Here is a 288,358-nt window from a genome sequence, read left to right on the forward strand (position 1 = left end):
TTACTGTAACCTGAGAAAACATTCTTAAAGAGTTTTACGTGGTTATATCATAACGAATAGTGTACCAGTCGTAACGAATAGTGTAGTATTTGAGTAGATGTTCGTAACTATAACTTCATCTTTCGCACCTACATGCTAATTAGCTATTTCAGGTAATATATTTCTAAAGTTCCGATATAGCCCTAATCAAGTAATTGGAAAATTGTATTGTTCGAAAACACGTAAAAAGAAATGATCGTTAAATAGGTATTTTCATGCTTCTAATGAAATTAGGTACGAACATTATTCCTATATATAAATATTGTTCTATTACATGAATTGTCTCTGAATCTGTCACCTTTAGCGTTTTCAGTAAAAATATAGTGGTATAATTTTTAAACATGGTAAATCGGAGTTGCTTTGGAGACATACCTCTGTTGGAGTTCCTCTTTCAGTACTTCTTGTTTTTCTCGTGTAGAAATTGACATCACATTTAATGAAAACTACTGTTTTACAGGCGCTTATAATATACAGTAATATACGAAAATATAATGGAGCATATTTGTTAACTGATTCATAAAATATCTTTAAAGTTTCAGCTAAAGGGAAACAGAAGGAATTCGAAGAAAAAGTTAATAATAATAATAATAATAATAATAATAATAATAATAATAATAATAATAATAATAATAATAATAATAATAATCACAAATTATCTACCAAAATTGAGAGTTAACGTCGAGAAAATTCAAATTTCCTAACCGATTTTTCTCACTTGAATTCCGCTTGGCACTCTACCAAAGAAATGAGGAAAGATTTCAGATCAACTGTTTAGCACGCGTATTACCAATTTTAGCACGCATAAATTAAATACGGACGAACAATTTGAGTAATCAGTTTGTTCTAGAGCCAACTTCCTTTTGATGTTTTTATAAACTGTTATTGTCTTTTTATCAGCACTGATTTCACATTTCGTTATGGATTTAATAATAGTAAAAAGTTTCCTCATTAGCAACAATAGTAGAAAAACAAGCTTGATGAATGGACAAAATGGTCTACTTCAACTTAAATGATAAGGGGCTGCACTACTATATTTAAAAATAAAATTAAATACCGATCTAGATCAGGAATTTTATTCAGTTCTTTTTCAAACAATTTGATACACTATATGGAGTTTTTTTCTCATTCCCCTCAATTGGGAAGGAACATTATTTATTCATTTTTTTCACAGTATTTTATAGGAAGATTTTTCTTCTATCACAGAACAAATATTATTTACAATTACACTGACAAAATTTGAATTTTTAGGTTCTTTTAATTTGTTTAAAATTTATTACACTCCTAGGAACAAAATGATAGGTCATCACAATTTTTATATAAAGACTCGAATTTGTATGCATGAATTAAAAAAAAAAAAGAATAAAACGAAGTAATAATACTGAAGTTGTTGCGTATATATAGTTTACTAAAAGATTATGAGGTGAATCATGAGAAGTATATTATTACGAGTATGCTAACATCATGAGGAAGAGAGAGGGAAAAAAAGGAGTAGTACATAGCTATATAAAGAAATAAATAAAAGAAAAACAGTTGGCTCATTGGCTCGATTTGTGGGCCTGAGCAGCTCTACGCCATCTATTAGCGATTGGTGGAACTGCGTCCAGTCTAGCGAAAAACGCGTGGTCAGTGAGCCGCGTTGCCCTATCGCTAACCGGTGTATCGGGAGCTTTCTAGACCTCAGTCTTTCGTTCACATGACTTCCCAGTTTGCCTCACGACGCTGGGTGGAAGCACCGGCCGGGAATCGTACCCGGGACCACGTGGACATGAATCCAACGCTCTGACCACGGTGTCCCCCATAAAGAGAGAAATACTGAGGATAATAATATGGAAAGATTAAATAATCTCAAAATTGACTGAAAGTAGTAATAAATATATTTATTAATTTCCTTTCCTTTATCTCAAAAGGAAATTATATGATGGTACTAAGAATTAATGAATATATATTCACTCAAGATATACATATTACAGTAATTTCATTCATTGAAAATTCAAATATGAAACATAAAATACTATGTTTTTCAAACAAATATGTTTGTTGTATTGCATACAAATTTGAGTCTTATCTTATATATATTTACATCTAAACATTCATTCAGTTGAACAAACTTTCACTCTGAGATTCTATCAAGTTTGCATATCTATGTACTTCCTTCGTTTTCTTATATATATAAAAGAATTTTCAATTTAATTTATTTCCTATAATAGCCTATAAATTTTGTTTATTTTTCTTTGAAAAATATGATAGCTGTAAAATAACTTGGTGATTAGATTTGAAGGTAGATAAAACTAAAAGAAGTAATCGAAGTTAAAAATTACTTTAAAACAATTTAGATAAAGAAGATATACGTTAAATCAGATATTGATTTACCTCATTAGAGTCAAGACAACAAAAATAATGTATGGTTTTTTAGAGATACGAAAAGCAATAAGTATTTGATTGGAAACTGCTTTAGAGATCAATATGAATATGCAATTGATAAAATATCTGTTACATTCGTTATTTTAAAGTAATTATACTTGTAATAATAATCCAATTAGGAGATACACATAAATGTTCATTACATTAATGCATACTAGAACTACAGTATATTACATGTTTTAGTGGTGGTAATAGTAGTAAAGTTGGTGAAAACGGTCGATGGGGTTTTAATAAACAAACAGAACGTTCAAACCAAAAGAAAAAAACTTATTAAAATGAACACTAAAAATTGTTTAACTGATTTCATGTCCCATGACCAACGCTGAGAAGGCCATCTTGAGTCATTTTAGTAAGGCTGGTAGACCTTAGCAGTTATTGTATTTGAAGTCCTACGCTATGTTACAAGATCACGCTTTGAAGAAGCTAAAATTTGAAAAATATGGTCGAGTGACTCATAGAGATCATAAAGAAGAATCAGAAAGCAAAAACCAACTTGCAAAATATACATCTACATATATTCAATCCACTAAAATAATTTTCGTCCGTGGTTATAAACTATCTCGCTCATAGTGTGTCAGGATAATGCTCGAAAAGACTTAACGTGGTAGAAAAATATTTAAATGTTACAAGTAATTTGTAGCAATGCGAGAGAATATTATAATGCAATAAAATAATTCATTTCATTTCATATAAAACTCGCAAAAATGCGAACTCTAGTTCGCATATATTATGTTTTCTAACCAAAGTGATACTTCCTTAGAGAATATTTTAAGGTGTCCCATACTTAAGAATAAACATCTCAGTGTATGTTACTGAAACTATATCTAAGTTGAACACATAAATAATGAGTGTATTCATCGAACTGAAGTATTAATCTGTTGTTGAGTTATAAGTATATAAATGTTGCATCTTCATGGCGAGTATATCCAGTGCTGGTTCTACACAATTTGTATTACAACGAGGATGAGAGTATATAATTGTATGATATTAAATGTTTATGTAGTTTGTTTTCACTTTTTCTGTGTTATTAAGAAGTTACGAAGGAAATATATTATTGTTTTTTTTTTTCAAAAAGAGTTGTAATTGAATTGTATACATTAATCAATCCAATGAACATAATTTAATTATCACTTATTAACAGAAGTTATCACCATGCGTTTTCAAAAGTTAATGCATTTTATTTTGTCTTTTTCTATGCTATTAAGAAATTACGTAAGAAATGTGTTAATAGTTTTCTTTAAAAGAGCTTTCGTAATGAAGAAAAATGAACCAATATAATGAACATGATCTAATTATCATTCAATACAACAAAAAACTTTGTAATATTTTTATATATGTCAGTTAATTTTGACAGCAATAAAATTGTTGTAATATTTCTTTCTCTTTCCAAAAATATGGATATATACTTTAAACTTACAATTAGTGTATTTAATTTCCATTTGAGTAGGAACAGAGATTTCGTATCTGTCTAGTTCATTTTACAAGTGCAATGATTGGACTTCTAATTTTAAACTTCGAATTTAGAAGCTCAGCAGTGTAAATTGGAAGACTGATTGTTCTTTATACTCTGGAGTCTGTCAACTTAAGATCCAGCCAAATTTCTAAATCCGCTGAACTTATTAAACACAAGAAATCAAGTTGTTCAATGTCGAATTCGAAATCACTTCGAATGATACATTACTTCAAATACTTACTTTGTTGAAATACAGAATTATTTATTTCATATGCATTGCGTATCAGTAGATACAGAACAACGATGAAAATAAAGCCTGGTAGCTGAAATAACGAGGACTCTAAACCCAATTTCTCTTTCCAAGCTTTACTCTATCAAGCGCCAAAACACAGCAAATTAGTGATGTTGATAGTTCCTCAATTGGTAAAGCAGTTTCTCAGAAGCTAAAGATTTAGTTTTTCAGTCGTCACCATATCTTGATGTATTATTCCATCGTTCAAATACAGTAATTACGTAACTTTTCTCCTACCTTGCAGTGACATCCCTAAAATATCTGTAGATTCATGTTCTAACATTAAATAAATTTCACCCGTAATTTTTATAAATATTAAACTCTGCATGCAATCCGTATAGAGCTTTTGTAGGTACATGCTAACGCCCAATTAACTAACACTTAATCCCAACGTCACTATTTCTCTCTCTCTTAATCCTTACTTCACTACTTGTTCAATCAAGTAGGTTTTCACTTGTTCTGACAATGTTGTGCAAACTTGAGCCTTCACCGGGAAAAGAACCCAGGATCATGTGAACCAGAGGAGAGCATGTTTGAAGTAAGCCCATGCAGAACGAGTATTATTGTGTAATCTGGAGCTAATTTGAAATGTATTATGAAAAGTTTTCGATATATTGGCATGATACGTAACGCATAGTAAATTTGATTAATGAAAATTTTAATATAACTTTATATAATCAAACATAGTCTTCAGTAGAATTTTATCTTTGTTTGCTAGTTTTAGTCTGTTATTAAGTTTCTTTTATGTAGTAGTTTGATCATGTGATATTTCTGTAATCGTAAAATAGGTACATACATACATACAGACAGACATACATACAAATACACATACTTATTATTACAGACCTATCAAAATTTCCAAAATGTATTGTTTTTCGTCACAGCAGGATAATTTTGAATGAAAGAAAAACAACTTATAAATAAATAATGGAAAACATACAATCGGCGTACTCCAACAATTGTAGAGGGAACAGAGCAAGTAGCTTCATGTAGTACTTGATAGAAGCCAAAACTTTATAAATTTGAATGCTTCATTTCTATTCAACATTTCTATTGAATTCTAATGGCATGACCACATTTCATACACATTTTTTGAGAGTTCTTATCTTCAAATGTGTCAGGAGATGTTTCACCATCTTCTTCTATAGCGTTGTCATCATCAAACTTGACAGTCATTTTGAAGGATCCATCTGGAGTTGGTGGATCATCGACCGACCTAGATCGAGTTCTATTGGGGGTTCCATTTTCTGTTTGAACAGCTACAAATATAATATAACAATTTATATTAGCGCTTATTGCAGGGTTGTATTAAATTAATGATGCAAAGAGTCCCATATTGTATAGATGTTCCCCTACTTAACACTAAAAAAAATTATATGTACTTTCAATGGAATGCCAGAAATCTCGCTTTTTTTGTGATGTGCTCATATTAATGTACCATTTATTTGTCAAAAGAAAATTATTACTAAAGAATCACTGAAATATAAAATATTATAAAAATAAGAGCTAAGAAAATATGGGTTTATAATTGTGGTTTTACGAGCATGAAGTGATGACACACATTAAACTGTACTACGAACATGCAAAGCCATTATTATTCATTAAAGGGTATTGTTTACCAAGTGAAAATATAGCAACTATAGATAAACAATCAGTCCTAGAACAGTATTATGTTATTCAGTCTGAAATGAGGTTAGTAATTATATTTATTCTAACTAGCAGGCTTAACATTGGACTGAGGAAGAAAGTGGTCAAGTGCAATATATGGAGCACGGCATTGTATGGTTTGGAGACTTGGATATTATGAAGGTAACAGATGAAAGAGCTTCAAAATATGGTGTTGGAGGAAGAGAAAAAAGATAAAATGAACGGAGAGAATAACAAGCGAAGATATTTTAAAACAAGTAGGAGAGAAGAGGACACTCTTAACGCGTATCCTTCGTACAAAAGTCAACTCAGTTGAATACATCTTGTGAAGAAATTGACTTCTTGATACCGCCATAGAGGGTAAAATAGAAGGAAAGGAAGGAGCAGGAAGAAGAAGAACACAACTTACCGATGATTTCAAAAATAGAAGTAAATATTGGGAGTTAAAGAAGGAAGGTAAAGATCGAGAAACGTGGAAGGAATATTTCCAAAACAGAACATAACCTAAGGGTAGGAGGAATCCCCTGTTAGTCCTAGAATGTACTAACAGGTAGGATACTTACTCGTATTTTGATAACATTGTTCTACTGTGAGATCAACTTAAAAATGCAGATCAAATATTCCTAGTTAAGACTTGTTTAAGAGACTTAAAGTCCTACCTTTTTAATGTATACATTTATTACATTTAACTCGAGATCAAAAAGAAAATGATATAATAATGTAAAATTAACAGTCATGACACAAGAGTTAAGAATGACTTTCATTTATATGCACATAAAATAAGTATAACGTCTGTACAACTTACTAAGTAATAATAAAACTGTAAAGTAGAAGACCTCTGTCAGTAAATGAATGGAAAAGATATATTTCAATTCAATTTGTAAATGATAACAGAAAGAATATTGATATTATTATTCAATGTAATCTGCGTACACTCATTTGAGTACATCTTAACATTTGATTTTTGTATGTTAACATTCCCAACATAACCTAAAGACGATAAAAAGTTGAATAAAAACAGCAAACATCCACTACTACTTCTACTACTACTACTACTGTGCTCCTGCTACTGCTAAAATTAAATATGTGTAATATTTTGAAAAACAGAGGGGCTCACAGTGTGTATATGTTAGAGTGGAATGGTTTTATTATATTTTTCATATTATTCCTTTAAAAGTCCTTATTATTCCTTTAGTCATTATTTTGTTTTTAATACCTAAATTATTAAGTAAAAGTGTTCATAAGTATCATACACTGACCTGCTTCAAGAAGCCTCTGCTCTGATTCCCCTTCAACAGATGCTTCACGCATGAGCGGAAGATTTGACACTGAATGTGGCCGTGCGCTTGATACAATAGTTTGTACTAAGTCCATTCGGGAATCCAAAGAATACTGTTTACCGGACATTAACATGCCACGAATCCTGCGTCTCATGGCTGAAAGAAGAAAATCTATTAGTAGAAAAGATTATTACATTGTAAGCGTAGCATCTACGGCAGAAAAAAAAAAACTAGAAAATATATTGTTTTACAATATATATGTATATATACACAACACTTGTATGATTTACGTTTTAGTTAAAAACATATTCTAATAGCAATCTTGCTTTTAGTACCTTACAGGGGCATCGACTCCTAAGAGTGCTCCGGTCTGAAGCACCAGCCCAAATTTTTGTAGGGGTGCATAGCATCCATACAAAAAACGAGAAGTAAATAAAAATAGAGAGAAAAATTTTAATATTTCATTGCATTTCTTAAATGGTAGTAGGGTTCGATATTTTTATAAAGCAAAAAATGAGTATAAATTTTGGCCAGACTTTACGATGGATGAAAACACGTAAAATTCCGGAATTGTGGCACTGGGCATTTCTTTTTTAAGTAACAAATTTAATGTGTGTTCTACGTGCTATTTTCAGCTAAAATGTTTCTCACTTCTTAAGTCACAAGTAGTCGGCGTTCAGAATGGCGTTACGAGAATTTACATCGGAGGTTAGAACCTTTGAACCGTAGAACCTGCCTGATTACTCCCCCTTACTCTCATTCAAGAATACATGCTTTCCACTGTGAAAAAAGGAAGAAAAAGGAAAATACGAAAAAAAAAATCCATTTTCATTCAAAAATATCTTAAACTGCAGTTTTAGGAGATCCTTCCTGGGAAGGGCCTACCACTAAGCCTGAATGGTATTCCAAATTGTGGGATCCTCGTTCATGAACTGATCTTCAAAATCTAACGCTCTTAGTAAGTACTCGCTTGTCAGATAGAAATCCTTTCCAAAATACTTTTGTTTATTTGGTAAGTGTGCTTTAAAGTTTCTTATAAGAAACTGTACATACTTTGAAGGCATCTAAGTTTATTTGTTGATTATTTGCAAACTTTAAGAAAGGAAAGTCACAGTGGCTCAATGGTCAGAGCTCTCCACTGGTGTGTGAAGTACCTGTTTTATTCTGCGCTATATTAGATTGTGCTGGACATTTTTTCCATAAGTTTTCTCTGGTTCTCTCGTTACCTTTCACTATCTTTACTTGTCATATTGTATCCTTCACCTGTTTTGTCACTTGCTTGATTTAGTCCAGAGGAATAACAGTGAGACATTATAATAAATATTTAATTTTTACAGACATTAGGCTTAATTATATACTTTGCATGATCAAAAGCAGACATTATCTCTCTTTACCTTGTTTTAAAAACAAGATTGATAAAAATGATATATATGTAAATTCCTTTACCTGGACTGTCTTTTGCTTCCAGATTCAATTGAGAAAATTTCCGAGCAAATTCAAACAAAACGTCGTTGTTCTCAAATATGGCAGCAAAGCTTCCATTGACGATCTTCGGCGACATGGGAGAGTTTGCAAGCAACAAACTTGAACCAAAATTTTCATTTCTTTCACGAGTTTCTGAAAATAGGATAAAGCAATATTATGATATTTGTATTTCTCTTGAAAACATTATCATCTTTCATTAATAACATATACAAACAATAAAGATCTGTACTCCTTTGACATTTTTAATTCCGTTTACTCAGCTTTTTCCTTGAGAATTTTCCTTCCTAGGAACAAAATATTGAGATTGTAAACATGGTGCAATCTTTTTCGTTCTTACAAATGGATTTTTCACTCATTTAATATCAGTATTTATTCACAATTGTTAATTATCAAATGTAGCGGAGATATTTCATCTAAGCTGAAGGAAGGGGGAAAGGTACAAACGAAAACTGAGACCTCCTGAGAGACGACACATCAGTAAAAATTAAATTTTGATCTCTTTAAACTAGAGAAAGAAAACTTACTCAATATATTCATTCCTATATACAATAATTAATACATTAGGTAAGGTTTACTCTCTTTGTTTGAAGTGATAAAAAATAATTTTTTTGCATATTTGACTTTTCTTAAGGTCTTCATTCGGCACAAAATAACATTATGTGCAGAGTTGGCATATAGAAAATAATACATAAAACAAATACGTATCAAAAAGACAGACTATTTTCCCAGTATGTGAATTTATTTGGTCTGCATCTTGCATAACCTTGGTGTTGAAAATAGACGTAAAACTTCAAATGAAGTCAAATTGAATTTTGGAGAATTTCGATTATTAATAGGTAGTTTTAGATCAGAGAAAAGAAGATAGAACCAAAATAGCTAATTGGATAGAAGCTAATTTTGAGCTTTAAAAACCTTAAGAAACGAACAAGGATGGTTTAATGTACGAGTAATTTGTGAGTAATATACTCCTTTGAGAGACAATACTCAACGTTAAGTGCATGAACAATAAATCCCCATACAGAGGTAGTCATTTAACTTATTATTATTATTATTGTTATTTTAACTGATCTTACGCTTGAAATACCAACCTGCTAATGGCACTTTAGCTTTCGTTGGAACACCAATACCAAGTTCTTGCAGTAACTGTCCAGCTGTGCTCTGAATAATTGCCCAGTCACGGATAATGTCAGCTCCAGTTGTATGAGTCGACGTAACAGTGAAACGAATAACGTAACGTCCTTTGAGTGAAGCAGGAACACAATGAAGCTTCCCAGACGAATTCAGTTTCTTAAGCAGCTTCTCTGTCAGCTCATTCTCTCCGCGCAAACGAAAGACAACCATTCCTAGATGCCTCTGGGCAGGAATTTCAAACCTTGTATCAGCTAACACCAGTGCTTCAAATTTTTGAGCTAATCTTACTCCCTAAAAAAAAGAATAAATATCATATGGTGATCATGTTGGTTATTGAAGCAATACTGGGTAATTATGTGTTATTACAAATAACTATAAATGAAAAGTTATATAGAAATTGTTTTCCTTTATATACAGGGTGACTCAAAAATATTTTTTCAGTTTCACAACATTGTGCTTTTAGTAAAGAAAATGAAATGAAATGAAATCTTTGAGTTTTACGGCCCACGGTTATGCCGGTTAGGCTAAAGGAGATGGTGATGATGAGTAATGAATGAAATGGTGGAATGAAGAAAGTGGGAGGAAACGGGAGAACCCCGAGAAATCCCACGCATACGGTGTTTGTTCTTCACAAAGTTCACTTGGCGGGGGCTGGGATCGAACCCGGGACCCCAAACACCAGAGGTGAACGCTCTACCACTGAGACACTGCTTTTAGTAAAGAATTGCAATGAAGTAGCAAATTGTATGCACATGAAAAGAGCAACTGTCAACGTGTTATCTCGTGCGTCACGTTGCTGATAATTAGCATACGTAACCCTTTACAAGGAAAACAAGATATACGATGGACAAGGTGTTTTTGTAATAGAGTTCTATAAGACATATTCGATGGCAGTGGTATGAAGACGGTGTTGTGAAAGGTTTAGTAAGATACGCCACGGCTGTCACGAGCTCTGCCGGAGCTATACGACGAATTGCTGATGTTGATACCAAATATCCAAACATCATTTGTGTATGGCAGGAGCTCGACTATCATATCGATGTTTGCAGCGTAATAGAATATACCCGCGTTGAGTAAGTGTGATCATGAAATGAAACTTTGAGATATTTTATTTCCATTGAAGTATAGTACGTTCTGCATTGCAATTTTTACAAAAGAATGCATTAGGTCACCCTGACTGAGTGTGTCTCCTTCACTTAATGCTCTAACAGTATTTGCCTTGTTATGTTATGAAATATAGAATTCAATATGGAATCATATCGTTAGTTCTTAGAATCTCTTAAGGTTTGTGGGGAAATCCCAGTGTTGTACTTCATTTATAACTCCTCATGCAATTGTCATATACATACTACTTATGACCTACTTTGAATAGCAGGTAAGTAGAATTTCAAAGATGTGTTCGTAGGTATGAAATGGAAGTAAAAGAGAAGTATTTGTAAAATGTGTCCAGTTTGTTTGGCTGTTATTTGGTAAATAGATGCCAAAGCAGATAAAACTAAGTTACGAATTCGCTATTACATACGCCAACTATTACACGCAGATCCGTTTAGTGTGAGGAAATTAAAATGATTTGTTATTACTTACATGAAATATACAAATTTCTACTATTTTAGTCCAATTTGGAAGATAATTTTTAAATATTAATAACTCCTATATACGGTAGTTGTTGGACTCAACAATAATACTTTTTAAATCACAACTGAGTGGGCTTTTAACACGTTAACTGCCGGTCAAAATTAGCTGGTTGGGCCCCAGGCGCCATTGATGCAGTATTATGTAACTCTCACTGAAATATTCACTGCTTGCTATAATCCTCCTCCCATATAGTAAGCAAAAAATTTTTTCACAGGCCATTAGTTCCGGTATACTGTCGTGCGCCGTGTTGGTCCCGAAGCACGAATAAGTAGCTTTAGTTGTGGGCCAACGGCTGGGAATAGAGTCATAAACTCAATATTACAATGTTGGTCCCATCGGACCAACGCGGCGCAGTAGGAAAGTTCACTGTTGGGCCTATCGGCCCAACACGGCAGCCAACGTGTTAAATGGTACATAATCTGAGTCGTAGAGGAGGATGCATTTTCCACGAGATGGACTGTCGCAGAGTGTAAATATAGCTTAATTGTTAGAATAAAAACATGTAGGGTCTACCAATTACACTTTTTTAAAGGTTCATTTCCAATATGGAATGTAATTCTAAATTTATACCAATATACTTGTTTTTTCCTAATTTTATTCATATTTTTAATTGATAATACTATTTTGTTGTAATAACAGTAACAGTATTGCAATCATGTGGATATCATTAAAGTTGCCACACATTCATCTTCAATTACTATCAGACTGGTATCACATTACATAAATGCGTAGCATGTATTAAATATATCTCTTAAGCATTGGGATACCATGTGTCTCACTAATACATCGTAGGTACTACGATAGCATATGTACAACTAAATTTCCAAAAGTTAGAGAAAATGAATAATATGGGATTTTTTTCTTTCAAGAATTCAATCTTGATGCACAAGGAGTGACAATTTTGTTCCTAGAACAGCCGCTTAGTGTTGATTTGTTTAGAACTTTATAAACAATTTTGTTTGTATACATTGAAGTTAATACCTAAATAAACTATCAAGACAGTAGTCATTTGCTTCTTCAATTTTGTCGTATCATTTGACTCCCTTATGATTTCCATCTGTAGCCAAAATTAAAGATTGTACCAGAAGGACGAAAATTTCTTGACACCACTGATATCCAGCATGATGCAATGAAGGAACTCAAAGAACATTCCGTAAACAAAATCAGTGGCGGCGATTGGAGGTTAAAAGTGGGGGGGCAAGACACGAATATTTGTATATCAATGTTAGTTTTAGTGGTTGTTTCTAACACTTTGTGTGACGAAAGGTTGTATAACAAATAGGATACTATCTTTTTCAGTTAAAATACCGTATATCGTATTTTATATTTTATTAAGTGAATTAACAAGAGCAACGCAAGTAGATATTTGTCCTTTGTATCCTTAAACAACGAAGGTGTAAGAAGAGATTTGATTCCTTGCTCATAAACATCTTAAAATTCTATCTGGAAAATTTTGTGATCAGATTATTTAATAGGTCTAACAATTTGCAAAACAAATAAATAGAAAAAATAATATTAATCATAGTAATGCATAATGAGACCGGTTTTGCAAAATTATATTTAAACCTGGGATTAATGAACAACTTACATCTTTAATTCCACACATGCTATTAAATGTATGTTATTTCTCTTAGAAAGACAGTAAATGCTACAAGCATACGCTACGACATTTAAAGAAATATTTTTGCAGCTTCCCGAAACATGTTAATTGCGATTAGGTGCAGTTTTGATTTTCTTGAAACACATCAAAACTTAACAAAACTTAGAAACACTCCACACTCCAATTTTACAAAATAATCCTAAAACTTTTAGAATTATGTCGAATTCACTAAATTTAATTGTATATACACTCGTACACCCCTAAACATGCCACTTCACTCGTATATTATACTGCAAAACAATGGAAAAGGTAGAAGTTGTTTCTTATTACTCTTTTCTTAATCATTTGGCGTGGGATACCTGCGTTCGATTCCCGGTGGGAGCTCGTGGTTTGGAGGTCCCGTTTCATATAGCTTCGCTGCTGAAAGGGACCTTAAATTCAGAATCAACTCTCTTTGTAATGAATATTCCATATTCCATACTATTAGAAAGAAGAAGAGACATTTTAGGGACTATCAATTTTTGTGTAATTGAAGAATAACTTGTGAAAAACTTTTTTTTTTTCGAAATGTTCTCTCAATTAGTTTCGAAGAGCGTGATTAACATATCGAACCTTTGTAAAAAGAAATGAAAGTACGCTGGAATTGTTGCGCTCCAATAAGTTAATTTTGGACCGTTTTCTGTGACAATTGAAACGCAATTCCTGTAGCTTTCTTAACTCCACGGGAAGACAACCAATACGAACTTACGCAACTGCAAATATTATATGGAACTATTTTTTTCTATGAACCAGTAATACATGCAAAAATTTTACATTTCCAAATGAAACTATATTCATTAGTGGGTCACTTCAAAAAAGTGGGGGGCAACTGCCCCCCTTTGCCCCCCCTAATCGCCGCCCATGAACAAAATTATGAGTCTGCTCATAGAAAAAAAAAGATAGTCGAAATCATTAATAGATACACAACAAAACTAATTCGAAAAGATAGTAGCAAAAATATATAGGCTACTTTGGAACTGCCTTTAATAGACACACTTTAGGAATTAAATGGTCACTCCTTATTCATGACAAGGACTTCGAATATTGTTACACATTAAACAGTGTGATATAGTGTATCGTATGATATCATCTGATCAAAAAAGAGTGACAACTCCTTCATTTAAAGTTGGTAATATCAAGTGTTTTAGACAGCTTGCCTAAGAGGTTTCCGAACAAAAGTTGGAAATCCTTATCAAAATTCAGAGTAAAGATGTCAAATTCCTTGCGAAACCTGTTTAAAAATGTTGATTAAGGATCAAGAAAATACTTTATTTCATGTACTTTCTGTTTGATATATTATATCAAACAGTATACCTTTAATACAATAGTAATAGAATTGTTTTCTCAAAAGTTTACGTTTATCAAGTCTCAATGTCTGATAGCAATATTTAAGAACAGAAACGATTCTGAAGCCTATGTGTATCGTTAAGACCTTATTATGGGCAAGTACTTTTAACTTTTGTTTTTCTGTTCATAGTTTCTCCTGTATTCCATATATCAATAACTTCTTTATACTCTTTTTACCTTATTCTAGTTTACTTTACTTAACTGGTCTCCCTTATCTTAGAATGTCGAATACTTTGAACAAACTATTACCTCTCTAATGTGTTTTTGTAATCCTTTGATTCCAAAATTTCTAATGACAAACCAAAGTTTTAGAGCACGAAATCTTTTGCTTAACGGGATCTGCCAATGCTGCAATAAAAAAGAGAAAGAAATTACTATGGAATATATCGAAGAAGAGGAACAGGATAGTTTCTTTTAAAATAATATGATCGTATAATACACGAAATATTTTTAGGATTAAAAATTATTTTTCTGGGAATTATGGACCCTTATGGCCTTTTAAGCCCGTTACGTATGACACTACTTGGAGAAGTGTGGAAGGAATAAAGAAATGAGGAAGCAAGGACCCAGATAGCAAAAATGACTTACAACAAACTTGCAGAAGATTCGCAATTCAAGTCTGGCAAACTTGCAGCAGACTTGTGATGCAAGTCTGCAAGTCTGATACAACTTTTAATGCAAACTTCCTAGTTGACGCTCTTCAAACTTGCAGCACGCCTGCAGTGCAAGTGCATGGTAAGTTTTCAAAGCAAGTTTCTGCAAGGGGTTTACTTGCACAGCAAGCCTACTGCAAGTTTCCACTTGCACAACAAGTCGGCAGCAAGTTAGTGCTGGTTTGACGCAAGTCTCTTCAAGCATATCACTTGCACTGTAAGTGCACAACAAGTTGGCAGTAAGTTTGTGCAGATTGAAAGCAAGTCTCTGCAAGGATACCACTTGTACTGCAAGTCCCCGGCAAGTCTATAGCAAGTTTGTAGTAAGTCTTCTGCAAGTATATGCTTCCATTGCACGTCTACAGCAGGTCTTCAACAAGTGAGTGTAGTAAGTCTTCTGCAGGTATATACTTGCATTGCAAGTCTGCTGCAAGTGTCCTGATTGTACACTTCATAGTAACAACTGAAAATAGACAGTAGGAATTACAATTCATGTCAGATAATTGAGATGTGTGTTTTGTTTTTACGCATATAACGACATATTCTGCTATAGAAATTGATTAATTTTGTATGCTTTTTACAAACCGAACATTTACTACATACGAACAATCACACAGTATATTTTTCCCAACAACTTTGTCAAATAATACACGTTTAAAATATAAATTATCTTTACATACTGGATACTTAACGTAATTATTTTAATTATCCACTTGTTTTAATGCTTCACACACTTCGCACCTACTACAAATGGCGGCCTGGCGGCGAGATTTCTAAGATTAGACTTTTGTGCCACCTGTTGGTAGAAACTAGAACTGACGCACTTGCTACAAAGTTGAAGCAAGCCTCCGAGGCAAGTAAAATCTAGCAAGTGAAAATCAAATTACGACATTTGCCGGTAACTCTTTCAAAAAGCCTGCAGTAGGTGTACAATGCACGGAAAGTCTAGCAAGTTGAAATCAAATATAGTGAAAGACTTGCTGCAAACCAACATGCTATTAGGGCAAGTGACCTGGAATCTTCACGTTAGGTACCATCCCGACATTTACCTAGTGTGGATGAGGAGAACCCAGGAAAAATCTTACTGGATGGCTAGCTTGAAAAAGTTTTTACACATTTTCGACTGAGTGTCCCCACTAAGAATCGAACACGGGACCACTTGCACCAAAGGCGAGAGCGTTAAAGGCTATGCTACACGAGGCCACTACACGAAAGTTTTGTGCTGAAGTGGAATTGGTTGTCAATATGAATGGTAATTACTTCTCATTTTTTCCCCTTAATGCACTGTATTATTACTCTCTGTTCTAAGTTCGAAGATAAGGGATGGCTATTAAGAACATCAAATACAGGACAAGAGTGTGTCTTAAAATGTAATTCCAGATTTAGAAAAAAATGAAATGAAATCTTTAAGTTTAACGTCCCACGGTTATGCCGGTTAGGCTAAAGGAGACTGTGATAATGAGAAATGAGTGAAATGGTGGAATGAAGAAAGTGGGAGAAAACTTGAGAACCCCGAGAAAACCCACGAGCAAGGTGTTTGTTCACCACAAAGTCCACACGGCGCGAGTTGGGATCGAACCACAGACCCCAAGCACCGGAGGTGAACGCTCTACCACTGAGCCCCCCCCCGCCTCCAGATTTAGATCTTACATCAGTCTTTATTGCTGGTTTTCTTGAATTTTTAAAGATTTTTCACTATGAATTGTTCTATCGTAGGTTTCAAGACTGAACGATATATTGATTTGTCATTCTGAGTATGATAAAGAAAGGAATTTAGATTCTTTCTATCTGCATATACTTTTCTATCACAGTGTCAAGGTTAGTGTCTGACTATGACACTATTAGACTTGTGCCTTCTGTCTGTTCATCGTCATCCAATAAATCTTCCAATGCCTTTTCAACGAAGATGGCAAAACATGATATGTAGAATTGTACAGGCAACCAAATTAGAACTTTATGAGTTATATTGTACATTTTGAGGAAGGGTTAGAAATTCAGGAAAATGTGGGAAGTATGATAACCTGCAGAGTCATTACCTTTATTAGCAGACGTTACCCATATTGCTGTGCTTAGTGAAATAACTTTCCATTCAGTCACAAGGGGTTGTTAGATCATTAAAATACTTATTTGAAAAATGTAGCTAACATGTACTAAAAAATGTTATCGTTATACAGGAATGAAGTAAATATCTTTCACCTATTGTAATTATAACTGTAACTTTGAGTAATATTTATCTGTCTGTTTTTTAAATAAAATAAAATAAAATAAAATTTAAATTAAATAAAATAATAAAATGCAAATTTCACATGGTGGCAATATAATTTTTGAAATAATATTTACTTATTATAGTGTTAGTACCTGAAAACTTCTTCTTAATGTATTATTACATCATTACAACGATGTCAATACTGTGCTTACCATATAATCAATAGCCAGACCTAGAAAAATAAAACATTATATTATAACATTATTTTATATTCTATTTGAACTTTCAAATTCAGCAATGAATAGATCATCAATAATAGGCATACTGATAAGTACCCGAAACCTAAAAAATTCAATTTTATCAAAACTAATGTCTTAAATTTTCAGGTATTTTATTTTTAGATAATAAGATATAAATAAACTGCACTAATTATTAACTTAGTTTCTGGCAAAACTAATAGTGAACAATTAAAACTCTACAATAAACATATAGATTCCATATTTAATATTACATTGTAAAAAAGACATATATATACCTGAATTTTCGTGTTGAAGATAGAGTGGTTCTACGTTAAATGTCCTGTGTAAAGCTCCACTGTTTTTAACCCTGAAATAAACAACGTTATTAAGTGTTGTAACCATAACTATACAGCACATTTACAAAAATAAATTTCAAGTCCCCCTAGAAATATAGTAAAAATGTAGAGAAACAAAATGAGTTACAATTACAGTAGTTATGACATATTGCAGCAGACAAAAATGCACTGTATATCATTATAGATTTTATTATCTGATGGGTTATTAAATTATTTAGGAGACTAATTATTAATATTCTTATATTAATATGGAGAACAGAAACTCAACTTTCAATGACCATGTATTTTTATCTGCTACTTTACCATAAAAACATAAAATCTTAAGTTTATTTTTTTCTTCAAGATAACATCATTAAATTAATATTAACATTATGAGTGATTTATTGGTTCATCAATGGAAATTGTCATGAATTAGAAAATTTATGAATTTGATGCTGAAATAACTCTGAATGTAGGAATTTCTCTTTTATGGCTGGTATAAGCATTTTTCCCGGTAGAAAGGTAAACATGTACCCTGCCTTCAAAATACTGTATTTGATATTTCTGCTATTATTGATGTCTATTTGGTACCTATTGAATCTTACTCATATCGGTTCTACAATGTAACGACTTTTTAAACCAGAAAATTTGATAAGAACAAGATTAAGGCACTGGTTAGATATACTGTAAATAAATGTATAGACTACTGTACAGAATGAGATAGTAATTAAAATCCCAGTTTCATTCTTTTACCGCCACTAATTACTTCCTAAAGAAGATTAAAAATTATTTGTTAGGTAATGAAAACTACAAGGAGAAGATTGTATTCCTACAATTAATCCTACTATTGTATTCCTACTTAATCCTACAATTAAAACATTATACATTCTTAATGGGTGGTGTTCTAAGGAGTGTCATATATGTTAAGTCTATTGTGATTCTGTGCATTGTTAACTGCATTTATATTTTAGTTTTTCATAATAAAACATCCTCTCCTTGTTCATGTTTGAGTATCCTGATTTCATAGTTGGTATGCATGGCAATACTAAGATAAAGGAAAGCAGCTTTCGCGAGATATAGATCGATTTTTGTATATCGGTGATATTGATAAATTTTTGAGACAGTGAGCATTCTTAAAAACTGCATCGACCTCAGTACAAAATTAAAATACGAAATTATGTGATATTTTGCAGCATAGTCGCCTGCATTGCAGACCCTAACGTTACGCTGCTGATGTTATTCAGACGGAAGTAGACAGGCATAATTAGAATAATTATGCGTATATATTACCTGCACCGAATTTACGGTACAGCAAATTGAGTTTTAAGTCTTTAAAAAGTAAATGCATGAGAAAATATTTTGAATTACTACTATATTAATATTTCAACCTTTGTGAGACTGGAATTCTTTGACTGTTCAAGGTTTAGAGGCTAGTGAATAATAATTTTAAGGGTCTGTTTTAAGGTTACGGAACTTTAGAAAAAAAAAGAAAAACTGAAAATTATTATTCGAATCTCTTCAGCAAGACTATTATAAGATCTAAATATCTCCTATTAATTGTGAAACTTAATTTCTTTCATGTTCATTTAAAGAAATCCTTGATTAATCGATATGAATTGAAATTTTGTTTTTCATATACATAATAAGAAGATTTATAAATTATACAAAGTATATCCAAGTATAGAAACAAAAGTAGAACAATACAAACTAAGGGAAATTATTTAAAGGTTGATCCAAGGTTAAAGAGATTATAATATTCAAAATAAGATCAGTGGCGAAGCTTGAGGGGGAGACAGTGTCTACCCTTTAGAATTTTATATATATTAAGCCATTAAACCTAAATTACTAACTTAAAATTTTGTAATTTAAAGATTCTGAACTTAAAATTTCCAATAATTTATTCTGAGCATTTTAAAAAAATGAAAAGACAGAAAGCAAAGCGTCTCGCGAAACCTTGAACATTATTCCTTTACTGCATCCATTTAACTTGCATCAACCTATAGAAGCGTAGGAGAAACAACCACGTGAGAAGTTCAAGTCCAAAGACTCGTGCTGTATAGTAGTACCTGCGAAAAGACGTTTGCTGTTCTATCTACGTATACAGGGCTCCTATCTTGTTTATTTGAAGCTGGATTTGTAAGTGACAGAAACAGACCGCTATTTCTTCTTATTTGTTTTTATTTTAAACCATCTTTCGAGCTCCCTCTATAAAATGTTAAATTGTTATAATGTACCCTTGAAGAACATTAGTATATATATATTTTGTCCGTATGTGTTTTCAACATCAGAATAAAAAAAAGAAGCCCCCCTAACGAAATGTTGAGATGTATTGGCAATTCTATCACTTTTATGTTTTTTGCGAGAGTGACAAGTACTTTTACATGTCCCGGTAACCCCCCTTCCTTTGGTTCAAATAAAAAAAAGTTTCGTCTTGGTCTGGGGCCTAGATCAAAGTACCTGTTACTAAATTTTGGTAACTCGGTCCACTTGTCTGGTCCCCTGGCGCGCATAGACACAAAGACAGACAGACACACAAACAAACTCTTTATTTTATTTATATTAGATTCTTCGCTCAATAATTGTGCAGATAAAATATTTAAAAAATATAAAAATCTGGTCATTGTAGAACTAATAAATTATAGAAAATTTAGTATGTATCAACAAAGTCTTCCATACGACAAACTGATGACTCCACCTTTCCTAATACTTTTTGCTCCGATCAGCTTAAGAATGAACTTATCAACTTATTTTCCGATAGTGACAAACACATTTCTCTTCCCGAATACTTGAAATGTATCTTAGTAATGAACTTCAAAGCATATATCAGGAAACAACAAAGCTGTTAACCGTTATTGAGCACTCCATCAACTCCAGTTTTTTTTTCTAAACATTCAATAAATGCCCTGAAAAGAGTGTAACTTACTTAACGAACAGCATGACAAACTTTCTGAATTACGAACACTTACAATAAAGAACTTGGTGTACAAGCTTTGTAGGATACTTGAATTCAAAGAGAGAGAAAGAGATTGTTCATATTTTCGCCGAAATGAAGAACAGGATATGGAGCTCATTTACAAGACTGTAAGGTATTAGGTATTAAGTTAGGTGTTGTAACTTGTTTGTTTTTTACTTCTATCATTTTTTTTGTTTTTGTTTACTTTACAGCTCATTTCTAAGGTATTTAGTAGAAATGACTATCCCTAAAGAAGATATCGGGAAGTAATGGCCCCCATTTCTAGCAAATGTGGTACCATTCAGAAATCTATACTTTGGAAAAAAATACTATACACCGAATTTCACTAATTATAAAATTTTATACTTAAAGGAACAGAGTAAACATATATCCTACAAATTATATATATATGTCTACCCCGTTTTTTACAGCACGCTTCGCCATTGAATAAGATATAGATCATGACAAAAATTAAGGAGGGAGTATTGAATAACTTGATAAATATATGAGAGTTACATCTAGAATCAATATTAAATCATTAGAGGAAAATATTACTAGTTTTGACGAACTAAAATTTGTGACCAAATTATTGTATAAACCTGAAATCATACAGAATTCTAACTACATAATCAGAAAATATAGTAGGATGCAGGAAACTGGAAAATTGTGTGTGGAATATATTGATATATAGAAGATATATAAAACCGTAAAATAAATGTTAGAAATATAGAATTTTAAGATGATTCAACACACAAATTTCAATAACGGTAACTTAGTGTATTTATATTTCATAATAATAGAGACTAATGTTTTAAATACAACTTCGGAATTACTTGTCTTTCGGTAGAGATAGTTGAAGTCTAGAAATAACGGGTATATTGATAATTTAAGGCATATTATATAACATTACAAATTATGTTACTACACTTCTTTTCTTCACTTTTACTCAATTTGTGAACTTGTATTAAATTGAAAAGTGAACTATTCTAAGTTCTGTCTGAAACATTGTTCAGTCAGTTTGTTAATATTAGACGTAAATGACTTCTCCTTATTGAGAATTTATACAATAATAATAATAATTATTATAAAATCATAATAACTGGAATTTATGTAAATAACTTACCTAAAATCATAAAACTCATTATAATTATTTATACGTAGTGAAACATCTTGAAAAGACCACTAGTAAATATTATGTAGTTTTAAAAAAATCACTTTATGGAACATTTTTCAAATTGAAATGTTCATGTTTAGAGTATTGTATATTCATAAATCAATTGTAACCTCAAATATAGTCATTTAGCTGCAAATATATTTAAATATCTTTTAGCAGTTTCTCCGTTATCGGTGAAATATTAGTAAGCATTTTAATTACCATTACTCTTTATACCACTCACACTATATAATAGCTTACCACATAGCTGTACAATCGAAATGCACCATCATCCATTTTGAAGGATTGAAAGCAATCGAATCTACATATTCAATTCCTGCCAACCATTTTCTGAATTCTGGGCAAATGAAAGCTGTTCCCGCATACGCAGCATCCACATGAAGCCACAATAATTCCTTCTGACCTTCAGACGAACATTTAAAAGTATTAAAACAAAAGAACAAAAATGACAAATTTATCCGAGAGAGAGAGAAAACATATATTGTACAACAAATAGTTGGTGTTAATTCTATTTAAATGCGACTTGAAAGAAGTCTTTAATGAAAGAGGATTTAAATTTTTAAATGACATATGGGAAAATAGTTACTGTTATTGCAGTTATTTCTGAGATTACCATTATTTTCGTATATTTTTGTTGAAGCATGACATGTTTCCAGAAACAACAAAATAGAAAACAGGATACTTTATTTGGTTACTTCATTCAAAACAGGATAACATTCCTATTCTTTCTTTCTATTCTTTTCAAAAGAAACAAAATTTTGTATTATACTGTACTTTCCAAATTGGCAAATAGATATTATTGATCAAATATGTATGTCTCATACATATAATCTTAAATCGAAGAAATGACGTAATCAATACAAAATCTTTGAAGAAACAGAGTTAATTGTCAACTTATCTAAATCATATATAATTAATCGAGTCATCCTTGCACGAAAATGTATTTTTTCATTTTGGTCTAGAGCAGAGGTCCCCAGCCTTATTTACCTGATGTTTCCCTTTGTAAACCCTTCATACTTCACGCCTCCTCCTTTCCGCTTTTGGTCATACATACTTTATATGTGACCCATTCTGTGATTTCAGACACAGCACTGAATTTTCAAAGCTTCAATAATAATAATAATAATAATAATAATAATAATAATAATAATAATAATAATAATAATAATAATAATAATAATAATAATAATAATAATAATAATAATATAAGTTGCTCTTACTTGATAAGGTAAGTTTTTAAAGTTCGTGTTGTAAAGTAAAACAGCATTTTGTACTCATTTTTGATAATTTTGTAAAGAATTTTAATTTGCATAATTAGTTAATTTTCATTAACGTAAAAACTTTGAATAGAAATCGGAAAGACAAAATATCAAACATGTAGCTTCCTAAATCAAAGTTATGAGTGGTCATTAAAAATAATGCTTCCAACAAACAAATACTCACATATAGGTCCCAGTTCTTCCAGATTATCAAAAGCACAGGCTCCAGTTGTACCTAAAGTTGCACATAGCTGTAAATTTAAAACAAAAGTATTACAAATGGAGAACATTCTGAAATATTAATATACAACAAATTCAAGTCTTCTATACTATATTGAAATTTGGTGTATTCAATTTGATCTTTTCTCTCTAAATTTATAAGTTTACATTAGCTGTCATTGAAATATATTGTACTATTTGTCATTGAAATATATTGTACTATATAAGATAGATAAAATAATGGACGCATTCTCTATTAGTACCATATTTTGTTAATAAAGTGTCAGAATTTAAGTGGTAAGTGCAAATTACTATTATTAGAAACTGGATGCTTAGGTATTAAAAATGGATAATAGGCACTTATAATACAAGAAATAGACACCAAAATCTAATTAGAAATAATGGACACATGTATAATACAAGAAATAGACACCGAAATCTAATTAGAAATAATGGACACATGTATTCAGTTACATATAAAAACTGAAATTAAATTTTGAATGTTGTTCAAATAATCAAGAAATATTTTATACTTGTTTGTAGAGAACGTCATTTAAAGAAAAAAGATTGACTTTTTTCGTGTACAGTTAATTTTAAAAAGTTGTTTACACTTGTCGTTTCATACTACAGGCTGACTAGGCTGAAGCCTAGGGCGGCGTGCAGCCTAGGAAGTCATATTTGGCTTCCTCTCCCCTTCCTTATATATTACAGAATAATTTAATTTATTGTATTAAAATTTTTCCATGTGGAAGTTTCTGAATTACATGTTACTATATGTTTTTATCTTTTCGAGTAATCCTGCCGCATAAACATGTATTGAACAATTTGTGTAACAGCGACTGAGTGCTGGATCCGTTCTCAATGGCAATTTGGTCGTTGGAACTTACAACGAAGTCTAAAACCTCGATCAAATATAAAAAAGAAAATTTCCTTAATGTGTTACGACAGAAGCAACGATTGGACCTTTAAATACGATAAGTAGAAGGTTATTTGAAATTCATTTGAAATTCGGGGGAGAGAGGGGCGAAAGTATAGGGGCACAAGAGATGTTAATCCGATCAGGTTCAAAGTTTTTCATATATTGATGAAGTCCTGATTTTAGAGAGAATACAAACAATAGGCTGTATCAATAATAGTGTAGCATTTTAGCAGTAATACAGGCAATAAAAGGTGCCAAAATTTTTTACTGAAATTAAAGCAATGATACTTCAAGTGTACTTCAACATTTCATTTTTATCATATCTCTAATATTAAGAAGTAGGCAATTTACCTAAGATTCTGTCTAATTATAACCATTTCTGTCGTTAAACAAGCATTTATACTTTTTATACTCCTTTTCAATTAACACCAACAAGCGTTAATAGTTTTTTTTGAAAAATGCATGGAAAAGGCATTGAGAAAAATGTGAGAGAATAATAGTTTTGGAGACAATTAAAAATGAGGAAAAGAAACCGCTCAAAATATTGTTTGAGTAAAAATTGTACTCTAAGAAATGTGGTAGAAGATAAAAATTAATGAGAACCAGATCGTGAATGATGGATGATATTAAGTACAATACCTGAGTAAAGACGAAGAGGTAGGTATTACATGACTTCTTTTTAAATTTGAAATAAAAGTAGTGCTGGCCGCGTGACGAGACGTAACGAAAAATAAGGTTATCTTATCTCGTCTCGTCTCGTCTCACTTCTGGGAAAAATCTTTCTTGTCCCGTCTAAATTCTTAGAAAGCTTTTCTCTTCTCGTTCTATAAATTTATGTACAAAATTTATGCTCAGATTCTTTTCTTCATTTTACCTAGAAGTGATCTACGAAGATCCACGAAGGGTGCATTGTAACAACATTCAACCCAAGGATGTTATAAAATAGAGAATCTGCCCATACAACAAAATCGTGAAGCCATACGTCACAGCTTCGCCACACCTATTCTGCCCACTCCGCGCCACTAAGATCGCAATGTTTCGAGCCAACGATCATGGCGGAAGCCAGAGCAGCCAATCAGACGTGTCGGTTTAGACGATGCTCGGTTCTCTTTTGGCTTCATTGAGTTCATATGATGAATATACGTATAGGCAGATCCTCTATTTTATAACATCCTTGATTCAACCCGTATGTACAGTGTGTCCGTAAAGTTGCGCAACCCAAAATTTGATTGCGTATATCTTTTGATCTAAGAATGATAAAGACGTGAGACCTGAAACAAATGTAAGCATGTTCTATGTAGATATTTTTGAGTGTAACTTGTAACGTTTTTGTGTAGTAACGAAAGAAATTACCGTAAGTGTAAAATAAAAAAAATGTTCAAAATGAAGAAAACCAATATTCAGCTGCAGAAAACTGATTTTCTGCGGGTGAATTCCTGTGTATATGTACAGTATGCATCAACATTTATCCATTATTGCAAAAGTATGAGAAGGTTGATGCAATGTTGCCATATAAAAAGGCTATTTAATGCAAGTCCGTAAAATGGGTATTTTTTGACAGAAACGCGGCCTCTGGCAACACTGTTGTCTTAAAATTACTGCAACAGGTGTGTTTTAGGTTAATTAATGACAAGCAATGAGAATTTGCACATAGACCCTAATTGATAACATGACTTTACGGACACACTATATTATTGTAGTGTATCGTGTAATGTCTTCTGTGTCTTCAAACGTAGATAAATGTTTTTCATTGTGTTCATATAATCACTTTATCCATTCATAGTTTATATGCTATGAATTATGTAACATTAGAACAGTGTTTGAGACCTAAGACTTGTTTGAACCAGTGTTGCCTCGACTCCTCTCGAAAATGAGACAAGAATTGTTTCTCGTCTCGTCTCAATTTTGAAAATATGTCCTTGTCTATCCTAATACGAGACAAAAGATTTATCGTTTTGTGAACAACATTAGAAATAAGTAATATGAGTGATAGCAGATTATGTATAAAGAAGATCAGTTACTCTGTGCATCGTTCAGTTAATAAAAAAAAACTGGTAAGCACATAGCTATATAAATTCTTAATACATGGAGGAGTACATGAAGTAATACTATGAAAATTAAATGACTGTTTATAAAATGATAATCGAGCTGAATGTGTATCTTTAGAGTTTTATGTCTGAAATAGTACCTAGGTAGCAAATTTATGGATTCAAAGTGTTTCGGTAGGACTCGAAGAATGCTTAGTGGTTCAATTTCCATAAGATGACTTCGTCATTATTTTGGCAGAGAATTGAATTCAATGATTCTCTCTTTGCATGTTCCCTTAATATGACTTGGCCTATTGATTACTAAAGTCACAATTATTAGTCTATTACTTCACATAAAGGGAAAGACGAGTAGTATAGATCACATTACATTTCAATTGAAAATTAGAAGTACAAAACTTCCATTGGCATTCTTACTTCAGTTTTCTAAAGATAGTTACACCTATTGTCCCGGTAGTGAAATTTAGATATATTGTATTTTACATAATATGAATGTCATGGAACCAATACTGCATCACTAAAATTTTCTGCTGTGAACTTTTATGAACTAGGACTTCTTTTCTGCTTATAAAATCCTTATTGACATCAATATTGTTACACCATCTTTTTCTCATACACAGAGTTGGAAGTAGGAAAATGGAGACCAGTAGCTACAATAAAACCTTTTACATTTTAGTCATTTCCATACCACTAACTACATATTATGATCAGTTGTCCTTTCAGAAAAAAATGTTCCGGGGGCGGGGCACACGTAGTATTCCGAGGGGCACTGTTGGAAATATTTTATTTATTATTATATTATAGACGTATTATTTTTGTCTCGTCCGGGGGGCACTCTCAGAGCTCCGGGGGGCAGTGCCCCTCCAAAAACAATCTGAAAGAAACTCTGATTATGATGTAGAGAAAACTAACCAACAAGGAGATTTGGAAATGATGGCGGTTTAGATACCAAGAAACAAAATTATATGGTTAGTATTAATGGAAAAAGGTACAAGGAACATACAGGGTTATCCAGCGTTCACCAAGAACATCAATGTAAAGCATATTGATTGGCAACTGGTAATCGAATATTCTGGCAAATAGTAATGGAACGAATGAATAAATAAGAATTGGACGAGCATCTGTTACGCCATATCACCAACTTGAGAGCAGTCTCGAAATCCTGAGCTTGAATTTCAATAGATTTATTAAGGTAAGCATGTAACATACTTGTATAAGTAAAAGAACATTGTTCAATCTTCAATGTAATTTAAGAATCAGTCAATATGTTGATTTACTAACAACAAAAATTTGGAACTTTAATTAGCGAAGGAGAAATAATCTTATCTTTTGCAAATTATTCCTGTTCGATTCCAGACAATGTGATGGTTTTCATGATAGTTTGTTTTTCACATAGCTCAGATCGCTAATGGAGAATTACTCTAGTATAAACAATTGTATATACAGTGAAACCTCTCTAAAGCGGACAACCGTGGGGACTCAAAAATTGTCCGCTATAAAGAGGTGTCCGCCTTAGAGAGGTGTCAATATTTCCTTACGTAAATTAGTAAGCAATGTAATATCCAATTAGAAAAAAATAATTGCATGAATCATGTATTTACAAATATTACCAAAATGATACTGAACTTGCATTATCCTCTGCCATTCAATATACCTACTCTATGTTCTAGACACAACATGGAGATAAGATGTTTTCTGCACTTTACACTTATCACTACTTACTACGTTTACAGTATGTTCCTTTAATTTGTGGGTTAATTGCAGTCCAGTAGTGTCTTTTTTTTTTTTAAGACATGCGTACCCGAGGACAGAAGATACTAAATTTGTCTTCTGCTTGGTCAGAGATTCCAGGGGGACAGTAGAATAACGTGTCATCACAGACTGCAGGCAACTGTCAATCACTTTTTGTGTCTAAAACAGGTTGAGTGGGAGTGAAATGCAAGCAAAGGACATGAGGGTGTTGTTAAACAGATAATGCTTCGTCTGGGTTGCTGAGTAGACAGTTGAGGAGGCAAATTGTTGTCACAATGCTTCCTTGGTGACACATGTATGAAGTACTAAAAATGTATTTTTACTGTATTTTGCAGCTTGTTTCTAGAGAAAGTGTCCGTAATACAGAAATAAATAATACCTATAAAAGACAGAAAATACTGTCCGGGTCCGTACTAGAGAGTGTCCGTTTTAGAGAAGTTTGCCAATATGATTTTTTCTATTACAGTGTTTGGGGATTACAAAATATGTCCGTTACGGGAGGTGTCCGCTTTATAGAGGTGTCCGTTAGTAGAGGTTTCACTGTATTTTTAAGTAGAAAGAAGGATGATCCCTACGCTCCACCTCTAATCTATTTTGAAACGAACCAGAGAATCTATTACCTATATTACAAATGATTTCGTATAAGTAGTCAGTATGTAAATAAATTATTATACTCTAAATGATGAGTAACAAATCGGAATGTGTTTAGAAGAGATCCGTTATTAAATACCTGCAATAGTCCAACCATTTACACACACACACACACACACACACACACACACATATATGTATATATATATATATATATATATATATATATATATATATATATATATATATATATATATATATATATATATAGACACACTTCAACATCACAGAACATCAGTGGCACCTGCCTTGTTTCTACTGAGTCTAATTGGTATAAATTTTTACATCACAATTTGGTAGGGATGCGCACGAGACGAGTCGAGACAGGAATTTCCTGACAAAATTCGAGTCGAGACACGGCTCTTCCAATAGAGAAATATACATTTTTCGAGTCGAGACACTACTTTTACAGCACATTTTCGAGACGAGACAGCCACAAATCTTGTCTCGTGCCCATCCCTACAATTTGGAGTCTAAAGATCACACCTATGTCGTTTATTTCCTTGTAAATATTTTACTTCACGTTTGTATAATCCTCCACGTGTATAATTCATTATATCATGCTTCCAGCAACGACAATGGAGAGATAATAACACTGTAGTCCTAAGCAAGAGTACATTATTTCCAACCTCTGATCATTTGGAATTTCCTGAGTATGTTTGCTTCGACAATATTTCATACTTTACTACGTTAGAAATCAGTATTTATGACATTTAATACGAATGAAAGGTAAGTTTAATAAAAATAAACTTGCACAGTAAGTTTAAATTGAAAAAAAAGATAGTGTGCTTTTATTTAACATGCTAGTAAAATTAACAGTTACCCTGTCACTATATGGTAAAAATCAACAGCATTCCCGTTCGCCTTGCATAGTGTTTGCTTATATTGATAATAACTTTATTTTTTTAAGATCTAAATGTTGATATCTTCTTTAATTTTTGAAAAATAAAACTGTATTTGATCACGAAATAATTAAAATTAATAATAATTCTAATAATTAGTAATAATAATAAAAATAAATGAATATAGTATTAATTTATTTAGAATTAAAACATAAGGAAACACAAATATTTTTAACCCTTCCAGTTCGGTGCACACTAGCACCTCTCTAATTAGTATGTACCTATTCATACTTTTAACTGCAGGGGCACTGTGGCTCAGTGGCAGAGCATTCATCTCTGGTGCATGGAGTTCCTGATTCGATCGCACCTCGCGCCAAGTGGGCTTTGTGGTGGACCGTGTCCGTGGGTTTCCCCGGGGTTCTTTCGTTTCCTCCCACTTTATTCATTCCACCATTTTCATACATTTCTCATCATCACCGTTCCTTTAACTTACACGGCATAACCGGGAGACGTAAAACTTACAGATTTCATTTCATTTCATTTTAACTTCAGTTAGCAGCACAGATCAGAGCTAAGAGAAAAACCCACTATCATGAAATCCATCACATGATCTGGGTTTGAACTCAGAAGTCTTTTACAAAAGATATAATACCGTTTCTCCTTTGGCAATTGGTGTTCAAGGTATTTGTTGTTAGTAAATCAATATATTGACGGATTCTTTCACTTATATTGAAGATTGGATCCTTATGGAATTAAAAATTGATTAAAGAATGAAACAAATAATATACGCGTATACAAAAGATTGTGTGTATAGTGGTTTTGAATATAGGAAACTCACTTGGAAGATATTTTACGTTAAAAACAAATTTTATTTGTTTCGACCAAGAAGAATCGTTTCTGAGAATTAAGCATACTCCAGAGAAGTTGTAAAAGACAGTCATAACTTATTTCCCATTTACATCCACCACCTGATCTCCACAGCTGACGACAGAACTCTAACGCCAACATAAACTAAATTTCTTCTCTGTGACTTTACAGAAACACACTCCTGAGACTTTGCAGCAATGCTACTACTGTTGCTAGGAGGAGAAAATATAAAGAAAAACATTTTTAAAAAATGCTACAAAAGTGATGAAAATATATTGTTACACTATTGAACAAAGTTAATGTAACTTATTTTTCTCACATCAAGAACTCCGATATATATAAATGATTAAAGAATTTACTTTTAGTGCGCCTATTGTCCTGAATTTGGTTTCCTAACTAAGTTTCAGTCTCCATGAGCCTAAACAGTAGGAACTTGAAGCTTTGGAATAACTAAATGAAGTGTTCACTTCTAAACGGAGGCACAGATGCTGAATATAGGAGAATCGGAAAACATAATTGGTTCTTAACATTCTCAGTAGCGATTAAAACCTCTTTAATTTCAAATAGCCGCGTATCATAATTAAGATTAAAGAAAATACACTCTATACTTCTTTGCATATATGGAAGTATATATATATATATATATATATATATATATATATATATATATATATATATATATATATATATATATATATATATATATATATATATATATATATATATATATATATATATATACTGTATATGGTCAAAAATGACCGATATTAGTGTCTAATCCATAGTTTCCGAGATCGCTGAGATGATCAATGATACTTCCGATGTCGTTTAAATCCAAATTCAGCCCCGCAACTTGGGTAAAGGGCTGTGGGAGATATTTAAAATGATCGAAAATGACCGATATTGGTGTTGAAATTATAGTTTATGGGGTCGTTGAGATGAACAGTGACACTTCCGATGACACTTTAGATGAACAGTAACACTTCGTTTAAATCCAAATTCACATCTTAATAGTAATATTTAATTTTTATTAATAGTTTTTTTCTTATTTCAATCCAGCAAAACGGGTAATTGACGTTAGTATATTACTATATTATTGTTATTGGGGTTACATAATACGACTGTACTGTTAGTGTGTTCGTTCGTTATTCCACACGATAAATCTTGAGTAAAAGCAAACTTGTGAATGTTGTTTTATGCAATAGACAGGTACAGTGGTTGTCTCGATCGAGTTTGTTAATTGGGTCAATCTCTTAACATGTTAATGGGTAATTTTGACAATCCATATCCCGTTTAAAATTTATAACATTCTCCAGCTTCTATTCAACTTATACAGTGGTAAAGAAATGCTAGATGCCTGTAATAAAATTATTTGAAATCGCGTGATTCTCTTTATTATCTTTAGCCAAGATTATTTACTTTTAAATTACATGTTTTTCCTAATTCACTGTTAAGTACCGATTTAATATATTCTCCTGCTCAAATTTAAGAATCATTGAAGTAGTGTAAGTTACAGTCAGAACAGTATGGAAGTACAACGAGAGTTGGGTATATCATCACTAACAGAACACACAAACACACCCACCCACACACACACACACACACACACACACACACACACACACATATATATATATATATATATATACAGTGAAACCTCTACTAACGGACACCTCCCTTAACGGACATATTTTGTATTCCCCAAACACTGGAATAGGAAAAAGCATATTGACAAACCTCTCTAAAGCGGACACTCTCTAGTGCGGACACGGACAGTCTTTTCTGTCTTTTATAGGTATCATTTACCTCCGTATTACGGACACTTTCTCTAGAAATAAGTTGAAAAGTGTAGTAAAAATACACTTTTAGTAATTCATACATGTATCACCAAGGAAGCATTGTGACAACATTTTGCCCCCTCAACTGTCTGCTCAGCAACCCAGACGAATCGTCTCTGTTTAACAACACTCTTATGTCCTTTGCTTGCATCCCACTCCCACCCAAGCTGTTTTAGACACAAAAGTGATTGACAGTTGCCCGCCGTTAGGGATGACACATTATGTTACTGTCCCGTTGGAGTCTCTAACCAACCAAATGACAAGTTTAGTACTTTTTGCCCTCAGGTATGTATATTGTCTCAAAAAGAACACTTCAGTACTCCAATTACCCCACAAATTAAAGCGCCATACTGAAAAAGAAGGAAATACTGATAAGTGCAAAGTGCAGAGAACTATAATATGTTATTTCCATGTTGTGCCTCGAACATAGAGTATTGGATGACAGAGAATAATGCATGTAATATTCGTAAATACGTCATTCATGCAAAAATATTTTTTTTCTAATTGTATATTATCTTGCTCACTAATTTACATAAAAAGTACTGAAACCTCTTGAAGGCGGACACCTCTCTATAGCGGACAATTTTTGATTCCCTGCGGCTGTCCGCTTTAGAGAGGTTTCACTGTATATATATATATATATATATATATATATATATATATATATATATATATATATATATATATATATATATATATATATATATATATATATATATATATATATATGTGTGTGTGTGTGTGTGTGTGTGTATGTAGGGTAGGATGTTTCAAAAGTCCCCTGACATAGAATAACTCTGTTATCAGAGTTACAACAAAACGTAAAAGAGGAAACCGTCTCCAAATATGATATTTTCAATCTAAAGTGAAGGAATTTTTTAAATCAGACGAGCCGTTTGGCTGTATACTCTTTATGTGTCCAATGTTAAATGAAAATGCAACGTTGCCATTTACCTGGACCCACAACATAAGTGAAGGAAGTTACTGTCTTTCACGCTAACGTGTCGATGGCCAGCTACATGTCAAACAGTAACTTCATTCACTTATGTTGTAGGTCCAGGTAAATGGCAACGTTGCATTTTCAATTAACATTGGGCGCATAAAGAGTGTACAGCTCAAACTGCTCGTCCGATTCAAAAAAATTCCTTCACTTTAGATTAAAAACATCCTATTTGGAGACGGTCTCTCCCCTTACATTTTGTTGTAACTCTGATAATAACAGAGTTATCCTATGTCAGGGAACTTTTGAGACTATATATATACATACATACATATATCGGCCCACTTATATATATATATATATATATATATATATATATATATATATATATATATATATATATATATATATATATATATATATATATATATATATATATAAAATCAGAAGGATCTCCTCGCTGATCTAATGGCTACCGAACGGGCTTTTGGTACATGGGGTTCAAGTTTCGGTTCCCGTAAGATAACCTTGAAATTTGAACTCATTGTGTTATTATAGGTTGCGGATTTAATAGATCGACATTTCGTATAGCCTCAGTGCTGGAAAGTTTAACAAACAAACAAGCAATGAAAACTAAAAGCAGCCAGTTGGAGCCCATAGAAGAGGAAGGATTTGCCTAAGAGGTATCACGAAGGTTGCATCCATGGTATACTGTTCCCTTGAAAGTCTACTTACGTGACCAAAGCCATGTCGTACTGCGATTGGGTATACTGTGTACAAGTTTATTCAATATTATCGGCCCACTTTTAACATTGCCAGTCCTACAAGCGAGTGGCTTCCCCAATATGTCGATCAAAGATATACCATGCATGCTAAAAGGAAGTCAGGACAGTCGGCTGGCTGTCAACACTATTCACCTGATACCTTCCGTATCAAAAAACTCATCTATCAAGGCTGCTAGATATGAACATGCGTTGTTATCCATAAAACTAAGTTAGAACCTACTGCACCCCGGAAAACCTATCTGCTGCTGTAGAATAAGGTCGCAAGTTTTGGATTGTAGGAATTCTCCATTCGAATATGTGTAAGGATGTATGGCTTCCTAAAATATTCTATACATGAGACTTTTTCTCATCATCACAATATCTACAACATATAACAGTTTTAGTCATTTTTACCGAAATCCAGAACATCCTTATCTTCGGCTGTTTTCAAAAAAGTGGCCCTATAGTGGCCAAACGGTCAGTGATTTATGGTTGAGCCTGTTGAAACTTTTTCTCAGGATCAGAACATCTACAACATATCACAGTCTTAGTCATTTTCATCGAAATCTAGAATATCACTATCTTTGGTTGCTTTCAAAAAAGTGGCCCTGTAGTGGCCAATCATTCAGTGATTGGTGGTTATCTCCATTAAGACTTTTCCTCATCATGACAATATCTACAACATATCACGGGTTTAGTCATTTTTACCGAAATCCAGAATATTGTTATCTTCGCCTGTTTCCAAAAAAGTGGCCCAGTAGTGGCCAAACGGTCAGTGGTTTGTGGCTGTGCTCATTGAGACTTTTTCTCAAGAACACCATATCTACAACATAACATGGTTTTAAGCAATTCCACCGAAATCCAATTTTCATGAGGATTGTGCGGGGTCCTTTGTCATTTCGAAGGGTTCCATAGCCCCTGGAACCCTTTTCTCGCAAAAACCACAAAACCCATATTTCCTACTTTGAAGTCATCTTTGCATCGGCAGAGTTTCGTTTCTTTAAATTGGCCCTTTTAATCAAGGAGGCCCTTTTTAGAAAATGGGGCCTTTGCTCCCTTAACCTATTTTCCGAAAGAAACAAAAAAATACGTGTCGATTTATTTTTGGTCTACTATATATGTGCCAAGTTTGAAGAAAAGCGGACAACGAGAAACCCTTGTGAAGCTATCTCCTTTACACTTTCACTTTTTGGACTTAACGGGTTTTTGCCCCAAAGTCTTCAATTGTGATAGACTGCGCCATGAACATCCATTAAGAAGAGCATTATAAGACTCGAGGAAACTTAACTATAACGTATTATATAAATATACTGGATAAAGAATTTTACTCAGTTTTCTTATTGCAGAGGGTAATCAAATTCTGGCATACTCCTCTGAATGTTGAAAAATGAGCATTCTTGGGATAAGCACTTTTTGAATAGAAGGCGAAGCAAAGTATTTCATTCTAGAAGCACATAAACCTGAAATCTGTTGATAGTAAAGCCCTTTCTGTTGGTCTGGTAGCTAGTGTGTGCGCCTTTGGTACACGTGGTACCGAATTTCATTATCGGGGAGGGGGAGGGGTATTGAAATTTGAACGCATTACGATGGTTTGGATTCCACCTTAAACCTAGGTTCATATCAGTGTCGTGCCGTGGAAAATCAGTGTCCGGGGCGAGAGTATATGACTGCGCCCCCGTACACATAATGAGGTTGACAGACCAGCCGCGAAGCGCCACCATGGTTGGCGCGGAGTGTAAGAATATTTTCAAAAATAAACCCTGCTATTCCTTGATTTTGGGCACTTTTTTATTACTTTTTCCTTCCATTTTATATCTGTTCTTTTTTCTTCAAATTTTCCCTTACTTCGGCGACCGTCGCCCTGCTCGCCCCCCACGGCACGGCACTGGTCCATATCTGATACAGTTTCGGATCTATTACCGCTATATATATATATATATATATATATATATATATATATATATATATATATATATATATAAGAGAGAAAGAGATACTAAACTTCAACAAACAATAACAAATGTTTCATTGTAAGTCAAAAAACACGACTATTTACTAGACAAGTCTACTGATATCCAGCATTCTGCGGTTGAAGGTATTTTTTTAAAAAACTGGACATTCTAAGCTCCAGAGAATATCAGACCAATGCAGTAAGCACAGACTAATTCTTCATGTCTTTGTTTCACTCAACACAAAGAGAAAGAAAATTGGCGGTGGGAAACAGAAAAAGAAAAAAAGAAGTTGTGCAAAAGAAGATGAGAAAGATTTGTTGGAATTCTTTTTTAAGTGGAAAGAAAGGGAAAGAGGGAGAAAGCTTTGGCTGTTAGAGAGGAAAATCGTAACCAAGAAGTCTGTGTCTTGTGTTCTCTAAGCATTTGATTCTTAATTGGTTCCCAGGAGATTGTTGCGATCCGCTTGCTCAATTTATCTTTGGCTTCCAGTTGTCTTCTGTTCCACCCACTTTTCATTTCACAGTTTCCAATCTGCACCTTCAACTGTTGCTTCCCTTCTCTATAGTTAACATTTCTCTTTAGTTTTCACTTTGTAAACCTTAATCAGAGAATTTACAATTGCAGATAGAAAGTTACAATAGTAGTTTGAAAAAATAGGGCCGAAAGCAAGAGAGGCCAGAATTTGCCATATCGCCTCACCACAACATAATATGCACACACTTTCTGGTTAATCTTTAACCCTTTATAGGTGGGCGTGGCATATAAACATCTACAGTTGTTTGTTTCGTTGAGGATAGATATGGTACATAAACACAAGATCTGGACGGAAAGGATGCGTACAATTCATATGCCTTAATTGCATTTAATTTGTCAAATAAGTCATTGAATGTCCTTTTAGGGGGTCTTTTTTTCTTTTTCGCGTCTCTAGAGAAAGACTGATAGTCGTTCCTAAGCGGTTGATTATAATAATGACAATTACAAGTCATCTATTGAAATTATAGCAATTGTTTTCTTTCAAGATTATGCTGAAAGTTTCTTCACTGAAAGATATTTAATATTGTCTATTGATATATTTTGCTTTTCTAATGATTATTTACATCATTGTCACAGATAAAATCAAATCCGAGGGTGGATTGGAAAGCTCGTGGCCTAACTAAAAAGAACGCAATTATTTTGTTTGTACACATTAACTGCGTAGCCATATCCATTGGTAGTCACTGGGTAAAAATTCATTTCTCTGTTGTTTCAGATGAGGAGTTTATAAAGTGCTAAGTCGGCGGAAATGACAGAAATTTGTGACATGAAGAAAATCATCAGGACAATGTACGCGTTCATATGTCCCTTGCATCCATGGCAGAAATTCATTCATGTGGGTTCAACTGTTGCCGTATCCACCCTATTCGCCTCATCTGGCCTCCTCGGACTTTCACTTGTTTAGAAAACTTAAAAAGTTTTTCGGGGATCAGCGATTTTCTTCGGATGCAGAGGCGAAAAGTGCTGTACCGGGATATTTTGCAGGGGTCGAGGAATCATTAAAAGTAAATGGTATATAAGTGTTATCGGAGAGGTGGCTTACATGAATTTCGGGGATTACGTAGAAAAATAAAACAATTTATACAAATATTTTCTAATTTTGTAGGTCAGATCACGAACTTTCCAATCCACCCTCGTATGTATACCCTTTAGATTAAAGGAGACATATGATTAATGAAAGTGAATGACTGTAAAATAATTGGTGGAATGAGAATGCAGAGGAAACGGGACCGTTCCGAGAGACCCACGGACACGATTTTCTAGCATAAATTCCTAGAGCCTAGAATCAAACCGGAGATCCCTAGGATTTGAAGTGAACGTCTCCCATAATCGTGACAAGACTTTCATTAAAGGAAAATGATTGGTAATATTTATCTGTTTAAGTTATTATCTTATAATGAAAAGCACATTGTTTTATTACATATATATTCCTTTGCAGAATATTTCGTTTCACTCGCTGCATGCACTATTTACTGAAAACTATTGTATTGTACAGTACAAATATTCTTGTGCTAACATATTTGCACCATAAATACAGAGCAGAAGAGATCAATTTCTGAAAATGGATAACAAATTTTGAACGTAAAGTTCATTTAGAGAGTGTATTTGATAACAAAAGAGGATTAGAAGATAATATTGAAAACAGAATAGCAAAAGCACAGCTTAAGTAAGAGAACCTGTACGAGAAATAAAAGGAAGAAGCCTAATTGATAAAGAAACGTGGTAGTGGAATAAAGAAGTTCATGCAGCTGTGAAGGAGAAGAAATACAAAGAAGAAGAAGAAACTCTGACAATCAACTACATCTGATGGATTACAAGGAAGCGAGTTGTACAGCAACTTAAAAATAAAAGAGAGAGAAAAAATATATACAAGGTTTCGAAGATAAGAGAGAGAGGCAAAAGAAAGATATTTCGCATGTGCGCTGCATCAAGGATGAGAATAACTAGATTCTGACAAATGGAGAGAAGATAAAGAAGAAAAGGAAATAGTATGTTCAGAAACTTCTAAATGAAGAAAACCAGTGGGAATCTTGCGAAAGCCTACCCACGAATCAGGAACTGGTTCGGTCTGTAACTATGGTGCAAGTAGAAAATGCCATGAAAAAGATGAAAAATGGTAAAGCTCCAGAATCGGGTGATATCCCTATCGAAGCATGGAAAAGTTCAGATAAGGAAGGAGTGCAGTGATTTATTCGATTTGATATTAGAAATAGGAAATATGCCAAAAGAATGGAGAAGCAGCTATGTTGTGCCTGTTTTTTTAATTTTATTTTATTTTTCTTAAGAAAGAGGTATACAAAAATGTTGCAACTACAAGAGAATAAAACTTGCAATAAGCCATGCAATGAAGTTCTGAGAGAGAGTGATAGAAGCCAGATTCAGGGAAGAAAACGAAATAACAGAGAACCAATTTGGTTTCAGCCCAGTTCGGTCGATAACGGATACAATATTCGCACCTAGGATGCTAATGAGAAAGTACACACAATACCAAACGGACCTTCATATGATTATTTTATCGACCTAGAGAAAGCGTATGATAGAATGTAACGAGAAATTATTGGTAGGCACGGAAGAAGTGTGTTCCGAAAATATTCATCTGTATAATTCAAGATATGCCTAATAGATGTAGGACAGGGGTGAAAAACATGTGTGGAGCAACAAAACAGTTCAGAGTTAGAGTGAGACCTTATCAGGGATCCAGTCTTAGCCCATACCGTTTAGCAGTTGTGATGGATGAGCTTACAAAAAATATCCAAGAGTTAGCACCTTGGAATATGCTATTTCCGATGATATCGTCCTGGTAAGTGAGACCATGGCAACACTGCAAGAGAAATTAGATACCTGATCAGGAGCATTGGAGAATAAAGGGCATAGAATCAAAATGTTAGTAAAACGAAGACAGAATATTTATATTGTTCCTCTAAGAAGAATGAAATCAATAATACAAGAATACGACTAAATGAAAAAGAAGTGATAATGAGGTAATTCAAGTACTTGGTATTAATACTACAAGAAAATGCAGGAATAGAACCAGATGTAAAGAGCAGAATTAACAGTGATTAGATAAAATGAAGAGAAGCGGAAGGAGTATTGTATGACCGTAGGGAATCTATATGCCTTATAGAAAAAGTATATAAAACAGTAACGAGACCTGCCATATACGTGAAGCGGAATGTTGGACGACGAAGAAGGGAGAGGACTATAATTTCGCAGCAAAACTTGCTGGGAAGTTCGACTTGAAAGCTGAGCACTTGACGTTTGGGGCATGAAATCTTCGAAATAAGTATTTAAAAAGTTAAAAAAGTAAAAAATAAAAAAGAGGGGAGTAATATAACTTTTACTTCAAGAAAAAGTATTAATTTTATTAAATAAAGAATTGATTTCGCCGAGAATGCGAAATTATTTCGAGATTCTTGTTATAAATGTCGATCAATGGAACTGAATCTATAAAGTTTTTGCGATGAAAAACAAAAGTAACTCTATTTAAACATAGAGCAAAATTAGGAAGGGAATCACGTGATAGTTTAAAGCCACATGAAAATCTGTGTTAAGAAGAGAAGCTGTATTACGACTTTATTAAGATCACCAAGAGAGGAGCAAATCATAAACGTCATGGTACTAGTTATAGATAGAAAGTTAATGTAGAAAGAGACAACAATAGTCTACAACTTTGCAGCCTTGTAACACATGTTCAGAAGTGTTTGTCAACCTAGGTGCAAAGAACACAGCGGATGCCTCAGCTGAATACTCACGACGGCAATAAGGAAACATGTGCTATTTCAAATAGCAATTTGTTTCTTATTTTACTCCAAGTATCATCATCATAGGTATTCTGCCATTATTGACAGGTTCCTTGCTGCAACTGAGAAGCTTCCATGCTCTACGGTCTTCAGCTAATCTTTTCGTCTTCATGTATGATTCTTCTGTTTTGATATCATACATTAATTGGCTCATCCTTCGCCCTTTCCCTCTCTTTCCTGCCACCCTGCCCTCTAGCACGTCCGTCATGACACAGTTCCTTCTTAGCCAATGTCCCAATCAGTTTCTCTTTTTCTTCTCAATACTACCTAAAATTATTCTTTTCTTTTCTCCTCCACCATTTCTAACACTTTCTCATTCGTCTTCTGTTCGACCTAGCTAGTTCTCTCCATTCTTCTACACACCTATATTACGAAACCTTGCAATCGTTTTTCATCATTTATGAGTAATGCCCATGTTTATGCCCCGTACAGCACAATACTCCACACAAAACATTTTATGTGTCTTTTCCTCAACTCTTTATTCAAGGTCCCACAAAATAGACTTTTCTTCCTCTTAAAAGCTTTTCTCGCCGTATCATCTGTAAACCGTATACATCTAATCATTCTACTTTCTTCGAAATGCCGTCTTCAATATACACGCTCTTTTTCACTCTCTCTTCTAGATAAATATTATATAATGTGTCCGAGAGACAGCATCCCTATCGAACCACTCTTCCAATTGCACTCTCCTCTGCCATTCCCTCCCCTCTTCTAACACTTACTTGTTGGTTCATATATATGTTTCTTACGAGTTTTCGATCTTCCCATTCCAACTCAACCTTCTTTAGAATTCCCAACAATAATGCCCTATTCACGCGGTCAAAAGGCTTTTCTAGATATCTCTCGTAAATCCGAACTGGTCCTCCTCAACTTTTTCATTTATAGACTAATAGTGCTAAAATCCTCACATCTCTGTGAGTTCAATTTTCTTAGCCATCGATATCAGATCGTCTTCAGGAAGGCTTTTGGCCACTCTCTTGTTTCATGTATTTCATTTCGAAGTCGGAACAATTCTTTCTTACCCTTGTCTCTCATATACTTAATGAATTCGATTGGTATATTATCTATCCCGGTTACCTTTCCATTCTTAATCTCGGATATAGCTTTTTCAAACTTATCTCAAATACTAAACCCTTTATCATCCTAGTGTACTTCAATTTCTACTTCAATATCTAGGCCACACTGTCTATCCCTGATCTTATATAAGTCCTCAAATATCTTTTCCATCATCCTAAGACTTCACTTCTCTCGCTGATATATCTTTTCATTCTTATTTTGTACTGCTATCGTAATAACGCCTTGTTTCCTCCGAAGTTTCACAAACTTTACCTCCTTGTCATTTTCTCAAATTTCACTACTTTTTCTAATTCTTCTATGTCTCCATATTTACTCTTGTAAAACTCTTCCTTTTCTTTGTCTGTTTCTTTTCGTAACTCATCGTTTAACTTCATGTACATCTTTCTGCCCTCTTCTGAATCAATCTGTTTCTACGTCTTCCTTTTTCTCATTTTTTGCAACATCTGTTCTGTAACCAATGCTTTCTTAATCATTTTGTGTTTGCGGTAATCTCTTACTTCTTCTGCAGCCTGCTGAATGCAAAGTTTAATTTGCTCTCACCGTTTGTTACTACCTGCATCTATCCTCTCCTTGTTTGCATGCTTTTCGTCGAATTTTTCAACGTAAAGATTTCTTACTTCTTTTTTTTTTAACTTTTCAGTATTCAACATCTTGTTGTCTACTTTTCTTCTGTCTAGAGTTTACAGTTGAATATTCACTTTGGCCAGCACAAGGTTATAGTAAGGGAAAATGTTGGCCCTGGAAAGAGTCCTCGCGGTTTTCAAGGTATTCTGATACCTGTCCTGAATCATTATATAGTCTACCTAATATCTTCGGCAGTCTATTGAGGATCTTTATGTATATCTTCTTCTCTTCTGCTGATTTAACCAACTGTTCACAATAACTAATGAATTCTGTCTACATAATTTGACCAGTTCCTCTCCCCTTTAATTTCTTTCGCCTAAACCATATTTACCTACGACACTACTTTCCTGTTTTTCTCCCACAACTGCATTGAACTCTCCCATTACAATTAAGCATGCACTCCTCTTTTTCCTGTCTATAATTTATACTATTTTCTCACAATTTTCTTCTACTTCTTCAGTTGTATGCGAAGTCATCGGTTTGTGTATCTGTATCACCATTAGATCTTTCTCTTTTCCCTTAGATCTTAACATCATAACTCTATCATCAAAAAATTCTACTTTTTATTACTTTCTCTTTCAAGGGCTTACCAAGAATTATCCCCACTTCATTGAGATCACCTTTTTCATTACCTGAGTACAACATTCTATACTTTTCGCTGTTCAACATCCCACTGTTGTAAGTAAAGAAGAGAATATTTAATAAAATTGTACTTACGAAAAACGGGATAAGTCCTTTCTCCCTGTCTTTCTGAATGGCTTCAATTAATTTGTCTCCTCGAAGGCTGAGATCGTCATCGCTCTCAATGTAGCGCATCTTCACCAGCCCGATTAGACCAGCCTTCTCCACGGACGAATGAGCCTTCAAATTAAAATAAAATAAGACAATTTCATTTTCGACTGGTATTAAAAATTCTTACCAACAAGTAACACTGCGAAAATGATTTGCTTTACGAAACTACAGTAAGTTATCTATTGGTTTCAAATTTACGGTATGGAATCTACGGTTTAACGTGGAATCTGATTCATATGGACACCCACTGAAATTAGAAGTCTTATTTCTAGCACTAAGGGCAAGAACATCTACATTTAGTCACAGAGCAATTTTCAGGACAAGTTTCTACTTTCTGAGTATTATAATGCTGAAAGGGGGAATCGTAATATTGAGTATATCTACTTTTATTTGTCAACAAACTATGATCGGTCCAACAATACATATACATGTGAACAGTCAAGAGTGCTCTGAATAGGTTTCCAAGATGCGAAAAAGATCACGTATATGTAACAGAATGTTTACCTGGTATCCAACATACACAAGTAACTTGGAGTTACTTCAATAGTACCAAGTTTCGAGATAAGCCAAAGGTAATACATGTCTCATAGAGAAATGCAGGATCCACAAAAATGAGCTCAAGAGCACCTTTTATTATAGTTATGTTTTGGAAAATCAATATGAACATAGAAGGCGAAAAACTTTTCCAGTATCCAAAAAGTAGAGCTTATCTAAAAATACAGGAAGCGATGATAATGTTTACTATTGCTTCTTACGTCTGTTGTAGTGAGTATATGAATAGATCGATACCATTAATTAAGTCTTTTCCATTATATTCTACATTGTCTATATGCAATATATATATATATATATATATATATATATATATATATATATATATATATATATATATATATATATATATATATATTATATGTATTAATATTGCAGTCGTTCTATAAGGCTGTAATTACCTACAAGAAGTCTACAGGATTTTATTGATATTTTGTTTTTAATACTTTACCTGATCAGAACAGTAGGCGACTAGTCGGCTATTTATTTCTGCATCTTCGAGCTCAGGGTCTTGTTGTTTATAACGGCGGATGGCTTCAGTCCGACCAGCAAGAAGACAAACAAATGTTGCTTCACTTGCTGTTGTCTGCAGGAAATTATCAAAAAGTGTGTTTAGGAAATTAAAAGAATTACATTCAAATATAATGGTTTTTAATTTTTTCCCAATATAGTAACGGATTTACATGATACATAGTTGAAAACTATCATACTACTGTAATTGTTTACTTTTTGTCTACTTTTGCCCAAGTAGAAAGAGAGGCAAAGTATGAAGAAGAATATGAAAACCAATGCCCAAAATATGAAAAAGTAGATAACATACTTGCCAAAAGATTAACTTCATATGTTTATACGTAAATCACCTTACATTTGTGATATTTATTCAATAATCTTTCTGAAACACATGAGGCATATATTTACACTACTATCTACAGTGTGACTCAAAAGTTCCCTACAATCCCTCATAAAATAAATGCGAGTGGAGATAGTGGAGAATTGATAATTGTAGGGACACGTTAGGGCAAATGGGAATCTTTATGGTGAGTGTCAGGTGAACAACTGCTATATTGCTGTCCACCATTTTGAATCTCACTCAAAAAGCTTAAGTGGGAAGGGAGTCATGTGATATATAAAACTGCTAGAATTTTAGGAGAAACTCTAGGGTGTAATTAGATTTAATATAGCTGTAATAACTTTGAAACTCAAATTTACCTCTTATTTCCAGGTGCTGCAACACGCCATTAGCCAAAGCCAACCGCATTAAAGATGGGCACGAGTCGAACTAAAACTTGACTCGACTCGAAACTCGAAGGGAATTCGAGCCGAGTTTCGAGTCGAGTTCCGAGTCGAGTCACTGTTTTGAGGCAGAGCTTCGAGTCGAGTCGAATTTGAAAAATGGCTCCCTTGTTTAGTTCGTTTTAACTTGTTTTGAAAATCATTGCCTGATCAGACTGGAAAGCGAAAGCTATGAGAAACGTAAGCAGTAATACGGAATATTTTTAGTGTTGCTCACGAGGTGATACACTGCTCGCATCTCGCCTCGTCTCGATTAACAAGACAATGGATTTTTATAACTAGACAGCCTCAAATGTCGTGAGCACTAACATAAGTATATACTGTAGTTCTCACCACCAAAGCTGAGACCTGCACGGTGGAAGTTTCGTGGGCCATTGTCTCGAGCCGGCTCGGTGGGGGTGAGCCATCAGCTCGGTTTGTTTCGGCTCGTGTCGGTTTGGGTGGGTGAGCTGTTGGCTCGGCTCGATAGGAAATGAGCTGTGAGCCGTCTGCTCGAGCCGTTGAGAACCCTAAACCCGGACCAAGCTGGCCTGCGCCCTCTAACTTTTAACAATTTTTGGTTCGAGCCCGAATACTTGCTACTCCAGAACTCAAACCCAGAACCTCGTGAACGATGCCCTTGCCTCCTAAACTTCACGACTACCGAGGTCAGTAGTCAACTAGTTTTTAGTATTCAGATACAAATAATCTATTTTTCATGTTTATACACGGTGTTGTGGTAATAATAATAATAATAATAATAATAATAATAATAATAATAATAATAATAATAATAATAATAATAATAATGTTATAGTTGAAGTAGTATCATTGATAATAATTATATTGTCTATGTAGAATACTTGATACTATGCACAACATTTGGCTCGATTTGGCTCGACTTGACTCGAAAGCCGAGTCAAATTCGAATCGAATTTCGAGTCGAGTTGGAGAAAATTTTTCGAACCGAGTTCTTGAGTCGAACTCAACGATGTCTGTTTCGAGTCGTGTCGAGTTTCAATGAAAACTCGCTCGAACTCGCTCGTGCCCATTCCTAAACCGCATCGAGATCGTCAAAGATGTAGGGTGGTAAAAGTATTCGTAATATAGTTCATGATTTCAATGAAAGGCATCCTCAACATGTTCCAGTTTTGCACATTGCAGTGACACAGTTAGTGACCAAATTTGAAGAGACAGGTAGGCCTACAGTCGAGGACAGCGTATCAGATAACCCAGAACTGTAACTGATCAAGACAGCTACGGCAGTGCTTACATCATTGATTAAGTCTTCACAGCTCAGTATAGTTGATTATCACTGGAATGTCACGTAAGCCAAACCTCCATTTGCAGGGTGTTAATGATGCATATGTAGTATCCTTTCAAGCTGCAGCTGCAGCAATATCTTTCTGAGGATGACTCAGATCGGAGAGTGCAATTTTGTAAGTGGGCAGTAGAACAATTGCGTCATGACCCAACTTTGCAAGCACATTTTTTATGTTACAGAGGAGGTAAATGAACAAAGTGTATACTACTGCTCTGCAGATAACCCAAGTGGACAGATCCGTGTAAAATGGTTGCTACAGGGAAAATTATGGTGTGGACAGGGATTTGAGGGTTATGTATCATTGGCCCATTTGTTATCCCTGCCATCTTTACTGTAGAGCGTTGCTTGGACATGTTAGAACAACTCATTTTTCCCCTCAGTGTAGGCCTCGGATGGCAGTTTTCCCTTATTTTATCAACATAATGGAGCACCACTTCATTATAGACGCTGGTTAGTCAGTATCTGGATGAAAAGTTTCCTGGTCGATAGATTGGTCGAAGTGGGCCAGAGGAATGGCCTGCCAGATCACTTGATTTGCACCATTGAACTTTTACCTGTAAGATCACCTAAAGAAAATGGTATGTGGCAAAAAGATTAGGGATTCGGATTATTTGGGGCAATAGGTACAGGCTGCATGTGCGCAAATCACACCTGAGACATTGCTCCGTGTTCATATAGCTTGAGAGACACGTCTTGAGAGAGTGCACAGCACAACATGGCCAGTATATTGAACACATTTTGTTGGAGGTAATTTGAGCTTTCTGTGAGTTATTACAGTTAAGTTAAATCTGATAACACCATTAAGTTTCTTTTAAAATTCTAGCTCTGTTTCATATGTCATATGACCCCTTCCCATTTAACTTTTTGAGAGAAATTCAAAATGGAGAGCAGCGAGACGATGGTCGTTCACCTGACATGCACCATAAAGGTTCCCCCTCGGCCTAAAATGTCTCTACAACTACCAATTCCGATTATCTACGCTAGCTTTCATTTTGACTCACCTTATATATCCATACCCTATAAATTATGTAAAAGAGTAAGAATGACTGTCATCATTACCCAGGCCATGATACTATAGACAGAAATAACACTAATTGAACACCTGCACAATACAATGCAAGTACAGTACGCAACGATTTGAATTCTTAGTTTCGAAACGCATCATATTTTTTTCTTTGCTTTAATAAAGATGCTCATTGAGATATGCTTTGTTACGAGATCTCTTCATGACTTCGTAACAAAGGCAATATTAAAGTAAAATAAATAAAGGAAAACTGGATTCCATTTTATCATATGATTTACTATATTAATTAAAATTGTGTGAATGAGTATAATTTGGAAATTGCTATAATGCTGAGGCAAATTTCTATTTCAATTTAGAAATTAAATTTAATTCAACTTTTGATGTTAGTCAAGAGTTATTCTTGTAGGTTAAATAAGATGAATGGTAAGTTTGAGCAAGTGATGATGGGATAACGATATAGAGTCAGAATACCACAACATAACTTTTTATAATATGATAATTTTTTCGACATGTAAATCGCATGATCTGGAATTGAACGTGTAATCCTTGCATCGGAGTTGAGGACTCTAGCACTGTTTTCCTCTCCTCCTATGCTGAAGAACTATCACTGATTACGTCTACTAAATTAAAGCGAATAACTTTTGGTTTCCGAATACAGTCACCCATACTTAAAGTTTGTTCTCCACTTTAATGAATATGAGATTGCATCTTGAAGTGAAACCTATAAGTTTTTCCTCTAACAGTTGATCCTTGAATTTTGAACTGATCTTCAATCCTTGGTAAGGCTTTAGCGAGCGTTTTAGAACAATGAAATATATTAAATATGAAATACAGAATATTGGCTAAACTATTTTACTGGTAGTATAATTAGTGATACTATTATAATTAGTTTTTGTAATAAACTATAGTAAAAGAAATGAAAAAGAAGTAATAGGAACAATACCTGTATAACTCCACCTCCACGACTATCCTTCGTTGTATGCAAAAAGTCATCTGGTAAACCAATCATTTTGCCAAGCCAATTCATAACAATGGTTTCAAGTTCAGTGCATGCTGGGCTAGAGGCCTGAAATTGCGAGATACACTTTGTAAGCAAATACCACTCGAACATCGTCAAACATACTTGTTTTACCTGAGTGTTCTGCTTGAAGGTCTGCCTATTTTCATATCTATGCTAGACAGAAGACACTAAGCCAATATAGAAGAGTAGGATGGCCAGTTCCTTCTCTCTGTAGTTCAAAAGTCCAATGAAAAAGCTGGAAATGAGGGAAGCTTAGTGAACGTATAGATTGAGAAGTAAGATTAGGAATATTACGCATACAAGAACTGAAAAATTATGGGATTCATTATGCAAATATTCATTTGCACATCCTTTTTCGATACGAGACATTTTCCCTATTATGTTGATTTGCTGATATTGAATGTCTAATTTTATGTAAAGTTGGAAACTGTAACGTAACCAATGGATGAACCGAAGTAATAAACTTTGTACATGTTAAGAGAACAGAATAAGGTATTAGCCAATCAGAAGACAGTATGTTACTGAACACACACTGGGCTACACATAGGATCGCGTACAATGGGAAAATGCACAATGGAGAACTCACAATTGTGAGTGATGTTCCTTTAGTAGGGAGTAGGAATAGGCCATATAATGTCTTTCTGCGGCTTTATACAATCTTTGAGATGAAGATGATGCCTCGTGGGTACCACATGACTTGACATCTTCTAAGTACATGTATAATCGCCGGTTACATGTATGCAGCTCATTGAGTGTGAGATACAACCGAAAAAATCTTGCATTCGATTATCTCCTGTTGAAAAATAGATCTGCTACCACAATAGTAGTATGACCTATCATATTTTTCTTAGTCGAGGGGAACAATCGCTGCAGATTGTTACAGTGGCGAATTTCGTGAAAAGCACCTCAAACTTGTCCGCATAGACCGACATCGTGCTACCCGTGTTACATAATAACTCATACCCACATGCGGCACATAGGACGACACAAATTCTCCATGAGTTGCACTATAAAACCATTCCTCACTTACCGTATTTTTCTGAAGTATCTCCCACCGGCAATGGCTTCTTCCTATCTATCACTTCTTGTTAGGGAACTTCCCTGAGCGAAGCAATATGTGGCTGAGGACAACTTCGTATCAGAGATCCCAGACTTCTTTTGTCATGGAATCCTATCGTTGACTGGCAGATGGCAGAAGTGTGTGGATGCAGCTTGAGACTACTCGGACTAACGAAGTGTTGTAGTGTGAAGATATCGTGTCCAGCACGATGAATGATATTTAATAATAATAATAATAATAATAATAATAATAATAATAATAATAATAATAATAATAATAATAATAATAATAATAATAATAATAATAATAATAATGTTGTTTTGGACATATTGGACTAAAATTCCGTGAAAACGACGACAAATATTATTTATTTGAAATTATAGATAGTTAATTTTCATTATCAGATCAATGTTAAAATTACATTCTAATTTCTATTTCTTTCAGCGGAACTTACAGTTCATTTATACGCTCAGATATAAAAGAATTTCTATTTTGTGTTTTCTTTTATATATTTCTTAATGAATAAATATACAGATTGTTTCTTTGTCCATATTTCTAAAGATCATCTTATCTTATGTCAGTTTACACGTTCTATATTTCACCAGCCAACTCTCGATTCATTGAACTGAGAATTTAATGACAGAGGCCTTCTAACAAAACCGACAAAGAGATCACACCTAGAGAGAGATAGACGAAGTTAATCTACAACGAGGATGTAGAAGAGAAGGCTCCGAGCTTTCAATCACGAATTTGAGAATTTACTGTAAGCCGAAAGGGTAACGCAGGTAGTTGCGTATTCTTTGGTTAACAGCTAGAATGATCTCGATATTAAGAGACGTTTACTATTTGTATCGTACGGATTTCGTTGCTTTCGTGTCGAACTTTTGTCGAGCTATTTCGCCGCCAGTATCTGGGATCCCATGTTCCTAAAGGAGGACTACAGAACACCGAGAGTCATATTGAGAATCACCGAGAGTTTCAGGCAAGTGCTGTGTAGACTTCATCTTTCTCAAGTTCATCTCTTTTTCCTATCAGCCTTTTTCTCCCTCTCACATTACAATCTGTTTGTAATTGAAAAGCATTCAATTTCATTTGTAAAGCAAACCCAAGTCATGAGCCAACTACCTCTGGTCTAAAGATTTTAGTTTACAAAATTCTGGGATGGCTTGTCAATTCTAAATTCCCAACTTCTTAATTTCATTCTGTTACGTAGAGCTACAAGAACTGACGAGACCATACTCCACAGTATTTCTTTTCCCCGTTTGAAAGTGACACACGCCAGTCTCAAACACTTCAGCCGACCAACTCAATAGTATCAAGAAATCTGATCTTCACTGAAGTATCAAAAAGTACACAAGGACACACATACTTGCTTTTTAATAACTTGATTAAAATAAACATTCTCAATAACGATAAAGATATATAGTGGCATAGTAGGTAAGGCGTCAACCTAACAACTGGGAGGCCAGTTTCGATTCAAGTATTCGGAAGCAGGAATTATTTTAACATCCTACTGTCGTTCCATTGCTGATCGGCGGCTCACCAAATTTCTGTAAAATACGTACCTGGGAAAACCTGTTAGATTAAGGTGGCCGAACCAGATGCTGACCATAGCACTTCCTGTGTACCGAAATCTAGAAAGAATTAAGCCTTGTATTTACCCAGCCTTCAACCTCCCACAGCCTATCCCACTCCTGAATGAGGAGTGCTCTTTTCTTTTCAAAATAACTACATATCCAAGTAAATTTTATGGATGTGTACATTGGTTTTAAAAGAAATTTACGTTACGTTCTGTGTGAATGAGCTTAATCAACAATAAAGAGAGATAAAAAAAAACAATCTAATTTTTCCATAATTTGTCTCCATAACTTCCATTTTCATCCCGTTTTTCGTATAATTTACACATTAATTGTATCTAACTCAAATTCTTTCTTTAAAAAATTCTAATACTGAAACTACGACGTTTAATTAATGTTCTAATTTTTGGTTATTAGATTAATACCATAGTTTATCATTAGATTGATTCACTGTTGCAGAGCTAAACAATAGCAATGTTATGAACGCGCTCCTTCGTGGCTAAAAGATTAATACGAATGTTCCCCAGCTCGATTCCTGGTGAAAGTGTTCTTTGGATTCAAATAGTATTGGAATCCCACTTAAAGTAATAAACCCCATCTTATATTGTCTCGGTGCCAAACTCAGACTTTAAATTCCAACCAATCCAAATGATTTTTATGAAGGATCGAACTTACTGTTCAAGTGAAATCCTCTACTCCCACTCGAAATGTAATACTCGGTATGTATCCCACTCGAAATTTGCACTTCCATCGGGATTTAAACTTGCGAGTACTCCCACAGAAAGGAAGCACGCTTGCCATGAGACTAAGTGGGAGTCTCACTTAGGTATCGTTACACAGTAGGGGGCGTGATGGCTCAGTGATAGAGCGTTCACCTCCGGTGCTTGGGGTCCCTGGTTCGATCCCAGCTCGCGCCGTGTGGACTTTGTGGTGGACAAACACCGTGCTTGTGGGTTTTCTCGGGGTTCTCCACTTTCCTCCCACTTTCTTCATTCCACCATTTCACTCATCTCTCATCATCACCGTCTCCTTTAGCCTAACCGGCATATGCGTGGGACGTAAAACCTAAAGATTTTATTTCATTTCGTTACACAGTAAATGCTGTTTATTTCATGACTTGATTTTGTCATAAAGATTCAGAATTATTGATCAGGTAGTTATGTATTATTGGTAGATACTCGACAGCCAGTAATATAACTCCATTGCATATACAAATCCAAGATGTTAATCACTAGTGTTAGGATTTTATTACACGTTATTAAATTTGCAGAAAATTCAGAATAAAAATTACATTTATGCAGTAATAATAAAACTGTGTTTTAAAATGCTTTAAAATGTAATCGAAAGTATAAAAAACACATAGTTTTTTTTAAAGAAATGATATATATAATTAAGATCGTTTTACTGCAATGTGTATTTAGCTGCAACTATGAATTTTTCCATAACCAGATTCTTGTGCATTAACAATTTAACTCGTATAGTATGCAACCAGACCAACAGCGCTGTTCTCCAGGCCAGCCTACCCAAAAGGAAATAGTGCATGCACTTTTTTTTTTTTTTAATAAATTTTTATTCCAGTTTATTGGGCTTGCCTTACCTGTTTGCGTTTTATATTTTGGGTGGTACTTGTGTTAATTAACATAACCTAAAACAAATTAATACTCAATTTCTACTTTACCCTACGCTACCATTTTAATCCTCTAAAAGGCTGCTTCGTGACCTACTGGGTAACGCGCTTATTTATACGCATGGATTAAGGTTAGTTTCTGGTGAGGGTATTTGCGCTTAAATTTGAGGTTTGTGTTTTTCTTTCTTATACAGCACCGAGGGTATGAAGGATATTGTCTTCTATTAGCACGGGCTCGGAATCATGACAGGGTAGATGTGCATAATGGTCTGAATCCGCCATGACCGACCTATCGCTGCGGTTTGTAGCTTCATAGACCACTATGTAAGATGAACATTAACAATATAAGCCTTCCCCCACCACGCTGAATTGCTTCCAGGAGAGATGAATTACAGAACCATTTTATCCGCTCTATTTAGTGAATGCCTTTTCAATAGTTTGGACCACATTTTAAACAGTGAGTGCTGAAACACTACATTAAAAACTCAAGATAATCAATGAATCAATTTACACTATCCTACTTTACTTCTGTCACATGAGTATTATGTATAGAATCAGATCCAATTTTTCAATCAACTTTTACTTCCTTCTATTGACCAGATTTTCTTTCAATTTTGTATACATGGTTATATTTATGACTACAAATATTTTCATGAAATCTGAACATTGCTTTTATATATTAATCATGTCAAAATTATTTTTAATGATTCTTTATGCAAATAATCTTTGTTTCCAACACAAGATGGCAGTAATTGTTTAACACAATTTTTTTTCGCATTCGAGCTTACAAAGGTCTAAGGTTCTGAACGTTGAGATTTTGGCTAATTCAAATATGACAACTAAAAAATTAAAAAAATATGTAAACAAGAAAGGATTTTGAGCAGTGCCACTTTATGTAAAGCGCACCAAAACATAAGAGTAAAAATGTAGTCATAATAAAATTGAATCTCGAGCTATTTCGTTCAATTTTAGGTCTACTTGATTGCTTACATCCTCCTTAGTACGTCGAACACGCTAGCCAGGAATTGAATATGAAGAGTTAAAATTTTGCAAATGATATATAGGATCATCAAGTTCAAGTGTTTCAACAGGGAAAGCTAGACTGCTATTTTGAAACCTTTTTCAAACACACTGTTATAGCTTAAATAATGATTTTTATACGCGAAGTTATAGTAAAATTTAATTTAATTGTGGGAAAAGCTCATCAACGTATAGCATAATTTATCAATGAATTCATATTAAAATGGCCATTCCTTCTCTGTCATGAATTTGGTCTCACTTAAAGATTGGTAATTAAGGCTCTTAAGTAGACATGAAGACGATTCGAAGTAGCAATAGACGATATCGAGGATTGTTACTTACCTTCTTCCTGATTTAATGCATTTTTGATAGTTGTGAGAGAAAATTAAAGGCGATGACCTAAAAATAATCTTTCGTCTGTTGATTTTAATATAAAGTTATCATTCTTTTATTGCAAAAATTTGAAACAAATTTAAAACTTTAGTTACAAATTTTGGTATAACAACACAATAAAATATTTTCAATCAATAAACAATTATTAAGACCATTTATATTTTCTGTTTGATAGTAAACGATACTAAAAATATCTTATGTTTTGTTTCTTCTTTCCAAAAAATAATTACCTGTTTTTGTTCATTTAAAAAATAGTTTAGTCAAAAAATTGACCTTTCCCTCTTTTTGTCTATATTGCGACCCTATTTCCTCCCTTCTGTGGAAGCCAACCTCATTACTTCGCTCCCTGCAGTGACAGAACCAATATTTGTTCATTTTATTGACTAGGAACGACGCTCTCAGATCAAGTATTTAAGACCAGAAGGCTTCTTTTTTTATGTTATCATTTCTTTTGAAAGTTTCTCCCCTCTTTCTTTTCTGCTACTCCATCTCTAGTTTCCCCTTCTTTCCTCCTGTTCTTTCTTTTCCCCCTACTTCTGTCTTGTTTAAGAGTTTCATCGTGGAAATCCATTAAAGGAAAGTCGCTAGACAAAGTTGTCCAAACACCGTTTCTTCTCAAGATCTTTCTTTCTTTTTTGGTCATTTCAAGATATTCTGGTTCTCTTGGTTGCTGATTTATAACATTTCCTTTTCCAACGAAATGTTTAATTGATAAAAAAAATAGTATGCAAAGAAGATTGGCATTTTTTCCCAAAATAAGTATATACAGAGTAGAAACAAACATAAGCACACAAGTAGCATATGATATAACTTATAGAGAATTTCTTTTTGAGTTTAACGTTCCACGATTATGCACCGAGGCTAAGGGAGACGTCTATGATGAAATGATGCAATGAAGGAAGTGAAAGAGCACCGAGAAAACTCATGAACACGGTGTTTGTCCACTATAAAGTTCAATTGGTCAGATCTGGAATCGAACCAGGAACCCCAAGCACCAGAGATAAGCCTATCACTGATCTATCGCAGCCCCTGATATATAGACAAGTAACGGAAAAAAGTGTCTGTAAATACGGGCCCTTTGGGGCCTCCGAAAATTCTTTGCCATGCATATCAGAATTTATGCATATGATGCAAATTCTATGGGTTCTTTAACACAAGACGATTTATGTTCGTGAAACGAATTGTTTTAACATAAGGCCGCCGTAACTCAGTGGTTGGGTGTTCACCATTGGTACGTGAAATCCCTGGTCCGGTCCAATTCATGCTAAGTAGGCTTGTGGTGAGCAAACATCGTGTAAGTAGGTTTTCTCGGGATTTTCACACTTTCATAATGTCCACTATTTTAATCATCACCACCGTCTCCTTTACCTTATCAGCATAACTATTGAACATAAAACTGATATATTTCATTTCATTTTCCTTTCTTCTAACATAGCATGCACATTAGGTAACTATTATGCGCTGAATGCTGATGGCGATTTCTCCGAATACATTAAGCACGATGTGGTATTCGTGCGTCAATTATTAGATCCCCAATTTCCGCTTTCTTAAATTAGGTGACGTATTATTGAGTTAAATAGATTTCGTGGAAACCCGAATCCTCGATGCGTTGGCTAATGCTATACCCACTATGTTCACAAACGTACCGAGAGTGTGTAAAGAAGGACATTGAAACACTCGTATCGATCATATTTTATAGCACATAGAGAGAAACTTTATATTTCACTTTTAAGGAAAACTTATATCCCACCCTGTAGATACTTCAATGTTGTCCTTGCTTGAGAGTGCAGGGGAAACAGAACTACGTACATACAGCGTGGTGCTCTTCTTTTCGTCAAATGTGATTGCAGATTTCTCAAAGGAATACAAGCTCCAACGGTGACGCAATTGTTGCGTCTACCACCAGCCCCTATATATAACTACAAACGTGGACTTTGTATAATTTTGTTAGATTGACTTGGATAATGAATAATGAAGATGAAAAGTTTTACGTTAATGAAGGTAAATTTAATGTTTATTAGGAGTAAAGGTAAAGAAAAATATTTTATATAACTTACCCATGTAAAGCCAAGACAGTTAATAGCATCTGCTAGCATATCGCCGAGAAGCGAGGGGAAAGAGTTCAAGGCTGGAAAATAAGCGTGCATGTAAGGGCTTTGCCAATGGGTTACCTGGAAAAGAAGAAACAATAACGAGATCAAAATTACCATTCTCAGAATTTGATATATAATAATAATAATAATAATAATAATAATAATAATAATAATAATAATAATAATAATAATAATAATAATAATAATAATATAAATTGTTGATTAGTTTTGTTTATCTCGGTATTTTGTTATTGCTGAACTTTCATCTTAAATAAGCGAAAGCGAGAAAAATAAAATTGTTATTAGTAAGTAATTATATAACTACTTGCTCTTGAAATAACTAATCGGGAATTAAATCATGCTTTGACATTCAGTATTATCCAATATTTCTATTTCTCTTACGAATTTGACTTTATACTGTGTTCCTACTTCTTCCAATATGTCTTACCACTTGAAAAATCTCAGTAGAAAGGTAGAGTGTTTTCCCACTGATAGGGTTTAGTTTACCAATAACTTCTGGAAAAAGAAATCAAAAGTCTTAACGCAGAACCATAATTGTGTGTATTACCAGATAAAAGTAAAATTCAAATTAATGTATTTATTCTGAATTTCTTGTCAAGAAAAAAAATAATAAAAATGGGATATTGTGGCGAATCCACAAGGGGGGTGACTGCCCTCACCGCTTCCTTTTACATTCTAAGCTTAGTTGGTTTTGTAATACATAGAACTACATGTCCCCCTCGCAAATAATGGTATTGATCCGCTTTCTAAGAGTACTGAAGAGGTTTGATTAATACCTTTGAGTTTCATCCTAAACAAAAGGAATATTCCAACCTACACCTTCTCGTGGGAGAAAGCGGGTTACGCTTTAGACGGAAAACGTGGGTGGAGACAGACTGGCTCCTGGGATAAGGAGTCGGCCTCTACCAGATGCCAGCGCCTCATTGGAGGAAGGGTGAGCGAGTAGAGGCCAGGGCACCCTCTTGTCATTAGAGGAGAAAGTATTCTAAAAGCTGGATGCGCCATAGGGTGATCAACGGCATAGACATGTGGAAAGTAAATGAGAATATATTACTACACTATTTTTCCCAGGAGTCAATACTCCGAAGGCAAAATAGTTTCCTGTTCGGATCTCCGGTTTGGTACTACTACGGGAAGAAGCATTGAAGGAGAAAATAATAATAACTTTCATTTCGGTACAGGAATCTGAAATGTACCGTAGGAGTAAATTTGAAAATTTAGAAGTGGAAATGGGTAAATCTAAAGTAAATATAGTGTGTTTGAGTGAAGTGTGATGGTAAAAGAAAAGATGAAATGGTGTCGAGAAATTATACAATATTCTATTCAGGTGGCATGAAGTGTAGTGCCGCGATAGCAATAAGAAACGAAACAACCAAAAGCGTAACTGAAGTGGAATGCTGTAGTGACCATTTGATGTTTGTAAAGCTTATTGCAAAACCAGCGGATATTGTAATAATATGACTGTATATGTCAACAACCGACCACGATGACAATGAAGTAGAAGAAATATATGACTAGATATTGTGTCAAAATAACAGTGTGTTAGAAGCGAAAAGATAAAGTCAATCCATAGTAATGGGAGACTTCAACTACATAGTGGAAGAAAGAATTGTGAGTTAGGTGGTGAAATCATTTCGACTAGGCAGAAGAAACGCACAGGGTTAGATGTTATCGACTTTTGTAGCCAACATGATATAGTAGTGACGAATACGTAGCTTAATAAAATAAAAGCCAAGCTGTACACTTAGAAAAGTCCAGGAGACAGCAAACGCTTCCAAATTGATTACATACTCGTCACGCAACGTTTCAGGAATAGTATACCAGGCGTGAAGACACTATCAGGAGCGGACATTGATTCAGACCACAATCTCCTAGTGGCGGAAGTGCAAACCTGATTAAAGTCAATCAAAAAAAACGGGAGGGGAAATCAAAAATGAAATTTCGTACGACTAAGGAGTATGAACGGTGATATGAAAGAGGAGATAAAAGAAAAATTCTGTGCAGACTGCATAGTAGGCAGTGTTGAAAATAACTGGAGAAAAGTTAAGCAGAATCTGGGAGATACAGTAACAATAACATTGATAAGATGAAGAGAACACCGAGAAAATTGTGGATAACTGAAACGATGCTTAAGAAAATGGGGCAATGCAGGAGGCTGAAAACTACATCAAATAATACAGAAGGCTGAAGAATGAATTGAGACGGGAACCTGAGAAATTTGAGGAGAAAGCTAATAGAAGTATACATATGTTTAGAATTGAAGATCGACAAGGCCACGTAGTCACTGACCATCCAACGCATCCCTAATATCTGAGAGGAGTACAAAAAGCATGTAGTTGACCAGAATAACAGCCCAAGAGATGTTTTGATCGCAGCAGAGGATGGATGCAAAAGAAAAAGGCCTCAGTATGTTGAAATGTGCAGTAGTTTACAGTGGGCCATGTTGATGGGACACATTTAAAATGCATTTGTGGAGCATGTCGAACGTAATATGTTTTAAAACTAAGTTATGTGAAATACATTGCCAAAGGACGGGAGTTTTGCACTGAGTTCAGTGTTTGAAGATTAGATTCTTTAGATGAGCACTATCTTGACAAGAAGATATTTTTTCTAACAATCATATTCAGCATAGTTTGGCGTAGGGTTTCGGCAGGGATGGCTGCTATGTCCCTTCGGATGTTGTCCTTCAGTTCATTGGCGGTAATGGACTTTGTGGTATACACATTTTTCTTTAGATAACTTCAAAGAAAAGAGTCCGGTCGAGTTAGATCGGTGGATCTGGGTTGCTTATGGATATCATCGAATCTGGAGATGAGGTGTCTTGGGAAATGTCGTCAAAGGTTTGTCATTGACTACTTCAATGTAATTAAGCCCCCGCCAAGTGAACTTTGTGGTGGACAAACACCGTGTGCGTGGGTTTCCTCGGGGTTCTCCTGTTTCCTCCAACTTTCTACATTCCACTATTTCATTCATTACTCATCATCATCGTCTCCTTTAGCCTAACCGGCATAACTGTGGAACGTAAAACTCAGATTTCATTTCATTTTTTTTCAATGTGATTATTGGCGCCATCCAGCTGCATCCACATATTCCTTAGGCCAAGCTGTCTCGTTTCGAGAATGAAAACTGTTCGTAACATTGTGTAGTACCACTCATCTTTCATGCAATACTTGCGGATTTTAGCTCCTTATCGATTAAGTGTGGCAAATGATTACGACTGTGTGTTATTCAGTCAAATGCAGCAGAACCGTAACGTAAAGGAGGAAAGTGGAAGCATCATAACAATATGTTTCGGAAAATCAAACAACATGAATGGATTAAGATTGAAGTGGTACGTGGGTCCAGTGAACAACAATGTTTTCAGGGACGTCGTGACGACCTTTTAGCCAAAATGAAGGAACCATTTCACAGGAAGCATTATTGTACAAAAGAATTCCATCTGTACCATAAGGTGCTTCCTGCAAAGACTGACGCACTGATGGTGTACGATGGCTTCCATACGTATGGTAGTAGGTAATAGAGATGGGGGACGATAACATTGAAGGAATGTAGGAGGTGTTCTTTTGTGCGTAAAACCAAATACGAGTTACAACAATTTTGCCATAACTTTTTATCCAACCCTTGTAAAGTGGTTAATAATGGTGTAGAGTTGATATTATATAATATACTTCCGTGTCACTGAGTCAACGAGTTAGGCCGGGTCTGGGAGACAAGACTCAGTCCCATGTGACACGGATAAAGTCGTAACCTATGTGACTTAGGTGGTTCGTGTCACCATTGGAGCAGGGCGAATTAATGATATACAGGAATAATAAAAACCTACACAATATGTATACAAGTTACATGGGAAAAAATGAAATGAAATCCCATGATTATGCCTGTTAAGCTAAGGGAGATGATCATTAACTCTGTGTATTAAAGAGAAAAATATAGCATAGGACATACCATGGGGTCCCTTAGAGACCCCAATTAAAAATAAGTTAGTTATTAGTGTTTTGTTCAGAAATTTCATACAGATACATTTTAAAACAATACTTTATTACATTGCACTCTAACTCAGACTGTCATCTTGAACATTACTTACATAATCGTCGTCGAAAATAGAAAAGTAATACTTGATGACGTCGTCACCAGGTAACAGGTGCAACTACTACCCAGAATAGTCAAGTCATGTCATCTTCTTCAGATTGTTACTTGAAGTAACGGATTTTAGCCTTCTGTTATTTAAGTGAAGTTTTATTTCCATCCTAAGATGGGTAGGCCGTAGAAGGTTACGCCTTCTCTTGGGCTAGTGACATCAAGACATTTAAGTTGGGTCTAGGATTTATTATATTTATTTATGCTTTTATTCAGCCCTTTGGAATTAGAGACTGTGTTATTCAAATTTGTTGAAAAATGTAAGTAGGTTTCAAGTTATCTATCGCTTCAAATAGTAACCTTAGGAAGAAGGAGACAAGGTCAGAAACGGTGTAGTGTAATGTAAGAAAACCTTTTTGCTACACATCCAATTTATTTTATTATGTCAATAACGAAATAATTTTCGGGAACAATATATTAGTAGTTTTTGCAATCTGTTGAGCACTATGTTTACTAATTTTGCTTGTTTGGTAAGAAGAAACAAAAAGAGAAATAGCATGGGTATTACCTAGGGGTCTTTTTACGACCCCAGTTATAACCAATCATTTTTTTACATAAAAGCAAAAGAACAGGAAACGATATTTTATGTTCGTTATATAAAACATACAAAGGGGAAAAATACAAGAACATACTTTTTAGATACTCACCTTCATTTCAAAGATGTACTGCATTAAGTATATCTGGGATCCCAAAAGGAACCCAATGGTAGTATACAAGGGTTAAAGTAAGTGAATTATGATGGAAGAATTGGTGGGTGTGAACGTAGGAGGAAACGGCGAGTGCCCCGAGAAAAGCCACGAGCACGATGTTGTCCACCACAAAGTTACTGGCCGGAAATCGAACCAGGGATCTCGCGCACCAGGGGAAAGCACTCTACCACTAAGCCACTGTACCCTGCACAAGTTACGTGGAGTGGAAGTCGTATAACCCAATAATAAGAGTTACGTAGAATAGGACTTTCAAGTTCCTACACATTAATCTGTACTACGGGATACCTGTTAGGTCCTAAATATTAACTCCGGGAGTGTAATTTGACAAGAGTAGGAAGGGTAGGGCAATTCTCCTCGCTAAAATACTATTAAAAAGCTGAAACTTATGTCAGTGGACAATCTAGCTCACCCTGGCAAAACCTAAAATGACATTGCTCATTATTTGAAACAATTATTTGTACCCGACAAAACGCTGCAATCGGGCCATTTGTGACCCATGCATACTTCTTGTAATAAATGAGAGCTTTCCAGGATAGAGTCAGTACATATCATTGTTTTATTTTCGACTGACTCGTTACATCCTATTTCTTTGACTGGAACGCCAGCTAGGCATAATATTTATAATCTGTAAGACAGGACTTAAACATAGTTTTCTCGTTTACTAAGAAAGTATTATTTTTTAAGAAAATGTATAAAGACTACTCCTGTGTTCATATAAATCATTGTTAGTAACATAAAACTGCATCCTAAGATTGGTTGTGTAGTGAAGTAAGACAATTCAAAATTACGCAGATGCCAAAACCTGGTTAAAATATACTTAATAACCTCGGACCTCGATTATATTTTAATTTGCCAAATAGTGAATGCATACATCAAGTTTTTAAAAGACTTCAGAACTAATGCATGAAGAATACATGGAGTCCAGATGTCTATGAAATTATCATGCAAAAAATTGACATCGATAGAAGCATTTTCACTCGATTCTGCCATTCCGAGTATTAAGTTCATATATTTTTTTAAATTTGTCTTTTTCAATTGTTTTTTCATCAAAGACAAAGGGAACAGAATATAGCACTCTTTCTGCTGTATTTTCCGTTTTTACAAACATGTCATTTCACTACCCTCGCAATTCAATACCTAAAAACTGTTAGATGCACAGAATATTTTCCATTTTGAAGAAATGTCTTTCTGCAATCCAACAGACTACCTACGCACACTAAGAGCGCAGGAAATAACACATAATAACGTTGACAGACATTTCAGTAGTTGTCGACAAGGAACAATTAATTAGAATTGTCCATAAATAACCAACCAACGAAGCGTGTCTCCCTCTTTATTAATCTCTCTCTTGTGTCTAATTAAGTGAATGGTTAATTATTATGGAAGAGGCTTACTTTCCTTCGTTGAAGAATGGCCTTGAAATTCTGATGAGATGTTGGAATAGTAGCGAAGAAAGTACTTAATAAATGATACTATATTCTAAAACTAAGTATTAAGTCTGGAATATCTTAGACAATAACATGATGAAAATTAAAACTGAAGAATAAGGAAGGAACATAATCATTTATTTATTTTTTAGTTCTGGAAGCATTAAAAAGAAAGAAAATAAGCTTGTGCCTGTGCTTTCAATATTTAGCTGAGTTCGTCTGTAGACTCATAGCTAACACTCTCATATCATTGGGATATTTACAAGATCAAATCCCGTTGATACTACTATTACAAAAAGTAACAAATTTAAAATGAGTTTAGAAGATAGTATAGTGAAATTTGTGAATAGTAATCAAGGTTCATTTTTCTCAGTTAGCAATCTTTCGATTGGTTTGATGCATCTTTCCACTTCTTTCTGTCCTGAGCCAGACTTATCATTTCGATCATCTTTTTCTTACCTATAAATACTGCTCAAAAGTTTTCGAACATCCCAGATTTGAGTAAACATCCACAGTGGTCCTATTATTTTGGCACGAGAACTTTGCATCCGTCTCTCTGAAGTACTTTTGTCTAAATCATAAAATTTGGTGACAATTGGATCGGGATTTGAAAAATATCGCAGGTAATGTATTTAATTACAGTATAATTCTTAAAATGTAATGTGTAAAATAAAGACAATTTGTGATTGATATTGCATAGTATAAACAAAGCATGGAAGGTGAGGAAACATATTAGTGTTGAGAAATGTACTTTTGGAAATGGCTCACCTATTGGTCGGTCCCCGGTTTGATAGCAGAGGTTTCATATCCTGAAACATCAAATATTCTTCGTTGAGAGCAATTATCATATATTTTTAATATGTCATAATAGGCTAAAGCTTCTTTACGAAGCATTTTGTAGTCTCATTCTTCTGACTTCTTTCTGTTTCACCAGTGAGAACAAAAACACCAGCAAAGAGGTCGACGTGCAACTCGAAGTAAATGGCGATGTCCTTAGCCCATATCATCAGATTTTATTAAAAACAAGTGCATATGGCGAATTCCTTTCTAAGTTACCTATCTTTCCTTCACATAAGCATTCTTTGTTTTTTCTTGCTTCTAATTTTTAATATTTTTTTCTCATTCTCAAATAAGCTTTAATGTATCAATGTTCTGTATTTTCCTACATGTCAGCATGACACTGTTGCATGTTTAAGTACATCGGCTTTACTTCACCTGGAACAAGAAAGAGATATCACTACCATGTGTCATTTTAACGTGACGCACTGATCGTCTGATGAACGAGAAAGATCCAATTTGTAACAATGTCTGCGATATCTTTTTTGGTTGGGAAGTCTTGATTTTTGCCTTAAAGATGAGGTTCGAATTCTTCTGAATCCTCCATATTTTATCTGTGAGGACGAAAACACCAACTAAGAGGTCGACGTGTAATCTGACGTCAGTAATAATGTCCTCAACCTGTACAATGAGATATTAGGTTGTTATGATGTTTGAAGAGGATGTTCCTAGCATCGATTGTCCATGACCGAATTTGGACTAAGAGGTTCTTGGAGGAGGTGTTTCGAGACCCGCCTGCCCAGCAAAACCACTGCATGAGAATCGGACTCGTAACAATTGGCAGTTTGCACTAAGATCTCATACAGCACACTTCGACAGGACGCCCCCATTTCCGAAGATGGTACATATTGATTGGATTAAGGTACAGTGCCTGTACCTGACACATTAGAGCATCTTTCGCCTACTTTATTATACCATTTCCCAACCATTTCTGTCGCACTTTTCAAATACAATTTGCATTTCTGTTTAATTTCAAGTGCAATTATTAAAAACTTAAATTCTTTTATCCTCATCTACCTAATGGTTTATAGTTCAAACTTCCTATGAAACAATTAGTAATTTATTTCGTTTCTAATTTTCCGGCAACCATCACTAGAGGTGGAGAAAAATTCCCATCTTAAATATTTTGGCCAAAGGCATAATAACATGTTTGCTTAAATGTCTGCCTTTGAAAAAAATTGAAATGAAATCTTTGAGTATTACGTCCTACGATTATGCCGGTTAGGTTAAAGGAGACGGTGATTATGAGAAATGAATGAAATGGTGGAATGAAGAAAGTGGGAGGAAACGGGAGAACCTCGAGAAAACTCATGAGCACGGTGTTTGTCCACCACAAGGTTCACATGGCGTGAGCTGGGATCGAACCAGAAACCCCAAGCACAAGAGGAAAACGCTCTACCACTGAGCCACCGCATCCCCTGCCTGCCTTTTCCAAACAAACATTATATAAACTTGTAATGTAACGTTAGTTTTGTTTTTAAGATATAAAGACACGTTGCCAGTGTGGTGATATAAATTCATAAGGAAAATAGTTTTACAGTGGTGTTCTCTGACCATTTGTTGTACTTCTTCTCTTATGTGATAGTTTGATGCTTCTTCTCGGATGTATTGGAGGGATTTTCTACATCTGCCAGAAGGGTTCTTCCGTGTGATGGTTCTCGTCCTCTTCTTGTGTGTGTATATATATTCACGACTTCGCTTTCGTGTCGGTCTTGTCCCCTCCCTGGAAAAAATCCTGCGGATGTTCCAGGATTATTTTCAGGGAAAAAATCCCAAAAGGAATAAATAATTGATTTTAAAAATCATAAATCTATATACCTAGGTATATGAAAATGAAATGTAAAAATATTTGCCAGTTAACTCTTCTTACACTGATTTTGATGACTTTTGGTACACGAGTGGGTTCTGTCCTACTTAAGTTTTTATCACATTAATTTTCCGATAACTATTCTATCAGACCTTGTTTTGATATTGTCAAACTAAACACAATAACACACTGAGCAAGGCTATGCTATAAAATATATAAAAACACAAACACATCACAGTTTTAACACACGAACTGTATCTTCATCAAACTTCCACTGCTTCTCATGTTTGTTTCTTTAAATATTATCACTAGACTTCGGATTTTATTATAGCATATTTGCATGTATTTTCCTGCTGTGATATTGATATGCTATTTAAATAGAAATTCGTTTCAGATGTTTTGGGGTAAAATAGTAGAGATATGCAGATTTCGGACTTTAGTGCATATTTATGTCATTACTGTATGTAAATGCATATTTAAAGGAATGATGAAATTAATAATTTTTAATGTCCAACAACTTTCCTCATAAATGGAATTTCAATTTTTAATATAAATAGACTCAAGACCTTCAAATGGTTTATTATGGTCGGTTTAGAATATTTTTCAAGGTCATGTGAAGGGGGAATAAGAAAGAGATGAGTGATTCATCCTCTCTGCAATGATGCATGACTGTCACCTGCTTGGAAGAATATATAAATAACTGTGTCAAGTCACCTACTACAACAAAATTTTCACGTCACCGATCTCGGAAGTTAAAGTTGCTGTCGTTGTGTGTGTATGAATTAAAAACTGGGTGGTATTGTGGCAGTATAAGAATGCCGAAAGAAAAATCCTCCAGAAAGTTATCTTCTGAAATAATGGATTCAGGACGATGAAACGTTAACAACTCAAGGAGAAAATATATTTTGCAAAGTATTTGGTAAACAAGTAAGTCATATTTTTTTTTTTTTTAGTTTACTGGATTATTAATTTTTGTTTAGTTTAGAAAATAATAATCATAAAAAGCGAGATTTTTATTCCGGATAACAAGGAATACAATGGAACTTGGATAATTTGAAGCCAAAGAGACTACTGAAAATATACAAATTATCCACAATTTCGAATTAGAAAATTTACATCTTTTTGGTTTAGTTTTAGACCAACTAAATACCTGAGAGTGATTCTTTATATAAGTAAATATTTATTGGGTAAGATTGTAACGTAAGATAATTAAACATTACTTAAAAAATCAAATTAAAATTAAAATACTGTAAGTAGTACAACAGTTAACGACATTGAATAAAAATAATACACACAGACATAGTGAAACGTACTTTTAGAAGTGAAAAATTACTGCTTTACGAAATATTGAGAAATCTGTGGCCCCCCGGTGAGTTGACCTCTTTACATTGAAAAGATAAGCTTAAACGATATCTTACGCTTGGTATTCCTGCATTAAGACTTTTCTTTTAGCAACATATTGTTATAGAAACTTCGAATTTTCAAGTTTAACATCAATTATCCATTTTTTTTTTTTTACATTCACTTAATGAAAAATTAAAGGGACCAATGGAAAACTTTGAATTAACCACGATTTCACATTAAAGACGTTCGAATAATCCAAGTTTTTCTGTATTTTGAACAAGGTTCCATGTAAGTCAGTACTGTAAAATAAACTTTGTTGTTTTCTTTGTCTGCTGGTGTCGCCTATGTATTCTACTATTTATATTTCACAACGGCGTTCAGATTTGACGTTGTACTATCGATCCATATACCATATTTAGAAAGGCTAAAATTCGACAGTTCTAAAAGACAGTGTAAACGGAACGCTTTACATATAAATAGTCTTAGCTTACTGCCGTATAGTGTTTCTTTCTTATTTATTTTTGAAGGAAAGTAATAGTATGATTCCTAGTTAAACAATTAGAACGGTTGTTGAAATTAGAATTACAGTACATTTTTATAGCTATACACAGGTAATTGTTCTACAATTAATTACCAAAACTAGACAAGAAAAGGAATTTCTGGTTGGAATGCATTTGTATTAGAACTTGTCTCAAAAGTTACGGTAGGTTAGTGTGTGAATTAAGGGGGGATATCGCCTCCTCCTGTCAAATTTCTGATCTGCCACCAAAAGAGATTTTCATTTCTCAGCAGACTTTCGAAGTACACAAATTCATTACTAAAGTCGGAACTACATTTTTTGGTTGCATTACAATGATAAATTCTCAGACAGAACTTATTGTTGAAACAATAAATCGATATCAAAAAGCCATGTTCTGTTATATAGTACCATTTTTGCTCTAGGAAGATTTATATTGAAACCAGAAGCGGTTGGCTTCTCCACTTCCGGTTTGAATAGAGGATTATCGGATGAAAAGAAACCTATTCTTGAGGCCTTGGATCGATTCTCAGAAACTGCTTCTCAATATGTCTTACTTTTTGCTCTATGGAAATCAATATTCAAACCGAAAGAAGTAGTCAATTCTACCACTTCCGGTTTTAGTAGAATTATAGGAGTAGAAATGGTATATATACTTGAAACGCTGAATAGATTTCCGAGAATCACTTGTCACCGCTTTTGATTTATAGCCATCAATATTGAAACCAGAAATGGTCGATTTGTACCACTTTCGGTTTAAATTGAAGGATTTCGAAGTAGATGGAACCTATTATTGAGACGCGGAATCAATTCCTGAAAACTACTTTTCGGTAGCTCGTAACGTTTCTGCTCTGATACCTGTTGACAGACGGACATAGCCGTTCTAGAAGACTTTCGATTTTTATGCATAGCGTAGTTTGGAAGTCTACTGCTAAAATGATAAAATTTAGGATTTATCACTTCTTCCTCCTTGGTTAATTCGCACACTGCAGATGCTACCAGTTTACAATTATTTGACTTTCAAACTATGCTAGCATAAATATCGGGAGTCTTATAGAACGACTATCTCCGTCATACCGTCAGTTCACCCATCAACAGGTATTAAGCAACAACGGTAAGTGATATCTACAACCGGATTTCGGGAATCGATTCAGCGTCCGAAGAATAGGTTCCATCGTCTCCAACAACTTTCTTTTAAACCAGGAGTGTTACAAATCGATCTCTTCTGGTTTCAACATTCACAGTCATAGATCAAAAACTGTAATTTTGCGACAAGTGTATTCCGAGAAACGATTCAGTGTTTCAAGTTAATATATAACGTCCACTATCTTTGCTAAAACTTCATGTGATAGAAATTTACTACTACTTCTAGTTTCAAAATTGAAGCAAAAACTGTAAGAGATATCGGGAAATGGCTTTCTGATAACGATTTATCGTCCAAAGAAAAAGTTTCACCTCTGACCTTATCGCTCTATTGCTTCTTCGAAACACTGTTCCTTAACGACCTGTCACACGGAAAAATCAATTTCGATGTACAGAAATGTTTTGACTAACAAATGCAGAAGGTTTTTGCCATAAAGTATCGGAAAATACATGTAGTGTATTGCAATATGAATGCATTATAGTTATAGGGCTACACCAAATAAATGTATTTCAAGTAATACATTTTTTTCTCTAAAGATGTAATAAAGTTTTTCATTTAACTTTAGCTTTTGATTGGTACGTATTTACATTTTTTGTTGTTGTGTTTAGTTTTCTGGAAGGATTTATTCTGAGGGGCTAGAGGGGTTCGAAAATGTAAACCAAAATGTATCTCACGAACCCGTTAAGTTAGAAAAATGAAACTCGGTGTATGAACTAATTAAGAATAAATGGAAACATGTCCCAGCGTTTTTTTAACATTTCCGTTTTAAGGAAGAGAAGGGGGACATTTTCCATATTAATATTTGTATTGATGTTTGATGACCAACTTCTGCTAGACTGCTGCACTAAATTTAATTATCTTTGGTACATGAGTGAACCATGGTGTTATTTCAGCTTTATTACACTATCGGCATAGGGATAGAAAGATGTGAGGGACAGGAAGGAAAGGGGGTGACAACGACTAATCGACAACGTAATAGAAGTAATCGACAACGTAATAGAAGTAATCGACAACGACTGATATTAGTCTCTCAATAGAATATTCGCCTTACACATCCTTGCCCACTGATACATCAGATATGGACCTACAGTTTAACATAGAATCCATACTACATGAGCCCCCATCAAAAACCGAACTCAGTTTCCCAAACTGAAGGCACACATGTTAACCATATGACAATGACGAAGCTCTCAAAATGATCATGGATGGTATTGGAAGTCATATGTCTGAGAAAATGCTCACTAATCGTCGATAAAGAAAATGTAGTAAAAGTGAAATTGAAAAACGAGCACTCTTCACTTGCACAGTTTGTTGTGTTTTATTTCTGTACTGATCCCCGATTTTCCTAGTTTCAACAACAGAGAAATATCTTTTCTTGCATCACTGTAATACTACGTTTTATGAGAAGCATTTGCTTTCTTTTTCTAAGGATAAATTAGTTTCTAGTTAAATTTTTATAATAAAACCAAATATGCTCTATATCTGTACAGGAAATTTAAAAAAAGAAAATTAATGATCGACAATAAGAACAATGTAAAACTATTGTAATGTATTGTTTCATAATTTACTATTTATAACATTTGTAACCTTTATAATCACTGGTGTAGCCAGGATTAATTTTTTAGCTTAACGTCCGACAATTATTCACCGAGGTTAAGAAGATGGTCTCTATGATAAGAAACGACATGGTCGAATGAAGAAAGTGGGAGGAAAGTAGAGAAATCCAGGAAAACCCACACATATGACGTTTGTCCTCCATAAAGCCCACTTGGTGCGAGCTGGGATCGAACCAGGAACTACATAACCTAGGGTTAAGCGCTCTAGCACTGAGCAACCGCTGTCGCTTACAATTGTTTACATAAAATTATTTGGGTTATTCCAGCTTTTTGGGGGACCCCAAATGCCTCGACCTAAATACGAAACTGTTTTAATAATTCTTGTTACGTAATTTTTGGGGGTTTATAGAAAAGGTGTTAAGTCGCAAAATTCCATTTTCTAATCACTTCCAGAAAAGAATAACTGGAAATTGAAGAAAATTATTTACATGTATTTTTAAAGGGTTAAGTCAAATTCGAATTAAACCTTCAATTCAATTTTCCAGAAAAAGTATATTTTGACTTAACACCATTTGCAAAAGCTTCCCAAGAATTGTAATATATATAAATGAACCTTGAAACAACCCACGAAGCCTTTTGCAATATGTTAGTTACTAGTATGCACAAGTGAGTACAAAGATGTCTATTTCTTAACTGGGTTCGTGGAAAGAATACGAACGGAAAATATGGATTTTTAAACTTTTTATACAGATAATTCTCTAAGATCATTTTTTTAGGATTAGGCTTCCACATCATCATAACAGTGACATTTTTATTTATAACTCTCCAGGAAAAGATGTTAAAAGATAATGAAATCACAAGCATAAGGTTAGAAATACAGTTCTGTAAATGTTTTACTCTTTCGTAATTTATACATACCAAATAATTTCATATTTGTGAAACACTGACAAGGTGTTAATTTTAAATATTGCAGCGTGAGAGATCCGGGTTCGATTCCCAAAGGGAGCTCATGTGGCTCGGATTCCATGTTAATCAGTAGGTCCCATCTTATATAGCCTCGCTGCTGAAAAGGGCGTTAAACTCAAAATCAACTCAACTCAATTTTGAATATTACAGAAAACAATGTAAATTTTGAGTAGAGACTAGTTAAAGTTTAAAGACTCTCGACTATGAAAATATAGTATTCTGAGACTACAACACAATAGAATTTTAAATCAAAATTCCCTTGTGGTCCTCTGCTACTACTTTTATATAACTGTCCATATTAGTTTTCCTTTTATTATTTTTTGTGTCTATTACTTACAATGACTCAGATCCAATTCTGATTTGTAGTTTGATCGTGCTTTAATGTAATTCCTATCTTTTACAACAAACGTAAAGTACGTTTCAATTCATTGAAATATTCATTTCAATTTGTATTCACTTAAAAAGGATATTGATTTATGTAAGTTCTTCCAAGAAACATTGTGCTGATATTTCACAAATATTCGGCAAATGTCCAACGCTATATACAGCTACTGATCCACATCAAAATGATTGTTCTAGTGCTAATGTAGCTACATGTTATCCGTATGAGAGACCTGTCCAATATAATGGCCTCATTGCTGGAATTAACAAATTATCAATAAAAGAGCTACCTATAGCGCAAGTATATATATCACAGTTCCTAGTTATGATGTGACATCCAGGTATTTTGCCAGGTAATAGAGTCTTGTGACTGTTGAACATGCAGAAATCACTGGTCCTTGACCAATCTGGGAGATTGGATATGATGAAAATTTGAAGTAGAATTCAAATTTAATAGGAGTGTAGCGGACCTGTAAATAAGTTATGTTTTGCCAATTGGGTAGCAATCTTCCTCGCTCATGAGAAATAAGAAACAACCGTTTCTATATACACGAATAGAAACTTAGATAGACAACATGACACGCTTGAAGACTGGTGATAGAACCCACCAGAGAAGCACTGAGTAAACTCTCGAGGAGGGAACAAAAGTTCATCACCTCATCCTTTCTACAAATCTCAACCACAGTAATTTGGAAATACGAACAATTAAATAAAAATAAATGAATGTACTTACCCCTGGCATTATGACCCTCTCTACGTCAGCGAAAATGTCTTCCCAAGGCTCAGGATCCACTGGAGCAGAATCTGGAATCATTTTCCTTAAATAACCAGGCTTCACAGCCGGATATACACGGCGCTGTCTGATGTTTTTCAAATAATCAGCTATATAATCCACCATCTCTTTCCCTGTAATATAATTTAAAAAAACATTAGGCTGATGAACATGCACCTTTAATAAGTCTTCTATGTTAAAAGAAAATATGGTATATATTGTCTCAGAAATGGAACTAAAAATATTATGATACAGACTTTTGACTCCTTATAAGAGTGATAGCAAACACTTAACTAGTTTAAAAGTGATTGCTAACTATCCATTGTGGAAGAAATGAGTCAGATATGTAAATAATAATAATTCTTTGAACTGTTAATAATAGTTAAGGACATTTCTGGGCATATGAGGCCTTGAAGAGTTTAAATCAATCTGACGGTGATTTGAAGTTGAGGGATGCACGCTCAGCAAACATTAGTTCCATTCACCACGTTTGCTTATTTTCTTGTCCGAAGTTCAATCAAATTAACCCTCATTTGTTTTCACCCTCCCAAATACTGTCTAGACCTATACCCAAGGATGAAAATTGTATGGTAGTTACCGTATTCATACGATAATTTAATTGCCTGTACAATGTACGATCACAACATGCCTATACAAATCCGTATTTACATAACGGGTTACAGGGGTCCGAGACCAATACGAAAAACTTCCACGGACAATATATTTTTAAAAATTCGAGATTGAAATGGGGAAAAGAGGTTCCCCATGCGAGAGAAATTTAAGGAAGATCTATACTGAAAATAATGTTAAAACACCGCGATCTGGTTTTTTCGCTACGATGCTTCTGGCGCTAGAATTATTGGCTCCCAGGGTAATCTGTGCATTTGGTTCTGTAAATTCCTTCCCATTGTTTGTGAGTTAATGTAGGCGGACATAATGAAGGAATAATTCTTTCTTACCTTGATTTCTCCTAATGTGCTTGGACAACCCTGCGGAAAAGTCATTGCTTGTCTTTTTCATTATAAGTCGTTGCTTACTTCACTAACGTGTTTCGAAGTACGGAAGTTAGCTTAGCCAAACTCTTAATACGACGCTAAAAACAACTGCCGACGTATAAGGCCCGATAAGACTATACTTCGTTATAACTTCATGGTAATTGGTGACGTGGTTATTGTACGATATTAATCTTCGGGTTTGCAAAAAAAATCGTTTCTCCCGACTTCTTCGAAAAAGTACTCATGAAGATTTACGCTCACCTACGTCATTTTGTCCAGTTCGATTACATCTATCAATTTGTATGTATGTCTCATCTTTGAAAATTTTTCCCCCCATTAAACGCTAATAACATTTCAGAAAATTTTACAGAACACATTGGACGAATATACGGACTTAAACTTAGCACTCCAAGATTGTGTTCAGTCGTTCAGAGAAGCATTAGAATAGAGTAAAGTGGAGCAGTAAAACCATTGTCAACTGAACTAAAACTACCAATCGGATGCTTCAATTTTATGAGCATTGACGTCTCCGTCGTGCCGTTCTTCCTTGTTTGGTGTTAGTGCGCGGGGGCAAGAGGTAAATTGTTATACTACTACGTCTCCTTTCCCCCATCCCCTCCATCTTCCTTATATAAACACAAGGCGTAAAAGACTCAGTTGGAAGAAAATTGAAAGCAATCATGGACATCCTCAATTTTACTCCAGTCTCTTTTATGAACTCATTGCGTCTCCTCTTCTTTGTTTCTCACGGCTATATTTATTTGCAATTTATGTCTTCATTTTAACCTTCTTTAGCCAGACAATAAAATACTTTCGCTTGCGACGTCTCATAGCCAACTGTAAGGGAAATGAAATTGTCGACTTTATAAATGTAAAAGAGGGAAACATGTTTTGTTTCTTGTAAAGTTGTGTCAGGGTTAGTTCTTACGCGCTCGACAATTTATATTTCTTTCATTTGAGGTGAAGTCTTTTCATGTAAAGTTTCTACTGGTTACAAGCGTTTGTATTGCACAGTCAGGTGGCTCAGTGATAGAGCATTCACTTCTGGTGCTTGGGGTCCGGGGTTCGGTCCCAGCCCCCGCCAAGTGAACCTTGTGGTGTGCGTGGGTTCTCGTTTTCTCCCACTTTCGCCCACGTTCGAGAAGGAGTGCGCCACAGCGGCCGGAATATTGGTGTTCAATTTAACATGGGATCTCAACCATTTTTTAGGCAAATCACGGTTTCATTTCGTTCTTTCGCAAAAATGTCTCAGTAGCGCACTAAATATGATGCATCTCATTTTAAAGGTGCAATTTGAACGCTGTGCGTGATATTTTCTTCTTATAAATACAGATAATTATAATCCAAATTCCCATAAGAAAATGATCAAAATCAGACGGAAAAGTCTTCTGTTTTTTTACAGTAAGGAAAAGAGCTAAAAACTCCGGACTTTTTTGAGAATGGAGTAGAATCTTTGTATTTGTGCGCTACTGTACTATTTTTTCGCTGTTTCCAAAGACATCCATTTCACAATCGATGAGAAATTATATCCTTCATAATTGAATCTACAGAAATCAGAAATCAGATTTTTTCGTGTTCACGTACTTGGCCGTATAACTGCTAGATGGCACTATAGTCATTCATCATCCCACTTTCCTTCGCAGCGGGAGCCAGTCCTTTTGAAAATCTACTTTGAACTTCTTAACAGGGGCGGGAGGAAGGAAATCATTGTGAAGAACGGGAACTTCAAACACGAGGAATGGCAAAATTTATGACCTCTTTGGTTGATGGTTTCTGTTTCAGCAGTACAGTGTGTTTGTAGATGGTTTCTGTGAGAAGAAGTAATTTGTGTTTGTAGCGATAAAGTCAACCTTTCGACAAAAAATTGTGAAGGAGAAGCCGAACCAAAGTCTTCGTTTATCTATTCCAAGAAAGAAATGAAAACTTCCTGCAGGACTAAGAATATACATGCAAGAGAAAAAATAAGATACATTATTATAATCTTTAGGATAGATTAATTCCCGAAATATTCTTTGTTTACCTGTCAAAAAATCAAGAATAATATGGTATAAAGCTCTTTCATCAGCTTCCATCGTACAACATACTAGACACACACATTTATATACATACATACATGTATATATATATATATATATATATATATATATATATATATATATAGTGGCGGATCCAGGATATGATCAAGGGAGGAGGTAAACCATAGTTTGCCTCTTTATCCAGAGTAAACAGGATTGAATCCCATTTTATCCAGTGTATACCTGAGCGTTAAAGGGGGCGGGGCTATAGCCTCTATAGCCACCCTTGCATCCGCGCCTGTATATGTATACTATTTACAGTGCCGGAGTTACGTGTAAGCGAAACAAGCTATAGCTTAGGGCCCCGCTCTCTTGGGGGCCCCAAAATCTAAAGAAAAATTGGATTTCTAAAATATAAGAAAATTAAAAATATAAAGTAAAATTTATATATACGTAGCAACAGTGCTTCCTGCTGTGTAGCCGACGTTCGTGTAATTAATAGGGCTCCTTCTACCAGTCTGCTTCCTAAATTATCTCTAGTTTCTTCATTGCTGTATGTAGGGTGCGTATGTTCATCTGGACACATAAAGGACCCCATTACCTTCAACAGCTTGGGGCCCCACTAAACCTAAATCCGACTCTGACTATTTATGCATGTTTGCTCCCTCTTTTTTCGAAGCAGTGCTTCTTTGATATTGCTTCCAATTTCGTCAGGTTTTACCAAGGGGGGAAGAGTCCTTACTCATTCCAGGCATTCAAACTAGGGACTGGACTACTTGCTTCCAACATTCTGTCCCCCATGTTTCCCGGTCTGAATCAATTGTCTAAAGCCCATAAAACATTCAAATTCATATGTAGATGTTGCTCATCAGTGTCGACACCTAAATATTTCTCAATCAACGGTAGGGGTGTTTGGTATCCTCAATCTGTCTCCCTCTTATTAGCGGAGCGGTAGTAATATTCGGTAGTAATTCTTTAAAAAATGTTTTTTTAATGTATGTAGTAACGCATAGGAAACTAAATTTTAATATACCCTAGTAGTATAGAAACGTACCATACGGTACCTTACCAAAATAAACACCCTATGCCAAGGACGCAAACATTAACAATAATAAAAAAAAGATAATAATAAACATTTTAAAGATATTCTTTCATTAATCAAGTCGCACTTAAAAGTTTAAAAAAATGTTTATGCGTGACTAAAAAAAGGGATGCGCTCTCATATAGGCTTACAGTTACTTTATAAATTCTTAAAATGACGCACTTCATTCTTTTTATTTAGTCTTGCATAAACAAAATTATTTTTAACTTTTTAGTGGGAATTTATTAACAAAAGAATGTCTTTAAAAGGAGTCTTATCATTGTTTTTAATTCGTTGGACACCTTTTCCAAATCCTAAAGTGATATGCAACCAGGGATACCAGGGCTGGTTAAAGGCTAGTATTTATTTTAGGATGAGGAAGTTGAAAATAAAAACATATTAAAATTTGCTTTTAAAATAAATAGATATATTGCAAAGTATGAAAGTAAGAATGGAATATTGTATTATCACCGGACTTACATCGCTCTGCAACAGTTCTTAGTTCTATGACGTCAGGAAATAAGTTCAATTTATACGAACACTTATTTAATGTTTGAAACAAACACCTGTTACATCCTTGTACACTCATGTCCAAAATGATTGTCGCATTTCTATAACTGTCTTCTTGTAAAAATATCATGTAATAATGATTTTGCAGGAGACTTTTAATACTGATACTATGTGTACAATCGGGAAATATATGTGGTAAATTTCATAGGAAAATACAGTAATTATAAATACGAAGATTAGAATGAGTAAAATAAAATGTTGCTAAATGGACACTAAAGTTTTGTTTTCGTTTTATTGTTCTTATTTACTGCTCTTTTGACATGAAATTTTCCACATACATGTCTTTGCCGATTGTACGCATACTAACATTATAAGAAATACCGGGTGAATTCGTTATCAAATTATATTCCTACAATAACATGTTTATAGACATGCGACAATAATTTTGGACATGAGTGACACATCTTTTAATTCTATTGTTAATGAAGTGGTCTATTTCCCCCAATAAAAACCAACATCAAGCAGGGCATGTGCTCCCTCCTGTCCTTCTAAGCCGGCCCCCAAGGCTGAATGTAACATTGCGGCTTTTTCCTGTTATAATAGGAAAAACTCAGGATGGTCAGCAACTGGTATCGAACCCAGGACCATTCGAATGTGAAGGCGAGAGAGAGGGTAAATCTGGTGATCATATTTTGAAAAGAAAATAAGGAAATGGATTCCACTAAAAAAATGATTCACATTGTCAATACATTTCAAATCTTTGTCTGGGTTTTCTGCCTTTCAATTGCAAGTTGTTTTTTTTTTTTTAAAAAAAAAAGCAGGAAGGCCCTAAATAAATTAGAATATCGACTCTCCCGTGTGTGTGTGTGTGTTTTTTTTTAATATTGGCATGGTTCTTCATTTTATATCAGATTCTTCCCGCACTATTCTGTTATTTACCATAGGTAGAATCCTTTGAGAAAGAGACATGCGACAAGTGCTTTAGTTCTCTATGGTATGTTTGTGACCGTTGTAGATATTTGAGTGGCTCTCTGACAGGGAGCTGACGGCTGATATCATGTTGGTCCCTCTTATTTATTTGTTTCTTCAGTTCTGTTTCTCTTTTAGCCAAAAGAAAAGAATTTCACTCTTCTGTCCCATTTACAGCCGTAACCATCCCCCTCCTACGCTGTCCAACTTTGACCACATGCAGGGGAAAACGAAGGAAAAGGACGGGTGCATTTGCTTTGATGGCATTTCAGCGACAACCCCATCTGTTGCCAAAATAAGGAAACACTTTGAACTGCAAGGAGAAACTCTATCCTCGATTTGTCAAGGTCACTTGACTCCCGCCGGCTCTTAATTCAACCATTTCATTCATTTCTCATCATCACCGTCTCCTTTAGCCTAGCTGGCATTATCGTGAGACGTAAAACTCAAATATTTCATTTCATTTTCTACTGCAAATTTTTCCAGAAAAATATTGTAAGTGATAACAGTGATGACGCCAACCTCAATTTCTTGGGAATGGGAAAAGGCGAAGGGTAGAGACATTTTGGGGGAGGTAGCTATTTTTTATACCGAAAAAGATTGTTTCATATTACATGATAAACGTTATAATGCAAGATATCTGGGAAGAGAAGAAGAGTAAATAGTCGGGGAAGAGATGAAATCGTAGCCACTAAGCCCTTTTGAACCCCTCTCGCGTCGTAGAAAAAATTCAACACAAGCGAGAAATCCTGTCTTGACAACTCGCACTCAAACATTGAAATTTGCTAATAGAAAATTGAAGAATCACAGCAAGAACACAGATTGAGGGTCGCTAGAAACAAAATTATTTCGAAAGTAACCTATTTGCTAATTCAAAAGTATACGACTGATGGGTGAATAGAGAAAGTTATATAAATTACTAACTTCATAATAGTACAAACGAAACACTTATCACTGTGGATCATACGGAGAAGCTGATCCAAATAATGATGTATAAATGATGAGGCTCGTCTGTAGCGTGGGATTGTAGAGTGCATGTGAGAACGAAACCTTCGGAGAGCCAAGAAGTTTGGAGAATAAAGGGTGTAGCAACAATTGTGACTATAATGACATGAAAAAGAATAGGATTTTCAAGTTTCTTAATCTATGTTATTAAAAACATTTAAACGTATCTTTGTATTCATGCTTCTTGCAAGCAGAGGTTCGTTTCACTCCTAAATAGGCAGATTGCATGGGTCATTGGTACCGGTAGTATCCCAGCAATAATCTGTGGTAGCAGAGCTGGTACTGCAGCTTCCCCTTAGCTCTCAGAAGGGTCCCAGATCATTTGTTGAACTCAGACGAGTTGCGATCATACCGTGAGATTCGGTACCTTCCGGTGTTCGAACGTCTCCAACACCGAAAGGATAATGTGAGCTTGCCTTAAAGCTTTCCCTTGCCTTACTTGCTAAGGAAGTTCCCTCCACCTTATTGGTGGAGTATTTACCTTGTTTTATGTGAACTAAGTATAATAGTAAGGTGTATTTCTGCCTACCGTGCTAATAGGGTATTCCATTCCCTTTCTCTGCAAAGGTTTGTAGTTGAGTATTGGTAAGTTTAAATGGAACAATTATTGCCAGATTTATTTAGTGATAAAGTAGTACCCTATAAGACGGGAATTAGCCTATAAGACAGAAATTAGCAATTACGTTTTTGAGCTTTAAGCATCTATAGACATTTTAGCCTGTCACGTATGATCGATACTTTCCTTGGGAAAATGGGTAAGGAAGGAAGAGGACTGGAACCTTTACGTAAGGTACCATCCCGACGTTTGCCTAGTGTGAATAAAGAAAACCCATCAAAAACCTCATACAGGATATCTGTCCTGAAAAGACTTTTGCACCTATCTGAACGAGATTCCCTCCCCCCCGGAAACCGAACCCGGAACCGCTCGTAATAAAGACTAGAGCATTAGCAACTAAGCTCTGTGGAGACACGACTATGAGATAGGCTACACACTTATCACACCATGAGAAAATAGTTGCTACATTATGTTGATATTTTTATAGGCTAGAAAAAAGCGATTGGAAATGGACCATTCAGAGAATACTGAAATGGGATCAATGATCAACCATGCGCAAGACGAGACTCAAAACCACAATGAAAACGTCATTTAGTCTCAAGCAAACTTGCCAGAAGGCCACAAATATATCTGGTGTAATGTTAACTCCGATGGTAAATTTCTGCGTCTTTAAATGTTAGTGTGACAGAGTACAGGATGAAGTATCTAAAAGCACTACCTGAAATACCGAAGCAACAAGAAACGCTAGCAATATACAATTTACGGTAAAAGTAATATCAAATAGGACTCGTCAAATAGAGGTATGGAGTAGTAGGAAAACTAGCGACAAATGGAACATCAGGAACAAAGTGAATTTTAGTACTGTTACGATAGACAAAAACATGAATAACATGAGGGCACACGCGGGGCGATACAACGCTGTTTGTCACATGCATCTACTACCTAGTAACGTGTGCCGTCTGAGCTGTCTGACAGAATAGTCCTTGATGTGGATCAAATTGCGATTTCCGAGTCACGAGATCGTGTTAGTTCATAGTAGGCAGTCGTCGTGGTAAGAGTGACGACGATGATGTTTGCAAACGTAGAAAAAGCCGACATGATTCTGATCTATGAAGAATGCAGGAAGAATGCTTTAGAAGCCTGCTGTGTGTACGCAGAGAGATATCCGGACAGACGGCAGCCATCGTACCGTCTTTTTGGTACGCTCTTTGTGAAATTAAGGGACACCGGAAGTGTAACACTGCGACAACGTGTGCGGAAAAAGCCAACTGTAGGTTAGGTGGGCGCAACATGTTCTAACTGCTGTTAATTCACACATTAGCTCCCATGATATTGACAGGGACGGTGGTATGAATCAGCAAAGTGTATTTCGCATTATGCATTCACATACCTTTCACCTATATCATATTCTCATCCATCAGGCACCATATGAAACTGATTTTGTGAACTGTTTTCGGTTTTGCGCATGAGTGTTACGAAACGAAACTTCAGATTTGTCGCGTATTATATTCACCGACGAGTTAACCTTTACCAATCATGGACACATTAACCTAAGGAATATGCACTCTTATTCTGTAACAAAACCATATTGGCTTAGCCAAGTGGAACGCATGCACCCATGGACTACCTAACGTCTAATACAGAACTGGAAATGTGGTACCAACATGACAGGTGCCCAACTTACAGTGCATAACGCACCACAGCATGTTTGAATAATGTTTCCCAATCGGTGGATAGAATAGGGAGGACTTGTCTAATGGCCAGCTGGTTCACCAGATTTAACACTATTAGATTTATCTCTGGGGGAGACTGAAGGACATTGTCTACCGGGATATGCCAACAACACCAGACGATATGCAACAGTACATTACTGAAGCCTATAGGGGCATTCCACATGCGATGCTACATTCTGTAGAACGATTTTTTCATGTTTGCCTCAATGCCTGTATCGCAGTGTACCGTCACCATTTTGAACGTCACTATGACAGATTAGGTTTACGATCATTGCAAATGTTAGGCTCTATGGTTCTTCGACATACTATCATGCTCATTGCCATTACGCTCTATATATTGTCAAATAAATGCTGCTGACGATGTCTCACGTTTTCTCCTCCTTCTTCCTTCTTCCCATGACTTCTGACAGCTCATATGTATGGCAGTACTTGCAGTCAAGTAGGGCACTTCTCTTTCTGTTTACAACCATTCCCATAGTCATATTTTCGTTACTATGTGAATGAAATGAAATGAAAATGTCTTTATTGAAGCGGTCGAGGTTCAGCCACGGCTGCTCTACCACCTAACCCTTGTCAAAAGAATACAATATTAAACATTACACATCAAAAAAAAAAAAAACTAAAAAATACAAGTAAAAGAATAAATCAGAAAATAAACAAGTGACATATGCAATAAAAAGTATCGACATTGTTGGATTTAGCTAAGTTGTTACATAAAACTGTACATATCGTAAGTGCCAGAGGCAGTCGCTGGGATTTCATCAAATGTGATTTTAATGAATTTCGAAATGAATTAAATGATTTTATTTAATGAGAGCTTTTGGTACCGCATTCCATACTCTCGGGCCTGCTCTAGAAAATGATCCTTGCACTATCTTCAGTTTAAGTCTTTGTACATTGAATTTCTCACTGTTACGCGTAACGTGAGAGTGAATTTGTGACCGCTTTGTAAATTTACAATATAAATATTGTAGGGATTGAGTTTTAAGGATTTTATATATCAGACAACTATAGCGTAGGTATCTTCTCGACATTGTTAAAATATTGTTTCTATTTAGCACTGATAGGATATGTTCCGATTTCTTTAAGCTAAAGGCAAACCTAGAAGCAGTAGAAGCATGAAATAAACGGCATTGTATTTCTCCGCGAATGCCCTTTCATATTATTACTGTTTTTTGCCTATCATTCCATTTGAAAAAAAATCACTTAACTCCTGAAGCCTTATTTATCGACATTTTTCCAACGACATCATACCTCATTTCTTTGGTATTTCAGGTGGTACTTTTAGATGAACACCCTATATATATAATCATGAGTGTGTTACTGTACTAATGAAAAACGTGATACTCTAACCATATCAGTAGATCATTTCTCCCTTCCATCTAGCCCCAAGAAAAATCTGATATGTCGCAGATGTATAACATATATGAATGAATATGTTAATAAGCAAAACTTCCGGTATTGGTGTCAAGAAAAACTTGGGCCTATACAAAAGAGTAAATCTAAATCGACGTAGAAAATATTAGTTACGACTATTTTTCGTACCTGTAACTGACAGTAAATTATTTTCAAACATTGTTCGGAGTATAGAATACTTTGACACTCGAATTGCAGGTCTGTAGGTAGCTGTTCAACTGAGCATTAGATCAACAACCTGAAATTGGATTGTCTCTCTAAGTGTATCCTGCCCACAAGCTAAAGAAAAGCTCTTGAGTGTTTTTCATTTTGCTACGATTGTTACAAAGTTGTTTTTACACTTGAAGGTAATACGGGAAAACCTGGAAGTAATTTGTCGATTTTCTAGTGTAAACAATGGTTAATCAATGTCTTCACCATCTTTACCAAACTCTCATTTGATGTATTTTCCAAACGTGGGGAGACTGTTATCTCTATTCCATCTAAAAGACAGATTACAATATTATTTTCGCAGTACAGAAGCTTTCATTTGAAAGAAAATAGGCTTTACCATTTAAATACAAAGTTTAACTTGTCTGAGCAAAGCTTAAATTTGTACCATATCTATCTATCTATCTATCTATCTATCTATCTATCTATCTATCTATCTATCTATCTATCTATCTATCTATCTATCTATCTATCTATCTATCTATCTATCTATCTATCTATCTATCTATATCTATATATCTATATCTATATCTATATATATATCTATATATATGTTTTAAAGTTTCTTTAGTTAGTTGCATTCTGATAAAGAAAATGGACTTTAAAAATTAAAACTAATAAAAAAATAGTTAATTATGAAACAGTTTAAGGTTGTTAATTTAATGGTTTACTTGGTACAACCTGATTAGCTTATCACTTTTCAAATTTTAATTTAAAAAGTTTTAAAAACCTTTTGTTAAAAATTTTTCGATCTCTGCTTTAAATTTCTAAATATCTAATTGAATCTTTGAGTTTGAAAACCGGTCATTTCCATCGAAGCTAATTTGAGAGGAGAGACAAACAAAACTAAATTAATCAATATGTGTCTGACATATAGGGTTATTTCCATTTTTGGAAAGTAGAAAAATGTCAGTTCTGGTGTCCGGAAATGAAAATAGTCCTATATGCCAGATGCATATTGACTAATTTAGTTTTGTTTGTCACTCTTCTCAAATTAGCATCGATGGAGATGACCGGTTTTGGAACTCAAGGATTCAATTTATTTCAAAAGTTTTTAAAAAGTTTTGTATCACAATATTTCTGCTTGTCAACGTTTGTTTTCCTAAAGAATGTAGTTGAGTTTCTAAACTGATTTTTGTAGTACCTGATAGGTAATTAGTAAAACCGATTAATATCCAATTACAACAGTTTCACAACTTGAACTTTACCTACAACTAATACTCTAACGCCCATTGGTGCAAGGTTATTCTTTCTACAATCTTATTATCCGATCACTTTTAAATCTTATTAAGATTTTTCAAAAGCTTTTGAAAAGTTTTGTTTACAATTTCATGATCACGCTTTGAACATTTTTGTTTTTAAATTTTTAGTTTAAAAATATTTGAACCTTAAGATTATAGTTACGACTGATAATCTAAGGTCATTGATGGAAAGCTACTTTTACTACAAATATGGTTGATTGCTTTCGAATTTTCGTTTAATTTTTCTTAAGATGTTTGGCAATTTTTGCTTAAAATTTTAATTTTTAAACTTTTTCATCTACTTTTTAATTAATAAAGTAGTTTTAAAATTCTTGAAGCTTATGATTGTAGTTCGACTCATAGTCTAAGGTTATTGGTGGAAAGATTAGAACTTGAGTTTTTAATTAGAATTTATTTAACATTCAAACTTGTAAGTCATTGATGTAAAAATTAAGATTTAAAATCTGAAAATAATTATTAAATTCTATTAATATGTAAGAATAACGATTTTACATTTCAAACTTTAGTCATAGCTCTAGTCTAAGGTCATTGTTAGAATGTTAATTCTAAGTGCAATTTAATTGACTGATTATTTTCGAATATAGCAACCAGGGCCTAGAGTTGAACGGCATTCACCAGGTTATGGCATATGCTGATGATGTAAATTTAATAGGGGATGATAGGAGAACAGTAGAAATAAATGCAGAGATCTTATTAAACGCTTGCAGGGACATGGGTTTAGAAGTAAATGCAGAGAAAACTAAATACATGGAAGTGCGTCGGGACCGTAATACGGCAAATTGTGGAGGCGTTAAAATATTAAATAATACTTTTGATAAAGTGGATACTTTCAAATATTTAGGATCAATATTAACAGACGAAAATCATATTCACGAAGAAATTAAATGTCGACTAAAAGCAGGGAATTCGTGTTACTATTCGGTTCAAAATCTCTTGTCGTCGCGAATTCTGTCGAGGAATTTGAAGCTTAAAATATATAAAACGATAATCATGCCTGTTGTTCTGTATGGTTGTGAAACATGGTCGCTTACTCTGAGGGAAGAACATAGACTGAAAGTATTTGAGAACAGGATCCTGAGAAGAATATTCGGACCCAAGAGGAACGAGAATGGGGAATGGCGGAAGCTTCATAACGAGGATCTACATAGTTTATACGGTTTACCCAACATTGTTAGGGTCGTCAAGTCTAGGAGGCTTAGGTGGGCAGGTCATGTAGCTAGAATGGAAGAAAGTAGAAACGCTTTCAAAGTCTTGACTGGTAGACCCATAGGAAAACGACCATTAGGGAGACCTAGGCGCAGATGGGAGGACAATATTAAGATGGATCTCGCAGAGATAGGAATACAAAGTAGAAACTGGATGCAATTAGCTAAGGATAGAAGTCAGTGGAGAGCTTTTGTGAACGCGGCACTGAAGCTTCGGGTTCCATAGGCCATAGAGTTAGTTAGTTAGATTATTTTCGAATCTCTGTATAATTTTTTAAAAGTTTTTGAGTGCTACTTTGTGGCTAAACGGTTAGCAGTCCACTTCTTTAGCGTAAAAGACCTGTATTCGATTCCCGGAAGGGTCTCATGTGGTTCGGATTCTTAGTTAATCAGTAGATCCAAGTGAAAGGGACGTTAAACTTAACTCAAAGCTTTTTTTTAATGTTTAATTTTTTTTCGATCATGGTTTGATAATTTTCAGTTTAAAATTTTTTGTGTGAGAATTTTTAGTTTGAAAATTCTTGAACTCACTGAAAAATATTTCGACTCTAACATAAAAGAACCGGTTCTAAAGAGTTGAAATAGTTTAGATAAAATAATCTGGCAATACAATTAATTTTCCGTAGACTGATTCGACTAAACCAAGCGTCACAACTGATCACTGAGTGTTACAAAACCACAAAAATAATTCACAGTATTTTTAAATCCTTGGCGATAAATCTTTATTGTCTCATGTAGTGAATGTAATAATAATAAAAGAAAAAAGTGGTCTGACAGAAATTAAGCTTGCCCTTGATCATACGCTTCAACTTTCGCTGGGTCATACGATTATCTGGGCTGACTCACAAAGTGCTACTAAAGCCTTCAAAATATCTTTTAGTAAACATGCCTCGTAAGATTCCATTGGCTACAGCAATAGGGTTGCGACATCATTGTCTGCTAGGTGCTGGGACAAGACACATTGGTAGAATTTCCAATGGAGCTCTCTCTTGTAGTTATTTTCTCCAGAGGATGAGTTTTCACTGGCAAGCGAAGTGAAACGAAAATAAGCTCAATGAAATTGTCCGTACTAGTCGCTGAGTTGAAGTGATTCTGACTCGTTTGTGTATCGGACATTCTCATATCACACATTCCTATCTACCGCAATGCGCTAAGTTCTGAAGACTGTCTTGTCCCACTCAGTTTTCAGCATATCTTTGTATTATAAAATATCCAGAATATTCAGATATCAGAAAACATCATGCATGAAAATCTTAGCCAGGTTTTGGAAGATAATGTGGTATTTAGTGACCGTACTCTCACTTTCATTCGTGGGATTAGACTAGTTAATGCTCTCTAGGTTTTCCTTCTAGATTTACCATTATGTGTTACTATTATTGTTCTCTTTTTTGAGTATTTTTTTATGTATTTTATTGCTATTTGTTCTTAAAACCTTTTCGCGATGTCTGTTTTAGTTTTTCCATATTTTTAAAATCTCTTACTTTGCTAATGTTTTAAATGAAATACACTTTCTTTAGTAAGTTTTAGTTTTCTAATCTACAGCATATCTCGATCTTATCGTGACAGAGAGAAATAGCCTCAGCGCTTGTGTCCCCAGTAAACAGTATACAATGAATTAATTATTACCGTTATAGTTATTTTGAATAAAGTATAAGAGCTTTCGATATCAAAGTAAAGATTCGAACTATGAATCCGGAGTTTTATGTTTTTGCACTCAATCAATTTAAATTCAAGGGGTTTAAACACCACACAAATGTAAACACCACTACTGTATTTTTCCTCTCATCTAATAATCATAGTGTCAATATATATATATGAATTGGTTGGGTCATTGTTAAAACTCTATCTTGTTTGCTCTGTCTCAAGCACCTGTAGGCTTTATTCTCTTCAGTTCTATACGCACTCAAACTTGTTTGATCTTTTCCTTCCTCCTAAGGATTCTATGGGAAACTATTGACTCATACTCCTTCGAAGGTAAGGCACAATGTCAGAAACATTTCTTTGTGTACATTATCGGTAAAGACCGTCAGTTCTAGATGCTATAAATGCCATACTTCTTCATTCTTACAATAAATCATGAATAAATGCCAGTTTTTGGTAATAATTGGGCATATTTGTAATTTTAAACTTTCTACTTGAAGCTTTCTTCATGTTCCACCGAAAATACAAGACACAGTATTCTCAATTATCGTGAAATGCAGATCACCTATGAAATATGGAATTTAAGTGTCCCCACCGGAAGGAATGAGTCATTGTTGGCCAACCAAATAACGGAAAGCTCGATTGATGTTCCTACGAATTTCCAAGTTCTGACGTGCTTCAAATATATGATCCAGTCGCATCGGAAGATGTAATCGTTTCCGGGTTTCTAAAACATCTTAACGGACACAGTGTTCCTTCCAGGCATGTTTTTTGGGGGCACTGCCCCCCGGAGCTCTGAGAGTGCCCCCCGGAGGAGACTAAAATAATACATTTATAATATAATAATAAGTAGAATAGTACCAGCAGTGCCTCCAGGAATACTAAGTGTGCCCCCCCCCTCCCTTCGAACATTTTTTTCTGAAAGAACGACTGAACGGACAGACGTGATAACTTGTAAATAAACAGTCTAAAGAACATCCGTATGATATCATGCATTTAAGTGAAAAGGGTGTATGGTATGACCGCTTTGTCAAGTGCCAAGGTAGGGTTTACTAGTGTGATACGATTTGTTTTAACGAAGTTTTTAGTCAGGTTATTCATGAGCGTATTTTTTATGCAGTTTTATGTTTCGTACTAGCATTGCAATGATTTGTAATTTTCTTTCTTTCTCTCTCTCTCTTCGTTTTGATGTGTTTTGATTTTTATATTTTTAAAGTCATACTTCACCAGATGTTGTTCAGTCTACATTTGGCCAATTTCGACTTACCAAAAAATTTAGAAGAATCCATGGCGCCAGGTCCGTAAGTGCTCGATGTGTTTCCCTTGGTTCCTAACAATAGCCCGATAGCGTAATTTCCACTGTAATAGACTTCTCTGAAGAACTGAGAGGGGAATCTTGTCCCATTCTCTTGGCACAGCTTTCCAAAGTCCTTCCACAGTTCTCACACGCCGTTTTCCCAAAGCCCGTTTCAGCAATCCAAATCCACAATAGTCCATAGGACTTGCATCTGGAAATTTAACAGATACCTCATTGAAGGGTATCACCTGTATATCATTTGCGTCGTCCTTCTCCCTGTAGAATGCGGGGGACGATCGTGAGGTATGTGATGAGGCCTTGTCCATGTGAATGCGCACAGGTTGGCGTCATTTCCGTACATTGTTGGAATCTCATGTTCGTAGATCGGCCGCATGATCTGCTCCTGAAAATACTGCGAATTTATTTTGCAGTTCTTCGCCACCCAACGATTCTTCAGTTTACCTCGGTAACAGTACCCAGTAACGACCATGACTCCTTTTGGGAAAGATTCTTTACAGACACGGAACCACCTTCTGAAGTTCTTGGCGCCTTTCTCTGATGGCTCTCGGTTTGCCGCAGTCGGAAAGGTAAATCCATGCTTCATCGAGCGTTACGACGTACGTCCACCTTTGTTTTGCCAGATCTCGTTCGTACAGCTTCCGGGCGTGACACTTTCGTTCCTTTTGGTGGGCATCTGTGAGAAGATGGCCGCGAGCTTTCATGACTTTTTCCAGCTTGAGTTGATGGTGTAACGTCCGGCTCGGTCCCCAAAGACACGTCAAGACGATTAGCCATACACCTTTGTGTTCTCGGATTTTCTTGCATTGACATTTTGGGAAGTTTCCTCTGCATGGTGGAGATGGCCTTGGTGCATTCCCGCTTCCTAGGCAATTTCGTTGGTGATTCAAATGGTGGAGCTTCGTTGCCCTTGTACTTTTAAATAACATTTTTTATTCCACTTAAACTGATGTTGCAACCATTCTTCTCGCACTGTTTTCTAATAACAGAAATACTAAAGCGGGTGTCATAAAGAGCCGCAACATAGCTTTCCCAAAACCGGCTTAGTTTGGGCGGCAGTTTGGTCACAGAGCGGAAACCCATATACTTGGAAACAAATTTAACACAACACTCACAACAATGGTCCTATTTTGTGCGTTATTGTCGTCCGCGCGGAAAAACAACTCCGTTCCCAGGAAGCCACTGCACAACACTGCAGTACGCCACGAGCCAGGTCGGGTGAGTCCATTCTGCCCAGGAGGGGGAAGGAACGAAATCGGCCAAACGTAGGCTGAACAACCTCTGTACTTACTTGAAGTATCCTTAATGTAGACTAACGCATTTAACATGAATATCTAACAAATTAGTGACATAATAACACATTGAATATATCAACTATTACAATATAAACTGTCATTTTAATGTTATTATTAAAATATATTTTGTCATTTTGTCTGCCGTTTTTTTTAGTTTTATTTTGCCACAACTACAGGTCTTTGATTGTTAGACAGCTGCTATGTGAAATTCACTATGAAAATACAAGAAAAGAGATACTAATAGTTTTTTTTCTCGTAAAGAAAGCTTTTAACTACTAGATGTGATCATTAATCTCGATTCATTCATATCAAGCAAATCCATCAAAATTCCAAATTGGTAAGACATTTAGAGGCGGGTCTTGAAGGGAGTCGCATCTGTAAGAATTTAAATTTTATCTCTATAAGCTTCATACAGCAGAAAGCTTCATTCATTTAATAACAAAGCTTCAAACGATAAAAATATTCATACAGCTAGGAAGCAAGTTTTATAGAACAGAAAGTTTCATACAGTCAGGAAGAAAGCTTCATACAGTTAGGAAGAAAGCTTCATGCAGCAGAAAGTTTCATACAACTAGGAAGTAAGCTTTATACAACAGAAGGCTTCCTACAGCTAGGCAAGGGCACCGATCCTGGGGGAGACGAGGGGGCCGGGCCCCCCAAAGCTCATGTGGGCCTCCTATTGTAGTTATGAGTATACAATATTTGGCATAATTTGAGTGCAATTTCTCTTAAAATCTTCATATATATATACCTTCTGCATCTGACTGCGTCCCCCCAAATTTACAGAGAAATCGGCGCCCTTGCAGCTAGGTCGAAAGCTTCTAACAGCTAGGAAGAAAGCTTCATGCAGCAGAAAGCTTCATACAACTAAGAAGCAAGCTTCATACAACTGGGAAGAAAGCTTCGCACAGCTGAAGAAAAACTTCTTATACCAGAAAGCTTTATACAACTAGGAATAAAACTTTGTACAGCTAGGAAGAAAGCTTTATTCAGCAGAACGTCACTGATGAAAAAATTTAAACATTTTTTTTTCTATTGCAATACAATTATCAGAAATAATTGGAAATAATGAGTTGATTAAGACAAGCCTACTCTAAATCTAAAATGTTACAATATACTCAATGTAGGTGTCACTTACCTCTTGTCCTGTACTCTTCAAAATCCATTATTTTGTGTTTTAACAATCTAAAAATAAATAGAAATGAAATTTTATTACTCTTCATTTTTTTTTTTTTTTTAGTTTTTAAAAATATTTTTCTTCAATATTTTACTGTGATGCGAATTAAGTCTAAAAACAAAATATATTTATTAATAATTATCAAATATATTGTACTTTGTATCAAAATTTGAGCTGAAACAAATTATTAAATTTATTTCCTCTCACAGAGATGTTAGTCCTGGGATGATCACGTGAGTCCCATTTTTGAGAGTGGAATCCCGTTGGACATCCTGCAGCTGTGGGTTATTTCTGGGCTCTGTGGAATAATCACATGTTTGAATATTCAAATATTGTCTAGTAAATCCCATGGATATCATTCGGAGGCTCATGTTTTGCATTTTGTAGATATATACGACATAGGAATAATCTCTTTCTCTTCGTCTATTTTTAGGGCTTAGATAACAGTAAACCAATACGCGATTTTCGCAAAATGTACTTCAATATATTTAAATTCATTCCAAGAGGAGCCCAGGATAAAATAAGGCCATGTGGGAGAGTATACGTATAATGCGACATTAGTTCCGAAATTTCTGTCTTCGTGGCTTATCTTGGAGGTTAAGAAATGTCACATATTACTTTAGGTTGCTGGCGACTGTGACTTCAGCTGATCACTGAACAGATCCGCCGAAAGAGATGTAAGAGGTTGTAAAGGAACTGAGAGTTGATCATTCAAATGTGGCATGCTACTTTAAAAAAAAAAGAAAAAGAAAGAAACTAGTAAAGGTGAAAAATATAAAAATTGACCGAGAATCATAGAAATTTCGGATTCCGCTCTACGCTGATACTGCTCCTGTGCTACAAAGCAATCAATTTTTTTAAAGAATATTCACACATACAAGAAAAATTGAACCTTCGTGACAATCGATACATTTCACCAATGCGGATGGTTGGATCGCGCGTCCTTTCCTAAAACGTTTCCAAAGCCGACTAGCATTCTAAGTTTACTATGATTGTGAAGTGCTTCGTGGTTACACTGATACATTATAGCCTACTCAAGCCAGGTAAATCCATTACGGGCAAGAATTCAGTAAATTGACGAAATGCACCAAAGACTACAATGCCTATGTCCGCATTGGTCACTAGAAAAGGTCTGATCATGTTATACGACAACAATATGAATAAACAACGCTGCAAAGTTACGCACATTTCTACAAGCACTGCCGTATTCACCACGCTCGCCAGATCTCGTCCAATAATTTCTACCTTTTCTATCATCTGAACATTTTCTTATAGTGACACGTCTTCAACAACCAAGACAGTGATTGAGAACTTTTTATTGGCTCCAGAACCACATTTCTTTGTAAAGAGAGACCTATGCTCATAGTGGTTTTTATTTCACTTAATTTCGTTTAATTTCAAGCAACTTACGGTAGATTGAAATTGCAGTTCAAAATTCTTGCAACAATTCAACATGTCAGGTTTTCTCAACCTTTTTCAGTCTGGGACCCTCCTCAAGCTTCGAGGAACCCAGAAGAATAAGGAAAATTTTTTATCACTCTAGAAACAAACTTAACATGGAATGAATTTATATATAGGCTTCTTTTCTTCATAAATCAGGAAGGTAATGCTCAGTAATAATTAACCGACTCTAAATTTTAAAAGAGAATACGGTGGGGTAGTGGTAGAACTCACCTCTGGTCGAGGGATTCATCCTGGCTCAATCCCCTGCCGCAAGTTTGGCAGTGGGTGGAACACATTGTGTCCGTAGGTTTTCCCAAAATTTTTCTGTTTCCTCCCACATTTCCATTCTATCAATTATTTTATAATAATCATTCTCCTTTAGAATAAGTTGCATTATCTATGGTACGCAAAACTTAAAATTTCATTTCTTAATTCTAAAACTGTCAAATTTCGTTTTCGTATGAAGCTGAAAACGTTATCTTTTTTTCACCCAATCATATGGTCAAGAAATATGAGCTATATAATGTTTTATTCTTAAGTTTCAGAATAGGCGTCCTTACACCCTTAAAAATTATTGAATTACATGAAACAATTCAGTCTCATACAAGAATCTTGGGACCCATAGATTTACTTAGGACCACCAGTAGGTCGAGAATCACAGATTGAGATTCGCTTCTATATATATTAATTTGTAGTTTAAATATACCGTAAGTATTGCAAGTTGACTATACCCAGAGCAAAGGAATAATTGTCTATCTAGGAAATCCGAAAATCAACTTTAACATTACAACTTGTTATCCGCTCATATCAAATCATTTCACTAGTAACACGCATGTAACAAAGTAATCCAGTTTTTGAACATTCTTTAAGAAATTAGAACCATGTATGAAGAGGATAAAATGCAATAAGACCTACATTTAAAGGAATCCATTATATGGCCTTATTATTATTTACATATGATAATTGACAAATGACAAAATAGCTATAAGGGCTAAATTTATATATAATAATGGCTAAAGACACTTTCACAAGTGTGGTAATGGCATCCGCTGAAAGTTCAACTTCAAAAGTAGTGGAATATGTATGTCCATCGTGTAAAGGAAAATATCGATCCACCGGATGAGGACTGGATAATGTGTAATTCGTGCGAAGAATGGTGGCATCATCATTGCACAGCTTTTGAAGGAAGCCGGTTCGTATGTGACAAATGCCTAGACCCAAGCCCGGTTTTGTAATTATTTCACTTCATAAGTTTTCTTAATAAGTGGGATAATTTCTTCTTTTACTCTAACGTTGTTGATGAAAAGAAAAGTTTTATGAAGAAGTTGAGCTTTTCTTAAGTAAGGAAGACTTATTTTTTCTTTTAGTATAACTTAACACGAACAAAAACTCCATGCTTCGCATGTTTTTGTGTTGTTGTTGTTGTTTTTTTTTTTAAATAAATAACTGGGATAGCCTAATTTCTTCTTTTAGTGTAACTTTTCAATACGAGGGGAAAAATCCATGCTTTGTTTGTTCTTGTGGTATTCGTAAATAAGTGGAATAATTTCCTTTTTCCTAGTTTAACTTTATCAATATGAAGAATAACTTCATACTTTGTATATTTATTGAGTTTTTCTCAAGTGAGATAAACTTATCTCTTTGCTTAGTCTAACTTTATTGTTAATACGAAGAATCACTTAATGCTTCGTATACTCTTTGTTTATCATAAGATTCTTGTAGAAAACAAAATAATTCAATAAAAATGCCTGTATGACGATTTCCTACTTAGTGTATTTCAGCGGACTTCTTTGGTTTATAATAAATATTTGCATATTAAACGCTTAATTAGGATGGAAAACCTTTTTTTTAATAGCTAATTATATCACATTAAACAATCACAGATATATCAACTGTTAATATAAGGAATTTTAAAAATTCATATTTTTTTAGTTTTTCCTCTAATGATCGAGCATCATTCTTGACTAACATAAGGACATTTTTGTCCCGAAAATGCAAACTTTTTTATTTAAAGATTGATAATATAGTTGATAAAGATTAAATTATTCAGTTCGTCGTTTTAATGCCTATCGAACATAAATATTCTAAAAATAAAACACTTTTCTTTGTAGTTTTCAGAGTCGGCAAATAGACCACTTTGGGACTTTTTTAAAATACAATTTTGCAATGAAAGACTAGTCGGTTTTTTACTTTTCTGGTTAATTCTATGCAATTCACTGTACATACTATGCCGACGTACTATTTTCAGACCCAGGCACGTAGCCAAGGGAGGAGGGTTCGGGGATCCGGACCCCCCCCCCCTTCGAGACCAGAAATGAAAAAATTAAGGAAGGATAAAACAAAATGAAATGGCTAAAAGAAGGATCAGCGTTAAAAATTAAAAAGAATACTACAGGAAGCTTTTGCTTACTCTTTCTTATGAGGAGATTTGTATTACTTGCAATATGGTGGCGAGGTAAGCGAGGTATTCTGGAAGAATCAAGGAATTTGAAATTTCAAGAAAAGTTATGAAATTCTCAGAATTCCTGCTACTAGTCAGGGAGATTTCAAGCTTTCGAAAGCATAAGTGCCGTTGTGTAACACCTGGATATTTTTAATCATAACTTTTCGTCATCGCATCCTTGCAGCATCAAATATGTTATTTCAAGGACAATTTTCTGTTGCTCCTTTTACCTGTCATTTGGAACCGACAGTAGTTGACGGAATAATAAAAACAAAAAAAAATATGTTGAAAGAAAGTTCTGTTAGCATTTGATTCAACAGAGAAAGGGACACATATATTGTAAAACTAGTTGAATATACCCATGCTTCGCACAGGGGCTGTATTTGGAAGTCAACGCCTGTGGGAGTATCACCATTGATCTCAGCGACCGCGAAAAGTATGGATTTGATACTAATATCGGTCATTTTGGGTTATTTTTTACATGTCTCGGTATCCACCCCCCGCTGACTCCCGGCCCGCATACTTGCAAGTCATCGCTAATGGAAGTGTCACCATTGATTTCAGCGACCGCGAAAACTGGATTTGACACTAATATCGGTCATTTTGGATTACTTTTTTATGTCTTTGTATCTCACCCTCCTCCGGTGATCTCCGGCCCGGAGCCGAATAACGTGAATTTGGAAGTTAATACAACTGGAGTTTCATCATTGATTTCAGCGACCGCGAAAATATGAATCCGACACTAATAGCTCAAGTGGTAGAGCGTTGACTTCGCATTCGGGAGGTCGTGGCTTCGAATCCCGCTGCCTATCATCCTGACTGAGGTTTTCCAGAGTTTCCCTCAGTCCTACCAGGCAAATGCCGGGATGGCACCTACTAAACAGGCCCTGGCCGATACCTTCCCAAATCCTTTCCATTGTTAATGTTGTTGGATATTCAATATAAAATGGCCTCTGAGCTGTATCTGGTTATTGTTAAATAATTAAATAAATAAATATCGGTCATTTTCTACTACCTTTACATGTCCCGGTAAACGCCCCCCTGAGAACCCCCTGGTTCGAATTTCGACCAAAACGTTTAACTCTGGTCTGGAGCCTGGACCAAGTTATTCGTGACTAAAATTTGGTAACTCTCGGTCAATTTGTCTGGTTCCCAAGCCGGTTCCGGTAAACGCCCCCCTGAGACCTCAATGTTTCGAAATTAAAAAAAAAACGCTTCGTCTTGATCTGGGACCTAAGCCAAGGCACCCCTGACCAAAATTTGGTAACTCTCTGTCCACTCGTCTGGTCCCCAGGCCGCACACAGACAGACAAACAGACAAACACACAAACAAACTCTTTATTTTATTTATATTAGAAGATAGTTTACAAGACAGTATTCAGCATGTACTTTTTATAATAATTAAGGTCATAACGAATGGAAAATTGTTATATTTGAATAAACAGGAGAAGGACGTAAATTTTTCAATACTTTTTTCTATTATTTTGCTCGAAATTTGTTCATAGTTTGTTATTAAAATAGTTGCCAACATGTCCTCATTTTATTGTCCTAACAAACCAATATATGTTGATAGTAAAGTAGTTTAGATTGATCGAGCTCCTGGGCCTTCAGAGTTTCATGACACTTCCCCCTCCCCCACCCCCACCCCCCGTTACGAAATCCTGGCTAAATGAACCAATATATGTTCCAGTAAAATAGTTTAGAGTGTTCGAGTCCCTTTTGTGATGACCACAGTATTTCATGTCACGGACCCCCCCCCCTTCACGAAATCCTGGCTACGTGCCTGTCAGACCTATAATTACAAATCCTCCAATAAGCCACTTTCAAGCAGCTTTAGATAGATAGACAGATAGATCGATAGATATATAACATCCCAAATGAAATTATATCTTTGTTTACTACTAATTTAGTAGTTTTGGTGCTTGAATATTTTTGTAACACTTATTTTGGCTTTCTTAAAATCTCCACATAAGTCACTAGTATTCCACTAGTTACTAATTCTGACCCTCCTACAGTAATTATGGTTGTTGACAGAAAGCTTTATAGTTACACTTACTCTCCAATAGTATTTCCTTTGACCACTGTGTAGAAAGGCTGTTACTAAAAATCTATAAAATATTGATTTTCGATTTCTTAGGCCAATTCCTCAAGGGATTCTTTTAATGAAGGTGCCTCCAGCTATCCCTCAAAAGCAGAGGGGAGAAACAAGTGTAATTTTTAAAGAAAATAATGAAAGAACTTGCTATATCAATTTGGACATATAATGAATGAGAATTTCGAACTCTACAGTGATACTTGTTTTTTTTTTTTTTTTAAACATCTTTATTTGTATTTATGGGCAAAATGTACTTTTAAAATATGCACAAGCTGTTCAAAAAAAGGAAGAAGAAGAATATGGAAAGAGAAATAGAAGTAATTTCTTTTCTGTTGGAGTTGTTATAGCAACAAAAATAAATAATATATAAAAACGAAGGATCCATCTCGTGACAACTGTATGTATATTTTTTTTAAAAGTGTGTAAATGTTTAACTGTCACGTACTACAATAAAAAGGTAATATCATAATGCAGTTTTTAGATATATTTTGATAAATCGGTAACGGTTATATAAATATACAAACTGTGGACCTTACGTCACAAATAGGCGTTATCTGTACTAGGATATCGTAATAACCCTACTGAACGAGCAATATAAAATTCAAGATGAAACTATAGACTACTTTCTGATCGAGGCATTCTCTACGATATTATGAAGTAGATACTAAAGTTCATATTCACTCCATGCGTGCTTTTCGTCGCTTGGATAATTGAATATTATGATATTCTTTCCGTGATCTGTACTTTTGAAATGCATTGTGAGACCCAAATCAAGGTCATTAGTACATTCGAGGATTCAATCCATTTCTTCCGCACGAAAGGCAAGAGCAAGCTGATGTCCAATATATTTTTTTACAGAAACGCCAATAGAAACACTCCGTGACTGACTTGTAGATAAACTTTCTCCAGTATTGCACATGAGACGAGACGAGACTTGATTTTCAAATACGAGACGAAACGAGAAGTGTTCGATCTGAAATATTGTTTTAGTGTTACATGATCCATGTAAAACACTATAAATTGATAAAGGTGACTGGCGAAGACAATGAAAAGCATTTATTAATGTTTAAAGGTACACAAGACATTAAACAATATACTTCAATAATAAATATGATTTAAATGTTGTTATACCATAAACTTCGTAGATCTCTCGTAACGCAGGTTTCGGATAAAATTTAAATGAATCAAGAAGAAAAATCAAGGCATAATTTTGTACATAAATTTACTAAACGATACGAGATGCGAAAACTTTCCAAGAATCGAAACAAGATAAAAATTCGACAAAATAAATTTATAAGATGAGACGAAAAACCTTATTTTTCATCTTGTCTTGTTACATATGCAAAACTAACTCTCTCTACGTGAAATTAAACTGTATTGTAAATTGGAATTCACTAGTTGACAAACTATTTATAAAAGGATATACAGGATGTTTCAAAACAACACCGACAACGTTTGGGAGATGATTCCTGACACCAAGATAAGACAAAAAGTATAGACCACCCTGGGTGCACAAATGCTTCCTTTCGGAGTTATAGGCTGCTGAAAACATGAAAAAATGAACCAAAGGTCCATAGCTCCAAAACTATGGGATCTACCGTAGTCGGGTCAAGACTTCACTGAGGAACTAATGTGTGCTATCCAAAAATACATCTTTCAGAATTCTAAGATACTCACGTAACAATTTTAATAGAGGGAGTACATATATTTAAAGTACTCACCAACTACCTCTATAAAAAATTATTGTGGAAGTACCGCAGGATTGTGAAACTTGTATATTTGGATAGGGCACATACTACTTCCTGAGAGAAGTCTTGACCTGACTACGGTAGATGCCATAGTTTTAGAGCTGTACCTTTAAAGTTCACTTTTTCATGTTTTCAGCAGCCTATAACCCCGAAAGGAAGCATTTGTGCGCACAGGTTGGTCTATACTTTTTGTCTTATTTTTTTGTCAGAAATCATCTCCCAAACGTTGTCAGTGTTATTTTGAAACACCCTGTATATGAGGATATTTCTTTTGAATTTTGTCATATAATTATATTTTGGTATTAGCATAAATTTTAATAATTTTATTAATTAAACTTTAATGTCTCTTTCCAGCACTGAGGCTACATGAAACAAGATCTATTGTTTAAACTGCAATCTAAACCACTATTCAGTTTGAATCGCAAGGAAGCATATAACCCCTCCCCTCACACCCGGAGAATAATCTCGAGACTACATGAAAAGAAAGCATACGCGTTAAGCGCGGTAGTCAAGAAGGGAATGAGTAGAGGCCGGATGTTTAGGCATTAAAAACCTAGAAAATAGGCAAGCAAATAGGCACTTAAAATTTAAAAAATAGGCACTAAAGTGTAACTCGAAATAACGAAGATAAATACTCGATACAATTAAAAAAATAAATTTAAGTCAGATATTGTTCAAAGAATGTAGAAACATGCCTGTTTGTTAATATTTTTTAATGTATATATAAAAACAAAGGTTGACATGTATTCCATGTGTATTTTGTAAATACATTCTATACAGCGCTTTATCACTACATATAACAGTCCAAATTCTATACATTTTAATCAGTACACACAGCAGTCAAAAGTTTTACAGCACTTTATTAGTACACATAGCAGTCCAAAGTTTTATTGCATCTTATTACTACAAACAGCACTTATTTCTCGAAGAAGCAGAATCATTTCTTGAGATACTAAATTATATATTTTTACCAATAAAGCTTTATTTCGAAGAAAATGCATAGAATAGGCAACATTAGGCACTAAAGCAATTATTTAGGCAGGAAGGGGACAAATAGGCAAAATAGGCAAAATAAAATTGGCTTAAATTGAAACTATAACAACCTATAAAAACTTTAAAACGTTATTTTTGACCATATCTTTAATATTAAAGAATAGGCATTTTGCCTAACATCCGGTCTCTAATTATGAGTTTCACACCATTTAAAATGAATCATATCTGGCCTTATGCAAAGTCGTTTTGACGTATGATTTTGATTAGAGTCTTTCTAAAGGCTTGAGTACTGCAGGAAACATATGGTAGTCGAACTCTTTAGTATGACACTAATCACGTGTCACAATGTCTCTGCATAAGGCCCATCATGTTTACTACTTTCACATATAGTCTAGCATTTCTTTTAACAGGCACAAGATTTTTTTCAGGCAACCAGAGTGAGCAGTATGGATCGAGTTAATCCACTAACTAACCAGAGTCGTGGTTAGAGATTTCGGCGCCCGGGGCGAAGTAGAATTAGGCGCCCCTACACTCACCACACCAAGCTCTACCTTCCATTTTATTTTCTTTCTTTTTCTTTTCTTTTTTCTTTTTTGAATAGAAGAGAAGCAGTTTTTGTTGTTATACTATGTTGATTTTTTTTTACCAAGCTGCTTGGACAGACTACTGCAAAAGCCAAAAGCAATCGTTATGTATTCTTTTACAAATAAAAGCTGTCTTCAAGAGGCGTATTTTGCCTGTTTGTTAAACTTGACAAAACTACCATTGGTCGGTATACAGATCCACTTGGGAGATCAGTTATGGAAATTTACAGTACAACTATTTGTAACCATGGGCGCCCGCAGAAAATTCTCAGGGGAGGGCAAAGGTCTGTATCATGTTTCACAGTACTTTCATATTTGCAAGGATTATATTTAGTGAACGCCTTGTACGGAATTAAACTCCAATCATTCCTGTGATCTTCACTGCAAACATAGTATTAGTCTATATAATATTAGTTTGAACTCTGTTAGTAGTGTATTGTATGAGTTCTCACAGATTCTATTAGTTGAACGCGGATGGTCTCTAAAGAACAATAAAATCAAAAAATCTGGAAGCAAACATATTGTACATAATCAGATAGAAGGCAAACGCATTCATTTGAAAATGTCTCCATCTTACAATATCTTTATAATTCTTCCGTATACGGTACCTTTAGAGCATAACTAGACAAACTCAACATTATAATTCAGACATTTTATCTGTTTGTACAATGATGACAATAAATGAAACAAAGTTTAAATTTAAAAAAAAAAACTACTGTCGGTTGACATGCACTGTGTGCAATTTACATACGAAACGCAATGAAGTTGATTAACTACTGTAATTTTAGTATATTTAAAAAGTCCTTAAATGTGTCCAAGAAAGTTAACTCGACTAATATATTAATGTCGTTCTTCATTGACACATATTGTTGGTCAGACATATCAAAAATCTCATTTAGGTTCGAAAATTCAGAGGGCGCCAAATGCCCTCCCTTGCCCTTCCTTGCGGGTGCCCATGTTAGTAACGTTTCATACTATCAATAAGAAATGAAATTTCAATACATTGGAAACTATGTGCTCTTAAAATGTTCGAAATGGGTGACAGCATTAATTTCCAGTAATAATTGTAAACTTTTATAATTTTATTCTCTATGTGACCACACAAATAGCATTTTAATTTCGATTCTTTTAATATCAACAATTAAATGAGTTGAATTCGTTAATGATAAACTCCTTTTATTACTCTTAAGAGTCGGTGATATAATATTATTGTTTTAAATGTGCATGCCCCAACAGAAGATAAGGATGATGATATAAAAGACACTTTTTAAGAGGGAGTATCGCTAGTACTCGACCAAGTCCCGCAATATCATATGAAAATTCTTTTAGAGCATTTCAATACGAAGGTAGGGCGACAGGATATTTTCAAACCGGTTATAGGGAAAGAAAGTCTGCATAAGGAAAGTAAGGACAACGGTCATTAGTTTCGTGAACTTTGTAACATCCAAAAGCCTTATCGGGAAGAGTACAAAATTCCCACCACGACGTTCATAAATTACTTGGACCTCTCCAAATGGAAGAGCACTCAATCAAATTGACCAAGTTTTAACAGATAGAAAAAGATAGTCTAGCATAATTGATGTTTGCTCGTTCAGAGGACCCGACGGTGACACTGATCATTATCTGTTAGCAGCGATAACAAGAGAGAGAGTTTATCGTTGAATAAAGAGAATATTCATAATTTGAAAACGGAGAGAATTAGTTTAAAGAAATTAGAGAAGGACCAGGCGAGAGGAAAATACCAAATTGAAGTTTAATATATTTTCGTTTTCAGAAGGTTTTGAGGCCACAAATGTTGAGTATACTTGGTTTCAAATTCGGGGTAGCATTAAAATTTCAGCAAAAGAAAAATTGGGGCACGCGGAAATACGTACGAACTAATCATGGTTCGAACAGGAATGCATCAAACTAACGGAGAAGGGAAAATAGGAGAAACTGCGTTGACTACAAAATCCGAACTATATAACTAAAATAAATTTCGTTGACATAAGATGGGAAACTTCCAAAAGGTTTAGAAGAGAGAAACGTGATTTTTTTGAAAGTTATGAACTTGAAGATAATAGTAAAAGAAAAATATTCGAGACTTGTTCAACCCATCAACGAATTTAAGAAAGGTTATCATACTCGCACGTATATATTAAAGAGAGACGACGGAACAATTCTTACTGATACAGATAGCATCTTGAAAAGATGGAAAGATATCTTTAACGATTTGCTTGAAACCCAGCCAAAAACTGATGTTCGTGGGGAAAGAGAAATACACAGCAGAACTGTATATTCCAAAGCCTAGCCAAACAGAAGTAGAAATTGCTATAAGGAAATTAAAGAAACATAAATCTCTGGGTGTAGACACAATTCCGCCTGAGTTAATTTTAGCTAGAGGGGAAAAAGGTGGAAAACAAGGTACACAAACTCATTCTCCTTATCTGGAACAAGGTGGAATTGCCATAAGAATGGATCATTGTTCCAGTTCACAAGAAAGGTGGCAAAGTGAATTGTAATAATTATCGAGTAATTTTTTTATGTCAACATCCTAAAAAATCATCTCAAACATTTTATTAGCAAGATTGATCCCATAGGCGGATGAAATTATTGGAGATTATCAGTGTGGATTTAGACGAAATCAATCAACTATGGACTAGATATTACCATTCGACAAATACTTTTAAAAGAAATGGGAATACAATATCTCGGTACATAAATTATTTATTGATATTCGAGAGGCTTACGATTCTAATAGGAGATAAATATTATACAACATTCTTGCAGAATTTGGAATACCGAAAAAGCTAGTTAGATTAATTAAGATGTGTTTAAACAAATCCGAGAGTAAAGTCCGAGTAGGAAAATTCTTGTGCACGATCTTCCTAATCGAGAGTGGTCTGAAACAAGGAGATGCGTTGCCAACATTATTATTCAACTTTATTCTGGAGTACGCTATAAGGAAAACAAAAAATAACAACCATGGCCTAGAGCTGAATGGTATTCACCAGGTTATGGCGTACGCTGATGATATAAATGTGATAGGAGACGATAGAAGAACAATAGAAGGAAATGCAGAGACATTATTAAATGCTTGCAGACTTAGAAGTAAATGCACAAAATAACTAAATACGTGGAAATTTATTGGGATCGTAATACTGAAAATTATGGATGCGTAACATATAAAATACTAATTTCGACAAGCTGGATACTTTCAAATGTCTAGGATCAATATTAACAAACCAAAATCATATCCACGAAGAAATTAAATGTCGATTGAAATCAGGGAATTCGTGTTATTATTCAGTTCAAAATCTTTTGTCGTCACGAATTCTGTAGAAGAATTTGAAGCTCAAACTATATAGAACGATAACTTTGTTAGTTCTGCCGTGTGGTTGCGAATCATAGTCGCTTACTTTAAGGGAAGAACGCAAACTGAAAGTATTTGAGAATAAAATCCTGAGATGAATATTCAGATCAAAGAGGAACGGGAATGGAAAATGGCGAAAACTTCTTAACGAGGAACTACGTAGTTTATGCCCGTTACCAAACATTGTTAGATTAATTAAATTTAGGAGGCTCAGGTAAGCAGGACATGCAGCGATAATTAAAGAAAGTAGAACGCTTTCAAAATTTTGACTGGAAATCCAATCGGAAAACATCCATTAGGTATTTTCTATTTTGTTAGACGGAGATGGGAGGACAATATTAAGATAAATCTACCAGAAATAGGAATATATAAAGTAGAAGCTGGATTCAGTTGGGTAAGGACAGAAGTCATTGGAGAGGTTTTATGAACGCAGCATTGAACCTCGGGGTTCTATAGACCATAGAGTTTGTTAATTAGTTCTTTTACGGTAAAAAAAAAAAAAAAAAAAAATCTGAAATATAACGGAAATTCAGAAGTTTTATGTTTTGTCTCTATGTAGATAGATAAAACAGAGTACAACTAATACGTATGCACAGAAAACATCTCCTGGCGGTACAACTAGTTGATGGAGAAATGATCCCAATAAATTCGTTCATATTTGAAGCATTTCATATGTCAATGGAATAATAAAAAAATCACTGGTAGTGATTAGTCTTTGAAAAAGACGAAATTCGTTGGGTTAAGTTCTGACCCTTTCAGCCCCTACTCTACGATTTCGAATATGTTATTATTTCCCTTGTTTACCTTCATTTTTAATATTACCTTGCAAACAGCAGCTTGCGTGTCTCTACACTTCTCTCATTTTCATACCTTCATTCTCACCATCGTGATTAATCCGATTTAGTAGAAAACTAAGGAAACTCATCACTATAACAACGCTGAACACTTATTTCAGATTTTGACCGTTTCCTATTTTGAAAACCCTCTTTCGTACACTATAAGTCATACTTGGCATCTTATATATCACATCGTCATGAACAAATTATATATAATAACTTTGTTTAAGGAATGAGTAAAAACTTGGTATTCTTATTGAAAATTTTGTGTTGAGAGCGGAGCGAGCAAGAAAATTTTCACAAATGTATTTCCTTGCAAACTGACAATATTGATTTATTAGGGTGCCAATTCTTTTACGAGGCGCCGCGTCGTTTACTCTTTTCCCACGCCTTTTCTTTCTTCTTACTCGTTCGGCGCCCCCTTGCTATCAGCGCCCGGAACAACCGCAATGCTCGCCCCTCCCTTACTACGGCTCTGTGACTAACTAATAACCTCTATGGCCTATGGAACCCGGAGGTTCAAGATCGAATGCACAAAAACTTTCCATTGACTTCTATCCTCAGCCAATTGCATCTACTTTCTACTTTATATTCCTACTCGCTAAAGCTCGCTGGGGGCTCCGCCCCCAGACCCCCAGTCATGGCTTTGCCATAAGGTGTCAAGTTCTAGAAAACTATTCCTTGAGGAATTCACTTCCCTTTACAGCACACACCTGTTACCAACACATACTTCAATTGAACTGGTATTATTTCTTCCATTTAACTTTGGACAGCAAACACACAATTTATAAGAAAAACTCTATTACTACTTCTATTCTGGCAATCATGTACATGGCTAATTATATACACTTTGCGCACATCTATACATGTTAGAGACAATAACAGAATTTATTTTCTGAAACATAAACAGCGGAAACTGTCTTGCAATAGCCTACCAATTAAACCTTTCATTTTCCGAAAACACTCACTGTTTACAAATGTGAATTTTTCCATTCTTTTAAATATTATGTTTTGCAGGGTAATTTAGTACGTACAATGTATTATAATAGTGTCCCTGTTGTTAATTGTACATATTACCTGCACTAAAAGTAATTCACATCTGTGATATAAGAGTGCGAAAATATTTCAGGCTTCCTGCATATTTATTCTTGTATTTACAATGAAGACTACAATTTACTAGGTAATTTACAAATATGAATATTGTTGGAAATTATTTAAATTTTTTTCATAGCATTTGAGTGAACACTACTTTTGTACTGTAATGTAGTACAGTGGACTATACTGGAAACCTTGGGCATAGTTGTACATATTACCTGCAGCAAGACTTTTTCAAATATTTCATATTTACTGGACAATTTCTTGCAGTCAACCTGTATCTCTCGTCTTGTATTTTCAATAAAGACTACAATTTGTAGGTAATTTATAAAAATGAATTTTGTCAAGGCTTTTTAAACATTAGTTCATAACATTTGATTCAACACTAGTTTTTGCAGTGTAACGTAGTACATCTTATTATAATGGTGTCCTTTAGTAAAAAATGTACTTACTGGGCAGCAAGACTTCTTGAAATGTTTATATACACTGGGCAATTACATAGAGTCTTCGTGTATCTTTACTCTCATATTTTCAATGAAGACGATCTTTAAGTAAGTAATTTAGAATATGAATATTATTTGAGGCTTTTGAAAATTTGTTTATAGCATTTTAAACAAATCACTTTTTGCATAGTAGTATAACAGTGTATTAGAATGGTGTCTTTATCATTTCTTATTAAAATGAAATAACAAGACATCATTTCATTAATGATACTAAAAACGCATATATAACCCAATTACTATTCCGATTTTAGAGGAGTAATTCCCCACAGATGACGGCCGCAACGTACCAGTATTATGTGAGCAGTAAGAACGAAGTCGAAAATCTAAGGAAATCGGTAGTGTAGGGGATTGACGTGAGCCTACTGGACAGGAGACCGGGGTTCGATTCCTAACAATCTTTTTCTCACTTTTTCTTTCTTTGAAAGTTTATTTTTATAGCATATATTGTTTGCCTATAAGGTTGAGTCTATTATAAAACGCATTTCACTCCAACCGGTCCTGTAAACAAACTACTGAACCGAAAGAGGCACTTTTCCACGTATCCCGTTTATTATAACTATATACGCTGCCAACGAGAAAATTCTCAAAAGGTGCGTATATATACGTGTGTGTGTGTGTATTTCCTTAAAAGTTATAATCTTATACTTTTTCAGTTGTGGTATAGACTTGAAACTTGGTATACGCATCTATCTAAACGACCAGTATAAAAAGGGAGATTGTTTGAAATTATTTCCGGTTCGAAGCACACACTATCCTCGCGAGACAAAATGTATTTTTGTCTCGTCTGTATACTATATCGTGAAAATGATGCTCAATGTTTTTTTCCAAAATGTTTTTGGGGGGTACACGGCCTCCTTGGGGCTCTTAGAGTGCCCCCGCAGGAGGCCAAATAATACGTGTATAATAGAATAATAAATAGAATACTATGAGCAGTGCCCCTGGGAATACTAACTGTGATCCTCAGGAACATTGTTTCTGAAAGAAACACTGGTGTTGCCCCATCTCTAAAGCTACATATGTTTCTTTCTAAATAGTTGAGTATCGTCTCGAAGCTTCACACGAACATACTGCCTAGTTTCGAGACGATATCAACAGTTAGCGTATAAATATATTCTTTTCGTCTATGTCTGTAATAACGAAAATATTTTGTTCACGCAATGCCAACACAAACTATTTTGATAAAACGAAGCAACGTGATAAGAAAAAAAACGTAAGATAAAACAAGGTTCGGCGGAGATTCGAACCCAGATCTGCTACTCAGAAAGCAGACACTTTACCGCGGAGCTAACTTACTACGTTGAATTCTGTTTGTTTTATTCTCCTCAATATACCAGATAAGAGTCCAAATGAAGGCAATTCAAAAATATGGCAATTTTGCATTCAAGATGGCGACTTCTCCAATGATTTGTTTCTTCACTTAAACTGAACTACGTCCTTAATAACATAGCGAAACCTGGCTTACCTACCAAGAGCACAACTTAAAATTTTCATGGTTACAAATTTTTGAGCCGTCATTTTGAATCGAAGATGACGACTTTTCCAACATGTCGGATTTTTCCCCTCACATGCCATGTAATCTACACACTTGAACGCAATTTCGTGATTCCACCGTATCTACAAGTTGTGTAGAATTAGACGCCCCCTTATAACATTCCTAGCACTTTCTTACACCGAACATGACTATTTTTTTCAAGTTTAAGGGCGGATTCGCAAACTACGCATCAGAATGAACATCACCTCGAAATTTCAACGTCCTACATACAGCCATTAATAATTTCACATTTTTTCGATTTGCGCCGCGAAACGAAAACGAATTTTAATGCTCTTTCTTCTATCATAAACTATGTTCCTAGCTTCACTGCCTGACAAAATATGACGTTTCTATGGTGTGCGGAACTACTCTAAAAACCAGCATTTCGAAACGACGAAAAATTTCGACACTTCATTTACATGGAAAATGTCGCCTTTTTCGTGATATCGGAATTTTCCCATTACTCACATCCCATGACGAACAAGTATGCAAAATTTGGTGTTTGTATGTTTTGTGGAAGTATGCAAACAATTAAGTGTGTTTCCGATTATAGAGGTATACAATTTATGCGAGATCTATCTTAATATTGTCCTCCCATCTGCGCCTAGGTCCTTCTAATGGTTGCTTTCCTATTAGATTTACAGTTAAAATTTTAAAAGCTTTCCTACTTTCGTTAATTCTGGCTACATGATTTACCCTAACAATTTTTGGTAAACAGTACAATTACGCACTTCCTCATTATAAAGTCTCCGCCACTCCCTTTCCCGAACCTCTTGGGTCCCAATATTTTCCTCAAAATTATATTCTCAAATGCTTTCAATCTGCATTCTTTCCTCAGAGTTAGCGAGCATCTTTCGCAACCATACAGCACAACAGGCATTCGAGTTAATCCATTATGCAAGGTAACATACTACTGTACAAAACTTAGGACGATATAGATGAAGTAACTAAATATATCGTACTCGGAGGAAATGAATGACAGCCCAGAAGCATATTGCTAGCGGTCTTCCACACATCCACATCGAGCAAGACGTTGCGTGATGTGACGTCCGCATGATCTTAGGGTCGAATGGATCTGCTCCCCAACACGAAGCAGTTGAACTTGAATGACAGAGACGATACAGTTTGTGACAGTCAAAGAAATGTTAAGATGCATTGTGATGATGTTACTCACAACAACATGACCCGAAGACAACGTTTGAATAACTTCACAAGAAAAATTATCTGGAAACTGAATTAAGGGTGAAGTGAGACGAGTATGGCCGAGAAGTTTGATATTGCCCACAGCATAGTTTTAAGTGCATGAGAAGCGTTCCCAAGCACCGTCAATGTTGTGTGAAGGAGAGATAGGGTCGACCACGGTAAATTTCTACAATTGACTACCGCCACATTGTTCTACAGACAAGAAAGAACAGACGTCAAACAAAAGGGTAAAGCTGTAAACACATTTTCCAGAATTATATGATTGTGGTCTCTATCCGACGTCATTTACGTTGTGGTCTGTTGACACTGCATCGCCGGCATCATATGGAGTGGTGCGAAGAACCTCAGGACTGGACAAAGGAGGAGTGGGGTCGTATTCTCTTCTCAGATAACAGAAAACTCCATCTGAGTAGTGATTCGCAGCGTAGACTCATTGGTGGGAGGTAGCAACACATAACGAAACCAGGGACATTGTCGAAAATTATCGCTTTGGTGGTCCAGGTTTTTCTATGTGAGAAGATATAACATAACATAGGCATATCCTTCTCCAAATTTTTGAACGCGCTGCACTCATTGGGTCAATGTCATTTTGACACTGTACTCCTTTCCTCACCTGCCTCTTTTCAGTCTACCGTATTTTTATCTTTGTGGATGATAATGCGGTACCGCACCGAACAACGCAGGTTGTCTTGGAACGAAAGGATATTTGGCGAATGGAGTGACCTGTCCGTTCCACCAACTTGAATCTCATCGAACATATGTGGAAGGTCTTTGGAAGACGTCTTGTAGCACGTGTAGATGCACTAAGAACCATCAACGGTACTGGTGGAGTAATGGAATACCATACACAACTCATTACCAATTTTGTGAGGAGCGTTAGAGCATGTTGGTGGAGCGTGCATTGATGTACGTAGTAGTCATACAGCCTTCCAGAATCATTTTACTCCTGCAATGTCAGGGAACCTACCTGAATCGCGGTGCCTTTAGTGTAGGTTGTTGTCTCTGCATTAATCATTTCCGTTCTTCTAATCACGTGTTGCTTTCTGTTGTTTCCTGTATCATACTCTAGCATATTTTCTATATATGGTTCAAGTTTCAGTTGGGAGTGACACAGCATGCGAAACTTACTTTTTGTCCTTAAGGTTTGCATATAATATATGTATCTATTGTAATATAAATTATCTTGTTTATTTGGCAGATAAGGTCTGTATCACTCTCTTACACAAGACTAAACTTTCGGCGTTACAGTCTATAGATATATCTAGGATTAAGTGAGGTGTAGCCAGCGGATCAGTTCATATTGCCGATGCTTTTGGATTTCTAGAGTGAATTACAACATTCCTTAGTAAAATAGAACGCACACATTTCGGTTTGCGTCAAATTGCGTAATATTTCATAGATTCTGCATTAGATACCTAACATGTTATTACATGCTAATTTCTCCAAAATTATATTTTTTTCTGTGAGTAAATAGCTGGTTTGCAGGAACAGATTTTTTTGTTCACAAACGAATATAAGGTTGAATTTGTCAATGATAGACTTTCTTTTAATACTCTTAAGGGTCAGTGATGTTAAATTATATCTTTAAATGTATATGCCCAAACAGAAGATAAGGACTACGATATATTAAAGACAGCTTTTACGAAGAAGTGGAACGGACATTTGACCAACTCTCTCGATACCATTTGAAAATTCTATTAGGAGGTTTCAATGCGAAGGGAAAATGAGAGGATGTTTTCAAACCAATTAGAGGAAATGAAAGTCTGCATAATGAAAGTAATGATAACGGTATTAGACTCGTGAACTTTGCAACATCCAAAACCTTATAGTGAAGAGCACAAAATTTCTACACACCATGACTTGCATAAAATACACTTGGACCTTATCAGATGGAAAAACACATTATCAAATTGATCACGTTTTAGTAGATAGAAGAAGACAGTCTAACGTAATTGATGTTCGGTCGTTCAGAGGAGCTGACTGTGACACTGATCACTACCCCGTCGCTCACTAGTCTAGGCTCTGTCCATAAGAGCTGTAGAAAAGTCGGGGATGACAGCAGATCTCTTCAGAACCTGTTAGAGGGTGACCAATTAATGAAAAAAATCGAAGGTAACACTTCCGCAACCGGGGCCTTCATTGTGAAATTCAATATTCAAAATGGCGCCCGCGCGCAAGTACCGAATTATATTTGAACTGAAATATCTTCTCACAGAAACAAGTTAGAAACTTCGTTTTTGTACCAAATTAAAGATAATTGATAGTAGAAGTAAGAAAACTGGATATATTGTTTACATGTTGCCGATATATTTAAAAATAACGGTTATTTGGGCCAAAAATTAGTTTCTCTCGTTTCTCTTTTTCATTTCATGACAAATAACTATGAAGTTATTAAAAATATGAAAATGCAGCCCAAACTAATTAAAGAAGCATAATCTTAGCTTTCTATCGTTAGCAATATCTTTAGTAGATCTTAAAAAATGACGGAGCTATTTAAATTTAAGTGGCGCAGGGTGTAGCGTTTTTTGGACTGTTTAATAAATTACCGAAAAAAACACTCACTACGCGCAAAGCTTTCAAAGCTATTATTTTTCAACAAATTAAAATAGTCCATTTATTTTATCGATAAATTAAAGGTAATAGGTTGCTGTGTCGTAGGAAATGAAATAATAATGTTATTGTATTTGTCAAATATTAATATTAACATGTTCGTTCATATAATGTGTAGCTAATGTTGCAGACTCTAATGTGGACAGTGTAATAATAAAAATCCATAGTTGGCACCAATATTCTAGACAATGACTATAGAAAACCTGTTTGGCATCTCCCTATCACGAGACACCTCTTCCTCTGCATCCGTATTAGACGTAAATGCCTGCATCATTTTCCAGAATTGTGGCCAATCTTCAGGTAAAACAATGTTGTCTTTCCGAGGGTGAGAAGATGTCATAGTTGCGGCTGAAATTCGCAAGGATGGTGTTCTGAAGAGACTTAAGGATCTTCAGCGAGGTGCAGAATTTGTGAATCATTGTAATGACGCATTCTATATGTTATATTCAAACAAGAATGTGTTGTTACGGAAGAAAAAGAAAAGAGAACGTAGTGAAACTGAGGAGCTGGATCAACGTTCAATAAAATCTCAATCTGAGCCAATTTCAAAGAAAATGAGAGTAGATATTCCAGTTCGTTAATCATCACCTTCAAACAAGGAAGCAAGAAATATTTTATGTGTAGTATGTGGGAAAGAGAAACACAACAGAATTAAACAAAAGTACAAAATATGTGAATCAAATCGTGCAACTATATTTTTATCCGCAACCATGTTCTTTAAAGAGTCAGATTTACAAGAACTTGTGACTTGAAGGATGAATTACCTGTTTTCGGTGCAGATCTCTATTATCATAAGGCCTGTCTTGAGCACTATCTTCTGAAGTTCAATAAATATTCTCAGAAATCAGATAGTACAACTACCGAGTCTAAGAAAACTAATAAAAGTGCAGTGGTTAATAAAGTGGCGCCAATTATCGAGAAACTATTGGATGAAGGTGTGGATTGACATTGTCGGAAATTAGAGACTTCATTAATGGAAACAGTGAACTGACTTAATAACAACGAAATTAAACTTCGGAGAAAAAATAACGTTTTCGAAGCCTTAAAGAAATAAACCGATTCTAGGTTTCAACTCATTATTTGGTGCCGAAGTAGCTGACAAACTGAGATCGATTAACATACTTACGAGTGCAGCGAAAGAAATATGAACGGCTCTCCTTCACACAGATTTCGGTATTGAAAGAGAATTTGGGGACAGTCAGCAACTTCATAAGTCCTGGCCAACAACTAGAATTCCTCAACCTCTTTTGGATCTGGGATGCAAGCGAAGATCTACATATCACTGACGAAAACAGTGAAAATGATATTGAAGAATTTTCCGACCAACAAAATCTAAATCTTCACAACCTAATGAAGTCAATCTTCCAGACTTTATTCTATAATATATATCGTAGTAGGAAAGCAACCCCCATGCGTTTGATGGTGACACATTCAATTCATGAGAAATGCAAAATCAGATAGCTGATCTCAACTATGAATAAATTAGGGTGTCAGTTGGCTATAAAGATATCATGCAAGCACGAAGCAACCTTGCACAATATACACTAAAGACTTGTTCCTCCACTTTGTCTTTTTCAAGCCACTTTCAAGGTAGGAACTATGAACAATTTCGACCATGAAGAGGCTACTCTGTCAGGAATCCGTGATAGCCACGATACAGTCATGGTGCTTTTCCGGGAAGTGCCACCAAAAGTCCTATCGAAACCGAAAGTGTCGAAGTCGGTATTAGCAAGACCTCCAGTCATCTTCGATTCTTGCTTCCATCTCAGCAATTGAAGAAATAAGAAAGGAAAGTACAACCTATATCGATTCAAAATACGCTGACAATTTCTCCCGGACTGTATGATTTGGACATCGATAATCTGCGTCAGAGGGAGTTTACTCGAGATATAATGCATGCTGCATACGAGCTAGAAACTAAAGAATCCACTCTAACGCGGGGTACTGTGAATGCGATAATAACGGATTCAGATGTTTCCAAGAAACAAGTTGGCTTTCTTCCAGTACTGCCGTATCCAGTAACGGAATATAATAGTGTATACACAGCAATGAAAAAACTTCCAGAGCCTACCTATACACTTAAACCAATCTTCAATGCCTGTAGTATATGACGAAGGGGTATATCACATTGCTGCCGAAATTCAACTTAAGAGGAATGAATTTTCGAACATTGTCATCATGCTAGGATCATTCCACATGATCTTCTTGTCTGCACAGGAAAGTACATTTCCGGTAGTGGTTTGGAGTCTCTTTTCATAGAAGATGTTTGGGTCCAAAGTGACCGAGAGTATTTTAAACGGAACTATCTACGTTAGGGCAGTGAGAGGTATGTTTATGATTGCAGATATGTTTATACTAAAGGGAAGGTTTTCCTCTAAGAAGAAGGTGAATATTATACGTCTGTCATCCAGCGTTCGACACTATGACTATTATGAAAGAAAGACAAGCTTAACATGCTCTTATCAGTTCATGGAGTTGGTCATTAATTAAAATAAAATATCGAAGCTTTGCAGAACTTTTCAGAGAAACCCAGCTCAATCTCAGAGCAGTGCCGCTGCCTTGAACAGTTTTTACATCTTTTATTTCTGCTGTAAAGCCTTAAAAGAGCTGACCGAGAAGGATACTGGCCGCTGCATCTGTATATTGTACAGCAGTTGCTTTCGGTATTCATGGCATTCAATCGAATCAATTTCCAGTGGTGTGCGTCCCTCTGTCTCGAACAAATTAGAAATTTTGGAGACTCAACACCCGGAAATAAATGCTCAGTTCATGAATGGTCACTTCGTAGTCAGAAGAACGAACAATATATTTAGCGCAGTTGGTGCTGACATGATACGTGAACAGATTATAAATAGATCTAAGAAATCATCGGAAAGAATTATGGTTCAGACGCGCAGAAAGAATAAATTATGTTACGGAGTGGGAACTGTCGTACCACCAAGTTCTTTCGACATGCCAAATCTTCAGTCAGATTCTTGGTATATCACAAACAGACCATGAGTTCCTTGGTAATGTACTTGATGAAGTTCGTAACTCTCTTAACAAAATGGTAGAATTTTATGGAGCGCAGGGAAGTCCCATACAAAGTTCACAGTCCTGTGAAGTTGTATCATTTCATGTCGCATGAAGATATACCAGATTCTAATGCAGAAGAAATCTTGAATTATCTGACACGTAGCCATGAAGCTTATGTGGCATTCCGAAACGAGCTATTTTTGTACAAAACAACTACGTTGTCGAAGACCATTCACAGACGAAAACTTCCACTATTTCGTCAAGCAAATAAAGTAGTCTACTTTGTCTACTTTGCAAAAGTTGTTGGGACCGTCTGAGTACGTTTTCGAAGGACATTCGTCAATGAATACAGCAATTATTGCTGATGTTATGAACAAACTTCGTAAAACTCGAATGAAAGGTTTACACACATTTGCTGATCTGTTTGATGTATTCTTCAGGAGCTGCAGCAATGTTTAAACACGCACCCCCAGGGATTTTATGTGACTATCTAATCACCTCGGTCAAAAATATGGAAAGACAGCAAAGGGTAATCACCTTACCTATACTACTAACTGATCTGTCATGTACACATTCCTACCGGTGCAAATGGAGAGATTTTGGGCTTTCTCGGAAAACAAAATTGAAATTCAAGATGCCTTAAAAGACTACCTATGCACAAAAGCAATGTTTATCGTCTTTGAAATGTATCTGAGTGAATTACTGCTTGAAAATGGTGCAATTCCTGTTATATCTCTCACTGCCTCTTCAATTGTTTCAAAAATTACGTGAGTGTTAAATGTTTGGTGTCAGTAATTTTACATTACGCTCTGAAAAGAAATATGTAAATATTCTCAAAAGCACAGCTAAAGTAATATATTCGTAAAAATTTTGAAACAGTAGAAAACCTTAATTAAATATTACTAGATCTGACAAAGTAAATTCTTATGACATCAAAGTCCGCAAAATAAAACAATATAATAATTACATTAGCTACACATTATATGAACAAACATGTTAATAATAACATTTGACAAATGCAATAACATTATTATTTCATTTCCTACGACACAGCAACCTATTACCTTTAATTTATCGATAAAGTGAATGGACTATTTTAATTTGTTGAAAAATAATAGCTTTGAAAGTTTTGCGCGTAGTGAGTGTTTTTTCGGTAATTTATTAAACAGTCCAAAAAACGCTACACCCTGCGCCACTTAAATTTAAATAGCTCCGTCATTTTTTAAGATCTACTAAAGATATTGCTAACGATAAAAAGCTAAGATTATGCTTCTTTAATTAGTTTGGGCTGCATTTTCATATTTTTAATAACTTCATAGTTATTTGTCATGAAATGAAAAAAGAGAAACGAGAGAAACTAATTTTTGGCCCAAATAACCGTTATTTTTAAATATATCGGCAACATGTAAACAATATATCCAGTTTTCTTACTTCTACTATCAATTATCTTTAATTTGGTACAAAAACGAAGTTTCTAACTTGTTTCTGTGAGAAGATATTTCAGTTCAAATATAATTCGGTACTTGCGCGCGGGCGCCATTTTGAATATTGAATTTCACAATGAAGGCCCCGGTTGCGGAAGTGTTACCTTCGATTTTTTTCATTAATTGGTCACCCTCTAACAGGTTCTGAAGAGATCTGCTGTCATCCCCGACTTTTCTACAGCTCTTATGGACAGAGCCTGGATTACACGGATCACGAGAGAGATTATCGTTGCATAGAAGAAATATTCAAGATCTGTAAATGGATGGGTTTAATTTTAAGAGACATGCGAGAGGGAAATACCAGATTGAAGTGCCGAGTAGATTCTCGGGTTTAGAAGGTTTGGAGTACACTGTAGAGGATACTTGGAATAAAATTAAGGATAGCATTAAAATTTCAGCAAAGGAAAAATTGGCGTACTCGGAAATTCGTAGGAATAAACCATGGTTCCATCAGGAATGCACTAAACTAGCAGAGAGGAAAACAGGCAAAATTCCTTTAGCTACAAAATCTGAACGATATAACTACACAAAATTTCATTGCCATACGACGGGAAACTTCCAAAGCTTTTAGGGGAAAAAGCGATATTTTTGAAAGCTAAAATTAATGAAGCGTGAAGATAATAGTAAAAACAAAAACATACGGGACATGTATAAGGTCATCAACAAATTTAAGAAAAGGTACGCGTATCAACCCCGCGCTTATATATTAGAGAAATTTGAAAGAACAATTCTCACTGACGCAGATAACATTTTGAACAGATGGAATGATTTTTTTGACGACTTGCTTAACAAGCAGCCAAAAACTAATGTTAGTGGAGAAAGGGAAATGCACACAGCAAACAGAAGTAGAAATTGCTATAAAGAAATTAAAGAAACAGAAATCTCCTGATGTAGACGAAATTCCGGCTGATTTAATTTTAGCTGGAGGAGGAGAAAAATTGTGGAACAATATACACAAAATCATTCTCCTTATCTAGAACAAGGAGGAATTACTATGTTCCACTTCACAAGAAAAACAACAAAACTGATTGTAATAATTATCGAGGCATTTCTTTTCTGTCAACATCCTATAACATTCTCTCAAACATTCTATTAGTAAGATTGACTCCATATGCAGATGATATTATTGGAGATTATCAGTGTGGATTTAGGCGAAATCGATCAACTATCGGTCAAATATTTATCACTCGACAAATACTCCAAAAGAAATGGTATATAATACCGCGGTAAATCAATTATTTACTGATTTTAGAAAGGCCTATGGCTCGATTAGGGGGGGAAAGGTTATACAACAATGTCACAGAATTTGGAATACCGAAAAAGCTAGTTACATAAAATAAGATGTGTTTAAATGAATCTCAAAGTAAAGTCCGAGTAGGAAAATTCTTATCCACGAGCTTTCACATCGAGAATCACCTGAAACAACGAAATGCGTTATCGCTATTAATACTCAACTTTATTCTGGAGTACTTATAAAAAAAATCAAAGATAGCAACCAGGGTTGAATGGTATTCACCTGGTTATTGCTGATGTTGATGAAGTAAATATGATTGGAGAACAATAGAAAAAAATGCAGAGGTTTTATTAAACGCTTGCTGGGACATGGGTTTAAAAGTAAACAGAGAAAAGAAAATACATGAAGGTTCACCAGGACCGTAATACTGAAAATTATGGATGCGTCAAAATATAAAATATCACTTTCGATAAGGTGGATACTTTCAAATGTTTAGGATCAATATTAACAAACCAAAATCATATCCACGAAGAAATTAGATGTCAAAGGAAAGCAGAGAATTTATGTTATTATTCAGTTCAAAATCTTTTTCTGTCCTGTGTTCTGTCGAGAAATTTGAAACTTAAAATCCACAAAACGATAATCATGCCTATTGTGCTGTATGGTTGCAAAAACTTGGTCGCTTACTCTGAGGAAAAAAACGCAGACTGAAAGTATTTGAGAATAAAATCCTAAGACGAATATTTGGATGCAAGGGAAACAGGAATGTGGAATAGCGGAAACTTGATCATAAAGTCTATGAGACTCAGGTGGGCAGGTCATATAGGCAGAATGGAAGAAAGTAGAAACGCTTTCAAAGTCTTGACTGGAAATCGAACTAGATAACGACCATTAGGAAAACTTAGATGCAGGTGGGAGAACAATATTAGGTTGGATCTCGCAGAAGTAGGAATACAATGTAGAAGCTGGATAAAGTAGCTAAGGATAGAATTTAATGGAGAGCTTTTGTGAACATTGAGCTTGTATGTGTGACATTGAATCTTTGGATTCCATAGGGGGTTGCCCACATATTACGTAACGCTGTAAAGGGGGAGGGAGTTTGGCCTTGCATTACGAAGTGTGACAAGGGTGAGGTAGGGGTTCACGTCTTCGTTACTTAACGTATTTTTTTGCTGCGATTTTCATTTTTATTCTCAGGTTTATTTGCAATCTTTAAAACAAATGATTTTATTCCGTTCTTTTCTAAATATAGATAAATAAGTATTTTTATTGTTTTGGGAAATTGCAAACATATAGCCTATATAAATTGAATTATGCAAAAGGGATTCGAAGACACCATGTTAGACACAAGCATTACTGGTGACGAACTCTCGTAAGTATTACAATACAATAAAATTCCGTTTTATGGCTATCGCAATATTGCATTTACAACACACGCTTTTCTGAAGTTAGTTGTTGGTGGTCATAACCAGCGCTTGAAAATGCTTTCGCGTTCCAACTCCTTTCGCTATTTCTGAGAATATTTAAAATTTCTGATCTGAATCATTACCCACTCTATTCTTCTAAAGGGTTTCGCATGTGAAACAGAAGGCTCATTTTCGTGAATTAATATTTTCTGCGACGGAACGATTCACGATTTGCAGAACAAACTAAGATGTTAAAAATCTAATTCGCAGGATATTCATCTAGTACTGATTTTCAAAAATTTTTGGATTTGAATATTTCTGGAGAAATCGAGTTTATTCGCATTCTAGCACTGACTTAGGACAAGGAGAAACTGAAAAAAGGTAAAATGAAGTCGAAACTCCAAATTAGATGCTCGAAACTATATTCACAAACCAGATGTCCCTGCGCCTGGACGTGTGCAGTCACTTCGAATCTGTGGTCGATGAGGAAGAGAACTTCTTTGCATCGTCGACAATGGCGAACTTCAAATGTACGAAGCTTCCTGGATCTCAGTAAAAGAGGTCGATATCAGTTCCTTAGATCCTGTTCCACTTGCATATTCCGGTAGTATTTCCTCCTTGTCAATCACCGATGACCTAAAAGGATGGATGTGTTCTTCTTGGGAAAATGACAGTTTGCAATTCCGAAGAATTAAGAAGTTAAAATATTATTACGGTTCTATCATTTTCTAATACTTTGATTTTTTTGATTGAAAAAATTGCAAATTTATTCAGTATAGAAGCATTTTGTAATAAAAAGTTCTACCATTAAAATATATTTTTTTTTATTGCAATAACCCCCATAATAAGCAAAATTGGTGAAAAACAGAAACAAAGTTTTACGTAACAAATGGGATCGGGCTTCAACCTTGCGTTACGAAATGTGACAAGGGGAGGGTTAACAATTGGTCAAAAATAGCATTACGTAACCTGGACGACCACTAGGTCATAGCGTTAGTTAAATAGTCCTGGGAGAATATTATTATTATAAGAGTGTTAAAAATTAAAATTTATATTTTACAGGATTTAGAATATTTCCTTCCTTTACGATACTTATTTCAGCAGTCAGAATTAGATTCTAAAAATTTCAGCATACTTGTTACTATTTTATATGATACTTCGATTTTCAGATACTTTGTCTCTACATTGTTTTTAAGAGGAAGGCGTAGGATAGAGGAAATGACAAATATAGTTTTGCAACTATATTTTAACTTGCTATGTAGGAAGTAGTTCAACAGATGATTGAGTTACGAAAGGTTAAAAATGCACTTCCTCCACGTGCATTCTCCCACGTATGTGGCCATGTACAGTAGGCGCGTGAAAGAGGGTGAGAAAGAAGAAAGACTTAATGGACCAGTGGAAAATCCGTGGAAGACACTTGTGTATGTTAAATGCCACAGCCAAACGTGTGAGAGAGCGAGTGCAGAAAGGCAAAGTTCGTTATACGTTACCATAGATACCTTAAGTGAATTCATTACATATCCATTCCTCCAAATAGAAGACAACACAACTCGGCACAGTGTGCCGTTTCTCTTTTTGGGATTCTAAGAGATGGAACATTGGAGGATTGTGCATTGTCTTTGGGCTGAATCTGTCGAGCTGAGCAAAGCAATCAATATGTAAAGTTCTCAAATCAGGAAATTGTTTATACTTAATTAACCTGTAGCTTATGTTTATTGCAAATTTTAGTTAGAAATAATGGTAGAGAAGTTCTCAAAGGGAACAAGTAACTGTTTATTTCTTGAGTAGGTATTAGTGTATAGCCAATTAATCATAAATATTGTTTTACAATAAGAACCGTTAAATATTATAGGGTTTCAGGGATCTTCAATCACAAAATACTATACAATATTTCAATAGCATTGTCACATCGTTTTTAATTTTTTTGTATGACTCACAGTATATTCCTCACAGTTTTTCTTTTAATTTTTGTGTATACATATATCACATTATAGGATTGTTAATGAAAAATGGATGTACGAAATATAAACGAAATCGTTATAGCCATTTTTGAGAAAAACTCAATTTTTCAGTTTCACTCTTCAGTAAACTACTCCTATTTTGAGAGGTAGCAAGAAAATTTGAAAGGCCTTCTAGATACTTTTATAAGAGGTTTAAGTTTAACATTTGATGTGGAATACGGATTTGGATTAGGAAGTAGATTTCTGGGCTTTCGACATGTATGGCCATTTTATCTCGTCACGTATGAGGGATGACATCCCTCGGCGATCAGACTGCCAAGGAAATGAAGGAAGAAAGAATTGGAGGAGTGGCCTGGGACCTGTATGTTAGGTACCGTCCCGGCATTTGCCTGATGTGAATGAGGAAAACCTCACTCAGGATGGCTGGCCTGAAAAAGCTTTTGGACGTTTTTGAACGAGTGTCCCCACCGGGAATTGAACCCGGGATCGCTCGCACCAAAGACTAGAACGTTAGCGAGTACACTACACGGGGCTACATTAATCCGGAATACGTTGAACGGTATAGCCTGTAGGCGAGTACGTTTATATTAGGTTGAACGAATGGACAGACATTCAAAAATTACGTTTTCGGCAAACTTGTTGAAATCTCGAACTCGATTTTAACTTCTACCACCGTAACTTTTTATCTCCTATCGCCGTTTAAACGTAAAGTAAATATAGTGATAAAAAATTCGATAACGCCTAGACGATTGCTTTTAAGCTTCTGGCAAACTTCGAAACATTGCTAGAATTGATTTTGTTTTAACTGGTGCACTTTGTTTCGCTAGAAACAAATTTTCCTGTTACAATAAGAACTTTTAGGTGTCTTGAGATATTACATCGAGTCAGAAGCTTCATATTTACTTGAATGCATACTTTTTTTCCACAAAATCAAGAGGACACCAAATATTTTATGACTGTCTTATTTGCTCATCTTCCCTGTCACCTAATGTCATTAACATTACAATTATATCACCTGACTGAACACATGTTAGTAATAAAGTGGTGGCCTTTAAAGGGATAAAAGTAATATTTTCTGACAAAAGTCGATGGTCGACGGACGGAGGGAGAGACGGTCATCGTTAAGAGGGCTCAAATACATTCTTCTTAAATAACAATAGTTCCGTTCCAGGAAAAATCAGTTATGTTATATTTGGCATGCGGTTGGTTAAAGAAATGGCCCTTCAGAGAGGTTTTACTGTATTAATCTTGGTTACGGCTTCAGATTTTAGTGATTGGCCGTGCATTAAACATCTCTGCATTTCAAACCTTTATTCTTTAATGTATAACAATATCTATCTACAACGTAATATGATACTGGAAATAAACTTGTGTTGTTGGTCTTAAACAAATTTTGCACTCTAATTTTAGTAGCAATCCGACCTTAGTTAGTTATAGTAATTCAAGCTATAATGATGATTAAATATCAATTTCCAGTTAAAGAGAAAAAATAAATGCAAATAACAGGAAAAAGATAAAATTACATTATAAAATTAAGGTCCCAAGTACAGCTGAAGCCTTTTTAATAATGGAGACAATAACAGGGAAATATTTAATCACTAGCAAGATTTGTTTTCTGAAAATGAGCCACTTAGAGCTTATATATTAGAGTACCATCCCAGGATTAGTCTGGTGATTATGTGGACGGGATAGCAGAAACTCTCTGGAGGTTAATCATGTTCTGAGCAACATACTTAATTGTTCTCAAAAGTAGTGCTAAAAAACGAAGATTGAGTATTTTGTTAAAAAAGAGATTTTAAAGGAAAATGTATTATTTTAATTTAATATTCTATAGTCAAGTATCAGTATCATTATAATTTAATATTTTGTATTCAAGTACTAATTTTAACATTATGTATTCAAGTTTCACTTGTTGGCATTGTAATTGGACAGTAATGGTTGTTTTTAGATAACTGATTAAATAAATATAATAAAATAAAATAAAATAACATCTAATCTCTAATTTCTATTTAACTAAAAAAATGTCTAAAATTCACACATATCAATCGGTGGTTAAGTTAAATACAATGACGTGTTTGAGCTTAAAATCTCATGCAAAGTTTTCTGGAAAATTAAAGAAAAGTCATTTAGATGCCGCTTATAAGTATATTCTTTACTGTCAACGTCATATTAGTTGGAAATTTTTATTTTAGTAGAAAATACTGTATATCTATTTATGTATACTGAAATAAAATTCTGTAATTAAATTACCAAATATCAATGTAAAATCATTTACCCTTCATTTTGTAAGTTGATTTACACTTCCTTAGATTAAATTACATTTTTTTTTTACAAATTTATAGTAAATTTGTAAGAAAATGTGATATTTTTATTGATAAAAATGTAATTGAAGACCTGAGTTGCAGAACATCCCAAATCCATGGGAGTACTATTGTGATTTTAGAAGAAAAACAAGATTATACTTTGCATGCTATTCTGTTTAGCTTAAATTATTTTGTATTTTTTTTTAATGTTTTGATTTGGATTTACGTGTTATACAAGCGAATAGCCCTTAAAACATAGATGCTAACATTAAAAAAAAAACGCAAAATACGAAGAGAAAGAGTAGACTTGGGATGTTATGCAATTCAGGTCTTCAATTTTACACAATTTCATATTAGTAATTTTACTTTATAGGTGTAAATTGATTTACATAGAGGTTTGGCAAACAAATTGAATTTTTTTACAGTGTACTGTATGTGAAAAAATTAAACTATTAACTGAAAGATTGTACCTGTTCTTGTTTGTGTTCCCCTATCAGCGACATCCATATTCCTAAAAGTTACGCATATACATTGATTATAAGGAATACTTACGTGTACAACAGAAATCGAAAATAATGTCACAGAACTATATTACACTACTGTCCTCCGGTTGTCGTGAAACTTAAAATTTTTGCGAAGAAGTGCTTTCACTTCCATTCCTTACAAGGTCAACAGACGAGAATTACTTAGGGGGGAAAATCGTGTTGTACTTCCTCTTCTCTCCTCTTCGAAACAGAAAATAGGTAAGGGATGGCAAAGTCATATGTATGGTTTCCTTGAGAAGATTATACGCTTCAGCAATATCCAGTTCGGTTTTCCACTGCATAAACTCATTTTTTCTTGCTTCTCTAAACAAATTTGTAAATACATTAAGTGAATACCTAACTCTCTGCTGTTGGAATTGTTTGTACATTATTTTATCAACTTGTTTTTTTTTTCTAATCCTCACCCGTGTATTTAGGTCAAATTTTACAGCAAAATTTTCATTCACTTTCTCTGATTTTGATTTTTTTTTTTTAATTTTGCCTTATTTCTATCTCCGATAAAATTTCAATACTATCTGAGATAGAGCCTACGTATTAATTAATGAAAACGGAATTAAATAGAACCTGGATAAAACCCCAATTTCAGAACATGTTTAGGATTGATTGTAATGGAAAGTAAAGTAGTTCGACTAAGGGAGTCAAATCGCGAGACCTTGCAGACCAAGATTTAATCTCCAGCTACCAATACGTACGTCTGTCAGCAAATTGTATACCCTGATAATAGCTCAGTCGAAGGGCAAAGTGGGGATCATGCCTTGTTCCAAGTAAACAGCATTGTGCATACTTCGTTTATTTACGTAATTCTGAACTCTTGGAAATACTTGCGATGTTTGTAATTGTGTGTTTCCAATGTCAAAGCCATTTTAAAAAATAACGTACAAAAAATCCAAAAAAGACTACAGAAGTGTCTGAACAGTAATGGAACATAGTTGGAAATCTATCGGTGAACAGATCTAGATGTCAACAAGATTGAAGTTAAGTGAACGCTTATTATGTATTCCATATTGATGGGATTTCAGTTTGGAATACATGACGCTTTCAAATCTAGTGTCATTTTAAAATCCCTTCTTGTAGATCTACTGAACTTTTAGAACTTTCAAAATAGCAGTGACACAAAGAACAATTTCAAAATATTTTATTGATTACAAAAGTTCTAGAGAATCAAGTGGCCGCTATATATTTATGGTGTTATTCATAAAGCGCAACCCAGAGTTTTAATCAGAATTTGTGGAGGAGCAATGAAGTTGTGAGGTATTGCTTCTAGTCTGAAAATTCATGGGATCGATTCCAGCCTTTTTGAGCTTGTGGTAAGCAGCATTATGTCCATGGATATTTTCAAGGGATCTCTATTTTCCTTGACTCTTTCAACCACTTCTTCCATCATTGTTCAAAAAATGTTCATTTTTGTTACGTTTTTTCTTGTACAGTTCCTGTGTACAATTTCGTAGTTAGAACACTAAGACCGGGGGAAGAGAGCTGAGATAATTGGAAAACTGGAAGTAATAGGAAAAGTGAGGAGGGGAAAATCCAAGATGAGGCGGATGGGCAAAAGATACAAGTTGGAAGAGAAAGGAGAATAGAGGACACATAGAAAAAATGAAATTTTTGAGTTTTACGTCCCACGATTATGCCGGTTAGGCTAAAGGGGACGGTGGTGATGAGAGATGAATGAAATGGTGGAATGAAGAAAGTGGGAGGAAACGGAAGAACCCCGAAAAAACCCACGCACACAGTGTTTGTCCACCACAAAGTTCACTTGGCGAGGGCAGGGATCGAACCCGGGACCCCAAGCACCAGAGGTGAACGCTCTACCACTAAGCCACCGCGGCCCCAGAGGACAGTTAGAATAGAAGAGAGTAGAGGAAAAGAATTAAAGAGGAGAACGCCGAATTCATATAAAAACAAACATGGGAAAAGGCGAAGACAAAGAAGAAGATAGATAATAAGCCAAACGTAGAATTTTCTTAAACAAAACTGTACGTGTTCACCTCGTATTCGATTATTGGTGAAAATATAGGCTTCATATTGCTATTAGGTATATGATGGTAAGATCCATGATTCGATTCCAGGACAAGTGATTTGTGGCCCATAACATCGGTAAGTTTCCTCAAGATTCTCCCGTTTCCGCCCTCATTCTCATTCCGTCAATTCCATCACAATCCTTTACTTTTATTAATTACCTATCTCCTTTAGCTTAAAGCTGGTAATGGTGTAAGGTAAAAACTTCCTATTTCATTTTTTATGTAGTAGTGGCAGTAACAATACAGTATGTTGTAGCTTATGGCATGTACGTGTATACAGTGTGGGGACAAAATCGCTTTCCGCAATATGTGAAGAAATAAAATAAAAGAAGCTAGGTAACTTGGCAATCTTTCTCATACTTACGAATAATGTTCAAACTATCCCACGCTATGATCAATGTACAAGGTACATCTCTTCAGCAATGATTTACAAATATCAAGACACACCTGAGGATTTGTATCCAATCTCTCGAATGATTGTTCGATGAGCTGTTCCAAGTGATCCGAAACCTGCGATTGTTCTGAAAATACCTCGTCTTTGACAATACCCCACATAGAGAAGTCGCATGGCGTGAGGTCACATGAATGGGATGGCCAATCTGTTGTACCAAGACAATGGATTCATTCATCGAAATGTTGGTCCAAGAAATCCCTCACAACAACACTAAAGTGAGATATGCTCCATTGTATTGCCAAGTGAGCTGAATGTTTTCGCAACGAGGGTTATTTTCAAGCTCTGAAATGACGACTTTCTGGAACATATGAAGGCGTGTCACTGGTAATAGTTCCTTCCAAAAAAATTTAAAAAATGGATATATAATACACCACTCAATATACCACTGCAAACCGTGACACAAGAGACGTTTAACTCTTCTGTCATAATTTCATATGAATTGGTATCACTCCAATAAATACAATTGTGTCTGTTGATGCGATCTTTCATTTTGAATGAGGCTTCATCTGTCCACAGAATTCGATTCCAGAAGTCTATCAGCTTCGTTCCAAATGAGAAAGCTCCCGCATAACTCAACGCGCCGGTTCGGATCATATTCGTGCAATGTGTGCAGAAAGTTTAGCCGATAAAGTTTCATTGTCATTTTCTTTAACATATTCCTTAAAGAGGTATGTGAACACTCCCAGATCACGTGTGCACCTTCTTTTAGAGTTTTCGGGTTAGATACACACAGTGATTTATCTACATCCCCTAACACCCCCAGCACCCCCTAAAATTTTCGGACATCCCCGAAAATAAATTCCTTACATTCCCCAACTAGGGGATGAGATATTAAAAGGATTTATTCTCGTTCTGCCTAAAGGCCCTCCAGGGCTTTGTAGAAAATATTTTAAATGATCTTATCTTTAGGCTGAACGGGAATTCCCATTCTGCCTAATCTTTGGAGACAGGGAATCCTATGCGAGGAAGAAATTTTAGGGAAATGCGGCATCGAAAAGCTTGACTCCTAGCATGTTTGTGTGCAGATCGGAACTCATGTATAAAAATGGCTGTAGTAACGAGGGCGGGAACTAAATCCAAGCGCTCAAAATGTAAGGAAAATTCTGACCAGTTGGCGTGGGTCAATGAAAACTTGACCCACGACCCACGACCCACTGACCCACCACCCACCGTGACCCACGACCCACTGATCCACGACCCACCGTGACCCACTCTGACCCACGACCCACCATGACCCACGACCCACCGTGACCCACTCTGACCCACCACCCACCGTGACCCACTCTGACCCACGACCCACCATGACCCACCACCCACGGTAACCCACTGTGACCCACCACCCACAATGACCCACTCTGACCCACCACCCACCATGAACCACTCATCCACTGTGACCTATTCTGACTCACCAAAATCCATCGTCATCAACTCTGAACACGATTCACGGCCTCTTCTGTACTGACTAAAGAGTTTACACTTGTAATAAAACATGACTGTGAAATTGTCACTAATCGGAGTTTAAATTTCTAGTCAATCGCTCAAGCACCGCTCTGTCAGAATAACGGTGGATCTGATCTTTATGATATAAAATGGTAAAGTGTTTGTCAGTGAGGAAATTGAAACAGTTCGAGGTGAGGGGAAATTAGTGTGTGCGTAAAATATACTTGCACTAAGAGAGTATTCTTGCAAGTGTTAATTTCTGAACGTATTCCAAAAGAGACTTCTATTCGCAGCAAAATACCCCTGTACAATATGGAAAAGGTTATGGTTTCTCAGTTCACAGTATTTTTCTCACAAAAGACTTGAAAAATCAGTTGTTCATAGGGTATAAAGGTGCTCGGGTACCCTATGTGAGAGCATCTCCATAAAGTATGCTCATAATTGTAATTTGTGTAATCACTGAACACCACGTTAAATTTAAGATACAAATATGCATAATTTCAATTATTATGAATATTTATTCAAAGTAGTTTACCTAAAGCAAAGAAGAGACTTACTAAAAAATAGGTACAAAGTTGGATAGCACAAATAAGCCATTAGTAATACAAGTAGGCCTATACATTTTCTATAGCTCGTAATTTTCCACTTTAAAACAAATCTGAAATCGGGTTTATTTCCTGTTGGTAACATTTTCGTGTTAAATAATCCGCAGCGGCATGGTGTCCATCCTTCAGCCAAGAAATAAATAGCTCGTCTACTTTGAGCTTGTCTAGCGGTGGGCCATTAACATTGATGAACAACAAGTTAGATAATCTTTGACCACTTAGTCTATTTCTCAGTCATCTGTAAATTCATAATGGAAAATCCCCGTTCGAACTCTCTCGTGGAAATTGATAATACTTCTACCCGATTTCTGCAACTCCTCATCGACAATCTGCTTGTTAGACTTAAGTCTGATAACGGTTTTCCTTGGTCAGTTTTGAAATACTCAGCAAGAAGTATCATCTCACTATCACCATACAACATCTTTTCCATATCGACCATGTCAGTTGGCAATGTCGACTCATGGAGAACAGAAACTTCATCTACCACGCCTTCGATAGGGAATCTTGTGAATAAATTATCAATTGAAGCCTGATGAACTGAAGATTTCTTATTTGTTTATAAATTTAATTTTTGTAATTACACATGAAGGTTTGATGCCATTACGAAGTTCCCTCTCCCATCCAGAAAGCGAAAGAGAACGTGGTTCCTGGAAAGTGTTCAGAGGTGAATGGGAATTTCTCTCCTTCTTCCCCTTCAATTACCACACTGCTGTTTGCCATGTGCTAAATTACGATGAATTTCAATTAAATTATTATAGTATAATTATTTCCTTGTTGAATTATCAATACTTTTCAGTGGAAAAAAGGATGAAATTTGAAAGTTCCAAATCAAGGTAAGTAGACCAACGTAAAGAGAAAAAAGTGTGAAATTTTCCATATAATTATGCGTACAATTCAAACTTAAAATTTCCTTGTAATTAAGCTTACAGTACAAATTTTATGCCTCTTTTTCTCACAACTTTATAGGTTGATTGCCCTGTGCTGTAAGCGCTCCATATAATAAACATAAGCTTCAGCAATTATTATAGTAGAAAGCAATGGATATATGAAGTCAAGCATTGTAATTTTTTGTTTCTGATATTTTTTTCTTAAATAACATCGATCGTTTTCGATCATTTTTACAAACCAACTCACTACCAATTTTCCATATATAGAAAGTGCTCCCCTCCATAAAGGAGAATTTAAAAATATGCTAGGACACATTTTGTTTAATTTCAATAAAGAGTTAATACACTGAATTTCAGCTCAGTAAGTATAACGGCTTGCGAGATACTAATTTTTTTCGCAAAAATTCGGATCCTCACCCTCCTTAGGATATGTAGCTTTTATAATGAAAGCAATACAACATCCCAATTTGGATTAAGGCCTAACTACATACCAAAAGTAATTTCATTTGACTTTGCAATTCGGCCGTGATGATCAGGCACACATAGTTACATTCAATTTTTATATAATAATTTATATATTACAGTGATTCAAAAATGTATTTTTTCCAGTAGTTAGCTCCTCTAAAAACTCACAGATCTCGAAAGCCAAGTAGTAGTATAAGTCTTATTGTTATTATTACAAATAAAAATATCAATATTCAAAAACGCCTGAAGTTCTTTTTTCACTTGGTTAAATATACTCACTTCAGGTAAGTAGACAGAAACAAGTGGAAAAGGAAGGGAAATGAAGGTCTTGGAGGTAAAACGAAGATAAATTTACCAGTCTTCAGAAGGTACTGTCTACAATGCAGTGAGCAGAGAGGGTCGGTAGATCATACTGAGTCGGTGGGTCGCAGTGGGTCACGGTGGGTGGTGGGTCGCAGTGGGTCATGGTGGGTGGTGGGTCACAGTGGGTCACATGCCGTTGACCCACGACCCACTGACCCACTCAGAAAACTTGACCCACTTGACCCACTGACCCACTCCATCTCTGCACAGCAATATATATTGGATATACCAGTGCACATCCTATATGATTATTTTTCCCTTCAATTGTCATATATTCTAAAATGTTATCTGTATTTTTCAACTGAAATATTTTTTCTTTCTTTTCAAATGCTGAAAACTCAATAAAATGTATAAATGTTATAATAAAAGAGCAGATTAGATTTAATTACTTCCACACATACCTATATGAAAAGTTCTGGGTACTCCTATTTATTACACTGTTAATACTTTTCAAATACGTTTAGCATATTACAGTAAGACCATTAATTTTAATTATGAAAAGTAACTGTGGTGCTATTTGATTTTTAAAAAGTCGTTCTTGTGTGGTAGCATTTAGCAGTTTTTTTATTTTGAATAATATATAAATAATATTTTAATTCTGAAATACTGATCAAGATTTTTTTTTTAGCAAAGACCAAAATGTGAAATATATATATACTTACTATAACAGTCTTACGTCTTTTATTGGGTTTCCAGCATTTTTTTTAAATGTTATTTCCGTAAAGTGAAGAATTTTAGATAACATTTTAGATGCATAACAATTGAAGAAAAACGTAATCATTCTTTATTAATCTGTGCCTATGATTCTGTCTCTTAAATTTAGTCCGTTTTGTCAGAATTTTCCTTGGAGTTTGTCCTTTTGAATATTGTCCTGCATTCGTAATAATCTGTTTGGTAATTCTAACAGAGGCTGTATGAAGAATAACTATTTCTTCAAGTTTCATCATAAATTTTAGATATTATTCTTCTTGTTTTTCTCGAAAAAATGACGGTGATACAGTTCTTTATCAGCAGTGTTATTCACATCTACTTTAGTAAAGACGAATGTGATTTTTTAAAAATGCCTGCGGCAGGGTTGTTTGATTTAAATCATGATTTAAATCGCATGTTTTTTTTTTTTTTAAAAAAAGTCAATGATTTAAATCAAATTTATTTTTCTTTAAATTGAAATAAAATGCAGTACTTTTGAGCACTACGAAACTCTAATCGAATTAAAATCTAAAATTCGTATCTTAATCCGTATTGTGTAGCAATAGTGATACCAGTTAATAGGATAATCAGAAGAAAGAATGCTCTTAATAGATTACTTTGTTCAAATGTGTAGTGATGGAAGTTAGTTTATGATTCAAGTAGGATATATATATATATATATATATATACTGAGCTATTAAGATCAATTATCGTATTTCCTGGAATGGCATATTATTGATCATTAAATAATGTGACGAATTGTAATTACTAATCGTGTTTGTTTGCTTATAAGTAGATAGCTGTCAGACGATACCATATATGGAATTTAAAATTAACTTTTAGCCAACCTCGATATTGCTGTTCTGTTTATTAGTTCGTACTAGCTCGTATATTTTACGATTATATCAGGTAGGATGCATGTTTAAACCAAATATATACTTTTAAGATTAAAATTCCTGGGTCAAGAATTTTGAGAATGTAGAATTCATTGTCAATGAGTATGAAGAATTTAGAACTCAATATTCACAATTTTCAGTTCAGAATTGTAATTGGTAATATACACCACAGACTTTTTCTTAACCATAACTGCAAAATGAACATTGAAAAATATATTTTTAAGAAATGGCATTCTTGATAGAAACTAAAAGCTGTTCTTTATGGCAGTGTGTACGTCCTGTGCTAAACTTCTTTCTACTAACTACTAAACCATCTTACATAGTGCTGTATTACGTTGGTCATTCTCAGTCAAAAACTTGAAATAATTTATTTATGTATGTATAACATATAAAACATATGTATATTTTATGTCGAGATGCAACTTTATTTTGAATACGTGTACAGTTTTTAAACAAAAAAAAAAATACTGATGTGTAACAAAATAAAATTAAGTATTTACCAATACAGTACATCTAGTTATTATTACTCTTCTGCAAGTAAATGTAAGTGCGTAAAAAATACAAGAACATGTGACGTTATATAAAACGACACTGATTAACATTATATAAAAAGACACTGATATTCATTATGATATAGTAAAAATAAAAGAGTGTAAAAATTATTCATTTTATAAACAAAAATTTGAAAAGGGCTATATACTCACTGTCCAGTGTAATGCAAATTTTTCTATTAGAGCATATTTAAATTCTTGACTGATTAAGTTGCTTAAAAAGAACTAACTTAGAGGCTTTATCAGTGCCTAAACGATTTCATATCTTAAATTGTACAAAATCAACAGAAGAAAAAAATTCTTACAACTCTGCAGATGAAGCAGCAGCTGTAAAAATCTGTGTAATTGGCTTCATATTTCCATGTCAATGATAATTCCTTGTGATTTCTACCAATCAATAGCTGTTACACCTTGTAGAACTTAGTCGGTGAACATCACACTAGAAAAAGGAAGAGACTTTGCTTGAAATTTAATTACCATGGGCAGTAAGTAGAGAAGTACCATTATAAGCTTATTCTGCAAATTTCAAAGCTAAATCGTTTTCTTCGGCAGTTAATTTGAATTTTCGCTGTTTCGGATCGAGAAGGTAGGTCAAGAAATAGACAGGCGTTACTGCTTCCTTATACCTGTTTCCATATTTGTTATCCATTTCCTTGTCTTGGAGTGCGTCTTTTAACTCTTCACGAAAACATTTCTATATTCCTACAGCGTCAGATATTGTTGTTTCATTTCTTTAGATTCTGTCCAATCAAACAGAGATCGGCTTGAGAATTTGGACCATGTGTTCTACATTTCTTTCCATATTTAGATTTTTCACTTTCTGCTGTATCGTTTCGTATATTCAAAAACGATATGTCGATGTTCTTTACATATATTAAACAAAATTGGCTTCTTCACTTATACTAAACAAAATTGACTAATTTTTAATGTCACTCTCTTCACCTCAAGAATCTTCCACTGGTTCTTGTGCTTTGTACACTTCTAAATGTTTCTTCATCCGGATCTCAAGACTTGCATTTCTGAGCCACATACTTTGAATTTTGCATGAAATTGTTCCTCGCTTGCAGTTGCAATTCGAATAAAAGAAAGCTATACGTTGTCTTCCTTTTGTCCAGCCATTGAGATTTGAACTCCCAAGATCAAAATAACCACCCACTCTTACAAGTTAGGAGAATAATGATGTACTGCTCTTGACTAATTGTCACGTATGAGAAACACCTTTCAGAAGACACACCATAAATATCGGGAAACTCCCAATTTTGCCTTTTAGTCTAACTAAAAAAAAACTGGGAAGCTTCCGTAACTTATAAAAAGAAAATTACAAAAATGGACATTTAAATTCTTTTGAAAAAAAATCAAGTACTAGCGATTTAAATCAAAAAAATCGATTTAAATCAAAAAATCAACAAAAATGATTTTTTTTAAAAATGTTGTGTTTTTTTTCAACACTGCCTGCGGGCAAATGGAAAATTGATTGACTCAATTGCCAGAAAGCCGTTTGCCATTGTAACTGAAACGAACGTTAAATGAATTTAATTCGGTCAAATTATTTCACATCAAGCTTTTATTCACTTTTTCAGTAGTTCATCTCTAACATGCTAAGATTCGCAGTACGTAAAAGGTGCCACAGTTGACATCATCAAGACATGTTTGGCCATATATTAAGTAACCAATGCAAGAGTATGCATAAGGCGACTCTTAAGAAAGAATGTTAGTGTTCTACATCACAACTCCTTTTTCGGCATCACCTTTTCAGCCGATTTGTTTTAATTATATACATAATTCTATACTATATGCAATAGTATCGTATATACTTCTATTTTCATATTTATATTGTCAATGCAAATAGCAACAATACAAAATATCAATATCAATATTGAAATACTTGTATGTCTTTTGGTAGTTTCAATGAAATCAAAAGGTCAGATAATCGCCTATAAGGGCCGTCTTACGCATCCTTTTCCATTGTTTGCTTAGTATATGGCCAAACATGTCTTGAGGCTGTGAACTGTGGCACCTTTTACGTACTGCGAGCCTTAGCATGTTGGAGGTGAGCTACTGGAAAACTGAATAAAATTTTGTTGTGAAATGATTTGATATTAGACCGAAGTAAGTTTGTTTTATGTTCGTTTCAGCTACAATATCAAACGGTTTTCTTGCAACTGAGTCAATAATTTTCCATTTCTATGCAGGTAATTTTTTTAATAACATTTATTTTCACTGAAATAGATGTGAATAACACTGTTAATAACAGAACGGTATCTAGTCATTTTTCCGAGAAGAAGAAGTGGAATAGTATCTAAAATTTATGACAAAACAAAGAAATAGTTATTCTTCTTACAGAATCTGTTAAATTACTAAAGAAAAATTCCCTTGAAGAAATCCCTCCCTGGACAGAAGTCCATGTCTCGAAAGATTTAAGATAAAATCATTTAAAATCTTTTCTACAAAGTGCTGGAGGGCCTTTAGGCAGAACGTGAAGACACCATTAAAAGTCTTGCTATTTTGGTTTTTAAAAGATTTTGAATTCTTGTTTTTAAGTTACAATAAAATAAAACAACTTACTTTCGACAAGATAAATTTTCAAGCAAAGCACGCAATGCAAGATTGAATGGAAATCAACTTTTACAAGGCTGTGATCGTCACAACATCATTTGATCAATCGATTGCCAATGATTTCATCTCGACGTCACACAAAGCATGAGAAAGTTGACGCTAATTGGCTCTGGCTGAGGAAAGAAATCCAATGCAATCGTTCATTGCATCAACGAATTTTAAAGTTTGTTTAAAAAAGCTAATTAAAAAGACGATAATACTATACGGCTTTAATGCAAGATTGCACCCTCCAGATTTTTTGAACACCCCCTTAAGTTTAAAATTCTGGATAAATCGCTGGATACACAACTCTGAGTAACAAGTTCAGTGTTTCATTCATTTCATACACTTCGTCACTGTTCGCTTCGCAGTAGATCATACACGAAACCTACAGCCTAGAATCGTTGGTTCAGGTTTCTCATGGCTTGGCGTGAAGGTTGTTCTATACCATCTAAAAATCTTCTGAAGTCTGCTATGTTTATGTAGTATTTCCACCAAGCTTGTAGCACAAAAACACATTGTTCATCTGTTAATTTGTGATTCATCTCAAAACTTGTACTACTCGACAAAATTTCACTCATTAAGCAACTCTTAAACAAAAGACGTAATAAAACATCTTTACCAGTCCACGCTAGACTAAGGGACACAGTAGCTCCAGCTTTAGCACAAAAAAATCCACTTTTAAAGCTTTCTCGCTTATTTCGCTGATAGCTCGCTTATTTCTTTCCTTTCTTTACTTGTTTTGGGGAAAGTAACTTTGTGCTCACCCTGTATTAAATAAACTAGTATATTTATATATCTCTAGAATAAGAATACTTTTGCTACGATAGAATGCATATACACGCACGAATTACTGAAAAAGTATTATCTTACTCAATTCACAACTCCTAGGATTTTTTTTTCTTCCTTTCGGACAGACAGGAGGATGTGAATGGTGGAGTGACAGTAAGAAGATCAGGCAGCCGTATGATTCTCTTTGCTTTCCTCAACGACAGATTTCTAAAATACTCCACAATACACGAAAAGAGGCTTTACCACACTAGTATGTTTCTCTTTTTAACTGTTTACACAAACGAAAAGCAGAGGCAGTTGGTCGCACAGACATCGAACGCAGATCATATGACTTTCAAACTAGTTTCTAAAGTGTTACTTCTTTCCCATGTAGCAGTGAATTCAGCTAATGCACTACTTCTTTATAGGTAAACACCCTTCAAACGCTACAAATAGAAAGTGAAAGAATAGGATTCATAGCTTGAACCAAGTGATGGAAAACGTATCTTTTACCAAATAGAGGGAAATATTAAAACATTAACGGTGTAGAGTAGGTTACGTAATATTTATTTGATTAGCTCATTGACTAACAAGGAGAATCTTTTTTCTGTTTTCTTTGAAATGTACTGGAATTTTACTGATTTCTTCTTCAAAACGAACGTCTCAGTCTGTTAGTCATTCATAATAGTTAAATTCTCTCTAGTTAACAATTAACTGGTTCATATTATCTGTGCTATCTTAAATAACTTAAACTAAAAAAATCACTGAAAAAAGCAACGTTTATTTTAAAATAATAACTGTGTGACAGTTTCACCAACTAACTAAACATATTGGCTTCATCAGACACTGTAAAAGCAAGAAAGAGTTACATCTAAATATAACAGGATCCCGGAATATGGTTCTGAACGCTGATTGGCTGATCAAAACAAATTCAGTCAATCATAACAAAAGTTGTCAAAAGTGAAACTAATAGTGTAAGTTATTGGAAGGACTTAATTTGCAGCTTAATTTTCTACCGGACCAGGAAGGGAAATGGGTTTGTAGAGTTTAGTTTCACTTTTGTCAACTTTTGTTATGATTTGGCTGAATCTGGTTTGATCAGCCAATCAGCGTTCAGAACCATTTCCCGGGATCCTGTTATATTTAGATGTAACTCTCTCTTGTTTTTAGAATATCTGGTGAAGCCAATATGTTCATTTAATTGGTGAAACTGTCACACGGTTATTATTTTAAAATAAACGTTGCTTTGTTCAGAGATTTATTTTCAAGTTTAAGTTAAGAGTCTTCATCCCGGCGAAATTAAAATACCGCTAATTTTACAGTAATTATGTGATATCTTCAAATAGATAAAAGATAATCGAAATGTGGAACAAGAGCGCCCTAGACAATATTATTTTACATGAGAAACCGTTATCAGGAATCACTTATCTGCTTTCGATTTCGAGCCATTTTGAAAATCGGCATTTATTTTTCGCGTTTCTAAACAGCTGAAAACGGAAAGCCACTAGGTGACTTGTGATAACGGTACCTCACGCAAAATAATATTGTCTAGAGCGCTCTTGTTCCATATTTCAATTATCTTTTATCTATTTGAAGATATAACATAATTACTGTAAAATTAGCGGTATTTTAATTTCGCCGGGATGAAGACTCTTAACACTTGTCTCTTCGCTACGTACGTTGCCTGCTTGATCAAAATACATGGCGCTAGGGTGCAGACAATTTGCAGATTTTTGTGACGATTAAATTAAACATTACAACTGCATTATTTAAATTTAATTATTTCAAAATAGGACAAAGCTCTAATCATATTAAGATTTGAATGTTAATATTTATGCCTTTCTACAGAAATATATTGAGATGCAAAATTTAAATTATCACAAAATATAGGTAAAAGATATTTATATACTTTTAAAAAAGACAGGATTTGAAGACCAATCAAATAATCAAAATTCCATTTCATTTGTAAAAAGCAGAAAAATACCTTTCCATATCAATCAGTGAACTAAAGAAAGTAGAACACTATTCAACACCCTTAAAGGAAACGACAAAAACTTTACACTGTAGAAAATAAACAGGATTCGTCAAAATTTTCTCTCTTAGTATTATTATTACCACTAATTTTACTGGTAAGTCTTTTTACAAAAATTTACATTTAAACAGGTCCAGTTACTGTTAATAATAAATGTATTATCTTATAAATTTTACGGAAAATGTTTTTTTAGAATACCTATAAGTATCATTCAATAATAGACTGCTATAGAAAATTATTATTGAATTGGAGTTCAAGACTTTAATTGCAAGAAGCAATTGCTTCTATACAAGTTTACAATAATTTAAAGAAATTAACTGTAAATATTAAAGAATAAAAATTCAGACAGATACTTTTGCGAATATGTAATTAACGAAAAATATTTGGAGAGCGAATGGAGTAATGAAAGTAGTATGTTATGATTTTAAAAAGTCGATAAGTACAACCCACAGTACTTAATAAATTTGTACTAGTGGATGATGTCGGGTTGCTTGATAAATTGTTTAATTGATGACGATATGACAACGTTTGTGGAAGATTTGTGAAATTTTTTCTTGTATTGGTAGAAAGGTCAGTTTTTAATGTTATTAATAGAGGATTCTTGTATTCAATCTAAACTGTATTTTAATATAGTAGAAGAGGGAATTTAAAAAGGAATAATTCAAAGAATTTACAATGAAAATAGTGCGATGATTTGAGGATTCATTGTAACATTAGTAATGATATGGGGTTTGTACTAGTGGTGGGCACAAAAAACGGTTTTTCGGTTTTTTAGATTTAGATTTTCACTGAAACCGGTTATCGGTTTTTCACCGGATTCGGTTTCGGTTTTCTTCAAAACCGGTTCCGTTTTTTTTTAATGTTCTATTTCTGACCAGAATAGTGTTTCGTTGTTCTCCGGAAACCAAATCCGTTTTCACAGAAATAGTTTTAGGTGTTTTCCAAAAGTTTTAACCGAAAACAGTTTCGGTGAAAACTAAACAGGTCGGTTTTAAAGGAAACCGAAACCGGTTTCCGGTTTTTATAAAAACCGGTTTTGCCCATCCCTAGTTTGTACATATCTCAATTTCGCAACAATTCAAATATTGCTTTTCCGCACAAAGCTGGTTTGTTGAGGTTCGTGGAATAAAACTGCGCATCTTTGTATCTCGTTAGGTTAATAAAGGATCAATTTACTGCTAAGTAAGGGAACAAGAGTTCAGTTCCTCTCCCACTGCACCCTTCAGTTTTCCTAAATTGACTATCGGTCTTCTATTATAATATAAAGCACTATTTTGTTTCGCGCTAAAGGACCAAACTGACGACAGCCCTTCTTTTTGCTTAACATACGAAAGATCTATGTCTACATTCACTTGATGCTTGAAAATTTACTTTAAATATGAATAACCTTGACCTTGAACAGTCACCACTCTTTTTACAATTTTCGAAGTTCTGGAGGAGCACACGAATGAATATTACAACTTTGTTTTCAAACCGTACTGAATTAACTAACATACCATAAAACAAGATTTGTTTGTTCACTTAAAGTCAAAAGTTTCTTTCATTATCTGAGGTGATTGAACACCGAATCTTATGAATCCATCACGGACAGGAAACAGTCTACCGTGTACGAAAGCTCATGTAAAAATGAGGCGACACATGCTTCTTGATCATACCATGTGTTCCAGTTATTTATTTACTTATTTTTGGGTCCTTATGCAGTAGCGAGGTTAGAATGAAGGGACCTATTAACATGGACTGCGAACCACGATTGGGGCTCTATCCGGTGCAGTTGGTGGGTATACATATCATCGGGTGTGGTATTGGACACTGGTCTACAATAGTCCACTTTTTCCCTTTGTTAATACATTAATATAGGCAGAAGAAAGTTATATTTTCCTATTTCTTCGGCTGTGTATGTTAAAATGTCTGGTGGTTTATAATACCAAAGTGATAACATGATTGTGGAAATAGATATGGATGATATTGTATTTAGGCAGATTTAGATGCACTGTAAAAATTTATTTGTCACCGCAATCTCTATTTCCCCGTTTGCTATCAAACATTGCGGTAGTCACATCTTAGGTTAAGGTGGATTACGGGATATGATGCAGCATTGTAGATATTCAGTACGTTTCATCCAGTGCAAAATGCATTGATGCGTTCTTCTACAAGTGGGAAAACAGTTCAATATTTTAGAAGTGAGCGGGAGTTTGAAAATACAAAATTAATTAACGTACTCCTCGTCAACATGAATCTGTGTTAGATATCGGCTGGAAAAAAGAAATTGGAAATAGAACTGAACATGTAATCCGAAATGTGTTCGTAGTATTATCCTGGGTTATAGTCATTACTAACTCACGTTGAAGGAATAGATAATCTGTAAAATCATTGGAAGGGAACGTTATCAATGAATATTGAAAAGGATTGTTTGACATGTAATAGGGTTAAACAGGCCTCATCCCGGAGAATTCTAATTTTACAGTAATTATGTGATATCTTTCAATAGATAAAAGATAATCGAAATGTGGAACAAGAGCGCCCTAGACAATATCATTTTACATGAAATACCGTTATCACGACTCACTTATCTGCTTTCGGTTTCGAGCCATTTTGAAAATCGCCATTTATTTTCGCGTTTCTAAACGGCTGAAAACGGAAAACCACTAGGTGACTTGTGATAACGATACCTCACGTAAAATAATATTGTCTAGGGCGCTCTTGTTTCACATTTCGATTATCTTTTATCTATTGGAAGATATCACATAATTACTGTAAAATTATCGGTATTTTAATTTTGCCGGGATGAGGCCTCTTAATGCTAGTACAACAAATTTAGATTTCTTTGCGTTGGTTTGAGTTCGCTTTTACGTACATTTGCATAAGGCTTGCCTTTATGTTGAACGGCACTCGTCACAAGTGTTGTAGTATAACTTCACCCCTTCAGAGATATACAGGGCGTAGGAGAATATGCTTATTAGATGGCAGGACAGCCATAGTACTGAAACACAATAGCAATAAGATATGCAAAAAACGTGTCAGTGCATCTAGCATGTAACAATACGCACTTTGTGCTGTAGAGAGTATCGGTGTAGACACGAGGATTCTCATGGGTGGCTGTGCACTTTCATGCCCATCCTCACGTATATAAATTGTGCTCATTTTGAACATTTCTAATGAGGAGTACATATTTAAATTCGAGACGAGACGAGAAACATGAGGATTTTCGTCTCATTTTTGGGGACGAGAAATTTCTAGAGTCTCGTGGGTAATACTAGAAATAGTAGTATAAAAACTATAAATTGATAAATTGATTGTACGAACACAAAGAGCATTTATCTATGTTTAAAGATACAGAAATCGTTACACAATATACTTCAATAATAAATATAGTTTAAATGTTATATCAAATCCTTCGTGGATTTCTCGTGACGCGGAAGGATTCAAATTAACTTCTAGATTAACTAAGAAGATAAATCAGGGCATAGATTTTTGTACATGAATTTACATAAAGAGACGAGACGAGAAATCCTTACTTTTCTCTTTTCGTCCCACAGGCAAACCTACCTCTTCTAATGGTGCGCCCTCTTCCGAGAGGCTATATCATTCCCAAAATTCCTTTAATTAAATGTTGTCCGTACTGCACATTGTCATCATTCCACCCGTTTCCCCTAACTACACCTACAGCACACTAATGACTGTTTCCACTCTTTCCAGTACTATATCAATGTATCTCTCAGGCTTACTTGTAGGTTACATTTCCATACCCTGTAGCGTATCTTTTGTCTTGTAGTTCACCCTGTATATTTGTAGACTGAATATAAAATCCGTGCTAAGTGTCAAAACGAACATATTGAATAAACAGCCCAGATGTTTCTTCAGAACTGATGAGACATATAGGCACGCGCGTTCTTCTGGGGATTATTTGAACTACTTCCACAGTGAACACAAGATAGCCAATTTTTCACTCCACCATTTTACGTTCCACCATTTCATTCGTTTCTCATCATCACCGTCTCCTTTAGCCTAGTCGGAATGACCGTGGAACGTAAAACTTAAAAAAAAATCCTGTCCTTGAGAACGAATATATTTTGTAGTTTGTTATTGATTTGTTCCTCTGTTAAATTCGAGTTGTTGAGTTGATTTTAGTTTAGCGTCCCTTTCAGCAGTGAGGCTATATGAGACGTGGACCTACTGATTGACGTGGAATCCGAACCACATGAGCTCCAGCCGGGAATCGAACCCGGGTCTCCCACGCCAAAGGCGAGTATGCTTAGCCACGAGGGAGCTCTCTGTTAAATTCGAATGTATTCATCTTAGGACATCTTAGGAGATGGTGGGAGTAGAGAGAAAAAGACCTGCTTTTCTTGAACAGAGTTTTTTTTTTCATAAAATCCAAGAGTTTCTCTTTTCTGACTTTTTATAACTTTCTAAACAGGTACCATGTTTTGTCTCCCTACTGTGGATTCTACAATTAAGAAAGTTTGTTTATAACATCTTGTACTTGTAAGTCCTTGTAAGTCCAGGGCTGATGGACTTGATTTGTTTTCAAACTGGCATTGTGGTTGTTACCTGAAAATATAAGTTCTACAACTCACATATTACAAGTGTCACTTTCGTTGCTTTAACATTTTATCAAGTGCCTGGAATTTACATCTTAATGTATGTGTTTTATTGCTTGCCTAGATTATTATTATTATTATTATTATTATTATTATTATTATTATTATTATTATTATTATTATTATTATTATTATTATTATTATTATTAAGTATTCTGCCTTTTGGCAGGTCCTGGGACTAGTGAGGTTGTTTCTTCTTTTTTTCTTATTTCTTTTCTTCTTAATTTTCAGTTTTAGACCTGGAGATGTTTCTTACATGTTTCTCGATTTTCAGCTTCCTCTTTTAACTCCCCATATTTTCTTCTATTTTTGAAATCATCTATCACTTGTATTCCTCTTATTCCATCCATCGCTTTCCTTCTATCTTTCCTTCTATGGCGGTATGAAGAAGACAATTTCTTCGCGAGAAATGTCCAATCCAATTGGCTTTTCTACGAAGGATTGTGGCTAGAAGCGTCCTCTTCTCTCCTATCCGTTTTAAAACGTCTTCGTTTGTTACTTTTTCTGTCCATTTTATCTTTTCCATCTTCCTCCAACATCACATTTCGAAGCTCTCTAAATATTTATTTCCTAACTTCCGTAATGTCCAAGTATCTTAACCTTAAAGTCCAATGCTCCACGTATAGCACTTGACCAATTTCTTCCATAGTTCAATATTAAGACTGCTAGTTAAGAGTGGACTTTTCTTGTTGAATGCTTCTTTGGCTATGGCAATTCTCAAAATGCATCCGAGATATTTGAAATGCTCGACCTCTTCAAGTATTCTTTGTTTTACTCTGACCTGTAAGGGGAATTTCCACGTGATAGTCTCATGACTTTCGAGTTTTAGATGTTCATTTCCATTCCATATAGTTTCCCAGTGTCGGCTATTTTGTCAATCATCTCCTGTAGTCCTTCTTCGGTTCTAGCTATGATAACCGTATCATCTGCATATCTGATCTTGTTAATGATCTAACCTCCAATCTTGAAATCTCGAATTCCCATCAATGCTTCCTTCATTAACAATTTACTGTAAGTGAATAATTGGGGTGACATACTACATCCTTGTCTGACTCCTTTTCCAATCTCCACATAATTGGTTTGTTCTCCATTCAAGCGCATCTTGACTCGTCCTATGTACAAGTTGTGAATGAGCCGTCGGTCTCATCAGTTGACCCAAATTTCTTTAAGTATTTGTAAAAGTTTCGTACAATTGACCCTGTCGAAAGCTTTTCGCCAGTCTATGAAGCAGAAACACAACTCTTCCTTTACGTCCAGAACGCGTTCTGAGATAATTCTCATCAACCCAATGGCATCTCTAATGCCTTTTCTTTTCCGGAATCCGAACTGATTTTCGTCCAACATCTCTTGTATTTTGTTTTCCAGCCGTCTGTTCAGTATGCGCGCAACTATCTTTCCACTGTGGGAAATAAGGCTAATGGTTCTGTTATCGCTGCACTTCTTTGCTTCCTTTTTCTTGGGCAATGCTATCGTTGTAACATCAAGAAAATCCTTTGGCCATTCTCCACTCAGGTAGATCTTGTTAATAAGTGAAGTCAGTACTTTCACTGCATTGCCTCCTAAGCCCTTGAGCAAATTTGCTGGTATGTCATCATCTTCAGTGGCCTTCCTCCATCGCATGTCCTTGATGGCTTGTACTACTTCTACTACTTCACTTTTCAATATACTGGGTCTTTTTTCTTCATCATTCGCTTCTTACTCTGCTTCGATCGCAATATCTTTGGGGCGGTTCTTCTGGTTATACAGATATTTTATGTACTCTTCCCAAACTCTAAGAATTCTTTGATGGTCAGTGACTACATAGCCTTGTTGATCTTCTATTTCAAATGTGCGTATGCATTTGTTAGCTTTTCCTCCTAATTCTTGTGGTTTTTGATACAACGGATCATATCTGTAGCGCCGTTGAAGTTCCATTATTTCTTCACATACGTGTTCCATGTACTTTTCTTTGGCTTTGTCCATCTCTCTTCTCAATTCATTATTCAGCCTTCTATATCCTTTGATGTCCGTGCTTTTCGCCCTTCTGCGTTCTTCCATCTTTTTAAGCATCGCTTCAGTTACCCACGGTTTTCTCGGTCCTTTTTCCATCTTGCCAATGTTATTGTGAAGTGTGTCAAGTAGAATCTGTTTAACTTTTCCCCAACTATTTTCTACATTGTCTACCATATCGCCAATCACACAGAGTTTTTCTTCAGTCTCTTCTTTCGCATCACTGTCCAAACTTCTTAGTCGTTATAAGTTCCATTTTTGATTTCTCCTCTCATTTTTCTTGATTGTCTTTAACCAGGTTTGCACTTCCGCCACTTGGAGGTTGTGATCCGAATCGATATCTGCTCTCGGTAGTGTCTTCAGGTCTCGTACACTATTACTGAAACGCTGCTTCACAAGAATGTAATCGATTTGTTAGCGTTTCTTATCTTCTGGACATTTCCATCTGTACAGCTTGGTTTGTCTTTTCTTAAACCACGTGTTCGTCACTACCAGATCATGTTGCCTACTGAAGTCGATAAGCATTTGGCCCCGTCCGTTTCTTCTACTTAGTCCAAATGGTTCCACGGTCTTGTTCGCGGCTCCTTCTCCTACTACGCTGTTAAAGTCTCCAATTACTACGGTCTTCCCTCCTGGTCCAATATGTCGCTAATCTTATCATACAGTACTGCTACTTCATTGCCATCATGGTTGCTTGTTGGCATATACACCAGTACTGTATTACTACAATATCCACTAGTTTTGCACTTAGTTTTACAAACATCAAGCGGTCACTGCAGCGTTCCACTTTGGTTACACTTCTTGCTACTTTGTTCTCCATTGCTATCGCGACATCATTCTCGGCCTTAACGCTACCCGAATAGAATATTGAGTAATTTCCCGATATTGTCTCACCTTTTCCTGACCATCTCACTTCACTTAAGTTCATTATGTTCACTTTACATTTGTCCATTTCCAATTTTAAATTTTCAAGTTTATCCATATGTCGTAAAGTCCGTACCTCTCGGGTTCCTGTGCTGAAATGAAAGTTATTATTTTTTTTCTCCTCTAATGATTCTTCCCGGAGTAGTCCCCATCCGGAGATCCGAACGGGGGACTATTTTACCTCCGGATCTTTTTTTACCTCAGGAAGAATTATCGTATTTATTTATTCTCCTTCTTCGTCCCTCCTGGGAAAAATACAATGTGGAAGTGTTCCCATTTCCTTTCCACATCTCCATGCCGCTGACCACTTTGTGGTTCATCCGCCTTTTAGGACAGTTTTCCCTCCTAAGGGCAAGAAAGTGCTCTGACCTCCACCCGCTCCCCGCTTTCTCCCGCGAGGAGGTGTAGGTTGGGAATTTTCCTTCTTTTAGGATGAGACCCGAAGGCTTTTCACAAACCACTCCAACAAAACCATTTTTGTTTTGGTATAAAATCTTGCTTACAATTTGTTCCCCAATCTGGAGATATTTTATCCTGTGCTTCAAAGAGTTCAGTTTACAAATTCAAAGCCATGAACGGTTATTTTGGGTATCATGTTAATTTAACATCATTATTTACAAAATTCTTTCTTTCTTTACTGTTATATGGTGTTCAAAATTTTTGATATAAGACATTTGTAGAAATAGCGTTTTAAACGTTCTCTACTCGAATTTTAGCACTCTCAATAAATGTTACGTATAGTTACAATGTAGTTTGAGTTTATTCATGAAGAATTAATGATCTTACCATAAGAAAAATGTGCCCACATACTAATTTGATGAAGTCACGAGAAAAATTACCTGTTCAAGGTGGAAATTTTATATTTTATTTATATCCCAAATTTCAGATCACTTGTCTAGGAACTCTATTAACGTTATGTTTCACATAATATCATTAAATTTAGCGTCCTGAAATTAATCTAAAAAGTGCTATTAGAAGTGTATCTAAGCGTGATCACTTTTACCATTCATAAAGGATACTTCAAAGATCCAAAAGGAACTATCCGGTTGCAATGATGCGAATAGACTTTGGGGGAGATGGCTGAAATTCATCTGAAATATAGTAGAGACTATGTAGATTCTAAATTGCAAAAACAAATTGTCCAGAAATTCATGGAACATTGTCAAAAGTCACGAAACATTAGCATTAATGTCAATGAAAAATTCGTCCACTTATCTCAAAAACCAAAAGAGGGAAATGGCTGAAATTCAGCTTAAATGTAGAAGAGACTATGTAGATTCTATATTCGAAAAAGAAATGGTCCTAAAATGGATGGAACATAGTCAAAAATTACGAAACATGAACATTAAAGTCAATGGAAAATAAATGAAGAAAATGAATTCATCCACATATCTCAGAAACAATAATAGGGAAATACCTACGTGAAAGCTTATTACAAAGTTATAATGAAGAGCCTAAAAAAATGTATAGCACGTATGGTAAATATATAGATGGTACATTGTCAAAACTCAAGTTGTGTGAGTAAAATCAATAATAATGATAATGATGAAGACTATATGCACCTTCACCGAATTACCCTGGGCGTCCCTTCCGGAGGTTTGAGGCAAGCTTTCCATCTTTTGTTTCACTCAAGGGAAGATACTGTTACTTTATACAGTACAAGTGTGCTTTATCGACAGATGAATAGGTACAAATGATTTACTGATGAATATAGGTGATTATGGACCTTAATGTCATCCTCCGTTTCTTGTCAAATCAGGTTAATCAAAATAATGAGCAAAGAATTGTAATCGTGACTTGGCAAAATGTTGATGGCCTTCATATCCTCGATACAATATTGCAGTTGAAACATAAGCACAGTAGTTGATGGTACGAGATCCAGCAGGACATTGGCAGAAATGTTCGAGTACTTTTCCGTAGCCTTGGTTAGAAAGATTTGAAAGTATAAAAAATAAATATTCCCTGGAGCTAGTTTGGAAATAGTTTCATTGGATTTTAGATATTCAAATTAGCATTAATAGCTCGATTAGAAATTTATCCCAGATTGAGCACTTTTTCACCAGTGATATGATTATTAGTTCTTTCAAACGATAATTTTGATCCGCGAAATCTACAACACATTCAGATCAGTTATTGCTAACACTATTGAACTTCTTATTAAAACATTTTTACCTTTGAATGTTAATCTTATAACTTCATAAACAAAAATTCGCTAGAACTATAGATAACCCATTGCGCCTATCGATTTGCACTTTCCTTCCCTATCAAATGACCGATTTTCTCTTATTCTTGATTTTTTCGGGATTTTCTACTTCAGAATACAGTAATTAAACGTTTATTTTTATTATAATAAGAGCAAAGGTAAAACCCCCGTAATGGAATTTATACTCTGAAATTAAAAAAAATTAAAAGACCAAACATTTCCGAGCAAAAATTCGGCAAGAAACATTTCGTTTTTAATTTTTCTTCAAAAATGAAAAAAGCTTCCTCCCCTACTTGGAGCCCTTCCATTTCTAAGTACGGGTGTCTTTTTCTTTTTTTTTTTCTATTTTTTTTTCAAAAATGTTCTAGAGGATCGAAGTTGGTTCCAACATATAGGAATTAATTTTATCTTTCAGAGTTCTTAGATTTGAGGATTGAATCACCCTTTGCCAAACGTGTCCGAGGCTAGTATGACTTCAGAACATGTAAAAATATTAATTTTTGGGACATGAATTATCAGTAGTTCATCAGTTATGTACACAATGAGAGAGTTTCCACAGCAGATATTCACCTCAGTATCCACATGACGCATTGCAGTACTTGGACAGAAGGATCATTCGAGCCAGCCTAATAAGACAGCAATCGGCAGTACTATTAAGGTCACTGATGTGAATTTTTTAAAAAAAATGAAGCAATCGATTTTTGGAAAGAAGTCAGTTTCAGTTTCCTCTCGTACGATTATACTCTTAACACCTACTAATCGCAAAGAGCATCTTTCTAGGTGTCGGAAAATACTTAAGTGGCGAAACAAATGAAAAGCGGTTATGTTTAACGATGAGGTTAGTTTCTGCCTCAGACACACTGACAACCACGTATTTGTGCAAGTGACGTACAAGTGAACGCAAATCCAGCGTGTTCCCACTCCAAATCCTAGACCCAGAAGTGGCACTGTGGTATTGGAAAAATAAGCTACATACTCTGCTCGCCTCTGGTCTTCATTCAGTGAAATATTGCTAGTGTGCTATGTTTTTTTTTCTTTTTTCTTTTTTTTTACGTCGTCAATCTTGGTTTTTGATCTTATATTGAATCTTTACTTAATCCCATATTCCAGCAAGATTACGCGAGTCCCCACATTTCTAGGTCCACCCAATTAGCTTTAGTCTCCTTGGCTTGCTACGTTTCGGGATCTAAGCCTTATGGAGTGCGTGTTCATCGTGGTAGGATGGAACTTGATCGCCATTTGGACTTCGATAACGACTATCGACTAACTAGGCCAAGATCTTTAGCGAAGTATAGTATACTCTGGGCATATATTCCACATGTTACACAACTTCTAGTATGTCATGTGTGACAACTTGACATGATTACACTATCTATTTAGGCGAGAACGTACGATTTTAATTCCTTTTATAACATATTCAGGCCGTTCCAAGGGTATCATATTGGGTAACTACAACTACCTTCTTGTATAGCAAATGTGACCCAGATGCGTATCCATCAATTCCTAAAGAGTGTTATTAAATGTTTTTCCTCCAGTTTATTTAACAATATTGCAGAAATATCCTGCGAACCTAATTTGCACTATGGGCAATAACTATCAAGAAGAAAGAAAAGAAAATGAGATAAAGTCGATCAGAACATAGACCTATACTATTATTTAAAATCTTAAAGGTGACTTAATCATCGCCCAGGCCATACTACTATAGATAACTCTATGGCCTATGAAACCCGGAGGTTCAATGCCTCGTTCACAAAAGCTCTCCACTGACTTCTATCCTTAGCTAACTGGATCCAGTTTCTACTTTGTATTCCAATCTCTGCGAGATCCATCTTAATATTGTCCTCCCATCTGCGCCTAGGTCTTCCTAATGATCGTTTTCCGATTGGTCTTCCAGTCAAGACTTTGAAAGCGTTTCTACTTTCTTCCATCCTAGCTACATGACCCGCCCACCTAAGCCTCCTAGACTTAACGACCCTAACAATTTATTTATTTATTTATTTATTGGACACCTATTACAGGAAAAGAATATTCCCATTTACAATAGGCTTACAAGCTTTATAAATATTGAAACACACAACAAAAAGAAAAAATAAAATAAACATGCAATTAACATCACGAACATGAGAAAACACAAGTAAGAGATATATTTGTATTAATTCCTTCAATAAGAAATGCAAATATACAAATAGAACCTAGTAAAGACTATGAAATCAGCCCTTCGTGACAAAAAATGAATGAAATACAAACAGAACATAACAAAAATATAAATATCCAAAATATAAATGTTGAAATAAGATTTCTGTCGAGAAGCAGAAATGTTTTCATTTAATAGAAATACTCTTTTAATTTCAAAATACCATAATCAATGTCAGGTTCGATTTGAAAATCTCTCTTAATCAAAAATTATATTTAAGAGTTTTTACGTAGACTGAATAAGGCATAGCAAAATCTAAGTCGACATTCTCCTGTATCAGCTTGTTGTATAATCGACAAATTCTCGTAATAGGTGAGTTTAAATGTGCCATAGTTTGAGACCTGTTGCAGATAAAAGGTAATCGATTTCTTAATTTTTTAGATTTTATATTAAAATTCAATAGCTTTAGGCACTCTGAACTGTCGACAATTCCGTTCACTAATTTGTAGAGGAAAATTAGCTGCGAGGGCTCATGTCTAGTTGCCAATGAGCTACAACCAAAAATACTCAGAAGAGATTTGTACGATACCTTTGCTTCATAAGAATTAATATTAAAAACCTTATAATACAGATATCTCAAAAATTTATTTTGGATACGTTCAACCTTGTTAATATAGTTTTTGTAATAAGGAGCCCAGACTATAGAAGCGTAATCAAGTCTACTTCTAACAAGGGTATTAAATATAGTTATTAAAGCATCCTCATTGTGGAAGTCTCTGGTGTTCCTCATTACAAACCCCAAAAGCTTAAAAGCCTCATTACATACTTTCTCAATATGTACATTAAAAGACATCCTATTATTGATAATAATTCCCAAATCATTTACCTCTTGGCATCTTTTGATATTTAAGTTATTAATCTTATAATCAAAATAAGTGGGATCATTTTTTCTTGAAAAGGTTATTGCAGTACATTTATTGATATTGAACTGCAGTTTATTTTTAAGACTCCAGTTATAACAGTTATTTAAATCATCTTGAAGCTTCCAAACATCATTAGGTTCTCTTATTTGTCTATACAGTTTCATATTATCTGCGTACAATAAGCAATTTGAATTTTTGAGAACAGACGGCAAATCATTGATAAATAATAGAAAAAATAATGGTCCTAAGTTAGATCCTTGTGGCACACCTCAGTAAACATCAAATAAAGTAGATCTTTGATTATTGAACACCACATATTGTTTTCTGTTTTTTAGGTAAGATGAAATCAATAGAAGCAATTGTTCTGAAAATCCAAAACTAGACAACTTCATAATTAATATATCGTGATCCAATTTGTCGAAAGCTTTTGAAAAATCTGTATAAATTGTATCAACTGAATGATTATTATTGAGGGAATGTGATAAATACTGAACGAAAGTAACAAGATTTGTAACTGTTGATCTCCTGGGATAAAAACCATGTTGATAAATTGATATATATGGTTTAAAATGATTAAAAATTTTATTATAAAGGATGTGTTCAAAAACTTTAGCTATTGTAGAAATTAATGATATTGGTCTATAATTTTCTATTGCTGTAGGATTTCCCTTCTTTAATATAGGACGGACTTTGCTAATTTTCCAAACATCAGGATAGAGAGAAGTTTTTAATATGAGATTATAGATGTGACATAGAGGTATCTTCAGAACTTCCCCACATCCCTTAACAATTTACGAAGGAATTAAATCAGGACTAGAGGATTTAGACGATTTTAACTTTTTAATGGCATTCACATAATCTTGTTCAGTAATAGAATTGATCACAAGACAGTTATTAACATTTAGGATGGGAGAATAATACCCATTATAATTTGGACGACATGAAGAGTAAACGCTTTTGAAATATTGAGCAAAATTATTGGCAATGGCAGAATCAGAAGTAAGTATTTGATTGTTATATACCATATGACTGACTTCTAAATTATTACTCTTTTTGCTCTTAAGGTAATTCCAAAAGCATTTAGGGTTACTCCTTAAGTCATTTTCTGATTTCCTTATATAAAGTTCGTAAGCCCTATTAATAAGAGTTTTAGCTTGTTTTCGTAGCTCCTTAAATTTGTTCAAATTATAAACTGAAACATGCATATGTTTTCTATAGTAATTTTTTTCTTTAAGTATACTAACAATTTCCTGCGTAAACCAGCAGGGGTGACGGTGCCTTTTGAATATTTTCTTCTTGGGCACATTACTATCGATAATAACATTTAAAATATTATAAAAGTAATTCACTGCTAGATTAACATCTTTTATAGCAAGTAACTCTGACCAGTTTTGTTGCCTTAAAGAACTATATAAATTAAGGAAATTAGCTTTACTAAAATTATATGCAATACTAGTAGTATGTTTGATACGCGAAATAGTGTTATTATGGTACAGTTGACAGTGTAATGAGGGATGATGTTTATCTTCTTCTAATAAGGGATACATATTTCTAGATATGTTAACTTCCAACTCAACACTAGAGAGAACTAAGTCAAGAGTTTTACCATACGCATTCTTTACTGAGTTCATTGATCTTAAATTATGAAATGAGATAAAGTTTGCCAAGGACTTACAGATAACGTCACCATCTAACAAATCAAACGAGCAGTCTATAATTGAAGGAATATTAAAATCACCAACTATAACAATATTATGAAATTGTATATCAACTATTTGTTCAATTTTTTCAAAGAATTCAAGATATTTTTCCACTTTAGTATTCGGTGGAAAGTATACAACAATGACATAAATATATTTAGTTGCTATTTTAACTTTTATACATGATGCTTCAACATAATTTATAACAATTGGAATTTCAGTAACACTATAGTTCTTTAAAATTGCTATAAGTGCACCTCCTCCATCTTTGTGAATTCTATCATATCTAAATACATTATACCTTTCATCAATAAATTCATTATTATATATACCGTCACACAACCAAGTTTCGGTCAAAATTATTATGTCGAAATTAGTGGCTGCAATACCCGTGTATAGTTTATGTAATTTGGTTCGAATACCCCTAACATTTTGATAATTTAAAAATAACGTCTGATCATTGCTGTTCATATTTTACGTTAAACTTCTGACTTCATCAATAGTAGTGAGGGTATATACAAAGGAGTCATCAGCCTTTTTCCTTAATTTGATATTACTCGCATAGTCAACCCAGAGGAAAGCAAAGTTTTTCTCTCTTAACTTTCCTGGCCTCACTAAAGATTATTCTACGGTGCAATGTTAAACTCTGGTTGACATAAATAGTCCCACCCACTGACAGACCCAGATCTTTACAACTGAGATTTCTTTTCACTTTTCTTTTTGCAATAAATTTATCCTTATCTAATCTCCTAACAAATCTAACAATAATACCTGGTTGTGGTTGGCTGGGAGATTTCTTCAACCTATGACATACATCTATCATATCATTAGTAACACTTATGTTGGGTAGACCATATAAATTATGTAGTTCCTCGTTATGAAGTTTCCGCCATTTCCCATTCCCGTTCGTCTTGGATCCGAATATTCGTCTCAGGATCTTGTTCTCAAATACTTTCAGTCTATGTTCTTCCCTCAAGGTAAAATTTGGACAGAACACTCATTTTGTCACGGTGGCAAGATATACAAAACGATTTTAAAAAAATACGTATCCTATGGGGATAAAAGAAAGCTTTTTGGGGCCAAGAATTAAGTTTCCCTACTAAAAGTAATGGAATCTGTGTTTCAACGTTATCAAAAATTCAACTTTTAAAGGAATAGGGGTGCGAACACTTCTATAATATTCGGTGTCGTCCCACTTGTGACAGTTCTATTAGCGACAGGAACTGTTAACTGTCCTATGAGCGACCGATTCGATCTGTTAACTGCTCTATGAGTCACCGATTCGTTCATACTAAGATAATGAAAGAAGGTTTTCTCTTCTTTCACTTGTTTTATGCTAATGTGATTTAGAACCTAACAAAATGTACTATGAAAAATTTTGCTCTACCTGAATTTAATACGTGAGAATGCTCTCATTACATTAACAATATTTTATACGTTTTTTCTAATATTATTGAATTAATTTCTATGAATATATTGATTATATTAAGGGGAAAACTAACTAAATACTTAGAGTAGCTCCGCCTTTGTCTGTGATTCTAATATAATTAAAAATTTCATGTTAAAATGATACGGAGCATAAGTAGATTGAATATGTTCGTGGCATAAGAAAGAAATCAGAAAGAGGTAGGGGCGCCCGAAGAAAATTATCTAGGGAGGTGCATCTCCATGGTTGCTGTATCACGTCTGGTATACCTGGTATTTAATATACGTGGTTTGCTATATTATGCATACATTTTTGTGAGCCAGGGGGGTGACCCCTGCCTTCCCATCGGGCGCCCATGGAAAGAGGGTGTTCACCACTTGAGAATATCAAAGAAATCTAAAAACACTGTGTATTCGAAGAAATTATTACACAAGTTACAAATCTCTCGCAGGACTTAACAGTTCGTTTGGTTATAAGGGATTATTTCAGATTGCTATACGACAAGCTCTTATGTATGTCAAAACAAGGAAGGAAGGCAAATTAAGCAATTAGTTTACGTTTTAGTAGCTTACAATAGGGGGGAAGGTAGTTTAAAGAGTTTGTTTACCTTTTGGATTGTTTAGAGTGAACTGCATTGTAATTGGTGGGATTGGTTGAGAATAGCCAATCAGATGTAAGGGATCTCAAAAGCTGTCTTTTATCACTGGCATTTTTTTCAATTTATTCACAGTGTCTTAGGAAGTCTAAAAAGTAGATAATTGGCGAAACTGTTACACGTTTAAGTTTTTCAAAATAAAATATATTACTGTGCTTAGTGAGTAATTAGATTTGAATCAAATTACAGAAAACAGAGCTTTTGAAGAAAGGGGATATTACAACTGGATTTTCAATAATTACATAGGAATATGCTTTTCATGGAAATATCCCTGTTGTCTCGTTAAGTTATTTGATATGTTTTATGTCAAATCTAATTCAAAATTAAAATAAGTTTTATTTGTACTCACCGTAGAGAAAAAATATTGACGAACAGTATCACTGGCACGTACATATATCATACCAAGGTTGTTGGGGCGCTAATAAGCCAGAGCAGGGGCGCCCGAAGAAATTTTTTTGGGGAGGGGCCCATCTTCATGGTTGCTGTATTACCTCTGGTATTTCTGGTATTTAATATACGTGGTATGCTATATTACATATACATTTTCGTATCCCAGAGGGGGGCCCGAGCCCCACCCTGCCCTCCCTTTCGGGCGTCCATGCGCCAGAGGCAAACATATTTTACGAGAGGGAATCATATTATCTTCCATCATCTCAATAAATGAATCGGTCGCTCATAGGACAGATAACAGTTCCTGTCGCTAATAGGACTGTAGCTTCTGGGACTAATTCATAATATTCATGTTCTCTTTCTTTACTCAGAAAATTCCGAATGTGAAGACTCGCTTAAGTTGGGAAATTTGATATATAAATTCTTATTTAAAAATAAGGAAAAGCGTGTTTCAACGTGCTCGAAAATACAGCTCCTAAGGGGTGGGAGAGGCGGAAACTGGGTCATTTCCATATTATTACAATTTATCTTTCTTTATTGAAAAAGTGTTGAAAGTGAGGATTTGTTTAAGTTGGAGACGTGAAATTCGGTATACAAACCTTCACCTAAAAATAAGGGAATATGCATTTTATCATTTTTGGAAATTATGTTTTTAAAGGTGAAAATGGGATGTAAATTAAGGTATATAAATCTAATAGGGGATGATAGGAGAACAATAGAAAGAAATATAGAGTCCTTATTAAATGCTTGTAGCGACAAGCGTTCAGAACTAAATGCAGAGAAAATTAAATACATGGTAATTCGAAGTGATAGTAATACTGCAGATTATGGATGCGTGAAAATACTTTCGGCAAAGTGGATACTTTCAAATATCTAGAATCAATATTAACAGATCAAAATCATATTCACGAAGAAATTAAATCACGACTAAAAGCGGGAAATTCGTGTTATTATTCTGTTCAAAATCTTTTATAGTCGCGAATTCTGTCGAGAAATTTGAAACCTAAAATATATAAAACAATCATCATGCCTGTTGTGCTGTATGTTTGCGAAACATGGTCGCTTACTCTAAGGGAAGAACGCAGACTGAAATTATTTGAGAATAAAATGTTGAAACGGATATTTGGAAGCAAGAGAAACGGGAATGGGGAATGGCGGAAATTTCATAATGAAGAACTACATGATTTATACCATTTACCAAACATTGATAGGATAATCAAGTCTAGGAGGCTCAGGTGTAAATACAATCGGAAAATGTCCATTAGGAAGTCCTAGGCGCAGATGAGGGGACAATATTAAGATGGATGTCGCAGAAATAGGAATACAAAATAGACACTGGATCCAGTTGGCTAAGGACTTAAGTCAGTGGAGAACTTTCGTGAGCGCGTCATTGAACCTCTGGGTTCCGTAGGTCATGGAGTTAAAGGAGAAAATGGAGAAAAAGTATGTTATACTGAGGTTTCTCTCTAACAAAAATCTTTAATGACTTCAACACTGCATCTTTTTAAGTGTTTCATTGCTTAGCTTTATACCTTAAAGACATTTATAGAAACCACCAGGAAAACATACTCTTACAAATAAAAAAAGGAAAAAGAAAGGAAGGAAGAAAAGAAAAGGAATGAGTTGAATTGAGAGCACTCATCTTTTTTGAAATCGGTTTACAATAAAGGAATATATGTTTCAGTGTCTCCGAAAATTCCACTGCTAATGGGAAAGATCAACTTCTATGATATTAAAATACCTTTATTATTTGTTCAGAAAGTACGCAGTGTAGGGATTTGCTTAAGTTGGAGGTGTAGAATTCTGCACAATCTCTTCATTTAAAGAAGGGTTTCCAGCAAAGTGTGTGCATGAAATGTGGCATATTACAACCACTTAATACTAATATTAAATAGAATAATAAGTACTCAGTAGCTATACAAAATTAACTAAAATAAAGCAATTAACTCGTGTCTGGAATTCGCGAGAAATGTAAACAAACAAACGACAGTCGAAATCAGTGTTGCAAACCCTAAGTTAATTATTGGAGCACAATCGAGAAATCGAAACTATCGTAGTTTTATAAAAATGAGTGTCTGTGGAAAATGTACAAAATCCGTCTCCAGGTTGGACAAAGATATGAAAGTGAGATGTACTTCCTGTAATAATCTGTTTCATTCTAAATGCGCAAATTTGAAAGAGGAGGATGTTAAATCAATACGTAACTCTGATAATCCGTGGCGATGTGATACATGTGTAAATATTCGGAGGAAAAGTGGTGGTGTTGATTCTCCTGCATCACCCAAAAATTCATGTCCTACATTATTAGAGGTGTATCAACTTTTATTGTCAATACAGGAGGAAATTAAGACAATAAAAAAGGAGAATATAACAGTGGAAGTGGAACTCGGAAAATCGATTGAATTTATTCATGAGGAAATAGAAGAAAATAACAACATGCTAAAGCAATACAATAGTGACCTTAAAAAGTGTGTTGAGCAAGTAGAACAAGTGAAAAGTGAAACTGTTAATTTAGTTAAGCAACTTGATGTGCTGGAGTCAAGAATTGAAGAATTGGACCAATATGGTTGAAGGAATACACTGGAAGTGCATGGTATTCCAGTTGCGAATAACGAAAATGTTACCCAAATAATAAAAGATGTAGGTAATGCGCTTGATTGTAAGTTGGACACTTCTATGATAGATACTTGTCATAGATTAAGTTCTACAGCAGGTAACTCCATTCCAGGCATAATTGTAAAGTTTGTCCGGAGACAAGATAGGGACGCATTCCTTCAAAAACGAAAGGTAAAACGTAATCTTTCCTGTCGTGATATTGGATTGAAGGTTAATAACCCTATCTATGTCAATCCCAACCTTACTAGTTACAGGCAAAACTTGTTCAAGGAAGCAAGGAAGGTGAAGCTTGAAAATAATTATGAGTTTGTGAGGATAGACTGGGCTTGTAAGATTAAGCTTAGAAAATCAGCCAATGACAGACGCGTATATACATTGAATTCGATGGCAGATATACAAGCTCTCTCGCATAAGTAGACATGTTTAGTGAGTATGATTTATCTGTTTATTATCAAAATATGCGTAGTATTAATAACAAATCACGTGACTTGTATTTGGGAGTCTTGGCGGAGAATTATGATTTTATAGTTATTACAGAAACTTGGCTTACCAGTAATGTTTATGACAATGAAATATTAGATAACAGATATATAATCTATAGATAGGATAGGTTGGGGACTAGAGGAGAAGGTGTAATCTTAGCCATTAAAGACAAATATAATAGTTATTCTATTGATACTAGTATCGATGGCATTCAAATTGTTTGTACACGAATTGTAATACGAGCTATTAGGATAATGGTTACTGTGCTTTATATACCTCCTGGTACAAGTATTGACACTTATCGAGAGTTGTATTCAAAAATGGAGTATTTATTTGTCAAATATAATGATAAATTATTAATTATAGGAGACTTTAACATACCATCACTTATCGGTACTGCAACAAATTGGAATGCAAATGATATTTTCATTACATAAATTAATAATTTTATATCATTGTTAGGGTTAACGAATGTGAATAATGTCTTAAATGTTAATCACAGAACACTTGATTTGGTTTTATGCGGCCGTGATGATGTAATTAAAGTTGAGTTATGTACCTCACCTCTGGTATCAGTTGATGTACATCACCCACCGTTGGTATTTAATATTCCATGTAATTATGAGGATACCCGAAAGAGATGTGACGTCTCTTCTTATTATAATTATCGTAAGGCAGATTTTTGTGGTATCTATAGAGACTTAAAGAATTAAATATGGAATGACTTAAGAAACGTTAGGAATATAAATGACGCTTTAGATATTTTCTATGATACAGTATATAAAATTATTTAAACACACGTACCCAAGTTTAACAATAGAAATAGAAGAAAATTTCCACCCTGGTTCGATAATGAAATAATTAATGTTCTAAAAAGAAAAGAGTATCATAGGAGACGCAGAGAAACTTCAAATTATCATAACGAACAATATAATGAATTTCGTAGACATTCGAAAAAATTGATAAAAACTGCGTATAATAACTACATTAAATCTTATGAAGAAATAATCAAACACGGCCCTTAAAAAATTTGGAATTTATTGAATAGTAAAACAAAAAGAAAATCTAATATTTCCGTAATGCAATACAGGGATGATTCATTAAATTCACCTCAAGAAATTGCAAATGGGTTCGCTAAGTATTTTGGAAGTGTTTATGATCCTAGTCCACCTACATATACTTTGAATGAAAATTATGAAACAGTTATAAGCTATAGCTTAGCAATAACACATATTTCTAAAAATGAAATTCAGCAATCAATAAAGCAATTAAAATCTAGCAGCAGTAGTGGCCCAGATGAACTTCCCACATATTTATTTAAAGGTTGTGCTGAACCTTTATTAGTTCCACTATATTTGATATTCAATTTAATTTTGAAAACTCAATCATTTCCGGATAAATGGAAGCTGAGTAAAATAACACCGATATTAAAAACAGGAAACTCTAAGAATATTGAAAATTATAGACCTATTGCCCTAATTTCAGTTCCTTCAAAAATTTTCGAACAAATTTTATTTAATAGAAATTTCTCACATGTCAAATCCTATATTTCACCTTTTCAGCATGGTTTTTACCCAGGACGCTCAACTTTGACCAACTTAACTTCTTTTTCTCAATTTATTGCAAGTTCTATAAATGATGGATATTACGTTGATGTAATTTATACGGATTTTCAGAAAGCATTTGATAAATTAAATCACACGGTTTTAATAAATAAGCTTCTGGCTATGGGATTTTCAACCTCTTTGATAAATATTATGATCTCTTATTTGCGAGGTAGAACATATTTTGTCAATTATAATTTTGTAAAATCTTTTATTTACGTAGCTAATTCAGGTATACCACAAGATTCAAATTTGGGCCCATTGCTATTTTCCTTATTCATTAATGATTTACCAAATGTTGTAAAATATAGTAATTGTTTATTATATGCCAATGACATGAAAATATTTAAAGCTATAAAAGTGAATAAGGATCGACATGAACTACAAACAGATATTGATAGTTGTCTGCAATTGTGTATCAGAAACAAATTATATTTTAACATAAAAAAATGTAATGTTATAACGTTTTCAAATAAAATTAATTGTCCATCTTTTGAGTATAAGATTAATAGTGAAAAGTTAAAAAGAGTATATTCTGTTAATGACTAATTACTAGATCATATGTTTACACTTAAATGTCACATAAATAAAATTATTGCAGAGTCATACAGGGCATTAGGGTTTTTAATAAGGAGTACAAGAGACCTATATAATATCCAAGCTTTAAAACACCTTTTTATAGCGATGATTAGAAGTAAGTTGGAATACTGTTGTGCTCTTTGGGATCCTATTCACAAATTACAAGCAATAACATAGAACGAGTCCAATTTAAATTTTTGAAACATCTTTATTTCAAATTGTATCATATATCAGCAACTAAAAATAAGATTTCTTATTCTTCTCTTTTACTTAAATTTGATATGCATTCTCTTTACAGTAGACGTTTCCTTATTCAGCAAACATATTTGTACAAGACAGTAAACTCAATAACAGATAATTGTAATTTGCTCCAATATATTAATTTCAATATACCAAAACGACCATTGCGTAAGAATTTAGTATTTAACATAACGAGATCTTATATTACAATTCACCAGGAGTCATTCATAGTTAGAGCTTGTAAGAATTTCAATCAGCTGGTTTCATCAGATTTGGATCTTGACTTCTGTTATCCTACCGCTGTATATTTGCGTATACTCAAAATAATATTTTGAAACGACATTATGTATGGATTAATTAAATAATTAAGAAGTGTCATCTCTATGACTTATCTCTATGAGTTGAACCTATGCTGGAGACTTTTTTTTTCATATTTTTCATTTTTATATTTTCATTTTTTTCATATTTTTCATTTTCTTTTAAATTTATACTATTAATATTTTAATTTGTTTTTATTATTTAAATTGTATTTTTCCTTGTTTACATGTATTTTTATTTCTTTCAGTATATAGATATATATGTATTTCATATGTAATTATGTGTGTATGCATATGTTCCTCTGTAAATGGAGTTTGGCTCTGTAGAGGACTATTATAAATAAATAAATAAATAAATAAATAAATAAATAAAAATACCCAAATATATGTATAAGCGATTTCGAAGATTCTGCTTCTGAAGTAGGAAAAAAGGGAGGGCATTTCTGCAATACTTAAACTTCGGTTTTATGTTCATTACACCATATTATTTCCGTGGGAAGAATGGGTACGTCTTTGCTTTTCATCAATCTGTTTTTACGAAATGGGTTCATCTCATCTGGCAACTAAATATATTCTGCCACACAAATCATAAATCAACGTTTCTTGTTTGATCTAATATTTGCAATATGGTTTCAAAAATCGTCATAGTATTCAGTTATTTTTATATTTGACAAGTTTAATTTTCCTTTTCCAAAGTGTCTTCTGAAAGTTGTCGAGCTGGCATTCAGGCAGATGGTTCTTGTGCTTCCTTCCACATCAACGCTTCCTATCTTTCACCACACTCTGTGCTTCTACAATCCTGTTATCTCCTAACTGCAATTACCGGTAGCTAAGGATTAGTTCAAAAGCACTGGCAGATAGAAGAAAAACTTCTCTTTTCTCACTTTTGCTTATATGTTTCTATGGCAACTGGGTGATCTTTCTTTCTTTCTTTTTACATATACTCTGTGGGTCAAAAAACAAACAAGAATCGCAACATTCTGTTCTTATGTCGCTCAAAGAAACTGGATAATGTAATTTCCATTCTTATTCTTGATGGAAACAAACCAATCCGTTTGACACCGATGTCCAGTTTCCTTTCACATGACCTTCTAACCTTATATCTAGACCGAAGTAAAAACTGTTATTGAGTAAGTTGATTATCTTTCATCCTGAAAACTGGTCCATTTTTCACGTTTCCACACGTCTAGTACAAACGTATGGCGTCTCACATGACACTATTTTGTTCTAATAAATAAATTTAATTCAAAGCATAAAACTCTCATTCGCTGTGAATTATAATTGAAAATGTTAAATACATTCTACCAGCGAAAAGCTGTAAATACAAGAATGAGTCCGGTTTTAATCCATCCCTCAACAAGATATTATGAAAAGATTCTGTTTACCGTGTTAAGATATGCAGTAGCGGATCTAGCCCAGGGCCTAGCCCCCCTCCCCAATTTTTTGAGTGACAAAAATAATTGAAGCTATTATTTATATATTTTTGACCTATCATAGTCTGGATTCTGGCTGGACCCCACAGTTTTTAATGCTATATCCGCCTCTGCATATATACAAGAATCAGAAACGATATTATCTCGAGAGCTTGAATTTCTCCTTAACGAAATTATCTATATGCCACTGTATTTCACCAATATTTCAGCATACGTAAAGTAGTTGTGATATTAAAGGGGTTATTAAAATCTTTTAAAGAGTTGAATTGCCCTGCTATTGGTGTAAAAAGAAAAGTAACTTTCCTGCTGAGTTATATTATAAGGATGACATGCTTATTTACATTCATATTTATTTCTATGCTAGCTAAGATGTCAGTTTTCTTCAGATAGTGGATGAATTCATCACAATTATCTGAAATGTATACAGAGAAATCTCTCTGGACGACCATCTCCCATGAGGGGCGCACGAAGAAATTTTTCTAGACAGGGACCAATTTCCATGGCTGTTATATTACGTCTGGTATTTCTGGTATTTAATATACGTGGTTTGCTGTATTACGTATACACTTTCACGAGGCAGGGAGACCCGGGCCCCAACCTGCCTCCCTCTTCGGGCGTCCATGCCTCCCATTACGACCGATTTTCATTGCGACAAAATTATATCCCCACTAAACCCTCCTATTAGCCTTTCGCATTTCGTCCCTAGTTGCGACTACATATTTTTTGGCAGAAAAAGACTATTTTCACCTCTTTCAGAATCATATGTTGCATTCGTGCTTTTACATGTATACTCAAGTAATGTTAATGACCTTAACTGATGGAACAGGTGCTTTGCAAACTCTGGAAAAGCCATGTTAATATCGCGATGATTTTGGAAAGAAGCATGTTTTCACGCAATTATAATGCTTCTGATATCTGTTGGTGGTGTCGCACCAACTCTGCTCTTCACAGGAAAGTTTCTTTGGTGGCCTCTGTCACCACTTAAATAACACAGTACTTTCAAATATTCATTAATACTTCATTAACTCCAAAATTAAATTATTCTGGAACAGGAGAGACAGGACGCATGACAGATCCTATGTAGTTCACTAGAATTTATTATTTCACCATATTTGAACTTTACATTCCGCTTCCGAATTACCAGTACTTGGTAAATCATTGAACTTACTTTAAGAAGCCCACCTCTCTAGACGACCGAAAATTATCAACTACGAATCCTCTTACAACATTATAAGATGGTTCTATAACATCTTGATGCCCGAACTAGTAGTCTTCGACAGACAACTATGTGTCACTCATGGAAAGTTCAGCTTTATCCGGACAACCTCAAATATTGTACTTTACCCCACCAACAAGATGTAACGCAAAGGTAAGCTCAAAAACAAACTCAAAACAATAATAATTCAAAATGCACAGGTCGAAAGTTGCATATCTGTCAAATATGGATATGGTTTAGTCTAAAGAATGATTTAAGAAAATCCCTGCCATCAGAACCATCCTCACACTTAACAAAACCTACAGCAACACACTCAATGATTAATATAAACTACAAAAGGACTAATTCCTTCAAATCTATATCAGACCAATTCTATTATCTAGATATGCATTCTACTCTACACACATATTAATGCAATTTCTGCAGCACGATGATATTGGTTAAAGAAATCATTCTCTGGCTATCAAATATCTACTGAAGAACTACTCATATATATATATATAAAAAAACTGAATTCACTCCTGCCAAGAATACATTAGCAAACTAAGAAGATTTGCAATAAACGATTAAGATATGAGGAATTGTTCATAACCAAATTCATACATGAAAATATGAAAATCTCGACCTCGTCTTGAGAATATTTAACCCACCACAATGGCAATCGTACGACTATTATCAATAATACTTGACTTTTCAGCTTTGCATGGTGTAATAATAGGTATGGTTTATTCGAGGTATTCTTAATTAAATTAGCCTATTCATCACATAATTATATTACGAGATGATAATGATAATATTTAAAAAAAACTCATTTATTGAAGGATTAATGCAAATCGATACTATAGAAATTTTGCTGTACGAAATGTAATGTTGTCAAGTGCATTTAAACCACCAATCCCTAATATACGAATAGGTGGGAGTGCCTTGAAATTTGAATGTATTACGGTGGTTCCGATTCTATCTTAAACTGTAGGTCTAAATCTCGTTTAGCCTTGCTGCTGAAAAGGGATGCTAAACTCCATCCAACCAATTAACCAACCGAGTACACGATTGTCTAGTTACGGAGTAGATGAGAAAGTACTCATTTTCGGAAATAACTCGTTTAATTTTACAACCTACTGCTCGTTTCAAAAAAAAAAAAAAAAAAAAGAGAGAGAGAGAGAGAGAGAGAAAGGAAAGTCCATGCGATTGAAAATAAACTAAAGACATGGACTACGGCACAGGCTCAAGCCAGCCAGGAACAGTCCTTGCCTCAAATTTCCCAGGAACAATCCTTAGAACTGTTTTGAACGGTCATCCTGAGTATTTCTACACTAAATGCGGCTCAACACCCCAAAAAATGAAATTCACCTATCAATGGGTTTTTCTATATCAACAGGTTCTTTTTAACAAATAAGATCACTGGGCATCGAATACGTAGCAGCAAATGCCCGCTACAACCCAGAACTACTCACAATTTGAACATTCAGAATATAATCAACTACACGGACAAGACCAACTTGTCACACAAGCTCATCAATAACATCAGTAACCCACTAAAGAATTACACCATCTAGAAGAACAAATATTAATATAGAAGACCACACCCAGTAATACCTTCGAAATTTTGAAGACAATTTGAAATTTGGCAATAGTTTACTTTGGTTATAATATTGAGCTTAAATTTCTTGATAGGACGATGCAAGTTTAAGTACCGTGCAACCCGGTAGTCCTTGCTCTACTTCTTTGCCTATCAAGATGCTTCCTACTGACTACGACATGCCTGTTAGCTGATACAAGAAGAAGGCCAGCTGGCTAATTTCAACAACAGTGGAGTGAAATTTATGAAAAGTGAATTAGATCACGAGTTCCGAATAAAGTATCAAAATGATCCACAAAAATTAAATGTGTAAACAAATGCATTTAGATCTAAGTTCAAAAAGCTTAATTTATGAGATCATCAAATTCTTATTTCCTTTTATTATTACAACTTATCTTCTCTAATTTCCATCATCTACGCTGTCAACTAGTCATAATCATTTTATCGTTGGAACAATAACGGATGGTATCAGCATTGTACATAATTTTAATAAAATAAAAAAAAAACTTCTAAGCGTCACAAACATTATACAGGGTGTTTCAAAACAACACCGATAACGTTTGGGAGGTGATTCCAGACACCAAGATAAGACAAAATGTATAGGTCAACTTGGGTGCATAAATGTTTCCTTTCGGAGTTATAATCTGCCGAAAACATAAAAAAATGAACTTTAAAGATCCATAGCTTCAAAACTATGGGACCTACCGTAGTCGGGTCAAGACTTCACTTAGGAACTACTATGTGCCCTTTCCAAATATCTAAGTTTCAGAATTCTGCGGTACTTTTGCAACCATTTTTATAGAAGTAGTGGTGAGTACTTCAAATTATTTAAAAAAATGTTGCGTAACTACCTTAGGATTCTGAAACATGTATTTTTGGATAGCGAACATATTAGTTCCTAAGTGAAATCTTGTCCCGACTGCGGTTGATCCTATTGTTTTGTAGCTATGGACCTTTAAACTTCATTTTTTCATATCTTCGGCAGCTTGTAACTCCGAAAGGAAGCCTTTGTGCATCCAGGTTGGTCTATACTTTTGTCTTATCCTGGTGTCAGGAATCACCTCCCAAACGTTGTCGGCGTTGTTTTGAAACACCCTATATATACATACATACGCATGTTTATTTTAACAACCACAATGTATTACCGTGAATTGTTTCCTAGTACATAAAAAAATCATTTTTGCACCCTGTAAATGAAAGTAGTATATGGACCTCGGAAACGAATGAAATGTGTTAAGTTCGAAAATTGGCTGCTATTTTCGAATTATCTAGTATACGCAATAAATTTAGTAATGGCTAAAATGATGTAAAACTAGAGTTCAAAATGAAAATACTTTTAACATATAAATAGAATCTCGAAGCTATAAATTTGGTACAAGAATGGACGAACTAACCGACGGAATTCATTACTGCAGTACAATATATCTTGTTTCAAACCTGAACATAATATATGATTTGTGTAACAGCTAATCTTTAAAAATGGCAACATAGTTTACTGTCCCATAGTACTTGTTTCGGTGGGCTGTCTTTCCTAGAGCGAAATCGATTATGTTAGAGCCATCCGATCATGTCTTTCTTTCATATGGGCTGTATTCTTAAAGCGGAGTTAAATTTTACTCTACAATTACTTTAATATGTCCGTGATCTCATGAACAGAATGATGGACTTTGTAAAATTATTTTACATTTGTATGGAGCAACTCCATACCATTTGTGGTTCTGACATAATCTGATGGAATATCGAAAAGTGTGCCTGGAAGTACATTTGTTCGTAACCACAATTTCATTATCCAAAACCACAGTTTCAGTTTAATCACTACAACACTAATGAAGAATTAGCTACATTCCGCATGCTGTCTTAATTTCATGTTCATACTTTTAGTAATAAGGAAACTTTTAAAAAGAGTACTTGAATATATCACAAATTATTATTTCTAAAGTAAATAGATTGCCCACGAGGCAAGACGAGACAGCGCTCTGCCAATAGAAAGAAATACACTTTTCAAGATGAGGTTGCCTTAAAGCAACCCTTTAAGCAATCCTTTCTTGTAAGCAACCCTAAACGTAAAAGGCTTATTAAAGTGTTTTGAAAAAACTTAGTTTCCATCATTTTTACATGAATGACATTACCAGTGCCACAAAGTACAGATTAAATTCGCATATAGAATATATTATATTATTTTCGAGGCCTATAGAAGAGAAGTTCTCGTTCCGGTTTATTAAAATATTCAAACTATTGTCTTTTAACTGATCTTGTACAATGGTTTGATACACTTCCTGTTGTACGAGGAAGAGTAGACCTATGTTATCTGCACATTCTGTACAATGATAAACGTATTCTGAACAAACCCAGTTCACATAAATACGAAGTCGAAAATGAACTATGTGAATACGTAAGGAATTTTTTGAAATTGCACTAGCAACTTCTAAACTCAGGACTGTTTTCAACATCTCTTTCTCTTCACAAGTGAAACGATTTTGTAGGTTGTCCGGGGTTAAATAGGCGACCGCCATCATTAACCCGAACAATCTCAAAAGTCAAGAACCCGAGAAATCTCAGATCGGAGATGTTTCAAAGAAAATTTATTTTCTCAGGTCTTTAAGGCTTAAAGAGAACAGAACATAGAACAAATGCAGATTAATACTAAAAAGTATTTATTAATAAAATGAAAATTAGCAATATATATATAAGCAATAAAACGCAATAACAACAACTGACAATGAACACTAGAAATTAAATAAAAACGATACGACAGCAAAAATTAAACTCAGATATAAGTTATCCTTTACAGTAGAGCCTTTATGGCAAAAATATGATTGGCAATATGTGTATACCAAGTGGCACCTGTTCTAGTCTTGAATCTAGAAATGTTGTAAGTCATGGCTCCGAGAAAATTTAAACTAATAGTTGAGCCATGACAAGATTAATGTGGTCCAGGGGAAAATGAAATTACAATTATAGCAAATATTTACCTCATATAATGTGACGTCCCACAAGGATCGAACCTCAGCTGCTGGTAGTTGGAGAGTGGCTCTCAGAAATTTATATATCTTTGCTTATATATTTTTCGGATAGACTGTTGGCCGGAAAATAGTCACATAATGTTAACTGACGTAAATAGTACGACTAGGCGGAATTTAGGTGATTCTTTTGACATGTTTAATCGTGATTGGTTATGAACTAGAATATCAGAATATATGTGAGATTTCATAGAGACGTCGGAAGAATATCTGTTTTCCGGATTTCATTATTTTATCGCCATTTTTTAAAATGTATTTTCCACTATCGGTGATGACCAAATTCCTGTGGTTGGTACAGCCACATTTTCCGTACAGTACTTTTCCCGTAGGAAACCACAACCATCAAAGTTTAGCTCTGTGGTTTATGCATTTCCAGGATAATATCTACCACCCTGTTATTCTTGGAGCGATGGAAAAAGTAGAATTTCATTTTTCAATTAAAATAATATTGAAATTTCAAGTCCAAAACTAATCAAAAGAAAACAAATCTTTGTTATAAGAAATATAATGATTCAGTTAATCTAAAATTACTTTTAAATTATCCCAATCAAAAATATCCCTTGCACACTCCCCCACTAGAAGAATTTGGAAGTCCGTTTTCAAACAGTGTGAGTTCGGAAGTATAGACATGCAAGTGATAATGTATAAATTGAATGGTATACCATTATTCCTTATTTAATTTGCTAATATTACTAACGTAGTAATTTTGCAAATTCTACTTTGATATATGGATATGTAAGTATTCATATTTAATGTAAATATTTTATATAATTTTACCAACCAAATTTGAAAGTTAGTTCGAATATAGTTTTTCGAAATTGTTAACGGTTATATTGCTTTGTTGGCTTATATATATATATATATATATATATATATATATATATATATATATATATATATATCCATCAACTTAAAACCAATCTTAGTTATTCAAATATTAAATATAATCTTACAATTCCCTAATCATATATTGATATTTACTGTATATCTTTCTTCGCTTAATATTATTAACTATAGTAAAACACCGCTAATCTGTTATCTCACGAATATATATATATATATATATATATATATATATATATAGAGAGAGAGAGAGAGAGAGAGAGAGAGAGAGAGAGAACCTTTTCCAGAGTTTTCCATTCCCTGTACAATTTATGGCCTGGATTCAATCCCATAACAGTAATTCACATTACAAGATGAGTAATTATTTGTTCAGGATAAGCTGGAATTTCAATTTAATCTTGAAGATATAAAATGGTAGCTTTGGGCGATGTACTCGTATCCACAACTTGTAATGAAAGCACTATAACGTATTGTACACACTTCAGACTCACCCAGTGTTACGAAAACTTGCTTTTCTGGAGCTGGATATATCATTATTTACTCATTCAAGTGCATTCGTTATCCAGTGGAATGGGAGAATGAAGAAAATTACACAATGTGAAAATTCCAAGAAGTACACTCCCACTCCCAAGTATTAACTCTTACCAAGTTTGAGGGGCTCGCGGTGGCTCAGTGGTAGAGCGTTTGCCTCTGGTCATAGAGTCCCTGGTTTGATCCCAGCTCTCGCCAAATGAACTTTGTGGTGGACAAACACCGTGTGTGGGAGTTTCCTCGGGTTCTCTCGTTTCCTCCTATTTTCCTCATTCTACCATTTCATTTTCTCATCACCGTCTCCTTTAGCCTAACCGACATAAGTGTGGAACTTAAAAATCAGATTTCATTTCATTTTTTCTTCCAAGTTTGAGAGAATATCCCTTTTCCCCAATGATCTAACATTAATTTGTACTAATTAAAACTTAGAACTTATGCTTTGAAAGACTTTTAAAATAATATAATATCGTTTCTATTTAAATTGCACTCAACTTGTGTCGTCACAAAAGCTAGACTTCTTACCTTGTTGAGGAAGTAAAAAATAAATAAATAAAGCTGCATAAATTTATGAAAGGTATCATAAATATTCCTGATTAAGAAAAGATTATGTAGGGTGATATTGAATTTTCATTGTTATGACTAGAGATGGATGTTCAGTGACTAAAAAATATTGAATATAGGTAATTATAACCCGAAAAATAGGCACTAAAGTTCTAAATAATGAACATAAATATTCAATGACGTATAAAAAAATGAAATTAAGCCATCCGTAGTGTCCAAATAATCCATAAAAGTAGCTGTCAACATTTTCTGAAGAAAGGTGCATGAAATTTTTCAACGTTTTATTATTCTACTGGGACATTCCATGGACTATTGATATTGGAAGAGCGTGGGAACAGAAATTATCTCTATAAAGAAAACAAATACCAAATTGTGTCTTCGAAGAGCACTTGATGCAGGCCTATATGGATTGTTTAAATCCTGTATGGATATATATAACTAAATACAACACACTAAGCAAGACTACGTGTAAAAACATTTAAAAACCAAATACGTAACAGTTTCAACACACAAACTGTGTCTTCATCAGGCTTCCACTCCTCAACTGTTATGTATTTGTGTTTTTATATACTTTTATCATATAGCCTTGCTCAGTGTGTTGTTGTGTGTAGTTTGACAATGTGGAAACAAGACCTGATCATTAACTCACAGAAAGAATAATCGACTGCATTTGGAAGAAAATTCCGTAGATTGCGGCCAGTGGTCCTGCTACGGTAGGAGAACTGGTAGTGGGGAGTTCCTTCGTGGCTAAGCGGTTAGCTTAAGCGCCTTTGATTTCGGAGACCCAAGTTCAATTTACGGTTGGAGTTCATGTGGTTTCGATTGCATGTTAAGCTGTAGGCCCACATCTCATATAGCCTCGCTACTGAAAGGGACGCTAAACTAAAAAATCAAATCGAGTTGCAGTGCAGATTTTATGTGCTGTATTACAGCCTTGTCAACCTACATGATGCATAAATACTCCTTGTCTTTTCGTACGTATGTCCCATACAAATTTTGTAAATGCTGCTACGTACTCAATTCTTTCCCCGCATGTTCATTTCCTGCCAGAAGGAAAATCTAGACCGTACACAAGAATGAGACTGTTAAGTGTTCATACACAATCAGATATATATCTTTTTCAAAGTACTTAACCATGATTTTCTGTATCCTTCACATACCGATGGATGATTTCTGTCGATTTTCGGTTGCATCTAATCCTGTCTAAGCAACAAAGGTTTACGTAGCCTGGTAGAGACAATTTTCTGTATGATGTAGAATGATGCTACATTTCGCCTTTCTGAATTTTCTAGAATAAAAATCAACTTTATTTCTCTCACTCAAGAAACTGCTTATTAATTCCAGATTTACTTCTTTACAATGTTTTCTGAATACAGAATGAATTTTCACACTACACTACTAGGAGTTTTGAAAATTTTCTGGTATCAAACTTGGTCTATTTCCTATAAAAATATGTTTGTGAAGCGAAAATAACATTTCAAAAAACAATATATATTGAATGGAGAATATTTGTATAATGGCACAATAAGTTCAGAACATTCATCTGGCAAATAGTTTACTGATCTCACACATGACTGGTTGACTGATGAGATCTTTACTAACCCTGGATTTGAACTGAGCACCTTATCCAACATCACTTTAATCTTTTTCAGTCTCGCTTGGGGCAGAGGCATGCACCTTCAATTTTCAAACACTGAATTGTTCAGTTGTACATGAATAAAACATTAATCTTGATAAACAATACAGTAATCTAATGATAGAAGTGAATATTCCAGAGGGTAGAAAAAAATATATATACGCATTTTTGAAAAATCTGGTTCCCATTGATGACACATGTTATAACTTAATGAATCTTCTCTCAATGTAATGAAGTTTGCATAAATAATGAATTAGCAAGTTGAAGGTAAAGTTTGAGTACTGTCACAAAAATATCTTTTACAACAACAGGTGTGAAGTACAAAAATTAAATTTTGAGATCAGTGTTTCAAATGACTTGCAAAAATTACCAATTTTCACCGAATATTGAAAACAAAATCTACTATCCTGTACTTTAGTGAAATTTAGATTTCTTGAAATATAATTTGTTTTTATTAGTTTACTTTTCTGTTTATTTGAATCAAATCTTGAAGTTAAATTTTAGTTAGTCCGTACTAACTAGAGCCCTGAAATATACAGATACGTAAACGCGATGGTAATACGATATTACAAAGTTGTCACACAAATTTTGTTTTAGCTTTTCGTTTTATTTAAAATTGTTCCTCAACTCAGTAAAGTAAAACGAACGCCCGAGAGATATACTAACCCGCTGTATAATGGAGCTTTGTTGGGTTGCATAACAAGTAGATGTGATGGTTTTTTTAGCTCCCAGACAGGCATTGCATTTGGGAGCCTACTGGTATAATGTATAGTTAACACTCTCATACCAAGGGGGGCGGGTCTCAGGGACTGACCCCACTGCATATTTCCCTGAATTTCTCCTCTATCTTTTAAAATATCAATATCAAATTTTCTGACATTTAAGATTGGTACTTTGTCCTTCAAAATGTAATGGAATACCTATTTTTGCATAACTGGTTAGATCTATGTTGTCATAAGCTAGAGTACAGTAAAAAACGAGAATTTACATGTCGTTACAAATAACACAAAAGCACAAAAATATTCGTACTATAGAAACTATAGTACTAATATAGTACTATTATAGTACTATGTTGTTACTAGCGCTAGTAATGGTAGTAGTACTACTAATTTAGTACTATTATACTATAAAGATAATACAATAAAATACATAGACATATTCTATATTTTATGAGGTAAATATTTCAAACAACAATATCAATTAGTTTTACTGCTATTTTGAAGGTAGAACCCAAGTAATAATTATAAGGGGGAAATACATTATATAACTGGCAACAGTACTTTTCATGAAAAAGTGAATAGTCTATGGCTTGCCTTTCAGTTGGAATGAAAGCCAATGCGAAAAGACAAAAAAAAAAAAAAAGTTTGAAGAAATTGAAGATGAACTCATAAATTCTGATTTCGATGGTGATTATGTTTTTGATAGTTCTGATAGTGGCGAAGATGACTGTATTGTTGCAAAGAGAGAAGGCGAAAGCAGGGAATCGGAAGAATGGAAGAAGTTACTGAACAGTTACGAAGACGCCCACGTCTAGATATAAAAGTAAACTAGCAGCGTTCACCCCGCTTCGCTGCGGTCACCCCGGAACGCAATAAACTTTGTTACTTAGATAATTTTTACTTTTTCGCTTTCAAGTGATATGATAAAAACCATAGAAGATTGCACTAATGTTAACATTATATCGCCTGTCATTTATGTTAACCCGCCCCGCTTCGCTGCGGTCACCCCAACCCGCCCCGCTTCGCTGCGGTCATCCCGGAACGCAATAAACTTTGTTACTTAGATAATTTTTACTTTTTCGCTTTCAAGTGATTTATAGCGCCTGTCAGTTATGTTAACCCGCCGAGTCACAGGGTCATGCGGGTTGCATATAAATACGTTTATTTTTATACCTATGATGAACTAATAACAAAGGATTTGTACGTATGGACACCTGAATGGTCAATTATCTCAAGACACTGATAATTGAAAATTAAAGTGATATGATAAAAAACATCTAGGGTCCACATCCTAACAACCCCCCAAAAATGAAAGAAATCGGTTCAGCCGTATTAGCGTGATGAGCGGACAAAGGATTTTTTGTACGTATTGACACCTGATTGGTCAATTATCTCAAGACACTGGTAATTGAAAATTAAAGTGATATGATAAAAACCATCTAGGGTCCAAATCCTAACAACCCCCCAAAAATGAAAGAAATCGGTTCAGCCGTATTAGCGTGATGAGCGGACAAAGGATTTTGTGCGTTCTCTTTTATATATATAGATCAAGTTTCTGCTGATATGAAAGCTGCGTCCGGTATGATTTGGAAATCTCAACCTCTCAAAACTAAAAGACAACCTTAATCAGAAAATATTATGAGGACTCAACCTGGTGTTAGAAGAGGAGTTCATTCTGACAGCCCGGCAGAAACTTTTCAGTTGTACTTTAATGATAATGTTGTTGATTGCATACTAAAATAGGCGAATCAAAAGCTGTGCATATTCAAGAAATCAGCTAAGGACATATTTATTCTAACTTCCAGAGACTTTACAAGGGAGGACATATTTGCACTTATAGGAATTCTCTTGAATTGTGGTGTATATCGGCAGACTAAAGACAGTATTCGAGATCTTTTGAGTATGGCCAATTTTCTCTTGTACAGAGCCTCGTTATCGGAACACAGATTGCGGTTACTATTTTTTTTTTTTTTTTTTTTTTAATGTTTGCTGTTTGACGATGTAACCACCTGTGAAGCTCGCAAGAAGGAAGATAAATTGGCCCCAATTAGAGAGTTATGGAATATGGTGGTTAGCAAGTTTCCCAAATATTATCACCCTCACGACTCAGTTACTGTCGATGAAGAACTAGTACCTTGTCGAGGCCGTTGTCCCTTCAAAGTTTATATTCCTACTAAACCTGGAAAATATGGCATCGAAATCAATTTGATCTGTGATTCTAATACCAGGTATTGTCTTGCTGGGGAACCTTATGCAGGAAAGATAAAAACTGTGGGAAGTGGGTACAATAGTGGTCCAGAAATAGTGAAAAGATTAGTAGAAAAAGGTCAGTTAGAGATGTCTGGTAGGAACATTACTATGAATAGAAAATATACATATATTCCGCTTGCTTCTGAATTGCTGGAAAACAAAATTACAGTAGTTGGCACCATTAGAAGTAACAAGAAAGACTTATTATTAGAAATTCGTCCACTGCACTAAAAGGTGCATTACCTGGGACTGTCAGGTTTGATTTTTCCGACAAATTATAAAGTTGTTAGTTATATACCTAAAAAAAAGGGAAGGTTGTTACAGTTCTCTCTACTCAGCACTATGAGATGAAATTATCTTATAATAAGCCCGAAATAATCCATTATTACAATTCAACGAAACCTGGTGTAGACGCACTTGATCAATGTGTGAAATTCTAAACTTGCCGAAGAGGAACACGTCGATGGCCTATAGTTATTTTTTGTAACCTAATTGACATATTAGCTTACAACTCTTACATAGTCTTTCGAGAAACTAACGAAGAATTTGCTCAAGTACATTCACGGAAAACATCAGGTAGAAAATATTTGCTCAAAGAACTTGCACGTCAGTTATGTAGGTTCAACATTGAAAATCCCGTAACCAGGGGTACTGTGCTTACAGAGCCACGTGGGAAAGTAACTCGGTTAAGTTGTCAAAAGTTGCCATCCAAAGGTCTTGCTATCTGTGTACTAATGAAAAGGGCAGAAAATACATGAAGGCATGCACAGAATATAACAATACATATGTATTTCCCACACAGCACCTGAGGAGAAAGTTACAAAAAGTGTCTGTGCTGTTTGCTTGAGGTAATTCAATTCCCATTTGGAAGCAAAGGTATTTCTAAATTTTGGTTATGTAATTCAGTTTTGAAATTATTAAAATATGCCAAAAGAAAGATATTTTTTATGTAATGTAATGCAAATAGCTATACGATATATTTCCTCCATACGCTTATAAATAAAACAACAATAATACAAGAGTTATGATTTATCATCAAAAATAATTGGTATTATTGTTTGAAAAATTTACCTCAAACCTAACCTAATCTAACTTCATAAAATATAGAACATATGAATTCTAATAAAAGGTAAGAAAATTACCTTCAATAAAACAAAAATTTCATTCATTCATTCATTCGTCACTGAAAAAGGCTAAAATAAAATGTTCCTTGAAATATATAAGATTGAAAAACATTGAAAATTAAATGCATTTAGATATGGGATTTCATTCATTCATTCATTCATTCATAGAATTATAGAAACTAATTAAATAAATATATCAATAATATCATTATCATATTTGACAATAGTATCCAGAAAATAAAACATTTGCCCTGGGGCCACTCACTGACCCCCATTGGTGTTTATGGGGTACATAAATAGCATTGGTATGCGAGTGTTATTGTATTGTACTTTATTTCTCAGTAACTAATGAGATCTGAACGAAATTTAGTGGGAAAATGTCCTGTCAACAGAGACTCTGTTCCACAATTTTGCACAGGGGGAGCTTCTGAGTTTGGTTCACCAACTGTGTTCTACTTATTTAAAATATGCAAATATATTGAAATCATGTAGTATTTTCAAGTTTAACAAGTAAAGCATCGATTACTGGATATTGAGTAAAGACTGAAAATAGATAATAACAAAAAGTACATCTTTTCAAAATAAAATGCATTAGAAAGAAGAAAATACTTTCTATGCGGAATAAAATGAAGAAATGGAGCTAACAGTAAAAATATTGAGACATCTTCTTAAGGATGAGGCTTTATAGGTGTTAAAAAAGTGGTTCACTATAATGCTGTGTACATTATAATTAATGAGTTTCATACTCATGCAATGCGATGTGCTTATCACATGTCCATGCAGCAGTTTATGTGAACATTAAATAACACCAAACGCTTTTCGTAGCATATTAGGTGAACATAAAACTATGCCGAATGCTTTTTCATCTTGTAACCATTTCTTCATTTTCCTTTACCTGAAAAAGTGTTGTTTTTCTTGTTAGTGCATTTTCTTATAGCATTGTTTCTAAAAAAAAAACATTTCGCACTTTTGTTTGCCTTCCTTACCGTTACAGGTTCTTTTAACATAAAATGTTTAAAGAACGACACATCATCGGGGAATGTTATTTTGAAGTTTACCGCTCCTTTAAAGCAGGCTATATGACACGCAATGTTACTCAGGTTTTCATTCGAAATAAAATCTTTCAGTTTTAAGTCCCATGCATATGCCGGCTAAAGGAAACGGTGATGATGAGAAATGAATGAAATTGTGGAATGAAAAATGGGAGAACCCCGAGAAAACTCACGCACACGGTGTTTGTCCCCCACAAAGTTCACTTGGCGAGAGCTGGGATCGAACCAGGAACCCCAAGCACCAGATATCAAGTGTTCATTCAAGGTTAAATCTCTTGTCAGTAATGAGTCAAACCCACGTGCACACTAAAAGCTGTGCCACGTGTACATTGCTCATTTTGTGGTGATAGGAACACACGAAGCAAAATTGAATCCAGATAGATGTAATGGTTAGCGCCCTCGCCTTTTATGCAAGGAACCTCGGATTCGAATCTCGGTGGGAGAATCTTGAAAACTTTGAAGTTCTGTAGTTCGAATTTCACCTTAAATCGTAGGTCTACGTCTCATATACCCTAGGTGCTGATATGGAAAGTTAAACTTCAATAAACAAATAAGCGAACGAACGAAACGACACTATGACCCATATGAAGTAAGTGGTTAAACATATAGGGCTAACTGATTTATTATTACCCAAGCTCAACTTGTCGGCATGAAGGACAAGTACTTTAATTTCCTTTAACAAAATTAGCGGAATTATATAGGAAACAATTTCTTTAAAAAGAGGTAAAATGAAACAAATCAATTGACTCAACTGAAGTTAGTGTATTTTTTAGTGAAAATAAATTTATACATGTAATAAATCTGTCATAATAATGAAGCTATCAACAGATATTTTGTTATTCTTCGTATTGTTTTGGTCTTCCTCAATAAACTGATCCTGTACAGTACTCATTTTTAACAATAGTGAATAAATTGAGTAACAATTAGATTATCGATGAAAGGGTCAAAAGATTAAGAAAGATTGGAGAAAGTTGTCTTATTTAATTGATTTGTAACTTGTAAACAAATTGTATTACATTGGAACTTATTTTTACACCATTGTTTTGAGCAAGAGAGTTATGTCACATTAGAATACTTAGCAGCGTACCCGAAATTAGCTGATAAAATAAATATTAACATGAGACGTGTCTACTATGATATTAAATGGATTTTCTTGGAATTGCTTGGCAGATAAATAATTAATAAATAGAAATTGGATGATTGAAATAGATTTAATAGTAAAAACTGAAACTTTAGGATCTATGGTTATTTAGTAGTGCACAATTGCTTCCAGAAATTAAACAGAAGCTTCAGAATTAATTAAGATAAAAGGTTTCATAATGACGTGATAAATTTACTAGTGTTGCATGTTTCTATATAAAATTCTTTCTCACGATCTCTCTAAACAATTATGAGATTTCATGATTACGACTATCGCGCTAGGAAAGTTGCAGCATTTAGAGATTCTCGGACATTTTCTATAACATTCTCATTAATAATATTGCATGACAAATTACCCTGTAACGTTAATTACGCAAGAAAACCTTCCTACTAATGTTAGTGACGTACTTTTGATATTTTCGTAGATAGGAATTATTTATTGTGTAACTTGATTGACAAACTTTAAATTCAATTACCGGTATTTATCATCCTTGTAGCTACACGATTAGCACACTCTTCTTGGAGGCGGGAGACTAGGGTTCGATTCCTAATGGTATCTTATACGGTTCGGATCCCATCTAAAATTGTTGGTCCACGTCCCATATAGCACCGGTGCTGTTAAGAGATATTGAATTCCAAATTATCCAATTATAAAATTTTACAGAATGTTCTATATATGGTACTAGCATTTTTAATACTAACAATACCTAAATTTTTAAGTTTATCGAAGCATTTATATTTCCAGAATAAAAAAGAATAAGTAGTCACAATAATCACCACATGAAAAAAAAATGGTTTAGTTTTTGGTAACCAAATTCCTCTCCAAGTTAAATTTGACCAAGCCTATGCTTAAATATAGCATTTACCTCAAATTAAATAAAGGATACTTTAAAATCAGCTAATATATGAAAATAGAAAATATTTAAGTCTTTAGGTTTGCCGAGTAGAAAGTCATATAACTTCATTTTAGGGTTGTATTCCACGGACATATTAATATTTTGTATCCTGAGCATTATACTAACCTACAAATCTCAACAGCAGTGCGGATATTCTATCAAGCAAGGATGATATCCATAATTTAAACCAAACCGCTTGGTCTAACGGCTGGATTTGTGGGCCTAAGCCTCTTCACGCCATCTGTTGGCGAATGTTGGAACTACATCCATCCTAGCGACGAATGCGTTGTCAGCACGCCGCGTCGCGCTATCGCTAAACGGCGTATAGGGAGCTTTCTAGACCTAGTGGCCATCACGTCTTTTATTCATGTGACTCCCCAGTTTGCCTCACGACGCCGGGTGGACGCCGAAAATTGGGAAAACACTGAACGGGACTAGGGTGTCCTCGTGATACTCATAATTACTCCCTACAAATACATGGGAAACATATTTTTGATTGCCCATATCTTGGGATCAACTATAGAGCTGCCAAAATGTCTTGAGCCGTGGCAAAAATGCGAACTAAAGCTCACATCCTCGACACACCCACGCGTTGAGCCAATAAGGGTTCAGCTGTCGCTAAGCGAAAGATCCTTAGCAAAGAGGAGTGGAATTCCTTCAGCCGATAGCAGCGCCTGGAACGGAAGACTAGGTGTCAAGTCAATGTGGTATATCTATATATGGATCACCTCCTTCAACGAACCGATTCCTAACTTCTGATCCTGGGCAGAATTGATGGTTAACAAGTAAGTTACCTCTTGGATATTCAATATTCAAGAAATAATATCCGTAAGGTAACTTACTTGCAAGATATAAATCAATGTAGAAAGTAAGTTAGTAATAGATCAATGGTGAGAAATTTGAAATACTAATAGGAACAAATTATTTTTTCTTATAGACTCTATGATAGTTTGTGTATTTATCTACGGTTCCATATTCAAGTCCCGGGCTTTTCTTGGTTAGTAGTATTGAAATCTAACATTCCTTTTCAGCACTGAAGCTGCATGTGACATGAACATACAGCTTACGATGAGATCCAAACTATATGAGCTCCAACTAGCAATCGAGCCCTGAACTCCCGTTCGAAAGACATGCATGCTAATAACATACCCATGGGAGAGCTCTTTGAGAGACATAATCACTGTGAAATTAAAATACCGCTAATATTACAGTAATTATGTGACATCTTCAAATAGATAAAAGATAATCAAAATGTGGAACAAAAGTGCGCTAGACAAAATCATTTTGCATGAGGTACTGTTATCACGAGTCACATAGTAACTTTTTGTTTATGCCGATTTTCTAAATGGCTGGAAATTGAAAGTAGATAAGCGAGTCGTGAAAACGGTAATATTACCTAGCAAGCTCTTAGTCCACTTTTCGATTATCTTTTATCTATTTGAAGATATAATATAATTACTGTAAAATTAGCGGTATTTTATTTTCGCCGTGATGGGGCCTCTTAAGTCCTGCTGTGGTTTGGAAGCTACATAAATAATAAGCCGTACCCTTGATAATCTTGGTATTTCGTAAGAAAGTAGTCAAAACAATCTTCCATCATTGAAACTATTATCTAAAGTACTAAAAGGAAAACTTATTAAAAAACATAATCTTGGCTGTTGTCCCTCTGAATGAATATGGAAGTTGGTCGGCAATTCAGTAAGAGAATTACAGACTGGAAAATTTCGAAATAAAACTTTTTGAGGAATTTGCTCAAACTGAATGAATGCACAAGTATATAGGAAAAGGCCCAATTGGACAATATGTATATTATACATTGTATAATCATGAAATATAATGGGAATATTATTAGATCAAGAAGTCCAAGATGAGTGGGACACGTTGCTCCATGTTAAATGTGCGCTGGTTTTAGAGAGCCTTATATGAAAATTGAAGAAAAATGCAAAAAATTGGTATTATTAAGGTAGGTAATGCGTGTTCCATTTTATGCAACAACAGAGCTTCATATGAGGTCTCTAGAATATCAAGAATTCCGCGACTACAGACGTACATAAGGCTTGTGTTGCTTTATTCGAAATGAAATTTCACTGCATCTGCAATGTATGAACCAATAACACTCCCCGTGATTGAAGAAGAAGAAGTCTGCAATATATTAACACAAAAAGTAAAATATACATGGCGCATGCATCATTGCTGTTGCAAGATACCTTATATTTCTGAATGGAAATACGGTATATACTAAATAGTTTTATAATTTATTATTGGTCCAAAGATTTTTTTTCATACGATTAGAGATGTATGTAGTTATTATGCCTCTATTTTCTCGCCTTTTCATTTATAGATTTAAAAAAATGTAAAAATTACATCTGCATAGAAGGAGTATACTGAAAGTAACCGTTGCCTTTGGCAGGATAAATTTTTAAAAAATGAAATGAAATTTTTGAGTTTTACGTCCCACGATTATGCCGGCTAGGCTAAAGGAGACGGTGATGATGAGTAATAAATGAAATGGTGGAATGAAGAAAGTGGGAGGAAACGGGAGAACCTCGAGAAAACCCACGCACACGGAGAAATTTTTAAATCTGAAATGGAACGAGAAACATGTCAAATCTCGTTTTGTGGGCAACAGTAATTTCTGACAGTAAACCTTTTCATGTATTTTTATAGTGAGTTTATTTATTTATTTATTTATTTATTTATTGTCGTTTTGAACATTTCCTAAAATTAAATTCTTTATATTCATTATTGGTTTGTGATATTCAGGTTTTCCTGTCTATTAATATAATGATTTTCTCTTTAATAAAGTAAGGAAGTGTTCTTTCTACATGAATTTAATTTTTAATGAAACGCTTTTGGTTAATATTGATTAATTATATGCTTTTTCCTTGTGGTACATTACATACCCCCGTAAGAGGAAGAGGTTTTATTACTATCTTTGTACTTCACATATACCCCCCCAAAATCTGTATTTATAAAAATACGTTGTATTCGTTTCTACGTTACAAATTATATTTCTTTGCTTAACGAATGTCCCTTTGGTTTAGTTAAAACTTTTGTTCTTATGAATTATTGTTAAATATTATAAATAACATATAACTTTTATTTTATATAAGTTATTATTAAATACTATGAACTACAGTGGTACCTGAATTAGAACTTGATTCATTCGTAGATCGAAATGTTCGCAAACCTAAACCCTTTTTACCATTGAAATTTAATCCAGTTCCAATTCGTTCACTCCAGAAATATTTGCAATATTTGTAATGCAAAAGAAAAAACGTATTATTAAAAAAACACAACGAAACAACGTTTACAGCGCGCAAACCAAGTGTAACTGTTACTGTTTGCGAACCAAAAACATAGAGTCAAAATCATGTGTACATTCGTGTACCGAGGTATTTTTCGCGGTGCGAATCAAAAATTTGTTTCGAATTATGTTCGTGGGTCGATTTGTTCATGACTAGAGACGTTTGTGACCCGAGGTACCACTATATATGTGGCTTCATTGTTATAAGAGTATTGTCAAATATCAACTACTTATACCTTTGTTTGATTAGAATTATTAAATATTGCCATGTGTATATATAGAGTCTTGTTTCTATGAGTTATTCTTTAATGTTATGAACTACGAATATAACAAGCTTTGCTTTTATAAGAATTATTGTCAAATTGTAAACTATATGTAACTTCGTCTTTAGAAGTGCTGTAATTGAATAAAACAATATATAAGAAGTGGCTGTTGAATGTTGCAAGAAAAAATTTTAGGTTTTATAAGACTTATTATTTATTATTGTAAGAAAAACGTTTTAATTGTAGATTTGTAGATTGTCTAATGTAAAAAATGACTTAAATAATGTAGAAAAGAGCTTGAATCATAGATAGTTTAAATCAATATGAGTTGTTGTATCTTACACGAGAGAGTGAAACAATATTGTAATTAGAGGCTATTCGAAGGTTTTTTTTTCAACTGAATCCTTCAAATTATCATTAAATAACAGGAACAGTATATAGAAGATATATAGTTATGTAAATGAGGATGTAAATTTAGTTTTCAACTCCTAGTGTTCTTTTTAAGAGTCTTCACCACAGCGAAATTAAACTACCACTAATTTTAGATTTTTTCTGTAATATCTTCAAAACAAATAAAAAATATTCGGAAAGTAGATAAGTAATGAACTAGACAATACGATTTTGCATGTGATACCTTTACCACAGTTCATCTATCTGCTTTTAGTATGCCACTATTTACAGAACAAGCAAAAAATGCTAAATCTATCTACAGTTTCAATTCGAGAGCAGATGGATGAGTTGTGATAACGGTATCACATGCAAAATCGTATTGTTTAGTTCACTGCGTTTCAGCTTTCCGAATATTTTTATTTGTTTTGAAGATATTACAGAAAAAAACTCTAAAATTAGCGGTAGTTTAACTTCGCCGTAGTGAAGACCCTTAAAAGGAAATCTCATTATATTTGTTACAGATTTAACATTAAGAAGAAAGCATTCTATTTCTCATTTAAAAAGGAAAGTCAGTAAGTCACTTTCACAAGCATTCCGTGTGTTTCTTTAAAATTAAAGATCGAATTTGGATCAGAAATTCTCGGAATGGATGACAAATTTATTTTCAAATTTTATACACTGCATTCGCTAATCCGGTAATTTCTTGCACAAAGGGATACCGAATAAGAGAAGATGAAGGGTTACTGGAAAAGTTTACGTTTTTCGTAACCTATGTTGTACTCAGCAGCAATGGTTTTCTGAGAAGATTCTGTTTGGTTGAGAATATAAACTTGTCTGAGATCCAACTTTTTGGTCAAGAAACTAACGAGCATACTACTACTGAAAAGCTTGGTAAATCTGCTACTGCGACTTATGAAAAGTTACAAAGGACTTAGGAGAACGTTTTTTACCCAGGGTACAAGTATTCAGATAACATTAGTCCTTTTAGAAGGCCGAGAACAAATGAAAGACCAACCTCGTGCGAGAAGCAGTTCAATCAAGAAACGGATGATAATATGGAAAGAGTAGGTCAAATTGTCCAAAAAATGAAACGAAATATTTACGTTTTATGTCCCACGGATATGGCAGCGAGGCGAAAGGAGACGGTGATGATGAGAAATGAACGAAAAAAGTGGGAGGAAACGGGAGAGCACAGGGAAAACTGATGCACACGGTTTCTTATGCACGAAAACTTATTCACTACCACAAAGTACACTTGGCGCAAGCTGAGCAAATTGTCGATTGACGGTGAGAATGATCGGTAGTGAATTAAATCTGAACGTGTTTATCGACCATCAAATGTTTAAGGCAGGATTTGGACATGAGAAAACTGTGCGACCAGGCATTGCACACACTTGAATGTGAACGCACAATGTCACACGACAATCTCCGTAATTGATTTTTAGACAGAAAAGAGCATCGGTTCCTTAGTCTCCCTATTCGCCAGATCTCAGTCCCTGTGATTTCTCTTTATTCCTTGCTGAAAAACCACTTGAAAGGAAGCCATTTTGCTACTTTGGATAATATCCAGAAGAGCGTAACCGATGAGCTGAAAGCTATTCTAGCAGAAGTCTTCCAGCACTTCCAGTACGAACAATGGAAACAAAGCTTCCATTGTTGTGTAGCTGCTCAAGGGGACTATTTTGAAGGGAATAATCTAGATTTGTAAAAATAATAAAACTTTAAAACTCATCGTTAATTTAAAAAAAAAAAAAATCAGTCTCATTACCTTTCTAACATATCTCGTATGTGATAGAATTTTCATTGTTTCACTGGATTCAGAGTTCCCAAATTAGTCCATAAAAAGCTTCAATTAGAAATTTGTCCAAGCATAGGTACTATTTTACTAGTAGCATGGTCGTTATTTCTTTAGTGTTTCGTGCTTCTTTTTAGGTGCAATGATTAAATTCATCAATTCTTGACAATTTTTCTTTATGTTTCAAAATCTCAACTATGAACTTAAAATTTCACACATTGTTGGCGTCATAAAAGAAAGGAAAAGAAAGTCAAAGAAATGAACAAGAAGACATTTTTGACTGCCATATTACGGTAGACGGGATTTTTTTAAAAAAAGGTATGTGTTAAAAGCATTATTTAGCCCAACAAAGTTATAGAGACAAACTTTATAAGAATTATGTTTGCGATAGCCTATGTCTTAAATCTTATATTTCCTCCGAAAAAAATGCAGGAAAAACGAAAGATTTTCGTTCATGCTTCTTTACGAAATGAAGTAGACTATATCTCTGTTCTATTCCGAAAATGAAAACAAGCGTTCATTTTTTACTTCTTTCTTTGTAGCCGATTGCTAAAAGATATCACACACGCATACTAATCCCGCAATATTTTTAACTGTCATAAGTTTTCACCTTATATGGCAAGTGAAATATTTTTTATTCATTTGGAAGATACTTTCTATTATTATTATTTTAACTTAGTAACACAAAACTAAAAGACAAATTCATAAAAAAAGGCAGGCAAATTATGTAGAAAAAAGTTTGCGGAAGAGTGTTCACGCCCCCCATGATTAACAAATCAATTCCGGAAAACTTAGGAGCTTTCAGCCCTACGCCGCTAGGACTAATCTTTTGGATTCGAAAGTAAGATTTACATCTTTATAATTGTCCATAAATTGCGATTTGTTTTATTCTCCCTACATGCTATCCATCAAATTCACATAGTCAATTCCTTTTCCAAGAATGTCCAGTTTATTTTCCCTCTTTCAAACTAGCTGCAGTATTGTTCTTCTTTCCTAACTTCCCTCAAAAGTTTTTTCCTTCTCTCTAGCTACTTTTTTCTTCTTATTCTTCTGCATATGCAGATTACTAACACATGACTAAATAAGTGATAAAATAAATTGGGAGAAACACATTCCTTCAAGTATCTACAAAACATTCAATTTTTTTTAAAGAGAATAATATATGTAATAATACTACTTACCTTTACTTTGTTTCCGTTGCAATTGCTGTCTTACGACGTTGAGATGTGTATGCTACTAATATTGTCTATCTTGTCAAAAGTTAAGTCTTAACTGAAGACACGTTCGTATAAATGTTGTATATATGTGATTTGTGTGATGTCAAATAATAGAAAATTTAAAAATGATTTTTTTTTTTTTAACGAAGGTGTTCTCTGCTATGTTTCTCTCTGTATTGTATTTCTCCCGTCCTTCCTTCGATTTTGATCACAGTTCAATAAGTGGCTGCGTCCATGTGAAGACAAAAGTTTTTCCTGGACTCGTGACTTTTAAAGCTGGAAGAGAGAGAGGGGAAGAGAAATCACTTGAATGTCTTTTTTAAAAATGTTTTTCCTACCTTCCCCTCGGTCCTCTTGTAATACCCTGGACAAATGTCCTTTTCTTGGACCCTCCCACTCCTCTGTAAATCGCGCAACCAGCACCACGAAAAAAAAAATCCCCTCCTCTAAAGCATGTCAAAAAAAACTAAAAAAGAATTCGCGAATCTTCAATGTGTTTCTGATTTTCTTTTTTTCTTTTTTTTTTTTTTTAATGTCTTTCTCCAGCCTGTTGCGCGTGTTTCCAGTACTGCCACTACAATACGCTCCGCCCCCAAATGCCATGACGAAATAGTTACGTCATCGTCTAATATACGCCTCTTTTCGAAGCAAGCATTTCCAAACTGTTTTTTTTTCTTTTCACTGTAAAGAAAACCGGAAGTGAGGAGGGAGAGAATAACCGGAAATGACGTGAACAGATGGGAGGAGACAAAAACATGCAACAAGTTATTTGCTTAATGGCAGAAAGGAAGAAGGGGGAGGGATGATTTTTTTTCTGAGAGATGAAAATGAGTATGTGTGGTCGCGAAAGTTTTCCCCTCTTTCCTTGTTTTCGTTAAAATTTCCCAAGAGAAAATGAATTGTAAATCGATAGTTTAAATTCAACATTACTATTTTATAATCCTTAGTTTTTACGAAGAAAATATATTCATATGTAGACAGATTTATCGTCAGGCTACAATTCTAATCTGAATTATTTTAAAATTAAGAACTAAAAATTACCACAAAGTTCCAAGTATTGTATAAAAAATATAATTTCACGTTATTCCATATGTGGTCTGAAATTACATTTCTACCAAAAATGGATTTAAAAAAAAAATACTGTTTCATTTTAATCCTCTTCATGACAAGAATGTACAGAAGGAATGTGTCCTGTGCGTACTGCAAATCACAGAAAAAGAAAAATGTCAAATATTTAGGCTATATAGTAGCTTACAACAGTGGCAGAAAAGTGAATTCGCATGCTTCCTACATGCAGTAACGGGAGGTGTCTTAAGCACTAAGCAGATGAGTAGGGAAAAGAAATGAAACCTAGACTCACTTTAGCTCTTGCCCCTTTCCATCAATCAAGTACAGTACACTGATTCCAATCCAATGCTACCACATTGTAGACAGACTTGTAAGTCCTGAAGAAGTATGATAATTTCAAATTTAAATACGATATTGTCATTTATTTACAAATGATAGGCACGAAAAAATTATCATTATGTGATTTTGGTGATGGTCATAGAATAATACTGCTTCCTCGGTTGAATACTGAAAAGTTGAAAAACGAGGAAGTAAGAAATCTTTTGGTTGAAAAATTCGAAGAAAAATATTCAAACAGAAAAGGATAGGCGCAGGTAGTAACAGACGTTGGGAACATATTAAACTTTGCATACAGAAGCCTACAAAAGAAGTAGCAGGTTACCGCAAACACAAAATGGCTAAGAAACCATGGGTTACGGAACAGATATTGCAGAAAATGATGGAAAAGAAGACGTGGAAACAGGTTGATACAGAAGAGGGCAGAACGATGTACAGAAAGTTAAATAATGAATTACGAAAATAAACAGACAGAGCAAGGGAAGAGTTTGCGAAAGAAAATGTGAGGACATAGAAGAATTAGAAAGAGTTGGGAAATATGAGGTAATGCACAAGGAGATGAAATCAATGGAATTTCAGAGGAAACAAGGTTCTATTACGATGGCAGTGAAAATAAGAATGGGAAAATAGTCAGAGAGAGAAGTGAAAGAGTATGTTTGAAGACTTGTATGAGAGTAGGGATAGACCGTGTAACCTAAATGTTGAAGTAGAAAATGAAGTAGGTGAGGATGATAAAGGGTCTAGGATTTTTCGGGATGTGTTAGAAAAGGCAATATCCGAGATTAGGAATGGAAAGGCAACCGGGATAGATAATATCCCGATTGAATTCATTTAAAAAAATGGGAGACAAGGGCAAGAAAGAATTGTTCCGACTCTGCAATGAAATATATGAAACAAGAGAGTGGCCGAAAGACTTTCTAAAGATGTGCATGATACCGATGACTAAGAAATCGAACCCAAAGAGATGTGAAGATTATAGAAATATTAGTGTCATATCTCATGCAGCTAAAATTCTGTTTCGAATACTGAACAGAAGGTTGTATGGAAGAACAAACGAGAAGGTTGAGGAGGAACAGTTTGGGTTCAGAAGAGGAAAGGGCACAAGAGATGCAATTACATTATTAAGGGTGATCGGTGAAAGGTTTATAGGAAAAGGGAAACAGGTGTATGTTATATTTATTGATCTAGAAAAGGCTTTGAACCGCGTGAATTGGGAATTGTTGTTGGGAGTTCTAAAGAAGATTGGGTTGGAATGGAAAGATCAAAGACTCATAAGAAACGTATATATGAACCAACGAGCAAGTGTTAGGATAGGGGAGGAACTGATAGAGGAAACTGCAATTGGAAGGGGAGTTCGACAAGGATGCTGACTCTCGCCAACATTATTTAATATCTACATGCAGAAGAGATAGTGAAAAAGAGCCTGCATGACGAAGACGGCATTTCGGTATAAGGTAGAATGATTAGATGTATAAGATTTGCAGACAATATGGAAAAGAAAATCAATAGGATATTAGAAAACTTGAGGAAGGACTTTGAAGAATATGGGATGAAAATAAATGTTAGAAAGACAAAAGCTATGGTGATTGGAACGAAGCAGACTGTGTCAAATAGTGTTGCCACGAGACGAGACAGAACCCTTTTAGACAAGACACGAGACGAGACAGACTGTTTGTCCCGCCTCGAAAACGAGACGAGACGGGACGTTTCGTGAAATGTCTCGTCTCGTCTCGTATCTTGAAAATGAAAACGCTGGCGGGAATGGCCAAGATTGAAATTGCCAGTGGTCATATAGATTGCAAAAGAAAAATCCCGTTTGTAAGAAAACATGTTGAAAAGCCTTCATAGAAAAGTGTCCTCTGTCTATTGAATGAAACAATCGTGATACATTAGCTTCCAGGAATGTCATCCTTAATGTCTTGTCCCCAATTCCCCTTGCTGTAAACTAAGGAATTCTCATTTTTTTATTTCTGGCTGGAATGATGACAAACAAAATCAAAGACAGGGAAGATTTTTACAAGGTCAAGAAACCGAACTACCACCACCATCTATTCAATTTGAAAACTGGGTAAGGTCTACACTCATTACAGGCTGTAGTTGAAAGTTTTGGCTGAGATGGCGGAAGAGAACAGAACAGACTACATTTGTCTTTATTCTCTGGTGGCGGTATTCTTTTTGCTATATGAACCGAAAACTTCAATTGAAGTATGTCATCTTGCAACTAAAATTTTGTCTTCTCTCTCTCTCTCTCTCACACACACACACACACATACACATACACATAAAAACACACTTTTACCATTTTACCAATCGCTCGCTTATTATACAGCAGTCATGTAAAATTCACCTCTTCGATTGGAAGGCGGGCGAAGGACAAAGAAAGCAGATATTATCGACGAACCCTTCAAATTATTTGCTTTCAACAAATTTATGATACTAATAATAACACTTTAGGTGAAGAGGTTTTACAGGGGGACCTTCGTTTTGTTACGCGGAAATGTTTGATCTGACCAGAGTGCGAAATTGCCCTCTGCTTCCAAGTTGAGAGGAAGGGAATACTTCCCTTTCCTAGTGAATAATATTCATTAGGACCTGAATTATCTTCAGAAAGGTTTCTTGCAGAGTGTAAACATCGAACTTTGCTTGTCGTGTAAACATTATTTGACATTAGTGTCTTCATATTCGACGTACCTATGAGCAATTTACTGTATATTCGTGTAGTGAAACTGGTGAAACAAATTTCAATATTTCAGAATGTAAAAAAAAAAAAAAAAAAAAAAAAGCCAAGGTCAAGAAGCCTCAGACAACTAACAGCAGAGAAATATTATCTTGTAAACTATTTGTCCTTGCCTTGTGAGTTTATTTGAATTTATTTTTAAAACCTTTAGGCAACTTTGGCAGAATGGATGATGATGGGAAAATTAGTGGAATGAAGAAAGTGGTAGGATACTACACAACTTCGAGAAGACACACACATTCGAAGAATGAAATGAAATGAAATCTTTGAGTTTTACGTCCCACGATTATGCCGGTTAGGCTAAAGGAGACAGTGATGATGAGTAACGAATGAAATGGTGAAATGAAGAAAGTGGGAAGAAACGGGAGAACCCCGAGGAAACCCACGCACACGGTGTTTATCCACCACAAAGTTCACTTGGCGGGGTTGGGATCGAACTCGAGACCCCAAGCACCAGAGGTGAACGCTCTACCACTGAGCCACCGCGGTCCCCACACACATTCAATGTTTGTCCACCACAGAGCTCACATGGCACTAACCGAGATCGAACCGACTACCACATACACCAGAGGTAAAGGCTTCACGGTGTAGCTACCGTGACATTTCTTGTGATGGTTCTTTTCCTTTGGTACCACTGCAAGCTATAGGTCTAGAAATTTTATTCCTAAATTGTAGTGATACAATTAAAGAGATATGGCGATTATCTTTTTTTCTTTTTTTCATTTTATCAAATGCGGAATATCTTTTTCTTGGTGACAAGCATGCTACATTACAGTCAAGTAAGTGGGAAATCCTTAATATGGTACCTATCTATAATATGGTACTTAACATACTTCGCGTTGTTTTGATCTTACTAGGGAAGGTCGCGAGGTGTTACTCTGACTTCATATCGATACCCTGTCCAATCGATTCATTTTCACATTTGAAACAGTTACGGAAACGGAGAGATCCTTGATCAGAAGTGTGTTCGAATTACGAGCGGTCAAAGTTCAAAATTGAACAGATTTTGCAAGAGGTTTGTAGTATTTTTTTTTTTTTTTTTTTTTAGATAGACGCCTCATTTTTTGTACAGGGGGTTTTCTTGGACACTCAACACAGTGGTGAGGTAAAAACATACGCGGTTTGCAAGATAAGGACACTTATTGAGTAGGGAGTGAAGGATAATGGCGTCTTACATCTTCCAAATTGCCTCCTGTTCACGCTCGAAACCAGTCACAGAGGTTTGGGAGACTATGAATATGTTAGGGAGGGCCAAGTCATTAAAAATTCTCTTACAAATATCTAAATTGTGTTTTTGGTATTAATAATAGCATTTTGTATTGAGATCTGCAGAAGCCACGAAAAGTTTAGGGGGGCAGGCTCCCTGTAAACTCCCTCTGATTATGGGTCTGCTCCTGTTTGGCACACAGTATCGATAAGCTAATAAAATATATTCGATTGTATTATCATTCCCCTATTCGATTGTATTATCATTCAAATATCACTTTCCTATGTGGCCACCTTCAAACTGAACAATGACATTTGTCTCCGAAACGCTTTGCGAGGCGTGTGAAATTCAATTATGAACGTCATGGTATTTCATAATTAATGTTGTGATAATATACAGTATATTGTGATGTTCTTTCCCTTCTGTAAGTAGAAGTGAGACCAATATTCTCTTAAAAGGCTCTGTCACCAATGTGTTGTTTTGCCCAGATCAGCTGTTCAACAAAAATTTTGGGCGCCCAACATAGTATCATATGTAGAGAGCAAAAATCAGTTTATTGTTAAAATGAAGTTAATCCAAATAAAGTATCCACCACGGGCTGGCACTGACAGTGAATACGAATATCAGTTTACGTTGTCGGCATTTCATTTGTAGTCAATCGCGTGGATTTTTCGCTTCAAACTAATCGCGCTACTCCAGAGTGGTCGGCTGCGGAACTATCCTGAGCGGTACTCCGAAGTCCGAACCCTGTTGGGTTATACTTATGCATTGTGGAAGATGGTGTTTCGATACATCATCGCTTGCAATGTTTTTTAGTTTTCAACGAATTTAAATTCCGATTATGGGAAAATATTAGTCAAACTCCAGGAAATATTTAAATATATTCAGCGACAACATAGGCTCGAAAAATTAAAAAAGAAAATGATTAGCGGGAATGTGCACAAAAAGCTGTGAAAAAGGTGTTTTTTATTCTGGAGAAAACTGATGTTTGCATACATTGTCGCTAGCCGATTGTTTGTTTTTTGCTACATTTATCGCCGATTATACTAAAACATTTCCTGACATCACTATTTTCCAACAATCGGCACCCGTTAACAAATTATTTAAAAAATGCTCGCGATTAGTTATTGAAACACCGTCTTTCACAGAGGGCCACTGGGTTCGTAGTCTCGTTCACGTTCATTCCGCGGCCAAGCGTTTCGGAGACAAATGTCATTGTTCAATTTGAAGATGGCCACACAGGAAGTACCATTTGAATGACAATACACTCGAATAGGGGTGGCAAAAACATTTTATCAGCCTATCGACCCGATGTTCCAAACAGAAGGCAATTTGCAAGTTGTAAAACATCATTACCCTTCAATTCCTCCACAATAAGTGTCATTATTAGTGATGAGCGCAAGAGTCTTGGTCTTGCAGTTTTTGCAAGAATCTTGCATGCAAGACCAAGGCCAAGACCAGGAATCCCGATGCAAGACCAAGACCAAGACCAAGACCATAGTTGCAAGACCAAGACCATAGTTGCAAGACCAAGACCAAGATCAAGACTCTTGCGCAAGAGTCTTGCACAAGTACCGGCTCAGTGGTAGAGCGTTCACCTTTGTTGCTGGGGTCTCTGGTTCGATCCCACCTTGCACCATGTGTGCTTTACTGGTGGATAGAGAGCGTGTGCGTAGGTTTTCTCCGGGTTTTCCCGTTTCCTCTTACTTTCTTCATTCCACCATTTCATTCATTTCTCATCATCACCATCTCTCTTAGCCTCGGTGCATAATCGTGGTACGTAAAACTAGATATTACATCATTTCAAAATATTAATGGTGTTCTTCTCCTAAAACTAAAGAGAAATATAGTATTGAACACCGGTAATTCCGTACACTACATGGATATGGCCTTGGCTCCAAGGATCAAGCATCAGTTAGAAATTTTTAATGTGTGCTCGAAAAATTAATATCGAATAACAGTTTCATGACATTGACAAAAACTTGTGTATGTGACCGTAAGTTTGATTTCATGGGCGGGTGCTTATAGGTTGAATATATATTTTTTTTTATCAATATAACTTTTAGCCTCCTCAGGTATGTGGCACACTAGGATTAAGCGATATAACATTATACAACAATAAATAATCCATATTCACAAGTGAGAGTGATTTTGTACAGTTATTTCAAATAACTTGGAGTTTGATGCTGTTTTTGTATTTCTAATATACCTAGGTAGGTCAAAAGTATTTGTATAAGTTGAGTTTACACAAAAGACATGGACAGTTGAGTCGTTTTAAGTTTTTACTCAAGTTATATTAAAATATTAAGAGGTTTGATTATAATCGATGCTATTCTGCCATTATTGGCAGGTTACTTGATGCAACTCAGAAGCTTCGATATACGGTGGTCCTCAGTTAGTCTTTTTGTCTTGACGTAGCAATTTTCTGTTTTAATACCTTCCTTCAACTATAGTTTCTTTTGCCCCCTCCCGCTCTTTCCTTCCACTATATTCTCTAGCATGTACCTCATAATAAAGTTCCTCCTCAGCCAATGTCCCAACTAGTTCCTTTTCCTCCTTTTAATTACATCTAAAATTCTTCTTTTCTCCCCTACTGCTACTATTTCTAACACCTTCTCATTCGTTCTCCGTTCAACCCAGCTAATTCTCTCCTTTTATCGAAACCCTCCAATATTTTTTCATCGCTTTTGCGTAATGCCCGTGTTTCCGTTCCATATAATACATATTAGAATAAGTAAAATAAAATATCAATATTTAATTGGAAGTTTGTTCAATACAAAGATTAGCTAATCTTAGTTGAAAATTAAAAAAAAAAAAAAAAAAAAATCTGACGCCTTTTGAGTGTAAAAATAATTTAGCAATTTATAGTATTTCAGTAAGCTGTGCCGTCTTGATTTTCTTTCATGCGTCTCCCCAATTTGGGAACCAGTAGAGTATTGAATCTGTTAAAAAAAAAAAAACATTAAAAAATTACGAAACATTGTAATTTATCGTATAAGTAGTGAAGCGTGGGGACCCATTGAAAAAAAATAAAGGTTATCACCTATTTTGTATACTATCATCATACTTACACGAAGGCAAACTATATTTCATTTAGAAACACATTGTATTTCCGTTACTATTGGCGCATTGTAGAATTTATCCAGAGTAAAATTTACGTATGAAAATCATGAGTTTTTAAAAACAAGACTTGCAAGACTCTTGCAGCAAGACACACACTATGATGATGTTATTAGTGTCATATTTTTGTGTTGTTATAATATTTTGGATGCTGTTAATGGAAAGAGCATTTGCTATATGCAACATTCACCTGTTGAAAGCTGGCTTTCTCTTCTGAGGTTTGACAATAGCGCACTGCGTATTCATTGGTTGACGCCATTCACTAGTCGACTGACTCGGACTATATAAGTAAAATTTTTTCTATAGGCCATTCGAATTGTTTTGTTGATCTTGTAGGGCGCGTTTCCACTTAAATGATCGCGAGCGTGCTCAGTCATTCAGGACATTTTGTGGTGTCTCTTGAGAATCGTGTTCCCCTCCCCACCTGGAATCGAACCCGAGCCACCCAGTTGGTACGTAGACACCTTACTGACTATGCCAATGTAGCTTTGAAAGTTTTAATAATGATGAAAATTAACGATAACCCCTTGAAACCATGTAACTGGAACAAAACTATATGTCTACTACTTTACGCTATTATGGACATTACATAAAAGAGATTCCCTTGTGACTATACAGGGTTTATAAAGAAAGAAATGAGACTGGTTATCACACTTAGTTCTAATCGTTAACAATGCGTCTACTACGAGCGGGATTGGTGGTGATAGGTCTTAGCTAATCAAACGCTATCCTGATCAATTATTTCCGAACTCTGGTAGTGATGGGGTCGCTTATCATGCGAACCGTGGTTAAAAACGACGTCAATATTTTTGGAAGTCAAAATGCAGCATTCGCTTAAGCAACGATACGCCATTAAATTTAGCTTCAACCTTGGAAGAATTTCTTCAGAGGCGTTCACCATGATTAAGGAGCCCACCAAGACCAACCTCTGTCAAGAGGCCAGGTTTTACATTTGTTTGGAAATTTCATGAAAGGATGGGAAAACGTGGAGGAAGACGAACGCTCTGAGCGCCCTTCGACGAGTCGTGCAACCCAAAATGTCGTCAAAGTGAATGAACCCTTAGACTAAGACCGTCATTTGAGTGTGAGAACAATAGCCGAAGAACTGAATTTATCTAAAATAGTGGTGCACGAAATTTTTAGTGAAAATTTGAACATGTGCAAGATTTGTGCGAAGTTGTGTCAGAAGAACTGGATGTCAGACATAAGAAAAACATTTTCAGTCAAATTAAGCAAGTGGAGTGAACCGGTCAATTTAGACAAAGCAATAACAGGCGATAAAACATGGGTATTCAAATACGACCCTTAATTCAAGTGCTAAAGTTCCGAATGACATACCAAGGAGTTCCCGCTCCCCAAAAAGGCAAAGATATCCAAGTCCAGATATACTCATTGTCTGCTTTGACATGAAAGTGGTGATACACAAAGAATTTCTGCCTCAAGGAAAGAGTGCCAACGTGGCTTACTACATGAAAGTCTTCAAACGCATACGAGACAGAGTCAATTGGGTCCGACTGGAAATTGCCAAATGCTGGAAGGTCCATCAAGATAACGCGTCGAATCACACCATGTTTGTTGTGATATTATTACTGGCTAGAATTAGTGTTGCCACGTTGCTGTAGACACCATGCAGTCCCGAAATGAGCCAGCTAACTTTTTTCTATTCCCGAAGTTAAAAGAAAATACTTGACGATGTTTTGGCAATCCAAGCAACAACAACGGGTGTTCTGAGGGGCTTGTCGGAAGCTGACTTCCAGTAGGCGTGTGCTGCGTGAAAATTGCTCTGGTAATGGTGTGTCGGTAGTCAAGGAGCGTATTTTGAAGAATTTTTAACAAGTTGTACCAATCAGATGAACGAATTTTATTTCTTGGATCCAGTCTCATTACTTTCCGAACAAACCCTGTATTGTTAGAGTAGACAAAAATGCACAGAATTACACAGAAGAATTCTTCCTCGTGGCTATATGATTAACGTAGACCAGAGGTCTTAAAAGACGACCCGCGGGCCCGCCAGAGTTTATTTTCATTAAACTGTAAAATTTACTACTTAAATCAAAAAAATCAGATATGTTTATAAGATCAATTATGAAACGCAATAACTAACATATATAATAAAATTGAACATTTTAACTGTAATTAAAGATGGGACCGCGGTTGCTCAGTGTTAGAGAGTTCACCTCTAGTTAGGGAAGTGCCCGAGACAAGATTTGAGGCTGTCTCGTCTCGAAAATGTACTGTAAAAGCGATGTCTCGACTCGAAAAATGTATATTTCTATATTGGAAGAGCTGTGTCTCGACTCGAATTTTGTCATGAAAATTCTGTCTCGACTCGTCTCGTGCGCATCCCTACTTCTAGTACACTAGGTCCTTAGTTCCATCCCAACAGTGAGCTTTGTGGTGGACAAACACCGTGTGTGTGAGTTTTATCGGGGCTCTCCTGTTTCCTCCCACTTTCTTCATTCCGCCCTTTCCTTTATTTTTCATCATCATCGTCTCCTTTAGCTTAGCCAGCGTAAGCGTGGGGCGTAAAACAAAGATTCCATTTCATTTTTTTTTATTAAAGATGAAATTTATCCTATAAAATTACAATAAGTGACATCCATAGGTAATTTGCATAATGACATTAAACATTATAATTATGATTATGAAATTTTTGTACCTGTAACTTTCCATGGACATTGTTTGCAGTTGTGTATCAAGTTTACTAGTGGAAATTATTAGCAGTAACTTCAAATGCTCATCAGTTAACTTGGATCTGTAAATATTTTTTGTATATTTCATTTTGGAGACCTTTTACATAAATAAGCAGCTCCGAAAGTAGAAAGAATGCCACAAGCAATTTTATGCAATTGATCGAACTTTGTGAATGTAAGACATAAAATTCCAGCATCTTTAAAAATAACGCTACACAGCAAATCGATCATTCCCATTTGAAGTTCTGGGGCAAACGCTTCTATATCGACGTTAAAAGTATTTTGAAAATATTGATATCATTTGGAATTGTATCAAAATCTAGAAAACGAGATTCAAAATTTATTTTCAAAGTACCCAGAGCTTCAGTTGCAAAATCTACCGGAAATGGAGGCTCAGTTTGCTGACTGAATGTTTTTATGTATTAAAATGAAATTTCTTTATTTTTTTGGGGGGGGGGGTCACTCTTAACTAGCAGGCTCAATATTGAACTTAAGAAGAAGTTGGTCAAGTGCTATATATGGAGCATTGAACTGTATGGTTCAGAGACTTGGACATTACGGAAGTTAGAGAAGAAATATTTAGAGAACTCCGAAATGTGGTGTTGGAAGAAGATAGAGAAAATAAAATGGACAGAGAGAGCAACAAACAAATATGTTTTAAAACGGATAGGAGAGAAGAGGACACTTCTAGCCACCATCCTTCGTAGAAAGGCCAATTGGATTGGACATATCCTGCGAAGAAATTGTCTTCTTCACTCCACCATAGAAGGAAAGACGGAACGGAAGCGAGGAATAGGAAGAAGAACACAGCTGATCGATGATTTGAAAGATAGGAGAAAATATTGGGAGTTAAAAGAGGAAGTTGAAGATCGAAAAAAAAAAGTGGAAGAAACATTTCCAGGCCAGAATCTAAAATTAAAAAATAAATCCTCATTAGTCCCAGGACCTGCCGAACAGGGACGGCGTTAAGGGTGGGCGGGGGTGGGCGACCGCCCACCCGATGGATGGCCTCGCCCACCCATCCGCCCACCCCAACAGAAGTAGAATAATGAAGGTGACTCTATTTAACTCTGCAATGAACAATCATTTTAAGACATATACTTGTAGTAATATAATGATGCCAAAAGTTGTGATTAATGAATTAAAGTTTAACAGACACACACCCACACAAAATCGTGCTATTGAAATCCTGTGTTTGTATGTGCTGCGCTGGGAAAAAGGCAGTGTTTTTTAAAATGATGACTAAATAATGGACAGAACTGGGTAGTATTGTCCATTGTCTCATTTCAGAAAGAGAGGGAGGGGAGTAGTGCTTTGTGTCGGCGCGATTGCTTCTTAAAAAATGGTTGCAACTTGCAATTGTTTACAGCAATCTACCGCATGTCTTACCCGTGTGGCATTAAGCAGATTTGTAAAAACCCTTATTATAGCATTGTTGAGTTGATCTCTGTTGCGTTCAAAAGTCTCGGCGGTCGGTGCTTGCTCAGCTAATATGTTAAAAAAAAAAAAAAAAAAAAAAAAAAACTTATTAGCGATTTCTGCTCAGGCTCAGTGTCTTCCTCGTGTTCAAAGAAGAACGATTTTCAATGCGTTGACGTGAGTGATAATCCTTCTTCTTCAATGGAGAAAAAGACAAAAAATACGAATACAAGTGACAACTAGTGCTGTCGAATTTTTGTGACATTTGCGGTTTTCGATTTTTGACAAAACTGCTTTTCTGAAAACCGAAAACCGCAAACGCGGTTTTTAAAACGGAAACCGCAAATGCGGTTTTGAAAACCGAAACCGTAAAAGCGGTTTTCAAAACCGAAACCGCAAAAGCAGGTTTCAAAACCAACATTTCGGTTTTATGAAATTTCACTTTTTTCAAAAACCGGTTTTCGGTTTTTTTCAAAAACCGATTTCGACAGCACCAATGACAGCCAGGATTCGCAATTTGAAGTGTTCGATTTCGAAGAAAGTGAAAATGGACTAGATGATGGAGAGAGCGAAGACGACAGCATTGCTTCTGAAGATACTACTAAGGATTTGTCAGTGAAAACAGAGGGATCTTTCTGCAAAACCAAAATCCCTAGTTGTATTAATCATGTCAACGATTTAGCAGAATTTCCATCCGACGAACCCCACCAACTACATTTGCATCATTTTCCCACAATAAAATACGGCACGGACAATCGATCATTCAAAAGTGATTGGTATAACACATTTCCGTGGATTGGGTACAGTGTACAGGAAAATGCAGCTTTTTGTTTTCCTTGTAGAATGTTTTCATTGCCGAACAAAAAGAAAAAGGAAGAATGATATATTTACAGCTGTTGGTTATAAAAACTGGAAAAGAGCTATGTAGAAGGACTCAGTTTTTCGAAAGCACGAAAACAGCGAGCATCACAAATCTCAGATTGCTTGGGCTTCGTTCAAACAAATTAAATCCATAGGTAGAAATGTATCTGTCGCCACATGTGTAAGTGAAGTGTATGACCGCCAGGGAAAACCGACAGTATATTGCGCGTCTTGCTGATTTATTACGCTACACCGCGGTGCAGGGAATTGCACAATGGGGCAACAGGGAGGAGGAAAGTAGTGAAAATAGGGAAAATTTCCTCGAACTGGTTTCGTTAGTTGCTAAGACTGGTGAGATCCTACATAAGAAATTGCTCCAAAAAAAAAAAAAAAAAACGCAAAATATTTAGGGGTATACATCAATCCAGGACGAATTGCTGGCGGCTTTTTGTAAGTTAGCTAAAGAAACAATTAAGGGCGAAGTTGAACAGGCAAAGTATTATAGTCTATTGATAGATGAATCAAAGGACATAAGTAAAGTGGTGCATGAGAGATTCCTTGGTTTCCATCCTGCTGAAAATTTAGATTCCGAGTCACTGTATCGGTATGTGAAAGAAACTGTGCAGTTGGGTATTCTTCTAGAAAACTGTGTTTGTCAAACATGCGATGGAGTCAAAGTTTTGAGTGGGCAATCTCGTGGATTAATTAAGCACTAATTAAGCACTAATTAAGCAAGAAGTACCTTAAGCCATTTACGAGTGTATCCATTGTATGAACCATAGATTAAACCTTGTTATTGTGGATGTCTATGTCCAGAACACGCTCATTGTCCCATTTATGTTAGTATATTATGACTGAGCAAATATCGGTTGAGGAAGAAGATATCCAATCTCAAGAAGACTACAGACTAGGATATTTCTTCCTGTACTTGACAGAATACTTTCAGAAATGAATAGGCGTTTTACAGAAAATGCAGGTAGGCCCTATTCTATGTGGGATAAGCAGTCTTCACCCCAAAAGGGAACACTTCCTGTCATTTGAGAAAATTGAACCAATTGCGCGTCATTATGGATGTGATGTCGATAGTGTAGAGGTGGAACTGAAACTTCTCCCGAAAGTTTTGAAACTTTATGAGGAGGAAAAGCAATGCAAATTACCTCCGTTTCTCAGTTTACTGAAGTGATAAATCGTTTCAAAATTGCTTTTCATGAAATTCACAAATTAGCCATAATTGCTTCACCATTACTGTATCTAGTTCACCACGTAAGCGTTCTTTCTCGTGTCTTACACGGGTTAAAACACATCTAAGAAATCGAATGGTAAACGGTCGGCTAAGCGATCTTTGTTTCCTTTCGGTAGAAATAAAACTTGTAATGAATATTGCTGTAGAGGATGTGCTAAACGCATTCCATGCTGGACATAACAATAGACGCATTGCACTTCATTAAAGTGCAGGTATAAGAGTTTATTGTAAGCTTGTTCGTATCATGTGATCAGCCCTTCATAGTTTAAAATACGTTGTTGTTTATGTGGATCATGAAGTTTTGTTAATTGCTATTTACTTCTTTATCTTTTTTTTTTCTAACTTGCTTCAGTTTCAAAGATTTCTGTATAAAGTATGGTCAAACAATCGTGCTGTCGAATTTCTCTATTCTTTTAGTAACATAGGTCTTTGCTGTTGCATATAGAGATCACGTCAAAAAATCTAATGTGCACAAATTAAGAATATATTAGAGAAAATGTAAGTATTTTTTTTTTTTTTTTTTTTTTTTTGTCTCTTGCTTTCTTGTAATAAATCCTTTAAAGATAAAAATGTTTGCAGTACCCTATTTTATCCTTGTTTTACTTTAGCTACTTATTGTGTATTTTATATTATTAACGAAAGGTAGAGTATTATCTGTTAGTCTCTGTTTTTGAACCTTCTTTTATTTCTATGCATTCATGTGCATTCTTGAAGAGAAAGAAGGTAAGGCTGTCTTGAACTTCATCGACTACACGGTACACACCGTTATTATTGTTTTAAAAAATTGGAAGTAGAGGTAGTGTGTTTTCCACGTGAAATTCGATAGGTCGAGCATATAGCTACGAGCTCCCGCAGCCCATCCTAAGTCCTGCATTTCTTCAGTCCCACCAGGCGAATGCCGGAATTGTACCTTCTACAAGACCAAGACAGTTTTTTCCACATCCTTGTTCCTCCCTATTTCGGTCTGAACCTTAGCTAACTAAAGAGTATAAAAAATTAAAACTTAATTGTCAAAAAATATCTACATTGCCCACTTCTCATTTTCATTGTCCGCCCACCCAGCAACTAGGTCCGTCTCTTTCCGCCCACCCCATCAAGTGTTTCTGGCGCCGTTCCTGCTGCCGAAAGGCAAAATACTTAATAATAATAATAATAATAATAATAATAATAATAATAATAATAATAATAATAATAATAATAATAATAATAATAATAATAATAATAATAATAATAGTTACTTGGGCAGACGGTTCTATCAAATTTTGACAGATTTCTTACATTTTCAGGTTAGGTTAGTTCGTTAGAACATTACTCGAGCAGGTGGATCTTCAGATTTTCTATTTGGTAGAACCGCCTGCTCGAATGAACCTCATTTTTTTTTTCAATTGGGATTGAAACAAAGTATTTTTGTTTCGAAATGACTTAATGTGAATGTATAAATCAGGCAGAAACTGGTTTTCTCCTTATAATTTTAAATTAAGGTCATTCATATGTTGAGTTAAATATGTATAATATGCAAACTTCCATAACTTCTCATTGTTGTGTATCATACCTCAGCGCGAGGTCGATTCTTTTCATTTAAGAAAATTTTGATTATGGTTTGGAGCTCAAAAAATTGCGTCTGAACTTTTCCGCAGCTAAGCCAGCGTACTGCAATATAATATGGTAAGTCATTCTCTCCAGTCTCTTCAATAAACTCGCGCAATTGATTAAGCGTATGTGATCTGATATAATTAACAGCTGACATGAGATAAATATCAGTTAATAAATTGCATTTGAGGTGAACAAAATAACATCCTTAAGGGTGAATTCTTATGCTTAGTTTTCGAGAAAAGCAATTTTTTTATGCCTCTATAAAGTGTGCCAATCTGATGCTTGATCTGATATTTGGGTCAATATCTAGGGAATGGTGGCCAGTTGGCCAGTGGCCACCGGTTACTACTTGGTACCAAAATATTTACCATTCTCTTAGGTGTTGATCAACATCAATATAATCTCTCTACAACTTATGATTCCCGAGCTATGGCTCGTTAAATATATACAAATTGGCCATTTTTTGGCCAATATCACGGGAACGGTAAGTCATAGAGAGATGATATTGATGTTAATCAATACCTAAGAGTACACGGAGAAAAAAAAATGTAGGTGGCATACTTAAAAACGTAGGTTACATTCGTAATTCCTGTAGTTTCTGGACTTAACGTACAACCGTAAATAACATCCTGCAGCAAACGTATAGCTGAGAAAGCATGTATTATACGCACTGTCTGCATAAGTGCAATGACGTCATTCGTGTGACGTCATCTGCAGTAACAAGTATATACGGAGGTGATATCTAGCTTTGTGACGTCAGGACCATATACAGCATATTAGTTAATAATGATGACACACGCTGACTCTCAGGACAGAGCATAATTTCAAGTAATATGTATTATACGCTATGTACGTATGTTTCTTGCGTTCAACCCCGAGACAGCATCTATATTGTACTTATGCACCGTACGTACGACTAGATACAGTGTAAGTATTGTACGTATGTATTATACAGATTTTCCTTATGTCGCACACAGCTTGTCCAGATACAGCATACAGAATATCCGTATGCACCATACAGAGTGCACATATGTAGCTTACAGACTGTCTGCATGCAGCATATAGATGATACGTACGTCGCGTACAGGTTGGCCATATGTAATGTATGGATTGGGTGTATGTAGCTTATAGGTTGTTTGTCTGAAGTATACGGATTTTACGTATGTCGCATACGTATTGCCTTTTTGTAATATACGGATTGGACGTATGCAGTATATAGATTATACGTATGTTTCTTGCGTTCAACCCCAAGACAGCATCTATATTGTACTTGTGCCCCGTACGTACGACTAGATACAGTATACGTAATGTACGTATGTATTATACAGATTTTCCTTATGTCGCACACAGCTTGTCCCGATACAGCATACAGAATATCCGTATGCACCATACAGAGTGCACATATGTAGCTTATAGACTGTCTGCATGCAGCATATAGATTATACGTATGTCCCGTACAGGTTGGCCATATGTAATGTATGGATTGGATGTATGTAGCTTATAGATTGTCCATATGAAATATACGGATTTTACCTGTATCGCATACGTATTGCCTTGTTGTAATATATGGATTGGACATATTCAGGATCTAGATTGTACGTATAGTGCACCATTATTGAAGTGCTACAACATACTGCAAAATGCATGATACATTCTTACTGTAATGTTGTCGCATAGTGTTTTTCTCTGTATGGAAACAAAAATAGTTTAAAATATGGTTGATCTCCTTTGTGCCAATAATAATAAAATTAACAATACTACACTTTTCAAATCTTATTTTGGAGCAGTGAAACTGTCAAAAGAAATGTATTTACCTGCAGGGTGTCCTGTAAGTTTGGGCTTCCTGCTAATTCGTTGGAAAGCTACTGCAAAGCCAAGTGTTGAAAAGTGACACAAGCGTTAATTTTAAAATTATGGGCACAAAGAAGGTTAACCATATGTTAAACTATTTTCGTTTTCATACAGAGTAAATCAATATGTGATATATTACTGTAAGAATTTATCATATGGTTTGCAGTTAGTTAGTTGCAGCACTTCAATAATAATGCAAAATGCACAGCCATATACAATCCTATATTCAAACTCAAACAAAATTTACGTACAATCATTTATTAAGCTGTTATCATCCATTGCTTGTACGATATAAAGATTATTTTACCTCATTCTTTTCCTTAATAGTATCTTCTTCTAAAGTGCAGTTGTTACCACAAGAGGCCTGAATAGAATTTTCCAGAAATAACTTCTCTGTACATTTTAATTAACAGGTATGTTTTTTTTGTTTTTTTTTAATATCGCAATAATTAAAAGTATGCTGACAGCCGAAAACGTGTTCGCTCACAAGATGATTCCTACTCAGTACTCGCCATTAAAAATGCGACACCAAGAAGGAGACTGGGTAGCTGCACCAAAGTTCCCAGGCAGATACCTAATAGTAAGTGCAGAATATTCTTAACCGTCCGCTGTATTCGCTGTGACAACGTGGTGACAGCGGAGGCGTTGTGCAGCCATCGACTAAACATATTTATCCTTCCCTGCTCTAGACATTCTGCAAATTTGGACTTTCCGGGATGCATCCTTCTTAGTGCAACATTTTAAGCAACGAGCAGTTTAACAGTCTCATACATTGCTTAAAGAAAGAGCAATGATTCTCAGAATTACTCAGAAGATATATATGCAATAATTTAAAACGGTTATTTCAATCTTTGCAATTCAGAGCACGAAAAGAAGTATAGCTAAAGGAACACTGATTTTAGCCAGATAGTAAACTCAATCACACTCAGTACCATTAGTTGCTTGGTGTTATCCGTAAGTCAGAGATCATGGTATCTCATTTCGTGTAGATTTTTACATTTGTTTAATGCTAAAAATGTATTTTATCGCTAATTGAACCCAGTACCATATATATACCGACAGGACGTACCTTAGTCACAAGGTGACATGAGTGAAACACTAAACTGTTCGATTGACACCTGCGGCCTTGTCAACCCTAGAGAAAGTTACAAAGTGATTAAGTAAATACGGAACATAGTTCATACAAAGTATAGCGATGTATGAAGTCTCCGTTTCATATGACTTGGATAAAGGACACATCTGAAATATCAACAAAGAAATATATAATGATTTCTGTGGATAATTTGGATTAGTCCAGAATTCGAACACATACGTTGGTAAGTCCAACGTTTTTTTAAATATATATATACTTCTTTCTTCGGATTCCCAATAAAGTTGACTACTGAAAAGCTGAGTTATAGATTCTATATTAAAACAACTTCGCTAGACATGTTCAGTATACACATTGCCTTACATACAGAACAATACATTAGTTCTTAATGCATGTCTGAAATAATAGTGCTTCGTATAGAATTTTACTTCATCCAATCGTAATAGCACAAAGATAAAAAATATTGCGAGGGATAATATTCTTATTACAGAGAAAAAGAGTTGAAATGACTTAACACTAACATTTTCTTTAAACAGAGATAATATTTTATTATAATTTATGGAAGAAAGAAATAATTTGTAGTACAGTATCTTTATTAGGGTTATATATTCGTACAAAAGAATGTAAATACAATTGGGTCTGTCTTCAGAAAGAACGTACTTTTAGCCACAACCTACACTGCTTCTTTTCACTGTCTTCCAAGCAGAATCCTGGTTTTGTTTTGATGCACGAAATACCTGAAACAAAAATCAGAAAATATTTAAAATATTAAATTCAGTGTGCTTAACTTGGTTGTACTTAACAATACAAAGTATCTTAACATTTTTGAGATTAAATGGACAAAATCTGTTCGGTCAGGTATGGACTTTTGGGTTGCACGTAGAAAAACTATGAAGTGTTTATTGATGCTGAACAACAACTCAAAATGTATTACTATTCAAAAGTAAGTGGGTACCCCAATGGTGTTCGAGGTACCATGGGGTATCTAATGTCTGTATTTTTTAGATATGTGGAAATTTATGTCTCTAAAATGTAGGGAACTGACATTTGTTTACCGAAAACCTCAACTCGGTAAGCCTTAGGGATATTGAGATATGGGAAAATAAAGAGCGACACCATAGAAGTGTGGGGTTTGCGTACTAGGTGGTGCAGTTTTGGAAACGTAATTACGAGGGCTTACAACAACCTCAAAAGTAGTCTCAATTAAATACACTACACACACGCCCTGATGGGGGTTTTCGGGTGTCATGATATTCGCAGAACTCATTTCTAAATATTCTAAAATATGTCTTAATAACGTTTTAAATAACGTTAGAGGTGTGTTTACCGAAACCGCAAGTCGGTACGCCTAACAGTTACCGAAATATGATGAAATAAAAAGCGACACCATAGGTACGTGGAGCTTGCATATTAGACAGTACAATTTAGAAAATTAATTAAAATATGACTATCAAGATATTGTCAAATAAAGAGAGGATCCATACAGTTATGGGGTTTTCGTGTTAGGTGGTAAAATTTCCGAAACCGGTCATGGAAAGTTAATAAGCATCAGTATCAATTTCATCTTAAAATAATTAGGTATTTCCATGGAGTTTAAGAACATCATGGGGTCTACCAAGATTAAATTTTAAAAGTTTTGGAAAATATATTTTGACATTTGTAAAGAGTACCGTATTAGAAATATGTATTTAACTAAAACTGCCAGCTAGTACATCTAGCAGCTAGAGAGACGCTATACACCATCTTGAAATTTCAGAAAACAATTATTAATCCTAACAAAAGTTAAATAAGATGGTACTTATATGGGTTAAGTGAGTACCTCAGACTCGTCAGTACAATTTCGATCGAAAGATTAATTCAGCTCTAAATTTTCTTTGGACAATTCCAAGCGTTCATCGGGCTCTGAAACAAAGTGAACATTTTTTGTCAATATCTAATATAGCAAGCGAGATATAAGGAATTATGTATTTTATGACGTCGTAAAAATAGAGACCCACATGGATTTGTACTTTTGAGTATTTGCTGTAAGAAGAAGAAATTTCAGAAAACAACCGTATATACCTTAATAGACAATTAAATGGGCGGGGCACAGTGGCTTAGTGGTAGAGTGCTTACCTCTGGTGTATTGGGTTCTTGGTTCGATCCACGGCCAAGTCAGTTTGTAGTGGACATCGTATTCGTGGGTTTTCTCGGGGTACTCTCTTTCCTCCCACCTTTGCATTCCATCAATTCTGTCAACAACATTCACTTGCTTTAATCATAATCTCCCTGAGACTAAAATGCATAATCGTGGGTCGCTACACTGAAATATTTCCTTTTATTTAATTTTAAAATTAAATAGGGAGTTAAGTATGATCGTATTTCTATGGGTTAAGTGAATACTCCAATAATTTCTGCAAAAAAAAAAAGATTAGTTAAATACCCTACCACTAAGCTACTGTGTCCCCGCCCACTGAATTGTCTATTAAGGTATATACAGTAGTTTTCTGAATTTTTTTCTTATAGGAAAGACCCAAAAGTACAAATCCATAAAGATCTCTATTTTTACGTCATAAAATATATAATTCCTTATATCTTAGTTACTATCTTAGATATTGACAGCGAATTTTCATTCTTTTGCACAGCTCGATGAACCCTTGGAATTGCCTGAAGAAAACCTAGGACTGAACTAATCTTTCGATCGAAATTGTACTGAGGTACTGATTTAACCCATAGAAGTACCATCTTATTTAATTTTGTTGCGACCAATAATTGTTTCCGAAATTTCAAGCTTTTATTTCACAGTGTTTCTCCAGATGTTAGATGTACTAGCTGGAAGTTTTGGGTAAATACATATTTCAAATACTGTTTACAAATGTCAGATTATATTTTCAAAAGCTTTTAAAATTTAATTTTGGTAGACTCCATGATGTTCTAACACCCCATGAAGATATCTAATTACTTTAAGATGAAATTGCTACTGGTGTTTATTAACTTTCCATGACCGATTTCGGAAATTTTAGCATCTAACACGAAAACCCCTTAATTGTGTTGGTCCTCCCTTTATTTGACAACATCTTGATAGCCGTTAGTCATATTTTAATTCAATTTCCGAATTGTAGCGTCAAGTATGCAAGCCCCACATACCTATAGTTTATTCCCCCCCCCCAAAAAAAAATCAGTTCTTTACATTTTAGAGACATGTATTTCCATATATCTAAAATGCAGAAATTAGGTACCGCATTGGAACCCCATTGGAGTACTTACTCACTTTTGCATAGCAAGGTAAAAACGCCAGTGGTTCTCACTTTAAGTTTGAAAACATACTATTTTGTCTCTTCTCTGAGCATCGTGAATCTGTCGGAGCTGCACCATAGTTGGAAAGACTCACTGATCCTTCCTATAGTGACCATGTAGTCAGAATTCAAAAAGGAGTAGCCCTTGAAGGAAAAACAATATTTTAATATCCTTGCACCAGTAGTCGTCACCTTAAAATCACAATGTTCCAGTAGTAGTCAGGATTTTCTACCAGTTTTCATCACTCAAATAACTTGACAATTTATTCAAAAACGCACTGTGTATCAGTTTAGGGTTGAGAATACAATATAACGTAGTAAGCTTAATAACTTTGCATCACTTTTAGCACTCAAGAAAGAAAATAAAAACGTTTTTACATACTTTTTAAAGCAATTTCAGAAAGAAAAATGTTAACTAAATTCAAAAGTTAACTGTATATCACTTCCACGTTGAGTACAATATTAAATACTATGTTTAATAACTATACGTCACTTTAAACTCTCGAGAATGAACATCAACGTTTGTACATACATTTTAAAAACAATCTGAGAAACAAAATAAGTTAACTGAATTCAAAATTTAATTATACATCACCTTAAGCTTAAGAATACACTATAAAATGCTGAGATTAATAAAAAATGAAATCTAAGTTTAACGTCCCACGGTTATGCCGGTTAGGATAAGGAGACGGTGATAATGAGAAATGAGTGAAATGGTGGAATGAAGAAAGTGGGAGGAAACGGGAGAACCCCGAGAAAACCCACGAGCAAGGTGTTTGTCCACCACAAAGTCCACCAAAGAAATATCGAAAAATACAGCAATATCGAAATATAAACAATATCAAAAATCGAAAATATAGAAATATGAAAGAGATAATGTTAAAAAATATGGATATATCGAACTAAAATGGATATATGATCTTGGAATACGATTTGGTGGAATAATGAGGGAGAAAAATAATCATTGATTAAATATTAAATTGAAAAGAAATAAGAGCCTGACGCTCAAATACTTATCCATCCGGCACCCATCTTGATCCCCATAAAATATCATGAAGTGCTTCATTGATTCTAAACCCAATAATAGTAATTTAACAATAAACACAATATATAATTTACTACGCACCTTGAAATGTAGAAATTAATGATTGTAATCCCCAGCTTTCCAATAGACTTTGATTTCTCCAAATGAAGATTCGGATATCTTGTTTCTTCTCAAGCAATAATGGGTTACAATAATCAGTTGCAGTCCAAAGCCAAGTCACTAAGTTAAGCATAAATATAAAAGAATTCATTAGTTAGATGCATACAAAATCCTACGCATGTAAATCCGAATCTACTTGTATTAAATTGTAAATTTAAACAAACTAAATTATACTACAGTTATAGTGACATCAAACATACATTAAATAAGGTATACAGGGTGTCTCAAAAGTCCCCTGACATAGGGTAACTGTTATTATCAGAGTTACAACAGAATGTAGGAGGGAAAAGCATATCCAATTATGATGTTTTCAATCTAAAGTGAAGGAATTTTTAAAATCGGATGGCCCGTTTGCGCTGTACACTCTCTATGCGCCCAATGTGAAATGAAAATGCAACGTTGCCATTTACCTGGATCCACAACAGAAGTGAGTGAAGTTACTGTCTTTTACGCTAACATGTCGATGGCCAGCCCCCGTTTCAAACAGTAACTTCATTCACTTATGTCGTGGGTCCAGGTAAATGACAACGTTGCATTTTCATTTAAAATGGGTGCATAAAGAGTATACAGCACATTCATCTTGTCCGATTTTTTAAAAAAGTGTTCACTTTAGATTGAAAACGTCATATTTCGAGATGTTTTTCCTCTTACATTTTGTCGTCAGGGAACCTATGTCAGGGAACGTTTGAGACATCCTGTATACATCATAAGAAGTTCCTTTCTAAATTCTACACGGATGTGGTTTCATTGAATGTGAGGTGGGTGATACACATTAGGCCTTTTGGGAGTACGTCACACGGACGACCGTAATTTTGTGTTCAAAATTTTTATGAACTGGTGGGATATGTGATACATATGGCCACGGGCTAGAATTTTCTCAGTATGTCAAATATGCAATCAGATTTCATGCAGCTTAATTTGGTGAAAAGCTATTGCCAATTGAACGTTACATTTACCTCTTTCTTGCAGATGTTGAACCATGCCGTTAGCACGTGAGGAATGGATCGAAATAATCAAACTGTGGGGCAGGAGGAGTATATGTGCAGTGGTTGCCGATTGCAGAGTCATCCACAATGTGACTCTGTGTCACATGTTTCAGTGTCACAGTAATTAACTAAATTTGAGAAGACGGGCACATTCGTGAACATACATCGTAGCGGTTCAAACTCGCGGGACCTTGTTCCTTCCCCATTTTGAACCGGTACATGAAAATGCCATTTACTCCATGTTTGCCTGCGCCGATTTTGAAAATTCCTTCACTAATCGATTTCTCCCGTCGAGTACTACAAGAACCAGTTAAAATCTCGCGGGCCCTTTTTTCTTCCCCATTTTGAACCGGTACATGAAAATGCGATTTTCTTCATGCTTGCCTGCGCCGATTTTGAACATCCCTTCACTAATCGATTTCTCTCGTCGAGTACTACAAGAATCAGTTAAAATCTCGCGGGCCCTTTTTTCTTCCCATTTTGAACCGGTACCTGAAAATGCGATTTTCTTCATGCTTGCCTGCGCCGATTTTGAACATTCCTTCACTAATCGATTTCTCTCGTCGAGTACTACAAGAATCAGTTAAAATCTCGCGGTCCTTTTTTCTTCTCATTTTGAACCGGTACCTGAAAATGGGATTTTCTTCATGTTTGCCTGTGCCGATTTTGAAAATTCTTTCAGTAATCTATTTCTGTCGTCGAGTACTTCAAGAATCAGTTAAAATCTCGCGGGCCCTTTTTTCTTCCCCATTTTGAACCGGTACATGAAAATGCGATTTTCTTCATGCTTGCCTGCGCCGATTTTGAACATCCCTTCACTAATCGATTTCTCTCGTCGAGTACTACAAGAATCAGTTAAAATCTCGCGGGCCCTTTTTTCTTCCCATTTTGAACCGGTACCTGAAAATGCGATTTTCTTCATGCTTGCCTGCGCCGATTTTGAACATTCCTTCACTAATCGATTTCTCTCGTCGAGTACTACAAGAATCAGTTAAAATCTCGCGGTCCTTTTTTCTTCTCATTTTGAACCGGTACCTGAAAATGGGATTTTCTTCATGTTTGCCTGTGCCGATTTTGAAAATTCTTTCAGTAATCTATTTCTGTCGTCGAGTACTTCAAGAATCAGTTAAAATCTCGCGGGCCCTTTTTTCTTCCCCATTTTGAACCGGTACATGAAAATGCGATTTTCTTCATGCTTGCCAGCGCCGATTTTGAACATTCCTTCACTAATCGATTTCTCTCGTCGAGTACTACAAGAATCAGTTAAAATCTCGCGGTCCTTTTTTCTTCCCATTTTGAACCGGTACCTGAAAATGCGATTTTCTTCATGTTTGCCTGTGCCGATTTTGAAAATTCTTTCAGTAATCTATTTCTGTCGTCGAGTACTACAAGAATCAGTTAAAATCTCGCGGGCCCTTTTTTCTTCCCCAAGCCAATATTTTTTGTATATTTTGAATGTATTCAAGTATGGAACAAAAGTATTATATAATTCCCTTAGTAGGCTTCTCAACTTAATATTTTTCAACTTAAATTTTATTTATTTTAATTATTTATTTTCTTGTGACTCAATATTTAATTGCAATCGTTCATTGGGGAGAAGGGTGGCCATTCTCAAATATATAAATATAGTATTCTTAAAATTTATGTGTTCTCGTACTATTAGTTTCTTCCACTAGACCTGGAAATTGCAAAATTAATACCTGGAAAACCTGGAAAATTCAGGAAAATTGAGTTCCATATTTATCTATGAACACTGCTATTTACAATTTTTTTCGAATAGGGAGAACTGTACAAAAGGGTGTTTTGGGAATGGTATAACAATAGGTTTCTGGGAGTGTTGTTCGAAATGAAATCTTTAAGTTTTACGTCCCACTATTATACTGGCTAGGCTAAAGATAACGGGGTGTTGTTCGGTGGGGGTCAATGTTGCCAATTTTGGGTAAAGTCGCTAAATAAGGGGAATTCGACCTCAACGATAGCGTAGGTTGACCATAAAATTTTCAGTTAAAAACGGGACAGGTTCTTGCAACCCTAGACTTTTAGATCTACCTTTGTTCTTATCAGTGTCTTGATATCAGATTTCCTCCTCTCTCTCTTTGTTACAGAGCGGGTACTTATCAAAAAGGAAAGACACGTTGAAGTTTGTTCAACACACAACCAACTGCTAAAACCTCTGCTGCCTTTCGAGCAGTACTGCGAACTATAGAGTATGTTTAATATAGGGAATTTCAGTTCAATTTTTGCCGCTTTGTTATTATTTATACTTTTAAAAGGAGTAAAGGTATTGGGTTTGTTATTTACTTCTTTCATTTACATAAAACGGGACGAATACTACTTTTTTCCATCTACTGACGGAACGGCCGCGACACGCCCCTAAAACGGGACTGTCTCGGTCAAAACGGGACGTATGGTCGCCCTACGATAGCGACAAAAAAAAAAAAAAAAAAAAATCCGATTGGAGACTTTTTTGGGTGATTTTTAAATGACGATTTACCTACTTACACATTTAGCGACTTTTTGCTGCAAACAAAATGTTCATCTGTAGAGAAGCATTATTAGTTCAAAACAGTTTTTTCTGTTTGTTTGTTTTAATCAGCGCAAGTGATGAAGAGTTTGGAAATACAGCGTCAGGGCCGGCGCGAGGGGGGATCGAGCCGTGCCACCGCCCAGGGCGGCACGTCTAGTGGGCGGCAAAATTTGAAAAAGAAAAGAATATTATTAAAATATAATGCTTCGTAATAGGCCCACATGGAAAAATAAAATTGTGTTCCCTGAGAATGTAATTTAAACTTACTTCACTCAGATTCAGGAAATTCAAAGCATTCCCCCTCATTTTCAATTATCAAACTACTAGCCACAGGTATCTCGTTCAAGATTTCCCTTGCAGCAGCGTAGATAAGATTTTCAGCTAGAGCGGATAAGATTGTCAAGTGTCTTTTATATTTTTTTCTATTCAGCAATATTCTAACGCTCCACTCCAAGTACGCAAAAGGTACACTCCCACTTGAGACAGGCGGTTCTAGCCTACAGCACCTAGAGACATTTAGGTTTTAGCAGCGAGTTTTTAACCAATTTACAAATTGTTCATTATCATGTCTTATCAACAATATATATAAATATATATATAATTGTTTTTATATTTAAGCAATACAAATCATGGCCGAACACATTAAAAGAACCATGGGAGGGCAAAATAAATGCGACCATTACTGAGGAAAAGATGTCCAAAATTTTTTAAATTCCTATTCTTAGTGAGTAAATTGAAAGTAAAATACTGTTTTTGTTGAGAGCTGCAACATATTATACTATAGTGCTAGACTGTACACCAGATATTTCTGGTACAAAGGATCGTTCGTTTTGTACAAATCACATACAATAATGGAGAATGGCTTACAAAAATTTGCGAACACTTTCTTGGTTTCGTACCAGTAAAAGACATCACTGGTCTAGCTAGAACTGACAGAAGTAATAATTAAACGGCTAAAAGAAATGAACTTCTATCGAAGATATGAAGGGCCAAAGATATGACAATAGTTCCAATATGAAAAGAAAAAATAAATTCTCAAGATTTACATGTTTCTTTACTAAACTTTATCGTTAACGATGTAGCCACAACATCTCAAGTCCACCGTTTCATTTTTTTTTTTTTTTTTTTTTTTTGTATAGTTAAAAAAAAGTTTCTGACTTCTTTTCTGCGTCAGTTCAACGTTGGGCCATACTAAAGGAACCTATTAGCAGCCTCACTTTAAAACCATTCAGCACCACAAGATGGGAGAGTCGAGTTGATGCTCTGACTTCACTTAGATATCAAATAGAGGCTTATGATACCTTACTTCAAATAAGTAATGACAATATAATAGAATGATCGCCCATGATGTTCTGTGTATAGCAAACCACCTGCGTGGCTTTACTTTCTTTACTCACTCGTTATGTGGTATGACTTTTCACTCCACATAAACATAGTAAACAAAAGTGTGTTTGATCCAGTAGGGTTTCTTTAAAACAAATCTGAGAACTTTCAGAGGAGCAGAAATGATGCAAAGTTTCAACCTTGCTTAATTGATGCGATGGAGTTGGCATCAGCATTAGATATGGATGATCCATGGATAGGCAATACAGTGCAAGCTCGAAGTCGAAAGAAGAGACAGTTTCAATAGAAGGCAGAAGATGAAGCTATTGAAGATCCACAAACAAGATACAAGATCGATTTTTATTACAAACTTCTAGACGTGATTGTGTTAGATTTAAGAGAAAGGTTTGGGCAATTTAAACATCACAGCGAGTATTTCGATTTTCTTTACGATATAAATAATCTGAACGATATGCCACCTGAACTTTTGTCTGAAAAGTGCCTGCATTTTAATACGCGAAGAATCGAAAGATATTAACCCGTGATTTGAAAGACGAACTGAAACTATTAACCGCTATAATTAAGCCTAAAAGTTCATCAAAAGAGACTAAAATTAATCAAGAAATATGACTTTGCTCCCTATGTCAGTGTTGCAGTTATGATTTGGTTTATCTTACCAGTAACCGTGGCAAGTTGAGAAAGAAATTTTTCGAAACTTACTCTAAGCTTATTAAAAACTATCTACATTCTTCCATATCTCAAACACGTTTAAGTGCTCTAGTGATGATATCAATGGAACATCAATTGGCTGAAACATTGGACTACGCGAATGTGATAAAGGAATTTGCTCATACCAAAACAAGAAAAGTTTTTTCAATTAAACTATGTTAAATTGTGTATTTCTATTGTGTTTTAGTACATTATAAATCTTAAGCTAATTACTTACTTTTGCCGTAATATTTGACTCACTATATTATCTTTTTGCTCCATACTCTATTGGAAACACCTTTTGATATAAAATAAGCGTAAAAATTAAAATTCTTAGTCGAACTAAAGCATACATTAAAAAAAAAAAAAAAAAAACTGTATGCCCTGCTGTATATCACGTACAGCAAAATCGAGCATACTGAATATTGTGTCATGTATGGAGTCGTTTAAATATTAAAGCATTCGAGAGAGGCAGTTCAATTTTTTGTTTACTTTTCCTTTTCATACATGTTTTTAAATATGGTATCTTACTTTTTCTTAATATCTGAATGTCTTCTGTCAAAATAAGGTTTGTGGATTAAAGGGGCGGCATTTGAAAGTACCGCCCAGGGCGGCAAAACTGTTAGCGCCGGCCCTGTACAGCGTACTCACTACTCCACAATCCTGCATTGTTATGTTACCCTTGCCCTCTAACGAAGAATAACTACAAACTTGATGTCCTTTAGTTCGCAGAGTTTCCGTTGAGAGACACACGTAATACATCATTACCGATAGCAACAAGATTAGCTATAGATGCGTGAATAAAGGCGAAGAAGGTGTTTGTTATATTTGTCCTCTGGGGTCTTTTAATTATTCTGCATGTTTTCTTTTACAAAAAATTGCTTAACGTAAGTACTGTAGTGTTAATTATTTCGGAACTATTTTGACCACAACATGAACAAAAGTACCCGAAACAACCTGAAATGATCCCTGAATTAAAGGATTGGTTGCGCTCTGTTTACAAAGATGTGAATAGAACCAGCGGCGCAAATCTGTCTTCAACATTGAAGGGGGGGGGGGGGGAGAGGGTAAGACCGTTACCATACTTTTTTTGGCGATGTCCAAAATACTTATGAAGTTGAAAAACAATGTTGTGGAGGATCAGAGTTGTCTTTAGCGTTAGGAGGCTGCAGATTTGAGGCTTATTCTGGGGGACATCTATTTTATCTCACGTTCCTTTGTAGCAATCGGACAAAAATCATCAAATTTCTCCCAAAAAACACATTTCAAATCGGATTATTTGGGAGAAGTCCCCCTCAGTTCCAAGATTGGAGGGGACATGTATCCGTCATCCCCCCCCCCCGGGATTTGCGCCAGTGAGTAGAACATATTGTTTAGTTTACATCTACAACTTTTACAATGCTTATAGACAATGAATTTCTCGATTATTTCTTATAGCGACTTTTCACCCAAAATTGGAGTCGTCACCTCTCGTTTCGCAAATTATTGCCAACATTTTAGAAACTGGTTGCGGGGAGAGCTACAATGGATGATTCAAGTTATTTCGTCGCTTCCGCTGTGAACCTAAGTACAAGATTCCAAAAGTCACATTTTTTTTGGTTCCAAACAATATGTCTGCTGGGTGAAAGCATAGACTGGAATGTGTTGCCTTTCCTACCTTATCTTTAATCCCATAGTAGCTTCTTTCCCAAAGTTAAAAAAATGCAATTCTTCCTTTCTTAATAGTTCTTATTACCCAAAGTATTACGTAAGCATTGTATGTTACTTATGTAGCTCACAGAGCCGCAGCTATGAGCGAGCAAGCAAAGCACGTGTCCCGGGCGCGTGGTTGGAGGGGCGCCTAAAAGAGAGGTTATATATTAGTACTTTTCCTGGCGGTATTTAATACTTTTCATCAGAGTGCGAAATCATGAAATCAAAGTGAGAGGAAAAAATGAAATGAAATCTTTGAGTTTTACGTCCCACGGTTATGCCGGTTAGGCTAAAGGAGACGGTGATTATGAGAAATGAATGAAATGGTGGAATGAAGTAAGTGGGAGGAAATGGGAGAACCCCGAGAAAACCCACGCACACGGTGTTTTCCACCACAAGGTTCACTTGGCGGGGCTAGGATCGAATCCGGGACCCCAAGCACCAGAGGTGAACGCTCTACCACTGAGCCACCGCGGCCCTAAAAGTGAGAGGAGACTGGAGGAGTGAAGAGAGAGAGAGAGAGAGAGACAGAGAGAGAGAGAGAGAGAGAGAGAGAGAGAGAGAGAAGAAAACGCTCGCACTTTTACACTTCAAAGTAAATTAAGTCATTTATTTTTTCTGTCCCCCTCCTCCCCCTCCCCTAAGTTCTACTGTCAAAGTAAATAGCTAAAAACACTCCCAGGCCAGAACCGCATCTACGTTGGAAATTTGATCGAGATCGGTCGGTCGGTGCAAGAGATTAAGAAAAAATGAAATGAAACCTTTGAGTTTTACGTCCCACAGTTATGCCGGTTAGGCTAAGGGAGACGCTGATGATGAGCAATGAATTAAATGGTGGAATGAAGTAAGTGGGAGGAAATGGGAGAACCCCGAGAAAACCCACGCACACGGTGTTTGTCCACCACAAAGTTCACTTGGCGGGGGCTGGGATCGAACCCGGGACCCCAAGCACCAGAGGTGAGCGCTCTACCACTGAGCCAGCGCGACCCATGATTTAACAGAGAAAATACATATATTGTACATTATAATTACATTACATTACCAATCTTTCGCAATTAATAAACCACAAGTCATTACACAAGCGTGGTTGGTTCGAAGTTTAGCATCCAATTCAGGTCCGAGGCTATCTGAGACTTGGTTCTAGATCTTTAACGTGGAATACGCACCACATGAGCTTCCAGAAGATTCGAATGAACGGGAGGATGAGGAAGATTTCCCCTCTCCAAGTAATTTAATAGTGTTCACTCTAAAGATAAACCGTATATAACTCTATAACTCTCAATCTTTGTCGTTGCGGGGCACTAGTTTGAAGTGAGGTGATCGTGAACAAAAATTGACCTGATGAGAGAGCATTTTCGTATTATGATTTATTACGATATTCGGCAAGGGTTAACACAACAACAATGTGTTCATCAGATAACTGTTACTTTTCCTGATGAAGCCCCATCTCAGACAATTTACAGGTGGTTTCAGGAATTCACGTGTGGTCAGCTCAGCCTGACTGATGGAGATTGTGCAGGTAGTCCATCGACAGTCATTATGCCCAAAAACGTTGCTGCTGTTCGTGAAATTATGAACACTGATTGGCATGTGACTTATCGCGAAATTCAGGAAATCTTAGGCACTGTAATGAGCCAAATACAAATAATATTGCACTATTATTTACGTGTAAAAAAACTTTGCACTCGTTGGATCCCACACAATTTAAGTCGCGCACAAAAGACGCCCGTGTAAAGTGGTGCAAAGTTATAACGAAACTGTTCAAGTCTGGATCATCTAATTCGGTGTTTAACATTGGAGCAGGTAATGAAACTTGGATATATACGTACGAACCGGAAACAAAGCGACAATCTGCTGTGTGGGTGTTCCGCGAGAACCTAAACCAATCAAAGTTGTTCATGCACACTGTGCCTCCAAACAAACGATTGCATAAGTTTTTGGTAAATCAGGTCATATTGCAACTGTACCATTGGAGAATTCCAGAACAGTCAATGCAGAATGGTACACAACCATATGTCTATCAGAAGTACTGAATGTGAGCAAACAGTTCAACCGTCGTATCATTCTGCACACGAGCTCGCACACAGCAGCTGCCACAAATGATTTTCTGGACCAGGAAAGCGAAGTCATGACATCCGGCTTATTTCCCTGATTTAGTTCCCAGTGATTTCTTTTTGTTCCCAACAATAAAGAACATGTTGCGTGGGAAGCGCTTTTGCACCTCCAGAAGAAGCCATCGAGACATACAAACTGCAGGTTTCACAGATACCAACCTCGGAGTGGCATACCTGTTTCAAGATTTGGTTCTATCGCATGAAAATGCACTGCTATTCATGGGGAGTACTTTCAAAAGCAATAAAAAAATGCACTTTCATGTTCTTGCGTTCTATCATTTTCCCGAAACTTTCAGTGCAACCCTCGTATTGCATCACTGAGATATAAATAGCTTTGATTGTATATCTAGAAAAGTCACCCTCTCGTAAGAAGCTTCATTTGAACCCTTCGAGTTACTGCACTTCCCACCTGGATACAACAGGGTAAACGTAGTCTCAAGCAGGCCCGAAACCAGCCACATATGTTTAGAGGGACCATGAATATATTAGGGGGGCAAGTCATCAAAGCTTCTCTTACAAATATCTAAATTGTGTTTTCTGTATTGAGGTCTGGAGGGGCCATGAAAAGTTTAGGGGGCAGTTGCCCACTAGCCTCCCCCTCTACTTACGGGCCTGGCCTCAAAACAAAACACTAGAATGTGCGCAACTGGGGATCAAAACACAAACGGAATAGGAGAAATAATTCAAGTGAATCAAAGCCTAGCATAGCGAGTTTTTGCGTATTAGTTGCTTTGTTAATACCTAATTCCTTCTAGAAATAGTGAAACAATACTATGAAGAAAAACTAATAACCGAATGAATCTCAAGGAACCGGAATAATTTCTGACTGATTAAACTAGTTATAAATTCTATAACTTACTGTTCCGTTGAAGGTCTCAACTCCAGCAAGTAGACCTACACAAAACCAAAACTAGGGAATTAAAAATTATTTTTCTTTTTTCATGTCGCACAGCTACGACCTTAGGCCAAAAGAGACTGACAATTAATAGAAGTGAACGCGTTTATGGAAGTAATTTGTTTCCACTCTCCCACCGAGAATCGGACGAGGGGCCACGTTTAGCAAGGCCACACGGAAATCACTAGACCAGTGGGGAAGACTACTAAAATACAAAGTAACAATATATTTAATGTATAGTAGAAATCAAATTAGTGTAAAGAATTGAGAAGGAATCTTATTCTAAATGCCAACAGGGTATATAGTATGCTATTTAACGCAGTTTATCTGAAATCGTGAACTGTGCACACCAGTGGCGTATTTAGGGGGGTGGCTTCCGGGCTTAAGCCCTCCCCGAAATCTTACTTAGTAAAGTAAATGAAATATCTTGCAGAATTTTCACATTTCCAGGCAAAGTTAACAAAGCCCCTCCCGAACAAAATCGTAAATACGCCACTGGTACACACCAATATCACGGAACGATTTTTATGACGGTGCCCTTAAACTATACCAACTAAAGAAGTAGACCCAATTATCTTCGTGACATTAGGGAATGCAGGCAGGCCCATTAGCCCAGGTTGGGCACAGCTATAAAGAAAACGCATGGAAACAAAGTAAAACATCTTTCAGTTTTACGTCCCGCTTGTAACCAGAGTCTGATCTAGAAGGTAAAAACTGGGGGGGGGGGGAAGAACCCAGACTATGGTAGGTATATCATGAGTTTACTATAAACTTTGAAAGAAATATTAATAATACCTTAAATTATATCTGTCACTCAAAAAACTGGGGGGCCTAGCGCCCCCGGCCCCGGGCTAGATCCGCCACTGCTTGTAACGTAATAAAATGTAATACAAGTACTTGATTGATCAAATCTGGTTATCATACCGTGAACCACCACTCGTAAAACAATGAAAATACAGTTACCAACTACTATGTGGTCTTCACGTTGCTGTTAGTAACCACATTATATCTTTACTATTACTTATCGATATATAACATGCTCTGTCTCATAACATCTATAGCATCTGTCCAAGTTAAAATTCAGTTGTTTTACGTTTTTACCAAGCACAGAATATGAACCCAGTCCAATCCTACAATAGTCTCACTGTGAAAGGTGAAATTAAACTGCCTGGCATTCGAACCCATGTCAGGCATTTGCTTTAACGTCCGTTGCAGACTCTCGTGGCGGCTTGCGTGCATACCCATGGCTTTCAACTATGGTTTAGTAACCAAATCAAGTGCCAAGACAAATACAAATAGCAAACACGCCAACTCTCCATATCAAGTTAACGCAGATGGGAGGGGAGGAATGTATACCTAAATTCCAAATTTATGTATCCAAAACAATGAAAACATGTTTTAATTTTGAAAATTATGTTTTCTAGACCAAATATGAACTAACCAGAGATTTCAAGGAACCAGTTCGTCATAAGCTAGAACCATCGCATATCACTAACTATTCAAAATTATATTACTAATTTCTAATATTTCAAACTACTAAGGCAAGGGAATGAGTTAATTTTTTGTGGAAGCTAATTTGAGCTCATTTTACTTTCATATATACATACCAATAAGCTGAAAGTTTCAAGAAGGCCTGAAGATGGTCAAAAAGGGTTCTCAAGCCCTCTCTCCTGGCCTACATCCTAGCTACGGACATGACCGTGTTATACTACTCTATGTGAAGATACGTTCCTCAACCAACATAGGACATTTTTTTCGATTACTTACGTAAAGAAAAAATATTTTATGCAACCTATATACACCTTTGAGTAATTTCAAAATGCTCCAAGATTTCAAATGACTTAATCCAACAGTCAATATTGTATGATATTTAAGTTATGAAATGAGAGCTCGGACCACGGTGGCTCAGTGGTAGTGTGGTCACTTCTGACGTGAGGAATTACTCCCTGTTCAATCCTTGTTCCAAGGTTAAGTACCATAAACTCCGTCGGTCCAGACCTACTATGTAAGTGAACCGGTAAAAATGCACTTTAAACAGAACATTCATAGGAACCAATACTAAACCGAGCCCTGCGGGGTGTCTAACCCCGTTCGCTTGCTGTCACTCGCTCAGTTATATTTCCCTTAGTAAGTAACACTGGAGATCTTATATTTGCAGGATTGGGGGAGAAACTAAAAGATACCCAAAATCACTTGTTCTGCTCAAAGTGCACTCTTACCAGTGAACGAAAATTAAGCAAACCTAACCAAAATATATTTATACGTAATTATGCCAGTTTTTTTTTTCCTTTTTAATAGAACCACTCAATCGTAATAAAATAATCACCCTGACTACTAAGTAATCTTGACTCGCTATCGCTCACTTGGCATTAGTATGTGAATTGAATATTGAGCTTTGATGAAGAAAGTAACCACCCTGGGTACCAACTCTCTTTACTTATATATGCGCACCAGCATTCTAGAACCTTCCCCGTAATTACTGTCAAAGTTGAAGAGCTATTGGGGCTTAACGGAATAAATAGGTCTACACTGTTCCCAAGTGCTTTGTGATGAACAAACACCATGGCCCTTTTTTCCACAGAGTTCTCTCGTTTCCTCCCACTTTCGTTATTCCAACATAATCATTCATTTCATAATCAGTCTCCCTCAGCCCCAGTGCATAATCGTGGGACATTAAACTTTAAAAAAAAAAAAAAGAAAAGAAAAGAAAGATTAACGTAGTCTACACAAACTGCTACTTCTATAAACATACCTTCATACATTTACGTAAATAAAAAACAAACGAGCTTACGGAATCTCGCAGCACTGAGGTGAAAGTAAAACAAAACTAATTGAAATGTAAAATAGTAGATCTTCTAGTGCAGGAAAACCAACTTACTTGAAATCCTAGGTGAGTGACCACGATCAAAAATGCTTCCACTCTCCTTCTTATACTAATTTTGCACATCAAATGTCAAGCCAAGACGAAGCTAAGTCGCTTCTATGCTACTGAATTCTGGGTATTACAAAAATAATGACAACCCGCCCGCTAATGCTACCAATGAAAAGGATCCACCAGTTAGTAACCCCTACGGGCAATTTTACTATTGGGCAATGGAAATAAAAAAAAATGCTTTTTACGTCAAGCAACTGATAGCAGACACTGATATATTACTTGTTTTCTCTGTTGTTTTTTAAACCTTTCAATACCCACGTATTTTTTCTGTAGTGGGACTGGGTTGTTAGTACACAAGATATACATGGAAAGATACAGCAGGCGGCGCGGTGTCTCATTGGTAGAGCGTTCACCTCCGGTGCTTGGGGTCCCTGGTTCGATCCCAGCTCGCGCCGTGTGGACTTTGTGGTGGACAAACACCGTGCTCGTGGGTTTTCTCGGGGTTCTCCCGTTTCCTCCCACTTTCTTCATTCCACCATTTCACTCATTTCTCATTATCACCGTCTCCTTTAGCCTAACCGGCATAACCGTGGGACGTTAAACTTAAAGATTTCATTTCATTTTCAAAGATACAGCACCGAGGCTACTAGGCTATATTAGACGTAGATCCGTAGCTTTCATTCAAACCACATTAGAGAGCACGGTGGCTCAGTGGTAGATCCTTGTCTCTGTGGCGTGAGGTCCCTTGTTCGATCCTCGACCAAGTAAGTTTGGGGTGGGCAACATCGTGTGCGTGGATTTTCTCGGGGTACTCCTTTCCCTCCAACATTCTCATTCCATCAATTCTTCCATCATCATTCACTTACTTTGATCATCGTCTCCCTTACCCTAGCGGACATAAGTATGGGACGTTAAACTGAAAGATTTCATTTCAATTCATTTCATTTCTCAAACCACAGTACCTACCATCGAGAATCAAACCTGTTCTGCATAGGCAGCGAAGTTCTAACTACTTGGCCATGAGGAATCCCATCAGGGGTGTCATTTAGAGAGGGCAGGGAGGGGCAATTGCGCCCCTGATATTGAGATTTATATAGATTTTATCAATAGAATAGTATTAAATCAGTAAGAAAACGCAAAATTTTACTTATATCAAGAGGTCTTGCCCCCCCCCCCCCCAAGCAAAATCTGAAATGACGCTCCTGAATCCCATCGATGTATGTTTGGTTTGGTCAACAATATATTTTCCTCCTTTGCTTCTTTCTTTAGTGGTTGAATAATAATAATAATAATAATAATAATAATAATAATAATAATAATAATAATAATAATAATAATAATAATGAGTTTCTTCGTGGTTAAGCGGTTAGCGTACGCGCCTTTGGCATGAGAGACCCGGATTCGATTCTTGGCAGGAGTTCATGTGGTTCGAATTCCACATTAATCAGTAGGTCCCGTCTCATATAGCCTCGCTGCTTAAAGGGACGTTAAACTCAAAATCAACTCAACTCAATAATAATAATAACATACATCCAGAAATGCTTTAGAGGTGGCTGCAAATCGGATGATTAATATGTATGCTTCATATACATAAAACAAAACGTAATAGACTAGTTAGCTTCCATGGGCACGTTGTATTACAGAAAGATCAGTATTATAAACGTAATTTGGAAGATGGTATAAATATAAAGAAGGCAACAATGTAATCCTGGTATCTTATGCGTTCATCACAGGGATGATACTGCATTGTAATATATATAGAATATAGGAATAGTCTATAGTTGTTTTAAGACATCGGAGAACTCCAGTATGTGACGTAAAATAAAGTGATAAACAATTCCGCTTTTTTCGCCTGTGATCAGTACTCCAACTAAGATTTTTTTTTTTTTTTTTTTTTTTAAAAAAAAAGGTACATTGGAAGCTTGTACGGTGGCGTCAACTGCCGTGTCCCCGTACGAATCCTTCCATTTAACACAATGCTTCTTCACGACTGCCGGGTACGAAGAGTTGCTCGAGACAGTTGTTCTAAAGCTAACGGTGGCGGCGACTGTTTTAGAGGAAGCAACTACAGTTGCCCCGTACAAAAGCTCCAATTTAAGCAATACTTCACAAGCAGTGACATAACTCGGTGGTTGCGTGTTAAAAGGACATTAGAAGAACTAAAACACGTAAATGACGTAATCGAATTTTCCGAAGAAATAAAATAAATTTCGATGATTTTTTCCAAACCAAACTTTGACTTTCCGCTGAATAAAATGAAATGAAATGAAATCTTTAAGTTTAACGCCCCAGGGATATGCCGGTTAGGCTAAAGGAGACGGCAATAATGAGAAATGAGTGAAATGGTGGAATGAAGAAAGTGGGAGGAAACGGGAGAACCCCCGAGAGAAACCAAGAGCACGGTGTTTGTCCACCACAAAGTCCACTCGACGCGAGCTGAGATCGAACCAGGGTCCCCAAGCACCGGAGGTGAACACTCTACCACTGAGCCACCGCCCCCACCCCCGCTGAATAAAGTCGAAGTCACTACTTCAAAAATGAAATGAAATGAAATCTCTAAGTTTTACATCCCACGTTTATGCTGGCTAGGCTAAAGGAGACAGTGATGATGAGAGATGAGTGAAATGGTGGAATGAAGAAAGTGGGTGGAAACGGGAGAACCCCGAGAAAAAACATGCACACGACATTTGTCCACCACAAAGCTCACTTGGCGCGAGTTGGGATCGAACCAAGGACCCCATGTGTCAGAGGTAAAGGCCTTACCACTAACCCATCATGGCCTCTATTAATAAAATTGCAAACTTTTTTTCATGTTATAAGTGTACAGCATACAGTACATATATACATTGTATTATTTATACCTTTTATAAACCATGAGTTGTAAGTAACAGACCGTCTAACGTCGTAAATATATTTCACGTGAATTACTTTTCTATATTGAAAGTATTTATCACGAAAACCTATCAACATAATATTTTCAGATTTGAAACGTCAAAAACTGGAATGTTACGCGCTTACAAGTAGGTCAGATAAGCTAGTAAATTTGCATGCATAGTAAAACTAAGTAAAGTTGACTGATAATAATTTCCGCCCCATCACATTTGGTGCCTTAACTCTCTGTGCTACTCGACTATTTTTACAAATTGATTCCCTCCCTTCACAGTGTTTCACGAAACAAATCTTGGACCCGGTAGAGTTCTCACCTCTGACGCCTTGGGTCCATGGGTCGATTCCAGCTACTGTCAAGTGAGCTTTTGGTGGGCAAACACTGTGTGCGTGATTACTCTTAAGATTCTTCCGTTCCACCCCACTTTCTTTTTGCAACCATTATCACCTATCTCATCATCACCTTGGTGGATAATCGCAGGACGTTAAACAAAAAGCTTTATGTGAAAATATTCTAGCAAAAATGGCTAACAGTCTTTTAGACTACACGAAGACGATATTCGCGCTGAAAACGGTTTCTAAGCAAACATGTTATGAAGTTATGAGATTTACTCTATGTTATAGTAATTCTCCTCCGAGGAAGGGACCGTCTAAAAAGAAATAAATAAACACAACATTTACTTTGTGCACCTTGAAATGTAGAAAAAGTTTATAAGCGCCAATGTTCAAAGAATTCTCAAAATTCAGATTCGCCCATTCTTTCTTCTTAACTAACGGGTTAAAATAGGAAGAGTTGCAACCAGAAGTCACGTTAACATGTTAGTGATTTATTAAGCTTAAAGAGAGTTATACTAAAGTAATCGGTAATTAAAGGAATATTTAATTAATGTTATAGTTAACTATTGTACTTACTCAGGCTTTTGTTTCCTTCCTTTGTTCTTTTTAGCTGTAAACAAACCTAGTTCAGTAAATGACTCTTCTTCTTCTTCTTCTTCTTCTTCTTCACCAATTTAATGCCCGAGGCAACAAATATCGTTGGATAGTTAGTAAATATATGAAGCGTATAATAAATTAATAAGATCGTGTTACGTAGTAAAGTATTAAAAGTATAAAGTAGAAGATATAGAATGAAGGGTGTTACGACCTCCCACGCCGTGACACGATATGCATAAACCGACCCGCAAGAAAACGACAGTTGTTCTTTGTTCAATGACGTCACTCATGATGAAAGAAAGAACTGTCCATGGGCGGTCAGAATCTCACATACAGATGGATGTATGAAATATATAGCTGACGTATATAATATACGTATACATATGTAATATACGGAAGTTTGTTCGATGTCAGACATCCTGCAGCAACATGATGTAATATCTAAGTGAGAAAAAGGCAGTAATTATGTAGTATATGGATAACGTATGCTCCATACAGATTTCCGTACTAAACGTAAGGATTCCATATATTTGTACAACATACCGCTGTCCGGATAACGGATTTTTCTCAGTGTATGGTAAACATTTTGGTACCGATTTTTATTGGTGGCCACTGGCCAAACCAGTGGCCAGTTGAACAGTGGCTACCAATTACTATTTTGTACTAAAATATTTACCATCCTTTTAGATATTGATTAACCCCAATATTATCTCTCTATGACTTACGGTTCCCGACATATGGTTCCTTAAATCTCTGGAAATCAGCCATTTTTTGGCCAATATCTCGGGAATGGTAAGAGTGACGTGAAAAATTTAATAACTTTTTTGTGGTAGTTTTTGATGCTCTATCGAATGCAGAGTTGAAAATTGAAAAAAAAATCGCAATAACAGACAGACGGATGGACAGACAGACAGACAGACAGACATAGAGAATTCAGTAACGAACTTTTTAAGTTCGTTGAAAAACGAGGGTGCAGCCAGAACCCAAATCAAAAATATATAAATAATAGCTTAAATTATTTTTGTCACTCAGAAAACTGATGGCCTAGGTCTCCAGGCCCCGGGCTAGATCCACCACTGACTATTAGCTAGCAGATTGTATATATTGTTGTTTGACTTCTTCTAATAATGATGAACATACTACTTCTAAATTGTATTTTAATATGATTTCAAGAAAAAATGTATGTTCCTATCGAATAAATCTTGCTTCCCGTTCCCTCACATATTCTAGTCTCTAAATGAAAGAGCCCGTCCGGAGCTCCTGCGGTTCGGATTCCACATTAATCAGTAGATTCACGTCTCATGTAGCCTTGCTACTGCACGGGACGTTAAACTGAGTCAACTCAACTCTGAATGAAATAAAAACGGGACAAGCATTTCAGCTGAATGCACGGAGGTGCTTTCTAGCTACATGTCTCTACTGAAAAGAAGCAACACTAGAAATTTTGAAAAGAGATAAGAGAAGAAAATTGCATGTTGTATCATAACTTATTGTCTTATAACTTCAATTCCTATAGCTTGTATAAATTCAATTTGAAGTCGCTTGCTTTTATTTTTTTTAAATATAAATATCTGGAAAGATTGGAAACATTTTTGTTCATTCACTTTGATGTCCATCATGGCGGGGTGCACCAACTGAGAAAAAAAATCTCTAATAATCCTTATAAATTGGCATTTAAAGAGGTTGATATCGTTGGAGGAAGAAATTACATTCTGAGATTGGTGAAATATGGAAGATATGGTGAAAGGAAATCAGAATATGTGGTGAGAAGTCACAATTAATGGATAGTATTAAGAATATAACCCCTTTGTCAAGATGAAGAGGTTATTTAGGAAACAAAGTGTATTTAACTTCTAAATTCCTAGGAAATAATCTACCGATGGTAGGAAAATACTCGTAAGGTGGATTGTGTTGCCAGAAGTAGAAACCAGAGCCAGCTAGTTCTTAATTCAAGTAGTTCTCTAGTTGACTCACGATTTTGAAGCAAATTTAGTTTGTCTTACAAGTATTCTACGTTCTTGCCGTCTCCCTCAATTTTAAAATACCAGAAACACTCATGTAAAGCGTTATCTCATATTGGGCGACTGGCTCACATTACTTTTGATTTACTTTGTTGCTTCCTTGTTTGGATTTTGTACATTGCCTACATGGATACTATATGCATAGTTGGCAAAAGTAATGGAAAATTTTATAGATTAAAGATAAATATTAAGGTTGTAAAAAATAACTAATTAAATTAAAATTTAATTTTAGAGAAAGTAATGGTGGTTAAAATCACAGACATGTGCAAATTAGTCATTATCAGTGTTGCCACAGTCCTAGCTCTGGAGTGGGCTGAAAAATAGTACCAAATTGAAACAAAAAGGGCTGAATTCATTTTTTGTCAAAAAGTAAAATATTTTTGCCCACGTATGATCATCCCTGATTTAACTTTAGGCCTATACATAAAGTTTGTTACAACGCGTCGATGTAGACCTCTAACGCAGAAATGTTCGGGTATTTTTATATTCTTCAATATGGCTTCGCTAGTAAACAACCCGGTAAGCCGGCAACTACGTCTACAGGGGTGTCATTTAGGAGGGACAGGGAGGGGCATTTACCCCCCTAAGTTTAACATTTATATAGATTTTATCAATAGAATAGTAGTAAGTCAGTGAAAAACGCGAAATTTTACTTATATCAAGGGTCTTGCCCCCCCAAGCCAAATTTGAAATGAAGCTATTGCTACGTCAATGTATTTTTTCGTGCTATTCCATGCCGTTGGGGGGACAGTCCCGGGCGCCGAAATAAGGGGCGCAAAATTCGGAAGGAAAAAAGGAAAGATATATATATATAAAATTGAAGGAAAAAGTAAGAAAAAGTGCTTAAAATGAAGAAAAAACAGGGTTTTCTATTAAGAACTTTATTACGCTTGGCGCCAACCATAGTGGCGCTTTGCGGCTGGTCTATCGACCTCAGTCATATGTATGGGGGCGCCCAGGCGCTGATATGTCGTATATTCTCACCCAGGCGCTGATTTTCCACGGTACGGCACTGGTGCCATTATTGTTTTGATGTATAATCTTTTCAACGACACATAAATTTTTAAATTATAGACTTACTTCAGCACCCGCTGGTCTTCTTTAGAATATGCAACACTTGATTCAACGTGTGTGTACTTTAAAAAAAGAAAAAAGATTTCAAGCTAAAATTTCCACCACACTGCTCCTTTCTCGTCTGCCCGGCGCGGATGCGCTCATCTAGTGTCATTTGTTTCCTGGTATAGTTCGAATTACGAATTTTCCACATGAAATTTGTAGCGTTATGCGGTGCAACCGTGCAACGTCACAGAATGAATTTTCACCAACATTTCTTAAGAGTTCAACACAGTATGAGTAACGTGAACTTTTGAAAATGTGACAATATTTGTTAAATGGTGCTGAATTGGGTAGAATTGTACCAAGTTTTTCACAAAAGGGGCTGAAAATGCCAGCGTGGTACCAACGAGCCGATGAATGACAAAAAGGGCTTAATATGGTACAATTGTACCAAGTGTGGCAACACTGGTCATTATTACACAAGTTACTGTCTTCAAACAAAATTGGCAATTAATTGTTGCAGTGAGCTATGATTGAATTTTAAAGTTTCATTATAGAAATGTATTTTAAATAAAGTTAAGAACAAAATATTAACAATAAGTTAGATTTTACTCCAGGTCACTTATTTTATTTGAGCGTCCATTGAAAAAGGGAAATGAAATGAAATGAAATTTTGAGTTTTACGTCCCATGGTTATGCCGGTTAGGCTAAAGGAGACGGTGATAATGAGTAATGAATGAAATGGTGGAATGAAGAAAGTGGGAGGAAACGGGAGAACCCCGAGAAAACCCACGCACACGGTGTTTGTCCACCACAAAGTTCACTTGGCGGGAGCAGGGTTTGAGCCCGAGACCCCTAGCACCAGAGGTGAACGCTCTACCACTGAGCCACCGCGGCCCCATTGAAAAAGGGAGTTCAAAGAACTTAGTAGTTAGCCTTTTATACTTGCACGTCGGAAAACAAATATTAGTCTATATAAAAGGTAATTTTAAGGTATTACGTAATTTTAGTTTTAAGGTCCAATAGTTATGAAATGCTAATTTTAAGTATGGACTTTCAAAACAAAGTTTCAGAAGTTCCCGGTTCATCTCTCTCACTTGGGAGTATTCCTTGTTCCCAACCCTCGCAGTGTGAGGAGCACTAACATTCAGTCTTGCACATATGCTATTTGTCTCTTTGGCTGGCGTTGACTTTATTTAATAAAAGTTACTAATCCTGCTTCAAGGTGAAAAGTTGTCAAAACCGGTGGCGGGGACGAGAGCTAGTCTCACTGCCACTGCCAATGTAATTTCCTTTTGTAAAAGATTGGAGCCTTCCATGTGGGATCTCATGTGGTTCGGATCCCATATTAAGCTGTAAGTCCACGTCTCATATAGCCTCGTTGCTAAGTTGCTAAAAGGAACGATAAACTCTGAATCAACCAACAAGTCTAAGGCCGCCACTGATTTATTGGTGTACGATGATGACCTTTGGTTGAGTTAAACATATATGTACGAGAATTCTCAATATTTCTAACATCCCTTGAGCAAGATATTATGCAAAGGTAGACATTTACCATACAAACACCTGAAATGATATGAACCTGTGACTTTGGAAATGCCCATCCCTTGACGAAAGTCTGCGCACGCCGTTACTGCCAAAAGTATTTTAGTGAGATAAAATTTGAACTGAAATCGTAAGATTTGACAAGTTTGATATGGGTATTTCTGGATTATTTATTTTCCTTACTCCCCAGCAGAATACATATCAGGATCTGTAGCTGACTGACACCTAGCGGTGAATGTTAGAACCACATGTACAAGTTTGATAAAGTGATCGACAGATGGCACCAGTGGCTCTAGTATGCATCAGCCCACGAAATGATACAGGCAGCCAAACGATTTTACTTAGGTAAAGAGTTGCCACCTTTCATCCTTTCTTTTTCTTTTCTTTTCTTTTTTTTTCTTTCGAAATCCGGTCTGTACCTTTTATTCTTCTGATGTTTCATAATACTGCATCAAGAGAGCAGCGTTGTACCAGAAACAATCATCGAAAACCATGCACATTAATTTCTTTATATTACTCTTTAATTTAATATATTCTTTAATTAATATATAAAAATTATATAATATTTAAACTGTATATGTAAGATGAGCCATCTGCATTTCTATTTCTTTTAATTAATTTTCTATAGTAGTATCGAGAATTATGTTCAGTATGATCAATACGTAATTTGCCTGTGTCACGTTAATATTATTATTATTAGTAGTAGTAGTAGTAGTAGTAGTTACACGTCAAGGGGAATCACTTTGATTTATTTGTTTTAAATTCAAGATAATTAATTTCATTTGGATTCTAAAGCCTATGAAAAACAAACAAAATGATTCCAGTCAATTTATGTTTCGATCAGCTGTAATACTACAGGACTGATTCAACTACATTATATCATCATCATCATCATCATAGGCATTCTGCCATTATTGGCAGATCACTTGTCGCATCTGAGAAACGTCTATCCTCCACGGTTTTGAGCTAATTTCTTCGCCTTCAATTACGATTTTTCTGTTTTGATATCTTCCATCAAGTGTAGCCTCCTTCGCTCCTTCCCTCTCTTTACTGTCACCATTCTCTGTCGTTTGAACCTTGTGAGCTACTGTACAGGTTTTAATTTCTACTATTAGCCTCCAACCAAAAGAAATACCAACTTTTCTTTAAGGATGGTCTAAAGCCACAAAAAGTTTGTTTCTGTGATAAGAGATGGCGTTGCTATCCCATTCTTCTTCACATCCACATTTCGGAAACCCAGCGGTTTTTCACCAGTTTTGCGTAATGTCCATGTTTCTCCTTCATGCTGTAGGTCTACAATACTCCACACGAAATATTTTATGAGTCTTTATTCATAGTTTTCGAGACAATCGAGAAAAACTACCGACAAAAATATAAAAATTTTCAATGGATGCTGTACAATAATCACGCCATCTATTAGGCTGAAACTGATCTTAAAGTATAAACTAATCAAGCTTTTCATTATAACTAGACGACATTACATATTATGGTTAACGAAATATAGCCTTTATTATCCTTTAAACATTAATTTTTCTTTCATTATAAGGCTATGCAAAGATGAGGCAATATATCAACAGAGAGATCACATCGGACTGAACAAAATGGAATGCTTGAGGGTACATTCTGATGTGTAGTTTATGGGGAAAAAATGTACGAAAACTATTTTTATGGCGTGAAAGTATATCATTCGTTACCAACAATAATTGATAACATTTATTCTAGCTGGACGAATTGCTCATTTATATACTGAATGATTAAAAGAAATACATTGGTGAATAGCAAATTCATTGTATCTATATTGCCATTGATTTCTTCTAATAGTCAACACATACTCCTAACAATGACCTATATATACAATATATACAATCGCCATAAATTTTTGTTCGAAAGGATGGAAGCTTTGGAAGAGGGAATCCGATACTACAAGCTACTACGTCTATGTAGTACTGAACGGGTATTATTCTGCACCCGTAAAGACGATAAGTAATTGTAAAATACCTCCACTTATATTTTAAGAAAGAATGTTTTTTATAAGAGAAAGAGTACAGATGAAGTGTAAGATCAACTTTTCATGTTACATCAATCATTTCCGTGTTAAACAATTAAAGTTTTATTGAGAAAGTGTATACAAATGTACTTTGAGTTAGGAAGTTTTGGGGGAGATCCTAACCCGGTTGACCCCCCGTGAATGCGCTCTGATACAATTTGTCACTTACATATATTCTACATAAATAAATAAATAAATAATCTATTCCAGCAAAATAAAAGCTATAGCAACAACAAACTATTGTATAGCACCATAAAAGTGTATTCTCGATTTCCTCGAAAAGTGCGCATGAGAATTTACTTTCACACATCTCATTTCGTTCAGCTTGATGTGGTCTATCAATTGATCTACTATCTATCTCTTATCTTTGCAAAAATATCATAGTTAAACCAAACTGAAAATTTAAAACTTCATAATGATTTTGAGCCCTTGATCATACTGAATACCAGAGATGAGCGTCCTCACTCATTTTTACCCTCAAAAGGGCAGCCCTCACCTTCACTCACCCTCATGTTGGTAGATGAGTGTGAGGGAGTCTATTGAGGGTGAATGTGAGGGAGTCGATTGAGAGGATGAGTGTGAGGCAGTCGATTGAGAGGGTGAGTGTGAGGGAGTCGATTGAGGATGAGTGTGGCTGAGGGTGGGTGTGAGGGAATTGAGGGTGAGTGTGAGTAAAGGTTAGCAAAAGTGACCATCTCTGCTGAGTATTGTGATATTGCTAGTAGCATAAATAAATTCTTAGTTAGGATATACTTCAGTTATCTGTCTTGTCTTAATGGATGACGCGATTACCTATACACTAGCGCAGTGGTTCTCAAACTTATTGTTACCGCGACCCACATTAAATAATAACATGTATTTTGTGGCCCATCTCCTTTTATTCAAATACACATGGACATTCTGCGTAATAGGGGTGTATTTCAAACTAATTAAATTTTGTAAATCATATCTCAAATTTGTTATTTCCTAGACTAAAAAATAAAAATTCACATGATATAAAAAAGTAATTGGAAAGCAAAATCTCTGTACAACTATTCATAATGAGTCGCATGCGATGCATATGCTTGTTTTCGATATTTATTAATAACTGTATTGATATCCAAGCTGACAAATTAGGCTACTGTCAGGTGCAAGAAATTGGACACTTGCAGTCGATTTCTGTATTTAGTCTTGATCCCTGCCATTGCTGTTGCTTACATTTTTCTATGTATTTAAAGAAGTAACCAGGGCTCTGAGTAACCACTTACTGTATTGTTCACCTCATTAACAAATGCTTCCAAGTTTCATTTTCGGAATAGTACTTCACAACATCAAAATAAAATTTCCATAATTAGAAGGAAAAACTTCTAGCGACCCACCGAAAAAAACTACCCGCGACCCACCAATGAGTCGCGACCCACACTTTGAGAAACGCTGCTTTGGCGTGTTGCACAATCCCATAGGGTATGTTTCGAAATTTTACGATTTGAGAATGATGAAGCATTCATGGCCAGAAACAATAATTTCTGAGACAGAATATATTGGCCAATGCCTTAAGCAGCAACAACAATGTTCAGTACTACATGAGCTCACTATTTTATAGAAACTAAAACAGTTTTACAATATTTTAATTTGTATTATTGTTAATTTTTACAAAAATCAAACAAGAGTGTCACAATGCCGTAGACATTCAGTGCCAATCAAAATGTTGTGGCCAATCAAAAAAGTTTGAGATCCATTGATCTACAGTTTCAATTTTTAGGTTTACGTAAAATAAATTTTCTCAAAAACTACGCATGAGTATTTACGAATATCTTTGGTATAGGTCAATGAGATTTGTCGATTGTATAGGCCTATATATCTCATCGGTACACTTTTTTCATTAAACGTTACTAATATTACAAAATTTTGATGATTACAGAATAGAATGTTCGTTGAGTTTCCGTCCTGTATTTACTGAAATTTAAAAAAAATGAAATGAAATTTTTGAATTTTACGTCCCACGGTTATGCCGGTTAGGCTAAAAGAGACGGTGATGATGAGAGATGAATGAAATGGTGGAATGAATAGAGTGGGAGGAAATGGGAGAACCCCGAGAAAATCCACGCACACGGTGTTTGTCCACCACAAAGTTCAGTTGGCGGGAGCAGGGTTTGAACCCGAGACCCCTAGCACCAGAGGTGAACGCTCTACCACTGAGCCACCGCGGCCCTTACTGAAATTAAATATAAGTTGTAAGAACAGCCGGTATTTCATTAGTATATCCACTGGCGTCTCTGGCATGTAAAATTTTGGGGGGGGGGCATCAAAGAAAGTGATTTAAATTGTATTACCCAGCCCAATCTGTTTATTATCTGCGATTCCATTTGTTACCTTTCTGCTTACCTTCACGGACATCTTGAGGTATATCAAGACTCTGTTATAATCGTTTCATAGCCTGAATGTTATGTTCCAAATAAATATAATTATCATTATTTACATTTATTCTATCGTTAGTAAATAAATTAAATTAGAATAAAATGTTGAATAGTTTGTACTTCAAAATATTGGGGGGACGCGTCCCCCTCGTAACCCCCACCAGAGACGCCCGTGAGTATATCGCAGTATGATGATCCAGTCCATCGAAGTAAGCTGGAAGACTTGTTGGTTCGTTAGAATTGAGTTCCCTTAGGGAACACTAGAGGTCAGACTCGCTATTGCGTTGTAACGTAAGGGTACGTGAAGATTAAAACGAACAAATAAAAAAAAAGTACTGACAAGAATAAAAAAATATATGTGAGAAGGAACCTGCGTTTCATTGCCTGAGCCCCTGGGGGCTTGGCCGAATCAAGCGGTACCTCGGTATTGCGTCACTCCCGCAGAGATTTCAAAGTATTTGACGTCACGTATCATACGAGTCTTGTGAGCATCGCCTCCTACTACTGTCAGTGCCGAAGAGAGCCGATGCATCCGGTGCGGTGGCTTTCATTATTAATTAATAATAATCGTCTATTTATACATAGAATTTGAGTCATAACAGGATGACAATTATGTATAATAGCATCCGGATTATTCCGATATACCTCTTTTTCTTTCTCTCCAATACACAATTGTTGGAAACTACATCAAACATTTTTTGTTCTTTGATACATTTCAAAGGATACTATTTTAAATGTTAACGTTTCCTTTTATTAGGATCACGCATTGAAACTAATAAGATTCTGTTCTTAATACGCTCGTCCGTCCGTTACTCCGTACGATGACGAACGAATGCGATTTTTGAGAATTCTGCCTTTTGAAATAGGTACCTAGAGCGATTATAACGGCCGAATTTGATAGGGGAAGCAATCCGTTAACATAATAACGGATAAAGGGGACATTAACGGAGGTTGTATTTAGCCTATATCTTATACATGTAAGCGAGTTTTTTTTTTGTAATAGATAGCTAGAGCGATTACTTCGGCCGAGTTCGTTAGTTGAGTCAAGCCGTTAACAACTTAACGAGTAACGGCGATTTAACGGGTAACAGCAACAGTGGCTGTCTATATCAATTATCCCACACATGTAAGGATTTTTTTCAATAAAGATCCAGAATTATTATTTCAACTAAGTTCATTAATGGAGATAGTCTATTAATATCTTAACGAGTAACGGTGACTTTAACAGTGGCTACCCATATTCTGTTCATATATTTCGCGTGATTCTCTTTACTGTTTTATCAAATTTTATTTTTGTTTAACTTTCGATAGACTGATTGAAGTTTAACACGCCTTACAGCATCGAGGCTGTATGAGACTGGACTTACAGTTAGATATTTTATTTATTTATTTTAGTTTAACGACCTATGGTTGTGGTCCGAGAATAAAGAAGACGGTTATAATGATGAAGGATGAGATAATGGATTGAAGAAAGTGGAATATGAGAACCCCGAGCAAACTCATGCATACTGTAAAGTTCTGCTTGTGCAGGTATAGGTTAAGCACAGGTAGAGCAAATTACAGTCCGTGACTGATTTCTCCCACTACCATATTTTGTGTATTACCGAGTTCCACTATAATACAAATATGTACAAATTCTCTAATGTTTGGGTTTAATTTAGACGACCCTTCGACTTGACGGTCTCGGGAAGGATTCCTTACGAAGCAAGCTATGTGAGGAGGGGTAGGATACTCAATGCTCCACTGCAAGCTAGGCGGGTATTGTGATAAGGAATGTCCCAATGTTTCACTGCAAGTAGAGAGCCCACAGGCCTCCACTGCAAGCCAGGAGGGAAAGGAAGTCTAGAGCTCCATTACAAGCTAAAGGCTTGGGTTTAGGTAAGGTACTTCCGCAGATCCACTGTAACCTAAGGAAGGGGATTTGACCAGCTGGATACATACTTGTCGCTCAAATCCTCTCGGTTATATAAGTACTCTAAGTTAGGCCGTGGCACTAGTAATCCTTTGTCGTCACATGACCAGTGGTGGCTCTGGCCTTTTTCGTGTCTTCTGCAGCTATAGTAATTCGTAGTAAGACTCACATGGCTGATTTTTGTCTATATAAGCACATGTTAGTTGTTTGTAAATAAAACCATATGAGATATTATAATACGATGTTTGTGCAAGGGGATTTATAGTTAGAGTAAAATCTGAATATATATTTGGAATTGTACCCAAGATAAATATCACTGCCTATGATCGAATCCATGACAACACTCCTAGAAAGCACTCACGTTAACCACTAGTCACAAATAGGGGAGGACCATTTGTTCATTTTAAGTTCAAAGCCTCGTTTGGAGGTCAAACCAGTATTAAATATGATACTCGAGTGTAAATGTAAGTTTCGAACTAGATGAGCTTCCATCACGAATCATATACTGGTATTTTGTTTAAACTTAGATTTGATTGTGACCATTTATCGGTATGAAGCCAAAGAAAAGTTGTGTCTGTATAAAATATGTAAAATAATAATAATATGCATAATAACTCATTAGTATAAAAACTAGAATATAGAAAAGAATGGGAAAACATCAGATCGGTGATTTAAGTATATGGAGAAGAGCAGAGAAAACTCAGCTTGAAGATTTGAATAAAGGGAAGAGCGGGAAAAATCAAATTGGAGATTTCAGTATAGAGAAGAACGAGTGAAAAATTAGCTTAGAGATTTGAATATAGAGAAGAAAGGAAGGAAATAAGTTTGGAGATTTGAATATAAAGAAGAGCGGGGAAAATCAGGTTTTAGCTCTGATTATAGACAAGAGTGGGAAAATAAAGCTTAGAGACTTGAGTATAGATGAAAACGAAATAAATCAGCTTTCAGATTTGAATATAAAGGAGAAAGGGGAATAATCAGCTTGATAATTTGAAAGTAGAGAAGAGCGGGGGAAAAATCAGCCTGGAGATTTAAATATAGAGGATAATAGGAATAAATAGTTTGTAAATTTATATTTAGAAGACAGCCGGAGAAAATCAGTTTGGAGATTTGAATAACGAGAAGAACGGGAAAAACCACCTTGAACATTTGAATATAGATAAGAATGAGAAACAATCAGCTAAAAGATTTGAATATAGGGAATAGAGGAAAAAAGTCAGATTGAATATTTGAACAGAGGAGAACGGGGGAGGGGGGATATCTGCTTGTAGGAACATAAACACAATGAAGAGGTGTTAGTAAAAATGGAAGACAACGATATTAGAAAACTTTACAAAAGAAAAAGTAATTTATACTGTTTAAGAAAAATTTGCATCCTGTGTGTTACGAATGAAATCATGAAATAAGATCCGTCGTTTATAAACGCTCCACAGTTAAGTCCTTTGAATTGAAGGAGACGAGAATGATAACAGAAGAATAAGTGGAATAAAGAATGGGAAGAAACGCAAGACTCCCGTGTACTTGTTAATCATCTGAAACTTACACAAGCTAGTATTGAACCAGCCGGTGACTGTTTGCACGGTTCTATAATCCAGTTTCCTTCGCTGTCAGATAGTGTGTTGGTGTACTGGCTACACTGTGAAGATTGATCTTGTATGATGGTCAGTGCATCCGCCAACTGCATCGAATTTAAGTAAGACCTGCTTGTGCTTCCAATCCCATATTAGTGCTGTCCTTCATAATCTCAGCGTTGCCGGGGGCCACGATGGCTCAGTGGTAGAGCGTTCACCCCTGGTGCATGGGGTCCCAGGTTTAAACTCTGCTCCCGCCAAGTGAACCTTGTGGTGGACAAACACCGTGTGCGTGTGTTTCCTCGGGGTTCTCCCGTTTCCTCACACTTTCTTCATTCCACCATTTCACTCATTACTTATCTTCACCGTCTCCTTTAGCCTAGCCGGCATAACCGTAGGACGTAAAACTCAAAAATTTCATTTCATTTTCTCAGCGTTGCAAAAGAATGCTAATAAAGAAATTCAAACTGAGATTGAACCGAAGACCTTTCGTATAGTAAGTGAGCGCTCTACCAGCAACTCTCGTGCACTCAATAATAATAATAATAATAATAATAATAATAATAATAATAATAATAATAATAATAATAATAATAATAATAATAATAAAGTATATCTCTGGCACGAAGTCTCGTAGCTTAAGCCCATAAACCTCCTATTTGGAAATAGAGAATTCTTGCTTCAATTAATCCTAATATTAGTCCCAACGCCGATGTTTACTGGTTTTCTTCAACAGAGTCCACCACAACTCACCTCTTTCTATCATGTAGCTCCCCAATTACACTCCTGAAACTGGATAAACATCACCTTAAGTAAACATCGCAATCGAGTTTCGAACTGCGAACCACCCACACAGAAAGCAAGTCTACTATAGTTAATAAATAATATTAAATTTCTGCAAGCTCATCAGAATCATGTTAGCAAAATAAATGTTAAATTAAAAAAAAAAAAAAAAAAAAAAAGATGCTTCCCTCAATTGAAGAACGGTACAATTCATTTTGAGGACTTGTGAATGTAGATAGACCGAATAGAACAATACATTTACTCCTCGGATAAGATTCTTTTTAAGGCTGTTAACAACGTCTGATTTCTTCTTTAAAACTCTTTTAAAAAACATTGTATACAATAACTCAATAGTAAGTAAATACGGTACTCCTTTATATCTATGAATAATAATTTTTTGATATCATCTGCACGATTTTTTTTTTTTTCAACAAGACATAACGTGTAAAACGCCAATGGATGGGAGAAATTTTCAACTTTTTTTCTTTATTCCTTTCTTTAAAGATGCCTGTAAGATTCCCTCACACAGCAATGTATTCATGTTTGTTTCTTTTTCTTTTTCCGATGTTTTATAAGAAGATCCGTTAGGTATAGCGATTTAATGGTAGTTGCCACTATACTAAAGAGCTCGAGGCATTTTTGAAGCCCTTTTTTTCCTTTTGGTTTTCCGAAAGCCCAACAACCAGCATATGGTCTTCCATCGTCAGGTGAAAAAAAGGAAGCAAAGAGTTATTGTCGTAATAAGCCACAGATGGCGTACTTAACAATCTACCTAGTGCCCTGAGTCAGTGATGCCAACTATCAATTCGTACTGAATATAATTTATATTTTTATATTTAAAAGTCTAGTTCAGTGTTTCCCAATATGTGGTTCACGTATCCAAGGGACCCTTAAAAAAATGAAGGACCCTTGAGATTTTTAAAAATTAAACACTATCTCACCATGTTTATCACACTTGGGATATTTAAAATATTTTTAGTATTTATAGGTATCTTATTTATTTATTTTATTTTTCTTCGTATTTTCCTCAATATTACCAAGTTTTTACAGAGGACTCCTACCTCAAAACAGATTTGAAGTTCACTCTCCAATAATCATCTTGAATAATCTTTAACTCGACCCTTGAAGATACATTTGTCACTGTTTTCTATGTAGGCCTATATCAAGATAGAGGTAACAACCAAGAAGTTAAATTTGTGATTGAACTGTTTGAAGAAAGGAAAATATCGAAGAACAGTAGATTGGATTTGATTTCCAATTTACCGTTCCTTTCAGTAGAGCTGAACTTGCAGCTTAATGTGGTATCCAAACAATATGAACTCTCGCTGGGAATCGAAACCGGATCTCCCACACCAAAGGCGCGTATGACACGCTTAGCCACGTAGGCGTTCATATCAAAGAACAATTTATCGAGCTGTCTTCTAATTCGACATTCAAAACATTTTTTTTTCTTTGTTATCGTTACTGGAGTTTTTTTTTTTTTTCAGTCTAAGACTGCTTATCCTGAAATTTTAAACAGGGTGGAAGACGTGTATTGTTATTTGCCACTACATATCTGTAGGACAACATTTTCACACCTCGTATAAATTAAGAACAAATACAGAAACAAACTTAACAAGGAGTCAGATGTTTGAAATTATCCAGTTTTAATCCAGATCAGTGTTTATCAACCTCGGGGTCGCGAACCCTAGATGAGTCGCGAGAGGGTTTCAAGGGGATCTCGAAGATAAGCGGAAGAGATAAATATAATTAGAATTTAATACCGGAAAATACTTTAAAAATATTTGAATTTTCTTCTGATACGCATATTTTCATTATACATACTGTTAGGAACAATGAAAATTGGTCTACTAAACATTTTCAACAGTTTTTTTTTTTTTTATTATATGAACCAAAATTAAGTGAATTATGAAGTTTTAAAATTTTCAAACGACCTCCCTTTTGAAACAGTATAATGGATCGGATTCGACATTTGTAATATGAATGAAATGACCAAATTTGGTTTTAATCTATTCGCTTTTAGCGAAGTTACTGTATCCACTACACACAAGAAATAGATTCTACTATTATAGATATAGATGGATATCGTGAGATCTCCGCAATATGTATTTTAAAAATCAAACACAGGCGTATTACAAATCAGAAATTATAAGAGAGTCGCTGGCAAGAGTATGTGATAAGATGGGGGTCGTGATAGGAATTACCTTGAGAACCACAGATCCAGATATACCGAAGTTGAAGTCTGAGAAACAGTATCACCTATCGCATTAGGTGAATATTAAATTCATCATTGTAGACCTGACGGATATGGTTGTATTTTCCCAAATATTTCTATTTACAACAGTATTGTGTTGTCATAAATTCTCACTTATTTTGTAAAATATTAATTTCCCGTTTGATGGGGGCACGGTCGCTCTGTAGTAGAGCGCTTACCCCTGGTTTATCGCCGGCCAAGTAAGTTTGCGGTGGATGATATAATGTCCATTGGTTTCATCGGGTTACTCCCGTATCCTCCCACTTTTTAATTCCTCCATATTTTCTATCATCATTCACTTGCTTTAATCATCGTCTTCTTCATCCTAAAGGGCATAATTTAGGATTTAGGATTTAGATTCCTGAGCTGTCGGCATCTATGACCATTTAGCCCGTCACGTATGAGGGATGACGTCTCTCGGCGAGCATACTATCTGGGGAAAGGGAAGGAAGGCAGCGGATTGGGACTAGTAAGTTAGGTACTACCCCGGCATTTGCCTGGTGTGAATGAAGAAAACCCAGGAAAATCTCAATCAGGATAGCTGGCCTGAAAAAGCTTTTTACACATTTTATTTTATATATACACTCTTTTTCCTTAGAGTTCGTGGTGGCTCAGTGGTAGAGCGTTCACCTCTGGTGCTTGGAGTCCCGGGTTCGATCCCAGCCCCCGCCAAGTGAACTTTGTGGTGGACAAACAACGTGTGCGTGGGTTTACTCGGGGTTCTTTCGTTTCCTTCCACTTTCTTCATTCCACCATTTCATTCATTACTCATCATCACCGTCTCCTTTAGCCTAACCGGCATAATCGTGGGACGTAAAACTGAAAGATTTCATTTCATTTCTTTTTCTTTTTATTTAATGGGACTGCGGAGAATTAACAGCCTCTATAGGGGATCCACGAAATTAATTATATTGGGAAACGCTACTCTAGTTTATTCTTAGAGATAGTGAGTATTTTACGTCCTTATATGACATCGAGGTTATGAATGACAGTAGCTACGGGCTCGGAACCACTACCGGGCCTTCAATGTAGTGCAATAGGCAGTTGTGTCGTGCAATCCATCCTGAAAGATCTATCCATACAGTTTTTAAAAGAATCTTGGTTTAAAATTTCCTTTTTATTTAGCTTGATATGACGTATCGACTAATACGTATATGTTACATCCTTGGACTTTTTTTTTTCTTTTCGCTAGACGGTAATAACGTTGTTCAATTTAAGGGTGTAGAATCAAAACATAATGCTAAAGTTTCTCGTACAGATGGTGATCAGAAAAATGGAAACACCTGTAGTTGGCAACACGTCAGATGTATGGGTTGGCAGTGGTGTCGTGGCACCCACAGCGCCGGACCGCTGGTGGTGGTGTGTTAGGTCGGTCTTCATACTACGTCAGGCGCAGTGGAACAGCAGTGTCCAGTGGCTGCAGCAGACGGAGGTAGTGTAAAATGGGAGACCTCTCAGATTTTCAAAGAGGGCAAATTGTTGGTGCGCGGTTATGTGGAGTGAGCGTGACGGCAGTGCCTACTGTGTTAGATGTGTCGCGTGGGACAGTGTCAAAGGTGATGACGGCCTACACAACACACGGGACAACCACATCGGGGAAGCGGAACAGTGGGCGCAAGAAAATCATGAGTGAGGGGTCACGCCGGTTATTAAAGTACATTGTCACGCAGAACCGTGGTAAAGTGCATTGTCACTGCGGAGCAAATGACGGAGGAACTCAATCAGCACCTCCCCCACCCTGTTTCGACAATCACAGTCCATACACATTCCCTGTCATTAAAGAATACGTATTTAAAATAAATTATAATCTTGTGGGCTTAGATGATGAATTGAACAAGAAAGAAGACTACCTTTATAAATACTGACTACCTTATTACTAAGTAGGCTTAATATACGATTGTAATATGATCCGTCCGTCTGTCAGTTGCTCCATAAGATCACTCTCGACAGAAAACGAATTGCTGAATTCTGATTCTTGCAATGCATAGTTTGAGTGACTATCTAAGCTGAGTTGATTAATGGAGTCGATTTGTTATTATCTTCGCGGGTAACGGTGACTTTCACACTAACTATACATGTATTTTCATAAATAACTTACGCGTTTTTCGTAACGCTAATATGTAATCGTGAAAACATTTCAGAATTATTGGTTGCATAAAATATTAGGTGAAAATATTTAGAGATTCTTATTAACCCTTATATACAGGCTAATTCATTTATAAATATATGGTTTCCGTGATTTGCTTTATTGTCCTTAGTAGAGTTTATTCAAGACAGTCATATTGGCTCGGCCAAATAACCCGGACATTCTATCTTGACTTCAACTCGAAAAAGTTAAGGTTGTGGTTTACATTCACAAATAAGAAAACTAGAGAAACCAAAAATGGATCAAAAGATTGCGATCTTGTCCAATAATTAGTTTTTGGATCAGGGGCTACAAAATTTTTGAACGGCCCTTAAATCGAGATTTTATAATTTCTACCGAATAAGCACATCATATTGAGTTAACTGACAGTTTGGATTTGGCCACATTGTATGTAGCTCTCCTGATATAATACCTACAAGAAGTTTTTTGTTGAAATAAATTGAATTGTTTTGGGCCAATTGGATCAGGGGTCACAAAATTTTTGAACAGCACCAAAGTCGAGTTTTCGTACTTTTTACGGAATGAGCACGTCATACTGAGTTAAGTGATAGTTTGGGTTTGGTTACACTATGTGTAGTTCTCCAGATATAAGGCTTACAAGAAAATTTTTGATTGAAATATATTGAATCTTTTGATCCAAAAATAAGTGATCTGAGAACTCTAAAGAACAGTGGTTCTGCCAAATCAAAACTTCAATGGTTCTAAATATAAGGGATTCATCGCCTGCAGAGGTCTCTCAAAATACATGTAAATCAATAAATTTTAATAATTAGGTTAGTTGTTAAATTTATTAGAATGATTTTGCTTTTCTACAGGCGTCCAGCCTTGTATGTAGTTACATAGCGGCCAGTTACCGGCGTTGATTGCCACACTTCTCTTTGATACAAATCCCCTGTGTGCTTTTTGAATACTTTATTGCAAATCAATCTTTTATTTCATATACGTAGTACTCAACATATAAGATAAAGCCTTGACATTAAACATAATTATTTAATGACGTAATATACAACATATACAGTATTTAAAAAGAAAAAATCAAAATACATTTTTAGGAACAAAAATGTAATTCACTGGATTTGAGTGAGATATATGGCATTAAACTTAATGATCAGTTATTTACTATATAATTTAAAACTATGAATGCCGTTGGAATTCAATTTTCTATCTCTAATCGTTTCATAGACAGAAGTGATTTAATAAACAGGCCCCGCGAGCGACTTTCCCTTTCCTACTAGGTAATGCAACTGCTGGGAAGGCAATAACATCGATTTTTTTATTCATCTACTAGATATCTCAACACAACAATCAATAATCAAACTGCTTTACACTTTCAGTGTATATTCAACCCTTTTCAGATGCTGGACTAATGTAAGATAACATAAAGGTATCGTGATGTTGTGGGAGTTCAGTCAACGCCTGTAACTGGAAGCTATGTAACTACATGTTTTTTTGTAACCACATAACAAAGATATGAGATCAATATTTATATATCATGTAACGAGAAGAAGATATCAAGGCACAATGATATGAAATCAAGATTCAGAAATTGGAGCAATCAAAAAACCCCAGTTTTCCGAAAATCTTTTTATAAGTTTTCTTGAAATTGAACAGAACCATTAGGCATATCTGTAAGAATATTGACTGGATTGCAAGTAAATACGTGTAACGATAGTGAATTTATAATTACTCACGTGGGAAGGTCCTACAATTTGTAGCTAAAATCTGATAGCACATCTGATAGAGCATCATGAGAAATGAAAATGAGCAAAATTTAAGATGTTATGGACCAGAAGGATTGGAGTTACGGGCTTCAAAATTTGAATATCCAAAAAAAATATATCATGGAGTTATGTACGTTTAAAGTAAATATATTGAAAACCGCTAAAGCTGTGTTGTGGCAGGAGTGTTGCGTGACAGTGACTGAGACCTGCCTTATTATGAGACGAAGTGGAATGAGACGAAGAAGAGAGAGGAACAGAAGTTGCATGTTGCGGAGGTGAAGATGCTGCGGTGGTTGTGTGGAGTGACACGGAAGAACAAAATTTAGGATGAAGTGATCCCGAGAACAGTAAGGTAGGACCAATAGTAGAAAAGTTACAAGAAAGTAGTCTGAGATGGCTTTGGGTGTGTAAGAAGAAGATCTTTGAAATATGTAGCTCACAGAGAAGATGCTATAGAACTGAATGCGAAACGAGCCCGAACCCGGTCAAAGAAGAAGTAGGGAGATTGTGTTAAAAATAATGTGGCGCAGTGTGGTGTCACAACCGATATGACACAAGATAGAAACAGGTGGAGAGGACAGCGATCCTAAAAGCCAACCCCAGCTGACTGGGAAAAAGGCTTAGATGAAGATGATCTACGATAATAAATGTTGAAACCGGAAATGGTGGTTTCTACTACTTCCGGTTCAAATATAGAGTTAACGATAAAGATGGAACATGTTTTCGGAATTCTGAATTGATTGAAAAAAAATCGATTTCTTTTCCACGAGGGAAATTGAAAACGGGGGAAATCAACATGGAAATCAACATTGACAGACAGACAGACGGATGAACGGAAATAGCCGTTCTATAATACTTCCAACTATTATACATAATATAATTTGGAAGTATAATAATGTTAATAATGAAGTGTACAAAGGAGAAAGTCATTCATTGAGTTTAAAGGCAATAGTCTTTCATTCAGCAGTTACATCTTCCTAGATGCAATCAAAAGCAAACACCAAAGAGTCAAGAGGTCATGTAAACAAGCAGGTGTGTTTGTATGAGTGTTTACATAAGCTTATCAGACTTTTTTCAAACATCAAGTGGCGAGGAAAGGGAAAGAATATCAAAAAGACACTATAAACATATTTCAACAGACGACTTCTGTGTGTTTTCTTTCGGGTTTTCCGTGTTGTGTGTTTAACGTCTTACTATTTGGGTGATCTATAACGAAAACCAATTATCAATTACTACTACCCTCTAAAACTTGTTAGTATTTTCTCTGACAGTTTGGTTCCTGATTTATTGGTTAAACTTGTCTAAAACGAAAATTATCATTATGCTGGATAATTTGAGAGAAATTTATGAAGAAGATTGAATGATAGTAAATGCCAAAAGGTCTAAAACAATAGTGATCGAGCAAGGCCGGCTATCAAGGAGTCTACAGTTGTCTCCTATAAGTTACGTTAAACAGTCTCCCAGAGTGTTAATAAATCTTAATTTCTGGATTGAATATACGATTTATCCGCTAAAAATGTATAATGATCGTTTATTGAGCACAGTCCTTGATGAAGATAAAAAGAATAATCATAAGTCGCTTTAAGGAAAAATAGAGTACGTGACTAGCTGTTGGTAACTAGACAGTATAGGTAGTGAAAATATGAAATACAAATATGAAAATTAAAAGCTAGGAGAGAAATGGCATAAGAGGAATTTGGAAATATTTAATTGTGTGGGTTTCAGTTTTGGTATTTATTTGAAGAAAAGTAAAACTTATCTGTATAATGTCTTAATAACAGTCCTATCGAAAGAGTTGCGACATACAAAGATCTCGGAGTATTATTTGATGAGAAACTTACATTTCCTTATCACAGCAACTTTTCTATGAAGAGTGCTATGAGACTGGGTATTCTTTACAGATTTTCTGAAATTCGCGATATCAAATCATTTAGTATTTTTTCAGTTTTGTATCTTCTAGAATTGAATACTGCTTACCGATATGGAATATGGCCCATGCTTCTAACTTATCCCGTTTTGATTCTGTCCTTAACTGTTTTCTTGCTATTGTCAAACAAACGAGTTCCTTCAGTGCGTAGTATTAATAAAACACAGCTCCTAAACAAATTCTTCAGGCTGGCATCATTGTATAATACTTTATCGTTAGATGTTGATAGTTTTGACTGAAAACATTTTACAAACAAACTAAAGTCTCTGTAAATGTGGTACATATTTTATGTATGTAAATATGTTTTTCAGTTTCTATTTTTTTGTTATTTCTTATATACTTTGTTGCATTGTTTCGGTGCAAAATGGACATAGATCTGTACCTGAGATATTTATTAATAAACATAATTTAAAAAAGATTAATAGAATATTTGTGGATTGGTATTACGATGTATTGGGTAGAGTTAGGAACACGACGGAATAGGTGATGAAAAATGTCTCGAAGCCTTCGAAATTTAGTGTACAGCGTGGTACGGAAGTGGGCGTACCCCTAATTGGTGTTTTCTGACAGTTTTAGGTTTTACTCACATTTGTTTGGTAATATTGCTTGGCATTGTCTAGCAACATTTCTATCCATGTTCATTTGTTTTCTACTTGGTAACACTTATTTGCATTGAAGTTAGAGTAATGAACAATGTGTGGTCAAAATCCATATAACATTGAACAAAGATTAGTTATTGCGGTTTGGCATCACGAAAGGCGTTACACAGGTGACCCCATGGAAAGTGTTAAAGTAAGCGTACAAGTAAGAAACTCTCGATATCACACAACGCAGGAATTACGAGCAGCTGTGGAACACGCCTTCACGCTCGTGACTCCAGAGTATCTCCGCATAATATCTGCGAGAACTTGGCGCAGAATTCAGCTGTGTTATGGTGGAGGATGGTGATCATGCCGATGTTTATGACTGTTAAGACTCTTAAGACTTCAAGGTAACTGTGTACAGACATTCTACCATAATTAACACTATATTGTTGAAACGAAAGGGGGATACGCCCACTTCCGGACCACTCTGTAGAGTAAATTGTCCGAGTGAAATAGAAAAATAGAAAAAAACTATATAAAATTATATTATTATTATTATTATTATTATTATTATTATTATTATTATTATTATTATTATTATTATTATTATTATTATTATTATTATTATTATTATTATTATTATTATTGGAGTAAGTAAAAAGAATTGATGCAAGCAATGGTGAAGAAGTTGTATTCGCGGAAATGTGATAGAAGATAAGCAGAAAGGAAAGAAAAGGGAACGAAAAATAAAATTGTAATTGAACTAGGTAAATATCTGTATTAAGACAAGGAGATAAAAAAAGGGGGGAACTATAGATCGTGAAAACACTCAGTCCATTGCAAGTAATAACCTACCAGTGATAGCTACTTTTGATCATGATGAGTAGAATATTCAAATTAGACTAGAGGTTTTACAAATCAGAAAGAATTAAGGGTCTCCACCACAGCGAAATTAAACTACTGCTAATTTTAGAGTTTTTTTTGTAATATCTTCAAAACAAATAATAATAATAAAAAAAGAATCGAAAAACGGAAACGTAGTGAACTAGACGATACAATTGTGCATGTGATACCGTTATCACAACTCATCTATCTGCTTTCGATTTTCAACTGTAGATAGATTTAGCATTTTTTGCGGGTTCAGTAAATAGTGGCATACCAAAAGCAGATAGATGGTGAATTGTGGTAAAGGTATCACATGCAAAATCGTATTGTCTAGTTCACTACGTTTCTGTTTTTCGAATATATTTTTTTTTATTTGTTTTGAAGACATTACAGAAAACTCTAAGATTAGCGGTAGTTTAATTTCGCTGTAGTGAAGACTCTTGACGACAATTTTTCATGTTGTTAAATATGGATTTAGAGGGAGAAGATGCAAGATAATACGTATTGAAAGACAAGTTCTCTTTCATTTATAAAATGACGTTTTCGGGGTATTTAGGAGTGAGTGTGTATAACATATAGTGTCTTATTTCACTACATGTTTACAGTAATTTAATGTTTCAATAAAGATATAACTGTTCAGTGTGTAGAAAATGTTGTTGTCAATGAGTAACTTTCAGTCTGAACATTATTATATATGATATTCAAATTTAAGCTTAATATGATTTTAATGGTTAAAATATGGTAATTTAGCTTCCCATCAGAAATTAAAAGAGTAACAAATTTTGTAATAACTCTAGTTCACGATCACATAAATACCTCTTTGTTCTGCTGTTATTATTTTATACTTATATAGTTCATATAGTATTTTACAGTTATTTATTAACATTTAGGTATTATAGCCAAAAGTTTAATTTTCAAACTTTTCTTTCAATTTAACATAAATCTACAGCATTTTCAATGCGTATATATTTTCCTTGATTTTGTTATATGCCATGTTACAGTCCAAGCATGGAAACAACCGTCAATATAAATTTTATGATTTGCAGGAAATACATTTAAATTCATATCGAGAAAAAAAGAAGAAGAAATAGTTAACTGGACACAATCACCTGATGTCTAGATGATCCCATGAATCAGAGAACCATATTTGGATGGTCATATGCCAGAGTAGTCTATCTACCTTTTTCATCAATTTTGAGTTAATGAATGCTTGTTACATTAAAAAGAATGCGCTTTTTCTTATGCCAGATTGAGCCAGTGGCTCTTTTATTTTGAAATTAATGCTGATATTGCCTGGCTCATTCTGGCATAAGAAAAAGCGCATTTTTTATGTAACAAGCATTCATTAACTCAAAATTGGTGAAAAAGGTAGATCGACTACTCTGGCATATGACCATCCATTTCAGATATTTGCAAGTCTAAATGTAGAATATCTCACACATGAAATTACCTCCAAACTCTCTCTCTCTTTGAACACCGAGAGAAAGACAAAAGCTTACTTTTATTCTAGAAGCTCCAGAGAGGTAAAATTTAGCAATATTCTGTATGGCACACAAGATTTTCTGTACCAAGCTACGTACAAAATTGTTGCTTAGCCAGGCCCAATCTGTGCAGCCACAAATAGATGGAAATCATGTGTGTTCTTCGTCTACACGTGCAAGATATAGAAAATCATTGTTATGTACTTTGATAAAACATTATCTGGTTGTATACGGACACCACGCAGTCCTATTCTTGTGTACGATCTAGATTTTCCTTCTGGCTGAAAACAAATACACGAGGAAAAGAATTGAGTACGTAACATCATCTAGAAAATTTATATGAAACGTATGTACAAAGATAAGGAGTACGTATGCATCATGCAGGCTGACCTGGCTCCAACATAGTGCAGAAAATCTGCACCACAACATATATCCAGTTCTCCTGCAGTGGCAAAAGCAGCAACAGGAAAGCTTCCTGTAGCGGAAATCTAAGGATTTTTCTTCTAAATACGCTCAAATTCAAGTTTTGAACAACTATTCGAGTTTTTGTCCAAGGGTAGTATCCCAACGAGAATCGAATATAAAACTAAGCTACTAGAAAACACGTGCATTAACCACTTTTAATTAACAGTGAAATACTGTTCTTTTCCTTAATCTAAGAAATTTAATTTATCCTCCCACTTAGGATTTACGAAAAAGTATAACATGCTTTATTGCATATTTTGCATCACACAATAACCCAGGAGAATCTGAAGTGGCTGTAGTCGAGAATCTAAATTGGTTATAGATTGTCGATAGTGAGACGAAATACTTTGGGTGTTTGAGCCCCTCTGTATAGCATGATTGGATTCTTAACAGTCCTCATAGTTTCTGTATTTATATTCCTCTCGAGTCCGTTAATTCTAAAAGTGTGAATAAGAAGTACTGAGAGATAGGAAATATAAGAAAAACTGGCAGAAAGTTCACTTTTGGAGCTAGAGGTCCCTTGACTTTCCCGTTTCCATCCACCAATTATTTCATAACCACTTGTTTCGTTTAGTCTAGAAATCATAATCTGAGACTAATTCAAGTTGTAATTTGACGTTTATTTTCAGTACCGATAATACTGCATATGAGAAGTAAACTTCTAGCTCAAAATGGTAACCCTGTCATATGAAGTCCCACAAAAAAATCAGACACTGCTGTCCTGTACTAAAAATAAAAATGCTAACCCATTTAACCACAAGGGAAGAAAGATAATTACGAGGCGAAATAACACGTACAAAAACAAACACGTGAAAGGATATCACCAAATTTTGGTGTTTTCAGATAGCCGAATAATTGGCATTTATATCTTTTGTGTGTATGGTCCCGACTTGACTTCCATTAAACTGAAAATTGTAGTTGTTGATCCACCAATGTGAGCCCGGTTGTGGTTTGGAGCTCACATTAACCGTCCTTTACACCCTTGGTACTGCATTCGCAAGAACTCATACTCAAACTACTATCTCATATTGAGATGATAAATTAACAAGTTAGGAGAAAACAAAATTGTCTTAAGTTGACTCTCAACTTTTTTAAAAGTAATTTGTCAATAAATAGTAATATAAATCTCCAACTGCAGTACAGAAAATGGAAATATTTTGTCACAACAAATAAGTATATACATATGTATAATGGCGATTGACGGTGGGTTCAATCTGTTTTTTACCCACAATATTCCTCTATAAAATATCACTGCCACTGAGAATCGAATATGGAACCAAACATACAACAAAAGCACTTCCAATTTGGCTACCATTTATAGCAACCATACATATTTTTATTCTTTCTTTGCTTCTTTTCTTTCTTTTATCCAATCCCATGTATAATTATTAATATCATGTGTAACGGTCATATCATTTGAAATGAAATGAAATCTTTCAGTTTAACGTCCCACGATTATGCCCTTTAGGTAAGGGAGACGAATGATTAAGGCAAGTGAAGTGATGATCCAAGAATCGGTGAAATGAGAATGTAGGAGAAAACGGGAGTAACCCTGAGAAACCCACAAACACGATGTTGTCTACCACAAACTTACTTGTCTGGGGATCGAACCAAGTACCCCACTACCAGAGGTAAGCGCTGTACTACTGAGCCACCATGCCCTCTTGACATATCTTTTGATTTCGGGTATGAAATATATTCCAAGTCCCGAAAACATCTTATGAACCATTAAATTTATTTGTATTTTCAATAATATTTAACTCTCGGGAATTTATTATTTTGGGATTAGTCTCAGTCCACAAGAACTACCCTCTATGTGTCTCCGTAATAGGGATACGTAGAGACAATAGTTGAGATTATCTTGTCTCGAAAACGTGTTCTAAAAGTGGTCCTATTTTTTTAAAAAAATGAATCTGTTTCTACTGGAAAAGCTCTGTTTTGTTTCGAATCTCGTATGAAAATTCGTCTCGTGTTCAACCCTAGTCCGTGACAAGGGCGCCGATTTCTCTGTAAATTTTGGGGGATCATTCACACGCAGAAAGCATATATGAGGATTTTAAAATAAATTGCATTCAAATTATGCCAAATATTGTAAATTTACGAATACAGTAAGGAGGCCCACATGAGCTTTGGGGGGCCCGGGTTCCCTTGGCCCCCTCGGGATCGGCGCTCTTGATTCGTGATGCATACAGTAAATATATAAATATCATATTAAAAACAAGTCCAAAAAAGTATCATCTTCTTTATTTTCCCCCAATGTTTACCATCATATATACAAATTTCACTCAATGGATCCTTCTTAAATTATTCAACATAAATATGTAGGTAACTGACATTATTTTCATAGTTTTATATCCATCTTTTCATATTAGAATTTAATATTTATAAATTGCACATCGTTAAGCAGTTTTGGTTGATCAAAATTCCTTTATATAATTATCCTGTCTGTTCCTGTCTGTCCGCCCATCAGGAAGACAGAAAAATTCTCAAGAACCATTTTATGGATCACCTTCATTTTTGTCCAGGATATAGAGGGTCAGTTGTTAGGAATCGGGTCATTAGTGGAGTTGATATATCACCGGAAATTATAGAAATCAACTATTTCCGGTTTCAGTGTTCATCACTATATAGAGCAAAAAGGGTAATAGAAAACGAGAAGGGTTTCCTAAGATCGATTAAGCATCCCCAGAATACATTTTACTTCCATTCTAAACTTCATTATAACCACAAGTGATAGAACTCCAATGCAACTTTTGCTTTCAACATTAATCTATGTAGAGAGATAGTGAGAACGCGATAAGAGATAGTGAGAATCAATTTGGCGTTCCAAGTGTTAAGTAGCATCTCCTCTCTTATCCGTCTATACAAACCGTAAGTGGCAGAAATCAACCACTTCCGATTTTAACGTTGGTTCGTATAAAGTGAAAACGGTAACAGTTAGCGAGAAGCGATTTTCTGCGATCAAGTAGGAGTTCCTAGAATATATTCCATGCCCACTCTATCACTCACTACTAAAAACGGAAATGGTACAAATATCCTATAAGTTCCAGTTTTAATATTATGGTAATTGAGAAAATATCACGTCATAAAAAACAAACTCCTTCACGTGGTGTACATGTCGTGACACTGCTTCTTGCTTATAAACTACGATCCGTAGTGTTACAAGCTAAAGTATCTTACAACCAATCCAAGTAGTCTATGGCTGGTCAGATAGCTTCTTGCTGAAGGGTATGGCTAGCAGCAGTCAGTCACTATTTTTGGCTTTCTAGATCGGAGTTCGCTAAATCTGTGCAGTTGGCGCTTCATAAAGTATCACGCACATTTAGCATTCACAGTAAAAACCCAGTGATTACATAATCTTATCTTCAAGAGAGTTGGACCAGTGTTAGTTAGGAAACAGTAGTGTTTATAATAATAATAATAATAATAATAATAATAATAATAATAATAATAATAATAATAATAATAATAATAATAATAATAATAATATTATTATTATTATTATTATTATTATTATTATTATTATTATTATTATTATTATTATTATTATTAAAGTATTCCGCCTTTTGGCAGGTCCTGGGACTAATGAGTATTTTTTCTTGTTTTTAACTCCCAATGTTTTCTTCTATTCGTCAAATTATCGTCACTTCTGTTCTTCTTCTTCCTATTCCTCGCTTTCCTTCCATCTTTCCTTCTATGGCCGTATGAAGAAGACAAATTCTTCTCAAGATGTGTATAATCCAATTGGCGTTCCTATGAAGGATGCTGCGTAAAAGCGTCCTATCCTCTCCTATACTTTTTAAAACATCTTGTTCTTTATCTTCCTCCAACATCACATTTCAAAGCTCTCTAAGTATTTCTTCCCTAAATTACGTAATGTCTAAGTCTCTGAACCATACAGTCCAGTGTTCCAACTTTCAAAATTTAATATAAGACATACGAGTATTTATTATCATTATTATTATTATTATTATTATTATTATTATTATTATTATTATTATTATTATTATTATTATTATTATTATTATTATTATTATTACAACCTTTGGCGATAGACGTAGTCTTTTCGATTTGAAATTCTCACACAATCTACTACATTGAGATTTTTATTTAGATGGTTTTATTTTGTTAGGTGCTTCTTACTGTAGAACCAGAAAATTTACTTTTTTTTTTTTTTGTTTGCACTAGGCTATTTTCTAAATCTTCTACTTATAGTTGTATTGAGACAACTTACACTTTCCATTCTATTTTAGATCTATTCCAATCTGAATTTCCAACCATTTGTCATCAGTTTTTAAAACTTTTTCAAAATTGTTAGTTTTGTTCGGATGGGTGCCTTTAATTTGCGTATATATTTGGTTTTATTTGTATTAATGTATGTCTTTTTATATATACTTGTTTTATTTCCTATGTTTATGCATGTCTTTTTATTCTTTACTGAAGTGTTGCATTTTATATTTAGCCTTTTTTCTTTCTTTTACGATTACATATACTACATGTTTTTTTATTATTATTTTTGTATTCATTTATCACTGATGTAGTTAGCATGTTTCTTTTATTATTATTATTATTATTATTATTATTATTATTATTATTATTATTATTATTATTATTATTATTATTATTATATGTATAAACTGTCTATGTTATAATTATGATGAATAGCTGTATACTGTATTATTCTTAGCGCATTTGTGGCTGTCAAGCTGTTATTGTCAATAAACTGATTTAAATTACTATTATTATTATTATTATTATTATTATTATTATTATTATTATTAGTAGTAGTAGTAGTAGTAGTAGTAGTAGTAGTAGTAGTTAACTAATTGTGAACAAACATGTGATTCTACCCTATTCTTGAGATGAAATTACGCGAAAAGTTGAATATCTGACGACGCCATTGCACACTATAAGAAAATTAGTATAAGCCTAAAGATAATAACTGTGCATTACAAAGCTAAAGAAACAAATGTTTATTCCAGTAATATTTCAGTAAATATTGCATGTTTGATGAACAATAGGACTGTATATTGACCTGAAGGGTAACTTTTTGAACATTGTGTGGTTTTCAAAATATTCCTGGAATATTGCTGAAATATCAGAAAACGTCGCTAGTATGTCAGACAGTTCGGTTATGATCTTACAGCGCAGAAGAGAAACTACGCATGTGTATTTGCATGTGGTATTCTGCGTTAGGTAATAGCGTTGAGGCAGGACTGACTGAATTGTACTATTGAGCGAGTATTTATGGCACTTCAGGAAAAAAAAAAGAGAATGAAATATTGAATTCTAATTTTAGTTTCTAAACGTTTCATCTTTTTATATATAAAAAAATCTTTTTATTAGTTTCACGTCATTCTTCTAAAATCTTAAAAAGGGCAACCAAACAGGTGACAGGACAACTGCTTATATTCTCTTCTTCCTCGTCAATTTTAGATTTGAACAACATCAATTGGAAACACTGACGCCAGCCTTACTTACCGGATATAAACAAACCGTTGGCTCAAGGTCATTGACCGCACAGATATGTGTGCACGAGGCAACCTATATTGTGGTTCACCACGTAATTCGTGGCGCTCTCAACAGATGCCGCCAGCGTACTCGTCTAACGGTGAATCTCCATTCGGTTAGGTGCTCCAACAACACGAGAGACGAGAAGAGGTCGTATTGTAGGCTCGTTCCGGGGCCTCCTAGGAATGCCGGGATTTGGCCTGGGTCGTCGTCAACTCCGTTTCATATAGTGGTTGTGATATCAGCCCAGTTTGGATAGTGGTGTAACCCCATCTGATTTTGTGTTTTTATATACTATTTATATTTTTCAGTTCGTAGACAACAGAAAATTTCGACTGTGGTCCCGATTTTTTTGGCATTTTTTTTTTTATTTAATGATGTTGTGATACTATTGTAGTGAGTGCGTGTTTAAAAGTGTACCTTAACTTATTATAACATATATATACACAAATCATTGAAATTAATTTGATAAATTTATTCTGTGAGAAAAAGAAAATACTAATTTTTGTAGAGTGACATTCTGTAAGAAACGTGTGGGTATAGTGTACATTTTTTTAGAAGTGATATTAATAGTGTACATAGTGATTTAATACATTTTTGTTACAATTAATAGATAACAGACACAACCGGTAACTCAATGGATTTATTTATAACAGATATCTAACAGCAAACATTTGCAGTGACGATTTTTTATAAATATATTTCATTTAAAAACAAACAAACAAAAGTGGTGATAATATTTGATTTTACGTATAGGACATGATTAAGTGATGCCCAGTACTATTAGAGGTAAGTACACTTTTTTCCTATAGCCTAATGATTAACTTTCAGCAGTGACATCTATAACTTATTTATTTTTACAAAATGTGTTTCTATTTCCGCGTAAAAGAGTTGTTTCATATCTGCTGTAATGTTATCAGCTTTCTAGTGGAATTTTTGTTGTCTCGGCAAAGTGAGGTTTAAATTTTTAAACGATTGTCAATGCAAAAAGAAAGAAGAAAGCCAAAGATGACAGCATTCCGTTGCCATAGCAACGCCATTTGCGACTTTTCTACAAGCTATGTCTCGCAGCTGACCGATACGATTCAGCTCGAGTTATTGATGGTAAACGCGAGAAAGCTTTACACTTCCGGGGTCTGAGCAAGAAGTTCAGGGTTTCGCCGCTAGAGTGCAGCAATGGTATCATTTTCCTTTAACTGCATGCTGAAACATGTGATGAACACGGAAAAATTATCTTTAAGGCTGTTGCTACCTCTTCGCTGAGTCGAGTTTTCCCCTATCTAATAACATTCGAACTTTTTTCGTGTTTTTCTCAGCAAGCAATGAACAAATCCTTACAAAAATTTGCATGGAGTCAGGTCGATAATAAAGAATTCGTTATATGAGCTTATAATTTTACTAAAAGCCTCCAATTAAATTATTCATTCCCCCCTTTTTTTCATGTGAAGATTTGCAACAACGCATTGACGACACTGCGTTCTCTCTTCTAGCAGGTTGCGGCGAGTAACTGAGGGTTACTTTGAAGTTTCAACATTGTCCACAGCTGTGAGGGGACCCTTTTCAACAGTGACATATTTATGGCATTTCAGTGAGGAGGCGTTGGAGTACGTTTTCTTTGCTGAAAGCAGAAAAAAATAACACAGCGAGAACAGATCCATTCTTCTTTACATTAGCTTTTCCCCCCCGTCAAGTATAGACAGTTATAAGTAATTAGAAGCGAACTGTCTCTATTGAATAAAGATACTTTTAATGTATACGAAAGCGAATGTCACTTTATCACTATTATTATTATTATTATTATTATTATTATTATTATTATTATTATTATTATTATTATTATTATTATTATTATTATTACATTTTCAAAACATGAAGAGACATACCTTTGTTGACTCCAGTGCCCATTTTATCTATATATGAGGTATTTATAATAAACTTCTATACTGCTAAAAGAAAAGCTACTTTTATAGTGACGTATTATTTGTATTTTATTTATTATATTTCAATTTAAAATAAAGTGTATCGTTTGTAACAACGAATAGTGCTCAAAACAGCACCTATTACCAGTCAACTATAGATTTAGATGAAACTTAATAATGGACAACAACACCAATATATATTGTATACATTTAGACCCTATTGGATCAAAAGATGCAATCTATTTCACACAAAAATTTTCTTGTAGGCCTTATATCTCGAGAACTACATATAGCGTACCCAAACTATGACTTAACTTAGTATGATGTGCTTATTGCGTAAAAAATACAAACACTCGATTTAAGGACCGTTCAAAAATTTTGTGGGCCCTGATCCACAAAATTCAATATATTACATTGAATCAAAAATTTTCTTGTACGCCCCATATTTTGACAATTACAAAGTGTGTGGCCAAACCAAAACTAACAATTTACTCAGCATGATGTGCTTATTCCGTAAAAAAAAAAAAAAAAAAAAAAAAAAAGAGAGATTCAGCTGCCATTTAAAAAATTTGTGGGCCCTGATCCAAAAAAATCAATATATATTTCACCCATTCAAACATTTTCTTGTACGTCCCATATTTTGAGAACTACATATAGCCAAACCAAAAAGTAAAAGTAACAACATGATGTGCTTATTCCGTAAAAAATACGAAAACTCGATTTAGGGCCCATTCAAAAATTTTGTGAACCCTGATCCAAAAAATCCAATATATTTCATACAATCAAACATTTTCTTGTAGCCTTATATCTGGAGAACTACAGGTAGTGTAGCCAAACCCAAACTAGCAATTTACTCAGTATGATGTGCTAATTCCGTAGAAAATACGAAAACTCGATTTAGGAACCGTTGCTAACTTTTGTGGCCCCTGATCCAAAAACTAATTATTTGGCAAGATCGAAATCTTTTTATGCATTTTTGGATCATTTTTAAAATTCTTAGCCAAGATCGCTATCTTTTGATCCATTTTTTGGATTATTCCTAAAATTCTTGTTTTTATATATTTTTTTATATTTATATATAAGGTCATACAAAGAAAATTTAGGGAATCAATTGATCTGATTGAAGATTTGTTTAAATCTATTTTATAGAATCTTTTAGATTTGTTAACTATATTCCTGTAAACTGCAGATTTTTTAAAAAGATCTCTTTTTAATCTACATTTGTATTCTTTCTTTACTCACTCATGAAGTATATCTATAACTTTTGTCAATTTTTAAAGTTGCTTCTCAGATAAGTTTCGAGAGTTGTCCGCAAAATTTCGTTAACATCTTATTTGAACTAACGTAACACTGTAATCTCACTTTAATTTACCATAGTATATTTTCTTTCTTTTCTTTTTTTTTCTTTCTTTTTTTTTTGCGTGAAAGTAACATTTGAAACCGAATTATTTCCTTAAAATTTATATATGAAATGAAAATTGTTTTTTAAAAAAACTATGACATACTCATTGTACAAATAAATGTGAAATATTAGTGTTTGTTTGATTTATTTGTATTGATTGAAGTCAATACTTCGACTGTAACTTTGACCACTTATCAACAAAATTAAAAAGTCGTAGACCAGTATAATTTAAGCAAGTTACTTACTTGATTTGAGACATAATTTTGGAGGGGAAGAGTAGAAATTTTACTGATAACATTTTTTTTTTATTTAACTTTTCCTGTATTTATGTTTAGCGTGGCCTTGTGAATTTTGTTTACTTTTTTTTCAATGTAAAAACTTACCAGGGATTTTGGAGTATGCTCATAGATATTTAAATTGTGAATAGTGCTTCGGTGATATTTAGCATTTTGATTATACTGCTTGTTTATTATTTTTTAATAACTTCATTTACATAATGTTGTGGCTTGATGTAACGAAGTATTCCATCACATATTTTTATACTCATACGGTAATGCTTTAGTTTAATGTGTATGACAATGACAAATTGGTGTACCTCAACAAAAAAGAAAGCTCTATATTTTAAAATGAAGCATGAAAAAATAATGCATAAAATTAAAATTATTCTGTTAATATGTGTTGTACTATTTATATATACCGTATGTTGTAGCTATAGATGAAATTTCGCGTTCACCATCTGGAAAATAAATATTTCTTATTTAGAATTTAGCAGGTAACACTAATAAGGCCCTATTCCCTGTTACCAAGAAATAAGTCCCTATTCATATTTCGTAAAGTAATAACCAAGAAAAGACGTTACAAAGAAAATGACGTTTGTATCTACATTAACACTACATATTTCATTATGTATAGATGTTTTTCTGTTTAGTAAAATAATCCCTGATATTACACTTCACTTTTCCTACAAATGTGCTCTGTTAGAAGGGTAATGTGTGGTCAGTTCTTCAGTTTCCCAGTTGCCTCACAATACTGAAACAACACCGAAAAATCTGTCATCATTAGGAATAGGACAGCATTCACGCTAAGAACACATTTATGTAACAAAAAAGTTTATTTCTAAATTTCCTTCGTATGTGGTAAAAATGAAATTATTATTATTTAGCATAAACATTCTATACTGCTATTCACAGTTTCAAATACATATACAGAGGCCGGTAGCCAGCCCAAAAATGTAGGGGGACGGCTGAAGTTAGGGGAGCCCGATCCAACCATATCATAGTTTATCACCATATTATATTTCATTTGCAAGCCTACCATGAAAAGTTTAGGGAGGCCAGCGAAAATTTAGGGGGGCAAACCCCTAGATCAGCGTTTCCCAACCGCTGTGCCGCGGCACACTGGTGTGCCGCGAATGGGCCGCTGGTGTGCCGCGAGGAAATCGAAACAAATTATTAATTCTATAGAAATCAAATTGCAAGACATAGGGGAAAATGTATATTTGTATTTCACATTACTATGAACCTCTACTATAAATCTACAATTTTAAGTTTAATACTGTGTTACTTTTCTGTACATTTTTAATGTTGGAAAACGTATTTATCATTGTCATGACCATTGTTGCAGACCCATTTCGTAACTTGAAATTTTAACATATCATTCAATAAATTCAAGAAAGCAAATATGCATACAAATTACCTACATTTGTGTTTTAAAAGTATAGGAGATTTGTTTATTCGTTATTTAGTGATCTTCCCTTTTAGTTAAAGGTTAGATAGTTTTCGAAAGAGAAAGTGGATTTTTAAAAACCCGAGTCCTATATTTCATTGCAATTGTTTTCTATTTTAAAATTAGAATGAAAAATAAGCATAATGATTTACCACGGTGGAAAATCAGTGAACGAGCTTTCCTCTCTGTAAGGAGATCAGTAATCAGATAAAAATACCATGGTATTTTATATTTCAAATTATATATATATATAATATGGGTGTGCCGCGAGAATTCGTTACACCTATAGTGTGCCGCAAGTTGAAAAAGGTTGGGAAACTCTGCCCTAGATCCTCCTGAATACGGGTCTGCATATACATATATATAATTATTCCAAAATGCTATCTCCACTGGTTTACCTGTTTCCGTGAGGTTACAAAAGTCAAAGAGCGCTGGTGCTTTCAATGTGAAACCCCCACTGGTGTCGGCAGCGCGGCCAGTCTCTGGTCAAGGAAACACCGGCAAGAAGGAACCGATGTGGTGACCACAAATTTTAACTAAATTACTAGTGCCAAGCCGCACTGATATTCCTTGCTCGTTACAATCTCTTGTGCCAAGAATTTCCTATAATAATAATAATACTAATACTACTACTACTACTACTAATAATAATAATAATAATAATAATAATAATAATTATTATTATTATTATTATTATTATTATTATTTCACACAGGAAATTTGAAAATAAAATGAAATCTGTAAGTTTTACGTCCCACAGTTATGCCGGTTAGGCTAAAGGAGACAGTGATGATAAGTAATGAATGAAATGGTGGAATGAAGAAAGTGGGAGAAAACAGGAGAACCCCGAGAAAACCCATGCACACGATGTTTGTTCACCACAAAGTTCACTTAGCGCGAGCTGGGATCAAACCAAGAACCCCATGCAACTCAGATGAACGCTCTACCACTGAGCCACCGCGGCCCCCACACAGGAAATTTATCTGCTATCACAATCGTCTGCTAATTTATATTTGTATAACCAATCACCAGGTATAAGACTGAAATACATGAGACGCAAGAGGCATCTTGCTATGTTTGAAAGTAACCACAAGAACTCCGAATGAGACTAGACGAATATACTAAAAGCAATAGGTTTAGCAAAGAAAATAAAGAGCGCCCCCTCCTTCTCAGTGCCATAAATCTGTCCTCGAAAAGGACGAGAGGGCTAGAAAATTTCATTCCACAGATGTGATATGGACAGAGTTTAAAAACCTGTTTTAAATGGCTAGCCTGAATTTCCCTCACGCTGCTAATACAAACAGGGAGAAGCAGAGATCGCACTGTTGCAAATCTTCACATGAAAAAAAGGGGGGAATGAATAACTTAATTGGAGGCTTTTAGTAAAATTATAAGCTCATATAACGAATTCTTTATTATCGACCTGACTCTATGCAAATTTTTATAAGGATTTGTTCATTGCTTGCTGAGAAAAACACGAAAAAAGTTCCAATGTTATTAGATAGGGGAAAACTCGACTCAGCGAAGAGGTAGCAACAGCCTTAAATTGTTAAAAAAAAAATCTTGTGTATGAAATTGTATTTGAATTAGAATCAGAGATAAGGAGGTGACAAACATTTATGTAGAACGAATCATTTCCTAAGGGTTACTGGATTATTTTCAATCAAACTATGATAGCCCAATTCCAAAATCAAGCATTTCAGAGAAGAGACTCGAGTAGCTCAGTAAAGTTTTATTGATTTAATTATTAATTAAATCATCTCCACATACCAGTGACAGCCAAGGGTGCCCATGTCGTGGTTTCCAAGCGGGGGTCAAGTATAAGCAACATTTCAAATATAGTCTCAAATTTTGCTGTAACTATTCTAAAAAATGTATTGGGTTTTCGATCTTCTGAAGTACAATTTCCTCTAGAGGGGCAAGCGCCCCACCTTGCCCCCCTGATGGGCGCCATTGGTGACAGCTGAAAAATCAAATTCAATATACGTATATAAGATTGCAAGTAACTTACATCAGTGGATCCAACTGGGCATGACATCTTTGGAACGTTAATAAATATCCAGCAAGAATTCTTATAACTAAAAAGTAGATACCTTATTTCAAATTCAACTTTTTTGGATTTGTTTTGCTTTTAGGGTGCATTATACTTGTATTTTCTTGAAAAAAAAAAACAGTGACCACCGTACAGAATAGTAGTTTACTCGCCTCATAGGCTATGAGGACTGAAATCGATACCCGGAAACAATGTGTACAAGTAGACCTTTTTTTCTTGATGTCTCAGTTACATCGTACGAATTGTGAGCTTGAACGCTTACCACAAGGTCTGAACTTTTCCTTTTTTTGTCGTTTTAAAAAGGATAATAATCCTTTAAAAGAGAGACGTAAGCTTCAGTGCTACATGTTTAATAGTAAGCTTTATGATGCTTTATTATTATGATTGTCCCCAAAATGACCAGGACTCATATGCATTATCTACAAGAAATGTACGTAAAATAGTTCTTTGATGTGAAATGTTGTTAGCAATAGTACTTTCGGTGGAGGAGACCCAGGTTCGAGTTTACGTTAACCTGGGTGCATGTCTCCTACAACCTCAGCACTGAAAAAGGGACGTTAAACGTTTAAAAAATACTGTAGAAAAATTAATGACACTTTGTGATACAATAATAATAATAAATATGCTACGAATGAGTAGCCATTTTTGATATGCCACTGCAATAGGGAATTATGCAGTTGTCTACAAATTTACGTATATTTAGCTTTTCTATATTTTTACTAGGTTACGTTACGAAGTACGGACTTGGAACCGAAAATATAAGATTTTTACTTTAATAGTTTATTCGCTTGTTTCTTAGTATCATGTGTCTGTTACGACACTACCCTCTTCTGTAGTGCCTTTGAGTGGTCACGTGCTTAACATGTATGGTTGGTGTGTGTGTGTGGTCTCAGGTTCGATATCTGGTTGGAATATTTGCATTAGATACAAACCCAAGTAGTGTTCCGAATTGAACCTTAAGCAGTAGGTCCCACTTCAAAAATTCTCAGTGCTTGAATAGTATGTTAATTAATATTGTTTAATGTATATCTTTAAATGACACTAAGTGCCATCAGAATTATTAATAATGTCACTCAAGAGTCATTAGGTACAATAATAATAATAATAATAATAATAATAATAATAATAATAATAATAATAATAATAATAATAATAATAATAATAATAATAATAAATAGTGATTCTGCCCGTGTGTAGTACATTGTTAAAAGAAATTATATTTAACATATAACGTAATATACTATTTGATTCCATTTGCCTCAATGTATTTTCAAACAAGATCGGGTTTTCGAGTATTAACTTGCTAGTCTTCTAAGTAGGTAATCTCTTGTTCCTTGTCAGAAGCATATAATTTAGATTCCACATTAAGCTATAGGTCTTGTCACAAATACTCTCACTGTTGAGAATATATGTTAAAAATTTCAATAGTTAATCAAAATCTAGTGACTCAGTGGTGGTTCGCTCGGCTTTGGTCCGAGGAGTCTCTGGTTCGATCCCAAGCCATGTGACTTTGTTCTTGTGCACAATATCGTGTGTATGGGTTTTCTCAACGTTTTCTGTTTCCTCCAACATTCTTATTCCACCAGTTCTTTCGGAACCATTCGCTTTCACTAATCACCCACATTCTTTTACTGGACATAATCATGGGAAATTAAACCAGAAAGTTCATTTAATGATAATGTAATTCATTTCAAAATCCGGTTCGGATACACAAAATGAAAATAGAAAACGCCTTACAAGCAGGCAACCCATCAAGTATAATAGTATGACTGGTTGCATAAATTACAGGCTTTCTAGTAAAAATCCTTTATTTGAGAAAATGGAATTGAAGAAAGATACGTATTTTAATGTAAAGTAAGCAATCAAATTACTTTCTGATGTTGATTTTAAGTTTAACATCTCTTTCAGCAGCGAGACTGTATGAGACGTAGACCTACAACTTAACATGGAATTCGAGCCACTTGAGCTCCCGCCGGAAATCAAATCCGGGTCTCCCATGCGAAAGGCGCATATGCTAATCGCTTAGCCATGGGGAAGCTCTAATTAAATTACTGTATCGTAGAATAAATAATAATGACAAAAGAATAAACAAATAGTGTAACAGGTATTAAAAAATTTTTTGTATCAATTTTATATTGACTTTACATATTGAAACCAAAAAACTTGCAAAATAAGCTCAATCGTAATCTCAACGGCATTCATACTTTCGCACACTGTGATTTCTTTTATGTTCATAGCGCGAAAGATTTTTTTCTACTTTTAACTCTTGAATAAAAAATTTTATAAAAATCTGTTATTTTGCAGTGAAGAGTGCAAAACGGTTGTCCACGTGACGAGACGAGACAAGATAGAGCTATTCCATTAGAAATAGATACATTTTTTCGAGCCGAGACATAACTTTCACGTTACATTTTCGTAACATGACAGCCCAAACCTTGTCTTATAGGTAGACTTAGTGTAAAACGACTTCTATTGTCCACGAGACGAGAATCGAGCCAATACGAGAAATTTCTGAGATTCTGAAATCATTATTGTTAGGAACATTAGTTCACCCAAGCCTCGGATCTCAAACACGGTTTTAGTGTTACATAATTCATAGTAAAACAAATTATAAATAGATAAAGTTGTTGAACGAACATAATGAAAATAATTTATTAACAGTTAAAGGTACGCAAGCTATTACCCAATATACTTTAATAAAAATATGGTTTAATTGTGGACATATCACACCCTTCGTGTGCCCTTTGTGACGCGGAAAGATTATGATAATTTCTAGACAAAATTAAGCAGAAAATCAAAGATAAATTTACAAAACGAGAGAACAAATTCGGCACGAGACGAGAAAAGCTTTTCGACAATCGAGACAAAATTAGAAATAATTCTTTGAGAATCGATACGGGAATTCAACAAAAATGTACATGACGAGACGATAAAGCCTTATTTCTCATCTCGTCTCGTGGGTACGCCCATCCTTGTGTTACTCATTCTGAAAATCACATTTAATTACAAAAATGTAAGTTATTTACAAATTGATCCTTCCTCGGACGAAGAGGTTAAAACTCTCGATTAAAGACATTGGCGTGAAAGAACTGATGAAATTTATTATGATGTGCTACGGCCGACCAGGCAACTTTTGGTTGGATAGCGTATAATCTGCACATCAGCTCTCACGGTGTTAAATAACGAATTAAAGTAGATTTCAATTCAGTTCGGTAGATTTCAATTCAGGTACAGTAGTTTCCCAATTGACTCAAGACAAGCCTAGCGCTGATAATATTATGCTCCACCCAGTACCAAAACCTAGAACCGCGCTCGCTAATCATTTAGCTACATGGGGACTCCTTTCATTAGATAGTATCTAAATAATAATAATAATAATAATAATAATAATAATAATAATAATAATAATAATAATAATAATAATAATAATAATAATAATAATAATAATAATAATAATAATAATAATTCAGACTACGAATGGTCACACTTGACAATATAATTCCTTGAAGAATGGTACACATTTGACGTCTTGTACGAGTAGGAGTAACGCTTATTGTTCTCGTTTTATTGGCATGTATAGTCATGTATTGCAGGCACATACATTATTCAGTATTGTGATGGAACGTATACTAGTTCAAATACGTGATACGTGATCATCTTCATTATTCTAGTAAGAAAAATATATTTCTGCACTAATGTTTATAAAAATAATATTCTTGAGCGCTTTGGCGGGCAATATAATCTCTTATATATAAGCTTTACATTTGAGCATGCTGAATTCTGTTGTTTTCGTTTTATCTAACGAAGAGTAAAATTGTTGGTATCTTCTAAAACAGTTATACTCATAGTAGACCAAGGTACGTTGAATTTTTACGTAGTAATATAGAAAAATATATAGTTTGATTGAGTAATTGATCAGAGTTTAATATCCCTCTTGGCACCAAGTTTGAATGAGATTTGAACCTTCATTTCAACGTGTAATCAGAACCATATAAGCACCACCTATGCTTTACGAGCAGTACATGATAGATCAAACCCCAATAAGTTATATATATCTACACACCACTATTGCACATATGGTATACAATGAAGATGACCTTATAAAGCCTGATTTGATTATTGCTACTAATATGGGAGCAGACGTTACAAATAAACTAAGGTCAGAATGAGGTTTAAATAGTGTAAAATAGGAACATATCGATCGAAGAAGCTCATCTTGTTATAGTACAGACACTTAACGATTGCCATGTTATACGATTTTATAAGTACACACGGAACAGAAAATATTTGACAGTTGACAAATTTTCTTTTGTCAATAACTCGGGAACAAATGAATTAATTTTAATTTTTTTTTATTGTTATTCATAGGATACTTATAATTTGATAATTTGCCAAAAATCGGTACTGTAATAGGTTAATTTATTGTTGAGTTATTAAGAAAAGAATTTTGTCAATTGAAGAATACTTTTTTCCGTGATTGTACAAGGAGGTCATTATTCTTCAGAGTAGAAAATTTAAGAACTATTGTTGTTTTCGAAGGTCTCACTAATATAAATTCTAACAGACCAATACAATTGACTCTAACATTAAACACAATCTTGAAACAATTCTAGTTAAATGACTTCATCTCCATCTCAGGAACTATAATGTTTCCCATACGGTAAGACAGTCTTTCGATAAAATTTCAATGAGAAACTATTCCGATTATTACCACTATAACCAATCATTGCAAGAAAGGTAGACCTTTATGCATACTGACTGCCTTTTGACATACGTAGAAAACGCAATCGATAAAGTCAGTCGTGAAAGCCTATGCTTTATAACTTCCACCTTCCTTTAGCCTACATCTGACTGATTTATAACTTCATAACAGACAGAATACCATTATAACTTTTTTTTTTTTTTGGTGCATATTGTAACGTACCTTAAGGATCTGTCTTGTTACCATTGCTCTACATCCTTTTCACGCCGATTTTTCTGAAACATAAAAACGAACAATATATGTTTGAAAAATCACAACAGGAGAAAAGCGAGACTCGGTGGAAACGAGAACAAGACAGAGAGATAATCGTGGTACATTAACAATGGGCTGATTTCTGCCTTAATTAGAGCTCCTCAGTGGCTAAGCGGTTAGCGTATGCGCCTTTGACGTGGGAGATCCAGGTTCGATTCCCGGCGGGAGCTCATGAGGTTCGGATTCCACGTTAATCAGTAGGTCCACGTCTCATATAGCCTCGCTGCTGGAAGGGACATTAAATTCAAAATCAGCTTAATTCTGCTTTAATTTTCGAAGTAATAGATGGAACCTGACATATACGTGCTTCAAAGCACACAGTAAGGATTGTATGTAAACGATCCATCATGGCAAGACACGACACATTACGCATAGAACAGGCTTATTTTCTGTTATATGATCTCACCTCCGTGAAAGCTAAATCACAGGACCCAAATATTTCGACGTTCACAAACAATGGGAAATGTACTTCGCTTTAATTACTAACACATTATTCTCTAGTACAAGATTATGTGTGAGATCTCTCAGCGGTTGTATGACCATTTATCTCTGAAATGAAATACACAATTACCATATTTTGTTCAGTTCCTAATTTTTAATCGGATTGCTCATCACAGATCCCTAACATACAGTTATATCTTATACATTTTTCTATCACATGGGAAAAAAACTGGACATCTTACATCTGCTCTTTTCGCCCAGTTACGTTAGGTAAATCAGGTAGAACCTGATAATCATTCAAAAAGAAAGTATAGACTATAGGCCCACGTTTAGGTTGTAAGGTAAAAGTACACAAAAATTAGTAAACATAAACAAAACAAAAGTCATGTTCTTTCAAACGTTGTCGCAATAGTATTCAACTTGGAAAAGTTCTGATCCTTATGTTTATTTATAACTTGATCACTAAGCTTCATAAACATTGGTTTCAGCATGCACGTCCGTATACGTTTCAATCAGTGGCACTTTGTGCAGCACATGATACTTAACGTCATTTCATACGCAATCAATTCACATACTACGTTTAAGAACATTTCTGTTGTTAGCTGTGTAATTGAGGAGATAAGAGAAAACACTTCACAAATGGCACTTAAGAAAAAGAATTGGATCGTATATGATTTATTTATTGTTTGATGTCATATAAACGTACTAGAAATGTAATATGACGCAAATCATCACTACACTCCGTTGCGTCTCAACCCACTTCGAAGTTACCTAATGTATGATGTCGTTTTATACATTTCTGCTATCATTGCACATTTAGATGCAAATATAATGACCAAGCCAACGTCCGGAAAGGTCAGGAGGATATTTTAAATACAAATAGAAACATACAAACATTTTCCAATAGTAAGTACTAGGAATAATTTATGCTTGTTATCGTAAAATGCATAATATGTTAAGTCATATCGTAATGATTTGCATTTGAGCATCGTGATGTTTTCAAATTCCAGTCTAATAAACTTCAAGTAGATATATTTTTATTTACACAAGTTGTATATATGCACAAACTTCTTTCCGTACACCGTACCTAATTATAGTTACTAGCAAACGGTCGGTCCAGTTGGATGAAGCAAAAGTTTGACTGTTGCCTTACAGAGCTAGGATAGTAATTCGTAGTTTTTTTTTTTTTTTTTTTTTTTGCTGTGCATATATTAGGGGCGGATCCAGGACGGACTCCTGGGAGGGGAATTGTAATACTGCTTCTTAGAGCTACTTTTAAAAACTCCAAATTCTAGGGTGGGTTTTATTATATATAAAATAAAAAAGTTTCCTGTTCTGGAGGTCATCGCCCCAATCGCCCCCCTTGATCCGCCCCTGGTATATTTCGAAAATATTCTACTCGAATTTACTATTTTGATACTGTATGTATTTTGCATAAAATGTTCCTCTCTTTCCCTCTCTCTATTTATATATATATATATATATATATATATATATATATATATATAATGACATACTTCAACAGGCGCGGATCCTAGAGGAGGGCTATAGCGGCTATAGCCTCCCCTTGACGCTCAGGTATACACTGAATAAAATGGGCTTCAATCCTACTTTCTTTACACTCCAGAAAGTGGCAAACTATGGTTTTTAACCCCTCCCTTGATCATAGCCTGGATCCGCGGATCGCAAGGATCGAAACAAGACTCTATTGTTTCAGCTTTGGTCATGAGAAGAAATTGGATATTTTGGATCTGATCCCTTCATATAACTTTAATTACCAATATATTATAACGCTGCTGCTAATAATTTAAGTCCCTATCCTTGTGAGGTATGTAAATATGAGTCTAGACACTCGAGGCAAATTTGAGATAACGTACAGTTAAAATACAGACTGAGAGCATTTCCCTTGAGTTAACCTCAGGCTTTAGTACGGTGTGTACCTTATGACTTATGATTCCACCGCACGTCATCCGAGCATAGAGTAACATTAGGATACGTCTGATGCGCAGATCTCTCCCAGTTATTCACAGATTGCAATTAATTGCCACTATCATTGTCCGTAACAAACTATGAATCTGTATATCCAGAACAAAAAAAATCTTGGAAGTACGCAGGTGTGAACAAAGTCAATTAAAATGATTTTATTGCCTTTTGAATATATTGTTTTCGTCTGAAGTGATTATAAAACATTTTTGTTCTTTCTTTTGTTTTGTTTTCTTTTTTTCACAATTAACTATAATTTGTTGCTCACGCCTTGCTATTTCATGCACTAAAGAATATATCTGACACTACGAGAAGGTGCCAGAAGGTATTATTAGTACATTAAATCGATTCCCAAAAGAAGCGCATCTTGCTATATCTTGTCTTTTTTTGCTCTATGGAGATTAATATTGAAGCCGAAAGTTGTAGTGGATTTCTGTTACATCCGGTTTAAGTAGAGAGTTAATTGAAGGAGATAAAATGTACTTTAGGGACGCTTAATCGATTGTAGAAAACACATTCTCGCTATCTATTACCGTTTTTGTTCTATAATGATTCAACGTTAAAACCGGAATGGTTGATTTCTGCTACTTCCAATGGATGAACCATCTTTATCAGCGAATTCGAATCCTTTGATCCTCTATATCCTGATGTAGTAGTTCTTTAGAATTTGTGTTTTCGGGACGAACACAAGGACAGACAGAGTTAATGTCGATGTAAAGGAGTTTTTGGTGAACCAGACTCCTTAACAAATTAGGAAACTAATATATTAAGAGATCAAGTCAATTTTATATCGAAGAGCAAGTACATGTGTAAGTAATATAGCTGTACGGCAACGACTTGTATTTAGTTTTTATATACTTCCTGATTCTAATTCGCAATCTATCTCTGCATACTATCCTTTAAACCTCCATTTTTTTTTCATATGGAGGTTTTAACACATACAAATGCGATTACAAAGGAACAATTTCTCATCCAATCTTACTTATCAGGCCTTTTGACCTCATCTAACCACGATAAGGTAAATAGGTTAGAACCTGTTTAAGACTATCATAAAATTTAACTGTTGTCAATTATTTTCGCAAAAGGGGAAGGACACACTTATTCAAAATTTTATGAGTTGGAATAAATCCTCACGCGTAGTTTCGAAAAAAATATAAAAAAAAAACAGGGGGCACGATGGCTTAGTGGTAGAGCGCTTACCTCTGGTGGGTGGGGTCCCTGTTCGATTCACGGCCAAGTAAGTTTGTGGTAAACAACATCGTGCACATGGATTTTGTTGGGGTACTTCCCTTTCCTTCCACTTTCTCATTCTACCAATTCTTTCATCATCATTCACTTCCACTTAATCATGGTCTTCCTTAGCCTAAAGGACTTAATTGTAGGACGTTACATTGAAATATTTCATTTCATTTCCTTTTTTAAAAAAAACTTTTTTCGTAAACTTAAAAATTTATGCTTTGTGCAACCATATCACCTGTTAAGATAAAACTGGTACTAAGGTATATTCTCATCAAGTTTTTCATTATGTCATTAGCAGTGGCGTATTTAGGGGGGGGCTTCCGGGCTTAAGCCCTCCGAAATCTTACCTACTATAGTAAAGTATATGAAATATCTTGTAGAATTTTCACATTTTCAGGCAAAGCCCTTCCCCCCCCGAAAGTTAGCAAAGCTCCTCCCGAAACAAAATCGTAAATACGCCACTGGTCCTTAGTAAGAAGACAGGATAGTTAATGAGATATATCCCAAAATGTGATTAACTCTTTAATTTTTGTTTTGCCAGAGTATTATAGAAAGGTTAGGCGTATATTAATCACAAGGTCATACCGAACTGAATAAAATGATATGCTTAAGGTTAAATTTTCGTGCGCAATTTTCGAGATAATTCAAATTTTATGGCTCCAAGAAGTATGTCCTTACTTGCCAATAATAATTGATAATTATTCCTTTGGAACAGATTGTTTATTAGTGTGTTGTACACGTAAATATAAAACACACTACTAAGAAGCAGATTTAACAAATTGTTTCTTTTTTCTAACAGAGACATGCCGACTCGTGACAGTGATGCACATAATACTTGTAAATATATGTTTTTAAGTAGTTTTGATAAAATTAAAATTAATTGTTGAGATGTGTAAAAAGAAAGAGAAAGAAAAGACAAAAACTCAGATTGATTCCTGCCCCTTAATACAGGAAGAACTGAGATGATAGAGTAACCATTTCCACTGTTATAAGAACGAAACAAAGGTATAAAGATCGCTTCCACATTTCAAATATAGTGCTCTTGAAATGTTCACATATTACTACATTTTCCAGTTTCTCTGAGCTCATCGAAGTCAAGCAGTACAGAATCTGGCCTTTACTTGTATGGGTGACATTAAGAAAAGCTATGTAACGTTGACATTGCAGTGTTCACCCAGAGTGGTGAGGACCAATTGGATAGCTACTTGAAAGATTCAAATAGAGTCAAAGAAACAATGGTGGTGACGCTCGCGATGTGTCCACTGATCCTCCAACTTAAAATCGCTGTGGCTGGGTAACTTAAGCCTCTGGGATTTGTGAAATTATAATAACATAATACAATATCAAGGCATAAGGAAACTCCCCTTTTTTTTCTGGATTTTTGGTAAAAACGGATCGAATCCCATTTGACTTGATACAAGAGTGAAAAGTCACCGCAGTGCTATCTGTCGGCAGATAAAAGACTCAAGCATACAAAAAACATGAAGGATCTTGTGTGATATTTGTAGGGCATCTGTAACTTTGGGAGCGAAAAGGTTACGCATTTCACGGAATAGAATACTCAATCCAGTCATTAAAAATATTTGCATTAGAAATTCAAGGCTAATATTTTATCAGGTGATACTGTCGTAAGATAAACTTCAACACACAGCGACCACTCCTTCCCCATTTTTCATAACAAAGTTTAAAAAACATTATCTAAATGACTCAACTTTCTATCGTTGGAACTACGCGCTGCTGAGAAACTGTTTTCATAAACCAGTTTTTAAAATACAGTACAAACATTCGAGCATGTTGTATAAACGTTCACAGCTTTGCAACTTGCTCGAACTAACTTTGGAGATAACGTTATGCGTGGGCTTAAAAAAAAAAAGATAAATAAGAAATGACACACGTCATAACAACGAAAAAAATCATAGGCTATCTAGTATGTAAACTCACTAATGGAACCTTTATTTTTTTTAATTATTACTATATTAAGAAAGGGAAGTAATCATGTTGAAATTAATTTAATGAAGCAAGAATTACAGCTATGACATCAACGTTCCTAACTTCATCGTAACTGAAATGAAAATGCTTTGAAAGAAAGAGGTTTAAAAGTGCCTCTTTATAGCGAACTAACAGCTTGCTTTCCAAGCGCGTGGTACCAGGTTTGATCACTGCTAGTTCGAATTTTACTGTAATCAGTAGGTCTCTTATCATGCAACCGTGGCGCTAAAGAAAGAGACATTAACTCTTAATTACCAAGTTGTTTTTAAGAGTTTTTAATTCTTTTTATGTAGAACCAAGCGAACTTAAAATACTTAAATTTTAAATAAAAATTATATCTAAGCAAAGCAAACACTTGTTTATTAACCACTCTGTACTATAATTTCAGCAGTATATCATTTAGTGTTGTTCAAGAGATGAGAAATAAGGTCTTCTCGCATCGTATCGTAATTTTTTTTTGAAATTTCGTGTCTCGAATTGTCCCTATTCTCCAAGAATTCTTCCTTGTCTTATCTTGATTCTCGAAACGTTTTTATCGTCTCTTTTTGTTAATCTATGTACAAAATTTATGCACTAATCTGTCTTCTTGATTTCATTTAAAACTTATCAGATTCCTTCCGCGTCACAAGAGATCCACGGAGGGTATGATATAACGACGTTCAAACCGTATTTGTTATTGGAGTTGAGTTGAGTTGATTTTGAGTTTAACGTTCCTTTCAGCAGCAAGGCTATATGAGACGGGACCTATTGATTAACGTGGAATCCAAACCACATGAGCTCCCACCGGGATTCGAACCCGGGTCTCCCATGCCAAAGACGCGTACACTAACCGCTTAGCCACGAACGAACTCATATTTATTATTGGAGTACGTTGTGTAATGACTTATGCAGCTTTAAACGTTGATAAATACTCTTCATTGTGCTCGTACAACCACTTTATCAGTTTGTAGTTTTTCCTATACTATAACTCTTGTAATACTAAAACAGTGTTTGAGATCTAAGAATTGGGTGAACCAGTATTGCTCACGCGTCTCGTGATACGTGATATATCTCGTCCCGTTTTGAATTTAAAAAGGTATTTCTTTTCTCGTATTCAACACAAATATCACTCCCTTCAACATACTGACAGAATGAAGTCAATTGTATATAGTGAGTTGCCAAATGAAGTCAATGATATACTGTGAATTGAGTTGTCTAGTGAAGTCAATGATATATAGTAGGTTGTCTAATGAAGTCAGTGATATATAGTGAGTTGTCTAATGAAGTCAATAATATATAATGAGTTGTCTAATGAAGTCAATAATATATAGTGAGTTGTCTAATGAAGTCAGTGATATATAATGAGTTGTCTAATGAAGTCAATGATATATAGTAAGTTGTCTAATGAAGTCAGTAGTATATAGTGAGTTGTCTAATGAAGTCAATAATATATAGTGAGTTGTCTAATGAGATCAATGATATATAGTGAGTCATTCATACTTCCAAAGCTAGAATTGCAATATTCAGATGTAAATTTTCTATCTCATAAGGAATAACTGTATTTTCATAACTCAAACATTGGCAGTACCCATAGAAATTTTAGACGTGTGTAGGCAATGGACATATCGCAATACCTCATAGCAAACAATGGATATGTTAAGTTCAGTCGTATATGGAAATGGTGTTCTCTATGATTTTTCAAAATACTAAAGTGGTATCTACTGTTCAGCCGAATTTTAAGTTTAAGTTAGAAATAAACATGAAAATTCTTCTAAATTCAAGCGCAATCATTTTTTTTAAATTTTATTGGTCGTAAAATTATTTTTCTGTGTATGTTATTATTTTTATCTACCAAAAAAGGGGAAAACGCAGTGAAAAATAACAACAAAAACTGAAAAACAGAAAAGAAGAAACGCTGACTGCTCCTTTATGCATGTCAAATAGACGCACCAATGTGTGAACATTCACTCGAACGGTGTAAGCAACATTCTCGTGTTTTGTCACCCGTGACGTAACGGTTTGTTCCCTTACGGTCCTCTCCTCTCTCTTTCCGAACGTGAGTCTCATGTGTGAACAGACCTCCTCCTGGTTTCCATAACACCTCTTAGCTCTCACACATCATCATTATATACTTGTATAACAATCAAAATAACTGCTTCTTCAAAAGTTCTATAAGAAGGGAAAAAGAAAAGGAGCCGCTGACATTAATCAAACATGACTTTATATTTCTCTTATAAAATATTGACAATAAGCGTATTATTATTATTATTATTATTATTATTATTATTATTATTATTATTATTAGTAGTAGTAGTAGTAGTAGTAGTAGTAGTAGTAGTAGTAGTAGTAGTAGTAGTAGTAGTAGTAGGCCTAGTAGTAGTAGTAGTAGTAGTTGATGATGTTGTTGTTGTATTTCACTCCTCATATGAGCAAGCGAAATGGTAATACACGTGTTATCCAACATGTAAAGTATATTACTATTTCTCTGTATTGTCCCCTTTTTGTCTGGAGCTTACAGAAAGATTTTTACCATTATGTATGTGTCTAATACAATACTCTCCTGTACTTTCTTTTAAAAATTCAATCCCAGTTGTGTTTCAATTCAAGATGCCTTTTTCATTGTCTTGTGGACATCGTTGGCATCCGACATTACTATTGGTACTATTGTTACATCTCTCTCTCTTATGTTTGCGCTAGAGGTTTGTAATTTTGTTATTTGCTTCTTTATCTGGTTTCTGCAGGTTTGTTGTTTTGTTGAGATTCTGTCTATTAGGTTTACCTTTTCTCTTTCTCTGATTATTACTGTGCTGTAAGGTTTAAAGTACTTCTTTGTCGGTTAGTAATGTTCTGTCCTAGTAAAGTTTGTTTATCTGTTCCTAATATGGTCTTCGGTAGATGTTTGTAATATAGTACGGTACTTCTGGTATAATTTTCTGTTTCACTCCTATTTTTTCATGTAGCATTTTCATCATTCTGTCATATCTTTCCCTGTATTCAGTTTGTGAAATCATCGCACATCTATTGTTTCTGGATATACAGTATTTGATATCTACGTTTGTCGAATTGGGTTGCGATATTATTATTATTATTATTATTATTATTATTATTATTATTATTATTATTATTATTCGACTCCAGGGAAATGGAAGGAGACATGGTGGCTCAGTGGTAGAGCGCTTACCTCTGGTGTCCATGGTTCAATCCCCGACCAAGTAAGTTTGTGCTGGACAACGTCGTGTCCATGGGTTTTCTCTGGGTATTCCAGTTTCCTCCCACTTTCTCATTCCACCAATTCTTCCATCATCATTCACTTACCTTAATCATCGTCTCTTAAGCCTAAAATAGCATAATCATAGGATGTTAAACTGAAAGATTTCATTTCATTTTTCCAGAGGAAATGACAAGGCAAGCAGCTCAAGATTTATCTTTAAAAAATACTATTGTTAAATCAGGTTCATTTTGTAGAAACCGAAAAATAATTTACATATATTAGGTGGTCCCATAGTCAGATGCTAATAAAAGAAACCGCATAAATGATTTTAGAATTAAATTAAAATTATGTTAATAGCTCCTCCGGGCAAACTCTGTACAGTTTGATCGTAATTCTTTTACCTTTATTTAGCATTAAGTGCACATTTCCTTACTATACAAGTATCATAATTTTGTTTTCTCCTAGGAAGAAGTTAATTTTTGGCTTCTCTGTATACCAGCATTGAAAGACTTAAAAATATCCCACAGAATTTTTTTCTTTGTTATCATTAGCTCACATAACTTGAGCTGCAACCGAAATCTTCGCACACAATATTAGCGTTATATCTTAAAATCAATCTTACTTTCCTTAGAATAACTAATAATAAACGTCATTTAAAAAATATATTTTAGGGAACACATGATTTTCACTGTCAGTCCAACGTTGAAACTTCAAAACTTCAAGTAGTTGACGGGTGCAGATGGAACAGTTCTTGGAAAGATTAATGCATATCAAAAATTCTTTCTTTTCGGCTTTTAGCTCTCTCTCTCTCTGTACCTCTAAACAGACAAATAGGCCTAAAGGACTTCCCATACTTATGAATAGCATAGTTTGGAAAAAAGAGGGAGACTCACTGTATGACGTAACTCATTAAATGTTCAGAAATCATAACTTAATATTCATGTACTTACGTATTTTATAAGCTTATCTGTGTTGTGTAGTATTAAGTCTTAATGTGTAAATGGTCTTCATGTCACTGTATAGTGTTGGTATTTACTCAGTTCCAAAGAAAAGCTAAAGTAATAAGAATTACCTGACTGTGCTGTTAACGGCTGGTGTGTAAAAGCCAACCGTCTTGAACTGCATGCATAAAGCATTATATTAGGAGTTCCATTAAATCGTAAGCAAACAATCTTGTGCTAACAGAGTACGCAGCTTTATCTCAATACAATGTCTCGTTTCGATGCGCAAAGAAGAGTAGCTGGGATGTAACAAAACACTTTATGCATGTATAAAGTTAATTATGCTTTAATTCCTTTTGTGCATATATGTTGTTTATCACGATGTTTTCTTTTTCCTCTTCTTCATTGTTTTGTTTGTAATTATGTAAATTGTATCTTTAATATATAATCTCTTATAATGAATTAATTTTTTTTAACAACATATGGATACCTCTCTATTGTTGTTTGTTGACGTAATACTTCCATCAGTTCTCTACGCATTTTTTGGAAAGGAGAAGAATGGACCTACTCGTCCTCGAACGCTATTCTTTCTTCTTGTACCATTTTATTGTACAGGGTATTCCCTTTACCTTCCACTTTTTCATTCCACCAATTCTTACATCATTATTCATGTGCCTTAATCATCGTCTCTCTTAGCCTAAATCTTATGATCTTGGGAAGTTAAACTGGAAGTTTTATTTATTTATTTATTTTTATTGTAATATGTGTAAAATCAGTTAATTTTACATCATATTGCAAGAACTCCGAAAGAGAGCTTCGTACCCTAGACACATCTACGTTTTGAAAATGAGAATGAAATTTTCAGTTTTAGCGTCCTATGTTCATGTCCTTTAAGCTAAAGGAGACGGGTGATTATTTAAAGGAAAGATTGGAGGAATGAGAATATGAGTGATCCTGCGAGAAAACTCCTCAGACAGGATGTTGTGCACTATAAAATGACTTGGCTTAGGATCAAACCGGGGGACCCCTCGAAGGACCAGAGTTGAGTGCTTTGTCACTGAACCAACATACCTCGTATTCACACCCTGAGTACAGGTCTAGTGTTTATACAGGGTGTTTCAAAACAACACCGACAACGTTTGAGAAGTGATTCCTAATACCAAGATAAGACGGAAAGTATAGACAAACCTCGGTGTACAAATGCTTTCTTTTGGAGTTATAGGCTGCCGAAAACATGAAAAATTGGATTTTGAAGGTCCATAGCTCCAAAACTATGGGATCTACCGTAGTCGGGTCAAGACTTCACTTAGGAACTAGTATGTGTTTTATCCTAATATTCATGTTCCAGAATCCTGCGGTACTTCCGCAACAATTTTTATAGAGGTAGTTGGTAAGGTAGTTTTGATCTATGGACCTTTAAAGTTCAATTTTTCATGTTTTCGGCAGCCTGTAACTCCGAAAGGAAGCATTTGTGCACCCAGGTTGGTCTATACTTTTCGTCTTATCTTGGTGTCAGAAATCACTTCCCAAACGTTGTCGGTGTTGTTTTGAAACACTCTGTCTTTAGCTATAATAAATTGAAACAAATTGGCTTATAAGACTGAATAACATTGATTGATTGGAGTAGGGTTTAATTGGAGCCTCAGCAACGAGGATATTCGGCCCTACTCACGAACAATCCAATGGCCAACAAATATCGTTCATAAATCTGAACAATTGGGTTTGGGTTCGATAAATATTGATTTATGGAACATAAATTAAATCGTTGTAGGCGTCTTTGAGAAAATCGCAATGTTTAATTTTCATCCTCCAGAATTAACCTTATTTTGTGGGGGTAAGAAAAAAATTCGAATACTTTCCCTGGAGAATTTTATAACTTTTAAGTTTAAAATTTGGTCCAGATACATTGAACGTTAAGACACCTAGCCGAGTGTACGTTCATTTGCACAAAAGAACTGACCAACTCAAATACCTCTTTATTTGGATGTAGGGACGATAAAACGTATATTTTTTCACCATCCTTTCTTTTCTCTATCGTCGCTTGAAAGTAAAAGAAATGGACAAGTCTTTTGTTTACGGGAGAAAGTCATATTAATTTCCTATCGTGATGAAAACGTTTGTTGTGAAAGACGAGTCCATAATCATAATGGTCTAAGCTAACAGCTATGTTACACCACATGAAGCAATATATCTTCCGAGAAATATCTTCCCCCTACGCGGCCGCTATATCTACAAAGTACAAAGCCCTTGTTGCCAGGAAGTTCAATATTCCAATACTCGTGCTGACACTTTTTGCTTGGGAACATGAATTCGGTCTCCTCGCACACTAGTGTCGAAATATCTTGGATCAGGGTTGCTAACTGTTTCTGTGTTACTTTCAGGATAAAATTCGTATTATCTTCAATATACATAATACTAAGGATGGGTCAACAATTTACAGAGAATAGGGTGGATGGTGACGAAATAATTATTGGGAAACGGAAAAACTTCTAGTGAGCCCACGCGCACTTGCTACAGTGTCACACTAGGAAGTTATAATGTTGCGGTCTGAGTTCCATCACACGAAGCTAGGTCTGCGAAAGGAATTGTCTCTGTTACTGAGTAGAATTGCCTACGAATAATGGTTCAGGTTGTTTCGTCTCGATAAGGTGAAAGTGATGTCTCATCTCATCTCTGAAAATGTGTCTGTTTCTGTTCCAAGAGACCTGCCTCGTCACGCTAATTGTTTTATCTCATCTTATGAGCAACCCTACAACTAAGGGACCGTGATCTAGTATGTAAATATGCCTTCCTTTTTGTCCGTGATAATTCTGGGCAAAACTGGAAATACCAGTTATTCGAGAACTGTATTTGGGATCACGGTGGCTCTGATGCGTGGGTTTCTTGGTTCGATCCGAGGCCAAGTAAGTTTATGGTGGACAACACCGTGTTCGTAGGTTTTCCCGCGATATTCCCGTTCCCTCTTCAATCCTCATTCCACCAATTCTTCCATATTCATTCCCTTGCCTTAATCATCGTCTTCCTTAACCTAAAGGGCATAATTGTGGGACGTTAAACTCAAAGATTTCATTTCCTTTTCCTTTTCGTGCACTGTATTTAAATATTATTTATTCGAATATAATATACTTCATTCAGTCTTTACAAGATATAAGGGGAAGAATTAATTGTATGTGGTTTGTAGGCAGAATGGCTTTTGTTGTAAAATCTAAAATGACAATCAACGTGGTAGTGGAAAATTGGAGAATAAAGTTGTCGCAAAGAAGAATTTCGGTAATTCGGTTGTGCCGTCTCTGCATATCAGAAATATCTCGTCTCGAAAATGTATATATGTCTATTGAGAGAATTATCTGTTGCTTCATTTCGCGTGCAACTCTAGAAATAATCTGATACTGAATTTCTAAATTTCGCTAACAAAAGCTTTCCCTTGCTATGAATATATTTTCTTTGGCTGTCAATGAAAACTCAAGAGCTGCCAGAGAAATTTCTTTTTCCTGCCGTATATATACTGAATGTTATTGCCTGGCGCTATAGATGATGAAAGGCTGTATGCCAGACGAATGATGCACTTTCAAGAAGGTTATGCCACATCGGTACATCGAATCGAATGTCACTGTTTCTGAATTTCTAAACCCAAACAGCGAACTAACTTCTTGATTCAAATATCTCCCCCTCCCCAATTTTTGCCTCATGATATTGGTTCAAAACCGGAATCAAACACTGGACCAGCACATTTTATCGACACATCGACACTTATTGTTATAACTTGCCTATTTGGATAATCTGCTTTCATTTCTAGGGACCCAAGAACAATATCCGATACATAAATATTTTACACACAGAGCAGAAAAATATTTCGCATACGTATCTGATTCATACGGCAATCACTTCAAAAGATGAGACTTCAAAGTGAGTGTATTGATCATTTGGCTATGCACGTCTTTCCTAAGTACATCGTTGGTAAATAATATAAATAACGATGACTCGTACAAACAAAATCGTTCTTTATAAGTGATTTGCCTCTTTCGTATTGCTTTTATAATAAGTGAGTTAGCTACACTGCTAAGTGAACGGGATTTTTGCATATTTGTTTCTAACACAGCGAGCTTTTTGACCGCATGAAACTCGGAAGATACACTCCCCTATCTATGCTTCTGTCTACTTAGTAATATTGTGTATATATATATACCCAACGATAAAAATAAAATAAAACCAACGTTGCCGTATTTTGTCGAATGAAAAACGCCATATTGCCTGATGCTTGCTTGATTGCGGCGTTTTCTTTCTTTTTTTTAAGTTAACGTGATTTTTTCATTGACGAAGAACAAAAAAGTTTGAAGAAAATATCGCTGTTTTTGTCTTTTCTTTCCTCCTACTTCTTTAATTCTGCCGGCAGGTGGCATTCACATCGAGTAAAGTTTAGTACTTGTGAGCGAGGGGACTGGGTGAGGGTTCATAGACCTCAGAAGTAGGTAAAGGTCATCCATGTAAAGCGTGTGGCCGATATACAAGGGGCATTTCTCTCTCTCCTTCTCTCCACTCCTTTTTCCGCTTCGGGTCACATAAAAACAGTCAATGGAGGAGGAAGACATAAGTACTTTGCAGTCGTTGTGTGTAACTTACGCATTTATGACTTGAAGGAAATTAAAATTCAGACACGGAGAAAAAAATAAATAAATAAAAGGCTAAAAACATTTTATTGCTCTCACAGCTAATATTATTTTTTCTTCTTTCGTGTTAGCACAATAACAAAAAATATCTTCAATACTTGTCTCTTACTGCATCATCTCTTACATACTAAGGACGGTTTTATTTATTGCAAAAAAAAAAAAATCAAATGTACTATTTGCGTCATCTATAGCCTACAGTATTTAGAAGTTGAAGTTGGCTGTACTGAGAAACTATAAGTAAAGATCTATAGTGACATATCTGTTGTGAATCGAGCTTCTGCAGTTCGACTTGTGGGAGTAGTTTTTTGTGTATGTTTGTCTGTTCCATTATAGTCTTCATTATATATATATATATATATATATATATATATATATATATATATATATATATATATATATATATATATATATATATATATTAAACTCAGAATTGTTCTCTTGAAACTTCCCTATTAGGCCTATTGCTTGGGCTGAAATACGTCAACCATTACTCTTCGAATCTGCCCACTACCCTCAGCTTGAAATTTGCGAACAAGATTTTTTTTTTTCAAACAAATTTTTATTTTTACGAAGCATACCGGTACATTTTTTTAACACTTAAGAGTCCACTATTTTTTGAGGTTCTTGAAATCCATCAAGATTAAGGATTAAGTTTCCATGTGGTTTCCCATTGTAGACTTTTCCTATTTAACTCTAAACGAAGAAAAGTATAATGAGATAACTAAGTGACATAACTATAGTATGTTACTAGGAGCAGTAGGTGCCCAACTTATATTCAATATATTCTTAGTTTGAAACTTCAAAATCAATTCCACTAAATGAAGCTAGTTTCACCAAGAATGCCTAGATAATTCGAAACTTGGAAAATACAGCATAATGTAATTATTGCAAAGTTAGTAAATTAAGTCACATATATATATATGAGAATATTATGTGCCAAAGACGTGCTGCGTGATAAACACACTGAGTCCTATCCTCATTATTTCAAGTTGTTTGTCTGTAATTATACTTGTGTCAAATCCGATTCCTTTTTATCGGAAGAATAAAACTTGCAATGAATATCTTTGTAACAAAAATATAATTATGCGTGTACACTCGATGCCTACATTAATTTCCAATTTCCCCTTTTACTTCAGCTCCGTCTTCCGTAACATAATGTTTTCATACAGGTACGAATTAACCCCAAAGTTGGGTAAACTGGAGTCTAAGGTGGTATGTTTATCTCTCTCTCTCTCTCTCTTTTTTTTCCTTACAAATTATAGAATAAGCCAATTGTACTAGAAATTTCCTATGTGGGCATTTTTGTATTACAGATTATAATATGCATGTCCCTTTTCGAATGGCCTTGTTGTATAAATGTATTTTCAACAATTAAATTTTGTGTAGCCGCGATTGAATGTTGAATTCATTGTCAATCACACTTTGGTCATTGTAATTTACAACACAAGGGGGAGAGGAAAACGACCGATCCTGGAAGTGTAAGCTAAAATACCAGATTGTGTTAATTCGGCCTTTTTTATATATATATGTATATTTTAAACCTCAGGAAAAGGCAGCTGAGCATCCTACCTCTCCTACAACATACGATTTAGTGAATGCTTCTAGCTAGAGTTTACCAACAAGCAAAATGTGCATGATGAGATAGAAACAAGACAAAGTTGTTCCAATATAAACAGATACACTTTGCGAGGCGAGACATCATTGTCAGAGGACGATTTTTCGAGACGAGACAGTTTCAAAACTATTGTCTCGTAGGTAATCCTACTTCTACTTGTATTAGATAAATGAGTTAAAACATTTCTTCACACAGAACATCAAGTCACAACGCATAATTAGTAGCTTACAGCTTTTAGTTGCAAGTTTCTGATCATTTTCTTCGTGCTCTGCCTCTTCACCAGCAAACTGATCTTCAGACAAGGCACACTGGAAGCCACAGCCCTTATCAACTGCTTAGAACACAGCTTGCTATATGATAAAAGTTTAATTCGTCTGATACTTTCATTCTATAGATATTGAATTCGAGTACATTAATATTATATTATATTTTAACGAGAGAGTTGATTCTTATTGGCTTTTACAGTATTAACAAATATTTCAGCGTTTAATATAATCAACGTTGCCTTACGAATTCGTATTAGTTTTCTTCTTTCCTCAACCCAAAGATTGGTGGCCAACATAAAATTACATTTTCTGTCTATTGCAAAACTTTCAACGTGTTCATATTGTTGTTCTTTTTAGATATCCTCTACATTCTGCGTTCTTGATTTTTCCACGATCACGTCTGCTTCATTCAACTTTTCCTTTCATAAATATATGATAATTCATTCAGAATGTCGAATTAGGTGTCCAATTATACCATATACTAATCCTTTCATTCTGTTCATGAATCTCTGAGTATTCTTATCCAGCACATCTAGCTGGGACTACGAAGTCGCTGTTAAAGTTACCAAACAACTAATTATATCTATAAACGCACTTTGAGATTTATATATCTATACATGTATTGAAATGCTAGGTTTATACGTTTGTCCGCAATCCTTTCGACAATGAGATCTCGAAAACCACAAGTGCCAGAAACGTGCCGTTCTCACTGGTCGATTCCAAATTTTGTATAGATTGTCCAGTTCTCATTCAAATTTTGAAAAATCGTGTCGTTATTGTTCTATTCAACGTTTTAGGGACCGTTTTGAACCTGTAAGATTAACATTGTTGCAGGCCGAAACTACGGTATTAGGCAACCAGTAGAGAAGTTACGTATGGTGGGTCGACGGACATTGCAGGCGCTTTGCTTAAATCTGAATGGCTAAACATATTGCATGCTGGCAACTTCAAAGGCCTCAAGAGACGCAATGAAGCGTACTCGGACGGATATGGATTTATTGGAAAAAATATTTCCACTTGATATCATGTTACTTCTACAAATTTGCTACAAACTCACTCCAACATCTGTACATAGCAATTCACTTCCTTTGTGAGCCTCCTTATCCTTTACTTGTGAGTAAGGAGAAATGCACATTGAAAAGGAGATTCATGGTCATAACAGAACGATGCGCCGAGTAGACAGCGCAGGTCCAGCTAGTCTATATATTAAAATGCTAGAAAAGTTTATATGTTTGTGGCCAATCCTTTCGACAATGAGATCTCGAAAACCACAAGTGTTAGAAACGTCCTATTTTCGCTGATTAATTTCAAATTTTGTGTAGATTTACCAGTTCTCATTCAAATTTTCATAAAACTTGTCTTTACTTTTCTATTCTACATTTTAGTCATCATTTTATCCCCATTAGTTTATAATATTGCAACTAGGATGATACCCTTGTGAAAGGCAACCAGTATAGGTACGTATAGCGGGTTGGCGGACATTTCAGGCGCTTTGCTTTAATCTGAATGACAAAACATATTGGAAACTGGCAACTTCGAAAGCTTGTCGACAGACAATAACGTGTACTCGGATATGGAATTATGAAAAAAAATATATATATTTGCGTTTGGTATCATCTATTACTTATCGAACTTCTGCACAAACTTCCGTCAACATTCTTTATATTTAAATACTACATTTATATATTATGTCTATAGCAATACAGTCCCTTTGAGAGTCTTTCTGTCCTTTACTTGTGTTTGTAAAGGGACTTGTACAGATATAGTGAGAAGTGGGAAGGAGATTCACGCTCAGCGCAGGTTCAGCTAGTTCTCAATTATATGTTTATACTACCAGCGAGTTCTCCACACGTACATCCTTTCAGTTCGTTCTTGTCATTTGGTAAAATCATTACTCGAACATTTCATTTTAACCTGCAGTGCTTATAAAACACAAAATCGTTTGAATTGTAGTAATTTTTGTTTATGATTCTAAATATAACACAAACTAATTAAATAATATCATTATTGTAAACAAACAATAAAATAATTTAGTTATAAAAAGCACCAGCGGTATTTGTCTCGCCAAATTTCCTATGGTTTTTACACGTTTTAGAATATACCACTGTGCTTATGAGAATGAAACCAATGTAAAACACAAGACCCTCGCGCTATCGCACAAGTGAATGTTGTAAACATTAAAACAGTATTGGATGCTGATTGCTGGTCTAATCCTATAGGCAGCATAGTTGATTTTCTTATTGTAAAAATGTAACGATTTTACACTTCTATTGTCACTTTCTTACATTTCTCTATCCAGCATCTTCTGTTATTTTCATTCATCATCTAACTGAAACCTTTGTCCAAGTTTCTTCTTTGGAAACATTATATTCAAAATTTGTTAATTACAGTTTGTGTTTCTTCACAACAGTTTTATTGAGGACACTTGTATACCTCACGTAATAAGTGGTATTACTGTATAACGAGATCGTTAATTTCGTATTGTTTTGTATTCTATCCATCATATACTCAAATAAGAACAATTAAGAGAGTGAACACTTCTTAAATTACATACCAACCGGAGAAAACAAGATATCATACGTTAGTAAACGATATTATATTATACGAGATTATGTTTATTGTACAAAAAATAAGTACAAGAAAATGAGTGCATTTATGTCTTGTGATTTGCAATAACTAAGCAAACTCTTGGTTATAGTATACAGGATGGTTGTAATAAACATCTACAAAGGTGGGAAACGCTGACATTTTTTGCTCTATAAACAGATGGAAATAATCATTCATATTAAATTTTCTCAATGCTGTTTTTTCCATTGTGCATCCTATTTGTAATTCAAGATGCGTAAAAAGTGTCACATTATTAGTATTATAATATGTTATTAATATTATATGTATAAACGTTCTACATTCCAAGTACGTGCACGTACCATAAGGAAATGAACAAATTACATTATTTTACGAAAATGTGTTCATTCTGGAAGAATGGTAGTTCAAAGTTTCTTTAGTATTTTCTAAAGCCATTTAGAAAGGATCTAATTTACTTACAACATTTGACGTCGTTTATCACTGTGAATCTTAATTCTGACTCCAACCCTGACTCTAATCATGGTGAGAGTGTTAGTGACTAATGAACAAGTAAATCTATCGAAAAGTTATTGAGATTAAAACTGGAGATTTTCTTAATTTGACAATATTTTTAATGAAGATTTCCACTTTCAACATACTTAAAGTGGGGAGAGGGAGGGGGGGAGAAAATAACAATTTTAAACGTGATTGAAAAGAGGAAAAGTAACTGGTTGGGACATTGGCTGAGAAGGAACTGTATCATAAGGAGCGTGCTAAAAGGTATGGTGGCAGGAAAGAGAGGGAGAGGGCGAAAGAGGATGCAATTAATGAACGATATCAAAACAGAAAAATCGTAAGATGAAGAAGACAGTGAAGCATGGAAGTTTCTCAGTTGCAGCAAGAGATTTGCCAATATGTGGCAAAATACCCATGGTGATGATGTATGGTCAGCGCATGTTTTCCGTGTTCATCATTTTTATCTTTCTATGACAGAGTTTGCTGTTCAAGTAGATTTTCTGTTTTTCGATTCAAGTAGATTCGTATGCTCTACATTACAATGCTAGGTCAAGACTGAAAATGTCTTTACATTCTGTGAATTTTACCCGGAGGCCCATGCACCAAGTTCACAAGTGCTAAACAATCGCCTAAACAAAATTACGTAATACTGATAATCATACATTCTCTGCTGCTGGGACCTACTAAGAGCTATAACAGAACAGGCAATCTCCAAGTTAACAGAACGCTTTGACTTATTTGTCAGTATCAAAATAGAAACATTACTATGTGATGTTGCTGCTATCTGATTAGGAATGTATGGAACTAAAACTTAACAGTCTTTGCTTCTCAGTTACACTAAAATCACCACACTACCTGTAAAAAGAATATGCTTGTTTCTGAAACCTTAACGTTCTTTTAAGAATACTCTCTCATATTGATGTGATTGCTGGTCATTACAAAACAATGCTTTTATGTGTTTTTGAGATTGTCTTTTACAACACCGAGGCTATGAAGGATGTAATCAACTCTTAACATGGGCTCCAAACAGCGACCGGGGCTTGAATTCCGTGCAATTGGTGGGTACACAGACTATCACGCTAGATCAACTCTTACTGCATAGGCTATCCCCCACTACGCCATCTCGCCTTCTAAGAGAGCTTGATTAAAAGATCACACAACTGATTCTAGCTTCAATATAAATTTTAGTAGCCTTCTAATTCTATTATAAGTAACTAGCGTAACTGTATGACCTATGGAACCAGGAGGTTCTATGCCGCGTTCACAAAAGCTCTCCACTGACTTCTATCCTTAGCCAACTGGATCCAGTTCCTACTTTATATTCCTATTTCTGCGAGATCCATCTTAATATTATCTTTCCATCTGCGCCTAGGTCTTCCTAATGGTCGTTTCACGATTGGATTTCCAGTTAAAATTGTGAAATCGTTGCTACTTTCTTTCAATGTGGCTACATGACCTGCCCACCTGAGTCTTCTAGACTTGCTGCCCCTCACAATGTTTGGAAAACGGTAAAAATTATACAGTTCCTCATTATGAAATTTCCGCCATTCCCCATTCCCATTCTCTTGGGTCTGAATATTCATCTCAGGATTTTATTCTTAATACTTTCAGTTTGTGTTCTTCCCTCAGAAGAAGCGACCATGTTTCGCAACCATACGGCACAGCAGGCATAATTATCGTTTTATATAAGTTAAGTTTCAAATTCTTCGACAGAATTCGCGACGACAAAAGACTTTAAAGTGAACAATAACACGTTTAGTTCTATAATATTAATTAAAACAATGTTACAAGCTTTCTCAGCCAACGCATAAATATCGGAATAGTGCTTGAAAAATAAAGAAATCTCGTATCTTTCCGTATCCGCTATCTGCATTAAATCGCGAAAATACAGTTGAACTCGGTTATAGCAACAGCAAAGGTTTCTCAAAATAGTGTCATTATAAATGAGTGCCGTTGTAACCAAGATGAGTGATATCAGTATCAGGTATTGAAGGTTGAAAATTATTAAGCATTGGACCACTCGATCACGTCTTTATTACTGATACGGGTTTGAGATACGTTATATGATATATAAGTTTGAGGCATTTATGAATGTCGTACTAAGCATGGTATAAAATCACTTGCCTTGTGAGAAATTAGTTGCTCCCACTGAATATTTGACGCAATAAACGAAATGTCCTAGTATATGATGTTACTATAACCAAGTTCAGC

The 288,358-nt window shown here is 35.0% G+C and overlaps 2 protein-coding genes across 2 annotated transcripts in view; one reads left to right on the forward strand and one right to left on the reverse strand.

Annotated features, from left to right (window-relative positions):
• Positions 1–3,547: 3,547 nt before the first annotated feature.
• On the reverse strand, positions 3,548–183,883 carry Hdc (histidine decarboxylase). Its single transcript, XM_081736343.1, has 16 exons — positions 183,646–183,883; positions 89,733–89,779; positions 71,348–71,520; positions 55,732–55,845; positions 47,920–48,042; positions 43,808–43,942; positions 42,730–42,873; positions 23,373–23,439; positions 22,170–22,332; positions 17,764–17,834; positions 17,441–17,460; positions 14,619–14,717; positions 9,706–10,039; positions 8,579–8,749; positions 7,112–7,288; positions 3,548–5,464 (listed from the first exon to the last, which is right to left on the reverse strand). Exons 2-16 carry the CDS (start codon positions 89,758–89,760, stop codon positions 5,256–5,258), a joined length of 2,028 nt encoding a protein of 675 aa, XP_081592469.1. The 5' UTR covers positions 89,761–89,779; positions 183,646–183,883; the 3' UTR covers positions 3,548–5,255.
• A 70,887-nt stretch (positions 183,884–254,770) lies between these two features.
• Hr3 (nuclear hormone receptor 3 ROR-beta) overlaps positions 254,771–288,358 on the forward strand; it is a 671,278-nt gene continuing 637,690 nt past the window's right edge. Inside the window, exon 1 of the mRNA XM_081736348.1 lies at positions 254,771–255,411. Coding sequence (XP_081592474.1) covers positions 255,393–255,411 — 19 coding nt within the window. The 5' untranslated portion in view covers positions 254,771–255,392. The remainder of the gene's footprint in view (positions 255,412–288,358) is intronic.

Source organism: Thermobia domestica, chromosome 13 (genome assembly GCF_964235325.1).
Source record: "Thermobia domestica chromosome 13, izTheDome1.hap1.1, whole genome shotgun sequence".
In the NCBI taxonomy this organism is placed as follows: Eukaryota; Metazoa; Arthropoda; class Insecta; order Zygentoma; family Lepismatidae; genus Thermobia; species Thermobia domestica.

Bases quoted from the DNA above. Each gene is read 5' to 3' on its own strand.
- Hdc (XM_081736343.1), bottom strand. From the start codon at position 89,760: ATGGATTTTGAAGAGTACAGGACAAGAG. The intron at 8,750-9,705 runs GTTGGTATTTCA...TCCTATTTTCAG, and splicing joins AGCTAAAGTGCCATTAGCAG to AAACTCGTGAAAGAAATGAA. The intron at 7,289-8,578 runs GTAAAGGAATTT...TTCTTCTTTCAG, and splicing joins GGAAGCAAAAGACAGTCCAG to CCATGAGACGCAGGATTCGT.